Here is a 288,358-nt window from a genome sequence, read left to right as displayed (position 1 = left end):
TATTTTTTGATTTAGCATTAGGTTATTACTCACTTTACTCTAAATTGGATTTATTTAGTTTCACTGTATATTGTGAACTTCCTTCCATTTGGGATATTAATACATCCTAATATATCATTTTCCAATGTGTGTGTGTGTGTGTGTGCAGGGATTTACTCAATTTCCGACTCATGGGTGTTCAGATAGTTCATGGCTTGTTCACACTACAAACCATGCTGCAAATAGCATTATGTCCACATAGACCCTTACCTGGTATAACTTTTTAATGTAAGGTAGAAATCAAGCACTAGAATTGCTGTAAAACATATAGTCATTTTAATTCAAATAACTGCTGCCAGGTTTATTTGCCAGAACAGTTGAGGAATTCACATTCCTGCTACCAAAGGAAGGGCACTTTCATATCCCTGAGTCTTTGCCAGTGACAGTTGCTGTTGCTTGTTTAGAAAATTTGCAAATCCAACGGGTGAAAAAACTGATATTTTGTTATAGTTCATTTTCAGCATCCTAGGGTAGGGGGAAAGATGTACTTCCCAAGCAGAGAGAATTCTGCCTGAAATTCTTAGTTGCACCCATTGGTAGCTCTGTCTGCACCTGGCCCTGGTAGAAACCTGCATTCCTCCTTACAGAGGTCTCAGACTGTTGGAAATAGCCAGTGTTTTCCTTAGTACTGTTTTCTTTCAGCTCAACAGGATTATGTCAACTGTTATTACAAGGAAAGGCCATCCACATACCAGTTTAAAAAGGAAAAGGTGTGTCCGCTGGCTAAAATAAATAAAGGGCAAAACACATAGAAACAGTTTTAGACCCCGACAGTTACAATAGTGCTGAGGAAGCTGGTAAAGACAAAGTCAGGCTCAGTGCTTGTAAAATCAGGGTGCGTCCAGACCTTTTATAGCCTCAGTTGGGAAATTAACCATAGAACAACCTTGAAAAGTTCTGATAGTGACATTGATATTTTAAAGAGGGTTTCAAAAATATATTAACTGTGGTCTTTTGGCTACTCTTGATACCAATGATTTCAGAATTATTTATGACCAAGGAAAGGGTGACCAAACATAAATTACATACCACACTGATGGACAGACATAGCTAATTTCATTTTACATTGAAACTGAGATAGACACAATTGCAAATGTTCAGTTCAGTTCAGCTCAGTCGCTCAGTCATGTCCGACTCTTTGCGACCCCATGAATCACAGCATGCCAGGCCTCCCTGTCCATCACCAACTCCCAGAGCTTTTTCAAACTCATATCCATCGAGTCGGTGATGCCATCCAGCCATCTCATCCTCTGTCATCCCCTTGTTCTCCCACCTTCAATCTTTTCCAGCATCAGGGTCTTTTCCAATACTCAACTCTTTGCATGAGGTGGCCAAAGTACTGGAGTTTCAGCTTCAGCATCAATCCTTCCAATGAACACCTACTTTAGAATGGACTGATTGGATCTCCTTGCAGTCCAAGGGACTCTCAAGAGTCTTCTCCAACACCACAGTTCAAAAGCATCAATTCTTCAGCACTCAGCTTTCTTCACAGTCCAACTCTCACATCCACACATGACCACTGGAAAAACCATACCCTTGACTAGATGGACCTTTGTTGGTAATGTCTCTGCTTTTTAATGTGCTACCTAGGTTGGTCATAACTTTCCTTCCAAGGAGTAAGCGTCTTTTAATTTCATGGCTGCAATCACCATCTGCAGTGATTTTGGAGCCCAAAAAAATAAAGTTATTGCAAACTTTAACTCTTGCTTAATTTTAAGTCAGAATCTTTAAGAAAGGATTCTTCATAGGTTCCAAGTGATTTAGCTCCAATTAAAAACAGTCTTATCAAGAACACTGTGGAGGTTCCTTAAAAACTAAAGATAGAGTTATCATATGATCCAGTAATTTCACTCCTAGGCATATATCCAGACAAAGCTCTAATTCAAAAAGATATATGCATCCTAATGTTCATAGCAGCACAATTTACAATAGCCAAGACACAGGAGCAAGATAAATGCCCATTGACAGATGAATGAATAAAGGAGATGTGGTACATATATTCAATGGAATATTACTTGGCCATAAAAAGGTATGAAAATGCCATTTGCAGCAACATAGATGGACATAGAGATTATCACACTAAATGAAGTAAATCAGAGAAAGACAAATATCATATTATATCATTTATATATGGAATCTAAGAAAATGATGCAAATCAAACTTATTTACAAAATAAAAATAGACTCACAGATATGGAAAACAAACTTATGGTTACCAAAGGGGAAGGAGAAGGAAGAGATAAATTAGCAATTTTGGATTAACAGATATGCACTACTATAAAATAGATAAAAAACAAAGACCTACTGAATAGCAAAAGGAACTGTATTCAACATCTTGTAATAGCCTATAATGGAAAAGAATCTGGAAAGGAATATACATTTAACTGAATCCTTGGAAGGAAAGTTATGACCAACCTAGACAGCACATTAAAAAGCAGAGACATTACTTTGTCAACAAAGGTCCGTCTAGTCAAGGGTACGACTTTTCCAGTGGTCATGTATGGATGTGAGAGTTGGACTATAAAGAAAGCTGAGTGCTGAAGAATTGATGCTTTTGAACTGTGGTGTTGGAGAAGACTCTTGAGAGTCCCTTGGACTGCAAGGAGATCCAACCAGTCCACCCTAAAGGAGATCAGTCCTGGGTGTTCATTGGAAGGATTGATGCTGAAGCTGAAACTCCAGTACTTTGGCCACCTCATGCGAAGAGTTGACTCATTGGAAAAGACCCTGATGCTGGGAGGGATTGAGGGCAGGAGGAGAAGGGGACGACAGAGGATGAGATGGCTGGATGGTATCACCAACTTGATGGACATGAGTTTGAGTAAGCTTCGGGAGTTGGTGATGGACAGGGAGGCCTGGCATGCTGTGATTCATGGGGTCGCAAAGAGTCAGACACGGCTGAGCAACTGAACTGAATATATATTATATTGATGTGTATGTGTATGTATTATATATTATATATATATATATAACTGAAGCCCAATCCTATCAAATCAGTACTCCACTCTTATGACCTCATTTAACCCTGTGGTCACCTATGGTTGTGAGAACTGGACTCAAAAGAAGGCAGAACGTCAAAGAATTAATGCCTTTGAACTGTGGTGCTGGAGAAGACTCCTGAAAGTCCCTTGGACAGCAAGGAGATCAAATCAGTCAATCTTAAAGGAGATCGGCCCTGATTATTGACCAGAAGGACTGATGCTAAAGCTGAAGCTTCAGTATTTTGGTCATCTGATGTGAACAGATGACTAATTGGAAAAGTCCCTGATGCTGGGAAAGTGGGCATGGCAACCCACTCCAGTATTCTTGCCTGTAGAATCCCTTGGATAGAGGAGCCAAGGAGGCTACAGTCTATGGGGTCACAAAGAATCGGCCACAACTGAAGTGACTTAGTAGGTACACATGAAAGGATTAACAGAGAGGGATCTCTCCCTAGGAATGCACCAAGGAAAGTTATGTGAGCACATACCTTCAAGCTCTATCTTCAGAACAGGCTTGACCCACACTTTATCCTTGAACTTCAGATTGTGATAAAACAAATTTCTGTTGTCTAAGCCACTGAGTCTGCTGCATTTTGTGTGGACAACCAATAACTCAAACTTCTGATGCTTTTAATTGATTTCACAATAATAAAGAAAACCAAAGAAAAATGGTTTTTAAAGCCACTGTAATTATAATCCAAGAAAGAATTTTAGCACAATATTTGACATCCGTGAATTTAAGAATTACCCATAAGCTTGAGAGTGCTTTGCAACAAATAGAAAAAAGGCAAAAAGTTAAAATATGAGTTGTAGATTACTTTTAACACAAAAAGATTTTGTTCTACATAGAAATTTTTATTCAGTCTACATCTCATTTGACAGAAGACTCTAACTTAAACTCTTTAAGTTCAGTTAAGGTTGATAAAGATTGAGAACCATGTTGACCTAATACAAATTCTTCATTATTCTCTTAGATTTCACCAAGAATTGGTAGCAAATTGCATGTGTTACTTTTAAAATATAATCACAATGTATTTTCTAAATTAGAGAAAGGAAACTCTTCAGTGTGTTTTAGGAAACATAAGATCCCACAGAAAAAGAAATATTTATTTCTCATATTTGTCTCATGATATTACGTATTTTTATGCAGAGTTGCTCATCAGAAACTTGCAAACCAAGCTTAGTAAGAGCAATTTGCAGCTTCACCCTCACTATAGATTCCTTGAAAGAAAGTTGCAAGGGACTAACTAAGAAATGTGACACATATTTTACACATTTACCATTATTATGTCCAAAATGAGCATACCAATGTAGATTTAGAAATCCAGATCCAGGTTACTTTCTCACTTTAGTGTCTTTTAAAGCAGTAAATGGAAGGATATGCTAAGCCGTGATCACAAAGGTACTTGACACCTTCATAACCATGTAAGCAATTGAAGAAGGTCAGTGATTTGGTTCTTTTGAAGATAACAATTTTTTCTTTGCTTTGCTTTTTTCCTTCAAAATTTGGATTTGCCCCCAGAGAGTTGCTGGCCTGAATATGCCACTAATTTCTAGGGCATCCTGACATATTTGTCATCACCATCTCTCCAACAACTTTAAGAATTGTCACAGTAGTATGTGAACTTTTGAAAACTAAAGCTCAGAAATGTATCCTCTTAGCCTTTCTATGCCTGTTTGTTGACATTTATGAACCTCATGAACTGAATTTGTAATTTTTTCCTTTGGCAAAAAGAAATAGATTTTCCATGGTGTAGTATTGCACCACGCAGAGAATGTTTGTAACTAAGTCAACATATATTGTTTCTAGGCACCAACAAGGAAATCACTTTGTTATACCCATATTATAATATCACCAGAGTAATAGGATGAAAATGACTCACTGGAGTGCTCAGTGCTGCAAACAGTGCAAAGTTGAGGGCACAGCGCTAAGTGGTGTCTCTTTGAGAGGTCATAAATGACTCTCTTCCAAAACACGAAAGCATCAACTAGGACAATGTGTTGGACCAAGAGAAAAGACAATGCAGAAAGCTTAGAAGAAAAGACCTAAGTCCTCTCTTCCTCCCTGAGAATGCTCATGGAGGTTGATTAACTTCCATGAGTCTTAGAAAAAGCAGAGGAAACTGGTCCCCACAACATCTTGTCCTGCTTGATCTGGTAGGATAAAAGAATTACTAATTGCTGCCTTTCAGGGCTAGAGCCACCAGTGTGAGAATGACAAGAGGACATTCGGAAGAGGCCCATGGATGTGAAAGGGAAGACTCTTCCTCCCTGCTCTCTGCTATCGATACAGTTTCCTCCATGGTTTTATTTATTCAGTCAGTACTGATTGTTGCTTTCTGTGGATGAGATGCAGAAAAGGCTACAGCACTGATCAGACACGTGGGATTCCTGTCTCTGCACAGCTTAAGATCTAATGAGGAGCTAGATTCCACACTAACTTGCCTTTTGCCTTTTCTTGCTGTCTCCTTCGCAGGTTCTTCCTTATCTCCTGCCATCGAGATTCTGGATGTCTTTCCACCTACATCTAAGTGGATATCACATGCGAAAAAAGATAAGAGAGTAGTTGGAGGAGCAGCATAAGAGCAAGATAAGAATATGTCTAAAGTGACACAGGGCTTCCCTGGGGGCTCAGTGGTAAAGAATCCACCTGCCAATGCAGGAGATGAGGGTTTGATCCCTAGGTCTAGAAGATTCCCTGGGGAAGAAGATGACAACCCATTCCACTATTCTTGCCTGGGAAGTCCCAAAGACAGAGGAGCCTGGCAGGCTAGAGTCCATGGAGTCACGAAGAATCAGATATGACTTAGTGACTACAGAACTACACCAAAGCGATGCAAAAGAGAGATTTTGGCAAAGAAAAGGTGGGTGAGTAAGTTGGTTAATAGGGTTGATTGGTACAAAGTGTTAAAGAGTATGACAACTGAGAAAATGTCTATCAGATCCAGGGGATAGTAAGTTGCTGGGGGTTTCAAAAAAAAGCTATGTAAACATGATGGAGACAGAAAATAAATTAGAACAAATTTTAAAACATATTGGTGCTGGTGATGCATGCATGTGCATGCTAAGTCACTCAGTCATGTCCGACAGTTTGCAACCCCATGGACTGTAGCCTGCCAGGCTCCTCTGTCCATGCGGATTCTCCAGGCAAGAATACTGGAGTGGGTCGCCATGCCCTCTTCCAGGGGATCTTCCTGACCCAGGGATCAAACTCGTGTCTCCCGTGGCCCCTGCATTGCAGGCAGATTCTTTACCACGGAGCCACCAGGCGCTGATGAAGTGGACATTTAAGAAGTTCACTGGTAAAGGGGAAAAAGAAATAGGGAGATTGGGTTTCTCAGATAGAAATTGATCATGTTTGTAAGTGATGGTGAAATTAGAGCGGTTGAAAATATTTAAAAGCTGAATAAAGACAAAAGAAGTGATACTTAACGAAGCATGATTCCAGAGGAGATGAGAAAACTTGGAATTAACAGCATGAGTGTTCCATTTTGTAGAAGAAGAATGTATCATTCTCTAAAACTGAGAGGGCAAGAAGGAATAAGAGAAAATCAGTATAATACAGATGGCCAAGATAGTCAACAATGCTACCTATTAGAGAAATGCAAATCAAAACTACAGTGAGGTATCAGCTCACACTAGTTAGAGTGTGTGTGTGTGTGTGTGTGTGTGTGTGTGTGTGTGTGTGTTAGTTGCTCAGTAGTGTCCAACTCTTTGTGACCCCATGGACTGTAGCCCTCCAGGCTCTTTTGTCCATGGGATTTTCCCAGGCAAGAATACTGGAGTGGGTTGCCATTTCCTTCTCCAGGAGATCTTCCCAACCCAGGATCAAACCTGGGTCTCCCACATTGCAGGCAGACTCTTGACCGTCTGAGCCACCAGGCAAGTGCCTACTTAAAGTGGTCATCCTCAAAAACTCTGCAAACAATAAATGCTGAAGAGTGTGTGGAGAAAAGGGAACTCTTCTAAACTATTGGTGAGAATGTAAATTGGTATAGTCACTATGAAGAACAGTGTGGTGGTTCCTTAAAAAACTAAAAATAGAGCCACCATATGACCCAGAAATCCCACTCCTGGGCATATATGTGGAGAAAAACATGGTTTGAAAGGACCCGTACACCCCAATGTTCATTGCAACCCTGTTTACAATAGCAAAGATACAGAAGCAACCTAAATGTCCATTGACAGAGGAATGGGTAAAGAGGGTGTGGTAATATTCCATTATTACTCAGCCATTACAAAGAATGAAATAATGCCATTTGCAGCAACATGGATGGACCCAGAGTGTCATACTGAGTGAAGTGAGTCAGACACAGAAGAAGAAATACTGTATGACATCCCTTATATGTGGAATCTAAAAAGAAATGATGCAAATGAACTTATTTACAAAACATGAAAAGAGCCACAGACTTAGAGAATGAACCTACAGTCACCATGGGGAGAGGGTGGCAGGAGACATAGACTGGAGTTTAGGATGGCCATGTATACATTGCGATATTTTAAGTAGATAACCATAAAGGACCTACTGTAAAAAGAAAAAAAAAAAAAAGACTTTAAGTACTCAAGGGAAAAAAAGAGATAATGCAGTGTGGTCACATGACAAATTTGAAGATGAGTCTGCAAACAATACTTCGTGTATGTGTGCTTAGTCACTCAGTTGTGTCCGACTCTTTTTGACCTTTACATGTAGTTTAATCTGAGAAATATTTACATAAAGAAGAGCTTTTGTAAATGAAACTGTAACACTTGGAAAGAAGAACTCCTTCCTCTAGTGTCAGAGCCAGGTGTCCACAAACTGAAGCCAGATTTTTATGGTGTACTTTATTATTCCGTTCCAACTAAATTCCCAGAACCTCAGCACATGTTCAGTTAAATATGATATGAAAACACATTGCAAATTCAGAAATGTTATTTTTGGATTATCCATGGATTTTGGTCTATTTATACCTCCATATTGCCCAATGATGGCAACTACTCATGTTATGATAATAAAATATATTCTTAAGTAACTATCATAAGAACTTAACTTCTTAAGTTCTATTATAACTTACCCTGAAAATACCCAGGACTTACCATAAAAAGAGGAAAAAAAGCAGAAATGTTGTGCAATTTAGGCTTCATTTCTTCAATTCCCTGAGAAAATCTGACTCTCCCATTCTCTTTCATTCAGCTTTCCCTTATGTATAGACACAAGAATAAAGTAAGAGATTCCTATATTGTGAGACAATCATTACTAAATATCGGTGAATCATAATGGTGATTATATAAAGTAGGCACAACTTTAATACCTCCCAAGGTCACTTTCTATCCACTTACTGAGAGGAAAGCACTAGCATTCTTTTAACTCTGTTAAATTATTAACCTTTTGTTCTTTAATTTGTATTATATGAAACTACTGCAATTCCCCCCAAAATGAAGCTTAAATTAGTCTTCTAAAATAAAGAGATTTTCTTCCATCAAAAGATACATCAAAACAAAAAGTCAATGTCAAGCTATTCTCTCATTCCAAGTGTACTTCTGGCCAGGACTATATGATTCTGCCCTTAACTACATAACAGATATTCCAAAATGTTTTTATTTTTAAAAAATCAGGGTCTGAAAAAATAGATGTATCCATATTGGCAAAATATCAATCATTGCTGAAGATGGATGATCAGTACCTGTATTTCTGTGCACACTTCACTCTACTTTTGAACATGTTTGAATATGTTCATTTATAAGTAAATAATATAAGTAGTGGGCTTCCCAGGTGGCACAGTGGTAAAGAATTTGCCTGCCAATGCAGGAGATGTGGGTTCGATCCCTGGGTCAGGAAGATCCCCTTGGAGTAGGAAATGGCAACCCACTCCAGTATTTTTGCCTGGAAAATTCCATGAACAGAGGAGCCTGGTGGGCTACAGTCCATGGGTTCACAAAGAGTCCATGGCAGCACACATTTCACATGGCAGTTTCACATTTCAGTATAAATAGAAAATAATTCTTATCATAGATATTTGTGAAGACTCTTCCTCGGTTTCAATAGGCAAAAAGGTCATATTCCTTCTTTAGAATTTCAGAATGCAGCAAACAAACCAAATATTAGAGGCCTTGTATAGTATAATAGGCAGAATGTGCTCCCAAAGGCCAGCACTCTATCTAGAGTATTTACTAGAACAAATACTAGAGTATCTAACTAATGTATTTACTAGAACCAGTAAATACATTACCTAATGTGATGGTTATTTTTCATATGTCACCTTGACTGGTCACGGAGTGTCCAGATTAAACATTATTTTTGTGTATATAAAGGGTATTCCTGGATGAGATTAGCCTTTGAATGGATGGACTTAGTAAAGTAGATTCCCTCCCCAACATGGATGGGCATCATGTAATCCACTGAGGGCTGGAATAAAACAAACGGTAGAGGAAGAAGGAATTTGCTTCTTTTTTCTGCTTCACTGCTTGATGCTATAAGACTGGGATTTACACCATCAGCTTTCCTGGTTTTGAAGATTCTGGTGTGTATATATACATATATGTAGATTAAAATACAGATATAGATATGAATATTGAAGCTGAAGCTCCAATACTTTGGGCACTTGATGCAAGGAGCTGATTCATTGGAAAAGACCTTGATGCTGGGGAGGATTGAAGGCAAAAGGAGAAGGCAGGTGACAGAGCATGAGATGGTTAGATGGCATGACCGACTTAATGCACATGAATTTGAACAAACTCTGGGAGACAGTGGAGGACAGAGGAGCCCAGCATGATGCAATCCATGGGGTAGCAAAGAGCTGGACATGACTTAGTAACTGAGTAACAACAATATATACATATATATCTCCTATTGCTTTTCTCTCTGAAGAATACTAACACACTTTACATGGCAAAAGGGGGTTTGAAACTCTAATTAAGCTTGCAGATCTAAAACAGGGAGATTAGCCTGGCTTTTCCTATCCAAGCAAGTCTAATCTGATCACATAAGCCCTTAAAAGCAGAGAACTTTCTGGAGGAAGAAGAGATGGAGCAAGGAAATTCAGAGATTCAAAGCATGAAGAGGACTTGACAGGAAGTTGCTGTCTTAAAGATGGAGAGTCAACATGAGTAGGAATTCAGGCAGTCTTCAGGATCTGAGAGAGACTCCTGGCCCACAGCCAGCAAGGAAACAGAGACCTCAGGCCTGCAGCCCAAATAACTGAATTCTGTCAACAGCCTGGATGAGCTTGGAAACCGACTTGCCCTCAGAGCCTCCAGATTAAGAGTCCAGCTTGCCAACAACTTGATCTCAGCCTGTGACACCCGGGCCAGAGGAACCAGCTGAGCTCACCAGACTCCTGACCTACAGAACTGTGAGATCATAAATTTGTGTTGTGTTAAGTGGCTAAATCTGTAATAATTTTAAGGCTGTAATAGGTAACAAATTGTGCATGCTCAGTCACTAAGCCGTGTCTGACTCTTTTGCAACCCCATGGACTGTAGCACGCCAGGCTTCTCTGTTCATGGGATTTCCCAGGCAAGAATACTGGAGTGGGTTGCCATTTCTTCTCCAGGGATCTTTCTGACCCAAAGATCAAACCCATGTCTCCTGCAGCTCCTGGCAGACAGATTCTTTACCACTGAACCACCTGGGAAGCAGGTAAAAAATACATCCTATGTATGTTAATCACAAAGTCATGTCCAACTCTTTGCAACCCCCTGGACTGTAGCCCACACAGGCTCCTCTGTCCATGGAATTCTCCAGGCAAGAATACTGGAGTGGGTAGCCATTTCCTGCTTTAGGGGATCTTTCCAACCCAGGGATTGGTTCCAGGTCTGCTGCATTACAGGTAGATTCTCAACCATCTGAACCACCAGGGAAGCCCAACAAATATATCCTACTTAACATAAAAAAGACCCAATAGCTAACAAGACCATAAAAAACTTATTCCTAACACAAAAAGTAAGAGAAATAATTTTATTTTGCTTGTAATATTGGGGAAATGTGTAAAAAGAAATTGTGGTTTTGACGTGCATTGCATCATGTGTGATAAGCTCTTGATATTCATAAAACTTGATCCAAAGTTTTGGAAAACTAATTGGTGATATGTTTAAGAAATCAGGATATCATGCTTGACCTTTGACCTAAAATTCCACATCTATTTTTTAAGGAAATAATTCCAGTAATATTTCTTTAGTTTGATCCAGTAATTCTACCTCCATATACTAAGAAAATAATTTTAGATGCATTTTTCATGGAAATACATATTAATATATGAAGAAAATTAATCTATAAAGATGGTAGTCATTAAGGTATTACAGCATGTAATAGAAAAATTGGTAACAATATAATGATTCATCAAAAGAGACTGGTAAGTTAGGGTATACCCCCAGATGGAGATCAAAATGGCAACTCACCTCAGTGTTCTTGCCTGGAGAATTCCATGAACAGAGGAACCTGACAGGCTACAGTCCATAGGGTCTCAAAGAGTCGGACAAAACTGAAGCGAGGTAGCACATTTGCACACCCACATAATGAACTGCTGTAAACTCAGTTGAAGTCATATGATATATTTTAAAGGAAAAAATTGGGTAACAAAAAATACCAATATTAAAGTGTCAGAAAGCATATGCACCAATTTTAGGTTCTTTCTCCTGGTCTGCATCTTTTGATTTCTCTTTTATGACAGTAGATTTACTAATAAAAGAAATTTTGCTTTTTAATAAAGTTTACATTTTTGTGCTTCTTTGTCAATTTCCAGAAAGTTATTTACTCAATTAGGACAAAAATGATTATATGTATTTCAAGACAAATGACAAAATATTTCTTCTTTATTTGGAGCAGAAAACTACAACAAAATGTCCTCCTACTCCTCATGGTGATCATGGCTGTTAAATAAGAAAATTTATCTTATAGTTTTATAACATGTGATAAAGTTTATGAGATAAAATTTATCACTAGCTTTCCACATCCAAAATGTTACCTACCACTCCTCTACTACAACTACAGCCTTTTCTTCTGTTTAAAATATGTACCAAATTCTATTGAATAGATTCATTCATTTAAATCTAAATTTTATGCAGTTTAAGAGTTTTCATTGAACTTATATAAAGTAAGAAATGCTCTCCTGCACCCAATCTTCATCTCTTCCTACATCACCGCAGAAATGGTATCTGAAAGCTTTGTGTCCAAACATTGGCTGGAAGGCGAAATATGTTTCTATTGAGGCTGAACATAAAGATTGTGGTAAAATTTGGCTTCAAGAAAGAGAGGAAGTGAAAAATTAGTTTTTAGAGATAAGTACTTGTCTGAGACAAATCTGAAAGACACATTTAAGGAGATTTTTCTCAATTTCGACCTTCAGTTCTTGTATTGACTGGCCTAGGATGATGTTTTAAATCAAAAGATGATATTTGAAATACATTGCATACTATTGCTAAGTACTTAATTTCGATTAAAACATGGTAGGCAAAAACTGGGGTTGATTCTTACATTTTTTTTTCAATTCATTTCCCTTTGATAGTTTTGAACTGTGGTGTTGGAGAAGATTCTTGAGAGCCCACTGGACTGCCAAGAGATCCAACCAGTCAATCCTAAAGGAAATCTGTCCTGAATATTCACTGGAAGGACCGATGCTGAAGCTGAAGCTTCAGTACTTTGGCTACCTGATTCGAAGAACTGATTCACTGGGAAAGACCCTCATGCTGATAAAGATTGAAGACGGAGAAGGGGACACCAGAGGATGAGATGATTGGATGGCATCACCGACTCGATGGTCATGAATTTGAGCAAGTTTCAGGAGATGGTGAAGGACAGGGATGCCAGGCATGCTGCAGTCCCTGGGGTCATGAAGAGCCAGACACGACTGAGAGATTGAACAACAATTTCCATTTAACCCAGTGGTATGAGGAAGAGTTGATTATACACATTTTCAAAATGATGGCTTTAAACCAGTAAATGCTACAAAACAAGACTTTTCTTTCAGGACTTTCCTGGTGGTCCAGTGGCTAAGACTTTGTGCTCACAACACCAGGGGAGTGGGTTCAATTCCTGGTCAGGGAACTAGATCCCACATGCTGCATCTAAAGATCCCACATGCCACAGCCAAGATGGAAGATCTTGGGTGCTACAACTAAGACCCAATGCAGCCAAATAAATTAAAAAAACAAAAAACTTTTCTTTCTTTTTTTCTCAAAGATCCAGGTAAGACAAAGCACTGCTTCATCTCCTCCCATATCATGGGGAAGACTTGAAGTACCTCTGCAAGCATCACAGAGTGTGTGATGAGTCACTTGAACCCTTGGTTTTTAGTTTTTTGCATCCTAGACCCTGCTTAGGATGCAAAAGATATATCAGGTGGATAAAACATCACATAACCACAGGAACCAGTGGGGCAGAACAAGTATGCAGGACTACACTAGAGCACTAACAGACAAAAAAAGTGTCATTTGGATTTACCAGGGTCTCTCTTTATTGCTAATTAGACCAAATTCTTAATGTTATTTTATTGAATAACATGGAAAGCAGTGTTATGGGTGGACTGAAAAGGAGGCAAAACAGGAGGCAAATAAAAAGTAATAACATTGTCAGAGATGTCTTTATTTACTTGATCCTCAGCCAATACAACATGTAGCCAGTGCTCAATTATTCCAAAAATAACGCATTTCTCAGATTTCCTCATTTCCTTCTTCACCTCTTGTATTCTCTAGTGCTTGGGCATTTTAAACTGTTAGGTGTTATCCTTTAATTTAATATTATATTTAGGAATTATCTATGGATTTTATTACAAATGGGATGCTCCTCTCTATTGCAAGCTGGCAATTGTTCAACATAAATAGACACCAGAGTGAAAAGGGAGAAAAGCATTAGTTTTTCATGTGTGATATAACATAAAAGAAGCAGACTCACAGATACAGAGAACAACTTAGTGGTTACCTATTGGGGGAGTATATAAAAGTGGGGGGATGGGGGATACAAGTGTGGGGTGTAAGATAGGTTCAAGGGTGTAGTGTACAACTTGGGGAATATAGTCAATATTTTGTAATAACTGTAAGGGGAAATTAACCTTTAAAACTGTATAAAAATAAAATTTTAAGTCCATTTTTAATTAATTTTTAACTGGACATAGCTGATTTACAATGTAGTGCTTCAGGTGAACAGCAGAGTGAATCAGGTATACATATACACATATCCACTCTTTTTTAGATTTTATCCCCAAATAGGTCATTACAAAATATTGAGTAGAGTTCTCTGTGCAATTACGGTAGGTTCTTATTAGCTATCTATTTTATGTATAGTAATATGTATGTGTCAATCCCAATCTCCCAATCTATCCCCACCCCTCCTTTCCCCAACAGTAACCACAAATTTGTTTTCTACATCTGTGATTCTATTTTTGTTTTGTAAACAGGCTCATTTGTACAGTTTTTAGGTTCCATATATAAGCAATATCATATGATATTTCTCCTTCTCTGGTTTACTTCACATGGTATGACAATCTCTCAGTTTAACCACGTTGCTGCAAAAGGCATTATTTTGTCCTTTTTATGGCTGAGTATTATTCCATCATATATACATACTACATCTTCTTTATCCATTCCTCTGTTGATGGACATTTAAGTTGCTTCCATGTCCTGGATGTTGTAAATAGTGCTGCAATGAACATTGGGGTGCATGAATCTTTTTGAATTATGGCTTTCTCTGGATATATGGCCAGGAATAGATTGCTGAATCATATGGTAGCTCTATTTTTAGTTTTTTAAGGAATTTCCATACTGTTCTCCATAGTGACTGTACCAATTTGCATTTTTACCAATAGTTTAGGAGACTTCCCTTTTCTCCACACAACCTAAATATGGAAATAGCATTTCTGACCATTAACTACATATTCATGCATTGGTTTTATGACCTCACTGCTACCCATAATAAAGGTCAAAGAGAAAGAGGGGAAAAAGAAGAAAGAGGGGGGATTCTCTTATGTAGTCAGCTTAGACTTGCTTTTGGAATGATTACTGTTTAAACAAAATTACCTTGGCGGAATGAGTAACTGTTTTACATGTGATGGTGGTTTCAAGAGTATATACAACTGTCAAAATTCATCTAATTGTTAATTTGAGGTAGACATAGTTTATTACCTGTAATTATATTCCAACAAACTTGACTTTTTTAAAAAATAAATAATTAAAAGTAGGTCCACAAAACAGCAGAAGCAACAACACCATGTGAGAAGTCAGAAAAGCACGTCCTCAGGGGCCGCCCCACACTTACTTAAGTTTATTCCATCATTATGCTCAGCCATCCTGAGCATGTGTGTGACTCCTCATGGTCACAGGAAGAACCACTCTATGTCTGGGTTCCAGGCAGAAGAAAAAATGTGGGAAGTCAAAGAGCCTGATTCTGCCTGCCTTTTTAGAGGCCGTCTGGGAAACCCCACCAGGAACACTGACTTTCGTCTCATTGTGACTCTCATCACAAACGGACCTCAGGGGCTTAATGCAGAACAGGAATCTGTGTTTTGTTGGCCAAAGAAAAGATAAGAATGATTCAATGGGCAACCAAGAGGATCTGCTACTGCTGGACTCCCTTTTTCAAGTTTATACTTTTGACAAATCCAACACAATCACTGACACCACAATATGTTTGCTGTTGCTTTGTGCAGGACACTTTAAAAATAAGTATGAAGACTTCCCTGGTGGTCCAGTGGCTAAGAATCCCCCTGCCAATGTAGGGGACATAGGTTCAATCCCTGGTCTGGGAAGATCCCACATGCCACGGAGCAATTAAGCCCAGAACCTCAACTACTGAGCCCAAGTGACCTACAGCCGGTGCTCCATGAGAAAAGCCACTATGATGAAAAACCCACACACCACAGTTAGAATAACCCCCACCCACTGCAACTAGAGAGAGCCCGCATAGCGTCAAAGACCCAGGGCAGCCAATAAATAAAGAAATATTTTAAGTTTTTTTAAAAATAAACATGAGATTCTGGGGTAATCATGGCATTCATTGAGCACTTTCTATGTATCAAGTCTCAGACTAAATAATTGACATAGATTTTCATGTAACAAGTGTTACCTAAGGCTTGGTATATCATACATCCCATGTCATATATCTCACTATAGCCCATGTTTAAATGTCATATGTAATACTTGCTCTATGATTAAGATGGTTAAAGTTAGAAACTACATTTCCCCAAACTGTCTTTCATGTCTTGTTCCAGGTTAGAGTTGACCAAAAGGGGAACATCTAAGCGATTCTGGAGCAGAGTGAAAAATAACAAAACTCGTTCTTCAAAAGTCATTTTGCAATCAGAGGCAGGGTTGCCCAGCAGACCTCAGCTTGGCCTCACTCTCCTCTGCTCCAAATTATATATCTTCTCCCCAGTTGCTGACACTGCTGGTCAATATCAACCCCAGGGCCACTGATGTTCTGCTGAAACTCATTCAGGTGGTAGCTACCCAGAGGAAAGCTTCTTACCTGAGCAGAAAGACATCTGCGCAGCTTCTTCAAGGTGACACGGTGCCTGGACATGTCTTTTCAGCAAACCCAACCCCAACACATTCTTATTTGTCCACAGGCACCAGAATCTCAGGAAGTCTAGTTACTGCCTGTGACCCTCATCATCCATTTTCCCCTTCTCTTCACTTACTTAACTTTTCCCACGACTAATAAGATCTAGATTCTTTGATGGGCTTCCCTGGTGGCTCAGAGGTAAAGAATTCGCCTGCAGTGCAGGAGATGTGGGTTTAATCCTTGGGTTTGGAAAGACCTCCTGAAGAAGGAAATGGCTACCCACTCCAGTATTCATGCTTGGGAAATCCCATGAACAGGGGAGCCTGGCAGGCTACAGTCCACCAGGTCCCAAAGAGTCAGACATGACTTAGCGACTAAATAAGAGCTCCTTTAATAGACCCCTGATCTCATAGCTCTCATCATGGTTCTGCTTCTCTGACTGAGCACTGACTGTTATAATCTTAACAGTGATGTCTTTCCAAACCTGCTATAAAAATGAATCAACTCCACAGAAGTTAGATAAACAAAAATGTTTGTGTATTTCACTGTAAAAAGAACTTGAGTACTGAATTCTCAGTTCTCATATAACTTTAGAGAAACAAACTATTCCTTGATATTTGTACAAAGAAATTTTCATTGTGTTTAGTTGTACACCATCTGTTTTTATCTTCCTCCAGTCTCTCCCTTCTCAAATATATCTTCCACCCCGCTGCCAAAATAACTGGCATTGAACAGCTCTGATTAGGTCAGGTCATTGCTTAAAATCCTTTGGTGGCTGTAACCTGCCTAAATGAAGAGAATTCAACGTATTATTATGGCAAAGAATGATTCCTCCCCAAGGTTCTGAAGTTTCTTTAGAGCAACAATTCTTACCACTGTCCTCCCCACAAATACTCTATTCCCTCTGACTACAAGCTCATCCCTCTTTTATACATCTTACTTTTTCCCACAGCTGTGCCTTTGCATATAACCCATCATCTGCCTAGTCCTTCCTTTCTTCTGTGGCTGGTGAAACCTTATTAGTCCTTCAATGTCCAGCCCAAACATTAACTCCTCTGTGATTTCCTCCCAGCTGTGCAGGGTTAATAAAGGTCTCCTTGGTATGCCTGTGTGTGACAATATCCTATAATTTATATGCTTAAGTATCTGTAGGCTTCACTCTATTTTGAGCAGCTTGTAGTACCACTAACTAGCAAAATTCCTGACACACAGTAGGCATACAAGAGCACTGGTTTCTTTAATTAATCTACTCACACATGTTGAGAAAATATTTCTTTTTCTTAGCAGACTCTGGCTCCTTGGAGAAGGAAATGGCAACCCACTCCAGTATTCTTGCCTGGAAAATTCCAAGGACAGAGGAGCCTGGCAAACTGCACTCCATGGGGTCGCAAAGAGTCAGACACGACTGAGTGACTCACGAGGTAAAGAACCTGCCTGCCATGGCAGGAGACATAAGAGACCTGGGTTCAATTCTTGGATTGGGAAGATCCCCTAGAGGAGGGCATGTCAACCCACTCCAGCATTCTTGCCTGGAGATTCCCACGGACAGAGGAGCCTGGTGGGCTACAGACCATTGGGTTGCAAGGAGTCCAACACGACTGAAGAGACTTAGCAGGCACACATGGGCCATTGAGATACCTGATAGAAGCAGTCCAAAAATAAATGTGAGATTTGGAATATATCAAGATGTATTAAAAGTTTAAAGAAACAGTATGAAAATGTAAACATATGTGCTGTGTGACCATAGATATGTTTTATATAAATTGAACCTGATTAGACTTAATCTGTAATTTAAAACCTTCTCACAAAGAAAACTCTGGGCCCAGAAGAATTATTACTAACATTTTAGGAAGAACTCACACAAATTTCCTCAGATATTAAGGAAAGAAATAATATTTGCCATCCTATTTAACAAAGTTGGCTAAATAAAATTGCATTCAAGAAAAGATAAGTATAGGCCAGTATCTCTCTTGAATGTACATAGAAAGATCATTAATAAAATATTATCAAAGAGAATCAATGCAAAGAAATAGAGGAAAACAATAGAATGGGAAAGACTAAAGATCTCTTCAGGAAAATTAAAGATACTAAGGGAATATTTCATGCAAAGATGGGCTCAATAAAGGAAAGAAATGGTATGGACCTAACAGAAGCAAAAGATATTAAGAAGAGGTGGCAAGAATACAGAGAAGAGCTATACAAAACAGATCTTCATGACCCAGATAATCACGATGGTGTGATCATTCACCTAGAGCCAGACATACCGGAATAAGAAGTCAAATGGGCCTTAGGAATCATCACTACAAACAAAGTTAGAGGAGGTGATGGAATTCCAGTTGAGCTCTTTCAATCCTAAATGATGATGGTGTGAAAGTGCTGCATTTAATATGCCAGCAAATCTGGAAAATGGCAGTGGCCAGGGGACTGGAAAAGGTCAGTTTTCATTCCAATCCCAAAGAAAGGCAATGCTGAAGAATGCTCAGATAATGCACAATTGCACTCATCTCACACACTAGCAAAGTAATGCTCAAAATTCTCCAAGCCAGGCTTCAACAGTACATGAACCATGAACTTCCAGGTATTCAAGCTGGATTTAGAAAAGGCAGAGGAGCCAGAGATCAAATTGCCAACATCCGTTGGATCATCAAAAAAGCAAGAGAGTTCCAGAACAACATCTATTTCTTCTTTATTGACTATGCCAAAGCCTTTGATTGTGTGGATCACAACAAATTGTGGAAAATTCTTCAAATGATGGGAATACTAGACCATCTGACCTGCCTCTTGAGAAATCTGTCAGCAGGTCAAGAAGCAACGATTAGGACTGGACATGGAACAACAGACTGGTTCCAACTAGAGAAAGGAGTACATCAAGGCTGTATATTGTCACCCTGCTGATTTAACTTATGTGTAGAGTACATCATGAGAAACGCTGGGCTGGAAGAAGCACAAGCTGGAATAAAGATTGCCAGGAGAAATATCAATAACCTCAGATATATGGCAGAAAATGAAAAAGAACCAGAGAGTCTCTTGATGAAAGTGAAAGAGGAGAGTGAAAAAGTTGGCTTAAAACTCAGCATTCAGAAAACTAAGATCATGGCATCCGGTCCCATCATTTCATGGCAAACATATGGGGAAACAGTGACAGACTTTATTTTGGGGGGTTCCAAAACCACTGCAGATGGTGACTGCAGCCATGAAATTAAAAGACACTTGCACCTTGGAAGAAAATTTACGACCAACCTAGACAGCACATAAAGAAAGCTGAGCACCGAAGAATTGATGCTTTTGAACTGTGGTGTTGGATAAGACTCTTGAGAGTCCCTTGGACTGCAAGGAGATCCAACCAGTCCATTCTAAAGGAGATCAGTCCTGGGTATTCATTGGAAGGACTGATGTTGAAGCTGAAACTCCAATACTTTGGCCACCTGATGTGAAGAGCTGACTCATTTGAAAAGACCCTGATGTTGGAAAAGATTTGAGGGCACAAGGAGAACGGGATGACAGAGGATGAGATGGTTGTATTGCATCACTGACTCAATGGACATGGGGTTTGGGTAGACTCTGGCAGTTGGTGATGGACAAGGAGGCCTGGAATGCTGAGGTTCATGGGGTCGCAAAGAGTCAGACACAACTGAGTGACTGAACTGAACTGATTGAGACAGCATATTAAAAAGCAGAGACATTATTTTGCCAACAAAATCCGTCTAGTCAAAGCTATGGTTTTTCCAGTGGTCGTGTATGGATGTGAGAATTGGACTGTAAAGAAAGCTGAGCACCAAAGAATTGATGCTTTTGAACTGTGGTGTTGGAGAAGACTCTTAAGAGTCCCTTGGACAGCAAGGAGATCCAACCAGTCCACCCTAAAGGAAATCAGTCCTGAATATTCATTAGAAGGGCTGATGCTGAAGCTGAAACTCCAATACTTTGGCCACCTGATGCGAAGAACTGACTCATTTGAAAAGACCCTGATGCTGGGAAAGATTGAAGGAAGGAGAAGGGGACGACAGAAGATGAGATGGCTGAATGGCATCACTGACTCAATAGACATGAGTTTGAGTAAACTCCGGGAGTTGGTGATGGACAAGGAGGCCTGGCGTGCTGCAGTCCATGGGGTCACAAAGAGTTGGACATGACTGAGCGACTGAACTGAACAAAAAGAGAGTCAGATGCTATATGAAGAAAAGAAAGTGGGGTTTATCCCAGGAATACAAGGTTATTTTAACATTTGAACACCAATCAACATCATTTAACACACTAACAGGATAAAAGGGGAAAATGATTACACAAAAGGATAGTGAAAGGGCATTTGATTTAAAGAAACACTTGGTCATGATGAAAACTGACAGCAAAAACAGAACAAAAGGGAAATTCCTTAATCAGATAAATAGAACTCCCTTAATCTGAAAATCTGATAAAACTGCATGTACAAATTACCTACAGCTACCATTATTAGTTTCATTCAACATTGCATAGAAATTCTAAAAAAGTGTAATAAAGCAAAAGGTATAAAGATTGGAATGAAATAAACCAAACTGTCATTATTTGCAGGTGACATGGTAGTATATACATGAAATTCAAAAGAATCTATACTACAATTTAGAATTATTAAGTAAGTTTAGGAAAAAATCTAGATACAAAAATAATATAGAAAGATAAGTTATTTTTCTATACATTACATTATTCTAACAATTAGAAAATATAATTTTAAAAAATCTATATTAACATCAGAAATAATAATATCTAGGAATAAATCTAACAAAAGTTAAACAAGACATCTAAAATGAAAATGATAAAATATTGATGAGAGGTTTTTTTAAAGACATAAATAAATAGATATCCCACAATAGAAGACTCAACATTCTTAAAATCTTTTTTTTTAATCTTAATTAACCACAAATTGACTTGTAGATTCAGTATAATGCCAGTTGAAATCCCAGTAGGTTTTATTGTGGAACTAGACAGATAATTCTAAGACACACAGTTAAAGGACCTAGCATAACCAAGATAATAATGAAGAAGCATGAAGTTTAAAATTTTATATAATTCAATTTCATGACTACTATCAAGCTATAGTAATTAACACTAGGTTCGGACCTAACAGAAGCAGAAGATATTAAGAAGAAGTGGCAAGAATACACAGAAGAACTGTACAAAAAAGATCTTCACGACCCACATAATCACAATGGTGTGATCACTCACCTAGAGCCAGACATCCTGGAATGTGAAGTCAGATGGGCCTTAGGAAGCATCACTACAAACAAAGCTAGTGGAGGTGATGGAATTCCAGTTGAGCTATTTCAAATCCTGAAAGATGATGCTGTGAAAGTGCTGCACTCAATATGCCAGCAAATTTGGAAAATTCAGCAGTGGCCACAGGACTAGAAAAGGTCAGTTTTCATTCCAATCCCAAAGAAAGGCAATCCCAAAGAATGCTCAAACTACCACACAATTGCACTCATCTCACACGCTAGTAATGTGTAATGCTCAAAATTCTCCAAGCCAGGCTTCAGCAATACGTGAATGGAGAACTTCCAGGTGTTCAAGCTGGTTTTAGAAAGGGCAGAGGAACCAGGGACCAAATTGCCAACATCTGCTGGATCATTGAAAAAGCAAACGAATTCCAGAAAAACATCTATTTTTGCTTTATTGACTATGCCAAAGCCTTTGATTGTGTGGATCACAATAAGCTGTGGAAAATTCTGAAATTGATGGGAATACCAGACCACCTGACCTGCCTCTTGAGAAACCTGTATGCAGGTCAGGAAGCAACAGTTAGAACTGGACATGGAACAACAGACTGGTTCCAAATAGGAAAAGGAGTCCATCAAGGCTGTATATTGTCACCCTGCTTATTTAACTTACATGCAGAGTACATCATGAGAAACACTGGGCTGGATGAAGCACAAGCTGGAATAAAGATTACTGGGAGAAATATCAATAACCTCAGATATGCAGATGACATCACCCTTATGGCAGAAAATGAAGATGAGCTAAAAAGCCTCTTGATGAAAGTGAAAGAGGAGAGTAAAAAAGTTGGCTTAAAGCTCAACATTCAAAAAACTAAGATCATGGCATCTGGTCCCATTACTTCATGGGAAATACATGGGGAGACAGTGGAAACAGTGTCAGACTTTATTTTTGGGGGCTCCAAAATCACTGCAGATGGTGATTGCAGCCATGAAATTAGAAGACGCTTACTCCTTGAAAGGAAAGTTATGACCAACCTAGATAGCATACTAAAAAGCAGAGACATTACTTTGCCAACAAAGGTCCGTCTGGTCAAGGCTATGGTTTTTCCAGTGGTCATGTATGGATGTGAGAGTTGGACTGTGAGGAAAGCTGAGTGCCAAAAAACTTATGCTTTTGAGCTGTGGTGTTGGAGAAGACTCTTGAGAGTCCCTTGGACTGCAAGGAGATCCAACCAGTCCACCCTAAAGGAGATCAGTCCTGGGTGTTCATTGGAAGGGCTGATGCTGAAGCTGAAACTCCAGTACTTTGGCCACCTGATGCAGAGAGTTGACTCATTGGAAAAGACCCTGATGCTGGGAAAGATTGAGGGCAGGAGGAGAAGGGGACGACAGAGGATGAGATGGCTGGATGGCATCACCAACTTGATGGGCATGAGTTTGAGTAAACTCCAGGGATTGGTGATGGACAGGGAGGCCTGGCATGCTGCAGTTCATGGAGTCGAAAAGAGTCAGACACCACTGAGCGACTGAACTGAACTGAACTGTGAGAGCTGACTGCGCTGTTTCTATATGTAGGCCCCACCCCACCCGGACTTCGGTCTATAAAAGCTCTTGCCCCACAAGTTGCAGGGGGGTGGGGGCGGGGCGAGGACGGGAATCAACTCTTGGCCCAACGTCCGCTACCCTCTCCCCACCAGTTGCTGGCATCTGAAATAAAGCAAACTTTCCTTTCCACCAACCTAGTCTCTTTATTGGCTTTTAATCGGCGAGCAGCCAGAATCCGCACTGTTTCAGTAACAAATTGACTTTTCTTTTCACGACTGATTTTTCCATAGCACACAATGCTGTTTGACAGCATTTTACCAACAGTAGGACCTTTTGAATTGGAGTCAACCCTCTCAAACCCTGCCGCTGTTTACCAACTAAATTTATGTAATAAATTCTAAATCTTTTGTTGTCATTTCAGCAATCTTTGCAGCATCTGTACTGGGAGTAGAATACATCTCAAAAAATGCTTTATTTGAGTGTTTAAGGTGCATAAGCTACATACAAAGCAACTCCTAATCTGTTTATGTTTTATCATGAGATTGAAGCAATTCAGTCAGGTCTTCAGGCTCCACAACTTATCCCTTTAGGTCTTTTGCTATTTCCACCCCATCTATAATTCTTTCCTTCACTGAGCCCTTGAATCCCTCAAAGTCATTCATGAGGGTTGGAATCAACTTCTTCCAAGCTCTTGTTAATTTTTATATTTTGACCTCTTCGTATATATCACAAATGTTCTTTTTTTTTTTTAGTAATAAAGTATTTTTTTCCATTTATTTTTATTAGTTGGAGGCTAATTACTTTACAATATTGTAGTGGTTTTTGCCATACATTGACATGAATCAGCCATGGATTTACATGTGTTCCCCATCCCGATCCCCCCTCCCATCTCCCTCCCCATCCCATCCCTCTGGGTCTTCCCAGTGCACCAGCCCTGAGCACTTGTCTCATGCATCCAACCTGGACTAGAGATCTGTTTCACTCTTGATAGTATACTTGTTTCAATGCTGTTCTCTAAGAACATCCCACCCTCACCTTCTCCCACAGAGTCTAAAAGTCTGTTCTGTATATCTATGTCTCTTTTTCTGTTTTGCATATAGGGTTATCATAAATAACCCTGTACACAAATGTTCTTAATGGCATCTAGCATGCTGAGTCCTTTCCAGAAAGTTTTCAATTTACTTCTCCTAGATCTGTCTGAGAAATCATGGCATATGGCAGCTTTAGCTTTAAGAAATGTTATCTCTTAAGTAACAAGGCTTGAAAGTCCAAAGGACTCCTTGACCTGTGGGGTGCAAAATAGATGTTGCATGAGCAGGTGTGAAAACAACATTAATCTCATTATACATCTCCATCAGAACTCTGAGGTGACTGGGTGCATTATCAATGAGCAGCCATATTTTGAAAGGAATCTGTTTTTCTGAATTGTAGTTCTCAGCAGTGGGCCTAAAATATTCAGTAACCTATGTTATAAAGAGATATACTGTGATCCACGTTTGTTGCTCCAGTTATAGAGTACAGACAGAGTAGAATGAGCATAATTCTTAGGATTTGGGGATTAAAGGAGCATTTGTTCCAACTTGAAGTCACCAGCACCATTAGTCCCAACAAGAGAGTCAGCCTGTCCTTTGAAGCCAGGCATTGACTTCCCTCTAGATATGAAAGTCATAGATAGCTAGCATCTTCTCCCAGTATAAGGCTGTTTTGCCTACCTTGAAAATGTCATTTAGTGTAGCCACCTCCATTAATTATCTTAGCTAGATCTAGGTAATGTGCTGCAGCTTCTGTATCAGCGCTTGCTGCTTCTCCTTGAACTTTGATCTTATATAGTTTCTCATTTAAACCTCACGAACCTACCTCTGCTAGCTTCAGACTTTTCCCCTACATCTTTCTGAGCTCTCTCAGGCTTCATAGAATGAAGAGAGTTAGGGCCTTGCTCTGGATTAAGCTTCATCTTAAGGGAATGTCATGGCTGGTTTGATCTTCTATCCAGACCACCAAAACTTTCTCCGTATCAGCCATAAGGCTGTTTCACTTTGTTATAATTTGTTTGTTCACTGGAGTAGAACTTTTGATTTCCTTCAAGAGCTTTTCTTCTGCATTCACAACTTGGCTAACTGTTTGGCACAAGAGGCCTATCTTTCAGCTTGTCTCAGCTTTTGATATGCCTTCTTCACTAAGCTTAATCATTTCTAACTTTTGATTTAAAGTGACAAATACGTGACACTTTCTTTCACTTGAACACTGAGAGGCCACTGTAAGGTTATTAATTGGCCTGATTTCAATATTATTGTACCCAAGGAGAAGGAGAGAGATGGGGGAACAGCTGGTTGATAGAGCAGTCAGAACACATACATTTATCATTTATATCTCTGTTGTATATGGGCACAGTTTGTGGTTCTCCAAAACAATTTCAATAGGAGTATCAATGATCACAGATCACCATAACAAATATAATAATAATGGAAAAGTTTGAATGTGACTCAGAGACATGAAGTGATAAAATACTGATGAAAAAAAATGGTGCCAATAGAATTCCTCAGTGCAGGATTGCTATAAACCCTCATCTCTCAATCTATAAAATATGCAATTATTTGCTAAATGCAATTTTAAATAGAAGGTATGCATCCATACCAAGACACCCTGCTCTTCCTTTTTTTTTTAAGCCTGGACTCCAGAATGTTTCCTGCTTGGCTTTCTAAGGCCCAGGATTCTTCTGAAGTGGTGTGCATGTGATTAGTCACCCAGTCGTGTCTGACTCTTTACAACCCCATGGACAGCAGCATGCCAGACTTCTCTGTTATTCTCTATCTCCTGGAGTTTACTAAACTCATATCCATTGAGTTGGTGATGCCATCCAACCATCTCATCCTCTGTATAAGTTCATTTATTTGTGAGCACAAGCATCTCCCTCACCTTTGGATCCAGAAACAACGCTCAGAAAGATCAGAGGACTCTTGCATTTTATTCATATATAAAAAGAGAACAAAAGTACAATGGTCCTTGGCTTCCAGCAGGCAGTCAATCCCCGCTTTTCTCTTTGTGTGAAGATCTTTAAGTAAATGTTGACTCTGTGGACTTATTTTCCCAATAATCCAGTGTTGCTGACAGTATCTGGAGCAACACAGACCCTGATGATGGTGGAGTGAGAATTTAGTGAACATTTAAGACCTCTTGATGTCTTGCTGTCTCAGCGGTAAAGAATACACCTGTCAATGCAGGAGATACAGATTCCATCCCTGGGTCAGGAAAGTCCCCAAGAGGAGAAAATGGCAACCCACTCCAGTATTCTTGCCTGGGAAATCCCATGGACAGAGGGGTCTGGTGGGCTACAGTCCATGGGGTCGCAAAAGACTCAGACGTGACTGAAAGACTAAACAATAGCGACAACAGCTGTCCTAATTACACTGCCTCCTCCTTATCTTCCCTCCACTGCCAGTGATTCCAGCCAAAGCTGCATCCCTGAGATGCTTTCATTTCAGAATGGCTTTTGTCCTTTCACGTGGAGATTGAAAACCAAACCCATCTGTTTGTCTAAGCTCTGTGTCACCCTTTTCCAGTTCTTAAGAAAGAAGCAAAAGAGAAAAAGAAAGGAAAAAAGGAAAGAGAGCTGAAAATCTAGGATTTTTTTTTTAAATACTTGAATGTCTTGAGCATAAGTATAGTCATACTAATAGAGAAGCTCCAATAGCAAGCAAACATTTAAAGAAACAACCAAGAAAAGAAACTAGCTGTGTGTCCTTGGAAAATCTACAAAGATCCAAAATTCAGGGACATCTCCCTCTATGCCCCAACTTTTGTATCTATATTGACAGTCTCCACAAGAGCAGGGAGACTCTCTCTCTAATTATAATATTATCAGCACTTACCATAGTGGGAGCACATGGTAAATTTCCAAAGGAGAGGAAGAAAGAGAGAGAGGGAGAAGGGGATTAAAATGTTATTTTGCCCTAAATCTATATTGCAATCTTTTCCTTTTGAGTAACAACCACAGTCTGCCCTGTATCAAGAGATTGACTTTAGATAACCATTATAGAGATTATAAATATATTTTTTCATAACTCTTATATTTATATTGACTTTTTATCAACCTGAGTATAGTTCCTCCCTATTTTATATTTCCCCCATATAATTTTTTACTTCTTTGAACATTTCAACATACTTTGCAATATGTATTGATAGCATTTCTAAGGTAGTTTCAATATGTTATTGAGCCTCTTAGATACCCTCAAAAGTTCTTCCCTTCTCACTGTGAGATTGACAGGAAAACATAAAAGAATGTTCACAAATTTTTCCAATATGTACAGACTATTAGTAGTCCTTAGACTGAACAGAAAAACTTCATTTTCAACACCTCTTGAGTGCATGCTATTATAGCTTTGGAATGTATGTGTTTAGAAAGTACAACTTAGAAGGATACTGATTGGAAAAATTCTTCTTTGAAACATAAAAATTACATCAATTATCTGGAATATAATTAGCATAGCTAAATTATTATCCATCATCTGGAGGGTGAAAAAAGATAGGCTTCCTCCTAGCCTGTAATTTTAAATTTAGTAGGTGCCAATGATAAATGTCTTTATATGTATAGTCTTCATGCAATGTAAAATTAAAATTCAAAACCATTTAAACAGAAAGAGGTTTGGAACTCAGTGAAGCAATTTATCTAAAACAATCTAAAAACTTAAGGTCAGTTTTTCACAGCTCAACAATGTCAACTCATAAATTTGTTTTTGATGCGGTCTTGAATCAGCACAGGGAGATTTTGAATAACGTGGGCCAAGACTTATCCTGAAGCACATAAATCACTTTTGACATATATGTTCATAACAACAGCCTTCAGAAGAAAAGGGAACAGTGAAAGTTCTAAGAAACTGGGCAGGAATACTTCCTAACGTTCAGTGGTTTACATGAGTTGCTAAATTTTAAGTTGCAAAAGTGTATGTAGTTTGCATGAAAAAAATAATTTTATTCACTATGTAGACAAAAAGTCCCTTTGAACACACTCTATTTGGGGGTAATTTTGTGACTCAAAGAGTTCTTCATATTTCCCCAGGGATGCTTTAATCATTTTTCCCTTTTACCCTTGAAAGACCTCAAAAAATCCAGTCATGTGACATAAATGTACGTGTACGAGAGACATTCGAAACATATATTTACTTTTAAATAATTAGGAGTGAAAGAGCAGGTCTTTGCAAGCTAAAAGATAGAGGTCCCATAAAGTTGAAAATGTACCCTTAAACTCAATATTTTGTAATAACTCCTTAATATTCATTAGGGGATCAATGTCCAAACCAAAGCATTGTGGTTCTGAGAGATTTTCTGCATTGCACAGTTCAGCCAAAGGACACATTTTGGAGCAAAAAATCTGAAGTCTAGAGAAATTTAATGGAAAAACAAATTTTAAAAAAAAATCTCAAATCTTCACAACTAAGACAAGCCAAGAAATTTTTGGATTTAGACACCCTGACTATAACCCAAAGGTGTATTTTTTTGGAGAGTGAAAGTAATTTGTGTGTCCTCTTAAACCAGAATTAACTACTACATCTTACCTAGGTCACTGCCGCATAAGCAACAATCTTTGTCTTCTGTACTTGCATTTATTTGTTCTGATTCTTTTTCTTTGCTCATTCTCCACATTTCAGAGAAATTGATAAATATCTCCATTATCAAAACTTGTCAATTATTTCATTAAATGTGTTTTTAGTCTGCAAGCATAATTTTATGTAAAAATAACATTCATCCATCTTGATCTTTATTCTCTGCACTTGCTGCTGCTTATAATATTTCTAGTCTGAAAGGTTTGCATTTTTTTGTGGCAACTGTTGTATTAGGCTAACATCCATGAGTTGAGGAAAGGTCTCTACCCTGTTGATTTATGTTTATTTTTCCTAATGAAGGTCTGAAAGTCCTTTGGGGCTGTTAGAATTTTTCCAAGCCACAGCTTCTTCTGACCTCACACAATTCTTAAGGTTCACCTCTCTCATTCCACTTGGAGAAGTGAGCTTTTTAGAGGCTCGTCCTTTCTTGTTAAAGATTTATAGTTATTGTTTAGGAAGATTCTTCTAAACCCTCTTGAACTGCGTGTCTATATACTAGGATCCCTGATTTGGAATGACACCCCTCTTTTTGTCTTAGTTGTTTCTGAAATTTGTTTCACGAAAAACCAGAATGACATTTCTGGGTGCCTGGAGTTGCTCTCCCTTCATTGTTTTGAATTCCAAGAACAAGCTATTCACATTCTGCTACTTCTACCCAGAATGTCCTTCCTCCCTTCTGTTTGTGGCCAACTCTCTGTTATCCTCGAAGAGGATCTACTTAGTAATTATTTTTTTCTCTGAAGCCTTCCAGTCCCCCATTTCTGTTCTTCCCCAGCATTTTACATCTGCCTCCATTAACACTTCGCACGTTTCTCTAGAACTAGTGACCTAAATTGTGAGTTCTTGCAGGAAACTGTTGGCCTTGAAGTCCCCGGTGCTTATACATTGTATTCATTCATCCATTTATTTACTCACTGAATCATGCATTTTCAAATACTTTTCAAGCACCTACTCTGCTCCAGCAATTTTTTGGTCTCCAAAGATCAGCAGCAAATGACATGAACAAGATTTCTGTTCTCCAGCAGCCTCATTTTAGTAGAATGAAGCCTGATGATGAAAAAGTAAACAAATAAATGAACAAGATTAATTTCCAGTATTAATTGGCATCCGTAAAATACATAAAACAGGCCAGTATTGTGTGGTGGGAAAGGTACTATAGATGGATGGTGAGACAAAACTTCTTTGGGTGGTGGTATTTGAGCTGCAACCCGAATAGCATGAAAAAACAAGACCTGGTCAGGGAAATGCAAATCAAAACCAGAAGGAGATATCACCTCATACCTGTCAGAATGGCTGTCATCAAGAAACAAAAGGCAAGCTTTGGTAAGGCTGTGGAGAAAAGAAAAGTTTTGTGTACTGTTGTGGGAATGTAAATCGGTGCAGCCACTATGGAAGTCAGTATGGAAGTTGCTCAAAAAAATTAAAAATAGAGCTGCCATATACTCCAGCAATTCTACTTCTAGGTATTTATTCAAAGAAACAAAATCACAATCTCAAAGAGATAGCTGCACCCGGATGTTCGTTGCAGGGTGATTTACTGTAGTAAAGACATGGAAACAGCCTCAGGGTCCACCGAGAGATAAATGGATTAAAAAAATGTGACAGTGGAATTGTATTCTGCCATAAAAAGGAAATTCTGATCCCTGCAGCAACATGGATGAAGCTCGAGGGCATTAGCTAAGTGAAATAAGTTCAGATAGAGAAAGACATACACTATGTTCTCACTTACATGAGAAATCTAAAAAAGCAGACTCAAAGAAACAGAGCATAAAACGGTAATTGCTAAGGACCTGAGGGGTGAGGAAAGTAAGAGATGTTGATTAAAGGGTACAGACTTCTAGCTATAAGATGAATAAGTTCTAGGAATGTAAGGTACAACATGGTGACCATAAATAATAGTTGAAAGTTGTAAGAGGCTAGATCTTAAATGTCATCACCCACACACAAAAATATGGTAATTATGTAAAAAGATGGATGTGTGAACTAACCTTATCATGGTCAGCATTTTGCAATATACACATAAAACAAATCTTCACATTGTGCATCTTAAACTTACAAATGTTATATATTGATAACATCTCAATAAATCTTCAGTTCAGTTCAGTTGCTCAGTCATGCCCAACTCTTTGAGACCCCTTGGACTGTAGCACGCCAGGCCTCCATGTCTGTCACCAACTCCCGGAGTTTACTCAAACTCATATCCATCAAGTCGGTGACGCCATCCTACCATCTCATCCTCTGCTGTCCCCTTCTCCTCCTGCCTTCAATCTTTCTCAGCATCAGGGTCTTTTCCAATGAGTCAGTTTTTTGCATCAGGTGGTCAAAGTATTGGAGTTTCGGCTTCAGCATCAGTCCTTCCAATGAATATTCAGGATCAATTCCTTTAGGATGGACTGGTTGGACCTCCTTGCAGTCCAAGGGACTCTCAAGAGTCTTATCCAACACCACAGTTCAAAAGAATCAATTCTTCAGTGCTCAACCTTCTTTATAGTCCAACTCTCACATCCATACATGACTACTGGAAAAATCATAGCCTTGACTATACAGACCTTTGTTGGCAAAATAATGTCTCTACTTTTTAATATGCTGTCTAGGTTTGTCATAGCTTTTCTTCCAAGGAGCAAGTGTCTTTTAATTTCATAACTGTGGTCACCATCTGCAGTGATTTTGGAGCCCAAGAAAATAAAATGTCTCTGTTTCCATTATTTCCCCATCTATTTGCCATGAAGCGATGGAGCCAGATGCCACGATCTTCGTTTTTTGAATGCTGAGTTTTAAACCAACTTTTTCACTCTCCTCTCTCACTTTCATTTAAATGTTCTTTAGTTCCTCCTTGCTTTCTGTCATAAGAGTGGTGTCAACTGCTTATCTGAGGTTATTGATATTTCTCCCAGCAATCTTGATTCTAGCTTGTGCTTTATCCAGCCTGGCATTTTGCATGTTGTACTATGCATATAAGTTAAATAAGCAGGGTGACAATATTCAGCCTTGACGTACTCCTTTTCCTATTTGGAACCAGTCTGTTGTTCCATGTCAGGTTCTAACTATTGCTTCTTGACCTGCATACAGATTTCTCAGGAGGCAGGGTAGGTAGTCTGGTATTCCCATCTCTTGAAGAATCTTCCAGTTTGTTGTGATCCACACAGCCCAAGGCTTTGGTGTAGTCAATAAAGCAGAAGTAGATGTTTTTTGGAACTCTTGCTTTTTTGATACCCAACGGATATTGGCAATTTGATCTCTGGTTCCTCTGCCTTTTCTAAATCCAGCGTGAACATCTGGAAGTTCATGGTTCACGTACTGCTGAAGCCTGGCTTGTAGAATTTTGAGCATTACTTTACTAGCATGTGAGATGAGTGCAATTGTGTGGCAGTTTGAGCATTCTTTGGCATTGCCTTTCTTTGGGATTGGAATGAAAACTGACCTTTTCCAGTCCTGTGGCCACTGCTGAGTTTTCCAAATTTGCTGGCATATTGAATGCAGCACTTTCACACCATCATCTTTTAGGATTTGAAATAGCTCAACTGATATTCCATCACCTCCACCAACTTTGTAGTGATGCTTCCTAAGGCCCATTTGGCTTCTCATTCCAGGATGTCTGGCTCTAGGTGAGTGATCACACCATCGTGGTTATCTGGGTCATAAAGATCTTTTTTGTACAGTTCTTCTGTGTATTCTTGCCACCTCTTCTTAACATCTTCTGTTCTTGTTAGGTCCATACCATATCTGTCTCTTATTGTGTCCATCTTTGCATGAAATATTCCCTTGGTATCTCTAATTTTCTTGAAGAGATCTCTAGTCTTCCCTATTCTATTGTTTTCCTCTATTTCTTTGCACTGATCACTGAGGAAGGCTTTCTTATCTCTCCTTGCTGTTCTTTGGGACTCTGCATTCAGATGAGTATAACTTTCCTTTTCTTCTTTGTCTTTAGCTTCCTTTCTTTTCTCAACTAATTGTAAGACCTCCACAACCATTTTGCCTTTTTGCATTTCTTTTTCCTGGGGATGGTTTCAATCACTGCCTCCTGTCCAATGTCACGAACCTCCCTCAATAGTTTTTCAGGCACTCTGTCTGTCAAATCTAATCCCTTGAATCTATTTCTCACTTCCACTGTATAATCATAGGGGACTTGATTTAGGTCATACCTGAATGGTCTACTGGTTTTCCCTACTTTCTTCAATTTAAGTCTGAATTTTCCAATAAGGAGTTCATGATCTGAGCCATAGTCAGTTCCCAGTCTTGTTTTCACTGACCGTATAGAGCTTCTCCATCTTCAGCTACAAAGAATACAATCAATCTGATTTCAGTATTGACCATCTGGTGCTGTCCATGTGTAGAGTCTTCTCTTCTGTTGTTGGGAGATGGTGTTTGCTAGGACCAGTGCGTTCTCTTGGCATAACTCTGTTAGCCTTTGCCCTGCTTCATTTTGTGCTCCAAGGCCAAGCTTGCCTGTTACTCCAGGTAACCAGGTTACTCCAGGTCTTTAGTGTACATAATGTTTAATAAAATTAGCTAACATGTGCTCACCAAAACACATGTACTAGGACATTTAAGATAGTGTTATTCACAAGCACCCCAAAATGGAAGCTAACCAATGCTTGTTAACAGTAAAATGGGTAAATAAATCATGGTATATTTCCACAATATAATTAAATAAGAATAAACACACTTAACTACATGCAATAAGATGGATGAATCTCACAAATGTAATTTCAGTGAAAGAAGCCTGACACAAACAAATAAACTATATGCATTCATTCATATAAAGAACAGAAGTAGATGAAATCAAATTGATGCTCTTGTAAGTCAAGATAGTGGTTACTCCTGGAGATTGGAGAGATGATGCTCAGAAGGGGGCAAAAGGGGCTTCTGGGTCCTGGCCATATTCTGTGATTACACTGGAGTGTTCAATTGGTAAAAATTCAGTGAGTACTATACCTTAAAATATGTGCCTTTTATTTATGTAGACTTTACACTTTTAAAAGTTTAATAAACTAAACAAAAAAGACATAAAATTTGAAAAAAAACTGAAAAAACTAATAGATATCCTATATTAAGTACTCGCTTTTGCTCCAGTTGATGTTTACGTCATTTCTGTGTGCTAACTCTTTGTACCTATAGTAGTGGAGTTGAATCCAGAATTCTAATGCAGACAGTCTAAGTGCTGACTTAAATCTGGGTTTTATACTTTCTAGGTGTTTTGTTTGGTTTTTGCTGTTTTTTCATCTTTTGTTTTTACTTCCTTAATCCTTGGTTTTCTCATTTATAAAATAAAGGCAATAAAGTAGCTACTTACAGGTTTGTGGTTAAGTATTAAATGAGCAAATCTTTGTAATGTACTTAACATAATGCCTAACATGTGGTAAGTGCTCAATAAATCTTTACTAACGGATAATTTCTGGTTTATTTTACCTAGAAATACTCAACTTTTGTCAACCCAAGCATTGCAAGATAGCCCACAAGTCTGTTCACCTTCAAATATTAGAAACTAAAAAGACAGCAGCATGCCAGGCTCTGCACAAGAATGAATGAGGGCAGAAAGTAAGAAAAGAAGGAGCTAGAGAAGAATGCCATCCTAGCAGGTGAAGATGGTGATTCAATAACAGTAAGAATGGAAGCAGACAGTTTGAAAAGCATCAAGATAGATTATCATTATCCGATCTTCTTAAAGATAAAGAAAAGTACAACTATCCTTTTCTCTGAACCCTGACTTTCATTACAGTTTCATGTTATGTGTGGCAGGTAGGATGTGTTGTGGCGAGACTGCTGACTCATTGACACACCACCTAGACTTAAGTCGCGGCTACTGTATCACCTGGGAAAGTAAGTTCCTCTTTTCTCAGTTTCCTCACCTGAATGATGAGGATAATATTAATGGTATCCACCTCATAGTGTGAGGTTTAAAGCAACTAGTATTTGTAAATAACTTAGAATCGTGGGCATACAGAAAGCACAATAGCTTCTTATAAGAAACGCGAAGGATACTAAATGGTCAAGGTTTACTCTGGAAAAACCGTAAAGTCAAACTTCTCTTCTTTCTTTCTCAGTCTTCTTCAGAGCACTTCCAGTCTTGCTTCCTCCAGGTTCCTGACACACAGAGGCCAGTCCCTGGTAACTCACAGCCCTTCCCCAAAAATACTCACCCTGACCTGCCGCCTCCTCCACATCCCAAATTCCTCCTTGGAATCTTTATAAAATTGACTTGTTCCATCTATGCTTCATTCCCGTTCAAGCTGAAAAAGAACGCAATCCTTTCTGTGAAAGTGTGGTCGCTCAGTCACGTCCGACTCTGTGATCCAATGGATGGAAGCCTGCCAGCTCCTCTGTCCATGGACTTCTCCAGGCAAGAATACTGCAGTAGGTAGCCATTCCCTTCTCCAAAGGGTATTCCGACCCAGGGATCGAACCCAGGTCTCCTGTATTGCAGGCAGATTCTTTACCATCTCTTTTACAACCCTATAGACCATAGCCCACCTGGCTCCTTTGTCCATGGGACTCTCCAGGCAAGAATACCAGACTGGACTGCCATGTCGTCATGTGAGGAATCTTCCCAACCCAGGGACTGAACACACATCTTTTATGTCTTCTGCGTTGGCAGGTGGGTTCTTCCGAGCTTCTACCACTAGCACCACCTGGGAAGCCCATATAATCTTTTCAATGAGATAATAATGAGTATCTTTTCCTCAGATAACATTTCTGATTTTGACAAAGCTTTCTGAACTCTGCTTCACAATCTCATGAAGTGACAAAAATGGTACAAACTCCCAGCCTCATTTCTTGCCAACCGGGAGATATTTTCAACCAGAAAAATCTTGTCATTCTCAGTCACAACAAATAGATGACTGCTTATTATAATCTTCATGATTTCAGAGCTGTAAATTGCAAAATTTTTAAAAATAATATTTTCTCTTTTCTATCCTTTTATATCCAAATAAAGGGGAAAAGTAGAGAACTAAGAGAAGAAACATGCTCTGATTCTTCCATTGAGTTTTAATTTCCCCAGGGAATGACCAGAGAGTTGACTTGTGTAATTCACTCTCTTTCATGTTAAAAGACTCTGTATTTCCCAGTATATTGGAAGCTGAAGAGATAGTCCCTCACTCAACTTCACCCTGGATTTCCCTGATTGATTCCAGGAGCAACCACGTGGCAAATATGCTTGTCCACATGTGTGTACATATTCACATGGACACACATATTCTGCATTCCCATCCCTATTCCAGCCATATAGTAAATTTCCCCAAATGGAAAAAAAGAAAAAACTAATTCTGATGACCCATGGTGGATAACCTGGACCTCAGGAGTACCCAGGAATCCTAAAATAACTTAGTTAAAGACAGAGACCTGTTTGAGTTGCAGAAGCTCAGGTTTTGTTTAACTGCACAGTGCATCCCAGAAGTCAAATGATAATCTAATTTCAGTTCAGAAAACCAACCACCCATGCTGCATGCTATTGCAAACTTCAGGATGATTCACTTAACTTGTACTTACATTTTAGTTTAAAATGTCATTGAGAGAGCTGCATGCATGCGTGCATGCTATTTGTGACACCATGGACTCCTCTGTCCATGGAATTTTTCAAGGATACTGGAGTGGGTTGCCATTTCCTCCTCCAGGGGACCTTCCCTACTCAGGAATCCTGCTTCTCCAGCATTGGTGGGCAGATTCTTTACCATTGTGCACCTGGGTTTATCGGCAATCAAAATAGAGTCTCTGACTTCAGGAAAATATTGAGTGGCAGCTAACCCCAGAGACCCAAACCCCCACCCTTCTCTTTCTCCATAGACATCTAGCCTGGTAAACATTGATTATAACATGTATCCATCAGAGTTTGAAATCCCCATGTGGGCCAGAGTGTTCCAGACATTTCCTGGCACTAGGAGATACTCTCCAAAGGACAAGCATAAATTCAACAAGATAGAACTGACACCAACTTTTCCTAGAGCACAGATACCAGTCATGAGCAAGGGAAGAATGTAAATTCTCACCATGATATAATCACAGAAAATGACTCGTAAATAATCAGAACACTGGTTTAAAAGGTGTATCTCAGGATGCAAATGTGCACTCACCAATGACATGACTCAGAAAGTACCAGATGTAAGCAATTACCCACGCACAAAAAGCACTTCCAACGAAAGTGAATCGGGTCAAGACAGAAGGATGGTTCAGGACATCCAGTACAAAACTCTCTCCTTCATTTAGTCTCTGAGCACAAAGGACAGTTTGAAATGCTTTTAAAACCCCTTCAGTATTTTGGACTTCTTATGTATAGGTTACACATGGGTATTTTTTTATCACTAGGCTATTCCAAAAATCTGAATCCCAGTGTAACTGTCTACAATAAGGTAGGCTCCTAGGATGAAAGCCATAAGTCATTAAGGTCACTTGACCTGGTCCAGCGCCCCACACTGACTCAGCTCCCTAATTCCCTCCTGGCAAAAGTCCACAGCCAGTCTTAGCCTCACTCGCTCCCCCACTAAGCTCAATACTTTCCTCTCCTTCACACTCTGATCCAACCTCCAATAGCCTCACTCTTCTGTGGAGCTCTGCAGTGTGAAGAAAAGTGCAGGATGAGACTCTGCTACTGTATTTGAGTCAAAAGAAAATCAGAGGAATTTTTGCATACAAAGGCATCACTGCCCTTGACCTGGATGAGGCCCTAGCTCTGAGCCTCAGAGGACTCACCCTGGCCCCACTCTCGCCATACCCTTCCCAAGGCAAACGCTTATGGGCCTAAACTTGCGCACGTGGAACCTTTGCCTCCCCTTATAGATCAGGCTTTGGGTACCTGGGACCTTGGAATTTCCCAGCCAGACATCACCGAGTCTGCTTCCAAGGCCAGAATGGAGCTCTTCACTATGGTGCCTCCTACAAGCAGATGGCGCTGGCCATTTGCTCCTCCCAGGCCAGAGTAGTGGCTGAGGGGCTGCTGAGTTCAGGGACTATGGACACAGCTTTGAAGTGCAGCCTGGACTGTCTACACACATGTGATGAGGCCCCTCTTGGCATGAGAGATTGCTAGTAGTGGGGAAGGAAAGAGGAGCGGTCAGGGTCCAGGGCCAGCTCTCCCCACTATGCTACATTTTAACACAGAATTCCGAGAAGTTTGAGAATCAGAGATTGGTACCCAGGCTCCCAGGTCAACATAAAGATACTTTTGTCAGGGAAAGAAGACAGAACAATGCTTATTTAATAGATTTGCACTTGAGTTACAGGGTTTCCCAGGTGACGCAGTGGTAAAGAATTCGCCTGCCAATGCAGGAGATGCAGAAGACACAGGTTCAATCTCTGGGTTGGGAAGATCCCCTGCAGGAGGAAATGGCAACCCACTCCAGTATTCTTGCCTGGGAAATCTCGCAGGCAGAGGAAGCTGGCTGGCTACAGTCCATGGGGTCACAGAGTCGGACATAACTGAGCACAAATACACACACACATCTGAGTTATAATTTTTTAATATTTAGACATACAACTGTATGACCTCAATTAGCACTGTTGTTACAGAGACAAAATTATGGACAGACCTGCTGAAAGATAGATTTACTTAAAGTTCATCATCTTCAGAAATTAACTTCTGCAAGAAATATACCCCTGTTGATTGGGTTAGTCACTAAGCTGCGTCCGACTCTTGATACCCCCATGGACTGTAGTCCGCCAGGCTTCTCTGTCCATGGGATTCTCCAGGCAAAAATACTGGAGTGGGTTGCCATTTCCTTTTTCAAAATATACTCCTAAGAAGCCTCAAGTCACAATAAACTCTTTAATCTGCTCCAAGATTTTCCTTGGAGCAGCACCACTGCTCTTCAAAGTAACATGGTACCCAATAAGCACCATTCCCATCATTCCTGAGGTGTGAGGTGCCTAAGGCAACCTCCAGGACTCCATCCTGAGTCACTCACCTTCTCTGCTAGCCCTCCCCTTGGGTTACATTTCTAAAAATCAATTGGTGCCATCTGCAATGAATACCCATGTCATCAGCAATAATTTCACAACAAAATCATTTCCCATGTATGCATCATCTAAACATAGATATCAGTTCAGTTCAGTCACTCAGTCGTGTCCAACTCTTTGCAACCCCATGGACTGCAGCACACCAGGCCTCCCTCTCCATCACCAACTCCCAGAGTCTACATAAATTCACGTCCATCGCGTCAGTGATGCCATCCAACCATCTCATCCTCTGTCTTCCCCTTCTCCTCCTGCCTTCAATCTTTCCCAGAATCAGGGTCTTTTCCAATGAGTCAGTTCTTTGCATCAGGTGGTCAAAGTATTGGAGTTTCAGCTTCAGCCTCAGTCCTTCCACTGATTATCAGGACTGATCTCCTTTAGAATAGACTGGTTGGACCTCCTTGGAGTCCAAGGGACTCTCAAGAGTTTTCTCCAACACCACAGTTCAAAAGCATCAATTCTTCGGCACTCGACTTTCCTTATAGTCCAACTCCACATCCATACGTGACTAAGGGAAAAACCACAGCTTTGACTATACAGACCTTTGTTGGTAAAGTAATGTCTCTGCTTTTTAATATGCTGTCTAGGTTGGTCATAGCTTTTCTTCCAAGGAACAAGAGATAACAAGAATAAAATTCACATCCACTCTCCAATTTGTTTCCTCTCATTAAGAAACATCATGTTGTTAACAATCCTTAAAAAAATGACAACTTGTTACGAAAATCAAAGTAATAAATAGTAAAGAAATACTGGATAAACTAGAAAAGGTAGCTGGGTTCACACCAGAAAGGGCAGAGAAAAACAAAGGATGGAAGGTGTGGGTTGGAAAGGAAGCAGCAGGGAGATTTCAGAAACAGAATTGGGGGTGGGGGGGGCAGGTCTTAGCAGAGTTGAGAGTGAGAGGGGAGAGAGATTTAGGTGCAGTAATCTTGTATTTAGGATATTGAGAAAGACGAGCTGTCCACAAACATCGCCCCTGTGTCTATAAAGAGAGAGAGTCTTCTTCAATTGCTTTGAATCTGTGACCTGCTTTGGCCAATAGACTGTGACTGAGTGATACTGTGTAACCTCCAAGACTGAGCCTAAAAAGGTCTGCAGTGCCCTCTTACACACACCCAGAGGAGCTTCCAGACGACCGCAGCAGGAGAGCGGAACTACCGCCCAGCTGCCGTCATTGACTCCACCACTAAATGATGTGCTGTGTGCTCAGTTGCTCAGTCATGTCCGTCTCTGTGCGACCCCAGAGACTGTGGCCCACCAGGCTCCTTTGTCCATGGGATTTTCCAGGCAAGAATGCTGGAGTGGGTTGCCATTTCCTCCTCCAGAGGACCTTCCTGACCCATGGACTGAACCTGCCTTTCCTGCATCTCCTGCGTGGGCAGGTGGATTCTTTACCACTGAGCCACCTGGAATTCCCCCTAAATGATGTTAAGCCACTAAATCTTGGAGTGGTTTGCTATTCAGAAATAGATAGCCAAAATATAGGGGAATAAGATTTTTAAGACTTCAACTGGACATTATGGACATATGCTGTGTTCTCAAGAGATTTCATTAAAAAGAATTAATTTGTTTTTGAGTTATCGCCAGATGTCATTTGAATGTCAAGATGGGAAGAGACATATGGGCCTTAATGGACTATACAATATGATGCCAACAAGAAGTTCTAAATATCACTTAAAAAGGTGTTTTCCATACCTATGCTAAGTTAGTAGATTTTCATGCTAACAACTCAAAATAAAACTAAAATACAATCAGAAAAAAATCTCTAACAATCCATAAAATTTGTAGTAACTAGAAATAGTCAAAATTCCATGGTTATTTCCATATTCCTCTATGAAGAACGCTATCCAGCAACCAACTTATTTCAAAGGATATAAAAACTAAGGACCCCCAAGTGGTATGCTATGTTTAAAAGAACACCCAGTCCCCCACATCTAGATCCATGCCAATATTATGGTCCATTCAAGAAACCTGGGATCTTCAGCATATAGGTCCCCAACATCACAGAGCCTCACACTTTAGTATTTGAGAAAGGTTTCAAGCACTCTTAGGGCCATGCCTTTCAATTTAGGTGACCATCACACCCTGTGGGATGCCTGTCCTTCCATCCAATCCCTCTGGCCACTTGGAAATGACCACAGCTGCTGTGAGTCAGTGCTATTTTACAACAGTGTGCACGGCTGCCAAGTTTGGGTCAGTGGACTTGTTATTTTCTCTGGGTAATTCAGATATTTGACTTATTTGCGTCCTGGACTGCCACGCCCACACACATTTAAAGATATGTGACTTTAGTCATAGCAGAGCTAGATAAGCACTTAGCCATGTCTGCTCTCAAGTAGGAGTTATGAGTTCATGACTGAGTCAGTGTATTCACCCACCCATCAGATAAACCACTTGATGGTATTGTTGAAAACAGTTTCTCTTCTCCATGAGCAGATTGGCCAGCATCCCAAACCCCAGTAGTTCTGCCTCGTGTAACAAGAGCTGCTGCCTTCTCCCTTCTGAGCCAGACTCCAAGGCCCACAGGAACTGACGAGACTCCTGGAAGACCCAGACACAGCCCATGTGCAGATTCCTGAACAAATAAACCGAGTCCCTGCCTTAGTCAGAGCCAGCAAACACCAGCAGTAGCTGGACCATATGTCATCCAACCACAAGACCAACTGTCTCTTCAGACATTAGAAACACTTCAAACCATGAAGTAGGAATTAACTAGAACCTTAGACCCAGTGTCTGAACAAGGGAGACTAGTAATCTGCTTCCCCTTCAAATCAATGTTGTTTGAATATTTGTTCGACATTCCCTCAGCAGAAATACAGAGGTACTAATTTTCCATTCTCAAAAATCACCTCCAATTCTCTTATTTCTTATTATTTCAATGAGCAAATGTATTGAGAAACATATGAAACTGTTTCATATATAAATAATCAAGCAAACCACATGTTTCTGATCAACTGTACTACGTTGCTGCTGCTGCTATTGTTGTTTTTCCATCACTAACTCGTCTCCAACTCCTTGCGACCCCATGGACTGCATCACACCAGGCCCTCCTGTCCTTCACCTTCTCCCAGAGTTTGCTCAAGCTCATGTCCGTTGAACTGGTGATGCCATCCAACCCTCTCATCCTCTGCCACCGCCTTCTCCTGCCCTCAATCTTTCCCAGCATCAGGATCTTTTCCAATGAATCAGTTTTTCTCATCAGAAGGCCACAGTATTGGAGCTTCAGCTTCAGCATCAGTCCTTTCAATGAATATTCAGGACTGATTTCCTTTAGGATTGACTGGTTGGATCTCCCTGCTGTCCAACGGACTCTCAAGAGTCTTCTCCAGCACCACAATTTGAAAGCATCAATTCTTTGACTCTCAGCCTTTTTTATAGTCCTACTCTCACATCCTCACAGGACTATTAAAAAAACCATAGCTTTGACTATAGAGACCTTTGTTGGCAAAGTGATGCCTCTGTTTTTCAATAGCTGTCTAGGTTTGTCATAGCTTTCCTTCCAAAGAGCCAGTGTCTTTTAATTTCATGGCTTCAGTCACTAGCCACAGTGATTTTGGAGCCCACTATCATGTCCCTTAATCAGACAATACATCAAAAGCCATCATCTGTATGGTCCAATATGAATAGTGTTTCGATCAAGGAAACAAAGTCCAGTGACTAAAATAATTCATTGCTTTCTGCATCAGTTAGAATTGCAATTGATTGAGCAGCATAATTATCCTATGCTGGTTTTTATAAATTAATTTAATGAAGTTAAGGATGGCTTAAATTATTAGTGTATGCTAGTTAATTTCAATCTCCCCACTTACCTTCACCAAGCTCTGCCCTCTTCCCTGTCACAAGAGGTAGAACTTCATAGACAGCATCACCCAAACTCTTCTGCCCCCTGGCTTAAGCAGGAAGAGGAAGGATCACATATTTATTTCCCATAATCTCCACCCCGACTCCTTTACTTGTGTAGCTATAGTTCTGGCAGAGTTATTTTTCTTTGTACTCAAAGATCATATAAGGCAGCATCTCTTCTTATTCAAGTTTTTTCTGACTCCAGTGAATACTCTTCCCTCCCCTAACCCATCAAAATCCCCACCATTTCTAGTGGTGTTGCACCATCTCTTGTGAGTTCCTATGGCGGCTAATGTTATGTATCAACTTGACTGGGCCACAAGGTGCCCAGATATTTTGCCAAACTTTATTCTGAGTGTATCAACAGAGGTGTTTGGGGATGAGATTAACATTTACATGGTAGACTTGAAACAGAGCAGGACCCTATGGTTCTTGCCCCCCACGCCATGTCCTCTGTCTGCTTTTTGTCTATGGAAAACTTCAGTCAAAGAATAAGTTTAATCAGAGAAATGAGAAATATGGAAACAAAGGAAAACAGTCACAGGAGACTAAATAATAACATATGTAGTCATTAAGCATAGTCAAGGACCTTTTGTTCTTTCTCAAGGGCTATAGATAATATTCTGAGCCATATCCTGTGAGCTGTCTTATAGCTACTAAAACACCAGGTGGAAAAGTTAACTACACAAAGACCAGACTATACCCAGCACATGAGCTGCCACAATTCCAAAACTGGCCTCAGTGAAATGGGAACAAGTAGACCCTGTAACTTAAGATTAACTCTACCTAAAACAATCAAGATGACACTGGTCAGACCATCGAGAAGGAATTTGAAGATGACTGTCAGAGCTGACTGTGCTGTTTCTACAAGCAGCCCCCTCCTTCTACTTATAAAATCTCTTGCCCCACTAGTTACCAGTTATGGGCAAGGAGGAGTTGGCCTTTGGACAGACTTTTGCCCTCACACCCCCACCCCCGCTCAGCTGCCAGCATCTGAGATAAAGCAAACTTTCCTTTCTACCAACCTGGCCAGTTTGTTGGCTGTTGAGCGCCCAGTAACCCGACCCCACACACCCTTCAGTAACAGACTGAGTAAAGCAGATTGCTCTCCCAAAAGTGGATGGGCCCTACCCAATTAGTTGAAGGCCTGAATAGTTCAAAAAGACTGACTCTCTTTTAAGTAAGAGAGAATTGTCCCGCCTGATGGCCTGTGAAACAGAACATTGGTTCCCTGAAGGCAGCCTGCCAGCCTTCAGACTCAATCTGAGATATTGATTCTTGCAGATTGTGAACTTGTCAACTCCCACAATCACAGAAAGCAATTGAAAGAGAGAAGAGAGGGGGGAGCAAGAGAGAAAAGAAAGAAAGAAACGGAGGAGGGGGGAAAGGAAAAGGGGAAAGGGAGGAAGAAGGAAGAAAAACTGTTGGTTTTATTTCTCTGAAGAATACTGACATATTTCCTTTCTCTTTTCTCATAACTCTGTAAAGAGTTTCTTCATTAAATTATTTTTAAGGCCTTTTGGCCACCCCTTGTATCTGCCAGGACCCTATCTGATACATCAGATTTTCCTTTTTTCTTTTCTTCACTTCACAGTGTCAGAGGTAAGTAATCCAGTTCCAATGCAAGAGATCCTCCATGTTGCTTCTTTCTCCCTGACTTGCTGTCCTTGGCAAATGACTTTCATCATGACATTTCTACAATATTCCATGTTCTACAGAGAAAGAGGAAAATGGATTAAAAGCTTTCTCCCAGCAAGGCTTTATTTAAAAATATCATTTTCACCTCCCCATAGACTTTAGCCTATATCTTACTGGCCAGAATCATGTTCATGGCCACTTCTGTCTGCAAAGGCATTGAGATACTGAGCACATTGTTATTCAGGCTCTATCCTAGAGAAAAGCAAAGGAGACAGAAACTGGATAGAGGGTCAAATAACTAAACCCTCAGTACCTGCCACAAGTGGGTTTCTTGAACTTCACATCCACTTTCCTCACGTGCCATAGCTGTGCTAATATCTCTTTTATACACAAGAAAAAAGAAAGTTTTCCCATAATTTTTTTCTCCCAAAATTTCTAATATCATGATGGTAACAAAATGGCTGCCTCATCCCCAAGAATCACATCTATGTTCCAGATTGGCTTCACTTCACAGGAGAAGCCCTTCCCCAGTTTCTGGGGGAAAGATATAAATTTATGTGTTACCAATGATTACTTATTAATAACTATTTAGGATGTGGTTTTCAGAAAGCTAACTGGCACCAAATATTCAATTTACTCTCTGGTCATTTAGTAACCCTTATAATCAGCTCTCTGGATAGTTGCTCCCTATCACTCAAGGAATAAAGGAATGTGTGCATGTTTATTCAGTCGCTGACTCATGATGAGTCTGTAACCCCATGGACTGTAGTTGCAGGCTCCTCTATCCATGGGGTTCTCCAGGCCAGAATACTAGAGCGGGTTGCATTTACTTCTCCATGCTGCTGCTGCTGCTAGGTCGCTACAGTCGTGTCCAACTCTGTGCGACCCCATAGATGGTAGCCCACCAGGTTCCTCTGTTCCTGGGATTCTCCAGGCAGGAATACTGGAGTGGGTTGCCATTTCCTTCTCCAACTTCTCCATGAGATTGTTTCAGATCAGGGATCGAACCTGTGTCTCCTGCATTGGCACGCAGATTCTTTACCACTAAGCCATCAGGGAAGCCCAAATAAAGGAATGTCCAAGCACAAAAAGTAATATCCAGGATACAGAAATACAAGGCAAGGAAGGAAGGAAGGAAGACCTTTGTCATTGAATCTCTTTGTCATTGATTCAGCTTCTGTCTCATCATGCCCTTCCCAGATCTCAGCTTTCTTAAGTATTCCTTTCTTAGGAGCACCTCCAACACTTAGATGCCATGGATGAACAGTTCAGTAATACTGGCCTGAAATATTCTGAGGCCAATGCTCTTGTAAAAACTCCCTGCATTTTCAAAGACCTTTTTATCACTTTTAATATAATGACCTAGGAGATATTTAGAAATTTGTTCAGGGTGTCAGAAACCTCTTAGAAGAGGTGATGCTCTAGTTTCAATAAATATATGCTGATCATCCCCACATAACGCCTTCATATAAAATTGCTTAGGTGTTCCCTAGAATTATTGTTCTCTCAGTAAGAGAACATATTAAATAAACATTCAACCAACATAAATACCTTTAATAATTTCTGTCAATATTTTATATTTTCAACCACACTTCATAAACTTGATCATAATCTTTGAATTCAAATGATAATTCTTAGTAATCTTCTTAACGTTTAGTAATTTTAAAATCTAATCAACAGTTAGTAATGACAGTTGTTCTGTTAGATAACTTAGCATTATAAAGCAAGCAGGAAAGAAGCCATGAAATTAGAACTCAGATATTTCTTCAAGTTTGTACCTCTGTTTATTTTGTCTATATCCACACACTTCAACTTCTGCTAAAAACCAGCTGTTTTCTGTACATACTACCATACCATTCCTCCATAAATCAATACCACAACTTGTCTTGATTAAACAAGAGTGGAATGACTTACTATGTCATTAAGTATTCTGAATCACAGACATAATGTAGTGGATACAGCAGGCAGCACTGGAACATACAGTATTTTAAAATCATATGGTATTTGAAAGGCATGTGTCCTAAAATGGTATCTGGTCTCTGGGCAGCAAATTTACAGAGGTGTAGTTTCCCTCCCTCGAAGTTCACATTTCAGAGGAAGCACTTTCAAGTAATAGTAGGTAAATCTTTTCAGACCATCACCAAGCCTCATGGCTTTGCAATCTCACCCTGTTTTAGAGACCCTAATCCACTAGGTTAAAGTAGTGCTCATAAATGATAAGCCTTAGTGCTATATTTTAAATAACCAAGGAATAGTTTTTCTTTAACCAAGCTGCTGCTGCTGCTAAGTCGCTTCAGTAGTGTCCGACTCTGTGCGACCCCACGGATGGCAGCCCACCAAGGCTCCCCCGTCTCTGGGATTCTCCAGGCAAAAATACTGGAGTGGGTTGCCATTTCCTTCTCCAGTGCATGAAAGTGAAAAGTGAAAGTGAAGTCACTCAGTCGTGTCCGACTCTAGCGACCCCATGGACTGCAGCCTGCCAGGTTCCTCCGTCCATCAGATTTTCTAAGCAAGAGTACCAGAGTGGCTTGCCATTGCCTTCTCCGTAGCAAAGCTAGTCTCAACATATATGACTCATTTGTAACTTTCGGGGCGGGGGAAGGGAGTGAATGGGGAGTATAATCAGAGAGACTCTTCCACTCATGCAGAGGAAGAATATTCGAGCCTCAAATTCAAGATGGCGACCTCTCTGAATCCTGATAAGAATTGCTATATTCTTGGTTCCACCATAGGATTGATTAGTACATCAAAAGCAGAAAACAATAACATATTCCTATTTCTTAGAAAAAGTGACTGTGAAACTCAGCAGATGTGCTAGATGCCAAATACTCCCCAACTCTGGCCAGATCAACAGCCGTGACGCCTGTTCCAAATGCAAAGACAGCACAGAATCACCCTAGACCAATAAAATAATCATGATAATATAGCTAGCACAGCCTTTGTGGCAAGTATTATAAGTTTTTTACATAAAATAACCCACTTAATTCCCCACAACAACCTTATATGGGAAGAACTATTATTGTCTCTATTTTAAAGAGGAAGGAACCAGGAACAGGGAAGTTAAGTAATTTTGCTTGTGGTCAACAGCATGAAATTAGCATTCTGTCCCCAGAGTCTATGATTTTACCTACTATGCTGACCTAAAAGCATATATTCCACCAGCAAGAAATTTACAATCCTACTAGAAAAATAGTCCAAACGAAAGTTATGAGAATACTCACAGATAAGGTATTAGTTTGAACAGAAAAATAAAGGGCTCATAAGTGACACACTGTGTTAATAAAAAGAGAACTTTCAATATCTCTAATCATTAGGGAAATGTGAATCAAACTATCATGGGGTATCATCTCATACCCGTCAAAATGGCCATCATCAAAACTCTACAGCTAATAAATGCTGGAGAGGGTGTGACAAGAAAGGAACCCTCCTACTCTGTGGCTGAGAATGTAAATTGGTGGCCACTATGGAAAACAATATGAATGTTCCTTAAAAAACAAAAACTAGAGCTACCATATGATCACAGTCACACTGCTTCACATATATCAAGCAACAACCCTAACTTGTAAAGACACATGTAGCCCAATGCTCACTGTAGCACTCTTGACGACAGCCAGGCCATGGAAGCAACCTAAATGTCCATTGACAGATGAATGGATAAAGAAGATGCAATATATTTATACAATAATATTACTCAACTATGAAAGAGAATGAAATAATGTCATTTGCAGCAACATGGTTGAACCTAGAGATTATCATACTAAATGAAGTCAAAAACAAATATATACTTCATTTATATGTGGGATCTAAAAAATGATACAATTGAACTTATTGAACAAATAAATTCATAAACATAGAAAACATTCTCACGGTTACCAAAGGGGTTAGTAGGGGCAGGGGGGAAGGGGGCTAGTGAGGGATGGGGAGAGATAAATTAGAAGTTTGAGATTAAAATATACATACCTTGGTAGCTCAGCTGGTAAAGAATCCACCTGCAATGCAGGAGACCCCAGTTCAGTTACTGGGTGGGGAAGATCTGGAGAAGGGATAGGCTACCCACTCCAGCATTCTTGCCTGGAGAATCTGCATGGACAGAGGAGCCTGGGAGGCTACAGTCCATGGGGTCACAAACAGTGGAACACAACTGAGTGACTAAGCACCCAGCACCACTTTATATCAAATAAGTAAGCAACAAGGGCCTACTGTATAGCACAGGGAACTATACTCAACATATTTTAATAACAGAAAGTGAAGAAGAACTAAAGGGCCTCTTGATGAAAGTGAAAGAGGAGAGTGAAAAAGTTGGGTTAAACCTCAACATTCAGAACACTAAGATCATGGCATCTGGTCCCATCACTTCATGGCAAATAGATAGAGAAACAGTGGCTGACTTTATTTTTGGGGGCCCCAAAATCACTGCAGATGGTGACTGCAGCCATGAAATTAAAAGATGCTTACTCCTTGGAAGAAAAGTTATGACCAACCTAGACATCATATTAAAAAGCAGTGACATTACTTTGCCAACAAAGGTCCATCTAGTCAAAGCTATAGTTTTTCCAGTGGTCATGTATGGATGGGAGAGTTGGACTATAAAGAAAGCTGAGAGCCGAAGAATTGATGATTTGAACTGTGGTGTTGGAGAAGACTCTTGAGATTCCCTTGGCCTGCAAGGAGATCCAACCAGTCCATCCTAAAGGAGATCAGTCCTGGGTGTTCATTGGAAGGACTGATGTTGAAGCTGAAACTCCAATACTTTGGCCACCTTATGTGAAGAGCTGACTCGTTTGAAAAGACCCTAAAGCTGGGAAAGATTGGGGGCAGGAGGAGAAGGGGACGACAGAGGATGAGATGGCTGGATGGCATCACCGGCTCGATGGACAAAGGTTTTGGTGGACTCCGGGAGTTAGTGATGGACAGGGAGGCCTGGCGTGCTGCAGTTCATGGGGTCGCAAAGAAGGACACGACTGAGAGACTAAAGCGAATGGAAAAGAATCTGGAAAAGAATATATACATGGTATTATGGACTTCCTTGGTGACTCAGATGGTAAAGAACCTATCTGCAGTTCAGGAGACCCGGGTTCGATCCCTGGGTTGGGAAAATCCCCTGGAGAAGGAAATGGCTACCCTCTCTAATATACATATATAACTGAGTCACTTTTCTGTACACTGAAACTAACACAACATTGTAACTTACACTTCAATTAAAAATAAAAATGAAAAATAAAAGAGCTATAATCAGAGAACACCCTGATTCTCTTTGAATTAAGCACAAAGGATGAAAATATTGTTTTGCTTGAAGTTTGTCCAGTAATTGATCCTTTCAATGAACTGTGCTTGGAAAGTATATGCTAGACTTCTTTTTTTAATTTATAAATTTTTGCTTTCATCTTTTTTGCTCCCTACTGTCCTACATTAGAGATTTATGATAATATGTCTTGAACCAATTTTAGCTGAGAGCTCTGAAGTTATGCTAAAGATTGGAGTTGATTGGTAGATAGCAAGCTCAGTTCTCCCTATGTGTCAAGAGCTGGTCAACACAGTTATCCAGCTATTCTGGCAGGTAGCTCTCTGGTTTTATCCTGTTGATTAAAGAAATGGCCTCACCAGTGCAGATAATCTAACAGGAATAGGAAGCTTTTAACACAACAGTATGGCCTTCCTGAATGTGCGCTAGCCAGAAGAGCATGTCTACAGATACAATAACCAATTCACCTGGGTTTGCCCAAGACTTTCTCAAGCTTAGCTCTGAAAGTTCCACATTCCAAAAATCCCTCTTTCACAGGACAACAGAAAGAATTGGTTATCCTAGGCCCAGTGCTGTCTTTGACCTTGGGTGAGGCAGTCCAAGGTTGAGGCAGGAAACAGAGGTTTCAGAAAAAGACATATCTCAACTCCACCTCTGCCACTTACAGTATAATCTGGGACGAGCCATTTAAACCGAGACGCCATTTTCTTTAGCTGTAATATGAGGATAACGGCCCCCTGACTTTTTGAGAATTTAATCAGAAGTCATGAAAGGTTTCTAGAAAAGTGTCTGGCATAAAGCAGTTGCCCAGCAAATAGTAGGTGTTATTACTATATTCCAGGAATTCTAAAATCAAATAGTAACTATAAAAGCAATTGTGTCTAGACAGGTGGTTTGTTTTTTTTTTTAAGTCAATTCATTTGATCGGATTGATTGGTCAAAAATCCATGTTGACTCATGCTAATTGTTGTACGATCAAGCACTTTCGAATTTGTTCATGAGTAACATCCAAGCCATCTTTTCTAAATATTTAAGTTAACAATATAATTGCCTGCTACCCACAGAAGCATCTTCCTTTCAGTAGAATTTTAGAAAGAGGTACACAGAAGCAATATCAAAAATGTCTAATTTTCTCCTTTAAGCTATAATATTCTACACTAACCTAGGTTTTTATGTAACAAAGCTCTGTTTTATACTAAGTATATTTTTTAATATTAATTGAAAAGAACTAATTTATAATCTTATGCTTTAACTTCTTAAAACTAATTCTTTAAAAACGTTTCCTAGAATAAGATCCATTAAATTTTAATGACTTTGAGTTTTGTATTGATAGTAAATCATTTTTCACCAATGATTTCTTTGGTGTCCTATGTTTTTCTCTCAATTCTGAATACAGTTTCTTATACTTGAATTTTTAATAACATAAATAGGATCCACTTTGATTAATTAACTTTAAAATACAATTTCTGGTAATCTATCTTCTATAATATATAGATTTTTTTTTAATATATAGATTTTAATTCATAATCTCAAGTATGGATGGAACAGTGATGCATAGAATCTATTTTACCTATTTAAGAAGTCTTCTCCATTGAGTACAACATTTAATAAGAATTTTCAAACCTTATGCAATATTTTTACTTCATAATAAAAATATTATTAAAATAATTTTATAAGATTATTTTCCTACCTTTCTTTAAGAACAAATTTACATTTGAGCCCATAAATTTTTCAGTTTATGACATGATACAATTCAAGCTAGGCAGCTAAAAGATTCTGAGAAGGAAACTCGAATTGCTCAGAGAAAGTGTGAAATCCCATGTGTTACTAAAACTCAAAGGACTGTCTTGATCAAAAATTTTCTGAATACGTGGCAAGTGGATAATTCATTTAAAAAATTCCCCACCCACATTGTTCTCTGAAGTGTGTCTCAAAGTCCCGTTCCTTAGCATAAAAGACATCTTGGTTTCTTTTTCTCAACATGTGTTTTTTTTTTAGTCAAACATATAACATTCAGTCTTGGGACATTACAGGAAATGTGATTTAGATTCTTCTCATTAGTGCAGCCTAACACAGAGGCACACATAAAAAAAACCCCTCTCTCTGCTGCCTATGTCCCTCTTACACATTAGGTGTCTTAATTTTTTATTGAAGTATATCATGTAGGTTTCAGGTCTATAGCACAGCAGTTCAGTTATGTATATATGTATATATGTACATATCTATATATTCCTTTTCAGATTCTTTTCTCTTATAGGTTATTACTTTAACTGACTATAGTTCCCTGTGCCATACAGTGGGTCCCTGTTACTTACATATTTTATATATAGCAGAGTATATAAATTAATCCCAGCCTCCTAATTTATCCCTCTCCCCTCCCACCTTTCCCTTTTGATAACTGTAAGTTTGTTTTCTGTGTCAATGAGTCTCTTTCAAACATCAGCTCTTTAAGTAAAATTCATGTCACTGTTTTAAGAAATAAAGGACTGCCTTTTCCATTCTTTTTTTATACATTTCATACCATGTCTTATCTGTTCTCTGCTCCCAGATTTCTGATAACTCTAGGACCTCTGAGATGAGTCCAGATGACACATTCAGTGACCACATTAACCATTTTCAGTTCTGAGCCCAGAAAGCTTGGCTATGTTTCAAACCGGGTAAAAACATTTCTGAATAGAAGTCTTTTTCTTCCTAATATGTTATACTTGTCAAAAGCACATGGGGTGCTCACTTCACCAGCACATACACTAAAATTGGAATGATCCAGAGAAGATTAGCATGGCCCCTGCTCAAAGATGACACAGAAATTCGTGAAGCACTCCTTATTTTTCTGTATGTCTCAGGGAACTCAAACAGGGGCTCTGTATCCACCTAGAGGGGTGGGATGGGACGGGAAATGGGAGGGAGTTTCAAGAGGGAGGGGATATCTGTATACCTATGGCTGACTCATGTTGAGGTTTGACAGAAAACAACAAAATTCTGTAAAACAATTATCCTTCAATAAAAAATAAATAAATTTTTAAAAGAAAGAAAAAGCACATTGGATCTGTCAGATAAGCAAATATTTACTAATCAAATTTGTTGCCAATGTTGCAAGCAGGTTACTTTATAAATAGATGACTGGGAACTTCAGCAGCAATAGGAATTGCTAAAGTGACTTATTCACTCAAATGCTTTTAAGCCATATTGTATTCTTGGATTCCAATAACAATTCCATCCACTCAAGTGAACCAACCAAAGAAAACCAAATACATCTGAATGCCTAAGAGCTCATCATAAATTTGTGGTTCAGTTTTGATCCTTAGAAGAAATGCTAAAATGAATACCACAGATTGCTCCAATACTTTAGAGATACAAAATACAGGATTTCAAACTTTCACTAAATCATATATGCACCACCCCCACTAAATAGAATTCTTTTACTGGAGGGACAAAATGACATGAGTATGTTTCTGAGAGCTCATGTTGAGACATTTATTTTCATTATTTTCATACCTCTTTCTAAATTGCTGTTTATTGGCAAAATAAACTGAAAGTCATATTATTCTTCCACCTGATTTGGATATGAAACTTGGCCTTACTCTTAGAGCTAGATAATTTAGCTCAAGAGTAATAAAAAAAAAAGTCCACATTTCTCATCTAAAACTTGTTATGGTAGGTATAATGTTCTGGCTGATAGCCTGACTTGTTTTTTAAAATGGAAATTTTTCAAAAACCATGAAAGTACATGTTATTTTCTCACTTTTCTTCATTGATCACTTTTCATTGAAATATTGCTTATGTTAGAGAACCTTGAAACTGGTTTATCACAGTAATAAAATGTCAACATTCTAGGTAAGTCAAATTTTGTCCACAACAAATGTAAGGTTTAAAAATTTAATTCGTAAGAATTAAAATTGTTTTGCCTATTGAATAAAAACTAAAGAAAAATGAGTACTATCTGTAATTACAATAGAATATAACCAAATTGTTCAGATTGCCATTTTAGAAACTTGGTATCATTTTCTAAAATGAAAATACATTTAGGTCATTTTCCCCATTTACTGTAAACCCAGTTTTCTAGTAGAATGGAAAAAAATACTTAAATTGTAAAACAAAATATTCACAAATCACTGAAAAATTCTTCAGCTGTGAAATCAGTGTGTGTTTTTGAGATTTGTTGTGAAATTTTCACCTAATCATCTTTGTAAGTGAAAGCTAAAAGCTTCCTCACTGTTTTCACATAAGTAATAGCTTATTTGACTGGCTTTTTTTCTTTAAAAAAAAATTCTTTCCCTACTAACCTTTCCTCTAAATGCAAATAAAAATAATCTCCTTGATTCTAAGTACTTTGCAAACTCTGTAAAAATTTAAAACTGTCACTGCTTCTCATATTCTCTGGCTCTGTAAGTTTCCTCATAGTAAGAGTAGTATTTGTCACTCAGACTTGTCTGATTCTTTGAGACTCCATGGACTGTAGCACCCCAAGTTCCTCTGTCCATGGAATTATCCAGGCAAGGATATTAAAGTAGGTTGCCATTCCCTTATCCAAGAGATCTTCCTGACCCAGGGATCAAACTTGGGTTTTTCCACATTGCAGATTCTTTACTGTCTGAACCACCAAGGAAACCCAAGCTTCCTCATAAGCCATTTCTAACACTGTTCTTATTGTGGTTAAAAAAAGAAAAAGAAAATTGAAAAATAGGGAGATACAGGAGCTAGCATTGAAATTTTAAGGAGAGCAACTATCACACCATAACACCAAGCAGAAGGGTGACTGTTGTCCTTACTCATAGTGGGAAACCATAAGAGGGCTTATTATAATCACTTGCTATGATTAACTCTCTACATTTTAACCATGTAACTCACAAATTAAGAAGAATAGAATAGCTTGTCCAAACAAAGTATAAGATGTGCCTTGAACTCAAAAATATAGTTGATAATGGATGATGGGAAAAGCCAGCCAGAAAATGGTGGACCTGGGAGATAGCTGGTCTTCCCAGGTGGCACTAGTGGTAAAGAACCTGCCTGCCAATCCAGGAGATGCAAGAGACATGGGTTCGATCCCTAGGTGGGGAAGATCCCCTTGAGGAGGGAATGGCAACCCACTCCAATAATCTTGCCTGGAGAATCCCATGGACTGAGGAGCCTGGCGATCTACAGTCCATAGGGTCCCACAGAGTCAGACATGACTGAAGCGACTTAGCACGCACACATAGGGGTCAGTTAGGCAAGTAGAGATGAGGGTGTGTAAGGTGTAGAAAGGATGGGGTCAAGGGGAGAGGGCCACAGGAAGAGATCACCCTTTCTATTCTATGTAACTTTTATATCAGCCAATAAGAAAAGACAAGAAGCAGAGTTCAAGGAATCACATGGTAGACAGGATAATGGCCCTGACACAGATGTCCACGTTCTAATCCCTAGAACCTGTGAATGCATTATGTCACATGGCAAAGGGAATTAAGGTTGCTGGTGGAATTAAGTTTGATGTTCAGCTGACTTTAAAATAGGGAGACTCCCTGGATTATCTGTGCAGACCCAATGTCATCACAAGGGTTCTTAAAAATGGAGGAGGGAAGCAAAAAAAGAGATGTGATGAGGCAAACAGGGTCAGAGAGGCGCTATACTGTTGGCTTTGAAAATTAAAAGGGAGCCCTCAAGCCAAGGAATATGGGCAGCCTTTAGAAGCTGGAAGAAGCAAGGAAACAGAGTCCCCCATAACCTCAGGGAAGGAATGTAGCCTTATCAACATCTTGGTTTTAGCCCAGTGATCTGTGTCAGACTCTGACCTCTAAAGCTATGAGACAATAAATTTGTGTTATTTTCCGCCACTAAGTTTGTGACAATTTGTTAGCAGTGATGGAAGACTAACACAGATCTGTGCCCAACAATTGAAAATAAACTAAAGGGGACAAACAGAATGTTCAATAAGTGCTTTAAAAAAAGGGGGGGGGGCGGGAATGAGTGAATAAAGGAATATGATGCAGTTGGCGACCATACTCTGGGGTCCATCAAAAATAAGAGAGTCACCAGCCACACAACATGATAATAACAATCGATCCATAGACTCAACCTCATTTTCCCTGAACCTTCCCATTCTATGGAGTGTGGATAAAACCTGTCTAGTGAAGATGATGTGTTAAAAATCTGGCTTACAGAAAGATAAACACCAATACAGTATACTAACGCATATATATGGAATTTAGAAAGATGGTAACGATAACCCTATATGCAAGACAGAAAAAGAGACACAGATGTATAAAACAGACTTTTGGACTCTGGGAGAAGGCGAGGGTGGGATGATCTGAGAGAATAGCATTGAAACATGTATATTATCAAGTGTGAAACAGATCACCAGTCCAGGTTGGGTGCATGAGACAAGTGCTCAGGGCTGGTGCACTGGGAAGACCCAGAGGGATGGGATGGGGAGGGAGGTGGGAAGAGGGTTCAAGATGGGGAATACATGTAAATCCATGGCTGATTCATGTCAATGTATGGCAAAAACCACTACAATATTGTAAAGTAATTAGCCTCCAACTAATATAAATAAATGAAAAAAAAAATCTGGCTTAAACAAATACATGGAGAGGTATTCAGCATTACTAGTCATCAGGGAAATGCATATCAAAATCACAATAAGCTATAACCTCATACCTGTTAGAATGGCTGTCATCAAATAGACAAGAAATCACAAGTTTGACAAGGATAGGGAGAAAAGAGAACTGTTGGTAGGAAGGTAAATTCATACAACCACCATGAAAAACAGTATGGATGTTCCTCAAAAAATTCAAAATAGAACTATCATATGATCCAGCACTTCCACTTCTGAGTATGTACCTGAATGAAATTAAATAACTGTCTTGAAGAAATATCTACACTCCTGTGTTCACTGTAGCTATATTTACAATAGCCAAGACATGGAAACAACCCAAGTGTCTGTTGGTAAATGAATGAATAAAGAAAATATTGATAAATAATCTATATCTGCAAAAGAATATTATTCATCTGTAAAACAGAAAGAAGTTCTGCTATTTGTAATAACATGGATGAACCTTGAGGGCACTATGCTAAGTGACATAAGTCAAACAGAGAAAGAAAATATGGTGTGATCTCACTTATGTGTGGACTCCTGTACGATTCTCAGAGACACAGAGAGGAGGCTGGTGGTTGCCAGAGGTGAAGGGTGGTAGGTAGGGGAAATGAGTGACAGTAGTCAAAGGCTATAAACTTCCAATTATGATGTGAATAAGTTCTGGGGATGCAACCTACAGCATGGTGATAACAGTTAACAACACTGTATTATATATTTCAAAGTTGTTAGAAGGGGAGCTTTTGGAATTTCTCACCACAGAAAAATAATTATAACTATACAAAGTGATAGATGTGTTAACTAAGCTTTTCATGGTATCATTTTGCAATATATATGTATACAAAATCACTAAATTGTATACCTTAAACTTACACAATGTTCTATGTCAGTTATATCTCAACAAAGCTGGAAAAATTAAAATCAGACTTATTTCCCAGTTTCCCAAGATATTGTGGTGGCTGATCAAGACTAATAAAAATGTATCACCTTATAGCTGCTGAATCAGTCCTTGGCATCAGGTGGCCAAAGTGTCGGAGTTTCAGCTTCAGCATCAGTCTTTCCAATGAACACCCAGGACTAATCTCCTTTAGGATGGACTGGTTGGATCTCCTTGCAGTCCAAGGGACTCTCAAGAGTCTTCTCCAGCATCACATTTCAAAAACATCAATTCTTTGGCACTCAGCTTTCTTTATAGTCCAACTCTCACATCTATACATGACCACTGGAAAAACCATAGCTTTGACTAGACAGACCTTTGTTGGCAAAGTAATGTCTCTGATTTTTAATATACTGTCTAGGTTGGTCATAACTTTTCTTCCAAGGAGCAAGCACCTTTTAATTTCATGGATGCATTCATCGTCTGCAGTGATTTTGGAGACCAAAAAAATAAAGTCTGTCACGGTTTCCACTGTTCCCTGAAGTGATGGGACCAGATGCCATGATCTTAGTTTTCTGAATGTTGAGTTTTAAGCCTACTTTTTCACTCTCCTCCTTCACCTTCATCAAGAAGCTCTTTAGTTCTTCGCTTTCTGCCATAAGGGTGGTGTCATCTGCATATGTGAGGTTATTGACATTTCTCCTGGCAATCTTGATTCCAGCTGTGCTTCATCCAGCCCAGCGTTTCTCATAATGTACTCTGCATATAAGTTAAATAAGCAGGGTGACAATATAACTGACCCATTTGAAAAGACTCTGATGCTGGGAATGATTAAAGGTGGGAGTAGAAGGGGACGACAGAGGATGAGATGGTTAGATGGCATCACCGACTCAACAGACATGAGTTTGAGTAAACTCTGGGAGTTGGTGATGGACAGGGAGGCCTGGCATGCTGCAGTCCTTGGGGTTGCAGAGTCAGACACGACTGAGTGACTGAACTGAACTGATAGCTGCTGATCTTTTATCCAGTAATTAAGCCAACCTCATTCCACTCCCTTGCTCCCACCATACAAAACACCTACCAGTCAGACCACCTTACCAGGCTCTCCACCTCCTAGGTCCTCAAGCTTGCTGCTGCCTCTGCCTGGCAGGTTCTTCGGGCCTCCCCTATTGACTAGTTAGCTTCTAATTACCATTTATCCTGCAGGTTTCTGCAAAGAAATCTTTATCAGATTACTGATTGGGTTTGATCCTCTACTGCATATTGACATAGACGCCCATGCCTCCCTAAATCAGGAACACTGGTGTGGCCCAATAGTACAGAAGAGTGCTTTAGCCAACCATATTCATATCAATATGAATCTACCCTTGCTGATTTAATTGGGCCAAAATTTCTCTCCTGGGATCAAGGCAGGGATAATATCTATCTTGCTCATTGTTCACACCTCAACATCTAGTACTGACACGTGATGGGCTCCCAGTAAGTGTCTGTGGAATGAAAATCCTAAAATACCAAAACAATAAAAATCTAGGTCATTTAAAGAAACTGATTCTTGTATTCCAATTTTGATTCTTCCAACCAAGATGAGTGTTTGGGGTTACTATTACTATTCTCTTCAAAGTTAAAGTGATACTACCTTTTATATATTTCTTTTCCAGTAGGAAGAATTTTAAAATGTATAGTTTATATTTTCAACTTTAATATATGAATAAAATGAAAGTCTGTTACATCATAGGTGTGTGTACATATAAATATACACATACTCTGAATTAGTCAGGGTTCTCCAGAGAAACAGGACCACAAGGAGACAGATGATAGGGAGATAGATAGATAGATAGAGATATAAGCTCATCATAAGACATTGGTGCATATTATGGACTATGGAGGCTAAAAAGTCCTACAGTTTGTCTGTAGGCTGGAGACCCAAGAAAGCCAGTAGTGTAATTCCACTCTGAGTCCAAAGGTGTGAGAAAGCAGGAGAACCAATGATATAAGTCCCAGTCCAAGGGCATAAGATAAGTGTCTAGGCTCATGCAATCAGGCAGAGAGAGTGAGTTATTCCTGACCCCAGCTTTCAATCTCCTCTGTGCTGTGATGTGCTTAGTCGCTCAGTCTGTCCGACTCTTTGCGACCCTATGGACTGTAGCCTGCCAGGCTCCTCTGTCCATGGGGATTCTCCAGGCAAGAATACTGATGTGGATTGGCATGCCCTCCTCCAGCAGATCTTCCCAACCCAGGGATTGGAACCCAGGTCTCCCGCATTGCAGGTGGATTCTTTATTCCACTCAGCCCTCATCAAATTGAGTGATGCCCACCCAAATCTGCTTAACTCAACCTATGAATTCAAGTGTTAATCTCTTCTGGAAACACCTCCACAGACTCACCCAAAAATAATGTTTAACCAAATATCTGGCCAGCCCCTGGCCCAATCAAGGTGACACAGAACATTAACTGTCACACTCAGATACATATGTATAATTTATTTTCTTTTCAAATAGCCTTTATTTTCACAAATGTGCTTTGATTCTAGACTCATGGAATACTCCTTCACTCTCATACATGATGACTTGAGCAAGAGATTTCTGAGTTCAGATGGTTGAATGAAGCTACCCTGATTTGCTCTCTTCCAAAATCACATGATTTAAAGCACATGTACTTCAAACTCCGGGAGATAGTGGAAGACAGAGGAGCCTGGCTTGCTACAGTCCGTGAGGTCACAAAAAGCCAGACACGACTTAACAACTGAGCCACAACAACTTCAAAATTAACAAAATAAATTCAACAATGTACAAAAGGCAGAGTCCAAAAGGCAGAGTCTAAAAAGATATTCTTTCCCGAAAAGGTGCCCAAGAACCTGAAGCAGAATCAGGTAGCGTAAACCCCACCCCAGACCCTCCCATCTTGTTCACAGGCTAGTCTAGTCATCAAAATTGTGACATAATTCTAACTAATATATCCATGTGTTCATTTTCTGTAACTTCCATAACAAATTACCATAAATTTAGCAGCTTCACACCACACAAATTTATGATCTCACAGTTCTGTAGGTCAGGAGTCTGGTGAGCTCAGCTGGTCCTCTGGCCCGGGTGTCACAGGCTGAGATCAAGTTGTTGGCAAGCTGGACTCTTATCTGGAGGCTCTGAGGGCAAGTCGGTTTCCAAGCTCATCCAGGCTGTTGACAGAATTCAGTTATTTGGGCTGCAGGCCTGAGGTCTCTGTTTCCTTGCTGGCTGTGGGCCAGGAGTCTCTCTCAGCCTGAATTCCTGTCCTGTTGCCCCCTCCAGTTCAAAGCAGCAACTTCCTGTTAGGTCCTCCTCATGCTCTGAATCTCTCTGAGTTCTCTTTCTGCCTCGTCCCTTCAGCCTCCAGCTGGAGAAAGTTCTCTCTCTTAAGGGCTAACGGGATTAGATTGGCCCCTCTTGGATAATCCAAAGTAATCACCTGTTTTATGGTCAGTAACTCTAATTGTTTCTGTAAAGTCCCTTGTGCTATGTAACACATTCACGAGTTCCAAAGATTAGGACATAGACATCTTCAGAGGAGGAAAGCGACCTCCCCCCATATGCCACATCTCAGAGCAGCTAAATGCAGAGGGGTGGAGGTCTCACTTTTCCCCTCTTATAACTCTGGTCATTGTTGTTTAGTTGCTAAGTCATGTCTGACTCTTTTGTGACCCCCATGGAGTGTAGCCAACCAGGCTTTCCTGTCCGTGGGATTCTGCTGGAATACTGGAGTGGGTTGCCATTTCCTTCTCCAGGGGGTCTTTCCAACCCAGGGATAAAACCCAAGTTTCCTGCATTGGCAGGTGGATTCTTCATCATTGAGCCCCCAGAGAAGCCTCTCTGACTCTAAAACACTACAAATGATTTGGAGAGAGAAACTGGTTTAAAAAAAAAAAAATTCCAGGAGATAAGATCAAGAGTTACACATACCATATTGGGGATTCCATCTAAAATGCAAAGACATTCTCCCCCAGAAAGGTAATATAACCCCCAACTAAGTAGAGTGGGTCTTGGAGTGGTTTCACTAGTTTATACAATCTTGGAAGAGACAACACAGCTCAGGTCTTCCAATAAAGATGGCACATCCCTTTACCCAAATTCTTCCTCTGGGGTAGCACTGTACTTTAGGGCTACAAAAAGTAGATGGATCACCAAAAATTCGCCATTCGAGAGGGTGGGACAAATGGAGAGAGTAGCATGGGAACATATACACTGCCTGCCTGTTAAGTTGCTTCAGCCACGTCCAACTCTTTGCAATCCTATGGACTGTAGGCCACCAGGCTCCTCTGTCCAAGGGATTCTGCAGGCAAGAATACTGGAGTGGGTTGCCATGCCCTTCTCCAACATGTCACTACCATATGTAAAATAGATAGCCAGTGGGAATTTGCTGTATGATGCAGGAAGCTCAAACAGGTTCTCTGTGACAACCTAGAGGGGTGGGATGGGATGGGAAGTGGGAGGGAGGTCCGAGACAGAGGGGACATAGGTATACTTATGACTGATTCCTGATGATGTATGGCAGAAACCAACACAATAAAGAAATTATCCTTTAATTAAAAATAAATAAAATTTTAAAAATTTCAGCACTCAAACTGTGAGGCAGTGGAGTCAGGAAAGATGTCAAAGGTGCGGTGGAAAGGGAGATAAGAATCTTCCCACACTCAGATCACATAAGTTTCTAGGCAGAGCCTCCAAGCATGAAAGCTAGAAAAATGGAGTGACATGGAAAGCATGCAAGCTATAGAGACAGAAAGAACAAATGGGAAGGAGGGAGGGAGGAAAGAAAGGACTGACTGAGAAAGAGAAAGAAGAAAATACACACAACCTAGGGCTTCCCAGGTTGCGCTAATGGTAAAGAACCCGCCTGCCAAGGAAGGAGAGGAGAGATGCGGCTTTGACTCGTGGGTCGGGAAGATCTCCTGGAGGAGGGCATGGCAACCCACTCCAGTATTCTTGCCTGGAGAATCCTCAGACAGAGGAGTCTGGTGAGCTGTAATCCATAGGGTCACAAAGAGTTGAACACAACTGAAGCGACCTAACACACGTGGCAAGCATGCAAGCTACATAGAGAAAGAAAGAAAGGGAAGGAGGGAGGGAGGAAAGAAAAGAGTGAGAAAGAAGAAAATATACACAACCTAAAGGGGGAAAATTCCCAAGTGCTTCAAATTATTTAGAACGATTGAAAAAAGGCTCAAACTTATTTTTGAAAGAATGGCATGAGAGGATTGCAGGTTTGAAAAATTAAACAGTATTATCAAAGAACTATTGTGTGAAAATTTGGGAACCAGTAACATAATGCATATGGCTACAGACTGAATAAGTGTCATGGAGGAGAGAGAGAGCTAGTCACACTGAAGACAGATGAAAGAGATTAACACGATTGGAAAACAACTGAACTGTTTTCAACTCAGTTTAAAAATGATGGAGTCTAGGTAAAGAGAGACTGTCATATTTGAGATCTGAAGCAGAAAACCCTCCAACTAATGTTGGGGTAACCCTGTTAATAGAAAAAAATATTCAACAACACTTGTTAAAGGTAGTATTACAGACTTTATTCAGGATCATTGTAACAGGTGTAGGGACCACTGCCATGGAAGTTTCCAGCTGCAGAAAAGGATTGGGCTCAACTCTGAATACAGCATGGGCAGGTGGGAATTTATAGCCAAAGAGCAGGGGGAGGGTCAGTGGGTAGAAAATTCCAAAGAGAAAACAACGGGAGTAAAGGGCATTTGGCTAAACTAACCTGACAGGATCTTTTGCTCAGGATACAATGAGAAAACATCACCTGCAGGATTGGGTTGGGGGTGAGGAACCTGATCAGAGATTGGAGGTGATCGGGCATCAGGGGTACAGGGTTCTCATCAAACTGACTTAGCAAAGTTCTTCCTACAACTAGATTTTACAAGGAAGGGCATGGATGGGCCTAGGAGGATGAGTAAAGCTTGCTCAAGCAAAGAATCCATGTCAACCTTCTAACCCTAACCCCTCCCAGGTGGCAAACTGGTTAAGAATCCACCTGCCAATGCAGGAGAGGCAGGTTCGATCCCTGGGTGGGGAAGATCCCCTGGAGAAAGAAACGGCAACCCACTCCGGTATTCTTGCCTGGAGAATCCCATGGACAGAGGAGCCAACCCCAGGCTACAGTTCATGGGTCTCAAAGAGTTGGACATGACTGAGCACACACATACATACATAACCCTAACCCTAACTCTGCTCACCTTTCTACTGAGAGAAGGCAGGCTCTGCTCAATTCCCTAGGAGGAAAAAATATTGTACAACCATTTCATCTTGAATCTATCCTTTTATTCTGTTTTCCCCAAGGACAGATGAATTTACCAGGTGGATCTGTGAATTTTGGTCCCTGCTTCAGACCTTCCTATCCGTGGAGGGCTCCAGCTAGCTCTCCATCTCAGGACCAGTTAGAGTGCTGATGGAGGGACCAGAGACATGGTGAGCAAATATGTCTATTCAGGAGGAATATCATAAATCTACCTGGCCTTAGTTCTCAAAGCATACCTTCCAGCTTTATTATAATAAAGATGACGTGTGTGTGTGTGTGTGTGTTAGTCGGTCAGTCATGTCTGACTCTTCGTAACCCCATGGACTGTAGCCCACCATGGGGGCCCCTCTGTCTACAGGGATTCTCATGGAGAATACTGGAGTAGGTAACCATTCCCTTCTCCAGGGGATCTTCCCAAGCCAGAGATGAAAGCCAGGTCTCCCACACTGCAGGCAGATTCTTTAACATCTGAGCCACCAAGGAAGCCCCAAAATACTAGAGTGGGTAGCCTATCCTTTCTCCAGGGGATCTTCCGAAACCAGGAATCAAATTGGGGTCTCCTATTAAAAGACACTTGCTCCTTGGAAGGAAAGTTATGACCAACCTAGACAGCATATTAAAAAGCAGAGACATTACTTTGCCGACAAAGGTCCATCTAGTCAAAGCTATGGTTTTTCCAGTAGTCATGTATGGATGTGAGAGTTGGACTATAAAGAAAGCTGAGCGCCAAAGAATTGATGCTTTTGAACCATGGTGTTGGAGAAGACTCTTGCGAATCCCTTGGACTGCAAGGAGATCCAACTAGTCCATCCTAAAGGAGATTAGTCCTGGGTGTTCATTGGAAAGACTGATGTTGAAGCTGAAACTCCAATACTTTGGCCACCTTATGCGAAGAGCTGACTCATTAGAAAAGACCCTGATGCTGGGAAAGATTGAGGATGGGAGGAGAAGGGGACGACAGAGGAAGAGATGGTTGGATGGCATCACCAACTCGATGGACATGAGTTTGGGTGGGCTCCGGGAGTTGGTGATGGACAGGGAGGCCTGGCGTGCTGCGGTTCATGGGGTCGCAAAGAGTAGGACATGACTGAGTGACTGAACTGATCTGATATTGCAGGTGATTCTTTACCAGCTGAGCTACCAGGGAAGCCCTACACACCTGGAGGTAACCACTATCCTCAGTTTTGTGTATATTATCTCCTTACTTTTTAAAATAATTTTTACACATCAGCACGTTTAATCAAATGCTATTAATTTTACTTATTTTTTAACTTTAGAAAATGTTAGTTTCATAAGATGACTTTAGAATAATTTTGTCAAATCTACCCCTAAAGCAATCTTACAATTTTAATTAAAATGCATTATATTTATCAGTGATTTGGGGGAGACACATTACCTCTATAATAATAAAACATCATGAATTAGTGGTTATGACCATTTTCATTTAAAATATCTCTCTCTCTGACCCTCTCTTTGGTTGCTGTTTTTGTTTTTGTTGTTTTGCTTGAGGTTTGTAGGTAATTTATCCTTTCAATGAACTGCGTCTGGAATGTATATACCAGAATTTGGCTTTACATTCATAATTTTCTGCTTTAATCATTTTTGTTCTCTTCTACTGAGGTTCCCAGATTCTTCATATAGCCCACTTTTAACTTCTGATATTAGCACAACCAGTTTAAGCTTTATATTGTCTAACTTAATAAAACAAATGACATATTTAAAATTCTTGAGTACAATCTTACTAGTCCGGTTGTCATTCTATTCTAAATATCCTATCACTGCATTTTGTTTCCCTCTAACTTTTTTAAAATTTCCAAGTTATTTGGTTTTTAAATCAAGCTTATATTGTTAATTTCTATTTGTCCAACATTGTGTTCAGAGGTTGTGTTCTGTAATCTTTCTGCTTTTTTTAATATGATGAGTTTATGTGTTCTAATACATGATCATATTTTAATGTTCTAGGCACATATTTTTGTGTATAAGAAACAAAAGTTGTTAATATCATCTACACAATTTAAATGGTTATTAGTGAAAGAATACAATTGCTGGGATATACATAAAACACAGCAGCAACAACTCACTAATGAAAATCATGCATACATAAAGGGGTAGAGATCAATGAAAGAAGACTGGCAAAATGTAAATCTATCCTTTATCAATATAAGTTGGCAATGGTTTTGCTTTGGACCCCAGCTTTCTTTTTGTTTGTATTAATCAACTTTTTTGATGATTTTGCTTTATTTCAGCATTATTTTGTTGAATCTTTTAAATTCTCCACGAAAGTATTATTCTTTCAGTTGGGAAGCTTAACTCATTTATAAGTATGTCATAATTTATATATTTAATATTATATCTACCCTTTAAAGTTGTTTTTACTCATTTCTTGTTTATAATTTATAATATGACTCAATCATTTATGTGAGTCTTTAATACGTAGGAAAATATTTCCTATTTTTTAAATTTTATTTATAGTTACATTTATGTTTTTAAATCATTTTTTAATCTATAAATCTAAATTTCAGAATCATGAATGAAACTCATATATTCAATCAACAAACACACATTGAGCTATGACAACCACTATAATGATATTTGAAAATCAAATGGCAAAAAATAAAAGATAAATCTAGTTCTTGTCCATGCAAAGCTTAAAATCTACTTGAAAGATAAGCAAGTGAACAAGCAGTTACTACTCAGCATCACAAGGGCAACTAGAGAAAAATAAAAGGTGCTACAGAAACACGTAGGAGAGACGCCACCTTGACGAACATGTTCAGAGAACATTTTCCAGAGGAAACGACATCTGAGCCAAGACCTTAGATTGAGTGAGAGTCAGCTAAGACCTTTTAAGCTTCATTATTTAACTTAGAACATATTTAATTCTCTCCCCTACCATCACTATTTCTCAGCTGTTATTAACACTATTCTTTGTTTTGTGCTTAGATATTTGCTATTAATTTACCACTTTGCATTTAGGAGAAATTTTTTACTTTTTCTCAGACTTTAACAAGATAAATTTGATGTAACTTTATTTCAACTAGTTTTAGTGTTCATATCCAGGTCTTTTAAGCCATTACCTTGCTATTTTTAGTTACCCTTTTCCCTGAAAAATTCTGGCTAGATGTAATTTTCTGAGCTAATTTTCCTAATCTCTGTACCTAATTTTTCCTCCATATCTTTAGGGATATTGCTAAATTAGTTATCCCTTCTTGACCATATATCTAGCTCCCACTCTTTCTCTTTCACTTCAGCATATAAATATCCTCGGTGGTGCTAGTGGTAAAGAATCTGCCTGCCAATGCATGAGATGTAAGAGATGAAGGCTCAGTCCCTAGGTGGGGAAGATCTCCTGGAGGAGGGCATGGCAACCCACTCCAGTATTCTTGCCTGGAGAAGTCCATGGACAGAGGAGCCTGGTGGGCTACAATCCATAGGGTCGCACAGAGTCAGACATGACTAAAGTGACTTAGCAGCAGCAGCAGCATAAATATCATCATTGCCTTTTCTGTCTGAAAAGTCTTGTTTTTTGACCCTCTTGTTTCTTATAGCTACAACCTTTCATCATTCCTTCAATACCAGACTACTTACTACTTGAAAAAGTTGTCTAAGCTCATGTCCAATGTATTAACACCCATAGGCTCTTCAAACCCCTGTGGCAAGCCAGTTTCTACCCTCACCACTCTTCTGACCCTGCTCTCACCAACATTATCAAAGACTTTCCTGTTGCCAAAATCAAAGAAAATGTTTAAATTTTTATGACTTGACTACCCTGTCACACTAAATCTGTAGAGCATCTCCTTTGTCACAAAACTCTCTCCTAATTTGGCTCTTAAGACTCTTCTGTGGTGTTCCTCCTTCCTTGTCCTTCTACTCTTCCCCCTTCCTTCAGTCATCTCTAAGTACTGAGGTTTTCACACCTTTTGAGGTTGAAAAGACCTCTTTTCTCATCTCTTCTCTTCCCACACTAATACTTTTCCAATCTGATATTGTATAATCTCCATGGCATCAAATAATGCCTACATGCCTCCAAATTATATTTATCTGAAACCAAACTAATGAGCTGGACTCCAGATCATTACACCTAATCGTGCATGTGGGTCTCCACTTGGATGTCTAATAAGCACCTTAATTCTATGTGACCATCCTCCTCCCACTTCTCTTTTCCTATATTCCCTGTGTTTTAATCACTTCTCTGAAGCCAGAAACTTCAGAATAATCCTGACTCATCCTTCTCCCTGACCCAGGCGCTCAGGCATCAGTTACTACTATTGCTACCTTTCCAATGTATAGCTTCTTCTCCGATTTCCTACTATTGACTTAATTCAAGTTCTCATAATTTACCAGTTGGATCATTGCCAAGGTCTTCCATTGCCTCCATTCTTGCTTCACTCCAATCCGATAATTAGATTTATCACAGAATTATTTTCCTAAAATATGAATATGAGCATGCCACTTATACATTTCCATCTTTCAATACCTCTTCACTGCCTTGAAAAGAATTTTCAAATCACTAACCTGGTATACGATCTAGTCCCTTCTGTTAACTGCAGTCTGATCACTAACCCAACTCAGACACACAGGTTCTTGCAACCATTTTCCCTGACAAAGCACCTTCTGCCTTTGCTATATACATAGCTACCACTAACTGCAAATTTAAAAGCCACCTTTTCTTCCCTACCTGATCAATTCTTACTTATTCTTTTAGATAGCCCACGTGTTACCTCCTATCCTCTACCAGTTTGCGTCTGACAATTTTATCCCCCAATCCGGGTTACATATTTTTTCAAGTGTTTATATCACTCATAGTCACTTACATCATAACATTTATAACATTTAAAATGACTGTCTCCAGTATTCAATCAAGAATTCAATGAGGGCAGGAATCATGTCTTAGAAATACTTCTGCTCTGAGAGCCTATTACCAATGCCCTGTGATCAAGATAGAGATTTACAGATTTATATGAAGGAACAAGTAGTTCAGCATAGATGTATTCTGAGGACATACAGGAAAATGACTAGATCATGAAAAAAGCTTGTATGGCAGATAAGTCATCAAAGTCATTTTAACAGGAAATGATGTGACCAAATGTACATGTTTAAAACCTCATCCTCGTGGCCATGTGGTGAATAGACCATAGAATAATAGAACTAGAGGAAGCAAGAGCTTTGAAATGGTTCAAGTGAACAATTATGAAAACCAAACTGATGACAGCAAGGATGGAGAGTGGGTGGCAGATATAAACAATACTTGGACAGTAGAGTGAATAGGAGTCAATAGCCAATTCAATATAGGGGTTAATGAGGCATTAAGAACCACAAGCATCTCTAAGACTTCTGGCTTGACTGACTAGGAAGATAGATTATTCATTTTGGAAATCATCAAGTCATATTAAGCTTATGCTCTAAACAGGCAATATACTAGGTGTTTGCTCAGACCACAAGATTAGTAAATAAAACATGAGACAAATAAAACAGAGTCCCTGCTCTTCATAGTGTGCCGTGAAAGAGATAAACACATAATAGAACTATAGTCCAGGTTATTATGGATCTATAGGCAAGGTCTGTCTCTAGGAGAGCCTGTGGATTCAACTGATCACTGAATTCTGGAGGTCACAGTGATGGTTCATTAGGAATGCAAAAGACTTCTAGAGAGGGCAGAAAAACTGCTTCCAATGTCGTAACCTCCAGGATAATAGCCTGTATCAGTGGCATTTGGATCCAGTGAGTACAGGGGTTTCCCAATAACTGGGAAATTTTTGTGTATCTGGCAGAGGAACACTTGACCTCCAATCCAATGTATCTCAGTACTTGATTCAGATGAAAAGAAGCTATGGGACTGCCCTTCTGCTAGGCTTTCCCAGGCACTGTAGGAATGAGAAAGTCTTTCCTCTGGAGGTTTCTTGGAGGGGCAAGGCTCAAGATCCGCTACTTGGGTATCATGGAGGATGTCTCTGTTAGGCTTCTATATTGCATCACTGTCAGGAGCGTTTGAAAGAGGACAGGATGACAAGTTTGAGGCAACGTACAGATGTCCACTGCTTTTCCATGTCTGTGCACAGACTCAGGGCTAAAGATACGGAATTCAGAATGCTCTGATGTAACAGATCCTTCAAACGAATTTCAGTTAAGAGTGTTCCAAGAGCCACGTGGAATGGTTGGAGTGTAGGAAATGGGATGGATAGATTCCTGGGGTGGTATGCCTGAGCCAATGAAGAATCAAGAATCAGCTTGGAATCAAACTATGGTCTTAGCAAGAAAGCTGTGGTTGGTGCCAAGAGTTTGTCTTCCGGTTCAGCCTGGTGTTTCTTCTTTCACCTAAACATCTTGCTGCACCAGTGAAAATATTCTCCTTTAAAACTATTCCTATGTGTTCAGCCAATCTAACATTCCATAGGGACAAGGCATGTCGTCTCGAAGTGGTGTTCTCACCGTGTTTTCTTCTGGACGCACGCCCTGTGTGCAGTCACAGTGATAGGAGACATGTCCCTTCTCATAAAGGGCCCAGTGATGGCAGAAGTTTCCAGCACATTCTTCAATGCCACTCTGACACCTTTCTCCCCTGAAACCTGAATCACATGGACAAAACGGTACCATCCAAACTGTCAAAACATGTTCCACCATTTTCACAAGTTTTTATCTTTGCAGGATGGGCTAAGCTGGCACCTCTGACCAGTCTATAATTGTCTACATTGGCAAACGAAGTCCATTGTCCACAATGCATTTACCACCATAAAGGCATGGATGGGAGGAACACAGATGCTCACTTCACAACATGCCCCTATGTTTAAGGCACTGTATTTGCAATAACAACCTCCAGTAGGTAATGAATTGCAAATGCTTCCATCCTGGCAAGTATTCCTTAAGCACTCTTCTATAGCTGCTCATAAGCACCCAAGACATACATCCACTGATTATTCAATGTGTACATAGCTTCTTGGTTTACTCCTAAAAGGGATCTCCTACCCATTCAAATAAGTGGAATCCATACAAACACTGAAATCATTACTATCTTAAGGGATCTTCCACGCCTTATGCCTTGCTGGCAGATATGACCTCCAAAAACACATGGTTGACTCTCCAGGTTTAAGGTTTTCAGAGCCCCTGAGTCTGTGCCTGTTGCAGGGTGAACTTGGTCTAGAACCGAAATGGTAGAGTTTCCATTCACTTCAAGAGACACTGCATACCACAGCCCATCAGACTTGAATGCTTTAAACAAACACAATTCCAGGGCCTTCCACAGTCGCATTTGTGCTGTAGTCTTACATTATGAATCTCCATGATGCCATAGTCAGTTCCTTGAGTATACATTATGACCGCAGGCATAGAATATGCTCTAAGCCACAGGGTCCGTTTCATCCCTAACTTGTTTTTTTTTTTCCCCATTTATTTTTATTAGTTAGAGGCTAATTACTTTACAATATTGTAGTGGGTTTTGCCATACATTGACATGAATCAGCCATGGATTTACATGTGTTCCCCATCCCGGTCCCCCCTCCCACCTCCCTCTCCATCCCATCCCTCTGGGTCCTCCCAGTGCACCAGGCCTGAGCACTTGTCTCATGCATCCAACCTGGGCTAGTGATCTGTTTCACCCTTGGTAATATGCATGTTTCAATGCTGTTCTCTCAAGATGCCCATTTTAATAAGGACTTCCCTGGTGGCTCAGACAATAAAGAATCTGCCTGTAATGCAGGAGACCCAGGTTCGATCCCTGGGTGGGGAATATCTCTTAGTGAAGGCAATGGCAACCCAATCTGGTATTCTTGCCTGAAGAATTTCATGGACAAAGGAGCCAGGAGGGTTACAGTCCATGGAGTCACAAAGAGTCAGACACAACTGAGAGAATAACACTTTCATTTTAATAGATGGACTGAGCAAAGCAGATAGTACTCCCTAATATGGGTGGGGTTTGTCCAGTTAATAGAAGGCCAGACAAAAGATGGATCCTCCTGCAGAGAAAGGGACTCCTTCTGCTTGACCATCTTGGAGTAGGAACATTGTCCTTTTTCTTGCCTTCAAACTCAAACTGCAACAGGCTTTTCCTGAGTCTCAGACCTGCCAGCTTTTGCAATGGAAATATGTCTTTGGTTCTCCAGGTTCTCAGGCCTTAGGACCCAGACTAGAATGAGATTCCTGGGTCTCCAGCTTGTCAGCACACTCTGCAGATCTAGAGTCTTGCCAGCTTCCATAATTGCATGAGCCAATTCTTTAAACTAAATCTCTTTATATTTATATATCTTATTGGCTCCACTTCTCTAAGAACATTAATACAAATGTCTTTTACCTGTTGATCTTATTGACTGTTTCCTATCAGAATGTAAACATCATGATTTTTCTGTCTTGATCACCACTTGGTCACTTTTAGAGCCTAAAACATGTCTGGCCAATTGTTTGCATTCAAAAAATCTCTTACGGGATTAATTCATGGATATATACAGATTTGAGAGTATTCAGCAAAATGCCAGATTTTCCTTTCAGTTTAAATAACATAATACACAGAATATTTCTTATAATTTCAGTGGCATCTGGTTCACCTAAAATAGCAGCAGTCTTTGGCAAAAGAGTCATGTAAGAGAAGAACTTAAAACACAGTAAAATTTCAAAGGAAGATGGGAAGGTCTTGAATCATACAGTATGAAGGAGTTAAATACCCAACCAAAAGAGGAAGGGACAGATAAGAATATATATCTTGTGAGAAGAAAATAAGTCAAAAATAGAATGCAATTGATAAGAAGTCCTAGATTATGCCTTCAGGATCAAATATTTTTAAAGAGAAGTTAACTAGGAACTTCTCTAAATGTGTGTTCATAATCACACTTTTAGACTGCTTTTTCTGAAAGCTTTCAGATTTATAGGTTATAATACTTTTGTGAAAAGAGAAAAGGTTATTGAATTATATCATTTAAAAATTTGAAAGTTCTGCCTTCAAGTTGAAGATGGTTGACTAAGCATACACATTTCCTTTTCTCCCCACCACAAATCCCTTTGAAATTTATATTGAAATAACACAATATAAAAATATGAATTAATATAGACCTGAAGGAAAATCAGGGAAGCTTGGACAGAAACAATGAGGATTTCTTGAAGACAGAAATGAGATAAAATGGATGCTGAATGTGTCTTTCAAAACAAGATATAAACAAATGAGGTTTTCGCTTTAAAAGTGGGTTTTCTTTCAGAAGAAACACTGAAAAAAAAATCCTAAAAGCATATGTAACTAAAGCTGACTCCTCTACTAAACTATGGGTTGGGTGGTAAGGAGATTAAAACTTCATAAGGCTCTGAGTTCAAGGTGCAGTTGAGTACATTAATTTTCTCTGTCTCCTGAGGCCCTGTCTATTGTTTGTTGTTTAGTCACTAAGTTGTGTCCAGCTCTTTTGTGAGCCCGTGGACTGTAGCTCACAAGGCTCCACTGTCCATAGTATTTCCCAGGCAAGAATACTGGAGTAGGTTACCATTTCCTTCTCCAGGGGATTTCCTGACCCAGGCATCAAATCCATTTCTCCTGCATTGGCAGCATAAACCCACAGCTGAGAGAACAGGAGGATGACTGTCAGTAAATAAGGAATTCAATAACTCTCTGGAAGACACAGATCATGAGAAGGAATATATTGATGATGCAGAACATAGGAAGGTGCAGCCTCAAATACACACACACAGAGGCTGTACCAATGGGAGATGTCTACCGGTTGGTTGGCAAGACTCAGAAATACTGTGCTTGGTACATCAGATGGTAGACAGACACTAAAAACAAGAGACTGAAGAGAAATAGTCAACCCTCTCCCGGAACCCAGGCATTTCTCCCTGTCACCAGGGTTGCCCATGTGTGTAGGAGGGTAAAGTAAAAAGCAGTAAGGTTGAGGTTGTTGGGAGCCAGGATACTTGGGGTGGAAGAGAAGAGATACAGTTGTGACCTCAAAGTAAAGTAATACCATGTAGTTTTACATTTGAATTTGAAATATTAGTGAGAGGTAAGATAAGGGTTAACTTGTCCAAGAATGGCCACCTGCAAGGAGAAAGACCGGCCTTTATGAAGCTATGTGACAAGTGGCTATAACCCAGCCACCCAAGGCCATCAGTCCTGGCCAAGCATGATGTTTAGACCCAACAACTCCTTCTGTAATAGTTTCCTGTGCTGTTGTAACAGACCCCCATGAGCTGAATGCCTTAAAACAATATAGATTGACTAGTAATGGTTCTGAAAAGCAGCATTGTACAATGGGTCAGCAGAGCTGCATTCCTTTAGAAAGCTCTGATGGAGAATCCATTTTCCCACATTTTCCAACTTCTAGAAGTTGTTCACGTTCCTTGGCTCATGTTCTTTTTCCATATGCAAAGTCAGTGATGGCCAGTCTAGTCTTTTTCACATTGAGTTATACTCTGATACTAACTTTCTTGCTTCCCTTTTTTACATTAAAACAACCCTTGTGATCAAATTGGGTCCATCTGAAAAACTTAGTTTAATCTAATTTTAAGGTTAGCTGATTGGCAAACTTAATTCCATCTACAACCTTAATTCTCAGGACTTCCCTTGTGGTCTAGTGGCTAAGACTCTGTGCTCCCAATGCAGGGGTGCCTGGGTTCAAACCCTGGGCAGAGAACTAGATCCCATATGCCACAACCAAGAGTTAGCATGCCGCAACTAAGATCCAATACAGCGAAATAAATAATGTAAGTAAAAATTTAATTCTCACTCTTGAGAGTCTGGTGTACTGCAAGGAGATCAAACCAGTCAATCCTAAAGAAAATCAACCCTGAATATTTATTGAAAGGACTGATGCTGAAGCTAAAAGCTCCGATACTTTGGCCACCTGATTTGAAGAGCCAATTCATTTGAAAAGTCCTTGATGCTGGGAAAGATTGAGGTCAGGAGAAGGGGATGACAGAGGATGAGATGATTGGGTGGCATTACCAACACAACAGACGTGAGTTTGACCAAACTCTGGGAGACAGTGAAGGACAGAGAAGCCTGGCATGCTGCAGTCCACAGGTTTGCAAAGAGCCTGAAATGTCTTAGTGACTGAACAATAGCAACAATTCTCACTTGCAATGTAATGTAATCACAGGATCCAGGGATGAGGGCGAGGACAATCCTGAGAAGGCCATTATTTGGCTAACTAAACCACCCTATCCAGGACCTGCCAGGATTATATCACTAGCTTATTATATTGTATAGCTACAACCATAAGTTTGGGACCCTGGCCCCCTGATCACATCAGGAGAAAGAAAAGTACTTCCCTAATCATGATGCTTAAAGCCATGCAGCCCACGTGTCAGTTTCACTCTCCCAAAATCTAACATCTTGCACTATCAGGTCGCTGTGACCTGCTCAATATTGTGAACAGCAGCAAGGAAACTTTGCATCTGCTGCTGTCCATGGGCTCATGAATTTTTCCCAGTGAACACTAATCCAGTGGCTTTGGTGCTATTAAACTATTTTCTCCATGGAATTTGAATACAGCTTAGAGCTTAAAATAAGCAATCATGGTCAACCAACATGCTTGGAATTTGCTCCATTAAGATAATTTTGATAGGAGCAACTGAAGGTACTTAACACCTCAGTGAATTAAAGCTAAAGTTTTGCCACAAAAGATAGTAATGCAGTAAAAGCCTTTGACTGTGTGGATCACAATAAACTGGAAAATTCTGAAAGAGACAGGAATACCAGACCACCTGACCTGCCTCTTAATAGACCTGTATGCAGGTCAGGAAGCAACAGTTAGAACTGGACATGGAACAACAGACTGGTTCCAAATAGGAAAGGAGTACCTCAAGGCTGTATATTGTCACCCTGCTAATTTAACTTATATGCAGAGTACATCATGAGAAATGCTGGGCTGGAAGAAGCACAAGCTGGAATCAAGATTGCCAGGAGAAATATCAGTAACCTCAGATATGCAGATGATACCACCCTTATGGCAGAAAGTGAAGAAGAACTAAAGAGCCTCTTGATGAAAGTGAAAACTAGGATCATGGCATCTGGTCCCATTACTTCATGGCAAATAGATGGAGAAACAGTGGAAACAGTGGCTGACTTTATTTTGGGGTGTTCCAAAATCACTGCAGATGGTGATTGCAGCCATGAAATTAAAAAACACTTACTCCTTGGAAGGAAAATTATGACCAACATAGACAGCATATTAAAAAGCAGAGACATTATTTTGCCAACAAAGGTCCGTCTAGTCAAGGCTATGGTTTTTCCAGTAGTCATGCATGGATGTGAGAGTTGGACCATAAAGCTGAGAGCCGAAGAATTGATGCTTTTGAGCTGTGGTGTTGGAGAAGACGCTTGAGAGTCCCTTGGACTGAAAGGAGATCCAACCAGTCCATCCTAAAGGAGATCAGTCCTGGATGTTCATTGGAAGGACTGATGTTGAAGCTGAAACTCCAATACTTTGGCCACCTGATGCGAAGAGCTGACTCACTTGAAAAGACCCTGATGCTGGGAAAGATTGAGGGCAGGAGGAGAAGGGGACGACAGAGGATGAGATGGTTGGATGGCATCACTGACTCAATGGACATGGGTTTGGGTAGACTCTGGGAGTTGGTGATGGACAGGGAGACCTGGCGTGCTGCGGTTCATGGGGTCGCAAAGAGTAGGACACGACTGAGCGACTGAACTGACTGACTGACTAGGTTGGTCATAACTTTCCTTCCAAGGAGTAAGCATCTTTTAATTTCATGGCTGCAATCACCATCTGCAGTGATTTTGGAGCCCCAAAAAATAAAGTCAGCCACTGTTTCCCCATCTATTTGCCATGAAGTGATGGGACCAGATGCCATGATCAGTTTACAGTTTCTTACCAAATGAAACATTCTTTTGCTATACAACCCGACATTTAGGCTCCTTGATATTTACCTAAAAATCTAAAACCTAACCTCCCAAATACCTAAAATAACCCTAAAACTGAAAATTTACAGCCATACAAACCCTATACACAGATGTTTATAGCAGCTTTATTCATAATTGTCAAACTTGGAAACAACCAAGGTGTCCTTCAGTAGGTGAATTAATAAACTGTAGTATACCCATACCTACATGCGTGTGTGTGTGTGCTCAGTCTTTCAGTTGATCTGACTCTTTACGACCCCAAGGACTGTAGCTTTCTAAGCTCCTCTGTCCATGGGATTCTCCAGGCAAGAATACTGGAGTGGGTTGTCATGCCATTCTCCAGGGGAACTTCCCAACCCAGGAGTTGAGCCCACATCTCTATGTCTTTTGCATTGGTAAGCGAGTTCTTTACCACTGAGCCACCTGGGAAACAGTATATCCAGACAATGGGATATTATTCAGAACTTAAAAGAAATGAGCTATCAAGTCATGAAAAAACTTGGAGGAAACTAAAGTGAATATTACTAAGTGAGAGTAGCCAATCTAAAAAGCTATTTTCTATATGACATTCTGGAAAATCTAAAACCATAGGGACAGTAAGAAGATCAGTGGTTGCCAGAGGTTGGAGTGTGAGGCAGGTATGAGTAGCCTAAACAGAAAATTACTAGGGCAATTAAAAAGTCCGAATGATACCATAATGGCAGATACATGTCTTTATATTTTTTGTACAAACCCACAGAATGGAAAACACCAAGAGTGAACTCTGAGGTAAACCATGGATGTGGGGTGACTATGACGTGTGAATGCAGGTTCATCAATTGTAACAAACATACCACTTTGGTGGAGAATGTTGATAATGGAGGAGGATACACATGTATGGGGGCAGGTGGTATATGGAAAATCTCTGTATCTTCTCAATTTTGCTGTTTCCCTAAAACTGAAGTGAAGTGAATGAAAGTCGCTCAGTCGTGTCTGACCTTTTGCGACCCCATGGACTGTCCATGGAATTCTCTAGGCCAGAATACTGGAGCGGGTAGCCTTTCCCCTCTCCAGGGGATCTTCCCAACCCAGGGATCGAACCCAGGTATCCCGCATTGCAGGTGGATTTTTTTACCAACTGCGTTCTCAGGGAAGCTCCCTAAAACTACTCTTAGGCAGATAAAGTCTTTTTAAAAAAAGAATATACAACTTGTCCTGAATTCTCTTGTTCATCTTTGGACACTAGCCTAGTAGATGCATGATCCCAGCATATTTAACTCCCTAAAAGATTGTATCAGTGTTTGCACACAATTTGTTATTCCAAGGAGGCCACTGTTATTTACAGACTAATCTATAAACACTTTTTCTCCATGTGAAGTGGGAATCTTCTGTTTTCTACAAATTGACCCAGCAGAGGTAGAACTTCTCGAATTTTCTTACATTGCTTCTCAGTATAATTTGTGAATACAATTTCCCGTAGAGTGGTAAAGATAGCATGTAAATGCAAAAGTAACCATTTAATGGTTAGAGGAAACAAGAAGTATAGAACAAAGGACTTGAAGATTTAAGGCTGTCAGTCTCTTCAGCAAGTGGTATTGGGAAAGTTAGACAGCCACAGGCAACTAAAGTTAGATGACTCCCTTACACCACACACAAAAATTAACTCAAAATGACTTAAAGACTTAAATATAAGACATAATAGCATGAAACTCCTAAAAGAGAACATGAGAGGCAAATATGCTCTGACATAAATCACAGCAATGTTTTCTTAGATCAGTTTCCTAAGGCAATAGAAATAAAAGCAAAAATTAATGAATGGTACCAAATCAAATTTATGAGCTTTTTCACAGCAAAAGAAACTATAAGCAAAACAAAAAGACAACCTACAGACTGGGAGAAAATATTTGCAAACAATGTGACCAACAAAGGCTTAATTTCCAAAATATACAAACAGTTCATACATCTCAATAACAAAAAAACAAACAACAACCCAATCCAAAAATGGGCAGAAGACCTAAGTAGACATTTCTCCAAAGAAAACAGAGGGCCAACAGCACATGAAAAGATGTTCAATGTCTCTAATTATTAGAGAAATGCAAATCAAAACTACAATGAGGTATCATCTTACTCTGGTCAGAATGTCCATCATCAAAAAGTCTATAATTAATAAATGCTGAGGAGGGTGTGGGAAAAAGGAAACCCTCATACACTGTTGGTGAGAATGTAAATTGGTCCAGCCACTATGGAGAATAGTGTGGCGGTTCCTTAAAAAACTAAAAATAGAGTTACCATGCGATCCAACAATCCCATCCCTTTAGGTCATCACAGAGCTCCAGGCTTGACTCCCCGTGTTATAGGGCAACTTCTCACCAGCTATTCATTTCAACCATGGAATTGTGTACCTGTCGATGCTACTTACTTCCTCCATTCTTTCCACTCTCTCCTTCTCCCACTGCATCCCCAAGTCTCTGCATCTCCATCTCCATCCCTCCCTACAAATGGGTTCATCGATACCATTTTTCTAGATTCCACATATATTAATACACGATATTTGTTTTTCTCCTTTTGACTTCACTCTGAATAACAGGCTCTAGGTGCAACCACCTTACTAGAACTGATTATGGCAGCCCAAGCCAACTATGTGAGCACATCAAAGTACCACTGAGTTTGCAGGAAGGTTGCAGGGGCCTGGTTTGTACACCTTGGTCTTCGAGAAGAAATAAAACACAAGAGCAGATGGTGCTGGTGCTCTATTAGATTGTCTCCCTAGTCATTTCAGAGAAGAAGAAGAAAGAAAGGGGGAAAAAAAAAAAAAGACAGTGGAGAGTGATTTACTGCGAGTGAGTCATCAATTCACCAACTGAAGCTGAGAATGCTGGGCCAGGCCAGCAGAGATAAGGGCACGGCTGGGGTCAGATACTGAACGACGGGAGAGCCACGAGGGGTGGGAGGCAGCTGGCGGAGTCTTCTTTATATGTGATGATCGTAGCCAGGAACAGAATGGTTCCCTGCCAGTGTTGTTCGTAAACCAGAAGATTTTTCGAATCTCCATTCAACCCCAAGACCCTCACTCTTCCTCCATTACATGAAACCTTCCAACAGATGATGACAACCTGGCTTCACAAAACACAAAAAAAGGGGAAATTGGCCCAGAGCAGAAAGCCATTACCATAAAGTTTAAACATTAAGGTTATAAAATAAGTTATCTACAGAAGGCAGACAGCAAACACGTAGACAAAAGGATTCTCATGAGGCCATTGGTGCATCCAAATGATTGACAATGAGGTTATAGCTAATTAGAGTCTGTAACTCTGCAGTAAACATACTCTCTTATTTAGAGGTCTGACTTCATTCCCTTGTGCTTTTGAAAAGGGGTGAATGGGAAAGATCAAGTTAGAAGGTTAATCATCTATAATCTGTAAACTTCATCTCTTTAACTGAAAGAGATTTTTTTAAAAAGAGAGAGAGATGCCTTTATCTTCTAAAGAGGAAGGCAGGCACCCCAACATTTAAGAATATCATGAAACACTCTTAACCAGAAATCCATTTATGGAGGAAATGTGGGTGAGAAAATACAGACTACAGATTTGAACTTCCAAGACATTACAAACAGTGAAAGAAATAAAAGTTAAATTATCACAGGAAAAAAACTAACTTCTGATGATCCGTGTATGAAAAATAAACATCATTTATTAAGTCTGAACATCTTATGGAGGCAAGATTTTTAGCCTTGGGCATTAATTATGGTTGCATCACTGATGCGGTCTAGAGGAAGTCAATTCAACTCATTTCATTCCCAGGGAGAGAAAGCATCCACAAGTTCATGGGGTAATGAATTATCTCCATTTTACTATTCAACTGAAACCTTGTGCTACATTAAATAAACTGGCCAAGCCTGAAATATTCGTCTATTTCTTCACCCACCATGTAAAAAGCACAATCCACTCTAACACATCTCTCTATATACCCTTCTCAAGGGCTGAGCTTCAAGAGGAGTTTAACACTAAGCCTCCAGGAATTATTTTTAAATTTTTCCATCATTAATTTTTAAGGGGAGAGGTTGTAAACTGGTTAATAATCATTCCCTGTGATTTTTGTGGTTTCTGCAGAATTTCACGAACTCATGGTGTGTTTAGCAAGACTTCCCCGCTGGTGTGTAGTTGTGCCAGTTGTCACAATCTATTCGACATTGTGATCTGAGAGGTCATTGGTTTGCTCAGCCTCTGGTGGGTATGAGGGGTCATAAGGAGGGGGAAGGATGCCAGCCAGATAAGTCTTGGACACACAAAGGGATTATTCTGCCATAACATAGTAGCATAAATGAGGTGTCCTCGCTGAAAGGTTGCTGCTGAACCATGAAAGACATCGGGATTCTTGGCCTCTGGAAGAGAAGAATTCAATTCAGGGCCAGAGATGAGGCTTGAGAGCTCAGAGCTTTTGTGTAATATAATTTTATTAAAGTATAAAAGGGATAGAGAAAGCTTCTGACATAAACATCAGAAGGGGGCAGAATGAGTACCCCCCTCTCTAGTGTTAGCAATGGAGTTATATACTTTTTAATTACTTATTCAGTACTTCAGTCGCTCAGTCGTGTCTTACTCTTTGCGACCCCATGAATCACAGCACTCCAGGCCTCCCTGTCCATCACCAACTTCCAGAGTTTACCCAAACTCATGTCCATCAAGTCGGTGATGCCATCCAACCATCTCATCCTCTGTTGTCCCCTTCTCCTCCTGCCTTCAATCTTTCCCAGCATCAGGGTCTTTTCAAATTAGTCAGCTCTTCGCATCAGGTGGCCAAAATATTGGAGTTTCAGCTTCAACATCAGTCCTTCCAATGAACACCCAGGACTGATCTCCTTTAGGATGGACTGGTTGCAGTCCAAGGGACTTTCAAGGGTCTTCTCCAAGACCACAGTTCAAAAACATTAATTCTTCTGTGCTCAGCTTTCTTGGTTGTCCAACTCTCACATCCATACATGACTACTGGAAAAACCATAGCCTTGAGAAGATGGACCTTTGGTGACAAAGTAATGTCTCTACTTTTTAATATGCTGTCTAGATTGGTCATAACTTTCCTTCCAAGGAGTAAGCATCTTTTAATTTCATGGCTGCAATCACCATCTGCAGTGATTTTGAAGCCCAGAAAAATAAAGCTAGCCACTGTTTCCACTGCTTCCCCACCTATTTGCCATGAAGTGATGAGACCAGATGCCATGATCTTCGTTTTCCGAATGTTGAGCTTTAAGCCAACTTTTTCCCTCTCCTTTCACTTTCATCAAGAGGCTCTTTAGTTCTTCTTCACGTTCTGCCATAAGGGTGGTGTCATTTGCATATCTGAGGTTACTGATATTTCTCCCGGTGATCTTGATTCCAGCTTGTGCTTCATCCAGCCCAGCGTTTCTCACGATGGACTCTGCATAGAAGTTAAATAAGCAGGGTAAAAATATACAGCCTTAATGTGCTCCTTTTCCTATTTGGAACCAGTCTGTTGTTCCATGTCCAGTTCTAACTGTTGCTTCCTGACCTGCATACAGGTTTCTCAAGAGGCAGGTCATGTGGTCTGGTATTCCCATCTCTTTCAGAATTTTTCACAGTTTATTGTGAGGTTGTAAAGACCTTACTAGACCCACTCCCATAATTTACATTTTAAGATAACAGGATTAGCCAGAAGGTTTTTTCCAGAGGCTGTCCTCAAGCAGGATACATTATTGTTATATAATCCTAAGGAATGTAGAGGAGGGAAAAAAGTTTGTCCTTTCCTCCTCCTTGAGAATTCCAGACCCCTCTCTTCTTGGGGACTCCTGGACTTCTTATCAACCTGCCTAGGAATTGACTCTCTCACTTGCCAACAGAACTTTATGATCTTACACACTTCTGGAGGCAGGAGGTCCAAAATGAAGGTACTGGCAGGGTTGGTTCCTTCTGCATGCGAGACAAGGATCAGATCTTGTCCACTCCTCTGTCACTGGTGTGTAGATGGCCATATTCTTTCTTTGTCACTTTACATTATCTTCCATCTATGTGTATCTTTTTCTCTATACATGGCAATTTTTTTTTTTAAGGACACTAGTCCTCTTGGACTAGGAGCCCAGCTTAAGACTTCATCTTAACTAACTACATTGCAACGACCCTCTATTTCCAAGTAAAGTCACATTCTATAGTACTGGGGGTTAGGATGTCAATGTACAAGTTTGGGGAGACACAATTCAACCCGTAACAATGTCCAGGAGATAACATTTGTGCCAGTGAGTGGCTCCTACTTTCTGAAGCTCTGGTTTGAAACAGGCACTACGTATCCATCATCTTGAATCACTGTATCCCTGTCTTGATTTGCTAAGGCTGCCATAACAAAATACCATAGATGTACATGTTCTCAGATCTTAAAGCTGGAAAGCCCAAGGTCAACGTCAAGCAGGATCTGGTGTCTGGTGAGGACTCTTCCTGGCTTGTAGGTGGCCACCATCACACTGTGCTCCCATGGCCTTTTCTTAGAGTGAGTGTGGAGAAACAGAGCTCTGGGCTCTCTTCCTCTTCTCATAAACACAGTCCTTTCAGATTATGATCCCACTCTGACGACCTCGTCTAACTGTTATCACCTCCTCACAGGCCCTTCTTCCTAATACAGTCACATTAGGGCTTAAGGATTCAACACATGGATCTGGGGCATGGTGGGGATACACAATTCATTCCATTTGTTGTTGCTGTTTTTAGTGGCTAAGTTGTGTCTAACCCTTTGCAACACCTGGGACTGTAGAAAACATTGAGGGCAGCACAATCAGTTCAGTTGCTCAGTCGTGTCAGACTCTTTGCGACCCCATGAATCACAGCACGCCAGGCCTTCCTGTCCATCACCAACTCCCGGAGTTTACTCAAACTCAGGTCCATCGAGTCGGTGATGCCATCCAGCCATCTCATCCTCTGTCGGCCCCTTCTCCTCCTGCCCCCAATCCCTCCCAGCATCAGGGTCTTTTCCAATGAGTCAACTCTTTGCATGAGGTGGCCAAAGTATTGGAGTTTCAGCTTCAGCATCAGTCCTTTCAATGAACACCCAGGACCAATCTCCTTTAGGATGGACTGGTTGGATCTCCTTTCAGTCCAAGGGACTCTCAAGAGGCTTCTCCAACACCACAGCTCAAAAGCATCAATTCTTCAGTGTTCCGCTTTCTTCACAATCCAACTCTCACATCCATACATGACCACTGGAAAAACCATAGCCTTGACCAGATGGACGTTTGTTGGCAAAGTAATGTCTCTGCTTTTTAATATGTTATCTAGGTTGGTCATAACTTTCCCTCCAAAGAGCAAGCGTCTTCTAATTTCATGGCTGCAATCACCATCTGCAGTGATGCACAATAGTGCCCACTATTATTTACCATTAGCTGGTATTTCCAAAGGCCTTCTGGTTCTCAGAAAATATTAACTTGAACTTACCCTGGTCTTTGAAGAAATGGGCAAGGGAGAGACACAAAACTTCTAGGATTAACAATGGACAAGGGCCCAGAGAAGCCAGGTTGTTCAATGTTGTTGTTTCGTTGCTCAGTTGTGTCTGACTCTTTTGTGACTCCATGGACTGTAGGCCACCAAGATGCTCTGTTCATGGAGTTTCCCAGGCAAGAATACTGGAGTGTGTTGCCAGTTTCCTTCTCCAAGGGATCTTCCTGGCCCAGGGATGGAACCCATGTCTCCTGCATTGCAGGCAGATTCTTTTACCACTGAGCCACCTGGGAGGCCCAATTCATTCTATAGTAATTCTTAATGGAAAACATTATTATCTTCATTTTACAGATGAAGAAACTGAGGCACAGAGAGGTGAACTCCTAGCTCCCATAGCTAGAACCAGTGTAAAATGTCAGTCAGGTCGATTTCAAAAAAAAAACATCAATCTGTCTACCATTACTGTGTATCCCAAACTTGGACCTAATAAGAGAAAAGGGGATTTGGACAGTCTTTGCAGATGTCTACAACAAGCAGAGAGGCACAACCCACCCTGGTGGGGGTCCTGATTTCTTTCCCCACTGTATACTTTACATCTCTTCTCCAGCTCCTGGACCAAAGTGGATCTGGCAGGCAGGAAGACAGGATTGTGGAGACACACTCCTGGGACAGAGCTGAGTTTGAATCTTTTTTTGACTTCTTACTCTGATGCAAGGTAAAGGGCGTAATTACTCTATGCCTCAATATCCCTGCCTCTTATGACCACAGTGAGGACTGGAAGAATTAATATGGGTATGGAATTTTAGAACTGGGCCTGGCATATAGTGAATGCTTTATAAATGTTCTATTCAGTCGCTAAGTTGTGTCTGACCCTCTGCGACCCCATGGACTACAGCATGCCAGGCTTCCCTGTCTTTTTACCACCTCCTGGAGTTTGCCCAAATGCATGTCCATTGAGTCAGTGATGCCATCCAACCATCTCATCCCCTTCTCCTTTTGCCTTCAATCTTTCCCACATCAGGGTCTTTTCCAGTGAGTCATTTCTTCACATCAGGTGGCCAAAGTACTGGAGCTTCAGCTTCAGCATCATTCCTACCTATGAATATTCAAGGTTGATTTCCTTTAGGATTAACTTGTTTGCTCTCCTGGCTGCCAAGGGACTCTCAAGAGTCTTCTCCAACACCACAGTTCAAAAGTAACAATTCTTCAGTACTCAGCCTTCTTTATGGTCCAACTCTCACATCTGTTATTATAATCATTCTTTTCTGAATTACAAGAAATAGGGAAAATACCTTAAGAATAGCCTTAAGAATAAGGCTCAAGAATAAGGTTTAAGAAAAAGCCTCAAGAATAGAGGTTTGGGGGGTCTTCCATGGCAGGCCAATTGGTTAAGATCCTACAGTTCCACTACAGAGGGCACCGGTTTGATCTCTGGTCAAGGAACTAAGATCCTGCATGTCTCACAGCACAGCCAAAATCTTTTTTTTTTTTTTTTTAAAGAATAGAGAGTTTTAAAGTGCCCCCGAGTTCCTTAACCAACCTGGGCCATCTGTAAATTAAGGACTATGTCATTTCTAGCTTCCACATCATCAGGCACCCTACAGACTAACTTTCTAACATTAGCTTAATACAAACTATTCTAAAATGTCTCCTGCCCCACTCTGGGATAGAGATCCAACTATAGGAGACTTGCGCTGAAATCCAACCCTGGCTGCTGGCTTAGCCACGGAAAAGTATGAGTCACGTGGCTGGGGGGGTGGTGTGAGTCCACTCCTGACTTTCCCCTCCTCCTCTCCACCTCTTCCCTCCACCTCAGATTTCTTTCACCTTCCTTCTTAAGGTCGAAGAGTTCATTGAATCGAGGCTCAAAAATGAGTTACTCAGCTGGGCTTGCAGTATACACGTGCCATGTGTTAGAATTGACTGTATTCATTTCCATCCAATATGTCAAACGACCTGCTCCAGGAAAATGCACCCCCGCCCAACCATAGGCTGGGGAAGAATGAAAGAGAGAGGCAATGAAACGAAAATTAAAAGTGAAGTTCCTTTGCTCCGGGAATGTGACCTTACAGTGAAAGGGAGGTGGAGCCGGCAAGGGGAAAAATGTCGGTGAGGTCAAATTTAAAGAAGGTGGGATATCCAAGTGTATATACACGCGGGTACCGGGCCAGGCACGACTGTACTTAAATCCCAGGAGAACATTCCCAATCCCAAATCCTGAAGGGGAGGGGGTCACACGCAGAAGTCACTTGACTCTTTTTTCCCGTTAGGGATCCGCTAGCCTCCAGGTGTTTTGCGGGGGGAAGAGAAGTCCTCACTTGCTCCCGCGTCTTTCTCATCTGCCAGGATAGCGTACAGACAGCCAGGCCACCCAGCAACTTCCCCTCGGCCGCGGACTGAAACGCTCATTTGAATGCGTTTCCTTTTCATTCAGAACAAAGGTTGGGAGTCCGAGCCTCGCAGCGCCTGGGCCGGAAAGTACACGACGTGTGTCGAGAGCAAACACACACACACACACACCCATACACACACACACACTCACACAGAGAGAGAGAGAGACAGACAGACAATGACCCACGAGAAAGGGAAAGGGGAAAACACCAATCCCGCGCTGGGTTTTTTCGACTTTTCCTTTAAAAAGAAAAAAAGTTTTTCGCGCTGTAGGTTCCAAGAACAGGCGGGAGGGGGGCAAGGCGGGGAAGTGGGGGGGTTTACAGAAAAGGCGCCTGGTCGGTTATGAGTCACAAGTGGGTTATAAAAGGGTCGCACGTTCGCAGGCGCGGGCTTCCTGTGCGCGGCCGAGCCGGGGCGCAGCGCCACGGTCCCGTCGGGCCGCCTCCGGCCTCGGGGACGCCGGCGCAGCCCAGCTCAGCGGCGATCACGCGACGCGGGGAAGGAAGGAAGGTAACGCCGGCTTTGCCCCGGGCTGGGACGCGGCGGGCGGGCGGGCTGGAGGGCGGCCGGCGGCTCCCGGGTCCCCCCGCCGGGCGCCGGGGGCGGGGGCGGCGCGCACGTGGCCACCACCTGGCGCCCCGCCCGGCCCCGCGCGCCCGCCGGCGGCCGTCCGAGGGGCGCCGTCCCGGGGACCTCGCCCGGGTCATCAGGGCGCTGGGGATGGATTCCTGGTGGGGGGAAGGCGCGAGGGGAAGGAGGGGTGCCAAAGACCCGGCCCTAGGCTTCTCTCCAAAGTTCCCTGAGTTGGTAGGAGAGGTGCCGCCGGAGACGTGGCCCTGGGCGAGCTTAGCTAATGGGGCGGCCAGAAAAGTGTGCGGGACAGCCTTGAGGGGCAGGGTGGCTTGGCTCAAAAGGGACTGCCTTCAGGATAGGCGCCTTTTCTATTTTCCTTTGAAAAATAACTACTAATATACCTTCATTTTATACAAGTTCGAATCACAACGTCGTAGGTATCAGTGTCATTTAATAGACGTGAGGACCGAGGACAAGGCGTTTGGGGAGCTTGTGTTTTTTTCTTTGCTTCCATCGTGGCAAAGTGCACTTGGGCAGAGCACGTTGGTTAGCTTTCTTTATTCCTCCAAAAAAAAAAAAAAACCTGTGTGTGTCCGCCCTCCACGTATTACAGCTCCCAAGGGTGACCAGGTCTGTGAATGTTCTGTCATCTAAAATAGGCATATGGGGATGATTACGAATAAAATGTAACCTGGAATTACTGAAGTTGACAACTGACAAAGATATGTTAGAATCCAGTCTTTCGAAAGGAGAGAACTGAGGACCAGAGAGGTGAAGTTACTTTTCCAACATCACACAGCAAATCCAGGATCCCAAGCGATTTGAAGAGGCTAAGGGTGTGTAATGACGCTCACAATTTAGCTTATATTTTGTGTCAGATAGGTGAGGTTAAGTAGAGACTTGTAAAGTTGAGACCTCATGTAAAGTTGACATAAAGCTGAAGTTACTCTCTCTATTCATCCCTCTGAAGTAGTGCCTCTGATACATGTCTTTAACATAATGAATCGTGTAACTGGCTAGGGCAACTAAACTTTTAATAATCATGGGACTGAGCTTTTAAAAATGGATATGTGTAAAGTATTTGTCTGTCTGCGTGAAGAGTAATATAAGTCACAAAGTTGTCGAGGCAATTTCCTGACTATTATCTAGTTTGATAAGTCACAGTGATAGGAATTTGGCAGGGTGAATGTGGTGTCCCCACTTTGCCCATGAGGACTTGTGTCTCCGAGAGTTTATGTTTTCTCTAGTAAGGTCACTAGGTCCTCAATGTAAAGAAATAAAGCCTGTTTTCAGGTACGGATGTGGGATGTTGGTGGCAGGGAAGGCGGGGGAACCAGGAGAATTTTACCTCCGTTTATGTTTATGTCCCTTTTACTTGCTGTCTCCCTTTCAGGGGACCAAAGCACATTTAGGAATTAGTTCTACTGCATTGACTAGTCGGTAATGGCTGGTAGTAACTGGGTTCCCTCATGCAGTGGGTCAGCTGCCCCAGCCACAGAACCAAGCTTCCTAACCACACCTCTTAAGAAAGAGAAACCTGAGCACTGACTGATACCTACACTGTTTCAAGGCAGAACGGTGACATTTGCCCAAATTTCTAGTCTGGTTTTTACCTAACTAATCATGTGTAAGAAGTGTAACTTCTTGGTCTTACAGAAAATCTCAAATCCCCAAATGCCATTGCTATGCATACAATTCAACTGCAGTAACATAACTAGCTAGAATGTGCTGTGAATTTTGTCATTCTGGGCTTTCCAGTCACAAACATGGAAAATTAATAACCTTCATCTTTCTGCTTCTGTCATCAGATCAGTCTTCTGTGAATCAAAAAAGCCACCCAAGAAAAAGTTCTAAGTTTTAACTTTTGAAAAGTTTTTTCATCAGCTGTTTTATGTCATGACTAAGATCTACCATTCCATTGAAAGGAAGTTTTTCATATCAAAGAAATAGTTCTTTTTTTTTCCTGTGTCAAATCTCATGGAGGTTATATATGCTTTTCCCAGATTTTTGTCTTTTTTAATGTGCATGCTCACACACAATTTTGCATTCAGTGTCAGAGGCTCCGGGCTTCCTTGAATCTCAGTCATGACCCTCCTGGTTGGGGGAGTTTCATAATCTCTTTTAGACCTAGTAGGACTAAATAGCTTGAGTGGTGGAGATTGGTAGGTGAGCTCCTCCTTGCTCCTGGATTGAGCACCTCTGTCTTGACAAGCTGGCACCTCTACAGGTTTGTGAGGTCACTGTCACTGGCTACTGCTTAGATGAAGGTGTTGATTTTAACACCTTTGTTGCTCTGATGTGAGGCCTTCTGCCTCACAGGGCAGAAAGCTGGAATGGAAAGAGCACCAACCTGGGAATCAGGGCAGGTTTCTAAGTCCTAACAGCTCTGTGCAAATTCCCGTGCCTCGTTCTTCCCATCTCTATAATGGGTGGCTGGAATGAAAGTCATTCCCAAGTCTCCTGAACTGATGAAATTCTCTGACTCCAGTGTGGCTACCTTTTCCCTTTCATATAGCTCCTAAGACACAGCTGGATTCAATGAATTCATAGCCTCTGTATCTAAAGAGAGTAAGTACCAGTGTAACTAACTAGAGAGTGTATGTTTGCCTTTCACCGATCTTACTTCTTCAAAACTGTCACATGTTGGCTGAAATTGGATAGAATAAGAAAATTGTCAAACATTTTTTTCTCAAAGAAAAATATTAAAACTTTAAAAGCCTCTCTTTTTCCTACCTTTTCACTACATCATATATATGTATGTATTGGGCTCCCCAGGTGATGCAATGGTAAAGAATCTGCCTGTCAATGCAGAAGATCCCCTGGAGTAGGAAATAGCAACCTACTCCAGTATTCTTGCCTGGAAATTCCATGGACAGAGGAGCCTGGTGGGCTACAGTCCATGGGATCGCAAAGAGACAACTGAGCATACACACATATATGTATTACTTTATTCTTTATATATATGTATATTGCTTTATCTCTGACTCTTAAGGAAGTGCAGCATTTTAAATTTGATCACCGCTATATAATTCTTACCTGCCATGAGAGGCTGTGTCCATCAGTCTTGTCTTTGGGCTTACAACACTCAGGGCTTCAAGCAAAACCACCCCAAAAGTGCATCTCTCCTCAAATGAACACGCTACACAGCTAAACAGTTCAGCCTCCTCACTCAAAACTCCAGGACTCAGAGCAATTAGAAAAACACTTTGAACCAAAAGGCACAGCTCCCTTAGGCAAGATGACACACAGCCGGAAAAGGAGCTTAATGTCAGTCAAGGGGCATAGGCTGTGAATACATCTATTTTAATTCTGAAAAATTAGCATGGGTCCATGAGGTTAAAGAACTGGCAGAAGGAAAGATTACTGAAGTCTATCAAACAACTAATTTTATGAAATTGTGAAGCTGATGGCTGAATAAGGACAATGACAGATAATGACGTTTTTTGTCATGACTTGATAAATGGGAATGTTCTATACACAGTATGGGTTCCTAGCTGTCTTAACAAAATGCTACGCTCTTTCATGTGGTTCAGCCACGATCAGGCTAGTAGCAGGGTTCAGAGCATGGACACTGGTGCAGACTGCCCACAGTGGTAATCCCTCAGTTGAGCCTGGAGCAAGACACTTCATGGGTCTGTGCCTCCCCGTCCCCAGGTGCAAATGGGCAGGATGATAACACTCCTCCCGAAAGTTAAGAGTATATCAAGCAGTCGAACTACTGCCTGGCTCAGAAGGTGACTTGTGTGTTTGCTATTATTATGAATATGTTTATGATCTTGTATATTTCAGGAAACCAATTTGGAAAGTGAGACATAAAAACAGTCTGAGAAAATAAAGCATATATGTACAAAGTGGTCTCTGAAGGTTCTTGACAAGGTAAAAAGTTGTTTGGGTTTAGAAAATTATTTCCAAGGAAACATTCTGGGGTACCCTTTAGCAGTTACTTATGACTTAGGATACCAAAGAATTATTTGGTTTGTGCAGGTTTTTCAATAACCTCTAATTTGTGTAATGATTCAGGTATACAGTAGTAAATGTATCTTGACTTGTACTTTTAAAGCAAGTGCAACATGTAATAAATGTACAGAGCCTTACGGGCACTCAGCAAGTATTCAGGACTTACGTTGTTAGTACCGTGGCTCTCGCATCCGTTGTGATTATGAGCCTAGCACCCGACAAATGCTGTATGTTCATCCTGTCACTTCATCTACACAGCAGCTAAAACTTAAAAGAGCTCAATTCAACTGCCAGGTACCACACAACTAGTCACATTGCTGGGGTTAGGGATGGAACCCAGGCAGGTTGACAACAGCAGACCTTTCACTTAGATTCAGTCATGGTTAGCATCTGCTGCGTCTGCTCCGTTTCTCTCTGTCCCTCTCCGCCTCTCTCTCTATGTCCGTAACTATAAGCAGACCTAGCATCTCACCTCTAAATGTTTTGGCATGTTATCGCCTAAGAATGAGGAAAATAAAACAAGATAATGGCATTCAAGTGTGGTTCAAAAAAAACAGGCATAGAACCTAATTTTAATCTCCAACTTCAGATGATCGTATCTGGTAGAATTCTCCAGCTTTATCCATTAATGATTATACTTTGTAGACTGAGCTCCAAGCCTAGGATCTACTCAGTGTAAATGGTCCTTTGTTGTTCACTCAGTCGTGTCCGACTCTTTGCAACGCTATGGACTGCAGCACACCAGGCTTCTCTGTCTTCACCATCTCCCAGGGCTTGCTCAAACTCATGTCCATTGAGTTGGTGATGCCATCCAACCCTCTCGTCCTCTGATGTCCCCTTCTCCTGCCTTCAATCTTTTGCAGCATCAGGGTCTTTTCCAGTGAGTCAGCTCTTCGCATCAGGTGTCCAAATTATTGGAGCTGTGGTCCTTACTCATCTGGAAAACCAACAAACCTCACTGATCTATTTTCACATTTATAAGCTTCTACTACCCTAACTCTCCAAGAACCTGCTTATTAGTTAGATCTTACTGAAACGCTCCCATGTCACATCCAAGCCAGATGGGCAGACCGAAATGCCTTTGGAGGATTCAGATTGAGCCTTTAAAGCAGTTACTGAGCACAAGCAACCTATCAGGCCCCACAGTAAGAGCCAGTCCCTGCCCTCAGGCACACTCAGCACTAGGGAATGAAATAGTCACCACGGTGCAGTGTGATGAGTGCTCTCTCTGAGCACCAGAGAGGACTCTCAGCCTTGGGGTAGACAGCAGGGAGGGTCACGCAGAAGACACAGAGAACCCAGCCTCCAGGAGTTTCCGCTCTGCCAGAGAAGGAAGGCGAGGTGGACAGATCTCGCCCTGAGCAATTGGAAAAGGACTGTCTGGAGCCTGAGAGTGTGTATGAGGGTGTGTCTGGCGATGACTTGGTGTGTTAAGGCTCTGAGTAAAATGCTATGAGTGTAGAAGTAACTGGTATGGTGTTTGCCTTGTAACCCAGGGTATCCTATACTTGTCGCATCTTAAGAAAAATAAATTTTTAAACAGGCAAAACTGAACAGTTCCCAGAACTTGCTCAGTTTGTCTCACCAACTGAGACAAACTGTAGCTTCTCAGTACACAAAATTTTCCTTGCCTTGATGGTGTATAGAGATAGAAGTGTATGAACTCTGGCTCGTAGAAATAGAAAAGCTGATTTTTCCTATCATAGGGGACCCTGTACGTACAACTAACAAACAAGTTACCCATTGGGAGTGTTAAAGGAGGCGTTTTGTTGAAATCGAGTGTTGCCAATAAGCCCTGCAACCAATGCACAGAGGAGGCCTCTGGAAAAGGTGACCCCGAAAGGATGGCAAACAGCCAGTGCTGGTAACCGCCACCTCTTTTCTTTTCCCTGAGCTGGGGGAGGTGGAGGGAAGGGTGGAGTAAAGGTGTTGAAAATTAGCTATAAGTGAAAAAGAGAAAATTATGATTCAGAGTCTCTTCTGGACATAGGATCCTTTAAAGTTGAAGTTGTTAGATATGTGGGAAAAAAACCTCATGTGTCCATAGGAAGGATTCAGGGCTATGATTTTCATCAGTAGAACATATCCTCACTGAGTTCTCTCCTTCTCACCCCTAGTCTTTATCCGTGTTGGTGTGGTAACATTTGCCGGAAGTTTCAGCCCTGAAGCTGAGCCAGCGTGAGGTCAGGGCATGGAGGAAGCCCCCTCTCTGAACACTCAACCTACTCCTCCTGCTTCCTCCACAGAATGACTCTGGGGGCAAATATATCTAGCCTTATTTTTTTTCCTCCCCCACCATCTTATCTCAAGGTATTAATCACTGTCCATGATAGAACTACTGGAAAGGTTACTTAGCCTGTAAGTAAGTTCCAAAGGAGTTTCAGTGAAAACTTCCTGGTTCTAAAGTTGGGAAAAGCAGAGTAATACTCTAAAGCTAGTATTCTTTCTCGTGTGCACACACACAATTAAATGGACCCTCAGTATAATGTTTCCATGGTGACCCTGTGCACACCTTGGCTTTCTCCTGAGATAGTTCGAAAGTATGAAATACTTACTTTTATGTGTTAAAATCATTATTGGCATGTATCTTTAAAAACACTCCTTTTCTGAATTTCCAAAGACACATAGGTATGTTCTAGTAAAGCTGTTTCATGTGCAAACCAGTCTTTATAGTCAAGAGCTCTTAATTTAGAAAAAGCAGGTATTTTCATTAAAGAATTCTTAATTAGAACTCAAGAAAAGTGATGTTAGACTTTTATGGAAGTAAATGAAAGAAAATATCATGACATAGTTAATAACTGTTTCCCAGCAATGGCTTATACAGGGAATTTTCCTTAAATGTAAACTTAATGATATGAAAAGTAAATTTATTATTCATCAAGAGGTCAGGATATGGGTTATTTCTGCAGAACAATCCATTTTACTTTTAGAAGATGCATTTGTTTGCTTTATTAGACATGTCCCTAGTTAGATACCATCTCATTTGGTAGCAGGTCACATCATCAATTCCTCTTAACTTTAAGATTTTCTTTTGTAACTCTTTTTAAACAGAGAAAGCAACATACTCCTTGGGCATCAATCCCTCTTTAATGATGGAATGCATGTGAACTCAAGGGGAACATAATCCTCTTTGCCGCATTTTTTGACACCAAAGAAGTTGACTTAACTCTAAAATCAGTTACTGAAATGTAACATGGAATACTCATTTTCTACAGAAAGTGATTTAAAAAAAAAAAAAAACTTCACACAAAGACACACACTTTAGAAAGCCAGTCACTTGAATATTTCCTTTTGTCACCAAATATTGAAGGTTTTTATGAAGAATTATTGAGAAATCGAACACTTTTTTGCAGTTTTATAATACACAGAGGTTGAAACACAGAGGTCTGAACTAAATCTCAGGTGATACTGTTTTCAATACTGAATCTGTGGCTCTTTTAGGCTGGGCTTGAAAAGGAGGAGCTCTCAGATAATTGAGGGTATGTCTTTGCTCTAAATCACTCTTTATCCCCATTGGAACTGGCCCACCCTGGCCCTCCCTCTATCCTTGATCTCTGCTTGCAGAGACGACTAGCTGACTAACCTAATAAGCAGGTCTGTGTTGAGGTGTCCATGCAGGGGCTTCAACACCACCTTTCTCCTCCTTCTCCAGATAACTGACTTGCATTTCAAGGACTTTTTAACCGAAACCTTACCTGCCATCTTGGTTCTCCAACCAAAGGCAGTGGTTCTCATGGTAAGAAGTTCAGACTAGGTAAAAGGGAAGGGAAACACTATGATGTGGAATTTTTAGAGGGGCAGGTCCTTGGAGCATCACGTGTGCAAGCACCCTAAGTCAAAAGTTAATCAAGAAATTATTCTTCCAAAGATGAACAGTGACAAGTACAGACTTTCTCAGGATCTTGACTTTTTACGTACTTCACCGCTTAGTTTTATGACCTAAATCAAAACAGCGACTTCAAAACATAGGGTAAGTTCTGGTGGGAAAGAAAATATATGCTTTCTTGTGCACTTATATCTGTCGCTTTCAGTGAGTAGATCCAAATAAGAATCAACGTTGAATTTCATTTTAATGGTTATGTTTTTTACTGGTATATAAGAAAATTAAATAAAAATGGGGAAATAAAGGAAGTTATCTAAACTTAATCATTTTAATTTTTCAAAAGTGTAATTTCATTATTTTTCACCTACTAAAATGGTCTTGGAGCTAGGATTTGTATGACTACATCAATATAGGATCATGCCTTTCAGTAGAAATAAGCGTATATTTACTTTGTAACAGCAAATTAATAGTTTCAAAATATTTGTACCTTTCATTCTGAGTAAAATGAGAGCTGTCCCTGATGGCTTGGTTATGAGAGTCAATCACTGTGACATTTCTTTTTAAAGAAAACTTTATAGCATGCAGTTGTTTTGGTATGCAAATATTAAGTGGTTGGTGCTGAAAATAAGCAGCAAAATAAGAAAATTCAGAGATATATAAAATTGTGGAAGGATCTAACTTATAATTCATGTGTGAAGAGATCCTTAGTGACAAGTCTGAAACATATTCTACTCTGAATATACAGCTAATGTCATTCCTGGCAAATCAATAAGGTGAGAATAAAAGTATATGTTGCAATCATATGCTCCCCTAAAAAAAAAAAAAATCATCCTTCAGTAAAGCATAACAAGGGAATTTTCCCCAGAGTGCTGTCTTCAGGTTAGATCTAACTACCAGAGGAAGAACAGGTCTGTCATATAATGAAGGATGTCTCTTGTAGTTATTTATCTAATGCAGATAGTGCTGCATTTTGGTAGATTTTAATTCAAGATAAGAAGGAGTGGTTTTGACATTCAATTACTGAGTAATAAATACTGTCAGGTACTATATTTAACTTGGAACCTATTTTTGCCAGTGGTAAAGAACCCGCCTGCCAATACAGGAGATAATAAGAGACCCAATTCCTGGGTTGGGAAGATCCCCTGGAGGAGGAAATGGCAACCCACTCCAGTATTCTTCCCTGGAGAAACCCATGGATAGAGGAGCCTGGCGGGCTACAGTTCATGGTGTCTGTTGCAAAGAGTCAGACATTCAGACATGGCTGAAGCAACTTAGCACGCAGGCATCTTCAGCTCCTGAAAAGAACTGTGCTATAGTCAAGTTTATACTCATAATGGACATTTCATACTGTAGGGCTGAAAGTATTGTGGAGTGAGGGGTTTGAAGTAGATCTTTAGAAGAACCCCAGTCAAGACCTTCACTCTAACTCATATTGTGTAATCCATATAAATTTCTCAGTGTTGATCTATACTGAACATCACGCTGGTTACTGCCTTATCAAATGGTTAGCCTCTGTAGCTATTGATTGCTGGGTCTGTAATTCTTCCTCTGCCACTCTACCAGCTAGGTGGCTATTCTAATTCCAGAATAACACCACTTTGTTTTTTAATACCTCCTGACATCATCCTGTGCCCAATGCCTTGGCTAACTGACTAGGCTTTGTTGTCTGTGATCACTAGTTTCCACTCAGACGCATAGCAGTTCTGTCGTTGGCTTGGGTTCTCCTTGTAAGCCCAGGCGAAAACAGTGAAAGTGAGCAGTTGGAACACTGCTGGGTGAGTGACCTGTTGGTCACTCTAATGTCTCAAAGTCTGCTGACTATACTTTTAACAATACTATCCTGGGATAATTTCTTCTGTATTTGGTTTATTGGGATGAATGCTTTTCATCTCTCATGTTTTAAGTGATATTTAAAATTGTGTAGCATATTTGAGGGCTTCCCTGGTGGCTCAGACAATAAAGAATCGGTCTACAGTTCAGGGGACTTGGGTTCGATCCCTGGGTCGGGAAGATCCCCTGGAGGAAGGCAGGGCAACCCACTCCAGTATTCCTGCCTGGAGAATCCCCATGGACAGGGGAGGCTGAGGGGCTACAGTCCACGGGGTCACAAAGAGTCGGACACAACTGAAGCCACACCGCACAGTATATTTGGACAAACCGCACAGTTTTAGGAATTCATCGTGCCTGAGGGTCTGTCTAGATGACACAGTACCACAGTTTCCGTCTGAGTGCTGAGAACAAATGGAGACCCGTGTGACACTTTTATTTCAGCATACCTTTAGTGCTTGAACCAATAAAAAAAAATAAAAGTCGTTAGAGGACTTCCCTGGCACTCCAGTGGTTAAGACTCCACACTTCCTTCCCACTGCAGGGTGCATGGGTTGGATCCCTGGTCAGAGAACTAAGGTGCCATATGCTCTGCTGTGTGGTAAAAGAAAAAAAATGCTATTAGAATTTTTAATATAGTATTGTGAAAACCACTGCCACTTTTCTGAACCCTCACATCAGGCAATTGTGACACAAGATGAAAAAGAAAAAGACTCTGATTATTATACTAAATATATTTCATTTCATACCTTTGCTCAGACGTCATTTTAAACACCAGGAGTAAAATTTACGGGAAGAACAGTATGCAAGCAGTTTACCTTAAAAACGAATTAGACACAGTCCTTTAAAAGAAGGTTGAATTGTAGAATTGTATTGGCTGCAGGAAGTAATGTTGGGATGTTATGTACATTTATTGAGCATTTACCGAGTCCAATGCCCTGTGAAGGGGGGGAAAAAGTCCTTATCTTTACAACCTTTATTGACTGAAAATCTGTATAAAAAAAAAAAAACCTAAAATCCTGAACTGACATCACTGAATTCAAAGTTCTTCATCATTAATTCATCTCAGAAAACAGCAAAGTTCAAGAGAAAAAAGAACTATCAGTAAGAATGACAAATTTCCTTGGTCTGGAAATTTCCAAACCACGATATTCTGCCCTGTCAAAATATATTCATTGGGGAATTTTTAACTTTATACACTTCTTTTGAACTTAATCACAATTTCACATCTAGCTGGTTTCATGATTAAATAAAAGAGAAGGTGATTCCCCTCTTGTGCTGAAGGCAACCACACACTTGAATGATACTCTAACTTCTAGGTTCTGCTGTAGTAACACCGAAACCAGAAGCTTGTGGGAGAAATGTCACTGTATCTGAGAGAGTAAAATCAGACCCTGACAGGAAGTAGCAAATTCATCTTTTTTCTTTTTTTAATCCACTCTGCTGAAGGCAAGCAGTCTGAAACCCAGCAGTCTGTAAGTCATACTTCCCTTACGTAGATCAAAACCAAAGCCACTGGGAGTGCTTTCCCTTGAGGAATCTCTAAATAGAAGAGGGGGCAATCTTATGATGAATTCACTTGTAGACAACACCTCCACGGCCTGTATCGTATCTCCTGAAAGAAGAAAAAAAAAAAGAGGTAAAACCACAACTATTTATTACAAAATGAAAATCTAGCCTGAAATCTATCTCTATAAAACAAGTTAACTCAGTTTTAATCTTTAGAAATCTCTGAGTACTATTTTTAATATTTTGGCCTTTTACTTCAATTACCCACTTCCTAGGAGAGATATAAATCAGAAAAGATAGTACTAGGTCAGGATGCAAGGTCTCCTCTTTGCATCTCAGCATTTTGGACTTTGAAGAATGCTTTCGCTTTTGTTTTAAAGAAGATGATACGTGCGGTGTGATACTTCAAAACTACATTAGAATTTAAAACAAATGTTAAGATAGTCTTCAAATACACTTAAAGGTAAAAATATCGTCCTTTACTTGCCAGTTTCTGTACCCTTTTCCACAAATGACTAAGTAGGATTTAATGAACTCTCTCCCTTAAAAAAAGACATTGTTTTTACTTTCAGATTTATATTCTGAAACTCCAGCTTTGTAACTCCATCTGTGTACACGATCGTTTTTCTCTCTCTTGCAGGTGGCACAGACCAGGAAGGAGAAATCTGTGGTTTAAGTTCTCTATGCCTCATCCTCCGCATGCTGGAGGCTTGCTGTGGGCTGTGTGCTGTTAATGCTAATCGTGATAGGGGTTTTTACATCCGACTGACTCCTACATGTTAGCATTAACAGGGTACGGTGCCTGTTCCTAGCGTTCACGTGGAACAAACCACTGCTGTGGGAGGGCGACAGAGAAGCGTGAGTCACCCTGCTGGACCAACTCCGACCTCAGGCTTCATATTTCTGTCAGTCTTCATCTGGTCACTGGGATGTCCCACATTAAATTAAGTTGTAAGAGTAAGGTCATTTTAAAGACTTACCAGCCATAGCCTGAATGCCAATGATTTTACTTTAATCCTCAGGCCCACATCTACATCTTCAGTGGAAAATGTATTCATGTCATTTTAAATTTTAAAGTTATGGTTTGCTCATTCTGGTTATGAAACTGTTCATAAACACTTTCAACAATTCAACTGGAAGAAATATGGACTAAACACATTCTGAAACAAGCTTCCAGAATATCTTTGTAATTGAAAATTAGGACTACTGCTATCCACTAGGTACATCATGGATTGTCCAGAAATGTGTTTTAAAGATTTAGAAATTGATGTTTTCCCCCATGTAATAACTCTATTAGATAACTTTAGTGTAAAATGGATATTTTGAATCTCAAGGGGGAACTGAAAGGCTATGACAATTTGTTTTTTAAAAATGAAATATTTTTAAAAATTAGTATGGTAAATGACATCTGAGAGCTAACCTCTGTTTTTTCCCTACAAGACATAAAGATTTAATCAAAAACTTCATATGTGAAATTAAGTCCCAAATCTAGCTTCAAATTCAACAGCTCAGTCACATAATAACTTTGTGGGGGAAGAGAATCCACTTTTCCTCTCAGCCTGTTTCTCCTTCCACAGAATTGTGCTAATACTTTATAATGTTGGTATGAGGCTTACATGAGATAGAGAACTCATTTGTAAAATACAGTACATTAATGTTATAGTAAAATTACTCCAAGAACTAATCCCCCTTTGTTAGTGAAAAGCTAATGATTTGATTTAGAGAATTTTTCAGGTTCAGATTCCTTTGCAACCTTTCTCCATAATTATAGGACTACATCCCTTACATATATGTAGCTAATTGTTAGCATATTTAATGTGTATTTGGATTAAGCAACTCTTTTCAACATTTTTGTCAAATGGGTTATGCACTCTAACCAAATAAACCTCTTGAGTCTTTAGTTGATTTAAAATAATTTTGTTATAGTCTTTTTTTCTTTTGCAAAGTACAAACTGTCATTTCAGAAGCTATTTACACACAAAAAAAGACAATAGGAAAAAATTATGAGAATACTAAGGCAAACATTCCTGCCTCCTAGGACACAGTATTCTCATGAGGGCATCCCCTTGGCCTGTCCCCCATTTCTGTTCAAGCTATGTCTGCTGCCAAGATAAATTTCTCCTCTTAACCCTTGGAGTGAACATTGGACTCCATGGAGCCCCCACATATGTAGGTGGCACTGAAGGGGGTTTCTTGGGACTGTTCATCTCATCTGCACTGCTTGGCTACAAGAGGAGTCCTTGTTTTGATTCCCAGTTCTTCAAAACCCTGCTTGCTACCTACAGCCACCAAGACCCAGAGTGTTAAGGCCTGGAATACACTAAGCTAGTATTACCTTTCTGCTGTTATGATGAAACACTATGAACATCAAAAAGGCAGGTTTTAAAATCATGCTGTGAAATGCTTCATTTGAAAAGCACTAGAGTAGATGAAATTAAGGGGAGTGACTTAATCTACACTTCAGCCTCCTCATCGGTAAAATGACAACTACATTTCATAAGGATGACAGGCTTAAATCAAAGTGTTTGTATGATGTCTACTATGCATTAAGTGTTAAATACTAGCTTTAAGACATTTAAATTTCAGTCTCTAAAGTGAGTGATCTACCATCACAGATCTCCCCAAGGACAGAATAACTTGAGTTTAACTATAACCCTAGGATGACCACTCAGAGAACCTAGATACTGCAAGGGCCTGACCTCTTAGACTTCTAGTTCCTGATCTCCTGGTCTCAGATGGAGTCCTTCTGATCAATATAGTCAGTCATTTCAAAAATTCTTGGAACATGAGTAAGACTGGGTGTGCATTTGGGTTGGAGGAAGGGTGTGTGTGTGTGTTAAAGTGACAAACCAAATGTGGCTGAAGTGAAGGAGGGTTCTGGAAAAAGGAAGGCCAAGGGAAAAGGAACCCAACTTTGTACACAGAATAACTGAATTGAATGAAGCACTACATTTTGCAGGACCTGGTTTATTTTAAAACATTGAAGTATGTCAAGAGGGTTGTCTAGGATCTGACTCTCTTTTTCCAGAAACTCTCTAAATTAAAGACCAGTCCTTTCCTATCCACTGCTGGCAGCCAGATAGACCCAATAGATTAAAAATAAAGGGGAAAATATAGACAAAGTAAGGAGGGAAAAGTGAAGTTGTGTTTTAACTAATCCAAGTCTTCCAGTGTTAGTCTTCAGCTGGCAACACACGCGTGCGTACTAAGTCGCTTCAGTCATGTCTATTTGCGACCCTATGGACCACAGTCCCCCAGGCTCCTCTGTCCATGAGATTTCTCCAGGCAATACTGGAGTGGGTTGCCCTGCCTTGCTCCAGGGGATTTTCCTGACCCAGAGATCGAACTCACGTCTCTTACATCTCCTGCATTTGCAGATAGGTTCTTTACCACTAGTGCCACCTGGGCTAACACACATATATCCCTAACAATTTAAGTAATGATTCTGTTAGGTGCATTTCTGCTATCACCCCAATGACATCTTGCCTATCTTGGATCACTGTTCCGCCATCTTTGCAGAGCTCAGGGGTCTCCTGGATCACCAGCACTTAGCACACTGAATCCTAACGTGCTCTGGTGTGTGGACGATTGCCCTAGAGGAGGCGGTACCCCTGACGGCCCATCTGCCATCCTGCATTTCCATATCCTGCTGTTTATTGACTTAATTACACCACTATCATTCCAAGTCCAACTGTGAAAACAAGCTAGTGTAAATACAGTGAATATACTGTAAATATACTGATAGGCTCAAAGAGGTGATTTGCAGTAAATAAGTTCATTATGGCAAACAAATGACTGGGAAGTTCCATATATAACTGAAGAGCTAGACAGTGATTTTTACCTGGAAAACTTTTCAAGGGACAGGTTCCCAGGTGCGCCCACCCCCTCCACACTGCAAAAAAAAATCTGATTCTGTAATAAAACTAAGGAAACTACTTTTCTACCAAGCTAACCAAGCGATCCGGATACAAGTGGTTCATAAAGTGACTCTAAAGAATACGAGTTTATACCCAGGAGTACTGTTGACATGCATGCATGCTAAGTCACCTCAGTTCATGTCCCACTCTGAGACCCTATGGACTATGGCCCACCAGGCTCCTCTGTCCATGGGACTCTCCAGGCAAGAATACTGGAATGGGTTGCCATGCCCCTCTCCACGTGATCTTCCCAACCCAGGGATCAAACCCGAGTCTCATGTCTCTTGCGTTGGCAGGCAGGTTCTTTACCAGTTAGTGCCACCTGGGAAGCCCACTGTTGACATGGCAACTAGGAATGGTGGTCAGCAGAAATCCTGCAACATACAGGTGTAATGTCTACACACCATTCGCTGTGTAATCAGAAGTTCTGCCACAAGGGCTGAGTGGTGAGATGTAGTTATCCTTGACCTCTTTGGGGGATAAGCAGCAATTAAATTTCAGGTCCCATTATCCTTCCCTGCTCAAAACACCCTAACCATCTCCAACAAACCCACCTGACTTGAAAGCTGCCCACTGATACAAGCTGCCACCAACTGTAACCAATCAATGACCCTGTGTTGACACTATCTAGGCCCAACCGATCAGCTTAGAACAGCAGTCGGGGAGGGTCAAGAAGCAACGAGGTGCTAGTCCCTGCCAAAAGCGTGGGCTGACTAAAGAAACAAGCGTGAGATGTCGCTGCCGTGCTACCTCACTCACACACCCCCACGCTGTCGAGGCTTCACCCATCTTCATACCCAATCTCCACTTAGGAAAATCCTACCCTTTCCCAACTGCTGACAGCTCACCAATTTCTGACCCGTTTGCCCATGCTGAGAACACAGGAAGAGAGCCCTGAAGAGGGCTGCACCCAAAAAGGACCCTTCTCCCCCATCCCCCCAAAGTACAGTTTGTAGCTCTCCTGTGAAGGAGCTTCGCGCTGTGCCCCGCGTTGTCCTCGTTGCGCACACACTGTCCTCTCCTCTAGATCGTGAGCTCCTGCAGGGAAGAAATACCACTGTAAACTCAGCCCAGGGCCTTGCTCACAGTTGCTTAAGTGGAATCGGGAAACATATCCAAGTCTCCACCGACTCTGGAAATACAACTTGTTCTGATGTTGGAGACTGTTTGTACCTGGCATATCTGTATTCTCAGACCTGAGGGACTGTTTTTCAATAAACGTGCATGGACTCAACTCGAGCATCAGTTTGGCTCTTCCTAAATTCTGCAGCTCAAGAGGACAGTCTCCATATTTGTTTTAAGAAATTCCATCACTAAAAGTATATATATGAAAATTTGTCCTTTTTCTCCCTCCAGGCAAGCCTGATATAACACCCATCTTTAAGATCCCTTAGAAATAACATTGCAGTAGTAGCTTCCCCTAGAAATAAGTATTTTACCTTTAATAAATTTATCAAATCTAAAATCTAACTGAATAAATTTATCTTCAAAAGGATGTTACCTATATTAAAACTTAAAATACACATAACCCTTTGACCTATAGGATCCCCTGTAAGAATTCATACTATAGAACTACCAGCACATGTGGAGTATCATATGTACAAGGTTATCAGTTGAAGCATTATTTTAAAAGCAAAAATGTAAAGTCCATCATCAACAGGGTTCTAACTTAACAATGGTACACCTTTATTTAACATAAATGGGATATTTAGTACAAATAGAATTCTATAGGCTGAAAGAATGGAAACAGAATACGTAAATTCTAAAATAGGAAAAGTCTACTCTCTATGTCTGTTTCTCCACTGCTGCCCTCTAACTAAATTCTTCAGTACCATTTTTCTAGATTCCACATATGTGCATTAGAATATGATATTTATCTTTCTCTAACTCACTTCACTCTGTAAGATAGGTTCTAGGTTCATCCACCTCATCAGAACTGACTCAAATGCATTCCTTTTTATGACTGAGTAATCCATATTACTCAGGAGGGAGGTTCAAAAGGGGGGGAATATATGTATACCTATGGCTGATTCATGTTGAGGTTTGACAGAAAACAACAAAATTCTGTAAAGCAATTATCCTTTAATAAAAAATAAATTAAAAATAAAATAAAATAGGAAGAAAAGAAGAGAAAAAAAGGAAAGCTGGATCAAAATCCAGTGTTTAGGAAGAAAGGAGAGAAAAGAATGCAAAGTAGTAATGACAAGAAGAGGTATATGAATTAAAACATACTTCTTAAAAGACATTCCAAGATTGGATTTTAAAAGAAAGTTCAATGATTTTATGCTATTTATGAAAAACGGACTTAAAACATAACATTTTTAAAAAGTTGAAAAGGGACAGAAAAATACATACTATGTAAACACTAACAAAAATGTAATGTGAAAACAGAACCAGATTAAAGAAAAAATAGACTGAGGAAACCAGATTAAGGGGAGAAAGCATTAGGGATAAGGAGGATCCTTATCCAGCGATAAAAAGGAAACAATTTGCCAGTAAGTTATAAAAATTCCAAACTGGAATGAATACACAGTGCTAACAGTCTCTAAATAAAATAGGCAAATATAAAATGTCAAATCCACAACTGCTGTAGGAAAATGGATTTAAGACAGGAGAAAAAAGATTCCTATATGCTTTTTTTTTAAAGAGAAAACCTAAAACATAATGATATAAAAAGTTAAAAGGAATGAAAAGTATTTACCACTAACCTAAAGAAGCTCATGTAGAATTATCTGTAGAAAAGCTGTTTTACCAGAAAAACAGCTTCTCACACTAGTCACTCAGACGTTGACAAACTGATCGAACAATCATGAAAATTTGGGGGAAAAAAAAAAGGGATAAGAATTCACACCATAAGTCAAAACATGTTACAAAGTTATAATTAAAACAGTGTGAGAGCAGTGTGGGGATAGACAAACGGATCAGTGAGGACTCAGGCATGTAAAGGAATCTGATGTATTATGTGGTAACCTCTGAAGAGGAGGGAGGAAATAATGACGTAGAGTAACTGATGACCCATGTGGGGGAAGGATTCAAAATTAGATCCCTTCCCTCACTCTACATGCAAAATTAAATGTCAAATAAATGATGCAATATGAAAAGCCTTTAAAATATTAAAAAATACCTTATAACTTTCTTATAAGAATGCCTTATTAACTTCAAGTTAGGAAAGGCTTTTCAAAAATTTCCAAAACGCATATAAATCATAAAGGAAAAGATGAGTAATTCTGACCATGTTAAGATACAGTATCAACGAAGTCAGTCAGACTAGAGAAGAGATTTGCAATGACAAAGGTTTAATTTCTGAACATATAAAGAAACTCCTATTAAAAGGACCAAGGATCCAATAAAAAATATAAATAATGGGTAAAGTCTGTAAATTGATACACTCACAGAAGTCTTACTGGCTACGAAACAAATGAAGAGATGTTCATTGTCACTACATGCTCAGTATTAAATTAGATCATGTGTATCCGACTGACCTAGTATTTGACTGTCTGACAATGACAAGTGTTCGTGAGGGAGTGGGAAAACAGGAACTATCAGACTGCTGATAAGGAATAAACTAGTACCACTGCTGTGGTGGCTGACATATTTAGTAGTTGAAGATGCACGTTCCACCCCAGATACTGTCAAATGTATACAAAAAGAAACATAAATAGTCTTTTCTGCAGTACTGTTTATACTACTAGAAACTCAAGACCATCCTCAATGGTCATCAATAAGAAAATGAATTAATCATGGGATTAATCATACAATGGGATACTATATACCACCTACATGCATTAACCAGCTCAGCACACACACTAGCTCTACATGTATCACCATGTTAAATGTGAATACACAAAGCTGAGCAACGGAAGCAAATTTCAAGAGAACATGCATATCATGAAACCAATTATGTTCAGTATAATATACAAAGAATATTATACACTGCAAATCATGAGTGGTAAGGATATGCACAAAAAGGACAGTAGTTCTTCTTAGAAAGAAATAATATGAGGAAAATTTTCAATGGATAGGCAGCTTTTCCTTGATTTAAAAACAAAAGGATGTGATAAGGGAAAAGAGTAACGATGGTTAATTTGGGCAGTGGCTACAGGTTAACATTCTTGGTTGCAAACAACAGGATCTACTCATTTAAGCAAAAAACAAATGGTTCATAAGGCTCAGGCTCAGAGACCAGGTTATAGGACCCAAAGAAATGCCCCTGTTACCACAGGGCAGCTGCAGGGGGAAAACTACTGGGCTCAGTCCAACATCTTCCACAAGATGAGACCTCTGCCGCTGTTGTTGCCGCCACCTTGAAAGTCACGTCCCTGCTTCCCTGGACAAAATGAAACTCACGTGCCATTGTCTTCACAGCACTGCTTTCAAATTTCAGACAGCTGTGTCTAACCAGTGAGCCCAGGACACCTGTCTGGGCTCTTATCGCAAGGAAAGCTTAAGAGACTCAGTTTTACTCTCCACTGGGTAAGACAGGATACATAAAGGGTGAAGTCACCACAGAATGCTTGTTGAAAAGGACGAGGTGCCCCAAAAGCATGAAAAATGTCCATCCACATAAGGGTGTGTTAAATTATATTTTGTAAGCTGAAAATATTTCACAATTTTGTAAAAGAATTCAAAGAATAAACCCACAAACAACAAAGGGTACAGGAGAGGAAAGCAACAGCTGACAAGAAATCTCACCCCGTTGCTAAAAGACGGACAGTGAAGTGACCAGTGCAACGGTGGAGGACGTCACCACCCAGAATACGTGGGGGGTCCCGCAGAAGAGGGAGCCGACCTGCCCAGCCAGAGAACCTCAAAGCTGGTGGAAGACACAAGACAGAAGAGGGACTAAAAAGACTGTGCTCAGCAAAGGTCTATATACAAACCAGTCGTTTTCTACCCCCACCGCAACTGCCAAATACAGAACGGCCTGAGTCTAGACATTGGTCCACAGGTAAAATATTGGAGGGATCTCATAAAATAAGTTACGGAAGAGTTGAGAGAGAATCAGAAGAGTCACCATAGAAACTAGTCATCAAAACTGACAAGTTCTTCATTTTAGCACTAGAAAATCCCCATCCTAACAGCCAGCTTCACCTACTCATCCTTAGAGAAGCCAAACCTCACCCATACCGCAGAGCTACCACTCAATCTCCTTCCCTACAGTCGCATTCTCAACTAAAACTAACAACCAACAGTCGCTAGATTTGGGGGTGAGGAATGGCTAGGGGGAACCCGAAACATGAAAAATTGAGATAAGCAAATCTGACTCCAGAGGAAGGAGATCATTCACGGACTACGAAATAAAGGAACAAACAAATGAATATATAACTCCATCAGTATCTTCTGAAAGATTCACAAATTCATATGCATCTGTTAAACATGAACAAGAGCATAGTACATAAGATATAAGGGCATGAGAGTGAAAGCACCTGGATCCAATTTCCAGCTTTACTATTAATACTTGCCAGGTTCCAGTTGCCTCACGCGCAAACTGGAAACACCTTATTAACAGGCTGTTGTGAGACTTAAATAAGAGATTCCATATGAAAAACTCAGCACAATGACCGGTTTATGGAAAACACTCACTCAGTAGCAGTTAATCTATCTATCCACAAAACGCATGCCATTTTGCACAAAGATGTTTACTGCATCACTGTTTAAAACAGTGAAAAAGGAAAACTAGTATGACCCTATTTATGTTTGTAAAAGATTAACTTCGTATTTGTGCATATATGTTTATGGGGCTTCCCTGGGGCTCAGCAGTGAAGAATCCACCTGCCAATGCAGTAGACACAGGTTCAATCCCTGGGTCAGGAAGATCACCTGAGGGATGGCACGGCAGCCCACTCCATCATTCTTGCCTGGGAAATCCCATGGACAGAGGAGCCTGGCAGCTAGTCCATGGGGCCACAAGAATCGGTTACGACTTAACAATTAAACAACGACATATATGTTTATATATGTACAAAAAAGCCCTGAAAGTAAAAAACATGCCTAAATGTTGCATCCAGGTAGCAGAAGGGGGAATGTTTGTTTCTATATAAAATTCTTATTGTTTTACCCTTCAGAGAAAGGAGAAAGTAAACCAGTATAAATCTCAGGGAGAAAAAGACAGGTCATTTTATAAGCACGCACAAACAGTACATAGAAAACTTTTATTTTAATTTACTATACATATTTAAATTTGAGGAAGTAACTAGGTAGATGCACTCTTCTCTGTAGGCTTAGTTTGATCTTCAGTTACCTGTAAAAACATAAATAGCTTTACTTCTCTAATAAACACTTTTACGCTTCACTCACCATTTAAAATCACTGCAGTCTTTTTTAATAATCCTTTGCCTTTCTTTTTCAATAGTAATTATAAAAAGTTAAGTAGAAAGAGAAGAAAACTTATACAACCAAGTTCCCAATATAAATTATCAAGTAAAGTACAATTCCACTAAAAATAAAATCTGAGACACACATCTAGGCTTCTCAAGTTTGTCATTGTATTTTTCAACTATAAAATGAAATCAACAAAGTATTTTAAATCAATCAATTTTGTTGAAAAAATCAGTAATTCTATTTTGAACACAGTATACTACAGGTTTAGTAGAATAGATGTCTCTGTGTTAATAATTGTTACATGTCACTCAGGAAACAAACAGAGCCAAAGGGCATTCCTCATCACCCTACGACCTGCTCCACTTCCCGCATTATCTATCTCAGTGACGTGTTCCACTCGGACGCCCGAGCCAGGCATGGGAGAATCCACATTTCTCTCACCTGCATATTTGATCAACAGTCCTATTAATTTCACCTACGTAACTCTCACAGCCATTCTCACTGCCCTGCTTGAACTTCAGGGTCTTGTCATCTGCTACCCCTTAGAGGGCTGCTGGCTTAAGTAAGTCAGTTATCTTCCATGCTGGCAGCAGAATGAGCTTGTAAACAGGAAGAGTTTATCAATAGGTCACTTCCTTACTCAAATTCTCCAGTTACCTCCAATCATCTTTGGGGGGGGCATGCAAATTCCACATCACAGAAGACAAGCCCCTCATATTCTATTTCCAACAGACTCATCACCCATCCCACACGTGAGTGTGCATCCAGATTCCTCTTACATTCACCATGCACTCGATTCCACCAGCCTCTTAGGCAAGCAGGTTCCTCTGGGATAAATCCATCTGCAAGCAAATTATCTGCCTGGCCCACTTCCATTCACCCTTTAAAACCAGTTTAAGAAATAATGATTGGGAACGCTCCTTAACCAACCAGTGGTTTGGCTTGGGTCCTTTTCTTTATGCCAGAGCCCCACATGTAGACCTGAATTGTCTGTGTATAGGTCTAGTTATGCTGTTCAAGTAACTTCCTTGAGGACAGCAAGTAGATCTTGTTCATTACTGCACCTACAGTCCCCGGCACATAACGAGGCTCTGTAGTTAAATCAATGAACCATATGTTTAAACTACTCCCTTTGTACAAGCAAAATAAACAGTGGAAGAAGGAAAGTGAACCAAAATAAATATTGTAAAAACAGCTACTCACTGATTTCCATTAGACACTCTAGGCTACTATCTCTACTACTTTCTACATTTCTTATATATTCATTTATTCTTAACCTAAAATGGTCATTGTGACCAACCAAAGAGACAAAGTTATTCCATCTATTCAAAAACACTTTCTTCTCATGAGAAAAAGAAAATTACATCATCTGTGCACAAGAACATTATAGCTAAGTGCCTAAATAGCAAATTCTACCTGTAAAGTCATTACTAAAGGCTAGCTGTACACATCATCATGCAAAATAATAAATATTTAATTGGGTAATGGTTTTTCAGGACATTTATATCTTAAAGTGTCTACTGTCAAGACAGCTTTAAAACATACCTGGCAAATCTTAAATATTCATTAGGTTCACAAAAGAATATAGCATAGACTTAATTAACACCATTATAGCCATAAAGAACTGTTACTGCTATACAGTAGTAAGTTTTATTTTTCTTCAAGTTCCTACAGTATCACTCTCATGTTATTAGCAAATAAAAACAGAATTGCCAAATAACAACTTTTCTTTTGCCAAAATACTAACGAGGTCAACCACCACAATACTGCTTTAGCTAATGAGACAACCAATGTCTTTCCTTCTCTTTTTCTTTATTATTTTGTTGTTTTGGTGGTGGTGGTTGCTTAATTTCAAGGAAAATTTCTTCATAGAAATGTACTCACACACTGTCAAAAACACTTACCATTTTCCGAGACCTTTCCAATAATTTATTCCATATTGTAAAATGTGCCTTGAAGAGAAAAGATTTACTATGAATTAAATAAAGCAGCAAAGTTAAAATCAAAGAGGCTGAGTCTCTACAGGTTTTAAACAAAACAAATACAGAAAATAAACACATGAAGAGTTAGCAGTACTAATGAGGCTACGAGGTCACAAAAGTGAGTCTGAGCAGGAAAAAGTACACACTATACAGGACAGATGCTTTGTTTAGCATTTAAGGACAAGCAACTCGGGGCATCTCTGGTGGCTCAGTGGTAAAGAATCTGCCTGACAATGCAAGACACTCAAGTTCCATCCCTTACCCTGGAAGATCCCACATGCCAGAGGAACTTAGCTGGATTTTTCCACAGCTAAACACGGCTCACCTGTGACCTGAACACTACACGTCTAACACTTGGAAAACAGCTTTGAAAAAGTGTCCAGACAACCTATCACACAATTATACACAGCAGCTCTACTTCTAACAGCAAAAAAAAAAAAAGAACAAGAAACTTAAGGACTGAACATGCCATCCTTTGTCCTTCTTAATCAGTACCACCACAGAAAGCATTCCTTCTAATGGAAAGCAAAAATCTCTCCCACTAAGCCCTAATTCTTTCCTCAAATAGCCAATTTCAACATGCTACTGGTCACTGCTCAAATCATAAGCAATTACAAGGAAAGGTTCATTAAGAATTCTTCTGAGTTCTTTGTAATGAGCTCTGCTGTGTGGGAAAAGAATCTTTAAAGGAGAGGATATATGTGTATGTATAACTGATAACACTTTGCTATACAGCAGAGACTAACACAACACTGAAAATCAACTATACTCTAATAAAATTTAACACACACACACAAAGAACCAATTGTGACATCTCACACCGGAAGAGCAGACCTGGAAGACTTAGTAGATTACTCTAGAGAACAAGTAAAAACTGACAAAGACAATAGTAACGTTACAGAACTAATTTCCTTAATACTTAACAATCATATGCAGCAGAGAATTTTCAGAATGCATAAATGAAAACTGCAAAGCGCAAAATGACCACATCAATGTTTACTAAATCAGCTGAAGGTGATACTGAGGGATGTGGGTGGGTCAGGGACTATTTCAAACTGGATGAGCTGGTAAAATCTATGATAAAAGGTAAAATTACTAAATACGTGACCCTTGTGCAGGAAGAGCAAAGAGAGGCGTATTTCAAGGGAAAACCATACCTGGCTCAGGCAGGGTGAGCTACAGGGAGAGACTTCCAGGTTTGAGTGGAATGTAATGGGTGCTGGAGAAAGTGGTATGAGATGAAGTCAGAGAAAGGCAAGAGTCTCACAATGCAGGGCTCCGTGAGACAGGGTGCAGGGTCAGCATTTGTTCATGAGAAGCCACTGGCAAGTTTGGGGCATAGGAATTACATGATTTGATTTGTATATTAAAAGGATCACTTTAGCTACTCATTAGAGAATGTGCTTTGGAGGCAAGAATGAAAAGCCAGGAAGGAGAATGGGGACAAAGAGGGACGGGATGTAGGGAGCAGTAGTAGATGAGCTGCTGGCAGAGGATGCATTCACGATGTTTTAGAGTAAAGTCAACTTCCTGACGGATGGGATGGGGCCTGACTATGAAGGAACCAGAGAATCAAGGGTGACCTCAAACAGCCAGGTAGCTGACAGTTCATTTACTGAAATGTAGAGAGCTAGGAAAGGAAGGCATGTGGGGAAAAAAATCAAACACATAAAGGACACGTATGGTAAAAATTACAAAATGCTGATGAAAAAAGATTTAAAGAAATGAAAAGATATACTGTGTACCCGAAGACCCTGACGCTGGGAAAGACTGAGGGCAGGAGGAGAAGGGAGTGACAGAGATCCTCAAAATCAGAGAGAAGAACAGGCCAAATATAAGGCCACAGGGCACTCCAGAAGGTCCCATCAATACATGTCCCCCTGCTCCCCACTGCACCCTCTTCTAAATGAATTTGAAACATTAAAAATACTATCTCAATTTGACTTAATTTTTTCAACTAATATTTCTTTTGCAAATTATCTGTTTACATCCTGGCTAAAATTATTTTTAATCATAAACTCAAGTTGACGAAATATCAGTGTTACACAATTTAATGAAAATTAAAATATATATCCTTCCAATTGGTATAAAAATCAAGACTGGAATCACACCCACACCCAAACTGAATAACCTGCAACTTTCGGCTTTACTTACTCTCAAGTGCACAGGTAGAGAGAGACCCTGGAATCTTCGTACAAGACTCGACTGGGTGGCTTGCAGATTGTGAACCGCTGACACTTCATACTGGAAACAAATACTTGTTCTTGGAATAAGAGGGCCCTCGCTCACATCAATGAAGTCACCAAATCTGATTTGATTTTAAAAATAAACAAATTAGATCATAAAATCACATCACTTAACAATAGTTTGGAAAAAAAGTTTATTCATTCTATTTGCTGCTACATCAAGAATAATGCTTATCGATCAATACGGTCTGGAGTAGACCCTGACACAGTGATCTCAAGTAAAGAGACTAAAATTTTGAAAATTAAAATTGGTGAAACTTTTTCTTCCTACAATTTTGAAGATTTTTAAGATCACTGAACATATGCCATCAAATGGATCCAACGTCTAAATCTGATAACCTGGTAACAACTAATGCAACAGAATTTAGAGTTTTAGTATGCAGGCCAGATTGTGCCCTAAGAGCAGCTTCCTAGAGGAAAAAAGTTGAGTCTGAGTCAAGAAAATATTAAGTTGAAAAACCAGACACAGACTAAGAAGTCCTTTTTGCTAATGCCCTGTCTTACCTCTCTCACCTCTGCATCAGGAAGCAGACTGTGAGATGGAACACAAGTAGTAACGAGTAGTAATCCTATTTCTATATACATATGTGAATACAGACTTATACGAATTAGGAGCAATTCATAACAAAGAATATTTCGCCCATTTTCAAAATTAACTCTAAAAATTACATTTTTAACAATGCTTTCCAACTCATAAAACACAAATATAAAAGTAACAGCAAAATGAGAAACAGAAGCTGCAACCCTTCCTGAAGAGATAACAGCTTCCAATCACCACCGTATCAAAAAATGAACAAAGCAACAGAAAACAGAAAGAACAACAATAAAGGCAGAAACTCATCTTACTCAGTGATATACTAGTCAGGTAACAATAAAACTAAACCTTCCATTTAATTCGCATAGAGGTCAATTTTTTTCATTTTTACTTACCTGTGTAGCTTGACTATTCTCTCAGGGTTCTGAGATGCCTTCTCTTCTATGAAATCTACTTTGTACCTAAAAAGCAGCAAAAAAAGAAAAAAAGTTTTAATTCTAAATACAAGGAGGTGTTTAAAGCCACTTCCCTTTCTCTTCCTCTTCAGCCAAAGTACTTGAAAGGCAGGGTTAGACTAGGAGCCTCCCCCTCCCGCCTCCCTTTCACATCTCACCTCTTCTGGTCTGGCCACAGCCTCACAACTCCACCGTAATGTTCTCACGGGACCCACAGGTACCTCCCTGGTGCCAACCTAGGTCCTCATTTCCACTGCTCACCTCCTTCTCAAAGGGTTCTCTTCCACCAGCTTCTGTGGCATCCCTACTGCTTGTTACTTAACCCTCTGCTCACCCTCCTCTTTCCCTGCCCCCCAAGTTCCGTCCCTCGGCGCTCTTCACTTGCAGCATCCTCTGGGCTGGCTCCTTGATGCGCACAGCTTTGGTTATCACTTCTGTGCTTCTATCTCCTACACCTCTGCTTCTCAACCACATACTTCTTCTGAGCCCTGAACTGTACATGCAAAACACTCTGGACTTCACCAGGGTGTTCGACAAGCATCTTACACTCCCAAATACTCAAATGGAACAAAAACGCATGGCCTCTTTTCTCACCAAGCTCATTCCTGAACCCCCAGCTTAGTAAATGACGCCATCAACCACCGACGTGTCCAAGTGAAAAAATTCCGCGATTTCCCTTTCTAATGGATTCTAGTTAGATTAACATTAAAATTTAGTTTATATTCTCACAATTAGTAGAAGATAAATTGGAGGTTTTCTGAGTAAGAAAGGAAATTGAGAAGCCAGGCACAATTAAAAATGCTGACAAAGAAAATCCATCAAATGACTAATTCCCACAGGGAAGACGAAGGTCTGGCCATGTGAACGTTTTCCCTTCAGCTGTTAGCTGCTTCTGAGCAGCTGGCATTCACTGTCTTACCCTTTTCATTTGAAAAGTGGAAAGATGGGAAGGAAAGGTTGCCAAATGCAATACAGTTTAAATAAATTTAAATTTAAAATCAAAATAATACAGTTTCTTAACACAGGCTACCCCCTTCACAATGAAAGAAAACAAGGGGAACACACCACAGGGGTAACATAAAGAGGAGAACTGGACAAAAAAAAAAAAAAAAGACAGCAAAACAAAGAAAGAAAAGAATCAAAAGCTGGCGAGGGGGTCACTTCTTCTCAGGGAAATAGTGAGCTAAACAAAAGTAAAAGCTAAAAAGTAAAAGGCTATGTACATCAAATATCAAGGTTCTTGAGAGCTGAATTTTCTTCATTATATACAACTTTAAGAGGTTTAATTTTGTTTTAAAGGAAGCCAACACTTACTTATTGTGCTGAAATATTTCTAATGCCACTTTTGCTTCAACTTCCAGGGTTTCAAATGGAAGATCTTTATAAATTAAAGCACGAGCATCTTTTGTGAAAGAACGCAGGTTCTCCTTAAAAATGAAAGTATTAATCTTTTGTAACAATTTACTTAAAAACATTTCTGTAGAAGGCAGATAAAACTGTATGCTTAATATTATAAATCCAACTACAACAAAAAGCAAAAGCCAACTGGCTAGGAAAGGAAGCAGTAATTTGCAACAACTGAATACTTGAACCATGAGATGTATGATTAGCAATTTCTCCCAACTCTACAAACTATAAAACTTGTAATCAACTTGTAACTAAATATCAGCCTATATTAGAAATAATTATTAAGGATAATCCTATAAAGAAATTTTAATGAACATTTCATTTATATAGCCTTGTAAATGTTTATTAAAATAATGGTGCAAGAAGTAGAGATGCTAATAAGTACATAGTAAGATGCAAAAATTTGTTTACACTATGAGTAAAACTAAGTTCTTAAAATAAATCCATGAGGAAAAGCTTTTTGTTTATGTGATTCAGAAAGTTTCAATAGGAAATGTCATCACTGCCCAGGTCCAAAATATAGCATAAAATTCAATGCTAGAAACTTGTTTAATGAAAACATCTATTTAATACAATTAAAATGATTAATACACATTAACAATGTTTATGAGATTTTTAATAAAAACTATAATTTCCACATTATGAATCATTACTAATACAGAAAAGATCAAGCACTATTACGCAAATAATTTTTGTAATAAAATTCTTTCCATAAACCTATTAGACTGTTTTGAATGAAATGACTCTCCTCATTCTTAAAGAGATAATTTCCTGCAAATACACATTCATGGTTTAACATAGCTGTTACTTGAATGTAACTCTCCCCCACTTTCTCAAAGCCTTCCACCAAACCCCACAGTGCCTCTGGTGAACCAGTACATTTCTTTTGTAGTTTTATTTTGGAAAAAAAAGGAAAAAAGCAGCAGCAAGTTTCATAGACAATAAGAGTTAAATTTTGACTGCCTTAGTTTTTACTTAACTTCAGTAAAGGAAGAATCTTGACAGACTTAAAAAAGAAATAAAGAAATACACTGACATGAGTCCACAGATGAAGAAGACACCGTTCTTACCCCTCCCCGACCCTCTCCCCGTCGTTCCCAACACCTTTCTTCCCTCTCTCTCTTTCTTCCCTCCTGTTTCCCTCCTCTCTCTCTTCTGATATTAAGCAATAAGGGCAAGATTATTTAACAAATAACTTTCAAAGCCAACATTTGGAGTCAGCAACTCTGAAATTCTTGCTTTTAGAAACCATTTCACTAAATGTAAGATGCACCACTGAGAAAAGACATTACCAGTGATAATCATAAGATGCTATCTACTGTTAAGTCACATTTGCTCCAGAGAATTACAGAGTGAAAAAAGTCAATCTCCCAATATGACATACTTCATATGACTTCATTTACACAACATTCTTGAATTGATAAGATTATACAAATAGAGAACAGATAAGCATTTGCCACGGTTTCAGGATGGGGAGGATGGAGACTAAAAAGAAATTCTGGCAGTGACAGAAATGTTCTGCATCTTGGCTGTATCAGTGTCAAATATCCTGGCTGTGATCACGTGGGACTACGGGGAAAAAGGGAGTAAATGGGACACGGAACCTCCCTGTATCACTACCTACGACTCCACTGTGCTGTGCTTAGTCGCTCAGTCGTGTCGGACTCCTTGTGACCCCATGGACTGTCGCCCACCAGGCTCCTCTGTCCATGGGGATTCTCCAGGCAAGAATACTGAAGTGGGTTGCCAGGCCCTGCTCCAGGGGATCTTCCTCACCCAGGATCGAATCTAGGTCTCCCACATTGCAGGCAGATTCTTTATTGTCTGAGCAACCAGGGAAGCCCAAGAATACTGGAGTGGGTAGCCTATCCCTTCTCCAGGGAAACTTTTCCACCAAGAAACTGAACCGGGGCCTCCTGCATTGCTTTGCATTTACCAGCTGAGCTACCAGGCAACTCCACAGGTATCTATAATTTTCTTCAACTAAAAAAGTTTAAATTATAGAAACAAACAAAAGACATATTTGTTTCAGAGATATTAAAATGTGAAAAAAATGGACATAGTGAAGTTGATAAAATGGTACACTACACTGCCTCCCCTTTCCTGACTTCCAAACTTCCAACGTAGGACATACAGTTTTGCTTAATTAGGCATCTGCCCGTTCTCCCCGATCGTAACTAAGTCACTAGGTTTAACTTTCAAAAGCTGTCAGCAACCCCTACCTACACAGCATCTGACGTAGACCCACTTCTATTAGCCAGGCTCCTGCTGCTACCCGAGTCCCAGAGCAGCAAGGAGCGCCCTCATTTAGGAGGCGGATCATTCCAGAACAGGCTAGTTTGTTGCTATGTAGTCTGCTTTTTGGGTTAGCTTTCTCAAAGTCTGATGTTTTTTAATTCACAGCCCCTCCCCAACCACCACCACCACTGTAATCCTTGTTTATTGGAAGATCTCAGCATGCAATAGGCTTTAACCGGTTTAGAGCACTGATTTTCAAAGTGTGTTCTGGGGATCCAAGATAGCTAAGCCTCTGTATTTTATATTCTGGGCACCACGCTGTGGTGAATACCCTCAACCATATACCACTGTCTTAAATACACTAAAAAAAAAAGATTGAATGACTGATTCTTTTAAATATTCTAAACAAGGAGTATTTACAATACTAACACAGGAATCATTCTAACAAAGAAAGGCACAGACTCTAAAATTAATACTCTGAAGAGCAGGCTTACTTTTGTTGGCATCCACTCATCAAGTCTCTTATCCAAAACGACGTCATAGCAGAAGGCTCCAGCGATCACTGTAAATCCAGCCAATTTAATAATTAGTAAATCCAAATAAAAAAACCAAGTTAAATCTGTTAGGATATGAAGTTACTAATTTAACACAAATGAATATTTAGACCCTAACATGAAGAGCGAACAATCTCTCCCAACACTACAAATTATAAAACTGCTACCATTACTCCAGCTGCCTGTCAGACCTCTACCGACTCTGACATCAAATTACCTCACCTTTTTGTTAACCCAACATCACCAGTATTTTTCAACCATTCACATTTTCTTCAAGAATATTATGACCACAGAGATTTCTCTGATGATCAAGACAGTTAGTAGATATAAAAATTCCTAAAGAACAAAATATTTAACAAGTATGTAAATAACTAAATGGACATGAAATGTTTAATTTTTTAGTTTAGTTTTTTGTTGTTTTTTCTTAGATTCATTGATTGCCAAATCAAATATTTTTTGGCGTATAAACTTCTACCTTTAAAAAAAAATACAAATGTGATCCTACTATATATACTGTTGTAAAATCCTAGTTTTAGAAAGAATATGAACTCTTCCACCTCCCAAAAATGGTGTTCCTCTCCAGTCAAAGGCTCATTTCTAGTGAAATGGTACCACCTAAAACACAGTTTTCTATAGAAGTCTATTTATACTCACATCTCCTCCTCCTCCACACATTGTTTGGAAATACTTTAAATGATAATAAATAAATACTGACAGTATATTTACATGAAATGCATATTCAAGAGAAACAATCTCCTCTAGTTCTATTATGTTAATAATTGACTTCTAATAATTAAATGGAATATGACAGAAATAAGAGGAATTCTGTTAACTATAATGAATGGAATGTATGTATGACAGTAACTTACATTAGATAAAATGAAAGTGTGAGTTGCTCAACCATGTCCGACTCTGTGACCCTATGCAATGTGACCAACCAGACTCCTCTGTCCGTGGAATTCTCCAGGCAAGAATACCTGAGTAGGTTGCCATTTCCTTCTCCAGAGGAACTTTTCGACCCAGGGGTCGAAGCTGGGTCTCCTGCGTTGCAGGAGGATTATCATCTGAGCCACCAGGGAATCCCAGATTAAATCAGAAGAGAGCTCTATACAGCGGGCTTCCCTGGTGGCTCAGAGGTAAAAGCCTCTGCCTGCAATGCAGGAGACCTGGGTTTGATCCCTGGGTCAGGAAGATCCCCTGGAGAAGGAAATGGCAACCCACTCTAGTACCCTTGCCTGGAAAATTCCGTGGGCAATCCATGGGGCTGCAAAGAGTCAGACACAACTAAGCGTCACTTTCTATATGACATCAAACATAGGTACCAAAATATTCATATACGGAAAGTAGACCTGTGTGTATGTTTATTTGCTTATATGTATACATCACCTGGAACTTCTGGGGCTCTGACCAAACGGACCACATATTCATCTTTGAATGCCCTCTCTATCACACAGCCCATTATCATGGCACAAGAACGCCAATAAGCCTAGAAATATAAAATATACACAAACATAATAAATACTAAGATTTACTAATATTTCTTCAAAATAACAGTCACAGAGTCATAAAGAGAAACAGGAGTGCTGCACCCCACCCCCCCCCCCCCCCCCCGCCCATCTGACGCTCTGTACGGGCATCACTCTAACTGGGCACGTGACCTTCCTAAGCGCTTCACATCTGGGGACAAGAGTGGGCTCACTCGGTCGTGTGCGATAGACTCCAGAATGTGCTCTACAAAATCACACAGATACACTAAAAACAAACGCAAATTCAGGCCTTGAAGGCCAGCAAAATGCACTTTCTCATCTATCTGAGTTTACTATTTCTAATGTCTGAAGAATTCAGAATCAACGCCTAGGTTCAAATCCAGGCTCAGCCACTTCCTCAACTGGTAACCTTGGTCAAGCTATTGCCGTCTCTCTTTGCCTCGGTTTATTTATCTGTAAAATGGGGATAACAGTACCTTTTATGGGATGTTTTTTTAATGAGGATTAAATAAGTTAATACCTGTGAATCACCTAAAACAGTGTCCGATATACAATAAATGTTTGATGTTAGCTACTTTAATTATCATGTTTATCATTTCCTTCTTTAAATATTTCATTTCAACAAATACTTATTAAACACCTACTGTATGTAAGTCAAGGACAAGATCCAATAAGGGTCATGATCCCTGTCTTCACAGAGCCAAGAATCCAACGCATTCAACAGCTCATATTACAAAGGAAAATCAAAATACTGTGTCAAGAGACACTAAGCAAGTGTTTTGAGACCCAGAAGAAGGATTCACCCGACAAGAAGACATGAGAAGTTTCCACAGAGCAGATTACATTTTAACTTAACTATAAAAGATTAACAGGATTTTAACAGGGAGGAAAGAGAATACTCAAAGCAAGGAGGACAACATAGCAGAAACCATTATTGATCAAATCCTCCAGTGTGGCTGGAGCAGGAAGTGGAAAGATGCTGTGGAAACTAAAGTTCAAAGAGCAGATGAGGGTCAGAGAAGTGTCCACGCAAGGCCAGGAAAGTTACCTGAAAGGTTATCAGGTAGACAAGTGCTTTAGGGATCAGTCACATCATCCAACAAAACTTTTGCAAGACTATTAAGAAAGACTTTCAGATAAAAAAGGGAGGGAGGTAGAGAAGTTAAAAAATTACTGAAATAATATAGAAGAGATGGTCAAAGGCAAGAAAGAAATTACTGCAATATACAGGGTGATTAATAACAGTAAGCTGAACAAAGATATGAATGTAAAAGACACATCATATAGTTTTCTCAAACTAAAACACAGACACGAATGCCACTGAGGATTTTTGAACTATGAAAATGCCTTATCTACTAGTTAAAACCCTGGTTAATACAGTACAACATTTGACTCTGGCCATATTTGTATAACTCCATAGGGGCTTCCCCAGTGGTTCAGCAGTAAAGAATCCGCCAGCAAGCCAAGAGATTTGGGTTTGATCCCTGGGTCAGGAAGATTCCCTGGAGAAGGGCATGGCAACCCATTCCACTATACTCTTGACAGGAGAATCCCGTGGACAGAGGAGCCTGGCGGGCTACGGTCCACCGGGTGGCAGAGAGTCGGACATGATACAGCACGGCACAAGCATACTCCAAAGTAAACAGGTTTTAATAAAACGGGGAAGAAAAACCAGGGGGAGGAGGACAAAAGAATGCAGAGGCAGAAATACCTTATTGACTTCTCCTGGATCATCATCTTTGAAAGTAAGAAATTTAATTTCACAGGACTTGGTCAAAGGTTTATACATGTCCCAAGGCTGTCCGTCCACAAGAGCCAGAATTGACTTCCTGCAGTACCACTCACTTAAATCTAGGAATTTAGAACAGATTGAAGATTTAACTCTAACAAAACCCAAGTGAAAAGTTACATGTTTAAGTGCTACGTTAAGAAATAAAAAAAGAGCAGGCAAGATTGGGCAAGCTGTCTTTTATGAGGGGGAAAAAATATTTGTAGCTAATAAGAATTAATGTCCAACACATTCAGTGTATTGTTAATTATTAACAAAATTACCCAAACAAAAATCATTAAGGCCAAGTCTAATCTGAAATTAATCTGTTAATTAAGCAATAAAATAATCTGCCATGAGCTACACTTAAATATTCAGAGACAAGCATCATGGATATATCTGAATATATGCACACACAACTTAGAAGGGAAAATATAAAAATATACATCCACAGTAAGTCTGTTCTAGATGGATTTGGGGCCTTCCTTCCAAATCATCTCTTACGTCCCTAACATGGACTCTAAAGTTAAATACAACAGTTACCAGTTTTTAGTAATCAGTATGAATTCACACATAAGCACATCTGGTCTGTTATTTGACTCCAGAATGCAACTGCATCCCTGATTAGATGTTTTTTGAGTACGAAGATATTCACAGAAGTGGTCCAACCACAGGGTCTAAATAAGTTCCCTAAGGCAGGGATCATGCCTATTTTTGCTCACTCAATTTATCTAGAGCCTAGCACTGGGCCTGAAATAACAGGTAGTCAATAGAAGGAAAAAAAAAAATTAAAAAAACAAAAAAACAAAACAGGTACTGAACGACTGACAGTATGAGAGAGAAGCAAGTCTGAGGTCAGGGGTTACGCTGGGAGTGTTCCCATCTCTACCTGTGAAATGTGTAAAAAGGGCCTTGTCTTAGCCTCCTCTGTATTCCTAACACCTATCCTAGAGCAGAGGTTCAAGAAATGCTTGCCAAACAAGGAAGCAACTCTAAGTACTAATTCAAGTGCCAAAGTAAAGGAAGATTGAGAGTACTCACTCAGGATGTCACCTTGAACTTTTAACTAACGCTAATTACTCAAACGGAATCATCACTAAGTTTTCCAAAAGCCTTAACAATGCAGTCACATTCGAGTGAGAATGTAGGACTTAAGGATCGACTTTTTTGTTCTTTCTGAATTTAAACATTACCAGTTCTATCAAAGTTACAAAAGAATTCTGATCGAAAATAACATAGAGGCCCTGCTCCCTTCATCTCCAAACCAGATCACACACAAGGCATTATTATCTTCTTTAATAGATGAACATAAGAAGTATTTTCACTCCAATCACACTCACGCCATGCACTCACACATTCACTACATACAAACAAAGACACAACATACACAAAGGTAAGCAGTGAGCAGATAAAAGAGTTAAGTTAGATACAAAAGAGCAGGAAAGAAAAAGGAGACCAAAAAAATAGCTGATCATCTGAGGTCACGGCAGTCCCTCTGTCTCAAAATCCTCTAACGGGACTCACATGGTGACTGCCCCCATTACACCAAGAGTGTCTCTAAAAACGGCAAGCACAAGAGTAGTTAAGCTTTCAGGTCTGTCTTCTTCTGGAAGCTGTGACAGCACTCTAAACTCAGCCAGATTCAAGGAAGTCCCAGGACAACCTGTGCATTACAATACCCACCTTACCCGACCCCTAGTATCCTCAACAGCTCAGTCAACAGCGAACACACAGTAAGATGCTAGATACTGGGGAGTTCAGGGAGCCATTACAACATTTTGTCGCCTCTGCACCAGTTTTTCCCCTTTCTTATTTAAAATCATCAAAACGGGACTCTGATCCGTTACTTACGCATGGCACAGCTGTAAGGAGTGGAAACGTTTTTATTCAACACAAAGATAGTGCCAGGGTCAGTTTTCCCAACGTGTTTCACTTCGATCTTCTCAGTTCGGGGAGTGAGTGACAGCTGCCTGTTTTTCTCTTTGTTAAAGAGATCATTCTGCATTTCTATCAGTTCGGTCGGTGACAGCTGAGAAGCAGGTGATGTGGCCACAGACCCTGTGAGGAAGTTACAATAAACGTGAATACTGACAAAAGAGGTGAACATCCTCCCGCCATCGCCCTCCTCTAGTCGGGAAAGAATAGGAGGCAAGGGAATTTTCAACGCTATTCGCCGAAACGAGCTCAGAGGTCCACTTTCTAACATTAATTAAAACGCCAACGGAAGAGATGGCAGCCTGCCTAGATCAGTGCCTTTACTTCCACTTTGCCTTGACCATCAGATCTCCAATTCTCACCAGTTTCTCCGTCGAATTCCAATCTGTGCTTTACAAACAATAAGGGGCAAGAAAAAGGTAACCAGGAAATGGAGTCAAAAAGCAGACCAGCCAAGGCAAAGTTGAGCAAAGTCTGTCGCTTTGAAAAGGTCACAAGAAAACTCCAAGAGATTGAAGGTCCCACGCCAAATCGCTCCATATCTAGAGGGAGAAATGCTGTTTTTTTGTTTTGTTTTTCCGGGAACACCAAATCAGAGGATTTGGCAAGACGTGCACGAGTTCAACGGAAAAACAAGGACACTTATGCACCAGAACGTGGTCTCCCTCTCAGGGGGCGCCCCAAGCTTCTCCCGCGGCCCTTCCCCTCATCTCCCCGAGATTTGGACTCCAAGGCCAGGAGGGGCGGCGGATTTAAACACCCGCCTCCGCCCCCCTCCCCCAGCCCCGCTGGACTCCTCGCTAGGACCCGACTGGGGCCCAGTCTGAACAGACACCGTCCTCTAAGCCTCCCTCCTCGTCCCCACGGCCGCTGATAACTCACTCCAGGCAGCCCCGCCGCTGGGGGCGGTCCGGCAGAGCCGCAGCCCCCAGACCACCACCGCCATTGCCTGCTCCGCGACGGTAGGAACCTCCGGGCCCAGGTCCTCTCCCGTCCTCCTCCCCGGAAACTCAAAGCGCGCACTTTGGGTTCCGCCCGACAGTTTCGTTCCGGGCCCGGCTCTCGGACGGCACCCGCCGCTAGGGGGCGCGCTCAAGCCTCGCTGAGAGTCAGTCGCCGGAGGTCCGGCGTCTGGATCCGGGTTTGTTCCGGGAGCGCGGAGGGTGATTCGAGGGCCCTGGGCTCCGCAGGTGGGACTAACGTCTCGTTTGGAGACGCAGAGCCCGACACGTGCTGCCACCCTCAGTCCGCCGCGGGTTCGAGCCTGGCTGGCTAGCGAAACCCTTAGTGCTCACAAAACACGCTTCTGGGGAGAAAAATCGAGGAAAGGTGGCTTCTGTTTACTCTTTCATGCAGCCCGGCCGACCACGCCGATGGCATCCTCTGCTGTGGTTTAACTCTCGGTTTTGTAAGGCTTAGTTCTTAGGGCGACTTGAGCGAGTCTGCACCCGGTTTCTCTTTGTTCTTTTCAGGCGCTAAGTCGTGTCCTACTCTTTGCGACCCCACGGACTGCAGCACGCCAGGCCTCCCTGTCCTTCACCATCTCAGGGGATTTGCTTAAACTCAGGCGCATTGAGTCAGTGATGCCATCCAACCATCTTGTCCTCTGTCGTGCCCTTCTCCTCCGACCTTCGATATTTCCCAGCATCAGGGTATTTTCTAGTGAGTTGCCTCTGCATCAAGTGGCTAAAGTGTTGGAGCTTCTGCTTCAGCATCAGTCCTTTCAATGAATATTCAGGGTTAATTTCCTTAGAATTGACTTGTTTGATCGCCTTGCAGTCCAAGGGACTCTCCAGAGTCTTCTCCAACACCACAGTTCAAAAGAATCAATTCTTCAGTGCTCAGCCTGCTTTATGGTCCAACTCACATCTGTACATGACTACTGGAAGAACCATAGCTTTGACTATACAGACCTTTGTCTGCAAGGCTTTTGCCTATATTTAGCCAACAGTAATATAGACCTCAAAACACCTCCTGTTGACTTGGAGGGAATTTTGTAATCCATAGAGTGCTTTACAAATTATCTAGATTAGTTTATATACTATAAGCTCCTGCTGCTAAGTCACTTCAGTCGTGTCCAACTCTGTGCGACCCCATAGACGGCAGCCCACCCGGCTCCTCTGTCCCTGGGATTCTCCAGGCAAGAACACTGGAGTGGGTTGCCATTTCTTTCTCCCATACTATATAGAGAGCATGGTAAAAGGAACCCATGTTAAAGGGTGGAATTTTTGTCTCCTGTTCACTGGTGAACCCTAAGCGCCCAGAATGCTGCGTGGCCCACAATGGGTGCTCAATGTATATTTGCTGAATGGATGAATGCGCTTGCATTCAGCGTGGTGTCTGATTCCTTTCTCGCACTAGGATGTTGCTGCTATTGAAGTAAGCCTTCCAGAGGTGAAGTATGGAAATACTGTTATTCAAAGTTGTTCACTGCTACGGCTTTATTTAAATCATGTAAATTAACAACCCGCTCCATAGTCTTGCCTGGAGAATTCCATGGACAGAAGAGCCTGGTGGGCTTCAGTCCATGGAGTTGCAAAGAGCGACTGAGCGACCAGCACTGACTTCACTAAGAAATTCAGGCCACGCCTTTTCCCCATCTGCTCCTTGACTTGCTATTGAAACGTAGCACCACCAGATGGCGGTACTGACTAAGGAACAGATGGCTCCGCAAGGCTGCCTCCGGTGGGGGAAATTGCGCGGGGGTCACAAGGTACAAAGTTGTAAGGTAAGTAGGTACTGGGGATGTAATGTACATGATGTCTGTAATCAACAGTGCTATATGGTGTATTTGAAAGTTTCCAAAAGAGGAAGTTCTTAAAGTCCTCATCACAAGGGAAGACTGTTGTGTTTTGGAAACTATGTGAGGTGATGGATGTTAACTAAACATTGTGGTAATCATTTTGCATTACATATATATATATAGTGAATCACTATGCTGTATGCCTTAAACAGTGTTGTACATTAGCTATAAAAACTGGAAGAAAAAAATTACTCCATTCCTTGACAAATCTGTCTCCTTGGCCCAAATTTTACATTCACAATTGCACAGGGTAATTATCTTCAGTTTTTAAAGAAGTATAAGTGTCCTACCTTGAATTTATACCCTGTCCGAGTTTTATTCATTTAAGATTCTGTTTCAAAGCACGAAATATACATATGTCAATATATATGTGTGATGTGTATGTATGGGGGAGGTGTATCCTTTGCTTCCTCCTTAAATCTTGGCAATCTTTATTTCACTAGTAAAGCTGTCTTTCTAGTGAAACTGTTTCACTAGAGTTGTCCCCATTTAACCCCATCTAGTTGCCTTCCGAAGAGCAGTACTTAAGGCTTCAGAATGTAAATTTAAGCAAGTTTCATCATAAATTGCATTGGAAGCAGTAATTGGAAGTCACAAGTATCATAGATATTAATTTGGTTGGAAGGATGTTGGTGATGATAATGTCCAACAAATACTCAACCTATTGCAAGGCATGTTGAACACACCAATCAATCAGTCACAACTGACTCACACAATAACCATAATAATCTTCACTCTCTAAGAGAGGGGGTGCAGTTTTAGAGAACTTGAGAGACCTACTTGAGATGGATCTTTAGTCAAGAATCCCCCCAAATATGTATTTATCCTAATTGAGAACACAGGATTCAGTTTGAATGGGGGCTCTCATTGTACAAATTTAGGATAGTTTAAATAACAGAAAGAAAAATGGTGGATTATAATGTTATATGTGTTAGAAATCCATGAACCTGTGGTGATACTCAAAGATAAATGGGAGCAGAGAGTGGAGAAGATGTTTTCTTTACAAAAAAATGCCAGAGTAGCAATAACAGACTGGGGGAGATCAGCCATCCCAGGAGCAGCAGTGCAGAGATTTGTTCCGGAAGGGATCATCCATGGATGCTAAGAGCAACGGGGAAAGCTTGTCGAGGCTCAAGATACTCACAAACATTGCCCCATAGATTACCCACAAAATATAAAGGGATAAAGGAAACTTTTCATTGGAGAAACCCAGTGGATACCACCTTAACATAATAGTCAAACCTGTCGCCACACAAATTGAGACAATCTAACATTGTCTGTGCCTCCCAGTTGTGAAATAAACCACATCACTAATGAAGTATTCCTACTGTAAATGCTGACCCTGAATCTAAAGAATTAAGAGGAAGAAAAATCAGATATGTTCAAAAAATGATACATTTTTTTAAAAGCAGCTGGCTTGAACTCTTCGAAAATAACAATTTCAATACCATGTGTGAAAGATAACTAGAGAACCTACTGTGTGGCTCAAGGAACTCTGCTCAATGCTGTGTGGTGACTACATGGGGAGAAAGAGAAGGGACACGTGTATAGGTACAGCTGATGTACTTTGCTGTACAGTAGAAGCTAACAAAACCCTGTAAAGCAACTATACTCCAATAAAAATTAATTTTAAAATGTCTATATGCCAGTTTCATGGAAAAGGGACCAAAAAAGGTCAAGGGCCTGTTTTAAATTAAAGGACAGGAGAGAGACATGCAACTAATACCTGTTTGATCCTTGCTTGGATCCTGGGTCAGAAAGGAAAAAAAATGTACAAAGGATATGATTATGAAAGCAATTTGAATAGGAACTGTATGCTAAATAATATTCTTGTATCAATGTTATACTTGTGGATATGATCATTGTACTGATGGAGAAGAAAGACCCTTTTCTTGGGATATAATGTTGAACTATTTAGGAGTGCAGCATCCTTATGCCGGTTAGTTACTCTCAAACGGTCCAGCAAACATCGAGGGGGCAAGAGCAATTAAACAAATTTGGGAGCAAAATGCAGGCAATTGGTGAGGCTAAGTGAGGTGTTGATGGTCCCGCTCTTTCAACTTTACTCTCAAATTTTTCCAAATAAAATGTTGAGGGGAGTGACCACGGTAGTTTTCAACCACAGAAGTTGGTTCTGCTCACACTGCATTTCTGGGGCAGCTGCGGGAGTCTTTCCAACCTTATTCCAGATTTCAAGCTGTAGAAGTGTTACTGAAACTGGGGTCCGATGCTTTCCGCTCAAAAGCCAATAGAGAAGCCAGGTTGATGGACAGGAAAGTTGGCTTAATTTCAGATGCCAGCAACTCGGGATTGGGCGGGGGAGGGGGGCACTCGTGTCCAAAGGCCAACTTCCCCCACTAACAATCAAGGGGCAAGAGCCTTTACAGCTGAGGGAGGGGTCTACACACAGAAACAGCACAGTCAGGTCCAACAGTCATCTTGAAACTGGTCATCGGTGGTCTGACCAAGCATCATTGTGATTGTTTTAATCTTCAGTTCCAGGGTCAGTTAGTTTGCATTTCTTGGAGGCCAGCTCTTGGAATTGCGTCACACTTTATGTCACAGCTACAGTCTCCTCATCATGTCGTAAACTTCTCCACCTGCTGGGGATTTGGGTATCTATAAGATACCTGTCAGTTGACAGGCTATAGCTTAGAATATTAGCCAAAACCCTTGTGCTGCTCTGTGCAGTCATGTCTGACTCTTTGTGAACCCATGTACTGCAGCCCTCCAGGCTCCTCTGGCCATGGGATTTTCAGGACAAGAATACTGGAGTGGGTTGCCATTTCCTCCTCCAGGTTGCCATTTCCTCCTCCTTCCTGACCCAGGGATCAAACCCACCTCTCTTCCATCTCCTGCATTGGCAGGCAAGTTCTTTACCACTAGCGCCACCTTGAGAAGGTGACTATGCTTCAGTCAGTTCAGCTCAGTCACTCAGTCATTTCTGAATCTTTGCAACCCCATGCACTGCAGCACGCCAGGCCTCCCTGTCCATCACCAACTCCCGGAGTTTACCCAAACTCATGTCCTTTGAGTCGGTGATGCCATCCAACCATCTCATCCTCTGTCGTCCCCTTCTCCTCCTGCCTTCAATCTTTCCAAGCATCAAGGTCTTTTCCAATGAGTCAGCTGTTCGCATCAGGTGGTCAAAGTATTGGAACTTCAGCATCTGTCCTTCCAATGAATATTAATGATTGATCTCCGTTAGGATGGACTGGTTGGATCTCCTTGCAGTCCAAGGGACTCTGAAGAGTCTTCTTCAACACCACAGTTCAAAAGCATCAGTTCTTCGGTGCTCAGCTTTCCTTATAGTCCAACTTTCACATCCATACATGACCACTGGAAAAACCATAGCCTTGACTAGACGGACCTTTGTTGGCAAAGTAATGTCTCTGCTTTTTAATATGCTGTCTAGGCTGGTCATAACTTTCCTTCCAAGGAGTAAGCATCTTTTAAGTTCACGCTGCAGTCACCATCTGCAGTGGTTTTGGAGCCCAGAAAAATAAAGTCAGCCACTGTTTCCACTGTTTCCCCATCTATTTGTCATGAAGTGATGGGACCAGATGCCATGATCTTAGTTGAGTTTTAAGCCAGCTTTTTCACTCTTCTCTTTCATCAAGAGGCTCTTTAGTTCTTCTTTGCTTTCTGCCATAAGGGTGGTGTCATCTGCATATCTGAGGTTATTGATATTTCTCCCGGCAAACTTGATGCCAGCTTGTGCTTTATCCAGCACAGGGTTTCTCATGATGTGCTCTGCATAGAAGTTAAATAAGCAGAGAGACAATATACAGCCTTGACATTCTTTTCCCAATTTGGAACCAGTCCGTTGTTCCATGTGTAGTCCTAACTGTTGCTTCTTGACCTGCATACAGATTTCTCAGGAGGCAGGTCAGGTGGTCTGGTGTTCTGATCTCTTTAAGAATTTTCCAGTTTGTTGTGAGCCACGCAGTCAAAGGCTTTGGCGTAGTCAATAAAGCAGAAATAGATGTTTTTCTGGAACTTTCTTGTTTTTTCGATGATCCAATGGATGTTGGCAATTTGATCTCCCATTCCTCTGCCTTTTCTAAAAACTGCTTGACTATCTAGAAGTTCACAGTTCATGCACTGTTGAAGCCTGGCTTGGAGAATTTTGAGCATTACTCTGCTAGCGTGTGAGATAAGTGCAGTTGTTCAGAAGTTTGACCATTCTTTGGCATTGCCTTTCTTTGGAATTGGAATGAAAACTGACCTTTTCCAGTCCTGTGGCCACGGCTGAGTTTTCCAAATTTGCTGGCATATTGAGTGCAGCACTTTCTCAGCATCATCTTTTATGATTTGAAAGAGCTCAACTGGAATTCCATCACCTCCATTAGCTTTGTTCATAGGAATGCTTCCTAAGACCCACTTGACTTCACATTCCAGGATGTCTGGCTCTAGGTGAGCATGCCATTGTGATTATCTGGGTCATGAAGATCTTTTTTTGTACAGTTCTTCTGTGTATTCTTGCCACCTCTTCTTAATATCTTCTGCTTCTGTTAGGTCCCTACCATTTCTGTCCTTTATTGAGCCCATCTTTGCATGAAATGTTCCCTTGATATCTCTAATTTTCTTGAAGAGATCTCTAGTCTTTCCCATTCTATTGTTTTCCTCTATCTCTTTGCATTGATCGCTGAGAAAGGCTTTCTTATCTCTCCTTGATATTCTTTGGAACTCTGCATTCAAATGGCAATATCTTTCTTTTCCTCCTTTGCCTTTCGCTTTTCTTCTTCTCGTAGCTGTGTGACTACGCTTAATGACTATGTAATTATTATTTGGTCTCCTTTGACTGTTTTCCTTTGTCTCTGTCTTTTCTCATTTCTCTGACTAAATTTGTTCTTGGGCTAAAGTTTTTCCACAGATAAAAGGTAGGCAGAGGACATGGTGGGGAGTGGGGGCAAGGACCATAGGTCAAGCTCCCTTTCAGAAGCAGTCCCTGCTTCGGACTTGCACTTCTGTGGCAGAGAGGAAAGAAAGCAAGGACTTTTCAGGACTCCATAGAGCATCTACTCAGACCCACCTGCCTCTCAGCCTCCCAGTCCCCAAACACAGCAAGTCTCACAGCCAAGTCCAGTGGTGTCTGGCAAGAGGCATCTGCCTTCTCTCTGGAGTCAGAGGATGAGGTCATAGATGTCTCCTTCCAGGAGCAGAACGGTGAAATCTGGAATCCAGTAGCCCAGTTACTTTCCCCCATCAAGAGATGAGCTCAAATGCAGATCCATCTCCCAAAAATGCTTTCTTTTTTCTCAACTTTACATGTTTTTTGAGCCAAATATTTGACTCTACATCTTCAAATGATTATGCATTTATTCACTTGGAAAATCAAATATATATATATATATATATATATAGTACGGTACACACACCATGAAAAGGTACCTCTCACCTTTTGTCCCCATTCACAGGTTCTCTCCAAAATCTCATCGGGGGTTACCACTGTGATTAATTTCTTATGTATGCTGGAGAGTTCTTGAGTCCTTAGTCCGCTAATTCAAGTAGATGCTCTTATTTTCCACCTTTTTTTTTTTTTTAAAGCTTTGGACAATGGTTTTTTTTTTAATTTTATTTATTTTTTTTTACAATATTGTAGTGGTTTTTGCCATACATTGATATGAATTAGCCATTTTCCACCCTTTTTGAACCAAAATGCAACTGAGCAAACTCATGGTTCTTTGCCTGGAAAACTATTCTTCTTTTTTTATCAGTTTGTGTTCATCTAGGTCCCCTGAGGAAAGAGCACAGACAGAGTGAAACAAGCATGGGTTGTATGAGGGGGTCATCTGTGAGGATAAAGGGGCTCAGCCTGGTGAAGCTGATGCCGCGCAGAAGAGAGGAGGACGGAAGGGAGAGAGGACGTTAAAGAAAGAGCCCCTAACCACGGGGGTGGGGGTGCCCTTGAGCCAAAGCCCACCATCAGCGGGGTCCCGGTGCCCCAGGGGTGGTCCTGCCTTAGTGTCCCGGCCACTCCCAGCCTTTGGCTGGAGCGACTGGTAGGAAGAGGATGATGCGGCTGCCAGCAAGGCCATGGGCCTCAGAGTCCGCAACTGGGGCTCCCGGCCAGTGACGGCCCCTGTATTTGGAGATCTGGGAAGCGCACGAAGTAAGCTGTGGTTAAGAAATTCAATAAAGAAGCACTTGCTATGCATTTTACATTTCCTGCATGTTAAACACACACACACGTTTCTATCAATTATCTCACATCAGGGCTTAACACCCCTAGCTTGCACCTGGCCTTACAAGTGAGGATGGACAAGCTGCTGCTGAGAAATAGCAAGAAAAGGAAAAGCAAGTGCAGCCCATGGCTAAATGGTACTTCACTTCAACATCGGGCGTGCGTGTGAGCTGAGTTGCTCAGTCGTGTCTGACTCTTTGCGACCCCATGGACTGAAGCCCACCATGCTCCTCTGTCCATGGAATTCTCCAGGCAAGCTTACTGGAGCTGGCTGCGCTTTCCTCCTTCATGGAATCTTCCCAAGCCAGGGATCGAACCCTTGTCTCCTGCGTTGCATGTGGATTCTTGACCACTGGGCCACCAGGGAAGCCCCTCACTTCAGCATCAGTCCTTACCAACTCCTTAATGAGCTGAGGTGGCGGTGGAGGGTGTGTGTGTGTGTGTGTGTGTGTGTGTTTACGCGCGCTGATGGATTTCTGGAGAAGTGAAATGCAGTTGAATATAAAGATGTACATATAGTTCACTTCCTCCTTAAACCACCCTTTCTTCTTTATACCATAAGAAAACCTTAACAGTTCTTTTCCTAATAGTAAAGAGAGAAACAAGGATACAGATCATCAAGGTAGAGAGTTTATCATACTTTATGCTTTAATAAATATTTAATATTTTATGTTTTTTAAAAATGTGTATATATACGTGTGTATAAACTGTGTTAAGAAAGTAACACAATTTTTTGTTTCTGACTCATTAATAAATATGTTTATTAAAACGTTTAATATTTTATGTTTTTTTAAATGTGTATATATACACGTGTGTATAAACTGTGTTAAGAAAGTAACACAATTTTTTTGTTTCTGACTCATTAATAAATGGGCTTCCCAGATAGTGCAGTGGTAAAGAATCCATCTGCCAACACAGGAGACGTGGGTTCGATCCCTCGGTTGGAAAGATAGCCTGGAGGAGGAAACAGTAGCCTACTCCAGTATTCTTGCCTGGAGAATTCCATGGACGGAGGAGCCTGGTGGGCTACAGTCCACAGGGTCTCAAAGAATCTCACACGACTGAGTGACTAACACTTCCACTTTCATTAATAAATACCGAATAATTTTTATTTAAAATACTAATGGCTCCGTAAAGTTTTGAAAACTGTCAATTAAATCACAAGTTGAAGAGAGAGTAAGGATCATTTATTATACACATACACACACCACCTCATTTAATAGCTAGAGAAGAGGAGTTACAGAAAAGGCTAGTATTTGGCTCAAGGTCACACAGAATGTGGGTGTAGCGTCTGGGACGACTGGAGATACCAGGGCATGCGAAAAATGCCAGGACTCCTGAGACGGGCATGTGTCTCCAGAATGCTCTGCCTCCTCCCACTCGGTGATAGCCACACCAAGGCTTCTGTCTTCCGTTCCCAGCGTGGTGGACACTGCAAGAATTTTCCCATTTGCTTAGGGTTTCAAAGAGGCACTAATCCCTCAAACACATGTTAATATGGACTTTCTTTGATGAAAAGGAGCAGATACAAGCTTGCTTCTCCAGAAGTTAACTCCTCCTTCAGTACCACCCCCTCACAGCCTATTTCAGAATGGGAACAATCACTACAAACTTAGAGTTCTTTTAGAATGGGGGTGGGGTGGGGAGATAGGTCATGCTTCTGGCAGGGGGGTGGGACTTAACTAAGGTAATGCTCTTTTTTCTTTTTTTTTAAATTTATTTTGTCTGCGCCAGGTCTTAGTGGCAGTGTTCGAACTCTCGGTTGTGGCATGTGGGATCTGGGAAAGAAAGTGAAAGTGTGAGTTGCTCAGTCGTGTCTGACTCTTTGCAACCCCATGAACTGTAGCCAGCCAGGATCCTCTGTCCATGAGATTCTCCCAGGCAAGAATGCTAGAGTGGGTGGCCATTCCCTTCTCCAGGGGATCTTCCCGACCCAAAGATAGAATCTGGGCCTCCCGCATCCAGATATCAAACTGGGTCCCCTACATTGGGAGCGCAGAGTCTTAGCCTCTGAACACTAGGGAGGTCGCAGTGATGCTCTTTCAACGAAACAGAATACTTTCACAGAATCGCTCTCCCTTAATTATGCATAGCCTTTTTCCACTCTTTGTTGCTATTGGAAAGTCTTGACTTGCCCTGTCTTATTCCTTATCCCTCAGCTCTGACATCTGCCTGTCCTCTCTCCTCTCCCCACTGTCCAATCTTGACCTGCCCTGGGAAGAACACCCAAGCTGAGTTGTGAACACCCAGAGCCATCTGCAGCCACAAGCTAACTCAGGAAACACGTTATTGTGAGGACTAAAAGCCAAAACCAGATCCCAGATCTCCACTTCTTAGCCCTGCGACCTTGGGCCAGTTGGGTCATAACTTACACAGCCAGACTCTCTTTGATGTATTCTGTGAAATGGAATATTTTGCAGCAGTGAGCATCTAGGTATCTAAAAATCTGTGCCCTGGTATAAGTATTCTGAAGAAGACCTTCCTAGCAGTGGAACTGCTTGGTCAAACGTGTATCATTTGAAAGACAGATAAGGGCTTCCAAAATGTCCACTGAACTCACTAGCACACAAGATGAAGCAGAGATGTGTTTATTCTAGATGATAGTTGCAAATATTATCACAGTGGTAAAAGGTTACACTTTCCCGCCTCTTCCAACTGGCAGCTGAGGTCCCAGGTCATACCTTCTAATCTTGCTCGTTTTATGTTTCAGATGAGAGCACTTTTTTAACCAGGCCAGGCATTTACCTGTTCAGTGGAGTCATCAAAGAAAATGCAAACTCAGAGCCAATCATTTCAACTTCTGTCAACCTTTGGTTCAAAGGGCTGAATTGTATCTCCAAATCCTATTATAAAGGTTTGGCCACCTAACTGTATCTCCCTGATTAGAATCATTTGATATAATTAGATCTTTCTTGGTGTTTTCCTCTAGACTCACTCTTAACTATTTTTATGATTTTTTTTTTTTTGCAGCTTTACATTACACAAACAGCATAGTCTGTCTGTAAAAATCCAAACATTAGGAACATATAGAGGGTAAAGTATGAAAAACATCCTTCCTGATCTTGCTGCACTCTGTATATGTATCTAGAGCTATGTCTTAGGCTTCCCTGGTAGCTCGGCAGCAAAGAATCTGCCTGCAATGGAGGAGACTCAGGTTCCATCCCTGGGTCAGGAAGATCCCCCGTAGAAGGAAATTGGCAACTCACTCCAGTATTCTTGCCTGGAAAATCCCACTGACAGACCAGCCTGGCAGGCAACCAGTCCATGGGATCGCAAGAGTCGGACATGACTTGCGGACAAAACCACCATGGCTATGTGTCAGATATTCTTGTTTTTTTTTAATCCCTTACTTAATGTCTAACTGCTCTATACTGACATTATGCAGGTTATTCAAGTAACTTTCCAAGTATAAGTGGCAAAAGCAATGAAATAGAGGGACAACAAGAATAAAGAAAAAAAAAAAAAGAATAAAGAAATAGTAACTCCCTGAACAATTCTCTCTGTGACAACTGTGGGAGTGTTTTGATAACTGTTGGCAGCAGGACACCACATGCAACGGGGGGGGGGGGGGGGGGGGGGGGGGAAGGAAACCTTGGCATTCAAACAAGCAAATGGTTTGGCGACAATTTGTTACATTTCTGCCATGCTTGCAAATGCCAGTAACAATTTCTCAGAGGACAGAATTACTGCATGTGACAGGTTTGAGAATGTTTCACAATTGTCCTCAAGTAAATCACCCTTCAGGAGTCAAAATTCTATGAACTCTTTGAATAACAGTAACTGGAGTTATTAATAAAGCTCACTGGAGTTTATGTACATAACCTGTGCATTTTGGATGTTTGTCTGCCATAGAATGAGGCTAAGCTGAAACATCCAAGTATTAATTAAATTATAATTCAGTTTTACTGGTAAAACTATTGTATTTTCTGCAGGCCAAAAATAGTCCACAATCTTTCATAAATTTATGACTGTAAATGCCTATATAAAAAAAGATTTTAAGTCAATAGCTTTACACCTTAAGAAAATAGACTAAGAAGAGCATACTAAACCAAAGGCAACAGAATAAAGGAAATAATAAAATTAGAGCAGAGACTGATGAAATAGAGAACAGAAAAACAATAGAGAGAATCAATGAAACCAAATATTAGTTCTTTGAAAGAACAAACAAAATCGACAAAACTTTAGCTAGATTGACCAAGAAAAAAAGAGAGAAAACACAAATTACTAAAACCAGGAATGAAAGCAGGCACATTACTGCCAACGTTGATGTAATAAAATGGATTATAAGGAAAGCTATGAACAACTGTATGTCAGCAAATTCAATAACTTAGATGAAAGGGACAAATTCCTAGAAAGACACAAACTACCAAAACTGACTCAAGAAAAAATAGAAAATAAATGTATCACAAGTAAAGAGATCACATTGTAATTTAAGACCAATAAAAGACCCACCAATAAAAGACCAGGTTCAGATGATTTTACTAGTGAAGTCGGCCAAATATTTCAAGGAGAAGTAATACTAATTTTTTACAAACTCTTCCAAAAGACAAGAGAGGCAGGAAAACTTTCCAACTCATTTTATGAGGCCAGAATTACTCTGAAAATCAGAAAAAGATAACAAAAGAAAAAAATGCAGGCCAATATCCCCTAGGAATATCTGTGCAAAAAAATTCACAAGAAAACACTAGTAAATTGAATTCAATAATCTACAAAAAATTTTTTTAATATTGTTTGGGATATAGTTGCTTTACGATGTTGTGTTATGTTGGGGGCGGGGGGGAAGGGCTTCCCAAGTGACTCAGTGGTAAAGAACCTCCCTGCCAATGCAAGAGACGTAAGAGACAGGGGTTCGATCCCTGTGTCAGGAAGATCCCCTGGAGGAGGAATTAGCAACCCACTCCAGTATTCTTGCCTGGAGAACCCCATGTAAAGAGGAGCCTGAGGCCCTAGAGTCCATGGCTTTGCAAAAAAGTCGGATACAACTTAACAGCAACAACACCCCTCTCTGTCTCTCTCTCTTATATATATCTACCTATATATATGTTTACATTCCCACCAACAGTGGTGTAGAAAGGTTCCTTTTTCTCTGCACCCTCTCCAGCATTTATTATTTGTGGACTTTTTTGATTATGGCCATCCTGACCAGTGTGAGGTGATACCTCATGCAACCCTTGTGAATTACATCATTTGCAAATAATTTCTCTCACTCTGTAGGTTATCTTTTCATTTTGCTTATGGTTTCCTTTGCTGTGCAAAAGCTTTTAACCTTAATTAGGTCCCATTTGTTTATTTTTGCTTATGTTTCCATTAATCAAGAAGACATAACCAAAAAAAAAAAATATTGCTGTGATTCATGTCAAAGTTATTACTGTGACTTATGTCCAAGAGTGTTCTGCCTATCTTTGCCTCAAGGAGTTTTATAGATCTGGTCTTACATTTAGGTCTTTAATCCACTTTGAGTTTATTTTTTGCATATGGTGCTAGTGAATTTCTAATTTCAGTTTTTTACATGTAACTGTCCAGTTTTCCTGGCACTACTTATTAAAGAGACTATCTTTTCTCTACCATTTATTCTTGCCTCCTGTGTCATAGATTAGTTTACTGTAGTGTGTGGTTTTATTTCTGGGCTTTCTATTCTATTCCATTACCCTGTCTTGATAAAAGTACTCAACAAATTAAAAATAGAAGGGAACTTCCTCAACTATCCACAGCTAACATTATACACAACAGTGAAAGACTAAATAATTCCCCTTAAATCAGAAACAAGAAAGAAAAGGCTATCTCTTCTTTCCACTTCTATTTAACATTGTGGTTACATTTAGGGCAGTTAGACAAGAAAATAAGTAAAAGCATCTAGATTAGAAAGGAGGAAGTAAAACTATAGATATTTGCAGATGACATGATCTTATATATCAAAAATCCTAAGGAATCCACTAAGAAGTATTCATACTAATAAAAGATACAAGAAGGTTACAGGATATAAGATCAATATACAAACATCAATTTTATTTCTATAGACTAGCAATGATAATGCTGAAAATATAATTAATAAAATAACTCCATTTATAATATCATCAAAAAGAACACATTAGGTATAAATTTAGCAAAAGAAGTGCAAGACTTGTACACTGAATATCACAAAACATTGTTGAAAATAACTAAAGACTTAAATAAATGGAAAGCCATCCCATGTTTGTGGTTCAGAAGACTTAGTATTGCTAAGACAGTGATACTCCTCAAACTGATTCACAGTTCCAGCATAATCTCTACCAAAATCCGAGCTGGCTTTTGAGGAAACTGACAAACCCATTCTAAAATTCATATAGAATTTAAAAATAATCTTGAAAAAGCAGAACAAAGTTGGAGGACTCATACTTTGCGATTTCAAAACTCAGTACAAAACTACCCAAATCAAGACAATGTCGCCCAAGCACAGACACAGAATAAACTGAGTGTCTAGAAACAAACCCTTACATTTATGATCAGTTGATTTCTGACAAATGTGCCAAGACATAACAGGGAAAGAATCATTTTTTCAAGAAATGGTACAATTGCTTTGGCAAACAGGCTTACATTTCCTCAAAATGTTGACTATAGCATTATCCTATAAGCCAGAAATTCAACTCTTAGGTGTATACTGAGAGAAATGAAAACATACAGACACACAAAAAATATTACATGAATGTTCATAGAAGTATTACTCATGATAGGCAAAAAGTGGAAACAGTCCAAGTGTCCATCAACTAGTGGATGGAAAGCAAAATGTGGCCTATCGATGCAATGAGATATTATTCCTCAGTAAAAAGGAGTAAAGTACTGATACGCTCTATAAGATGGATAAGTCTAGAAAACATGCCAAATGAAAGAAAGCCATCCATCACAAAATATCACATACTGCATGGTTCAATTTATAATGTGTTTGTCATGGGAAAGGGCGTTGGGAAATTGGGTGGAAGGTGACAACTAATGGGTACTAGATTTCTTTTATATAATTCACTCAGTTGTGTCTGACTCTTTGCCATCCCCTGGACTGTAGCCCACCAGGCTCCTCTGTCCATGAAATTCTCCAGGCAAGAATACTGGAGTGAGTTAGCCCTTCCCTTCTGCAGGGCATCTTCCCAACCCTGGGATTGAAGCTGGGTCTTCCACACTGAAGGAAGGTTCTTTACCATCTGAGCCACCAGGGAAGTCCCTAATTTCTTATAGAAGGGGATAAATATTTTAAAATTAAGTGATGATGATTGGATATCCCTGTAAATATGTTAAGCAACACTGAATTTATACTTTAAATGGGTGAATTGTATAGCATGTGAATTATATTTTAATAAAGCTGTTTTTAACATACTTCCTGACCAGTGTGGCTGGCCTTTTGAAAAGATGCCTTATTCCTCATCCCTTGGTCATGACTTTTGCCTGCCTCTTCCCATCAACCATGATATGTCCTCACAAGAAGACACAGCTGGGTCCTGGCCACCCAAAACTCCCTGTATGCTGGATGCTACCAGCATGAACTCCCTGTAAGAAAAGCATGGACTCCAGCAGCAAGCTGCCAGTGTTGAAATCTCTCCTGTCTACTTCTTAGCTTTTGATGTTTATTAAACTTTATTTTCACTTCATGCTTCCAATTAACCCTATGATGGAATAATTGTTATTCTTGCCTTGTAGCACTTGGGGATAATTAGAGCAGTTAATGGGCTTCCCTGGTAGCTCAGATGGTAAAGAATCTGCCTGCAGTACAGGAGACCTGGGTTCTATCCCTGAGTCAGGAAGATCCCCTGGAGAAGGGAATGGCAACCCACTCCAGTACTCTTGCCTGGAGAATTCCATGGAGAGACAAAGCGGTCGCAAAGAGTTGGACACAACTGAGTGGCTATTACTGCACTTCTCAGAGCAGTTAATACCTAGAGGGTGTGAAGCACTTTGACAGGTACTAGTACTGGTACTCAGGAGAAGGCAATGGCAGCCCACTCCAGTACTCTTGCCTGGAAAATCCCATGGAGGGAGGAGCCAGGTAGGCTGCAGTCCATGGGGTCACTAAGAGTCGGACACGACTGAGCAACTTCACTTTCACTTTTCACTCTCATGCATTGGAGAAGGAAATGGCAACCCACTCCAGTATTCTTGCCTGGAGAATCCCAGGGACGGGGGAGCCTGGTGGGCTGCCGTCTATGGGGTCGCACAGAGTCAGACACGACTGAAACGACTTAGCAGCAGCAGCAGCAGTGCTGGTACTCAGTTCAGTTCAGTTCAGTCGCTCAGTTGTGTCCAACTCTTTGCGACCCCATGAATCGCAGCACGCCAGGCCTCCCTGTCCATCACCAACTCCTGGAGTTTACTCAAACTCATGCCCATCGAGTCAGTGATGCCATCAGCCATCTCAACCTCTGTCGTCCCCTTCTCCTCCTGCCCCCGATCCCTCCCAGCACCAGGGTCTTTTCCAATGAGTCAACTCTTTGCATGAGGTGGCCAAAGTATTGGAGTTTCAGATTCAGCATCAGTCAGGAGGGTCCAGACTTCTCACTCGGTAATAATTAGTGATGTCGAACATCTTTTTGTATGCCTGTTGGCCATTTGTATGCTTTCTTTGAAGGAATGTCTGTCTTCAGTCTCACCATCCTAAACATGCCTGATCTCGTCTGGAAAAATGTCTGTTTAGGTCTTTTGTCCATTTTTTTGATTGGATCATTTAAAATATTTATTGTTGTTGAGCTGTATGAATTTTTTTGTATATTTTGAAAATTAATCCCTTGTTGATCACTTCATTTGCAAATGTTTTTTCCCATTTTGTAGGTTGTCTTTTTGTTTTATTTACAATTTCCTTTGCTGAACAAGGGGCTTGCCTGATAGCTCAGTTGGTAAAGAATCCACCTGCAATGCAGGAGACTCCAGTTCGATTCCTGGGTTGGGAAAATCCCCTGGAGAAGGGATAGGCTACCCTCTCCAGTACTCTTGGGCTTCCCTTGTGGTTCAGCTGGTTAGGAATCTCCCTGCAATGCGGGAGACCTGGGTTCAATCTCTGGGTTGGGAAAATCCCCAGGTGAAGGGAAAGGCTACCCATTCCAGTATTCTGGCCTGGAGAATTCCATGGACTAGTATAGTCCATAGGGTCACAAAGAGTCAGTATGACTGAGTCACTTTCACTTGCTGAACAAAAGCTTTTAAGGTTGATTAAGTTGGGTGTGCTTTGCGTTTTTTGAGGGAAGTTTATTTTATTTACTTCTCCTACACAAGTGAGAGTCCCGGTCAAGTGTCCTCACACTCCTTGCCTCCCCCTTCTTCCCTGTGCTCTTCTCCCTGCAAAGAACAGCAGGAGCGTTAGAATTAGTTGGAGACAGAAAGATAGAAACAATGAGAAGTGTGTTTTTCTTGCCCAGTGAACTGGCCTTCCAACTAGCAGTGAAAACCTCTGTAAAGTTAAACTTGTTTTGATAGTGATTACTTCTCGTGGATCCACTGAGTAAGTGGAGCCAGTAACATAGCAGAGAGATGTTATCTGTTACTATCTTGAAGATCCAGCAAGTTTCCCTAGGAGGAGAGGAGATCGAATTAATCCAAGGCTTTGGGTTCTTATTTATGAAGATGAGGTTAAATTTTCATTCACTTTCTGTTACGTGTATGAAGGTTTGAAAAGTGTGTGTGATATGTGAGAAACGTGTCGACCATACAGAAAAGAAGATAAAATGGTATAACAAACACTGTATACCCATTGTGTAGGTTAACAACTGGCCACATTTTGCTTCTTCCGTGTTTTTATTACAAACTATTTTCTTTTATTCACTTTTAAAATTGAAGTGGAGTTGGTGTATAATGTCATGTTAGTTTCAGGTATAGTATACAGTGATTTAGGGCTGCCTCAGCGGCTAGAGGTAAAAGAATCTGCCTGCAAAGCAGGCAATGAAGATTTGATCCCTGGGTTGGGAAGATCCCCTGGAGGAGGTCATGGAACCTGCTCTAGTATTCCTGCTTGGGAAATCCCATGGACAGAGGAGCCTGGCGGGCCAGAGTCCACAGTGCCGCAGAGTCAGAAATGACTGAAGTGACTTCGAACGCAAGCATGCATGCAGTGTTCTAACATTTGCGCACATTAGGAAATGATCACCACAGTAAACGTACTAACCATCTGTCCCTGTACAAAGCTACTATCATATTATTGACCATTGTAATATAAAATTACAGATATTGTGACATTTCACTTCTAATTTCTCAGTGTGTATATTTTTTTAAAAATAGTGACATTTTCTTAAATAAAAGCAAGTTTCACTTGACTAAAACTTTTGAGGTTAAAACTGGAGAGATTTCTGGACCACAAAGCTTTCATTATTATTTCCATCACTCTTTCCCTTACTGGCAGGAGAGGAAGGAAAAGCATGAACCTGTTAGAACTGGGCCAAATACCAGCCAAGACTCTTTTTGGGTGTTTCCAGAAAGTTTCTGACATCAGAAAGCAAAAGTCTCTCTAATTCTAAACTATTGACAAAGACTGTGGTCAAGTTAGGCCAAAAGTCAAAACTCTCCTCATTGAAAGCTGCAGTGGAGAGATTTGGCTAAATACCAGTAGCTTTTTCTTAATTAAGAATCTCAGTCAACATGTTGGAAGTTTCGAATGCAGAAAGAAAGGAGGGGAGTATAGAAAAGAGGCAAGCAATGATAAGAGGAAGATTAGAAGAGAGAAGAAAAGAAACAGATAGTCTTATAAACCCCAACTCAGATACCACAATCAAGGCATCTCTTTCTTCAACCTGCATATATCCCTTTTAAAAAAAGGTTTTGGGTGTTTTTGTTTTATTATTTAGCCATCCCAACTCAGATACCACAATCAAGGCATCTCTTTCTTTTATCTGCATATATCCCCTTTTTTCAAAAAGGTTTTGTGTGTTTTTGCTATTTTATTATTTAGCATTTAGGATCTTTAGTTGCAACATGCAGGACCTAGTTCCCTGATCAGGGATGGAACCCAGGACCACCGCATTGGGAATGTGGAGTCTTAGCCACTGAACCACCAGGGAAGTCCCTTTCCTGCGTCGCTTTCTATTTTAACATCCATGACTTACTAGGATAAAATCAAATATGCTTTAAGCAGTTTATGAGAGAGAGACTCTGTGTGTGTGTGTGTATATGTGTGTGTGTGTGTGTGTGTGTCCAGTGGTTGGGGCACGAACGGAAAGAAAAAAATTTGCAGTAGTTAAGTAGAGATTGCTTATCATAGTGACAACTTTTCAGCAACAATAAAATATGATATTGTTACTAGAAGACTTGCTTATTCTCTGTTTCTGAATCTGAAGCTTCAGACAGTAGACTAGTTCTATATTAATAGTAGAAAAAGCCTATAAAATTATATATGTCAGCCCCATTTTCTGTATGAGTGAGTGAGTGACAGTCGGTCAGTCATGTCTGACTCTTTGCGACCTCAGGACTGTAGCCCTCCAGGCTCTTCTGTCCATGGAATTCTCCAGGCAAGAATACTGGAGGGGGTTGCCATTTCCTTCTCCCATTTTCTGTCTATAAGGAACCAAAGTTCCAGAAGTCTTAGGTGGCTCATCTGAAAGGGTCTCTAGGAGAAAAATGTAGTTTCTAGAATGGCCAATATGTCTCCACTTTAGATTTACATTGCTCCAGAATGCTGACCGCCTATCCTAGGAAGGAATGACAGGATGGCCATTTCCTCCACAGGACCTAACCCCTGTGTCCTGCTTCTTAAACTGCATCCACCTCCATCAGGCATTTTCAAGGTCTTCACCAAAGTTCTCTGCCATTGTGTTCACTGGCCCAAAGCCAGCAAACGAACATTTGAACTTCTGTCCCTCCTTGTGAGGATTTCTAGCCCTTCAGGGAACCAACAACCTGGCCTTCATTACACTATCACATTTCCAGGAAAAAAAATTTTTTTTGAAAACTGTTCCAATAGTGGCGCTCACATCGATAAGGCACAAGTCGAACTTTAAAATTCAGTGAAACAGTGAGAGGGTTTTTAAAGGTTATCATATGAGGAAGCATGCCCTTTCTTGACTTCCCTAGAAAAACACAAATCTTGGCTTGTGGGGCGGACAGAACATGGTCACTTACCGGTATTATCAGTTGTGAAAACAAATGTCAACCTTCTGCTTCTCTTCCAGTCAGCTCCTTTTCATCAGGGCCAAAAAGAGCATTCTAGAAAGACTAAAACTATCCACCTGCTTAAAAGGAGACAGATCCAAGAACACAGCGGAATTCCTAAATCTTTGGGAGTGAAAATGCATTGCTCTGTTTTTTGTCTATCCAGCTAATTTTCACTGTAACAAGTTTAGTCATCTTCTCTAACCTCTTCCCAAAGATCTTAAAGATCAAAGATGCAGTTGAGATGTGGGCAAGACAGTTATTTCAGGTACAGAATTTCATCAGCATTAAGAATTTTTTAAAAATGAATGGTTTATATAGATACATTAGAGAAAAATGTGTTCAGAATACATAGTAAACACCAAATAAATGGTAAGAAGCCTGTTTTTGCTGCAAGTCCTCCTATTTATCTGACTTAAGTTGGGAATACATACTAAATTCTTTACTTCTAAAATAAGAACCAGGTCTAAAGGAAAAAGGCTACAGTAGATTTTATCTTTTTTCCTTACTCCAGGACCGTTGTTCAGTCGCTAAGTCATGTCCAAATCTTTGCAGCCCCGTGGACTGCAGCATGCCAGGCTTCCCTGTCCTTCACTATCTCCCGGAGTTTACTCAAATTCATATCCATTGAGTCAATGATGCCATCCAACCACCTCATCCTCTGTCGTTCCCTTCTCCTCCTGCCCTCAACCTTTCCCAGTTCAGGGTCTTTTACTTCAGGATAAAAAAGTGAAAATACAAATAATACTTAAATCATGTTTTTCTTTGTGGGTACAATGGCAAAACACACCCTCTTGGCAAATAGGCAGGTAATATAACCCACCCTTAAAACCTCAGATACTACTGTTGCCAGTTTGACTATATGAATAAAAACCTCTGACTTTTTATCACCAACTATCCTAAGGAAATAATCAGACAAAAGGATAAGAATATGCATATAAGTATAATAATATCAGACAAACATATAAGAATATGCACCACAGCTTTCTTTATGATGTTAAAAAGTCAACACAACCTAAAAGTAAATAAAATAAGGATCTGTGAAATAGTTATCATATCCCTACAGTAAACAAAACGGTACCCTCAGGACTGATGTTGGAAAGACGGTCTAAGAGCGGAGGTAACGTGGCATGCTATAGAGCAAAGGCTTTAGATGCAGACAGACCGGAATCAAGTCTTGCTCTGCCGTTGACCAATGGCTGTCCTGGGGCAATTTACTGGGCCTCGTTCAGACCTTCAGTTCCTTCACATGTAGAATCATAGTGAAAATAGAGCTTTTAGCAGTGAGATTGTACGTAGAGATATTGAAGCTTAGAAGCACTATTGACTTCAAAAGACACTGCTAGGTGTTCCGGACTGAATGTTTGTGTCGCTCTAAATTTATAGTTGGAAACCAGAATCTCAGTGTCACGGTACTTGGACGTAGGACCTCGGGGAGATAATTAGGTCATGCAGGTGGGGTCCTCATGAATGCGATTGGTGTGTTTGTCAGAAGAGCCTAAGAGCTAGCTGTCTTTCCTCCAAGAGAGGATCAGAAGTTGACTCTCTACCTACAGTCCCAAAGAGGGCTGATTGTGGAACCTGATTGTGCTGGCATCCTGACCTCGGACTTCCTATCCTCCAGAACTTGAGAAAGGAATTTCTGTTGTTTATAAAACCACCCAGTCTCCGGTGCTTTGTTATAGCAGCCTGAACTAAGCTGTTAGGTTACAAAAAAAAAAATTACACTCGCACTCGGGTGAAAGATATATGGCTCAGTATATCCAACCAGTAGCCATGTATTTATTGAGCATTTAAATTACTGACAAGCACTTAGTTAGGAAAAGACATGGTAATAATGAGATTAAAAATTAGACAAACTCTGTGTCCATGGAGTCCAGTCTACTATCGGTGGCTGACTGTAACCAACTGAGTTTCAAACCCCAGCTCTGATACCAGAGAGGAAGGGGTCAAGAGAGTTTTCAATAGTAGGGTTTGATCTAGTCAAGAAGGGCAGGAAATGTTCCTAAGGAAACTGAAGTTTAGCGGAGATAGAAGGATGAAAATGTGATGATGAGCTGAGATGGAGGTGAAGGGCCAGCAGTGGTCTTAATGCTTCAGCGCATTCAGTCTGGACAAAGCCCAGTGTTGCTGCAAACTTCAATTCACCCCCACCGGCTGCTGTGATTCTAGGACTGTCGGTCTATCTCTCTGTCCCAACGACCTCACCTATAAAATGGAAATAATAGATTTTTCTCATTTTTACCACTGTTGCTGTTGTTTAGTCACTAAGTTGTGTCCAACTCTTTGTGACCCCATGGACTGTAGCCCGCCAAGCTCCTCTGTCCATGGGGATTCTCCAGGCAAGAATACTGGAGTGGCTGCCATTTTCTTCTGCAGGGGACCTTCCCCACCCAGAGATCAAATCCACATCGCCTGCATTTATATGATTATGAGGATTAAATTAGGTCATATGAAAAGAGCTTAACACAGTGCCTAACATATGGCAAATATTCAATCAATGCTAGATAATACTAAAGAAAAAGGAATGAACTCCAAGTGCAAAGAAAGAAAAGCATCCAGGTACAAAGCGCGGACAGCATGGACAAAGGCCCGTGATGAGAAAAGGAGAACGAAGGCAGTGTTGTATGCTCTGCTTTATTCTAAAAGCTGCTGGGAGTCCTTGAAGGTTTTCAGCTGGGGACTCCGTGGCTCCGTTACTGTCCCAGCCAGCCTCTGTGCTCCAGCCACACCTGCCAATCCTCACTCTCCGGACTTGTCACACGGGCTGTGCACTTGGAATTCGCTTTTCATAAACTATTCTTCCCACCTGTTTGCTCCCACCTCCTTCAGCTTTCATAGTCCCTTTCCTGACTCCACAAATAGACAAACTCTTGATTAGCGTCCCTGGTATGCACCCTCGCTTTGCCGGGTCGATGGCAGTCTCCCCCACCTACATATCCACAAGATGAGATACTGTCTGTTACTGAACATAAATGTGTCCCAAGCCATCAGCATAGTGATCGGCCTATAGCTCATGCTTATTTCACGCTGCATACTGAAAGAGAGAAAAGATGGGAGAAAAGGAGGAAGCTTAAAAATCGGAGAAAAACGGGGACTTCCCCAGCAGTCCAGTGCTTGAGGCTCTGCCCGACCACTACAGAGGGTGTAGGTTTGAACCCTAGTCAGGGAACTAAGATCCCACATGCCTTGCAGCACAGCCAAAAAGAAAAAATAAAAACACTTTTTTTTTAACTAGAGAAAAATAAAGCTGGGTGAAGAGGTGACAAGACCAGCTTAATTTTACTCTTGATTTTAATCTAAATATTTTAAAATCAATCACTTTAGCTGATTTTGAGTGGTACATCTAGATGTTCTAAAAACAGGGAAAACTGATGCAAAGTTCAAAAGAAAAATTTGAGCGAGAGAAATGTACAGTCTTCCCAGGTGGTGCTAGTGGTAAAGAACCTGCCTGCCAATGCAGGAGACATAAGAGATGCAGGTTCAATCCCTGGGTCGGGAAGCTCCCCTGGAGAAGGAAATGACAACACACTCTAGTAATCTTCCCTGGAAAGTTCCATGGACAAAGGAGCCTGGCGGGCTACAATCCATGGGTTGCAAAGAGTTGGACATGACTAAGCATAAACATACACATTAACTGTAAGTGCAGTTGTCCTGGGCAAGGGGTGCAGGGAGAAAATTAGATATAACATTGGTTGTTTAATCACTCAGATGTGTCCGAGTCTTTGCAACCCCATGGACTGCAGCCCGTCAGGCTCCTCTGTCCATAGGATTTCCCAGGCAAGAATATGAAGTGGGTTGCTGTTTCCTACTCGCAGATCTTCCCCAGTTCAGTTCAGTCGCTCAGTTGTGTCCAACTCTTTTAGACCCCATGGATTGAGCACACCAGGTTTCCCTCTCCTTCACCAACTCCCAGAGATTGCTCAAACTTATGTCCATCAGGTCGGTGATGCCATCCAACCATCTCATCCTCTGTCATCCCCATCTCCTCGTGCCTTCAATCTATCCCAACATCAGGGTATTTTTCAATGAGTCAGTTCTTCGCATCAGGTGGCCAAAGTATTAGAGTTTCAGCTTCAGCCTCAGTCCTTCCAATGAATACTCAGGACTGATTTCCTTTAGGATGGACTGGTTGGATCTCCTTGCAGTCCAAGAGACTCTCAAGAGTCTTTTCCAACACCACAGTTTAAAAGCATCAGTTCTTCGGCATCCTAGAGTGGGCAGTCAAGCCGGCGGATCTTCCCCACCCAGGGATGAAACCTGAGTCTCCTGCAAGTCTTTACCACTTTACCACTGAGCCCCTGGGGAAGCCCAGATATAATACACATCAGTTCAGTTCAGTTCAGTCCCTCAGTCATGTCCAACTCTTTGCAAACCCATGAATTGCAGCACACCAGGCCTCCCTGTCCATCACCAACTCTCGGAGTTTACTCAAACTCATGCCCATTGAGTCGGTGATGCCATCCAGCCATCTCATCCTCTGTCGTCCCCTTCTCCTCCTGCCCCCAATCCCTCCCAGCATCAGGGTCTTTCCCAATGAATCAACTCTTCACATGAGGTAGCCAAAGTATTGGAGTTTCAGGTTCAGCATCAGTCCTTCCAATGAACACCCAGGACTGATCTCCTTTAGGATGGACTGACTGGATCTCCTTGAAGTCCAAGGGACTCTCAAGAGTCTTCTCCAACACCATAGTTCAAAAACATCTATTTTTCAAGTTATATACAAAAAGGTAAATTCATTCCCAGCCAACAGTGAGCAATTTATGCTGTTTGGGGGGCTGCAAATGAAAGACAGAACTAGGGTTCATTCCAGGCCTGGCTCTTTCCTTTTCTTGCTGTGTCATCTTGAGTAAATTATATCACCCCTCCAGGTCTCATCATCCTTAACTGTGATATGAGGAAAGGGGGAGGAATGGAGGGGATGGATTTGGGAATTATGTTTCTCCCCCCAGTTTTAGTTGTTATGACTCCATCCTTATAGACTAAAAGGTCTTCAGCCTTTTTGGCACCAGGGATCAGTTTCATGGAAGACAATTTTTCCATGGGTTGGGGGTAGGGGGGTAGTTTCAGGACAATTCAAGGGCATTACATTTACTGTAAACTCTATTTATATTATTATTACATCAACTCCACCTCAGTCCATCAGGCATTAGATCCTAGATGGTGGGGCCCCCAGGACTAACTGATGCCTGTCCTTCCTTTTCCCTGGAAAATAGTTGTTAAATGATATCTCCTGCCCCAAGAAAATTCTGTTTAAAAAGTCATTTTACATTACCTAATTCCCTATGAAATTGCTAATTGTTATCCAATTTAAAAGAAAATTGAGTTTATATTAGGTGTGCTTTTTAAGTAAAAAGGAAAAATTCCATTAGTTGTGTCCGACTCTTTTGCACCCTATGGATGGTAGTCCACCAGGCTCCTCTGTCCCTGGGATTCTCCAGGCAAGATACTGGAGTGAATAGCTATTCCCTTCTCCAGGGGATCTTCCTGACCCAGGGATCAAACCCAGGTCTCCTGCATTGCAGGCCTATTCTTTCCCTTCTGAGCCACCAGGGAAGAAAGCATTAATAACAAATAAGGAAAGAAAGCCTTAATAACTAGTTCACTGGTCACAGGTGAAGTTCACTTAGTGTCAGGTAGAACTACCTCAGAGCTGTTAAGTCACGTAGGAGCAGTGACTGAAAGACTGTCCTGCTTGTAGTAATTCAAACAGGTGAGGCTAGTGAGGGTTTTTTGCCTTTCTCGGAAGACAGTTTTGAGCCTGTATTGTTATAATGTATATGAAGAAATATGTCACTTTGGGAGAGTCATGAAGGCTATGCGCTGGGGACACTGGGCTTCTCTGAGAAGGTTCATTTGACTGGAAAGGGCTGTGGTTTGAACACCAGCTCAACCAGCTCAAAAACACCTGAGTGTTTTTGTGGGCATATTTGAATGCAATGCTGAAATCAGGTTTATTCCAGAAAAAAGATCTGAGGGATAATGATGAGGGATAAGTAATAAGGATCCCATGAAAGACCTTGAATTCCATCCATAGGTATTTAAAATGTATATGAGAGACTCGTGGGAATTTATGTGGTTCTGGAAATGGAAGGCTCCCCCCCCACACACACCTCTTTTCTCTAAATTGCAGAGTGTGGGCCACTTTCCAGCACATTCTCCACACCCATGAGGGAAAACAACCCACTCTGCGCAGAAACACCAAATCTGAGATGTTGTGAGAAGTCACTCAATTTAAACTCAGCCCTTCTCTGCATTGCTTGTTTTAGGAAATGTGCCTTGCCACCTCCTCAGCATCACCTGGAATTAAGAATTAGAGTGGGTGGAAAGGAGGAAAAATGGTCAGACTTGCTGAAACACCAAATCCCCATTTTTACCTGACAAAATGCTTATAGTATCAGAGTGAAAGTGACTCCAACACATGGGAGGGGCAGGGAGGGCACATACAACCATGGAGAATAGACCGCTTGGAGGGATGCCCATGGCAAACCCTCCCATTCCTCCTTACGAGTTGCCTCATGCTCCCTGGTGTAAGGATTCTCACAAGCAGAACAATAATGAAACACACTCCCAACCACCCAGGAAGGAAGCAGTGTAACTGTTACTATTATTACTATTCCTTTCACCATCCTGCTGCTGATTTGGGGGCGGGGAGGGTCTTCACCACATAGCTTGAAATATCTTAGCTCCCTGACCAAGGATCGAACCTGGGCTCTTGGCGGTGAAAGTGAGGAATCCCAGCCACTGGACAGCCAGGGAATTTTCAAGAGCTTCACACTTGAAGAACCATTTGAACTTTTCTTCTGGGAACTCTCTGGGGGTGCCTTGTGTGCTGCTGACGTTTGCAATCATTTCAGGATTCATTTTTATTGTATGTACTAATGTGCAATGTTGCATTTTTATTGTAGATACTAATTTTATTGTACTTAGTTATTAAGGTCAAAAATTATTGCACTTAATTTTTAAGTAAAGTAAATGTCTTTAAACTTTTCCTACAGGGAGGCTTGCTTTCTCTATCATCTATGTGGGTGATGCCCTCGTAATTACTAAAGCAGGCCCGGCATGCTGCAGTCCACGGGGTCACAAAGTCGGACACGACTGAGCGACTGAACTGAACCAAACTGAAATTACTAAACTAGGAAACAATTCTCAGTCATCTTTTTAGCCCTGAAGATGGTAAATACCTCCACCTCCTGATTCTCTCTGAGTTCCTCTCCTACATTTCTGACTGCTCTTTCTTGGGTTCGTTTGTTCTAATTTTGTTACTAGACTTTATTTTTTAGGTTTTATTTTACTTTAAAAAATTTATTTATTTTTGGCTGTACCGGATATTCATTGCTGTGCCGGCTTTTGTGTAGTTGCCACGAGTGGAGGCTAGTTGTGGGGCACGGGCTTCTCACTGCAGCTGCTTCTCTTACTGCAGAACACTGGCTCTAGGGCGTGCTGGCTTCAGGAGTCATAGCACGTGGGCTCAGTAATTGTGACGCCCGGGGTCTAGAGCACAGAGTCAGTAGTCGTGGTGCACAGGCTTAGCTGCTCCGAGGCATGTGGGATCTTTCCAGACAGAGATCGAACCCGTGTCTCCTCCCTGGCAGGCAGGTTCATTACTACTGAGCCACCAAGTGACCTGAACGTCGCTCAGTCGTGTCCGACTCTTTGTGATCCCATGGACCGTATGCATGCATGCTAAGTCGCTTCAGTCACGTCCGACTCTTTGTGACCCCATGGACTATAGCCCACAAGGTTCCTCTGTCCATGGGATTCTCCAGGCAAGAATATTGGAGTAGGTAGCCTTTCCTTTCTCCAGGGGATCTTCCAAACCCAGGGATTGAACCCATGTCTCCTGTACTGGCAGGCAGATTCTTTACCTCTGAGCCGCTAGGGAAGCCCTATTTTTCAGGTTTCAGATACACAACAAAGTTAAGCAGAAGGTGCAGAAATTTTCTACATCTCCCTCTGCCCCTGGGGCATCACAGCCTCCGCCTTGATCGGTGTCTCCACCAGAATGATACATTTGCTACAATGGATGAACCCACATTGACACGTCACAATCACCCAGAGTCCACAGTTTGGGTTCATTTTTTGTGCCATATATTCTAGAGGTTTGGATTGCCTGCCATTTCAGTAAACAAAGAATATTGCCCGCATCAAGCCATCAGTCACTGCAGCCTCCCCCAGTGGTGCACCCTGAGAGGAATTCAAGGCGGAGAAAAACAGGATGCCGGCCTCAGATAGTTAAGATGCGTATCAAAGGAATAATTTCAATGAACTCCGACTCTTAATCTTCCTGTACATGGAAAAGCAGTAAAATCATTAACTTGAGATGTCTGTTTTTGTGATTAGCGGCACTTTTTCCTTTTGATGTCTGGCTACTGTTGCTGCTCTGTATCTGCATTATCCAGGAGGGCAAACCCTACCCCAAGGTGCTATTGTTGTTGTTGTTTAGTCGCTCAGTCTTATTCGATAGTCACTCAGACCTCACGGACTGCAGCGCGCAGGCTTCCCTGGCCTTCACTGTCTCCCAGAGTTGGCTCAGATTCATGTCCCTTGAGTTAGTGATGCCCTCCAACCATCTCATCCTCTGTTACTCCCTTCTCCTCTTGCCTTCAATCTTTCCCAACATCAGGGTCTTATCCAATGAGTCAGCTGTTCGCATCAGGTGGACGAGTATGGGAGCTTCAGCATCAGTCCTTCCAATGAATATTTAGGGGGTTGATTTCCTTTAGGATGGACTGGTTCAATCTCCTTGCAGTCCAAGGGACTCTCAAGAGTCTTCTCCTACACCACAGCTCAAAAGCATCAGTTCTTCAGCACTCAGTCTTCTTTATGGTTCAACTCTCCCAGCCATACAAGACTACTGGAAAAACCACAGCTTTGACTATTAAGAACTTCAAATGAGGCAAGTGTGACTGCAGAACTGGATTTTAAATTTAATGGAATTCAAATTTATATAGCCATGTGAATCTAGAGGCTACCATAATGGACAGCACAGTTCTAAAATATGGATTATTTTATATCCTATCCTAGTGCTTTCAAAAAGCTCTTTATCCATAGGATAAAGAGTTGACACAGCTTATCGACTGAACAACAATAACCAGGCTCCTCCATCCATGGGCTTCTCCAGGCAAGAGCCCTGGAGTGGGTTGCCATTTCCTTAGGGTGACAAAGAGTTGGACACGAGTGAGTGACTTTCACTTGACTGGATGACAATAACTGAGTGAATCAATTATTCACATAGGAGGGGACAGCATTTCTTTTAAAAAAATGATTCCTTTTTTTGTGTGTGTATCTTTAGGGAGGAGCAAAAGAGACAGTTGTGGCAAGGGTGACAAAAGACGGTGCCAACAACTTCTCTTGTAAAACACCGCATCTGTTTTGTTACTGCCCAGAAAAACGTGCATGAGCTGCTGTCGCGTCCTTTCTCTTTGCTTGACTGGAGTATGGCTCTCACAGTTTTGCCACTTTGACTTTCCTTTCTGGGTCCTCTGCCCCTCTCCCGCCATGGGCATTAAGCTTCCATCACCGTCACCAAGGAAACAGCAGAGACGCCTCATTCCTCACAGCTCTGCATATCTCACCTCTGGCTGCCTTTGTCCCTGAGCTAACTCGATTCTTCGTGTGCACACCGCTAAATCAACTGTCTTCTATACAGAACTTCATCCGTTATTCTATGTTTAAAAAAAAAAACCCACGCGTGTAACAATTTCTTCTCTTGGGAATACTGACCTGTCAATATTGTCGAATGCATCAGACATTTCTGGTCCCTCGGAGGAAATAGAAAAATTGCCTGTTTAGCCCTTGGACCCTGAACACTACAAGTGCAGGTCAATTTTAAAACACGCAACAGAGCATGCATAATGGGTTTCCCTTTTAAAAAGCACTGTAGACCAAAAATAAACCTGACAGAGGGCAGCTGTGGAGTTTTAAAATGTGGAAAACTCCACAGGCGACAGTTACATAACTGCAAAGAAACATGATAAATATTTCACACCGTTAGATGAACTTCTAACTCTAACACGGCAAAGGCAAAGAACACACAACACACCCTCAGCCTCCAAGAAGCACAGAGCTTCCGCTGAGAAGAGGCCAAGACGATTACTAAAATCTCAGTCCTGCCCGCCAGCTCGTCTTGATTGCTTTTTTTTTTTTAACCCCCCCCCCCCCCGCCCCCGCATCGCCCACGCCTTCGCCTCCAAGGCGGAGCCGACGAACCCCAAGTACCCGGAGCACCTCCCCGCGCAGCTTCGCGGGTTGGCCAGAAATTTCCCCCAAATCCCCACCCCTAGGCTGAAACCGCACCCCCCCCAAAGAAGTTTGGTGCCAAGGAGGGTAAGCGAGGAGTCGGAGCGCGGCGGGCGGAGCACCCCCAGCCAACCTCCGCCGCGCCCCACCCCCGCGCCCGCGGCCAGCGCCTCCCGCGCCCGGGCTCCGCGCCCCGGGGACAGCTGGCAGCCCCGCGCCGGGACCCGACACAAAGCCGATCAATCCCGGCGGCGCGGGGGCGGGGGACGCCCCGCCAGGGCTTCCCTTCCGCTCCTCGCCTGCCTCCTCCGGGCCCCTCATTAGGAGCCAGCCGGCATCTCGTCCGGCTCCCTCCGCCTCCCTGCCTCCACTCCAAAACAGAACTGCCCAGACCCCCGCAGGCCCCGGGCTAGACCAGAGCCGCCTCTGGGCTGCGCGCAGAGCGGGCGCCCCTGGAAGGGGGAAACTGACATCCCATCAGGGTCCGCCCCTCCGCGCCGCCGCGCGCCGCTCTCCGCTCCCGCGCCGAGGAGTCCGGTGACCCCCACCGCCGCCCCCGGCCGGCCTCCCGCGCTCCCGCCGCCGGGACCCTCAGCTTCGGAGGAGCCGCCAGCTCCCGACCCCACGAAGATGGCGAGGAGGAGCCGCCACCGCCTCCTGCTCCTCCTGCTGCGCTACCTGGTGGTCGCCCTGGACTGTAAGTTGCTGGGGAACCTCCGCCCTCCCAACCCGGTCCTGCTGAGACCAGCTGCCCCAGTCTTCAGCCCCTAGACCTGGTCCTGGCGGAGGACTGTCCCCGGGATCTCGGACGGCAAGGTCTGCCTCGGGGCATCTGACTTCACACCCAGGGAGCCCAGAATTGGGGGTGCCCGCTGGGGCGGGGGTGGTGGTGTGGGGAGTTCGGAGGTCTTCGGTTTATTCTAAATAATATCTGATTTGAACCAGATAGAGAAAATTAAGGGTCCACACCAGCAGGCTCTCATATTCTGGAAAAGTTGGGTTAAGTTTTTATAGACACGGGGACGTGAACAGAATACACAACTCACTAACTCCTCAGGAGATGCTAAGATCCCAAGATGGCATCATCACTCGGAGGCAGGGGCCGGCCACACTCTAAGTACCAGAGCTGGGGGGCAGTGTTAGAGTTCTCTTGGCGTCTGAAGGTCCCAGTTGTGGCGGTAATATGCAGTGCACTTTGGGGGCGCGGGGTGGGGGGGAATTCCTGGCTGCCGAGCTGGAGTTACTTTTATCCACTCCACCTGCACATCTACATTCGGTTAGAGAAGTCTGGTCTGGGCGCCCCGGTCAGCTGCTGTGTCCTCAGGGGACTTCCAACGGGATGATTGTTAGAAAGTTACAGAAGCTGGATGATCGAGTGGCGGGGGACGTCCCAAAGCCAATTTCACAGGATGGTTCTAAACAGGATTGTTATGAATACTGGGCTCAGAAGATTTAAAATCCTGGCAATATCTTCTATTACTTTGTTTTCCTCCCGTTAACTTTTTAGAAAAACGGAGGAAATTGCAATCGATCTTACGCACTTAGGCAACGAAGTTTTCCGTTTTCTTTGGTTTTTCCTTTTTAGGTTTTTCTTTCTTTTTCGTCTCCTTTTATTTATTTTTTAATGGGATGGATTATTATTGTTGCTATTCAAGTTCTGGCAATAGAATACTTAAAATAACCTGCAGGATGAGTGTTTAATAGCATAATACAATGACTTTAATCTCACATCCTCATTGCCTGAGTTGCTCAGCTCAACCTGATGTGAGTTTTTGTCCCTTATTGGTGAAGAAGGTGCAAGCTGTCTCAGTGAAGGGATGTCTGACCTATATATAGAAAATCAAACCAGAAAGTGGAGGCTTCACAATAAAACCATTATGCGATTTTGAAATATCAATTGGTGTCATGTTGAGCACACAGAAAAATCACTAATGCCAAAAGGCAACAAAGAGACAGGCTGGAGGAATTGTAACAAAACCACCAGGATAATTATATATTTCACTGACAGTCTTAAATTTCAAGTCAAAGGATTGACTTTAGAGTGATCAGTAATTCAAAACAGAGAAAATGGTTTTACTCTGGTATTCCTATACAGTAATCAAAATAGAAATAGTACACCCTAAATTTGAAATTGGAGTTAAGAAATAACCCAGAGGCAAACACAGGCTTAGATGAATAAGCAAAATAAGCTCTTTTACAAGCTTTGAGTAAAGCTAACACATTGGCCTGTCTAATCCTGACTCCTATAGGGGATTAATTTGAAAGTGTGCGGGGATCCTTTTTGTACTGTTCCTGGGATGCCAAAGGCCTGGTATTGCAAGAATGTTTTCTTTTGTTTTAAAATTTTACAATAGTTCAGACTTAAAGAAAAATTGCAAAGGTGGTATGGGGAATTCCCCTAGATACCGCACCCACTTCCCCCATTATTAATATTTTACATTAGTGTTACAGAAACAGTTACGCAGTTACAGAATCAGTATTGATACGTTATTACGAACCAAAGTCCACGCTTTATTCAGATTTTGTTCAGTCTTCCCTAATGTCCCTTTCTGTTCCAGGAGCCCATTGAGGACACCACAGAACATTTAGTAGTCCTGTATTCTTAGGCTCCTCTTAGCTGTGGCAGTTTCTCAGACTTCCCTTGTGTTTTTTGTTACCTTAACATATTTGAGGAGTATTGTTGAAATATTCTGTAGAATGTCCCTCACCTAGTATTTCTCTGATACTTTTCTTATGACTAGGCTGGGTTTATGGGTTTGGGGAGGAAGATATCCGAGGTAAAGTATGATTTGCATCACATCCTATCAAGGGTACACATTATCACCTCACCGTTGGAGTTAACCTTTATCACCTGGCTGAGGTAATACATGATATAGGTTAACTTGCCCTCCCCCCACTTCCTTACTGTATTTTTTGGAAGGAAGTCACTTTGGACAACCCACACCTAAGGAAGAAGAGTTATATTCTACCTCCTTGAGAGTGGAGGAGCTCCATAAATTATCTGGAATTCTGCTTGAGAGATGTGTCTCTCCCCCTTCCTCCATTCATTCATCCATTCATTTTTACATCAGTATAGGCTTATCAATATTTATTTTGCACTTTGGATTATAGTCCAGTAGTATTTTATTTATTTATTTTTTTGCAATCTAAATTATCCAACTTTGGCCATTGGGAGTTCTTTAAAGTGGTTCCTGGATCCCTTTGACATCCCCTCATCATTGTGTATGTATGTGTTTTTGTTTGTTTTTTTAGCCTTTTCTTACTTTCAAGTACTGCAATATGCCCCAGGCTGATCCTGCATATTTTCTGCTTCAGTTCCAGAATTAGCCATTGCTCCAAGGATTCCTGGGTCCTTGATTGGAGAGTGGCATTAGAAACCGAGATCTGGCACTGTGTACATTCATTGCTTTTAGGGTGTTGTTGAAAAAAATAGGAATGTTCGTTGAGACTAAGTTTCACTCCACTGTCCTATTTGTGGTTTATTGACTCAGGTTTCACGTCCAGATTCAAAAACTATTCTTGTTGTTCAGTCGCTAAGTTTTTGTTCTTTGAGACTGTTTCACTCCACTATTCTATTTGTGATTTATCCACTCAGGTTTCATCTCCAGATTCAAAAACTATTGCTGTTGTTCAGTCGATAAGTTTTGTCCAACTCTTTTCGACCCCATGGACTGTATGTAGCCTGCCAGGCTCCACTGTCAATGGGATTTTCCAAGCAAAGATGCTGGAGCTGGTTGCCATTTCCTTCTCCAGGGGATCTTCTTGACCCAGAAATCGAACCCATGAGTCCTGAATTGGCAGGCGGTTTCTTTACCCCTGAGCCACTGGGGAAGGCCCCCAAAACTGTACTGACGGCTAAAACTGTACTGAAGGAACATTCCACACTGTTCCTAGGACTTCCTTGTATATTCTCTTTTTACGTTCTCAAAAAATGCGTGAGATAGAACATATCTTAAACTTACAGAAAGGGTCCCTAAGGTTCAGAAAAGCTAAGTTACTTGTCTAAGCTCACTTACTTAGGCTGGAAAGAGATGGAACTGATATTTGAATATCAGAGAATTTGTTCCATAGATAACTGGCCTTCACTCCTTTCATTTTTTTCAAGTATGTGACCCTTTTTTGCTGCTTTCATTCAAGAAAAGATAATGGATTCCTTATGCTGTGTTTATATATTCGACTTCTTAATATTCATCCCATATATGCCACTCTTTTTGTCTCAATCCTATTCTGTATAACATCATGCTCGTTCCCATTCTTTCCTTTTACTTCTGTCAATATTCTTTGTTTCTTTTTTGGTAGTCAGGAGGATTGCTTTTTGTTGTCCTTGCTGTTATTTAAATTCTGATTTCAGCGTACCTGTTGATAAATGGACATTTATTTGTGCGTTTGCTTGAATTATATTTTTCTTTCCCACTAAAATGGAAGCTTCATTAGGGAAGACATTTCTTTATGTTTGCTCACCACTGTTTGTCCAGTGCTAAGCAAAGTGCTTGGTTAATGGTAAATATACATCAATTAAACAAGAAGGGATGTGCAGTGAGTGGAAGAAATATATGGGTAGAATTAATGCTGCTGCTGCTGCTGCTAAGTCACTTCAGTCGTGTCCGACTCTGTGCGACCCCATAGATGGCAGCCCACCAGGTTTCCCCGTCCCTGGGATTCTCCAGGCAAGAATACTGGAGTGGGTTGCCATTTCCTTCTCCAGTGCATGAAAGTGAAAAGTGAAAGTAAAGTCGTTCTGACTCTTTGCAATCCCATGGACTGAAGCCTACCAGGCCCCTCCCTCCATGGGATTTTCCAGGCAAGAGTACTGGAGAGGGGTGCCATTGCCTTCTCCTAGAATTAATGATTACATTATAAACCATTAAGTCCTAACTGATTCCAAGGAGGTGAGATGTCAGAGTTCTCTGAGGTGATGTTTAAGGCAAGGAGTTGGATGTGAAAGAGAGCAGTGTGCTGTTCTTGATTCTATGCAGCTAGTAGCAGCTGGTCCTCAGATCTAGACTGGAACCCAAGCCAGGCAACTTGGTCTGAATCTCTAATCTCTTACCAACTGATAAGGACAGTGGAGGGAGAGAGAGGTTTGGATCTTCTGCAGAATTATAAGGTTTTGTTTTTATGATGGAAGTGACCCAAAACAGCACACCAGGAAACCGGTTGCAGGAAAATTCTGCCCTCTGTCAACATTGTTAAGAACAAAACATCATAATCAGTTTGCCAAGGAGAACTTGTTCCATCTTAGCATAGTCAAGGTGAACACAAATGTCATATTGGGCTTGCTGGTAGACCTGATAACCATTTCAGTACTGTAACAGACATGACATTAGAAAGGAAGAAATCAAAAGCAAAAATGTCAGCATGAAGAGACCATTGAGTTCCCTATGGCTGAGGACACTCATCTACCCCTCCCCAGGGCTTCCCTCATAGCTCAGTTGGTAAAGAATCAGCCTGCAATACAGGAGACCTGGGTTCGATCCCTGGGTCAGGAAGAGCCCCTGGAGAAGGTGAAGGCTACCCACTCCAGTATTCTAGCCTAGAGAGGTCCACGGGGTCGCAAAGAGTCAGACATGACTGAGTGACCTTCACTTTCACTTCCAGGAGCAGCTCAAGGAGAGGAGCCCATGTGAATGTACATACATTTGCTCTGCCTATGGTTTCTACCACAACAGCTTCCTCCAGTGGGTCTCTTTGGTGGAGATGTATTAGACCACAGAGGCAACAGCTGCTGTGTTTGTTAAAGTCACACCAGGAGAAATCTATAAAAGCCATTGTTTAAAATAACATTTCTTTACATCTCATAGCAATGCAGTGACAGCTCTGCTGAGCCAATACTCCAGGCTACCTGTATTGCCAGACTGATGTTTTGAAGAAGATTAAGGGTGAGGGTGGAAAAGAGGAATCAGAATTTGGGTCAAGTGCTTTCTCTGGCAAAAAGAGAAAACTTAAAACTGGGCACTATTCTCTTGGAAGTTGTTACTGAGGTCAGAACTCAGAAAATCAGCCCAACTATATTAGTTTCTTACTGCCACAGTAATAAATTATCATACATTTAATACAACGTAAACTTTTTATCTTAAGTTCTAGAGGTCAGAAGTATGAAATCAGTCTCCCTGGGCTAACGTCAAGGTATGGGAAAGGCAGTGTTCCTCCCAGAGTTTCTAGAGAGAACCTGTTTCTGTGTCTTTTCTAGCTTCTAGAGGCAAGCCATGGCCCCATTCCTCCAGATGCAAAGCCAACGGTGCCAGGCTGCCACATCTCTGGTTCTCTGCCTGCTGCCTCCCCCTTCCATTTATGTGTGTGCCTGCTCAGTTGCTCAGTTTGTGGCAACCTGGACTGTAGCCCACCAGGCTCCTCTGACCATGGACTTTTCCAGGCAAGAATGTTGAAACAGGTTGCCATTTCCTACTCCAGAGGATCTTCCCAACCCAGGGATCGAACGCGAGTCTCTTACATCTCCTGTATTGGCAGGCAGTTTCATTATCACTGTGCCACCTGGGAAGCCCCTTCCACTTAAAAGGACCCTTAAAATTACATCAGGCCCACCTGGGAAATCCAGAATAATCTACTCCTCTCAAGGTCAGCTAGTTAGTGACTTTAATTCCATCTACAGCCTTATTTCCTATTTACTATGTAAAGTAACATATTTATAGGTTCCTGGATTTAGGCTGTGGACGCCTTTTGGGTGGCCATTATTCTCTCTACCACACCAACCAAAATCAGGATGTGTGAAATCAGTACTGTGGCCAAGAACATTCTAGAACCTATGGAGCAACCATAACTTTTCCTTTTCAATTATATTGCTGCTTATATATTTGCATTTTGGGGGTTGTATTTCAGATGGCGTAGTGTACTGGTAAAGAGCATGTACTCTTTGTGACTCTTTGCAACCCCATGGACTGTACAGTTCATGGAATTTTCCAGAGCAGATTACTGGAGTGGGTAGCCTTTCCCTTCTCCAGGGGATCTTCCCAACCCAGGGATCAAACTCAGGCATTCCACATTGCAGGCAGATTCTTTACCAGCTGAGCCACAAGGGAACCCCAAGAATACTGGAGTGGGTAGCCTATCCCTTCTCCAGGGGATCTTCCCAACCCAGGAATCGAACTGGGGTCTCCTGCATTGCAGGCAGATTCTATACCAGCTGAGCTATCAGGAAAGCTCCTTTAAATTATATTGCTGCTTCTGTGTTTGCATTTGGGGTTGTATTTCAGACGGCATAGTGTACCGGTAAAGAGCATGTACTCTAATGCTGAGTACTATTCCTTTACTAGCTCTTCGACCTTGTACAAGTTATTTGACTTTTGTGCATCAGCTGACCCATCTGTAATAGTGATAATTCCAATAACAGTACCTCATAGAGGATACTGTTATCATAGAGATAACCTCATAGAGGATGAGGGAGAAAGAGGCGTGTCCACACGTGTAACGCACTTAAACAGATACTGTTATTATTGTTAAATTCGGGGGGCCATGAAGTTAAGCATTCATATTAGCCCTCATAATGGATTTCTGACGTTTTTGAGAGTCATAGACAAAAACTACGCAGTTTCATAAGCATTGTACTAGTTTAAACAGCTTTGAATGAACCAGTCAGTTTCATTTACTTTCATTATCTTAAGACTTTATTTTAAGGACTTCCCTGACGGTTCAGTGGTTAAGACTGTGCTGCCATTGCAGGGGCAGAGCTTTGACCCTTGGCCAGGGAATTAAGAAGCTCCAAGCTGTACATCATGGCTAAAATATAGAATAAACTAAAATAGCTAGATAAAAACTTTAAAATGTAAAAAAAAAGAAATTACAATATCTTTTAAAGTTTTATTACAACACACACACACGTTCATCTCTGTATCAATGAAGGGTCATTCTGTAACTGGGTAAAGAAGATGGAAGAGACCAACAGAGCCGGCGGCATGCACAGGTGTCCTTGGGGGAGAGAGGAATAAAGAGGGTGAAAGAATACAAGAGGTTCCGCAGGGCCAGAGTGTGGACAGCAGCAAGGGTGAGAGGCAGCAGGTGGAGGTGGACGGACATATTTAGGATTTTGAATTTTATAGCAAGGAGAAGCCAGCGAAGGCTTTTGAACACTGAATGTCAGTCAGGTTTGCATTTCAGGAGGAGGACACAGTGGGTGGAGGATGAAGAATGGGCAGAATAGGGTAGCTGGGGAGTTGAAGTGGGGAGACCAGTTGGATGCAGTCGGAGTGGTCCAGACTTGCTAAATATGTCTTTTTTTTAAAGTATAATATTTATATATTTGGTTGTGCTGAGTCTTTGTTGCTGCTTGGACTTTTCTCTAGTTGCAGTGCGTAAAACTTCTCGTTGCCATGGCAATAAGAGTTTTCTTGTCGCAGAGCACCGGCTCTAGAATGAGTGGGCTTCCCCAGGCTCTAGAGCCCAGGGTCAGTACTTGCGGCGCAGGGGCTTAGTTACCCTGCAGCATACAGCACCATCTCTGATGAGGGATCGAACCCACGTCTCCTGCCTTGGCAGGTGAATTCTTCATCACTGAGCCACCAGGGAAGGCCCTAAGTATGTCTTTTACATCGCTTACTGAAATATATACAGACACAATCATATATCATTAACTATATACAGGTACCCACAGAAAATGGTTTGATTATTTGAAATGTAGTTTATTCAGTTGAATCAGGGACTTCAGGAAAACTGCTCTTTGGTTTTTAAAGGATTTAAAAAAATCATGTATACTGCAGGTGTTTGCAACTTCTTGTTCAGTTCCTAACTTATAAAACAGTAGCTCCTTGGGTTACTAGTAATATGTCTCTTCTGTCAATGTTGTTCTCTTCTCCACTGCCTGAGTTTGTCTCCCACTAGTATTTTTTAGAGTGTTTTTAGAGTTTCCCCAAGTTACCACCCTTAGAAAGGTGATTTGATTAGATGGGATGGGAAGAAGAGCGGCCTTCTGTGTTACTGAGTGTGAGTGTGTGCATGAGAGACAGAGAGAGAGAGAGAGGATGTGTGTGTTCAAATGAATGACTGCCGACCGAACCACAAAACCCCACTCAGAATCTTCAAACCGGTAAGTAGATGGGAAATGTTCTGCAGTTTGAATTTTCCTATGTTTTATGAGCAGAGAAGCAGAACACTGTCCTGAACCTGTGAAGTAGGTCAAGAGCTACTCCCTCAAATGGGACCCTCCTCCATTGCTGGTGGGAATGTAATTTGGTGGAGTCACTGTGGAGAACAGTACAGAGGTTCCTTTAAAAAAATAGAATTACCAGCAATCCCACTCTTGGGCATAGATCAGGAAAAGACAAAAACTCTAATTTGAAAAGAAACATGCGCCCCATTTGTTCACTGCAGCACTGTTTTCAAGAGCCAAGACATGGAAGCAACCAAAACGTCCATTGACAGACGAATGGACAAAGATGAGATGGTGCATACATACAATGAAATATTACTGAGCTGTGAAAAAAATGAAATAATGACATTTGCAGCAACATGAATGGACCTAGGGATTATTATACTAAGTGAAGTCAGACAGAGAAAGATGAATATCATATAATATCAATTGTATGTGGAATCCTAAATGAACTTATTTACAAAACAGAAATAGACTCACAGACACAGAAAACAAACTTACGGTTACGAAAAGGGAAGGATGGGGAGGGATAAATTAGGAGTTTGGAATTAATAGATGCACACTACTATATATAAAATAAACAAGGACCCACCATATAACACAGGGAATATATTCAGTATCTTGTAATAACCTATAATGGAAAAGAATCTGAAAAAGAATAGATACAGATATGTTCACTTTGTTGTATACCTGAAACTAACGCAACATTATAAGTCAACCATATGTCAATTAAAAAATCATGATTTAAAGAACATATTTTTAGGAAACAGTGTTGAACAGCTCCTGCAGAACTCTATAATGTTCTAAGGGATAGAATTTGAAGAGTCCTGATTTAAAGCATACTTCAACTCCTGGAAATTCCCTGAAACTGTTAATAGAGGTAAACACTTCACTTTAAGTAAACAGGGGTCATTTATGCCTGTCCGGCTGCTTACTCTTAATCTTCAGAGGTTCTCCTTCTGCTTTTGTTAACATTGTTAATAGCCCAGTGGGAAAGAAACTCTTGGAGAAAAATGCCAAATATTTCCTTCAAGAAACTGGAAGTGGTGAAACATGCAAGAGTAGACTATATGTGAGTAAATAAAGTGCTCTTGAATGATTAAATGACTAAAAAAATAGCTACTCTCTTAGCTGTCCACTGTCTGGACTCAAAAAGTCCTGAGTAAGAATCCCTGTGAGTATAATAGACATGAGTTTTAGTCCTTAACTGAACGGTCCTCTTTCTCTGTCTCTCAGATGTCTTTGGCATCAGGATTTTGTTTCGTTGGAAAATCTGTTTTGTTTTAGTTTTTAAAATATCTTACAGGGATGGTGTGGGACAAATCTGCCTTTATATTTATACAGAGTGAAGAAGCCTAGCTGGTCTCTCTCCTTTATGCAAAGTGTTTCCAGTTTGCTGGCTCACATCTTGTCAAAATAGTCTTTGGCTGTCTTCAGTTTTAGCTTTCTTCACACTGTAAAAACTTGCTCTATGCTTTGTGATATACATAACCAAAGCCGAAAGTAGATCACTGTTAAAGGCACCTACTTACATGTTTGACAAAATTTATGTATGTGGTGAATTCAGATATCACAGAAAAGTTGTCACATGCCAAATAAGTGTGTTTTCCAGTCCTTCTGACTTCTTTTCCATTTCCACTTTCTTTATTTGATATTTTAATTGAGGTATAGTCAGTGTACAATATTATATAAGTTTCAGGTGTACAACAGTCACAATTTTTTTTAACAGTCACAATTTTTAAAAGTTATACTGCATTTATAGTTATTGCACCATATTGGCTGTATTCCCTTTGCTATGCAATATATCCTTGTGGCTTGTTTATTTTACACTCAGGAGTTTGTACCTCTTAATCTCCTACTCCATCTTGTCCCTTTCTGTCACTCCCTCCTCTAGTAACCACCTCTGTCCTCTGGTGTTTGTTCTCTATACCTGTGAGTCTGTTTCTTTTTTGTTATACTCACAAGTTTGCTCTATTTTTTTTTGGATAGCATATATGTGATATCATACAGTAATTGTCTTTCTCTGTTTATTTCACTAATCATAATACCCTCCAAGTCCACTCCTGTAGTTGCAAATGATGCAATTTCATTTTCTTTTTATGGCTGAGTAATATTCCGTCATGTGTATACACATTCCACATCTTTATCCATCCATCTGTTAATAGACACTTGGGTTGCTTCTGTATCTTGGCTGTTGTAAATGGTGCTGCTGTGAACATTGGTGTTCATGTATCTTTTTGAATTAATGTCTTTGTTTCTTCAGATACATACCTTGAAGTGGAATTGTTGGGTTACAGGATAGCTCTGTATTTAGTTTTTTAAGGAACCTCCATGCTGTTTTTCACAGTGACTGTACCAATTTCTATTCTTAACAAATGTTTACAAGAGTTCTGTTTTCTCTATTTCCTCATCAACTATGTAGCCCACTCTTAAGTTTGTTGCATGTGATTCCAAAAAAAACTATGAGGGGAAATGAAGTTCCAGGATATATGAGCATACTTGTAGCATTTCTTTAAAAATAAAAATAAAATTTTACTATGCTTAATGTTCTGCACGTCCCAACAAATCATGTCATATTATGTGTAGTATTCTGTGCTTTCCTACAAAATTCCGTTTTTACTAGTAACTAAAGCCACAAGCCAGGCTTCCAAGGTGGCACTAGTGGTAAAGAAGTTGCCTGCTGCAGTGCAGGAGACCTGGGTTCAATCCCTGGGTCAAGACGATCCCCTGGAGGAGGGCGCGGCAACCCACTCCACTATTCTTGTCTGGAGAGTTCCATGGATAGAGGAGCCTGGCGGGCTACAGTCCATGGGGGTCACAAAGAGTTGGATGCGACTGAAGTGACATAACATGCAAAACCACAGCCCAAAGCTAGGTCGCCAAGTGGGAATCATGATAACATATGGAAGAGACCTTTTAAAGACCCAATAGCTCAGTGGGTAAAGAATCCACCTGCAGTGCAGGAGACCCCGGTTCGATTCCTGGGTCGGGAAGATCCGCTGGAGAAGGGAAAGGCTAGCCATCCCAGTATTCTGGCCTGGAGAATTCCATGGACTATACAGTCCGTGGGGTCGCAAAGAGTCGGGCATGACTGAGTGACTTTCACTCACTTGCTGGCCAGAGAAGAGAGGGCCGGTTGGTGAGCGTGTGGGAGGAATTGGAAGATTGTTATTGACACATGTACACTGTCGGTACTGTACTATAAAATAGTTCATTAGTAGAATTAACGAGAATCTACTGTGTACCGCAGGGAACCCTCCTCAGTGGTCTCTGGTGACCTGAATACGTAGGAAGTCCGAACGGGAGGGGGTACGTGTATATGTGTGGCTGATTCATTTTGTTGTATAGCAGAAACTAACATAGCAGCATTGTAAAGCAACTATACTCCAATATAAATTAATTTTTAAAAAAGAAACGAATACTTTTTGTAACCAAAAAAAGAAAACCTTCTGCCAAGATGCAGTAGGGACGATCTTCTAGTTAAAACCACTAAATGAAGTAGTGAAACCAAGTGATATAACACAACAGAGGGAAATAAACTCCCAAATCAGTGATCAAAACTAGCAAGAGAGGAATTCCAAGGAGACCCAATGAAAAAAATCCAAAGAAGAAGAGAGTGAGGGCTGACACCCAGACAGGGCGGAGACACCAGCTCCAGCTAAGATTTACAGACAAGTGCGAGCTGCTGCTATTTTTAAAAGAGACCAAAGAAGTAATGACCACAAATAAAATTGGAACACGCTGAACTACTGGAAAAGTGCTAAATTTGAACAGAGAGAATTGTGTTTATGTTTTTAAAAAAATGCTCTAGAGGCACTTCAAAATAGGAATGGATTTTAATCAGAAGTAGAATGGACACCATGAAATAAATGGCGACTCAACTGTAAATAAACACTTGGATCTGTTTAATCCAATAATGTAATTACTGGTCACTGGTAAAGACCCAGATGCTAGGAAAGACTGAAGGCGGGAGGAGAAGGGGACGACAGAGGATGAGATGGTTGGATGGCATCACCGACTCAATGGATATGGGTTTGGGTGGACTCCGGGAATTGGTGATGGACAGGGAGGCCTGGCGTGCTGCAGTCCATGGGGTTGCAAAGAGTCGGACAGGACTGAGCGACTGGACTGAACTGAATTATTCTGTTATTTAATCCAATAATGTAAGCACAGTGAGCTATTCCATAAAAATATGATAAAAGTTATATGTAACTGATTGGAGTTGTGGCATCTTTGTCCTTCAACCCCATATGATGCTTTTGGTGCCAGAAGTCAGGTTCTTTTGTGTTTGTGCCCCAGCTGTGCCTGCGTGTGTGAGGGAGTGAGCCACTGTGCCATTCTACCTAGATACAAGGTTTCTCCTTCCCAAGGCCCGTCTTTGCTACCATTGCTGTCCTTGTCCAAATGCTCTCCATGTTGCCAAATGCAATTGCCCTCTAAAGGTCTAACTCCAAAATCCCTGACTTCTTTTAAGTCTTTCCAACCCATCCATTCTTCAGAGCCAGAGTCTCCTGCTTATTATAATCCTGGTGCTATAATCCAGAACTTGTTGGGCTGTCCTCTTACCATTTTACACCGGCATCTCTGGACTGTGAGTTTGCTGAGGGCAGAGACAACACATCTTTGTGTCCCTGGAACCCAGCATAGCGACTGACACATAGTAATAACTGGTTAAAGGAAAGTAAGTAACCTGGAGTTTGTGTATTTGCCTCTTAGCTTCATACATTTACAAAATTGTTTAGTAATGAAAATCCCAGGAGACATGTAAAATTCATAGTCCTTAATGAATGCATTTAGAAAAGGCAGAGGAACCAGAGATGAGATGGTTGGATGGCATCACCGACTCAGTGGACATGATCTTGGGCAAACTCCAGGAGATGGTGAAGGACAGGGAAGCCTGGTGTGCTGCAGTCCATGGGGTCGCAAAGAGTCGGACAGGACTTGGCGACTGAACAACGGCATCAATAATGAATGCATAATTTTATTGCTCCTCAAATGCCCTCCTTCCTTATTAACTGTGACCTCCCTAGAGTTACTGGGAAGTATAGGGACAGATCTGCCATAAACAGATGCTGATTACCTGATGCCTCCTTGTATCATAAAAACACACACTTCTCTTGAATTGATAAGCATTGATTGTAAACTCATGAATCAAACTTTATCTTAGTTTTATCTTTATCTTAGATAAAGCACAACATAGGATGTTAGAGAGTTTTAAAAGAATTCTCTGGAGCAAGGGATTCCAGACTTTCCCCTCATGGTCTTATCCCTTTGCCACTCAGTTGATATCATAGCAATTCGTGTCCCCAAAGAGACAAACACTTAATGGTATTTTATTTGTTAATGTTTTTATTTATTTATTTGTGCCAAATAAACAGTTGGGGCATGTAGGGTCTTCTCGTTGCAGCACAAGATCTCTTATTGTGGCCTGTGGGATCTAGTTCCTCAACCAGGGATCGAACCTGGGCCCCCTGCATTGAGAGCTCAGAGTTTTAGCCACTGGACCACTAGGGAGGTCCCAAACAGTTTCTGAAGGGAGATGAGAAGACAGGGCCTGATAAAGTGATCTTTATCTCTAAACCAAAGGTGGTTTCCCTAGGCATTCTTGTTTAGTAACCATAACATCTTCTTGTGGGGTCTGCTCAGTAGCACTGAAAAAACTTCCTCAGAATCCAGGTGACTCATCATCTTAGTCCAAGGGTATTATCACATAATTCAGCATCAGGCAAATGCCAGGATTAGATACATCCTAAGAATCTCAGCTCTGTTGAACTACTCCCCCGCCCTCCACCGAAAGCTGTCTGAGGATGCTGGACTGTTCAAAAATCACTGTCTGGATTACTGATCCTCAATCTTTTTTTTTGATTCTGTACTCTACTTTTTTTTCTAAGAGAATATGTCCCAACATTAAGTTTTTGTCTGTAAATTATATATCTGTGTTTTTGTATGAATATTTTACATTAATTATAAAATGTACATAAAATAAATATCAGATGAGATGATGAAAAATAAATAAATACTCATACCTTTGGGTGGAAATGAGGTGGTGGTAGCCTTATATTACAGAATTTGATGATGCCTCTGTAATTAAAACACTATGGAACCGGTACATGAAGAGGCTGACAGACGGATGGAACAGAATATGGAGTCCAGAAAGTGGCCTAAGTTCATTTATAGATTTGGAAAAGTTAGGGATAAAGATGGGCTTCCCAGGTGGCACAGTGGTAAAGAATCTGCCTGCCAATGCAGGAGACACAAGAGACGCCAGTTCAATCTCTGAGTCGGGTATATCCCCTGGAAGAGGAAATGGCAACCCACTCCAGTGTTCTTGCGGGGAAAAATCCCATGGACAGGGAAGCGTGGCAGACCGCAATCCATGGGGTCACAGAAGACTCGGCCACAACAGAGGTGCAGGAACAGTAGCAGGGATAAAAAGAGATCTATCTGTCTATACCGACCTTTCTATATGTCTGCATCCATCCATCCGTTTATCTACAGATAAAATGGTAGCATCTCAAACTATTGAGAATTCTTAATAAATATTGTTGTAACAGTTGTGCAGTGATTTAAGGGAAACTGGATCTGATCCTGATAGTGTACATGGGGATAAAGTCCAAATGATTCAGAGATTTAAATGTACGTAGATAAATACAAAAGACCGTTTCCCCCCAACAAAACAAAACGAAACATGGTACATTCTTCTATGGACTGGACTATATATCCAAAGATTGTTTGCATGAAAAAATAAAACACTATACACAAATCAAAAGATAAATGTTTAATTGGCAAAAGATGTTTGCAGTTTAAGCCTCTGCTGCTGCTGCTTCTGCTGCTAAGTCGCTTCAGTCGTGTCCGACTCTGCGACCCCATGGACTGCAGCCTACCAGGCTCCTCCATCCATGGGATTTTCCAGGCAAGAGTACTGGAGTGGGTTGCCATCGCCTTCTCCCATTTAAGCCTCAAGCAAAGAGTGTTGTCACTGATATAACAAAGAGCCCTTAAAAATGGAAATAAAAATAAAAAGATCAGAATAGAAAAATGGCTATGGGCGCACACACATGTACACACACATGCGCTAGCGTGCACCCGCAAGCCCCAGAGAGTTCCCAGAAGAACAATTCAAATGGTTCTTCAAACATGAAGATTTTGGGAATTCCCTGGTGGCCCAGTGGGTAGAACTCTGAGCTTTCAATGCCAAGGGCCTGGGTTTAATCCTTGGTTGGGGAACTAAGATTCCACAAGCTTCTCAGTGAAACAAACAAAAAAACTGCTAAATGTGAAGCTCTGTTCAACATAACTTAAAATGTAAATAAACTGCCAAAAAGACAGCATCTCCTGCCTCGGATTAGCAAGAACTAAAACACGTAACTCATCTGCATACTCTGTTATTGAGGCTGAGTGGAAACAGGCATTTCACACAGTCCCGATGGGCTGTGCAATGATGTGTCTGCTCTGAAGTGGAGTTCAGCAACATACAGAAGAATTCCATATCTACCCTTTGACTCATCAACCCCCCTTTGGACAGCCAGTTCGAGAGCTGTACGAAACAGGACATGATTCATGCATAGTGTTATTTATTTCAAAATTATTTATTATTAAAAATTGGAAATCAGATACCCATCCAAAGGGGGTGGCCAAATAAATAACAGAAATTATTTATTATAAAGAAGATTGAAAATAATCAAGTGCCCATTAGTAGGATGTTAGCTGAATAAATAACAAAATGGTTTGCAGTGCAGTCACAAATAGGAATGAGGGTGATCTTCTTATATGGACATAGTAAGTGAAAAAAGCAAGGTGCAGAACTGTATGGTTGCACAGGCTACCTTTTTCGTAAGAAAGAAATACTGGGAAGTTAAATGAAAACTTTTCAAAGTGGGTGGAAGGGACAGGAATAGGATGGATTTCCCTTAATAAATTATTACACAGATTTGGTTTTGAAAACTTTTAAGATTATATTTAAAAGACAAAATTCATTAAAGCATCCATTTCTGAACATTGAAAACAGATGGAAAGACATGAACCTACTGTATGTCAAATCAGAGAGGTAACCACACAGAGGAAAGAATTACTTGAGTTTGAGCTTAGCACATATTACCCTGAAGAGTAGGATGTACTTTAAGGATGAATAAAACTGCAAATACTTTTGTAACCTAAAGTAATTTAAGATAGCGGTGTTGCTCTTTTGAAACTACTTTGTATTACAAACCAATTCAAATCAGTGGTTTATTAATACAGAGAGATCAAGATTTTCAGTGTGGGAAAATATGCTATCAGGTATATTATATTTTTAACACTAAGAAAGGCCCTATAGTGTTATGTTTAGACTGAAAATAGCACTCTGAACTCATCATGCTCTTTTCAGGAGCAAGAATTTGAAAAAGAATATAGCTATGTATGTGTATAACTGAATCACATTGCTGTCCACATTAAACTAACAACATTATAAATCAACTATACTTCAATTTTAAAAAAATAAAAATACAAAAATAGAGCAACACATTTCTTGTGTCTGTCCACTAAAAAGGCCTAGATGAAATCACAGCCATTATCAGTCAGCTTTTATGAAGTAATAAGTAATCTCCAAATCTCAGTAGCTTGCAACCGTATGCATCATGTTTGCTGGCATTCAATTTTGGTGGCTCCAAGCCAGCTGCTGAGTCTCTGCTCTGTACGCGTCCTCATCCCAGGCCTCAGGCTGAAGGAGCTGGCCCCATTTGGGAGACAGTGCTTGTGGCCAAGGGCAAAGCAGGAGGCGGTGGTTCAGTTGCTCAGTCGTGTCTGACTCTCTGTGACCCCGCAAACTGCAGCACGCCAGGCTTCCCTATCCTTTACGTCTCCCAGAATTTGCTCAAACTCATGTCCATTGAGTCAGTGATGTCATCCAACCATCTCATCCTCTGTCATCCCCTTCTCCTCCCGCCTTCAATATTTCCCAGCATCAGGGTCTTTTCTAATGAATTGGCTGTCCACATCAGGAGGCCAGAGTACTGGAGCTTCAGCTTCAGTCCTTCTAATGAATATTCAGGTCTGATTTCCTTTAGGATTGACTGGTTTGATCACCTAGCTGTCCAAGGGACTCTTAAGAGTCTTCTCCAACACCACAGTTCAAAAGCATCAGTTCTTCGGCGCTCAGCCTTCTTCATGGTCCAACTCTCACATCTATACATGACTCCTGGAAAAACCATAGCTTTGACTATATGGAAATTGTTGCCAAAGTAACATCTCTGCAAAGGCAGGAGGCAGAGCTAAATCATGTAAAATCTCTGAAAGCTTCTACTTAACATGGTGGATGTGCATTAGTCAAAGCACATCACGTGGCCAGACTGTGGACTGGGGTAGGGGAGTATATTCTGCCTGCCAGAATGCCCTGGAAATCATGTGATAGTAAGTGGGAAGGGAATGAGTAGTTGGGAAGAATAATATAATCTATCCTACAACTCCATAAAAATGATCACAGAAAGACTGTGATTGCTAAATGCCATTACACACTGGCAGTGACTAGAGATTTTTGGAGGAACATCTGACTCTGTGTTTAGAGTTGAGCATATATAAGATGGGACATTTTGTGGCACCAAAAACCAAGTTAGAACTCTCAAAGCTACTGAAGATGTGTCTACAAGACACAGGAATCAACATAAAAAGGCTCCCTTTGGCCAAACTAGAGGCAATTTGAAAATCAATTAAAAAAAATATTGAATGCAGTTGACTTAAAGATGTTGAACGTATTTTTAAAATACCACTCTGATCACCATTTTATCTCAATTGCTTCTTACTCTGATAGTTGGCAGTCAATAGTAGGGCACTATCCTGATTTCCTTTATGTTTACATATCTAACCACATAGCCTAAACAAGGAAATGTTCTTCTTTATAGAATTCAAGCTAATAAATGTGCGAAGATGAGAGAAAAACATAGAATCTCATTATCATTATCTTGGGGCTTCCCTCATAGCTCAGTTGGTAAAGAATCCGCCTGCAATGCAGGAGACCCCAGTTTGATTCCTGGGTCAGGAAGATCCCTGGAGAAGGGAAAGGCTACCCACTCCAGTATTCTGTCCTGGAGATTTCCATGGACTGTATAGTCCATGAGATCGCAAAGAGTCAGACATGACTGAGCAGCTTTAAAAAAAAAGAATCATTATCTTACAACTTGTAATTGGCTTAGGATATGATTATTAATGGGTAAAAACATTAGAAAAATGGTTGATGGGAAAGATTACAATAGAAGGAACAGTCTGTTCATCACCTGAAATCACTAATTAATCTTACCCACATTAAAAGTGAGACAACCAACTTTCAGTGATACAACAGGAAGGATATAGTGCTGGGAGGCAATGTAGTATTCTTGCGGGCATTTGTGCTAAGTTACTTCACTCATGTCCGACTCTGCAACCCCAGGGACTGTAGCCCACCAGGCTCCTCTGTCTGTGGGATTCTCCAGGCAGCAATCCTGGAGAGAGTTGCCATGCACTCCTCCAGGGGATCTTGCTGACCTAGGTATCCAGCCCAGGTCTCCCGCGGCTGCTGCATTGCATAGAGATTCTTTACTGCTGAGCCACGAGGGAAGCCCGTAATATTCTTGAGTGAGTGAGTGAGTGAGTGAAGTCGCTCAGTCGTGTCCGACTCTTTGCGACCCCATGGACTGTAGCCTACCAGGCTCCTCCCTCCATGGGATTCTCCAGGCAAGAGTACTTGAGTAAGTTGCCATTTCCTTCTCCAGGGGATCTTCCCAACTCACCATCCCTCAAAAACAAAACAAACAAAAAAGTGACTTTCCCTTGAATCAACCCTCTAGGCAAGCTGACTTCTTGAAGGTGAGTATATATGACCCCAGGAGGGGTCAAACTCAGAAACTGGGTTTTTCTATAGAATAACTGACTAGGTTTCTGCAACAAGTCAATGACATGAAAGGGAAAAAAAATTAAAAAGGAAGAGTAGATTAGGTCTTTAAAACAAACAAGATTAAAACAACGTAAAAACAAAATAAGACAAAAAGCCTATAAAGCCAATGTAATGCTGAAACATGGTTTGGATTCTGATTCAAGGTTGACATCAAGGAAATTGGACTAGGATTGAATATCATGGGGTCACAAAGTGCAGGTTGTGACCGAGTGACTGAACAACAATAAAAGGAATTATTTTAAATTTTGTTAGCTGTTCTAATGATGTTGTAGACATATGTCTTCAATTTGAGTTAATACTTAAATAATAAAGAAAAAAATTTAATGTGTATGGTTTACTTGAAAATTTCTCACCAACAAAAAAGCAATAGATGTCAATGTGGCAAAGTCTTTATAACAGTTTCTTAAAACCAAAAAATGAAATATGGGGCTTATTGTTCTATTCTCTCCACTTTTGTGTCTATTTGGAAATTTTTGACAATAAAAAACTACTTAAACCCATAAAAATAAAACAAAACAAAAAAAGAATGTGAAAAATACATGGAAATTCCAATGTATTCTTTTACCCATCTGGGCTTTCTTGTGCAATCTTCCCTAAAGCCTCCAGCTTTAAAGAGAAAATAAATAGACCAAAGTGAATATACTTAGATATCTGAAACATCTGTTCTCTTACACTGTGCATTTTGGCCAGGGTAATCAGTATAAGAAACCAACATTCCCTTTAAATAGCCCCCTTTTAAATCTAATTTATCTTTTTTACACTACTAGTGTGAAATGCTTACAAAGAAACAAGTAAATACTGTGTCACTGACTGGAACTCTTGGTTACACAACAAAGTCTGTGAGTAAATCCATTGCATAACAGCCATGTTTTTCTTCATGTTGTAGCCCAGACCTTCCAGTTCATTTCTTTTGAAAGGGACTTTAATATTTTATTCCCTAAAATGTAAAAGTACCCATTAGGTGAGTGCATGTCACATCCATAGACCGATGGCAAAAAAAGGTGAATTTAAAAAAGAGAGTTGATTAAATTCCTAAATATTTAGATTTTTTTCTCTTGCATGTATTTCATGGAGGCTGATTCAGTTAGGCCTTTCTCATCCAGGGTCTGGCTCTTATAAGCAATAGCAGAGAATATTTGCAGGCTTCTTATAGAGTCAAGTGGGTCTTAGAAAGCATCACTATGAACAAAGCTAGTGGAGGCGATGGAATTCCAGTTGAGCTATTTCAAGTCCTAAAAGATGATGCTGTGAAAGTGCTGCATGCAATATGCCAGCAAATTTGGAAGACTCAGCAGTGGCCACAGGAATAGAAAAGGTCAGTTTTCATTCCAATCCCAAAGAAAGGCAATCCCAAAGAATGCTCAGACTACCACACAATTGCACTCATCTCACACGCTAGTAAAGTAATGCTCAAAATTCTCCAAGCCAGGCTTCAGCAATACGTGAACCGAGAACTTCCAGATGTTCAAGCCGGTTTTAGAAAAGGCAGAGGAACCAGAGATCAAATTGCCAACATCTGTTAGATCATCAAAAAAGCAAGAGAGTTCCAGAAAAACATTTATTTCTGCTTTATTGACTAAGACAAAGCCTTCGACTGTGTGGATCACAATAAACTGTGGAAAATTCTGAAAGAGATGGGAATACCAGACCACCTGACCTGCCTCTTGAGAAACCTGTATGCAGGTCAGGAAGCAACAGTTAGAACTGGACATGGAACAACAGACTGGTTCCAAATAGGAAAAGGATTACATCAAGGCTGTGTATTGTCACCCTGCTTATTTAACTTATATGCAGAGTACATCATTGAAAACGCTGGGCTGGAAGAAGCACAAGCTGGAATCAAGATTGCAGGGAGAAATATCAATAACCTCAGATGTGCAGATGACACCACTCTTATGGCAGAAAGTGAAGAGGAACTAAAAAGCCTCTTGATGAAAGTGAGGGAGGAGAGTGAAAAAGCTGGCTTAAAGCTCAACATTCACAAAACTAAGATCATGGCATCTGGTCCCATCACTTCATGGGAAATAGATGGGGAAAGAGTGGAAACAGTGTCAGACTTTATTTTTGGGGGCTCCAAAATCACCTCAGATGGTGATTGCAGCCATGAAATTGAAAGACACTTTCTCCTTGGACGGAAAGTTATGACCAACCTAGATAGCATACTAAAAAGCAGAGACATTACTTTGTCAACAAAGGTCTGTCTAGTCAAGGCTATGGTTTTTCCAGTGGTCATGTATGGATGTGAGAGTTGGACTTTGAAGAAAGCTGAGCGACGAAGAATTGATGCTTTTGAACTGTGGTGTTGGAGAAGACTCTTGAGAGTCCCTTGGACTGCAAGGAGATCCAATCAGTCCATCCTAAAGGAGATCAGTCCTGGGTGTTCATCGAAAGGACTGATGTTGAAGCTGAAACTCCAGTACTTTGGCCACCTCATGCGAAGAGTTGACTCATTGGAAAAGACCCTGATGCTGGGAAGGATTGGGGGCAGGAGGAGAAGGGGCCAACAGAGGATGAGATGGCTGGATGGCATCACCGACTTGATGGACATGAGCTTGAGTAAACTCTGGGAGTTGGTGATGGACAGGGAGGCCTGGCATGCTGCGATTCATGGGGTCGCAAAGAGTCAGACACAACTGAGCAACTGAACTGAACTGAACTATAGAGTTAGGGCATATCCAGCAATTGACATTATCAACTCAAACACATTTCAAAATTGCTCAAACTAATATATTTGACTAATGTTCAAACCCACATCATTAATAACTTCATGCTGCTGCTAAGTCGCTTCAATTGCATCTGATTTTGATGACCTTGTGGACTGTAGCGCACCAGGCGCCTCTGTCCATGGGATTCTCCAAAACGAGAATATTGGAGTGGGTTGCCATGCCTTCCTTCAAGGAATCTTCGTGACTGAAGGACTGAACCTGTATCTCTTAGATCTCCTGCACTGGCAGGCAGATTCTTTACCACTAGCCCCACCCTGGAAGCCCTAATAATTTCATGTCAAGTTCCAAATGAGTTTTTTGTATGATTTAATTTCCTATATTCCTTAAACCCTGAAGACTCCAAAGCTCTGATGAGTCTCTAAAGAAGACTGGTTGTGGGGGAAGAAAACAGAGGAAATAGAGGCAGTTGGAAGCCATCTAGAACCTCTGTCAGCAGCTTATTTATGCACACTAGCAATGCAGTCATTTATGTCAGAAGCTATTTTCAGTACTTGCCCCCAAATGCTGTGAATTTGTGAGCAAGAGAATATAGAAGTTAGTAGAGGATAGAGTTTCACTTCAACTTCCATTTCATTATTTCTTAGTTTTGGAGCAAGATTGCATCTCAACCCTCCAATAAAATTTATATTTAGAGTCCTCATTATTTGAACAAGCCAGTTGTATCTCTTTGGTTTAGTTGCTAAGTCTCTCGCCACTCTTGCAACCCCATGGACTGTAGTCCGCCAGGCCCCTCTGTCCATGGAATTCCCCAGGCAAGGATACTGGAGTGGGCTGCTGTTTCCTTCTCCGGGGGATCTTCCCGGCCCAGGGATCAAACCCCGGTCTCTTGCATTGCAGGCATATTCTTTACCGGCTGAGCTAATAGCATCATTTTACACATTCAACTATTTATCTTTAACAGTGAGACACCAAAATCTGCTGAGGAAGAATGAGACCAGTCCCAACTAGCCTTTTGTATTACATGGGCTAGAATAGTGGAAGAAATGAATTTTAAAATTATTAGAAAATAAAAGGAGAGTAATTTTAGAAGTGAGGTACCTTTTTAAAAAATAAAGCTAAGTTACCTCACCAGTGAATGTGTTGAGTAGAAATGTTTCTTTTCAGAGGACAATGGATTCCCACCTTTTACCTGAAAGAACAGTGGTTACATTTTCCCTGCCGGGGTTACTCCAGCGCATGTTCTTTCATACTGACTGGGATGACAGACAGAATCACCTTCATTTTTAAATTAATTTTATAAAGCATATTTCTAATGTCTATTTGACAGTGACACATTGTTTAATCCATAGATTAAATATCCATGTGAAATATCTCTACTGAATGATTCAAAGAATTTCCTTATGTTTTGAACCATAAATTTCAAATTTATTCACAAGAAGCAAAAAGTATGATCTGAATAAAATGGAGCTCGGGACCCAAGGAACTAAGATTGTGTCTGTTCTGTGCTGAGTAATGATTTGGCTGTGTTCCTTATTTCTAAAATGAGGAAGAGAGTTTGATTTAATGATGATAAGGTTCTTTATGATCCCTGGGTCAGGAAGATCCCCTGGAGGAGGAAATGGCAACCCACTCCAGTACTCTTGCCTGGGAAATCCCATGGACAGAGGAGGCTGGTGGGCTATAGTCCATGGGGTCACAGAGTCCGACATGACTGAAAGCCTGAGCACAATGTTCTTTATAATTTAACATTTTATATTTTTAAATAGGGGAAAATGTACCATATTTAGCCTGTGATGATAAAGTTATTTTGTGTGGAGTTGTGAACATGTTTTTATTATAAACTGCCTCTATCGGAGTTCTTATTGGTTAGAACACAGTTCAGTTCAGTTCAGTTCAGTCACTCAGTCATGTCCAACTCTTTGTGACCCCATGGACCGCAGCACGCCAGGCCTCCTTGTCCATCACCAACTCCCGGAGTCCACCCAAACCCATGTCCACTGAGTCAGTGATGCCATCCAACCATCTCATCCTCTGCGTCCCCTTCTCCTTCTGCCCTCAATCTTTCCCAGCATCAGGGTCTTTTCAAATGAGTCAACTCTTCGAATGAGGTGGCCAAAGTACTGGACTTTCAGGTTCAGCATCAGTCCTTCCAGTGAACACCCAGGACTGATCTCCTTTAGGATGAACTGGTTGGATCTCCTTGCAGTCCAAGGGACTCTCAAGAGTCTTCTCCAACACCACAGTTCAAAAGCATCAATTCTTCGTCGCTCAGCTTTCTTTATAGTCCAACTCTCACATCCATACATGACCACTGGAAAAACCATAGCCTTGACTAGACGGACCTTTGTTGACAAAGTAATGTCTCTGCTTTTTAATATGCTATCTAGGTTGGTCATAACTTTCCTTCCAAGGAGTAAGTGTCTTTTAATTTCATGGCTGCATTCACCATCTGCAGTGACTTTGGAGCCCAGAAATATAAAAAGTCAACCATTGTTTCCCCATCTATTTGTCATGAAGTGATGAGACCAGATGCCGTGATCTCAGTTTTCTGAATGTTGAGCTTTAAGCCAGCTTTTTCACTCTCCTCCCTCACTTTCATCAAGAGGTTTTTTAGTTCCTCTTCACTTTCTGCCATAAGGGTGGTATCATCTGCATATATGAGGTTATTGATATTTCTCCCGGCAATCTTGATTCCAGCTTCCAGCCCAGCGTTTTCAGTGATGTACTCTGCATATAAGTTAAATAAGCAGGGTAACAATATACAGCCTTGACGGACTCCTTTTCCGATCTGGAACCAGTCTGTTGTTCCATGTCCAGTTCTAACTGTTGCTTCCTGACCTGCATACAGGTTTCTCAAGAGGCAGGTCAGGTGGTCTGGTATTCCCATCTCTTTCAGAATCTTCCACAGTTTATTGTGATCCACACAGTCGCGTTTGTTTTAAAAGGAGTAAGACGGGGTGCCAAAAGTGGCTTGGTATTCATGGAGCTCATGTCTTCCTGTGTATTCTGTTTAAAGTTTCTATTTGATGCAGCAGGAAACAGGGAGTTGATGATAGTTTTGATGAGTGAAACAATATGCCAAAAAATGATAATTGAAGTAAACTGTCATTTTGACCCTTTACCTATGGAATAAAGAGGAGGAAAGAGGTAACTTTAGCCCAGATATTAGGTAATAGAATTCAAGATTAAAGTGGCAGCTGTCATAACATTGTTTAAAGAGAGTTAAATCCAGAAGACATTTAAAATAGAAATTAAGAGACTTCCCTGGTGGCCCAGTGGTTAAGACTTCACCTTCCAGTAAAGCGGCTGCAGGTTCAGTCCCTGGTCTGGGAGCTAAGATCCCACATGCCTTGTGGCCAAAAAACCAAAACATAAAATCAGAAATCATATTGTCACAGTTCAATAAAGACATCAAAAGAATCTGCAAAAATTATAGTGAAAAATAATAAAATAGAAATTGGTAAGTCTTAGTGGTAGATCAAATATAGGGGACATCAAAGACACCAAAACAATGCTTGTAAATGTGAGGAACACGAGAAATTGTAATATTTAAATGGAATAGAAATGATTACTTTCTATACTTCAGGAGGCAATAAAATAGTCAACTAAAAATGTCTGTTAGGCTAGTGGAAAGTGGGTGAGACATGTCACTCCGCTATACCTATCCCCTTTATTCAAGTGGTAAATAAAAGTAGAAAGGTAAATTCCTTCTGGGAGGAAACATGGAGGTCGATTAGTAGGGGTCATAGGACTGACCTCTGGAGAATTCGCTCAGTTAAAGAATATAAAGGAGCAGAGACAATGAAGAAAAAGTGCCCGAGGAAATAATGGACAATCAACAGAACAGTGTCCTGGAGGCAGGGAGGAATTTTGCCAAGTGAGCTGTTATATGGAGGCCAAGGATGAAGAAGGGGAAGATCAGAGTGAAGTAATGGGTAATCTGGGGGATTAAAGAGTAAAAAAAAAAAAAAAAAATTAACATTTGAATAGAACTGTAGGGCTGAAAAAAAATGAATGCTTTCAGAGGAATTATAGTGTGTAATTCTCGTGTTAACATCCCTGTGTGGTAGTTAGAAACTGTTTTTATCACAGTTTCATACATGAGAAGCAGAAGCTTAGGCTGTCTTTAGGGATATATGCAGAGGTAGGAGAAAAAGTTAGAACTGCTGACTCCAAATCTCTCTCTTTTTTTTTTTTTTTTTTTTGTGGGAGACAAAGTATCGGGACATGGAGAAGGCTGAGGAGATTGGATGCATGAGGAGAGGAGACAAGGAGCCTCAGTCTTGTTACACACAAATTTAGAATCGGCACGCAACATCCCGCAGGCACAGTGCAAAGATGACTAACTCCTATCATAATAAGAAAATAATTTGAATATTCTATTTAGGCTGTGGTTCATGGTTTAAATATCTTAATGTATTATTAAAATACTTCTTGACATTTAGTAATATTTGCAGTGTGGCTGTCTCAACATATATAAATGCCTTTCACGTTCACAACTCAAATTGAATTCAGAGCAGTATTAACCTGAAGGGTAACCCATAAGCCTGCAATAAATATTTCATGATCTGAAAATCCCATTTAAGTAAATGGGGAAAATGTCCAAAAATGAGCACATTCAATATCATCAAGGATTTATTATTGAATTTAGTCAACCTAACGGCATCACAGATCATTAAAAGGGAAATGGAAAAAGTCCTAATTTTCTAGCCCTTTTCTAAAAGTTAATATTAAAAGAAAAGCATTGATGCTGTCTTAAACAAAAATAAATATTCTTATATATCATGCATTTCCTAAATTTTGTATATACGTTCTTTTTTAAATTGCTAAGTGCTATTTGATAGCAAGGGTGTTTCTTCCTTTATTTTTGAAATACAGAATAAGTTTTTTAGCTCATTTCTTTGGTACCATTTTGCAATTTCTTTTGTCTTTTACTGCTTCCCAACTTTAGTTTCCATGGGAACAGGATCAGTCAGAAAGTATTTGGGACTTTTTTAGAATGTTGAGTCCAGGGTTCCTAATGAGGCTTCAGGCACTTATAGTTTAATTAATATGAATCTCTGCATTATATCTTTGAAGGTGGGGAAAACTGGCCTATGATTTCCTACTAAGTTTACCTTTTTGAAGATTTCCAATGCATATTTAGATCAGAGATATTTAAGATCATCTAAAAGTGTAATAGTACATGCCTGACAAAAAATAAAAGTAGTTCTAGGTATACCATTATTGAGAGAGAAGGAGACTTAAGAGACATTAATTATTCCAGTTAAGTTCATCAAAATTAGTTAACATTTTCTTAGCTGAAAATGTTATGCTTTGAAATATAGCATATTGTGAATAGGAAGAATTATATTGGGCTTTGATTAGGAGCAGTGAGTAATTCAAATTTGAAAGAGATAAGATAGAAAGTAACATAATTGAAAAGCCTCCAAACTGTATAAAATAGATCTTAAATAACTCCTGTATCCTCTTTGGTACCCAGTTTGCAATTCTGTTATGAGAGCAGGTGCCACCAGTGGATCATAATATTGATCATAAGTTTTACTCTTGAAAAATTAACTTTATAGTTTTGTTACATCGGCTTTATAAGTGGGGAACACTCTCAGTTTATTAAACAAAGCTTCCAAATTTGTTAGCTCGGAGTGTGTTCAAGGAATTCCGTTGGGAACTACCATTAGAAGGGGGGGGTTCCTGCCTCAGGGGGCGTCGTGGAGTTCTGTGGGGCCTACCTGACTGCCACAGTGATGGGTGAGTGCTGCAGATTTGTAGGGCAGATAAACATCATTGTGCCAGGAAGAGAAAGTGAAGTCGCTCAGCCATGTCTGACTCTTTGTGACCCCATGGACTGTAGCCTGCCACAGGCTCCTCCATCCATGGGATTTCCCAGGCAAGAATACTGGAGTGGGTTGCCATTTTCTTCTCCAGGAGTTCTTCCCGACCCAGGGATCAAACCCGGGTCTCCCACATTGCAGGCAGACTCCTTACCATCTGAACCACCAGGGAAGTCCAGACCACATTGGAAAATAAAGAACTTCCCTGTGTCTCTCATCTTTCATTATCCATGACTTTCTCAGATCTCGTTGCATGTTCATATATGTGCAAAATTTTTTTCCTCTACGAACACAATTTCTTGTTGTTGTGCAACCTTAGTGTATATCTAAATATACAAGTTTTTATTCTAAAGTCCATAGTAACCCTGTTGTTTACTTTTCTGTACCATTTGGAAGTACTTCTGGTTTTCTTACGTTCCTTAAATCCAGTTGGACCTTACTATTATTTTTTATGGGTTTTTTTTTTTTTTTTGGCCACACCAAGTAGCATGTGAGATCTTAGTTCCCTGACCAGGGATCAAACAGCACAAAGTCTTAACCACTGGATGACAGGGAGGTCCCATTTATGAGCTTTTAAAATTTTTTTAATTTTTAAAATATTCTACATATAAGAGAGATTGTATGGTATTTGTCTTTCTCTTTCTGATTTATTTCACATAGCATCATATCCATTCACGTTGTTGCAGATGGCAAATTTTCACTCATTTTTTATGACTGAATAATATTCTGTAATGGGCTTCCAGGTGACTCAGTGATGAAGAATCTGTCTGCCATTCTTGGAAACTTGGGTTCAATTCCTGGGTTGAGAAGATCCCCTGGAGAAGGAATCACTCCAGTATTCTTGCCTGAAAAATCCATGGACAGAGGAGCCTGGTGGGCTACAGTCCATGGGGTTGCAAAAGAGTCAGACATGACTTAGCAACTAAACAACAACAACATTCTATAAAATGTGTAGAATTATATTCTACACATTTTATCTATATATACATTCTACACATATTATCTATATATAAAGAAACCACAGTTTCTTTACCCATTTGTCCTTATGCTGACTATTGTCAATAATATTATTAACATTATAAATGTAGATTAATATTTGACTTCTTCATTTTGTCTGCTATTGTACCATATATAAGCATTTATAAATTGAAACTGGTATTATGTTACTATATGTTGTTTTCCTTTTACTTCTCCTTAATATTAAAGAAATACTATATTTAGTTTTCCAAATTCTGTATATATATTCATATGCATGAATATATATAGTGTTATATTATCTATAAATTTTGTTTCAGGATCATAAAAAAGGGCTTTCCAGGTGGTGCAGTGGTAAAGAATCTACCTGCCAATGCAGGATAATAAAAAAGGCATCAAAGATTTATTATGCAAAGAGATTCTGATAGTGCTGAGGACCAATTAATTAAAACACAAATTTAAATTACATGTATTTCACATTTGCCCTAAATTCTTCAGTATGTGGCAGTTGAAGATAGGAAATTTATTACATACTCTATTTCTAGAGAACCAACCTTTCCCCTTCTGAGGTCCATTTTTAGCTGATATGAAAAAAAAAGTTAAATGGGAGAAAAATGTTAAAAATAATGACTTTACAGACTATACTGCAGAAAAACCATGTGTGCATGTATGCACATTTCACTAACATGCTAGTTTTTTTTCTTTTATATGTAGTGAACGTATTGCTAGTTTAGAGTTATGGAGGAGAAGGGGGTGACAGAGGATGAGATAGTTGGATGGCATCACTGTCTCAATGGACATGAGTTTGAGCAAACTCCGAGAGATGATGAAGGACAGGGAAGCCTGGTGTGCTGCAGTCCATGGAGTCACAAAGAGTCAGACACGACAAGTGTCAATATTACTTTTAGCTTTTTGTACAAAGAGGCTATAGATTTTTAGTATTGTCAAAGAAATGTTAAAATATACCTAAAGCTTAATACTTTGATTTGACTAGTCTTCCCTGTTGGAAGGCTTCCCTGATAGCTCAGTTGGTGAAGAATCTGCCTGCAATGCAGGAAACCCCAGTTCAATTCCTGGGTCGGGAAGATCCCCTGGAGAAGGGAAAGGCTCCCACTCCAGTATTCTGGCCTGGAGAATTCTATGGACTGTACAGTCCATGGGGGTCACACAGAGTCGGACACGACTGAAAGACTTTCACTTTCATATTCATTGGTCTGGTATGTCAGGTATTGTGCTACTTAAAAATATATATAGTTTATAGTCTATTTTAAATATATGTTACATTAGATACATAGTTTATAGTACATATAAGATACAGTAAAAGAATTTATACATCTGATTTGAAGACAAAACATGTTCAGTCTTGTTTACAACAGACATTTAATTATCTCCTGTGTGCTAAGCACACTCTAGGTACACACGTGTCGGACAGTTCCTAATATCACGATGTGCCAACACTACCCAGTGAAAGAATCAGATATGTAAAAGATGGTTTGTAAAAATAAGCAAATACAGGCTTGTGAAAAATGTTGTGTCAGGTGGATGGATGAGTATGTATAGAAGGGCAGAAGAGGTGGAGAAGGCTTTTCCTTTCCTGGTATTTCAGCGGGGGGTTGACTTAAACAGAGACATTCACCATTTCTCAGGGGAGTGTTGGAGAGCTGACATTTTTGGCAGAGAGAATGGAGACTGCAAAGGCATTTGGAGTGGACAGAACCTATGTGAATGGGATCCCTATAGTGGGTGACTTGAATGTAGGGTACGGTGGTAGTGGTTGAGGGGGAGACTGAAAGATAGGAACTAGCTCTGGAAGGCCATTTGAAGGAACTTGGAATTCCTCCTGAAGGCAAAGCTCTGAAAGAAGCTAAGTATTGATCAAATTTGTTTTCAGAATCTATAACTCTTGTAGGAGTCAGGCCGATGAGTTGCGAACTTGTCCACATCTGTATTCATTCTTAGCTGTTTCCCTCCTGAATCAAAGGAAGAAGAGTTTCTCCTGTTAAAAGCCAGTTCCTTTCCTGTGGTCATGATGCTCTTCTTCTAGGCTCCCTGAGTCCTTTTCTTAAGCAATTATTCCCTACCTCATGTATCTTTCACTTAAGGTCATTATTAGCTCTTTTATCACAGGCTTGTATAGTTAAGGCTTCACAGTTTTGAAGGGCAAAAAATCCACCGTGATTCTGTAGGCAAACGCCATGAATTGATGCTCTATATTTATTTTCCTCATTTTTTACTGACCATTCAACCCACATCAAACTGCCCCTTTCCACGCCATTGCAATCACTAACTTTATATCACCTGTAACTTATTCGTTCCTAAATTCATAACTTACTTTCATCTAAATCTTAGTTGACCTCTAGGACATCAAGACACTTTTGATACTCCCTCCTTGCGAGTCTGCCCATCCTTGATTTCCATGACAACATTCTTTCCTGGTTTGTCTTACTTCTTTGATTATCTCTTCTCAATCTTCTACATAGTTTTTTCTTGGACTTTTTGTCTTATTCTCCTCTAAGTCTTGGAAAATAGCTAAGAATGAATACAGATGTGAACAAGTTTATGACTCATCTGCCTGACTTCTACAAGAGTTAGATTCTGAAAACACAATCTGATCATACTTCGCTTTCTTCAGAGCTTCCCCCTTTGATTCCTTAGTGTACTACAAGCTCTAAAAAAAATTCTACAATAGATAACTTTGTTTAACTTGCTTACCCAGTGTTTGTCAAATCTTTATGATTGTGGAAATTGCATCCTTCTTTGAAATTCTAAATGTCAGTGGCCAATCTGAGGGATAGAAGACAGAAAAGGAAATCAGAAAAAAGAATCAAGAGGGAATGGTGTCACAAAACCCACCAAATGTGACAAATGCTATTTAATTTTATCAAAGTAGATTCAAAAGGAAAGCTCCATGGGTAGTCAAGATGTTATTCAGAGCTTCCACTGGAGAACTTCCTAGAGGTGATAAGATTTAAGAGGGACCTTGAATATTGGAAAGAATCTTAATGGAGAATTTTAGAGCCCACATTTCCTCTCCAAGTGAAGACTATGTGAAAATGATAAGGAAGATAAAAAAACATGTTCTTGAAGATAGAGACGTATGTCTGAGAAGGGTATTTGTTAAGACTTAAAAGACAGTGAATGATTTTGTAAGGTTGTTCTAGATCAACTTTCTCAGAAAATAGTTGATTACAGAACATTTTTAAAAATTACAGAGTGTTGCCCAATCTCCAAAAGGAACAAAGAACAGTTGTATTAAACACTCCAAAATTAATTCATTACTGTAACTCATTATGATGCTTGTATTAGATAGAATTCTCCAGAGAAACAGAGTCAACAGGATATGTGTGTGTGGATAGATAGATATGCTGTGTTGTGCTAAGTCACTTCAGTTGTGTCTGACTCTTTGCAACTCGATGGACTGTAGCCCACCAGACTCCTCTGTCCATGTGATTATCCAGGCAAGAATACTGGAGTGGGTTGCCATGTTCTCCTCCAGGGGATCTTCCCAACCCAGGAATCAAACCCACATCTCTTATGTCTCCTGCATTGGCAAGCAGCTTCTTTACCACTAGCACCACCTGGGAAGCCCCAGATAGATAGGTAGATTTATTTTAAGGAACTGGCTCATGTGATTAAGAAGGCAAGCAAATCCAAAATCTGCACAGTGGTCCAGCAAGCTGGAGACCCAGGAAGAGCGAGTGCTGCAGTTTAATTTCCAAGGCTGTCTATAGGCAGAATTTCCTCTTGCTTGGGGGAGGTCAGTCTTCTGTTCTATTCTGAACTTCTACTGATTAGTTGAGGCCCACCCACATTATGGAAGGGAATCTACTCAAATTCTACCAACTTAAATGTTAATCTCATCCGAAACACTCTCATGGAAACATCCAGAATAATGTTAGACCACATATCTGGGCAGTGAGGCCCAGCCAAGTTGACACAAAATTAACCATCGCAGTGCTGTTTTAAATTGTGCATAAAAACTTTTAAAAAGCAAACAACTTTGTTTTAAAAATAAAATTTATCTGTGTAATTATAAACATTAGAATTTTTAATTAAATTTATTTTTACTTTTAAGTGACAGAGATGTGTTTACAACAAGAATGGTGATTTATGGCATTTAAAATCACATTTAAAGTAACTACTCAGAAAGATATTTTAGGAATTGATTTCTATCATTTTTAGCATCAAATATATTCATATGTTTAATTTTTTGTTGCTACTGTGCTGTGCTTAGTCACTAAGTCGTGTCTGACTCTTTGTGACCCCATGGACTGTAGCTGGCCAGGCTCCTCTGTCCGTGGGGATTCTCCAGGCAAGAATAGTGGAATGGGTAGCCTTTCCCTTCTCCAAGGGATCTTCCCAACCCAGGGATCGAACCCAGGTCTCCTGCATTGCTGGTGGATTCTTTACCATCTGAGACACTGGGGAAGCCCCTTTTCGTTGCTACATTATATTAAAATTGACTCTCCACAGTGATGTTGTAATAAACTAAGTGTTTTATTTTCAAATTGGTGGCTTCAAATTTTTTCATTGTTTAATCTTGTGCATGTCTTCCTTAATTTAAGAAATTAAGCATAACTCTTCATATTCCATTTTTATTTCCTCCATAGTTAACTTCATCTCCTCATTTAGCAAACATCCATTGAGTATCTACTATACACAAAGCATTACCGTTGGCTCTTAGGATATTGGTAAAGACATAAAGGCCCCTGTCCTCAGTGTGTGTGCTGGGCTAAGTCACTTCAGTTGTGTCTGACTTTTTATGACCTTACAGACTGCAGCCCAGCAGGCTTCTCTGTCCATGGGATTTTCCAGGCAAGAATACCGGAGTGGGTTTCCACGTCCTCCTCCAAGTGATCTTCCTGACCCAGGGATCGAACCCACGTCTGTCATGTGTCCCTGCATTGGTCGACAGGTTCTTTACCACTAGTGTCATCTGGGAAGCCCCTTACCCTCAATGCATAAGCATATTATATACCATGTTAGAATTACAGCTGAAATGGAAAAAAAGAGAAATCAAAACAAGATAAAGGGAATCAGGAATTTGGAAAGGAAAAGGTCAGGTGAAGGTGAGGTTGTGATATTATTAGGGTCATCAGAGTAGACTTCACCAGGGAGGTATCTTGAGAATAAACTTGAAGAAGTGAGGGACTTAGTAGACATCTGAAGGAAGAGGCTTTCAGGCAGAGAAAATAGTCAGAGCCTGGCCTGTTTCAGGATGAAGAAGGAGGCCTTTGTCTCTGGAGTAAATGTTTAGAAAAGTGTTAAGGAAAGTCTGAAAGGCAATGAGGCCAAATCGTATAGGACTTTTACCTTTATCTGGTGAAATGAAGAACTAATCCAAGGTGCCACAATCTGATTTAGCATTTTAAAGAATCATCTTAATGGATGTGTTGAGATTAAATTCTACAGGGGCAGGACAGAGTAGAAGATTGGTTAGGAGTCTACTGCAGTGATCCAGGCAAGAGACAATGGTGCTTATACCACATGGTACAATGGAAGTAGTGAGAAGGGACAGTTTCTGGATGCATTTTGAAGCTAGAGCTTGTAGGTTAGCTGATAAATTGGATATGGTATGGACTTTGGGCAGTGGGATCATTAAGGAGAGCTGCAAAATTTTTGGCCACAATAACCGGAATATCATTTGAGGTAGGGAAAGTGGAACCAATTTAGAAAAAAAGATGAGATTTGGATACAGTGTTTGAAATGTCCGTTAGAGCTTCAGGATTGAATAGGTGTTTAGATTTGAGTCCAGAGTTCATCAGAGACACCTAAACCAGAGATATGTGTTTGGGAGTTAACATCTGGGAGCATTTAATGCCATGAGTTTGGATCACATCATTAAGGAAGGAAGTATAGACAGAGAAGAGAAAATGTCCCAGGGCTGCGGTTCATGGGGTTGCAAAGAGTCGGACACGACTGAGCAACTGAACTGAACTGAACTGAAGACCCCTGAGAAGGAAAGCCAGACAGATGTGTTGTCCTGGACTGGAAATGATACAAAGGCGAAGGGTATGGTGAACTGTGTCAGATGAAGGTAGGTAGGGAAGGCGTCTGGAGAAGGCAATGGCAACCCACTCTAGTACTCTTGCCTGGAAAATCCCATGGACAGAGGAGCCTGGTAGGCTGCGGTCCATGGGGTCGCTAAGAGTCAGACATGACTGAGCAACTTCACATTCACTTTTCACTTTCATGCGTTGGAGAAGGAAATGGCAACCCACTCCAGTGTTCTTGCCTGGAGAATCCCAGGGACGGCGGAGCCTGGTGGGCTGCCGTCTATGGGGTCGCACAGAGTCGGACACGACTGAAACGACTTAGCAGCAGCAGCAGCAGCAACAGGGAGGCGTCATCAAAAATCATGTTTTACAAATAACAAAACACTGTCCACAGAGGCTATATCTATCCCAAGCGTGTCAAAGCAAGAATTGAATCTTCGGTCTCCTTCTCTAAGCAGCCACTGTAATGAAGTGAAGCTGGTCATTTTAAAAGGAAGAAAAGTGGGAGTTTCCTGGTGGTTTAGTGGTTAGGATTCGGCACTTCCACTCCTGTGGCCTGGGTTCAATCCCTGGTCGGGGGACTGAGTTCCCACAAGCTGCATAGCGTGTCCAAAATAAACAAGTAAATGAAAAGGAAGAAAAACTAATAACCATAAGAATTCATTTTTTATTCTTCTAGTCCATCCTAATATATGATTACTGTGGAATCATTTATGAAACACTAAATTTGCATCATCACCTTGGATAAAAAACAATGTGGAGCGAGGAGAGGGAGAGGAAAAACAAATGTTTGTAAAGAACGGACCGTGGGCCATGTTCAAGGCTAAGCAGTCACATACTTCGTTTAATTTAGTCTTTGCAACTAATGAGGAAGGCATTATTAGCTTCATTTTACCTTAATGGGAACAGAGGTTTATAAGGTCGAGGCTGTAGCTTTCCCAAGGCCATGTGACTAGTCATTCATAGACTGCTGGTTTTAAGCCTAGCTGAATCTCATTTCCTTTCTGTCAGTTCTGACTTCCTGAAGACAAAAAATGATTCTGTTTGCATCTGGAATAAAGACTTCAGTTCAGTTAAGTCACTCAGACTACCCTTTCCTCACCCATCTGGACTTTAATATTGCTTTTTGTTTGATTGTAGATAACATCCAGTCAAAAAGTCAATCCATGGAAGGTGACATTGTTGGCGGTACAGTACTCTTCAGCTGTTTATACTCAGAGGTGCGAAGTCAGTTCTAATACTTCCTCATCAAAAACTTGAAATGCTAAGATTGACTTTGCATGCGTGCATGCTCAGTTGCTCAGTCATGTCCAACTCTTTGAAATCCCATGGACTGCAGCCTGTCAGGCGCCTCTGTCCGTGGAATTTCCCAGTCAAGAATACTGGAGCAGGTTGCCGTTTCCTTCTTCAGGGACTCTTCCTATCCCAGGGATCGAGCCCACGTCTCTCCTGCGCTGGCAGACAGATTCTTTCCAGACTGTGCCACCTGGGAAGCCCCCACGACTGACTTTATATAATTTTAAAAAATATCTGGCTGATTCTGCCACAGATTCAGTCTTCCTCATGCTGTATAGGATGTCAAAGCCATTTCATCTGAGATATATTATGGCAGATAGACTTTTACATGCTGTATTTGGACACAAACACCATTGTCTTCCTTTTTAATATTTGATCTGAATAAATATGAAAAATTGGATTTCTAATAGGACATATTCATTTTCTGACCATTCCAGGGTGCCGCTGTGTAGGCCCCACTGATTCAAATGTATGCAGACTGTCTTGGTTATGTTGAGCTGCTGTCCCTAAAATACCACAGACTGGATAGCCACAAACATTCATGTCTCACAGTTCTTGGCTAGAAGTCCAAGATCAATGTGCTGGAAGACTTGGCATCTGTGAGAGCCTGTTCCCTGGTTGCAGACTGCCAAATTCTTCTTTTGTTTGTTTTGTTTTTTTTTTTAAACAGCTTTATTGAGATATAATTCACATATCATACAATTCACCCTTTTAAAGTAGATAATTCAATGGGTTGTGGTTTTTTTTTTAAGCATAGTCACAGATTTGTGCAACTGTCACCACTATCCAATTCCAAAATAGCTCCATTATCTCCAAAAGAACCTCATACCTAGTAACAGTCACTCTCCACTTCCACCTTCCCCAGCCCCTGGCCACTACATACTGTTTTCTGTCTCTGGATTTGTCTATTTCATAAAAATGGAATCATATAATATGTGATCTTTGTGACTGACTTCTTTCACTTACCACAATATTTTCAAAGTTTATCCATGTTTTAGCATGTTATCGGTATGTCATTCTTTTACATTGTCAAATAATATGCCATTGTATGGAGAGACCTCAATTTGTTTATCCATTCATCAGTTGATGACATTTGGTTTGTTTTCACTTTTGGGGTATTTTGAATAGTGGAGACTGCAAACTCCTTGTATATGCACATGGTGGAGAGGGTGAGGGTGCTCTCTGGGGTCCATTTTTATGAGGACACTAATCCTATTCATGAGGGTTCCATCCTCATGACCTAATCACCTCCCCCAAACCCTACCTCTTAATACCATCACATTAGGGGTTAGGATTTCGACATTTAATTTTGGGGAGACACAAACATTCAGTTCATAACACAGATGTTCATTAAATCATTTCTTTCACTTGGCCTGATTGGCCCTAAAAGTATGTTTTGCTGTTAGCTCACAGATGTGTAGGACTGGTTTTGAAATAAAAGAATGAGTCAGAGAACTGACTTTATCTTGGATTTGAGCACCCTAGAAATCACAGTAACTAACCCAAAGCAGCCTTGCCTGAGAGTAGTAAGATAGGACAGTTAAGCAATGCCAAGCCATTGTTTCCCAGTCCTGCACTTCAAAATAAGTGGTTCTTGTTCCTTGCTTCCTGAAGATTAATCAAAGGAAACATGAAGCAACAATAAACTGGGAAGGTTTCCCTTAGTTTTCAAATCTCTCCTGGAAGCATTTATGGTAATAGAATTTAATTAATAACACATGTATGAAGTGTAAGGGCTAAAACTTTTATGAATCATCCATCAGGAGAGTTGAAAAATAAAATCTATACCACTCCATAATTTTAAGAATTAAAATTTGAGAAAGAAATTACAATTTAATTGGTCACATAAAATCTTAGTATTTTAAAGGTTGAGCTATCAGAAAATGGACTCTGGAGACCATTTTCTTTATTGTGTATGGGCTAAGTTGCTTCAGGAGTGTCTGACTCTTTGCAACCCAATGGACTGTAGCCCGCCATGTTCCTCTGTCCATGGGATTCTCTAGGCAAGAATACTGGAGTGGGTTGCCATGCCCTCCTCCAGGGGATCTTTCTGACCCAGGGATCGAACCCATGTCTCTCACTTCTCCTGCACTTGCACATGGGTTCTTTACCACTAGCACCACCTGGGAAGCCCCACTTTCTCTATCATGGGTGGTCAAATCTAGAAAGCCAAATAAATTCATTAATAAGGAGCCGTCCATAATTGTGTTCAAGAATGAATTATTTATAGAGTTCTCATTAAGAAAAATTTTACCAAAAAACAGTATTTTCCTTGCAAATTTTACAAAATGTGCACAAATTACTGGGTCCTATCCATGTCCAGGGCCTTAAGAGGTGTCCAGGCAAGGGAGGATTCCAAAGCTTAAACATTAAACTCATGGTCGTCCTGTCTCCTGTTGTGTATCTCTTCATTATATTTTTATAAATCTTCTAATTCAGAAAAAGATAAAAACATTAGCAGTGCTCTAGCTTCTTTTGAGAAATGCAAAGATAACTTCATTTGCCAATTATACTTTTAACAGATGGGTGATGTTACAGATCTTTTTGATACTTTTAATGCTAGTCTCTGTAAAACAGGGCTTCCCTGGTGGCTCAGATTCTAAAGAGCCTGCCTACAAGGTGGGAGACCCCGCTTCTATCCCTGGGTTGGGAAAATCCCCTGGAGAAAGAAATGACAACCCACTCCAGTATTCTTGCCTGGAGAATTTCATGGACGGAGGGGCCTGATGGGCTATGGTCCATGGGGTCACAGATAGTCGGACATGACTGAGCATACTTTGTAAAACAATTTGTACTCATAGTTGTATGTTCATGCTTTCAAAAAATGAACTTTTTTGCGTTACACTATTGATAGTGATTCTTGAAATTCACTCAGTAAGGTAGAGAGATAAAACTCTTAAAGTGTCGAGAAAGTTTAAAACAAACTAGAGAGAGCTTTGTAGATGGTAAGAGAGCTATCTTCTCACATGCTTCACTTAAGTGGGCTTATAAACATCACATGACTCGAGAATAACCATTCCATTGTCCCCTGATCCAGACAGTCACTGAGTAATCTGCATTGTCAACTTTTGGAACTTTCTCTGCAGGTTCACACACCGTAGAGATCCAGAACCAGAGTTCAGAATCCAGACTCAAAAACTTGGTTTTAGCTCTTTGCACAGAGCTGATCAAAATTCTGGAGAAATGATTTATATTACCTCTTTTCAAAAGTTGTTTATTTGAGAATTAGTGTGTTCATTGCTTCTGAAAAATGTAACTATCAAATGCTGGTGGCAGTATTGAACTTTTAATCTTGAAAAACTGTACTGAAGCTTAGTGATATCTCTGCTTTTTAATACACTGTCTAGGTTTTTCATAGCTTTTCTTCCCAGGAGCAAGTGTCTTTTAATTTCAGGCATATTTAAAAGCAGAGACAGTATTTTGCCAACAAAGGTCCGTCTAGTCAAAGCTATGGTTTTTCCAGGAGTCATGTATGGATGTGAGAGTTGGACTGTAAACAAAGCTGAGCACCAAAGAATTGATGCTTTTGAACTGTGTTGTTGGAGAAGACTCTTGAGAGTCCCTTGGACGGCAAGGAGATCCAACCAGTCCATCCTAAAGGAGATCAGTCCTGAATATTCATTGGAAGGACTGATGCTGGAACTCCAATACTTTGGCCACTCCAGTACTTTGATGTGAAGAACTGATTCATTGGAAAAGACCCTGATACTGGGAAAGACTGAAGGCAGGAGGAGAAGGGATGACAGAGGATGAGATGGCTGGATGGCATCACTAACTCTATGAACATGAGTTTGAGTAAGCTCCAGGAATTGGTGATAAAGAAGCCTGGCATGCTGCAGTCCATGGGGTCACAAAGAGTTGGACATGACTGAGCAACTGAACAGAACTATCTCCCATTTTATTATCTTGACCTTTACTCCTTGCGCCTGTGACATCTTTAGTAATGATTTCTTATTTTGCATTCACATAGTGTTAGGACTATTACTTCCTGGCACCTTAATCTTAGGGAGAACCAATTAAAACATTGAATGGTTAATATTTATGCCTTGCTTTGAGTATGTGATTCTTATTAACATCAATATTGGAAGACAGCATTTCTTCATCTTGTCTTGAGGGTCTACTGGATTTGAGTGGACTGCTGTTATCTATCTAAAGTCTGTAATCGATGCCACTGGTTAATGAGTTGTGTTTGGCTGAGGTTGTCACTTGAGGAATATCAAAGAAAAATCTCAGAATGGTCGAAGGGCTTCTTTCATGTCCTAGTGTGGAGTGTCTGGTGAGAAATTCAGCCACTGATGGCTTTCCGATGCTGTTGGTCACTATTAAGCATTTGAAGACTTTGAAATTTCTGAGAATTTATTTTATTTGTAAGAAGTTAATTTATTTGCTTCATTGTGGATATCACATGAAAAAATTTAATTGGCCATTTATTTGGGTAACTGAATGCTCTGAAAGCTTCCCTAAATTTACTAATGCATATATTATGAAAACAACTGATACTCAGTTCCAAGACACCAATTCTCCGCCTTTTACTCAAATGATTAAAAAATAGGAAAACGGGAGGAGGCATAAAACTTTTGTGCAGAATATAACAAATATGCAGAGTTTGTTCAAATGAATTCATTCATCATAAACATTTGCCAATTAATACTTTCTCTGTTAAAATGGAAATTTGTTACATATTCCCTGAATAATGTTTTTACAACCCTAAATATCGATAATGCATGTGAAATTGTCTGCAGAGTGTCTGAATATATCATGTATGATACTGATTTCTCCCAATGCCTTGCACTGATGTGAGAATGGGGGGTGAGGTGTGGGGTGGGAGGAGGCCTGTGGAGTCAGACTAAACTGGCTGTAAATAGGCGCACATCTCGGCTTCCCTGCTTTCTAGTGTCGTGACCTTGAGCAAGGTCCTTAACCTCTCTCAGCTGTCACATCTGTCAAGTAAAGATATTCACAGAATGGAGTCACATCTCCGTTAGATGCTAGGTTCTTAAGGGGAAAATTTATTCATTGTCAAAATCACCCTTGAATTCTTTAGGTCATCATTAACTCACCAGGACATCAGCCACCCACTAACTCCCAAATCAGAAACATCTCTTTATTTCTCCTTACGTTTTGGTGTAGCTTCTCTCTCTTGGAAAATAGGATGCCAGTGTCTCATTAAGAGGAAGGGCCAGAACGGTTGGAGACTAGAAGGACATGTTCGTCTGTGTGTCTGTTTCCCTTTCCCTCCTCCCACTCCCTTCTCTCCCTCCCCTTCTATGACCTGTTATGGTTGAATGACAGATGGTGATAGAGATGAGTATATTATCTAATATATCCTAATTTCTACCTCATTAGGCTACTTTCTGTCCATATAAATATTTATCTGTAATAAATATTGCATGGTATTATACTGTTGCTGCTAGCCCTGTGGATCTCACATTTGTTGCTCTAGGGACTTCGCTGGCAGTCCAGTGGTGAAGACTCTGCGCTTCCACTGCAGGGGGATGTGGGTTTGCTCCCTGGTCAGGGAACCAAGATTCCATGTGCCTCACGGCATGGTCACAAAATGAAAAAAAAAATTTTTTTTCACTCTAATAAGTGATTATCAAAGCCATATGACTGTTAATTTTTATTTTTGAAGATAATTTATACCCACAGTATTTATAACTTGCTTCTATGCGTGGTATTCCCTGTAATGTACTTTTATTTTATTTTTTTTTTTTAATTTTTTTAATTTTATTTATTTATTTATTTGGCTGCTCTGGGTCTTAGTTGTAGCATGTGGGATCTAGCTCCCTGACCAGGGGTCGAACCTGGGCCTCCTGCACTGGGAGCTCAGAGTCTTAGCCACTGGACCACCAGGGAAGTCCCCTGTAATGTACTTTTAAAAGAAACAACAAACCTCTGAAATATGTCAGTTTTTCCCAATCATGTTTTCAATGAAAAGTAGTAATTAAAAATTTATTTATTTATTTATTTTTAATACCAAAAACATTTTGTATTGGGGTATAGCAGATTGACAATGTTGTGATTTTCGAGTGAATAGTAATGGATACATGTATATGTATGGGCTGAGTTCCTTCACTGAAAAGTGTTAATTAAAATAACATTTTTATAGTAAACTTTTAAATTGTGGTGTGAATACATATTTATTCTTAGTCAAACTAAATTATTCTAAATGGGTGATAGACAGTATAAGAACTTTCATTCTTACAGTAGGGGGTGGAGAAAAGAAACAAAAAGATTTTATTTGACTGAAAGGAATTACTTGACTCGGAGTTTTAGCAGTTATGGAAATAATCATCTCTTAACCTTACTTTATGAACTTCTGCCAGCAGCTCTGGAACACATCCACAACGATGAGAGATGTTTTGTAGCTAAGTTTAAAACAATTGTTGACCTCAACCAGTGGACCTACATGACAGTTTTTTGTTTATTTTTATACTTAACTTACTCAAGATAAGTGAAAGGAAAAAAAAATCAGTTCAAGAAAGCAGCCAGCAGAGCCTATTCCTAAAACCTGCCAGTGAAATGTTTATACAGAACATTTTGTTTCATCCATAGAGTTATTGTGTGTAAGTTAGGGGAATAAAACTGAATTCGAGAACTTAGAAAGACTGGAACACAGTAGAAATCTTATAATTATCTTTTCAAAATTTAGAACTTTCTGTGTAGGCTCAACATAAGTGACCATACTTTAAAAAATATTTTTGCTTAATGAAAGGCAAACCTTGAAGTAAGTAGAGTTAGAGGGAGCAAGGAGAAGATGCTTCAAATTACAGAAAGAAATATTCAGCTACCAAGAAATGCTGTTTTCATTAATATCATAGAACTAAATCCCTTTATAATTTTTTTGCCTTCATAGATTTTCCAGTGCAACCACTCATTTCTTTTTCTTTGTCTGGGACTTTTTTTTCTCCTATTCAAATATATAATAGAAAAGTTATGAGAGAATTAAAACTATTGAAGTTAACAGCTATTCTCTTTCATAGAACTTTAAAAGCAGTTTTTGAAAATAGAAGAAATAATTCTCAATGGAGGTTTTAGCAAGTAGAAAACTGGGACTGAGAAAGGGGTAAGATAATTGAGCCCAGTCCTAAATCTTCCAGTCTCAGATTAGACTAATGTTTGCCTCAAATGAAAGAAGATCCAAAACCCTAAAGAAAATAAACATTCTCAGTAGGCATTGTGGTGTTTGAAAAGCTCAAAGACATGACGTGAAGGGAACAAAGATTACCTTTTCCTATTTTGTCAACATTGTCCCTTCAACTGGTTTCTAGGGAATATGAATCTTCATTGTTTTGTCTAAGAGGTGTGTACTAAAGCAGTTCAAAAATCACAAGAAATGCCAGTCATAATTGGACCTTCTCTGAGGGCGCTAATTTACACATTACTACGTTCCAAATAGGAAAAGGATACATCAAGGCTGTATATTGTCACCCTGCTTATTTAACTTATATGCAGAGTACATCATCAGAAACGCTGGGCTGGAAGAAGCACAAGCTGGAATCAAGATTGCAGGGAGAAATATCAATAACCTCAGATATGCAGATGACACCACCCTTATGGCAGAAAGTGAAGAGGAACTAAAAAGCCTCTTGATGAAAGTGAAAGAGGAGAGTGAAAAAGTTGGCTTAAAGCTCAACATTCAGAAAACTAAGATCATGGCATCTGGTCCCATCACCTCATGGGAAATAGATGGGGAGACCGTGGAAACAGTGTCAGACTTTATTTTTTTGGGCTCCAAAATCACTGCAGATGGTGACTGCAACCATGAAATTAAAAGACACTTACTCCTTGGAAGGAAGGTTATGATCAACCTAGATAGCATATTAAAAAACAGAGACATTACTTTGCCAACAAAGGTCCATCTGGTGAAGGCTATGGTTTTCCAGTGGTCATGTATGGATTTGAGAGTTGGACTGTGAAGAAAGCTGAGCGATGAAAAATTGATGATTTTGAACTGTGGAGTTGGAGAAGACTCTTGAGAGTCCCTTGGACTGCAAGGGGATCCAGCCAGTCCATCCTAAAGGAGATCAGTCCTCAGTGTTTATTGGAAGGACTGATGCTGAACCTGAAACTCCAATCCTTTGGCCACCTCATGTGAAGAGTTGACTCATTGGAAAAGACCCTGATGCTGGGAGGGATTGGGGGCAGTAGGAGAAGGGGCCAACAGAGGATGAGATGGCTGGATGGCATCACCGACTCGATGGACATGAGCTTGAATAAACTCCGGGAGTTTGTGATGGACAGGGAGGCCTGGCGTGCTGAGATTCACGGGGTTGCAAAGAGTCGGATACGACTGAGCGACTGAACTGAACTGAACTGAACTGAAAGGGGGAAAGAAATTTTTTCAAAGTGTATTTCAAAAGTTTCACAGAATAATGGTTTAGAATCAGAATCAACTGGCAAAAACGTTAAGCCATCATGTCATTTAAATGTAGGTGTAATTCACAAGGACCCATGAGGCCCTGCCTTTCCTCAGCTCGTTTAAGAGGATGCTGACATGGCCAGCTGACTCTCTTCCCTTCCTTTGTGCTCTGAAATGTTCCAAACTCTCCCTTTGGACTCTACAAAATAAAACTGTGGAAGGAGAGAAGAAGCTGGAAAAGAAAGATGTGAGGGGTGGGGAGAGGTTCAGAGGACTACAGGACACAAACTGGTATGTGACAGAAGTATGTGGAAAAGGGAAAATAGAGTATTTTAAAAGAGCTCTTAGATCCTTTTATGTTTTCTGAAATGCACAAGAAAAGGAGTAATTTTGAAATTATTCTTTGGTGGTCCCAATACCTCCCTAAGACTGAGCCAGATGGGATAACTGGTTTATGTGAATAAATTTTCTCAAGTGTCAATAAAAAGCATCTGTGCAGGCCTGCATTCTTCACATAGATTTGCCAGTTTCCTTAGTGAAAATGTTTACATTTCAGAGATATATAGAACCTGAATAGTTTAACAATGTTGAACAGTTAAGTAGAACTAGACATTTGAGGTTTGTAGAATTTTGAGATTTTTAATTTCACAATTAGATTTGTTGTTCAGGCTTCCAAGAGAGACAGGAAAAAAAAAAAAAACAAAACACAATTGTCCAGTATAGCACATATTCTTAAGGAGTGATAAAAGCTAGCACAGTAGAAGATTCATTTACTTGTCAATCTACATATAGATGAATAATTCAAAGATGCCATGCCATGTGAAAAATTATTCTCTCCTTCCTAGAAGTGTAATAAATTATTTCATAGTTGAGAAATTCTGATCTGATAGGAACTTTCGAAACCCTTGAACTCATGGTTTCTTGCCCTCCTTAAGTCTATTCCTGGGTCATCAAACCAGCCTTAGCTATAGGTCTAGAGATGTGGTTCTCAACCCAGTATGACTTGCCTGTTCCATCCGCAGAGGACATTTGGCAATGTCTAGAAACATTTTTGGTTGTCAGGACTGGAGGTGGGAGAGCAGGGATACTCCTGAAATCTAGTGGGTAGAAGCCACTGACACTGCAGAGCACCTTACAATGCACAGGACCCTTTCCACAACCAAGAATGATCCAGTCTCAAACGTCAGTACTGGCAGCATTGAGCAGCCCTTGTCTAGAGTCCCTCTGAGATTACCTTGATCTCCTCCTCCTCTAGTCATAGCCCCTTAGCTTCCACCTTCATGTTATTCTTCTGAGCCAATCCTTGCCTTGATCTTAACCACCAATTTTTAACCTATCCCATCTTCATTAGACCGGTGGAATTGCCCAACAGGCGTCTTTATTAATCTGCAACCCTTCCTCATAGTTCAGCTTGGTGTGTGAGGGGGTGTGCTTTGGGGCCCAGTATGAAATAGTAATAAGTAATGTGGACTTTGGGTATCATTGAGGTAGCTTCAAATCCCAACTCTGCCACTTACTACTTATATAACTGTGCCCAAGTCTCTTACCCACGCTGTGGCTCAGTTTCCCCACCTGAAAAACATGTGTAAAAATGGCACCCTACGATAAAGAATTGTTGTGAGAGTTAAGTAAGTTAATACTCATAAAGCGTTGAGAACGGCACGTAATGTCCAAGTGCCTCACGCTGCTATGTGTGTGCTCAGTCATGTCCGACTCTTTGCGACCCCTGGATTGCAGCCCATCAGGCTCCTCTGTCCATGGAATTCTCCAGGCAAGAATACTGGAGCGGGTTGCTATATCCTACTCCCCATTTCCTACGACCTAGGGATCGAACCTGAGTCTCCCGTGTCTCCTGCATTGGCAGGCAGATACTTTACCACTTCGCCACCTGGGAAGCCCAAGTGCTTCATAAATGTTAGTTACTGTTCTTTCTCGGGAGCTCACTAAGGTCTGTGCCCTCCAACTCACTTCCTCTTCTGTACCCCCAGTCCAGGGAGAAGATATATTTTATCCATGATGGTTTCTCTGGAATGTTTGCCTAAGCTGTGAGTCGTTTCCATTTTCCTCACGGTCAGCGTTTCTAAATGTGGAAAGGCAGGAGGCACCCTGGTTTTCTCTCTCTGGTTTTGGCCACCCACATCCCCTCCCTGAGGCAAATAACGCTTGACAACATGAAGGTGGGGGAGGACAAAGAAGGGATAGGACAAGTATATCAAAACATGGTCCTGAATGACACGCGGTTCTCAGTCTGCAGGTGGAAACGGGTGAGTAAATGGATGAGAGGGTGGCTGCCTCATGGGCAGTGCTCGATTTTCTGGTACAAGCAACCATGTGGAATGTGATACCTTTCACTGCTTTGAGAGTTCATAGGAAGAAAGCAAAGTTTTTGAGGGCAGGCAAAGTTCTTTTTTGCCATGAGTTTCTGGTACCTGTAGGAAATGGAGATGTGGATACCCAAGAGAAAGAGGACTTTTTGAATTTAATCACAGTAGAGAGATTATAGCCAGAGGTACAGATTTGGCAAATAAATGGTAGTTGAGTCAATAAGAGTAAAAAAAATAAATTTAAAAAACAAGAGTATGAAAGATTGTGTAGAAAGGAGTTACTTGAGTCAGGAAAGCAGTTTCTGGATGAATGGATGGATAGATAAATTGATGCATGGATAAATGCATGGATGGATGGGCAGAACAAGGAGGAGGAGGACCCCACTGGGAGATAGCAGGAAGACTAGGAGTGAATCATGTCACAGAATTCAAGGGAGTCAAAAGAATCAGATGGCCTGGAGAGATCAAGTAAGGTAAAAACCTAAAGTGTCCATTGAATATGGCAACAGAGTCATCATTTTTTGCTTGGCGAAAATAGGGTAAGTAAATTATATGAAGACAGAAAACATGGTAGAATGAGCAGAGAACTAGCATTTCTAGTATATTATAGAAATAAGTCTTCAAGAAATAACCTCCCTTAGATTTGATGATAAATTTAATTTCATCCTACATCATTTCATGTATAATTTTTGGATAGACAGCAGTTGGACTGCTTTGCCTAAATTGTTTACGCATGATGACCAGCAAGAATGCTTTGCATTAAAATAATTAACATCAATCCATAGAATATTTTTGGCACCTTCACAAAAGAATAACTTGTTTTCTGGAACCCTTCATTAGTATTGTTTTGCTCTAACTTCATTTACTTGATTCTTCTCATTAGTAAACAATAAGAAATTATCTCATTAATTTGTTCAATAAATATTTATTATGCTTTGCTTTATTCCAGGCATTGTTCTAGGTGTTTGGACTATATCAGAGAATACAAAAGGCAGATAATCTTGTCCTTGTAGCATTTAAATTTCAGAATTTCGTACTAACAGGAAGTGATTGAAATTATTTATAAACGTGGTCTTGGAACTGGGCCATAGAATGACACCCGTGACGTGACATAATGCAAAATGATCATATCAGAGATTGAATTAGAAAGTTTTAACTCCTGGTTCAGCTACTTTGTTACTTAAGCCTGGATCATGCCTACCACGCCAAATCATTTTGAATATTGAATTTTATCAAGTAAGAGAAGTATATGAAAACACTTTTTAAGAAAACTTCTCAGTAAGTTTACAGGAATGATGATGACGTCATCACCATTATCATCACCGTCACATCACTATCAGATCCCACTAGACTTCTTTTTTTTTTTTAATTTATTTATTTATTTATTTTTTCAGTGGGTTTTGTCATACATTGATATGAATCAGCCATAGATTTACACGTATTCCCCATCCCGATCCCCCCTCCCACCTCCCTCTCCACCCGATTCCTCTGGGTCTTCCCTGTGCACCAGGCCCGAGCACTTGTCTCATGCATCCCACCTGGGCTGGTGACCTGTTTCACCATAGATAATATACATGCTGTTCTTTCGCAACATCCCACCCTCATCTTCTCCCACAGAGTTCAAAAGTCTGTTCTGTACTTCTGTGTCTCTTTTTCTGTTTTGCATATAGGGTTGTTGTTACCATCTTTCTAAATTCCATATATATGTGTTAGTATGCTGTAATGTTCTTTATCTTTCTGGCTTACTTCACTCTGTATAATGGGCTCCAGTTTCATCCATCTCATTAGAACTGGTTCAAATGAATTCTTTTTAACGGCTGAGTAATATTCCATGGTGTATATGTACCACAGCTTCCTTATCCATTCCTCTGCTGATGGGCATCTAGGTTGCTTCCATGTCCTGGCTATTATAAACAGTGCTGCGATGAACATTGGGGTGCACGTGTCTCTTTCAGATCTGGTTTCCTCAGTGTGTATGCCCAGAAGTGGGATTGCTGGGTCATATGGCAGTTCTATTTCCAGTTTTTTAAGAAATCTCCACACTGTTCTCTGTAGTGGCTGTACTAGTTTGCATTCCCACCAACAGTGTAAGAGGGTTCCCTTTTCTCCACACCCTCTCCAGCATTTATTGCTTGTAGACTTTTGGATAGCAGCCATCCTGACTGGTGTGTAATGGTACCTCATTGTGGTTTTGATTTGCATTTCTCTGATAATGTCCACTAGACTTCTTAATCCATCAGTCGTTTCAACTTATGGACCAGTCCTGGAAAAGTCATTGCAGTGTTTAGGAGGAAATCGAATACGTTCTGTTTGCATTTTTCATCATAACGTTATATACAAAGTTTACAAGCATTTTATACTATGTATACATTTCATAGTCAAAAGTATGTTAAAGGACTTTATATTATTTAGGTATAGTTGGGGATAAGCTCATAAAACAATTTATAGCCTTACATAGGGCAGTAGAAATAGTTAGTTTTTATTCACAGGGAATGATGATACCTTTGACAGTGCTAGATCACATATTAGGTTGAATTAAAGACACAAACACTATTTTAAGAATTGAACTTGTAAGAGTGTGTTGTCTGTGGGGACAGCAGGGGTCAGGGGAGGAACACAAAAAGATTCATGAGTTTTGCTTTGGGAAATGCTTACAGGGCTAAACCGAATTGTAGAAAATGGAAGAAACATATATAGTTTGCCTTGGCTTTTCCTGTTTTTTTTTTTTTAATTTATTTTTAATTGGAGCATAATTGCTTTACAATGTTGTGTTGGTTCTGCTGTACCACAGCGTGACCCCTCTCAGGCCTCCCTCCCACCACTCGAGGTCATCACAGAGCACTGAGCTAAGCCCCCTCTGCTAGGTTTTTCAGGTTTTGGTACTTTGAAACGGAAATATTATGAGTTGTGTGAAACCGTCACCAACCTGTAGGCCAGTTTTCTTTACTACTGCATCCCATTCAGACATTTGATGGACTTTGCACTATTTTAATTATCCTATCTGTTTTCATCTTTCAGATCATAAGGCCTATGGATTCTCTGCCTCAAAAGATCATCAAGTAGTCACGGCAATAGAGTATCAAGGTAGAGTGCCTTGCTCCTTTTCACGTGCTGTATTGTTTGAAGACCTCATGGGGATGAATGCGTGTCTTGTTTGTCAGAAACTCACCTCACACCAGCTCCTCTGCTGAAATGCTGCTCCCTGCTGTTTCTACCTTGAGAACTCTTTCTCCACCTCCTCAGTGGAAATTTTGGACATTCCATGAAAGGCTTGGTGTACAAAGAAGGTCTCTTATTACATAAAGTATTTGCAGCAAAAAAAAATCTAATTTGTAAAACAGGGAGATGGAAATCTTGGAAAGCTGCAAGGTTAGCTAGATTTAGTCAATGGAAATTAACACTGCAAACTCCACACTGTGTATTTAAGATAACATTAATATAGCCTATTAGGGGTATCATTTTTTAAATTTATTTTAGCTTCTTAAAATATTTATAAGGGAGGAGTTGGTATTTAACAGATATAAAGTTTCAGTTTTACAAGATAAAAGAGTTCTGGAGATTGCTTACACATCAATGTGAATATATTGAACACTTCAGAACTATACAGTGAAAACCATTAAGAAGGTAAATTTTAAGTTACGTGTATTTTATAACAATTTTTTAAAAACTTTAAGGATCTAATGTGTGCATGCTCAGTCACTTCAGTCATGTCTGACTCTTTCTGACCCCATGGATTAGCTCGCCAGGCTCCTTTGTGGGATTCCCCAGGCTAGAATACTGGGGTGGTTTGTTATTTCCTTCTCCAGGGCATCTTCCTGACCCAGAGATTGAACCCACCACATCTCTTGCATTGGCAGGTGGATTCTTTGCCTCTGAGTCACCAGGGAAGCCCCTAAGGATCCAATAACAAAAAAAATTATTGCTGTTCTGTCGCTCAGTCATGTTTGACTGCTTGCGACCCCATGGACTGCAGCATGCCAAGCTTTCTTGTCCAAAAAGAATTATAGGAGTTTTTATAAATTTACTTCAGTTTGACTATACTACTTTTCTGAAGGATCTTTTTACCTAGAACACATTAATAATGCTGGGCAACCTGAAAAATTACTGTTTCTTAAGTGTGATACTTCTTTACCCAATAAACATTTAAGAAACTGGTTTCAAATGTCTGTTTCCTCTTTTGATGCATGTCTTAAAAGACATATATATAATGTTCATATATGAACAGCCTTATGCAGAGAGTGTTCAACTGTGTGAGCAGTAAGTCAGAATTTAATAGCATGCTTTTCTCCACAGAAGTTATTTATGGCAATTTGTCACAATTATTTTGGTAGTACCAATTCTATTCTTGCATTATGTAAGATTTTGATCATTTCTAACTTGAGCACAGAAGTGAAAGTCAAACAATAGTCAACAATACAGAAACTAGAAAAATGAATATTCACAATGATTCTGTGTGATTCCTAAAAACGATTATTTTGCTGCATGTTGAAAAGAATGCCTTTTCCAAACAAAGAATTATCTTTTCTCAATCCAAACCAACACAGGTATTTTTGGCAATGTAATAATCATCTTAATAGAAAAACTTGGTGCGTTTTTCTGTTTTAATATGCCTTGTTTTGGGCAAGTATGCTTTATATCTACATTATTTTCTTTGCTGTCTCAAACACAGGTAATGCTTCAGTTCAAATCTGAGTAATTTGGTAGCAAATATATGATGGTGTTAAGTATGGATTTCCTTCATGCCAGGGAAAGCTTACAACTGTAAGTAAGAGAGGTCCCTCATGAGTAAAAGTAATAATGACCATTTATGGAGCATGGACCAAATGCACAGTACCATGTACACCCAAATGTGTAAATACATTGTCTCCTTTAATCTTTATGACAACTTTGCAAGACGAATAATATTGCTCTTCCCATTTTACAGATGTGAACACAACTATCTCTTTTTATAAAAATTTAAATAATTTGCCCAGTAGCAACACATCTAGTTTATGGCAAAGGTCTGACTCCAAAGTCTGTGCCTTAAACTACTATGTTATGGCATTTTGCGCTTCCCATGTGGCGCTAGTTGTAAAGATTCACCTGCCAATGCAGAAGACATAAGAGATGTGGGTTTGATCTCTGGATGGGGAAGATGCCCTAGAGTAGGAGATGGCAGGCCACTCCAGGATTCTTGCCTGGGAAATCCTATGGACAGAGTTGCCTGGCAGGCTACAGTCCATGGAGTTGCAAAGAGCTGGACGTGACTGAGCAACTGAGCATATCACATGGCATAATAACCCTGAGGGCTATATACAGAAAGAAAATCATGCTGGCCATGAATGTTGAATTTTGGCTGAAAAGAGAGAAGAAAGCTCATAGTAGATAGCTTCTAAGTCCAGCTCAGTTCAGTTCAGTCGATCAGTCGTGTCTGGCTCTTTGTGACCCCATGGACTGCAGCACGCCAGGCTTCCCTGTCCATCACCAACTCCTCGAACTTGCTCAGACTCATGTCCATCGAGTCGGTGATGCCATCCTGCCATCTCATCCTCTGTCATCCCCTTCTCCTCCTGCCCCCAATCCCTCCCAGCATCAGGGTCTTTTCCAGTGAGTCAGCTCTTTGCATCAGGTGGTCCAAGTATTAGAGCTTCAACTTCAACATCAGTCCTTCCAATGAATATTCAGGACTGATCTCTTTTAGGATGGACTGGTTGGATCTCCTTGCAGTCCAAGGGACTCTCAAGAGTCTTCTCCAACACCACAGTTCAAAAGCATCAATTCTTCAGCGCTCAGCTTTCTTTATGGTCCAGTCTCACATCCATACATGACTACTGGAAAAACCATAGCTTCCAAGTCCATTGAGTTCTTTATCCTCAGATGCCGGCCCATGCTTCTAGCAGATGTCCTGCTTCTCACAGCTTTAAAGGTCAAAGTGCTTCCCTGCTTGTAACACTCCTGAAGAACCACAAGGCGAAATTCAGATTCTAGGGAGTTGAAAAATCCAAATTCCCTCTTTTAAGTCTTTGGTCAAATATCAGCTTCTAAATGAGGCAAGCTCTTACTACTGTATTTATTTAAAAATTGCATTCCTTTCCCCCAGAATTCCAAAACTTCCCGGACTCTGATCTACCCTATTTACGTAGCACAAATTACCTGTTCATGTACTGTATAATTCACTTTGTGATGTTTCTTGTGTGTCTGACCCCCTGCAAATTGTAAGATCTTGATTTCACTGCTATAGCTCAAGAACAAGGCCGGACACACAGTCAGTACTCAATATTGTTGTTGTTTAGTTGCTAAGTCCTGCCTGTCTGACTCTTCTGTGACCCCGTGGACTGTAGCCCGCCTTTTGTCCGTGGAATTTCCCAGCAAGAACATGGAGTGGGTTGCCATTTCCTTCTCCAAAGGATCTTCCCAACCCAGGGATCAAATCTGCATCTCCTGCATTGGCAGGCGGATTCTTTACCACTGAGCCATGTGGGAAGCAAGTACTGAGTATACTTTGGACAAATTCCATTTCTCCATATTTTACATGGTCAATGAGATTGAGGCTGAAATAGAGTCACTGCCCTTAAGAAAACTGTTGGTTACACTATTTAACATAATTTCTACAGAGGTTTTTCATAGAGTAATGAGTATAGAAATCAGGAAGAATTCACCAAAAGGGGTGTGTGTGTGTGTATGTGTGTGTGTGTGTCCAGTTAGATATGTGAAACAATGTGATTATTTGAGTATAAATGTATTCCTAAGACCTAGGAGTGTGTACTAAAAATGAATGTGGGTGTGTGTTTAATTGTTGGAAACTCAACAAAATACGGGAAGGAAACCTATCTGAAACTCAAGACTCCGGAAGGCCACCGCCCATTCTCCTTAATCAACAGAACAGAACTGTGTTTCCTCAGACAGGTCCCTCGGTACACATTTGTCTGTGTAGCATAATTGTAAACATGTCTCTAAAATGATGTCTGTTTGTAATACAAAACCTGCTTTTAAAACTTTTAGACATCCTTAAAAACATCTTTCAGATTGTTTTCTCCTCTTTCTTTTCTCTGTCCTACTTTTTTGCCATAACCTATTATTCTATTTTTGTATTTCTAGCAATGTGTGTGGAACAAGAAAAAACATAGAAACTACATTTAACAGAAAAATCATACTTCTGTCACATAGAAATCATTGCTGGGTTAATATTTTCATACATTTTCCTGCAGGTTTTTTGTTCATGTCTGTATGTATATTTTTAATAGAATATGTAATGTAAATATAAGTATTGCTTTCTAGTCTACCATATCATTTAACATCTCAAAATAATTTTTAATGGTATCAGAGATATAGAAAGGATTTTTTAGCGTAGTTTCTCTTCTAGTTAAATATACTGTTTTTTAGGTCAAACTATAATGCACTGTGAAGGAAAAAAGTTTCAGAAATAAGAAATTGAGGAGAATCCTGCTTAATACTTTGTAATAACATATATGGGAAAAGAATCTGAAAAAGAATAGATACATATCTATGTGTAATTGAATTGCTTTGTGTGTGCCTGAAACTAACACAATATAGTAAGCTATATCCCAATGTAAAATAAAAATTAAAAAAAAAAGAAATATGAAGTTGACACTCTGGAGAGCCTGGTTGAAACATCCTTTAAAAATACATAGGACTAGAGGTTTCCATTTGGCAACTTGAAGCAGTTGGTAGGCGGGCACTGGTTTTTTCCTCCCCCTGTCATCTTGTCCGGACAATTAAAAGAGAGGGCGCCTTGGGTGGTTTCTGGAATTCCTTTATGACGTACGTGCAGTGAATTTCCTGTGGTAATGTGACCCTGGTGAGCTACATTGAGGCGGTTAAACCTGAGGCCTGGATTAAATCTTTTAATTTTTTTTCTGGATTGAGGTGAAGGGTAGGAGTCAGTGATTTATTTGGAGGCCATGTTGGGTTGGTATTAATGTACGCACAGAGAAGACTATCAGAGAAGGGTTCTGGGTGAGAAGGTAGCGTGCTGAGGGGCCATCTGGACTTCCATAACGTGACCTGGGCTGGGCTAGGTGTGTTTTTTCCAGGCAGTAGGTGTGAAGCATCCACCACTGACCTCCATCCTGGCACTCATCACTGAAACTCCATTATCTTATTTGCCTCTTCTCCCAGGCTCTAAACTTGTTGAAGACTGAGATGGGGGAGAAAATGTTAATTAATCATAGCAACTTTTTGTAAAGGACTTACTCTGTCCAGGCATGTGTGCCTTGCATCTATTATTGTATGAGTGAAAACCTGTTGCTCAGTTGTCTGACTCTTTGAGACCCGGTGAACTGTAGCCCGTGAGACTCCTCTAGCCATGGAATTGTCCAGGCAAGAATACTGGAGTGGGTAGCCTTTCCCTCCTCTGGGGGATCTTCCGAAACTCAGGGATCGAACCCGGGCCTCCTGCATTGCAGGAAGATTCTTTACTGTGTGAACCACCCTGGAACCCCATTTGTATATGAAGACTCAACAACTCTATGAGGTACTGTCTTATTTTACAGATGGGAACTGAGTCTCAAGAAAAAGTAGGAAAAGCAGCCTAGTGACACAAAATTATTTTGCTAAAGAATTACAGAGCTTTCACTTTGTCTTTAAATTAAGCCAACATGGTACCTGATGAGGAAATTTATGAATAAATGAATGAATGAATGGATAAAAGAATAAGGCTGTTTAAAGTCTACTAATTAAGTAAAATATAATCTCAGAAGGACAGTTAGAAAACAAATATTTTTTGTTGTTGTTTCTAGAGGCTATTTTAGCCTGTAAATACCCAAAGAAGACCGTTTCCTCCAGATTGGAATGGAAGAAGTTGGGGCGCGGTGTTTCCTTTGTCTACTACCAACAGGCTCTTCAAGGTAAGAAGTGGGGGACTCAATGAGGTGAGAGAAAGAGAGCGCCATGTACCCCAGATCCTTTCATTCATCAATGAGAACAGGACATGGCTAGTGACTGAGAATGTGTTTCTGTAAGTGGGATGTGAAACCAGCAGAGTGAAAGTGAAGTCGCTCAGTCGTGTCCGACTCTTTGGGACCCCATGGACTGTAGCCTACCAGGCTCCTCTGTCCATGGGATTTTCCAGGCAAGAGGACTGGAGTGGGTTGCTATTTCCTTCTCCAAGTGTAATGTGAAACCAGCAGAGACCAAGACCCAACACACAACAGCAAAAACAGGACAAAGAATAGAAGTGGGTGGACTCCATGGAGGCCCTGGACTGCTCATTTTTCAGCTCTCTCTCCTAGAGGATGTAAGATACAGTTGTTTTTGCTGGTCCAGTAGATTAAATTATTGACAGAAAGGAAGGAAAGATGGTGTGGGGTTAAGATGGAGGGTCGCTGCTCAGTTTTAATAACTTTACCCTATTTCCGGGTGATCCAGAAATCTAGGTCATCACTGAGAAGCTTAGGGGGTTGGCACGTAGGGGAAGGTAAATATGACCACCTTTATCCAGGGTTTTCTTTATAAAATTTTTCGTTATACATTTCTTTATACTCCCTGATCTTGTTGAATATATGGTGAGCTTTTAATTTAAAGTGTTGATAGTGATAGATACAATGCAATGATGCTGGGATTTGGTTCAGAATAATCCAGTGGTTAGAACTGAGTTGCCGGGGTCCAGCCCCAGCAGGATCCAGGGGAACCCTCAGGATGAATGACGTTGGCGAGAAAAAGACACATGAGACCAGCCTTGATAGGGCCAAGTCTGTGAGGGGGAGAGAGAGAGAGAGAGACCAGACTGGGATGTGCAGCAGAGTCTGGCAGTGTTTTATTTTTCACCGTAGCCTTTATACCCTAAGTTGGTACATTTCTAAGGGGCAGATAAGCATACAGACTTAGTTTAACATTACATCAGCTTGTCCTTCACGAAACCAGGTGTGCTCTGTATATTTTTTGTTTATGAGAGTCTTTTCCCATAGATTTTTTGTACATTATCTTCTGGCCTTGAGGTTAGCAGAAAACAGAAAAGTGGCAGTCTCATGGTACAGCAAGTCGCAACATAATAGAAATACAATCCTGTTAACATAAAAGTCAGTCTTTTTGCAGAAATTCTCAGCTAAATTTATCTAAAAAGTTTAACACACAAAGACTGCGGCTCTGGTGAGGGAGCCCCTGTTTAGCACTCCTGGTTAAAATGAACAGTTATCTTATTGTTTTACACTAGGCCTAAGCTCTTATTTTTCTAGATCTCCAACTATATTAACAATAGTTTCCACTGCACAACCTCAGCACATTAACATCAATCAAACGTTGATCCAATAACCACTTTTAAAACAATATTTTTTGTGTTCTCTAATAGGGCTTCCTCACCCCGCAAAGGGCTCTGTGCCTATTAGGGCCTTTTTTAAGGTTAATCTCTATGTATAAAATCTTTTGGCCTTCAGGCCTGTTGACAATTTATGCCTTGCACCTGGTGCAACTTTAAGCAACTTCAGTAGCTGACCCTGTCTTTTCTGTGGTTAATCTATTTTCTTTCTATTAAGTGTCATCTCCATGGGAACTAGATAGGATTACATTTTTACAGAACAGAAATGCAAAAGATATAGCACAAAACAGGCTCTTAGTCTAAAAGTTAACTACCTACAAGAAGTTGCCAGCTAATCTCTATCTAAAGTATTTTCTATTAGGCACATTTGTGGCTATAATATTTGTGGAGCTTTTCTCACCCCGTGAAGGGGCCTATGCTTAATAGTTTCTTTTGTTAGCGTACTGTGCTTAGGATGTTTAGAACAATCATGAGCATTTTTTGCAATGAGAGCACACATTTATCAAACAAGCCAGAATGCCAGCAAAAGGGTTTGAATTGAAGCATTTTCTTCATCCCTGGCCCCTTCATAGGGTACCAGCGTCTAGGAGATTTATTAATTAGGGTTTTAAGTTGCTCTTTATCCAATGAAAGAGGAGCAGGAGAGCTCTCAGCAGGCAACGCAAGAATCCGCAGCAGGGTGAACAAGAACAACAACAGAAAAGCGGGGAGGATACAGGGTGGGGTAGAGGCCGAGGCCAACCTGGAGGGTCCCTTATCCTAGACGGCCTTGCCTGTCAGGTTTTTTCCTCATGACCTCGTCATGGATGGGGTCCCGGACGGCCTTGCCTGCCCGGTATTTTCTTCATGACCTTGTCACGGGCGAGACCTCCTAAAATGGCTCCCAGCACTGAGTGTTCTTTTGTGAACAGTCTGAGATTCTGAAAAAAAAAATATATATATATATAGAAATTTGAAATAGCAGCACTCATAAACAATTTTTACGTTTTTTCATTGAGTTTGTTAATAGGAAAATAAATGCAGTGGTTACTGAACAAAGTGATTAGAAGAAGGTAGTATATAGAAAGTTATCACCTCATTTTTTACACCATTGTCTTCTTTTTCTAAAAGGTGATTTTAAAGATCGAGCTGAGATGATAGATTTCAGCATACGGATCAAAAATGTTACAAGAAATGATGCCGGGAAATATCGCTGTGAAGTTAGTGCCCCATCGGAACAAGGTCAAAACCTGGAGGAGGATACGGTCACTCTGGAAGTATTAGGTGATATGCTTGTGTGTGTGTCTACCTGCTGGACTCAATGACCTACCCAAGGGTGACTCAGTGACCTGGGGTTACTGTTCCTACCCTCATCCCCTCACCCAGCTCCAGAGCAGTGAGGCAACTCGGGGCCCCGGAGAGTAGAGTTATAAAGGTGGACCTCCAGCACCACCTTCCCTATAGCAGCCTCTCCACCTCACTGGCTGCTGACCTTGTACTGTTACTAATTCATTATGTCAAAGTCTCTTTCCAGTGAAGATTGAGGTAAATCTTAATGATCCTACACTGTGTGCATGCGTAATCAGTCATGTCTGACTCTTTGCGACCCCATGAACTGTAGCCCACCAGGCTCCTCTGTCCATGGGATTTTCAGGCAAGAAGACTGGAGCAGGTTGCCATTTCCTTCTCCAGGGGATCCTACACTGTACATAGAAGCATTTTCCTCAAGAGTTTATTTTTCATTCACTTTCAGCATATGTAGTGATTCTCTTATTATATAAAATAGTCTCAAATGAGATGATAGAAAAGCAATAAAACAAAAAAGTATTGGAATTAGCAGATGCAAACTATCATATATCGAATGAACAATTAACAAGGTCCTAATCTATAGCTCAGGGAGCTATATTCAGTCTTCTGTGATAAACCATATTGGAAAAGAATATGAAAAACAGTGATTATCTATATATATATATGTATCTGAATCACTTTGCTGCAAGCAGAAATTAACACAACATTGTAAATCAACTATACTTCAATAAAATAAACTTTTTAGAAACTATAGGCTGGGGAAGTACAGAAGTTACTCTGGTAAGAAAAGAAATTAGCATTTATTGTGCAGCTAGTATGCATTAGGCTCTTTCAAGTGTGTGATTTTCCTTAATATGCACTGACAACCTGATTTTTATGGATGAATATATAGACGTTAAGTGATTTTCCAGGGCTGCACAGCTAGTGTCTGGACCAGTATTTGGACCCTGATCAGATTAAATGCAAAGCCAGTGCAATTAGTTACTCTGAGATACGCTGATAGACAGTAACTGCCCATGATGATCACTGGTGGAGAAACTGATCCATTCTTCTCCATAGATGTTACTGTAAACTGTCGAGCAAAGAGAATAAAGTAAATCCTCTTCCTTTTTCTATTATATGTAGGCTGTTACTAATGATGTACTGTTAACAGAAGAAATTTAATTCAGAAAATCTTGCAGGAGATTCACCTGGTGGATTAGTCTTCTGTTGCTACATAATAAATGATTACAAACTTAGCAGTTCAAAATAGCACCCATTTGGGACTCCCCTGGTGTTCAAGTCACTAAGACTCCAAGCTTCCAATGCAGGGGTCCCTAGTCAGGGAACTAGATCCCACATGCCACAATTAAGAGTTTACATGCCGTAATGAAGATTAAAGATCCCACATGCTACAACTAAGACTCAGCTCAGCCAAATAAGTAAATAAAAACATTAAAAAAAAACCACACATATTTATTAGCTCATGGTTCTATAGGTCAGAAGCCTAGCACCATGCGGGTGTCTATCACGAGGCTGAGATGAAGGAGTCAGCTGGGCTCAATTCTTGGCTGGAGGTTCTGGAGAAAATTCTGCTGCCAACCCCATTCATGCTCATTGGCAGATTTCACTTCCTTATGATTGGGCTTCCCTGGTCGCTCAGTGGTAAAGATTTCACGTCCTTGGCAGATTTCACTTCCTTATGATTGGGCTTCCCTGGTAGCTCAGTTGGTAAAGAACCCACCCGCAATGCAGGAGACCCAGGTTCAATCCCTGGGTGGGGAAGATCCCCTGGAGAAGGAAATGGCAACCCGCTCCAGTATTCTTGTCTGGAAAATCCCATGGACTAAGGAGTCTGGCGGGCTACAGTCCATGGGGTTGCAAAGAGTCGGACATGACTGAGAGACTAAACCACCAGGTTGGTGAACACGTGGTTGTAGGTCTGAAGTCTCCAGTCCGTGCTGGCCGTCAGCTGGGGCCACACCCAATTCTACAGCCACCACATTGCTTGCCACATGGCCCTGTCCATCTACAGCCCAACAAAAGCACGTTGACTCCTTCTTGTGTTTTGAATGTCTGAATTTCCTTTCTGTGACTAACCGAGAAAACTTCTGTTTTAAAGAGATCATGTGGGACTTCCCTGGTGGTCCAGTGGTTAAGACGCTGCACTTCCACCACAGGGAGCAAGGGTTCAGTCCCTGATTGGGGAACTAAGATCCCACATGCTGCAACAGCACAACTGAAAAAGAAAGAAATTGAAAATAACTAACGAGAACCTACTGCGTAGCTCAGGGAACTCTACTCAATGCTCTGTCGTGACCTAAATGGGAAGGAGATCCAAAAAAGAGGGTATATATGTACATACATAGCTGATTTAAGAACCGACTCATTGGAAAAGAGCCTGATGCTTGGCAAATTGAGGGCAGGAGAAGGTGGCTACAGAGGATGAGACGGTTGGATGGCATCACTCACTCAATGGACATGAGTTTGAGCAACTCCGTGAGGTAGTGAAGGACAGTGAAGGACAGGGAAGCCTGGGGTGCTGCAGTCCACGGGGTTGAAAAGAGTCGGACATGACTGAGCAACTGAACTGAACTGATGGCTGATTCACTTTGCTATACGGTAGAAACTAACACGATATTGTAAAGCAGCTATGCCCCAATAAAAACTAATTTAAAAAATTAAGAGGTCATGTGATTAGGGCAGAACCATCTGTGCAATCTCTCTTCCCTTAAAGACATATTTGCAAGCTTAATTACAACTCTAAGACCCCTACAGAGTAGGACCTACATTTATGTTTGATTGAATAACTGAGAGAAAGTGTATACACACCAGGCCCTGGGAACTTGGGGGACCATGTTAGAATTCTGCCTACACAGACAGTTCTGGATTTTCCTAGATTTAAGGAAAGTCTGGTTTACTTTACAAATTTGACTTGACTTTAAATCAGACTTTCCTTAAATCCAGGAATAGAATAGAACCCTAGAATAACACTAACACAGGTATTTTCTTTCTTGGCCTGAAAAGGATTTTTGTTTGAGTACTGGCCCTGAAAATGTTGTCAGCTTTCACTTTGAATATAGTTGATAAGAATACATTAAAACCATTGGTGAGGGGAAAAGTAGAGTTTGTTATCTAAAAAAGAATTGTAGTAGCTAATGTTGTGCTTCCTGTTGTAACAGGTAAGCCTTGAACTCTCAGTGAGTGGCTTATGTAATAGAAGTTTCTTCCTCATGTAAGTCAAGTCTAAATGGTTGGGGACAGAGATAGTAATAGTGGTAATAGATAATAGATATATAATAGATAATATAGATAGATAATAGATAAATAATAGATAATAATAGTCTTTGTGACTCCATGGACTATATCCTGCCAAGCTACTATGTCCATGGAATTCTTCAAGCAAGAATACTGGAGTGGGTTGCCATTCCCTTCTCCAGGGGATCTTCCCAAAGTCAGGGATGGAACCCAGGTTTCCCACACTGCAGGGCGATTCCAAATCAGTGGAGATCCAAGCTAATGCGAGACTAACATCCTCACTGCATAGCTTTCTGAGGTCACCATGGGTATTGACACCTAGCTGGTAGTGGGAGGGGTAGGAGTATTACCAAACCCAGGTCCCATTGCTCACCCCTCAAAAGCCATTCAAGAGGTCAGGTTGGTGGGAAGGAAGTGAAGTGAAGTGAAAGTTGCTCAGTCGTGTCTGACTCCTTGCAACTCCATGGATTTTACAGTCCATGGAATTCTCCAGGCCAGAATAGTGGAATGGGTAGCCTTTCCCTTCTCCAGGGGATCTTCCCAACCCAGGGATCGAACTCAGGTCTCCTGCATTGCAGGTGGATTCTTTACCAGCTGAGTCACGAGGGAAGCCCTGGTGGAAAGGAAAGTGTGCTTTATTTTGGATACTGGCAATGCTGGGGATGGAGGCAGGGGACGGCCCTGTCCACAGCCCAACTGCCCTCGCCCCCCGACAATCAAGGGGTAAGAGCTTTTATAGACAGAGGAGGGTGTTACATGCAGAAACAGCACATTCAGCTCTGACAGTCATCTTGAGATTGGTCATTGGTGGTCTGATCAGCAACATCTTTTTCAGGTACAATCTCCAGTTCCAGGATAGTTTGTTTCCATTTCTTTGAGGCCAGTTCTGAGAATTGTGGCAGCTACAGCCTGGGCATCATGAGTTAGCTTCTCCATCTGGGGTTTCCGTATCTATAAGACAGGATATGGCTCAGAATATTATCTATAGCCCCTCAGAAGAAACTGAAGGTCCTCGACTATGCTTAATGACTAACCTATTATTATTTGGTCTCTTTTGACTGTTTTCCTCTGTTTCTGCATTTTCTCACTTCTCTGATTAAACTTACTCTTTGACTAAATTTTTTCCACAGACAAAAGGCAGGCAGAGTGTATGATTCAGGTAACTCAAACTGGGGCTCTGTGACAACCTAGAGGGAGGGGACATATGTATACTTACGGCTATTTCATGTTGATGTATGCATGCGTGCTAAGTCACTTCAGTCATGTCCAACTGTTTGTGACCCCATGGACTGTAGCCCACCAGGCTCCTCTGTCCAGGGGATTCTCCAGGCAAGAATACTGGAGTGGATTGCCTTGTCCTCCTCCAGGGGATCTTCCCGACTCAGGGATGGAACCAGTGTCTCTAACTTCTCCTGCATTGGCAGACGAGTTCTTCACCACTAGCGCTACCCGGGAAGCCCCAGTGTTGATGTGTGGCAAAAATCAAACCAATATTGTAGAGCAATTATCCTTCAATTAAAAAAAAAAAGTGCCGGCAGAGGACACGGGGAGGGGGGATGGGGGCGGGAGCAAGGACCATAGGGTCCTGCTCTGTTTTAGAAGGAAGGAAGGAAGGAATGGAGAATCATACGGGAAGTTTTTCTAGGTCAAGACTGGGAATAGCATGTATTCCATTGGCTAGAACTCATGCATGTGACCCCATCTGGCTGCAAGGGGTCTGGCAAGTGTGGCCTGGCTGTGTGCTAGCGAAGAAAGGAAGTGGGTCTCTTGAATAATAGCCAGTCTCTATCACAGATGGCCAGTAAGTCCATCTTTACCGGGTTGTTAGTATACTTGTTCAGCTTGTAAATAACCAATGCTGTTTGATTTCCAACCTTCAGTGGCTCCGGCAGTCCCATCATGTGAAGTACCCAGTTCTGCTCTGCGTGGAACTGTGGTGGAGCTGCGATGTCAGGACAAAGAAGGCAACCCAGCTCCTGAATACACGTGGTTTAAGAACGGCGTCCCTCTGTTAGAGAATCCAAAACTGGGCTCCCAGATCACCAACAGCTCATACACAATGAATCCAAAATCTGGAACTCTGGTAAGGTCATTTTAAGCATTGGCCTAGTAACTGTCTTGCATTTGGGGAAAAAATTATTAGAACTAAACTAATGTGATTAGAGGGCTGATACCGTTGCTTATTAAGTAGAGAGAGGAAAGGGGAGCAGGAAGGATGGAGCCACTCACTCAGAGAAGTGAGGGAAAACACGGCCATAGGGGATGAGAGGAGAGAACTGGGGAGCTGGGCACACAAGGCTTGGCACCCAGGGCCTGAGGCACGCTGAGATGCGGTCATGATGATGGATCAGGCCTGGAAAGGTATTAAGTGCTGTCTCGTATTTATAATATCAGGGAAATGCATGAAAACTCTCTTGGGAAAGGGAATTCTCCTACACCATTGGTGGAAATGTAAATTGGTTCCTTCACTATGGAAAACAGTATGGAGATTCCTTAAAAAACTAAAAATAGAGCTACCATATGACCCTGCAATGTCATGGGGCGTATAGTTTTCTGGAGAAAACTAATTTGAAAAGACACATGCCCCTCAATGTTTATAAAGCGCTCTTTACAGTAATCAAAATGTAGAAGCAACCAAAATGTCTATCAACAGATGAATAGATAAAGTAGACGTGATGTGTGTATATATACGTGTGTGTGTGAAATAATGCCATTTGCAACAACATGGATGGACATAGAGATTATCGTACTAAGTGAAATAAATCAAAGACAAATATCGTATGACATCATTTATTCCATCATATGTGGAATCTAAAACATGATACAAATGAACTTATTTACAAAACAGAAACATACTCACAGAGATAGAAAGGGAACTTATGGTTACCAAAGGGGACAGGGAAGGATAAATTAGGAGTTTGGGGTCAGCAGATACAAAGCTACTATACATAAAATAGATAAACAACAAGGTCCTACTGTATAGCACAGGGAACTGTGTTCAACATCTTGTGATCAACTATGAGGGAAAAGATTCTAAAAAAGGATAGAGATTTATATGTATGTATAATTGAACACCAGAGACTAGCCCAACATTGTAAATCACCTGTACTATAATAAAAACTTTTTAAAAACATCACACTTGGGGATGTCCTGACCTCGGTGCCAGCCGTGTGAGAACTGTGCCCATTGCCAACCTATGATAGGATGTCTGTCATTAAACTCTGCCACGACTCGTTCATCAAAACCTCTGTGACTTGACGATCTAATACTTTAGCGTTAGTCCAGATTGATGGATCAAAAAGCTTTTCTAAGGAATATTGATGGAAACCTATTTTTTAAAAAAGCTCTTTCAAGTTAATGACATTTACAAATAAAGATATTTTACTGTCTTGTCTCTGACTTTTTAGGGTCGAGGTGGGAGTAAAAGAAGATCATTAAATCTGAAGCCTTTTTTTTTTTTTTTCATTCAAAGTAGTGTGTCAGTTTAAAAATGCTGCATTTTTAGCCATGCAGGATCACTGCCACAATCATTGTGGGAAAGTTTTGAAGGCATGGTAATAAAAATTTTAATGAATTTTAAGAGGAGAGTATAATGTTTCTTTTCCTCCCTTGAGTCTGCAGTGCACAGTAACATTTAAAAACTAGATCTTCTGGTGACTAGTAAAGCATCTCGGTAAAGAGACTGAAGGATCAGCGTATCAGTGGGTGTGCTTGCTCAATAAGGAAGGACACCCTGGCCCTTTCAGAGTCAGCAGCCTCAGTCAGCAGGCCCGAGTGATTTTACACTAAGAAACTCGGCCGCAAACCTGCTGTCACACTTGGCTATATTTACTTTGCAGATTTATTTTTTCTCAGAGCAGGTGATGAAAAGCCCCAAGGCGAGTCTGAAATGATATAGATTTGCTTTCCTCAACCCCAACCCTTGAAGTATCTGTGATGTCAAAGGGGTGCAGCAGGGCATAGCCACGATGGGCTATTTCCTGAGAAATGAGCCAAAGACTCCAGCGTATGGATGACAGCGGCTTCCTTTGAATCGCCAGTTATCATGCGCTGGGAGATCACTTCTGGCTTCAGTCTAACTTGTTGTTTGCACATAAACCTTGGCTTTGAGTTCATGGTGAACATCACTAAAGGAGTCTGGTTCTTGGGACTGATGATTCCGCAAAGTGAGTGCACAGGAGAAAGCTTTCTGTCCCACCCTGTTGAAGGATGCAGAAAGAGGAGGGATGCTGCAGAGAGTAGAGAAGAGGGAGGAAAAGGCCTCAAAGAGGCCAGAACCCTGGCCGTTTCTGGGCACGTATATTACATGAGGTTCTTTTAGGAGTCTACTGATGGAGTTATTGCTTAAAGATATATTTTTTTCTTCCACGAATAGCAATTTAATACTGTTTCAAAACTGGACAGTGGAGAATATTCCTGCGAAGCCCGTAATTCTGTTGGACATCGCAGGTGTCCTGGGAAACGAATGCAAGTAGGTAAGCACGAAATATTGGGAGGAACAAAGCTTTTGCAGTTAGAATGTGCAGTCATTTAAAGGTGGAGAGACCAAGAGATAGGTTAAGGGCTAAGCCATGTGAAGGATAAACCAGAGGGAATGTTTAAAGTCAGCTTGACATAATGTCACAAAAAAAGCAAAGATGCTGTTTTAATCCACCTCCAAACAAGCCAAGGATATTTATCATTATATTTTACAGATTTTTGAATAATTATTGAAATAATATGCTCAGCTGAGCAATCCTCTTTCAAACAAAAGCTCAGAGTCTTGTTAAGTGCTTGGGGTCAAGGATTGAGAATAGGGATTTGAATTCCAGCTTTGCCACTTATGAACTGCATGCTTTTGAACAAGTTAATTAACTTCTGTGCCTCAGTCTCCCAAAAATGGAAATAGTGAAATACTGTCCTCATAAGGTTGGTATGAAGATTAAAATAATATTCAAAGGTGTTAGGATCGCTTTGATGTATTATGAGCGCTGTTAATTATTGGCTATTTTAATTGTTAATTTTTTCAGTCCCCCAAAATACTATGTTTATACTTATTGCAGACTAAAGAGACTTTTTTTGCTGTTTTTTGGGGTCTTTCAACTGTGCCGTGTGGCTTGCAGGATCTCAGTTCCCCAACCAGAGACTGAACCTGGGACACAGCAGTGAAAGCGCCAAGTCCTAACCACTAGGCCAGCTGGGAACTCCCAAGACATGTTGAATATAGTTATGGATCTAGTTTGCTGTAAAACATAACTCATATAAATTACATAAAATAAGCTTCTTAAAGTCCAGTAAAATTCCGATTCAAGAATCTTTTCAGACTACATGGGTTTCAGAGTGAGCATGATAATTTTTTTTTGGTCTTATTTGTAATAAAATGTTTTAATTCTTTCTTGTATGAAAGTCATTGGTTTGAAAACAGTTGTGCGATAGAGAGGGATGAGCTGGAGATGGCAGCTGCAGGGTTAAAAGTCACTCCGGAGGGCTGCATCCGAAAGCAGAGTACTGAGGGCTCCCCCTGATTCAGGAACTTGTCTTCAGCTTTGTGGGGTCAGAAGTCCATTTATTCAGTGCTTTTGAGGTATGCAGATTGTAGGCAGTAATTCATACTGTCTGTGTACAGTTAACTCTTAGCATCATTTTTTTTTGAAAGAAACCATATTCTTACTAGACTTCAGGATATCCTAAAGTAAAGATGTTCAGGAGTATACTCTTAATTTCCGTAAGTTTGAATTTCAGTTCTTTTTGAATTTCAGGTATACACACTATCCACCTAACTGACTCACAAGTTAAACGTTTATAGTCAGACATGAGCATTTGCTTAAATTATCAGAAAATATCCCTCTCAGTGCTGCTTTAGAGTTGTTAGAAAAATGCATCCTTTTTCTTTTCTTTAAATGCTCGTATTTAATGTCAATATCTAATTTAGCCTCATCTTAAGAAGTATTATCTATGAAGTCATAGTTTTGACATACTAGTTGGTTTTTTCCTAGCATGCAGTAAATAAATACATAAAATTTAGAATTTTGTGTTTTCCTAGTTCAGTTCAGTTCAGTTCTGACTCTTTGCAACCCCATGAATCGCAGCACACCAGGCTTCTCTGTCCATCACCAACTCCCAGAACTTACTCAAACTCGTGTCCATCGAGTCGGTCCAACTGTCTCATCCTCTGTTGTCCCCTTCCCTTCCTGCCTTCAGTCTTTCCCAGCATCAGGGTCTTTTCCAGTGAGTCAGTTCTTCGCATCAAGTGGCCAAAATTTGGAGTTTCAGCTTCAGCTGTGAGGCTGTCAGGGCTAACGCCATGGCAGGCAGCCTAGACTAGGAGTAGGCCTGGTTTCCTGGGGTAACATAATTATCAGGCCTCCTGGAGCCAGCCAATCAACATATGCCTAGCCAGAAGAAAGGGAACGTATCAGGGGAAAGCTGAAAGCCCCACGTAGGGCCAACAAAAATTACCTTGCAACTGTGTAACCAATCAGCTTGCGCCAGCTACCCACTGTGTAACCAATCTGATTGCGCCAACTACCTGCTGCTTATTTTGACCTAATAAATACCGGAGAGAACTGGGGCTCGGGGCCTTTCGCCCTCACACACCTGGTGAGGGCGGGAGGCCCTGGCTGGAGTCAGTAATAAATTCCCCTATTGCGAGTTGCATTGTTTCGAGGAGTCTTCTTTCCCGACCGGGGACTCTGACTACGGGCAGAACACAGCATCATCCTTCCAGTGAACATTCAGGACTGATCTCCTTTAGGATGGACTGGTTGGATCTCCTTGCAGTCCTGGAAGCGTCACTTTAATTTGAACAGGATTTCCACATACCTACACCTTCTGGTATAAGCTGACTCAGATGTCAGAATTACTTTGTTTAAGGCTCATCCCTTAATCCTAGATGTTTCACACTCTTGATTTGGAATTCACATCTTTGGAAATACATAATTCATGAAGTCTGATTTCCAGTTTTCTTTTTGAATTCTCACCAAGAACTTGTCACCAAAACCAGATCTGTTGACTGCTCTAAATCAATGCTTTGTAAAGTGGAGAAGAAAGTGAATCACAGGTTTGCTGGTTACTCCCAGGCCGCTTCACTGTACAGCCCCAGAAAAGGCTACTTCACACGGAGCATGTGGTTCCTTTCCTCTCCGCCCAAATAATGATCCCCTCCTTTTATCGTGGCTTTTTTTTTTAAAGAAAGAACACACTATTTTCATACGTGTTACTACATTTTCTATTTAGTCAGGCATAAGGTGGGTAGTGTTGAGAATACTTGAACTCACTGAACTTTAAAGTTCACTTGTAACCTGATATTTAATCATATGGATTATTGTGTCTCCAAATGCCTGCTGGAGAATGCCATATATTTGTATTTTATTTCTGGATCATAGAACTTTTTCAAATATAAAAGGTTCTTATAAAACTTAGCTCTGTTAATATTTCCAGCCAATTTTGAACCATGTCCTGTAAGTGAGTTAGTTGACCAGACTTAAAGAGCATGAAACTATCTGTTGTTTTTGGTGTGTCTACAAAGGGGAGCTTTTTGAGCTTTTGCAACTGAATGACTACATCTGTCCATCTTTTTGACACGAGTTCATGCGTGGATTCTTTTGCATTCCAGATGATCTAAACATAAGTGGCATCATAGCAGCTGTGGTCATTGTGGCCTTAGTGATTTCCGTCTGTGGCCTTGGCGTGTGCTACGCACAGCGGAAAGGCTACTTTTCAAGTAAGTAAATTTCCCTCTTTGCTAGAAAACTTCTGTGGGTATTGAGTTTTCTTCCGAGACACTGATTCTTCTAAGAGGTTCTAACAAACTCTGGAGAACATATTTGGTTAACTTTCCTGCAGTAGGAAATGTTCAAGCTGACACTCTGGTGAGTCATGAAGCATCCTGGCAAACATAGGGAGGAAAAGATAGGGCTGTCTCCTCGCAACATTTCAGGAAACACCACAGAATCCGTGAGAGGCTCCCTGGAGTGGCATAGGGCAGCGACACCAAGAGATGCAGCGGGGGTGGGCGTTGATAGCACATGTTCATCTATTTAAGATCCTTTTAAGTTAGGAATTGTGCTTCTTAAGGTGTAAATTAATTTCTAGTTTTATGATAAAAATTTCATTGGAATAAATCTGTGAAATGTTCTATCAGTGTAGACCCACGGAATGTTAAATGTCACGTTTAGCCCAAATGTATTTAGAAGAGAATTGTTCAGTAAAAACTAGAAACCTATAGTATTATAGTTGCTTCTGAGGTTTTGATTTCTTCGGGTTTGGGTCTCTTGGAGCTCCTGTTTGGTGATACAGTAAATTTGAGGTAAATGGATGAGGTTTTTAAGTGCTTTATTCTTTTAATGCCTTTCTTTACTCCTAGCCATTTTATGGTGAACACTACTTTTGGAAATTAGGTTTAAACATTTTTTTATACCAAAATAAAACTTAAATTTAAAGGGAGTTTCTAATGATACCTATAAATATGTGTTGTAAAATGTTTTCATAAATGTGGTTTCAGGGATATTCCCTATTATTAAAAATAACTGCTCTGTGAGTTAATAAGTAGCTGTTCTTTTGTGTGGTGTTTCAGTCCAGTCCAGTGTAATGTAATCTGGCTGCTGGTCCCCCTGCTGGTCATCCATGGAAGTACAGACAGATTAGATTATTCATTAAAATTCTTGTCATCTCTTACCTCTACCTGCAAAGAATGTCTGTCCGAGTGTTTTTATTAAAGATTTGGTAAACAGTTTTTCTTAAAATAATGAATTACTTGAAGATTTTTATATGAATATTACTAATTCATTAGCTAGAAATGTTACTCTCATTTTCGTCTAGCAGAAAACCTCTCTAGGAGAGTTGTTTTCTTGAACTTGCATTTCAGAAGGGGTTGGTGAACTGTGACTCATGGACCAGATCTGGTCTGCCACTTGATTTTTCTATGGACCACAAGCTAAGAATACTTTTTGCAAATAAACTTTACAATCTATCTGATAACAGGGAACTACTGTTGAACACCAATTAAGAAAAATATCCCCCCAAAATAATTCCATGCTTCTAATTAGTAGACCTGTATTACTAGATTTTGATTATTATGTTTTTATTTCAGTGGGTTTATTGAAAGTTACTTGAAAAAAAATCTGTAAGTGCTTGGCAAAAAAAAATGCACATGCCTTTTTTTTTTTTTACTTTTCATCTTATATTGGAGTACAGTCGATCAACAATGTTACATTAGTTTCAGGTTTACAGCTAAGTGATTCAGTTATATTATGACTTCTTAATTCATTGATAAAAATTTTTGGAAATTTGTTTTCTCTTTTGTTATGTTAGTACCTACTTAATATCCTTGATTGTACCTCTTTGCCTACAAAGCCTAAAATATTTACCTTGTGGGCCTTTACAGAAAAAGTTTGCCTACCCTCCATTTAGAAGGTATAAATGTCAGCAAGTGAGAATCAAAATTGAAAACAAGGAATTAATTCCAAACTCATTTTTATATGAATCTGTATCATACCCTATTCTTACATTAATGATATTTACTTATTCTTTTGTAGAAGAAACATCTTTCCAGTAAGTATACTTTCTTAATGCATGCTTTCCCCCACATCAACTGCTTTTTTGTTAATCATCCATTTAAATTCAAAAGTGGGAAGTTGGGTTATTTGTGAGGGTTTAATTCTTTGGGCAGTGACTTGGATTCATCAAGGAACACAGCCCACCTCATGCCTACTTATCAGTGATGCTTAATCATCTAGAAGAGAACTGTGCTGTGTTTAGTCATTCAGTCGTGTGTGACTCTTTGCGACCCCTTGGACTGTGGCCCGCCAGGCTCCTCTGTCCATGGGATTCTCCAGGCAAGAATACTGGAGTGGGTTGCCATGCCCTCCTCCAGGGGATCTTCCCAACCCAGGGATCAAACTCAGGCCTCCCGCACTGCAGCAGATTGTTTACCGTCTGAGCCACCAGAGAAGAAATAGTGTCACTAATTTGACTTCTTAGGCATTTGCCCAGTACTACTTGAAAAAATCTTTTTTTTCCTATGTTTCCCTAAATTTAAAGTGTTCAAATAAAATTTTCTTTAGCACTAAATTTAACATTTAGTTGGATGCCAATTATGTGTCCAACCCCATCCTAGGGACTGGTAACACAGCAGTGAACAGAACAGACCAAGAAACCCCTCTGTCCCATGGAGTTACATTCTAGTGGAGGACGGTGGAAAGTGAACAAGTACATGAGCTTAACAGTATGTGAGATTGTGATAAGTATAATGGAGAAAAATAAAGCAGCAAGAGAACAGAGAATGCAGAGGGCAGATTATCCTTGTCAATAGGTGGTTAGGGACGGCCTCGCTGATGAGGGGACATTTGAGAAGGGTTCGAAGGAGGGAGGGAGTCATGCAGGTAACCATGAGACGCGTGTTCAAGCAGAAAGGAGAGAACAAGGGGAAAGGCCTGTGTATCTGAGGAACAATAAGGGGATCAGTGTGGTTGGAGCGGAGTGAGAACAACTCGAGGAAGACATGAGTGAGCACAGTAGCCTAGTGGGGGCAGATGACAAATTACACACAGCCTCTTCCCAGCAGAAGTTTGGCTTTGGCTCTGAGTAAGATGGGACATCATTGGAGAACCTTGAGCAGACAGGTGGCATCTTCGTACTTAATTCTTAAAACTCACACTGGCTGCTCTGTTGAGAATAAACTGTAAAGGTGACAAAGGGTGGAGGAAGCAGAGAGACCAATTAGTTAATTACTAAATAATCTAGATGAGAGAAGATGGCGGATACTCCCAAAATGATGGTGTCGACAATGTTGAGAAGTGACAGTCAGTTCAGTAATTCAGTCATGTCTGACTCTTTGCGACCCCATAGATTGCAGCACGCCAGGCTTCCCTGTCCATCACCAACTCCCCAAGCTTGCTCAAACTCATGTCCATCAAGTCAGTGATGCCATCAAACCATCTCATCCTCTGTCGTCCCCTTCTCCTCCTGCCCCCAATCCCTCCCAGCATCGGGGTCTTTTCCAGTGAGTCAGTTCTTCCCATCAGGTGGCCAAAGTATTGGAGTTTCAGCTTCAACATCAGTCCTTCCAATGAATATTCAGGACTGATTTCCTTTAGGATGGACTGGTTGGATCTCCTTGCAGTCCAAGGAACTCTCGAGAGTCTTCTCCAGCACCACAGTGCAAAAACATCAATTCTTTGATGCTCACCTTTATGGTCCAATTCTCACATCCATACATTACTGGAAAAACCATACCTTTGACTATACGGACCTTTGTTGGCAAAGTAATCTCTCTGCTTTTTAAAATGCTGTCTAGGTTGATCATAGCTTTTCTTCCAAGGAGCATCTTTTAATTTCATGCCTGCTGTCACCATCTGTAGTGATTTTGGGGCCCCAAAAAATAAAGTCTCTCACTGTTTCTATTGTTTCCCTATTTGCCATGAAGTGATTGGATGCCATGATCTTAGTTTTCTGAATGTTGAGTTTTAAGCCAGCTTTTTCACTCTCCTCCTTCACTTTCATCAAGAGGCTCTTTAGTTCTTCTTCACTTTCTGCCATAAGGGTGATGTCGCACAATCTTGATTCCAGCTTGTGCTTCATCCAGCCCAGCATTTCGTGTGATGTACTCTGCATATAAGTTAAAAAAGCAGGGTGACAATATACAGCCTTGACGTACTCCTTTCCCGATTTGGAACCAGTCTGTTGTTCCATATCCAGTTCTAACTGTTGCTTCTTGACTTGCATACAGATTTCTCAGGGGGCAGGTCAGGTGGTCTGGTATTCCCATCTCTTTAAGAATTTTCCACAGTCTGTTGTGATCCACACAGTCAAAGGCTTTGGAGTAGTCAATAAAGCAGAAATAGATGTTTTTCTGGAACTCTCTTGCTTTTTCAATGACCCAACGGATATTGGCAATTTGATCTCTGGTTCCTCTGCCTTTTCTAAATCCAGGTTGAACATCTGGAATTTCACAGTTCACATACTGTTGAAGCCTGGCTTGGAGAATTTTGAGCATTACGTTACTAGCGTGTGAGATGAGTGCAGTTGTGTAGTAGTTTGAACATTCTTTGGCATTGCCCATCTTTGGAATGAAAGTGACCTTTTCCAGTCCTGTGGCCACTGCTAAGTTTTTTAAATTTGTGGAATATTGAGTACAGCACTTTCACAGCATCATCTTTTAGGATTTGAAATAGCTTAGCTGGAATTCCATCACCTTCACTAGCTTTGTTGGTAGTGCTGCTTCCTAAGGCCCACTTGACTTCACATTCCAGAATGTCTGGCTCTAGGTGGGTGATCACACCACCGGGGTTATCTGGGTCATGAAGATATTTTTTGTGTAGTTCTTCTGTGTATTGTTGCCACTTCTTAATATCTTCTGCTTCTGTTAGGTTCATAACGTCTCTGTCCTTTATTGTGCCCATCTTTGCATGAAATGTTCCCTTGGTATCTCTAATTTTCTTGAGGAGATCTCCTGTCTTTCCCATTCTATTATTTTTCTCTACTTCTTTGCATTGATCACTGGGAAAGGCTTTCTTATCTCTCCTTACTATTCTTTGGAACTCGACATTCAAATGGGTATATCTTTCCTTTTCTCCTTTGCCTTTAGCTTCTCTTCTTTTCACAGCTATTTGTAAGGCCTCCTCAGACAATCATTTTGCCTTTTTGCATTTCTTTTTCTTGGGGGTGGTCTTGATCACTGCCTCCTGTACAATGTCATGAACCTCTGTCCACAGTTCTTCAGGCACTCTATCAGATCTAATCCCTTCAATCTGTTTGTCACTTCCACTATATAATCTATATAATAATAATTAAGGGATTTGATTTGGGTCATACCTGAATGGTCTAGTGGTTTTCCCTACTGTTTCCAATTTAAGTCTGAATTTGGCAATAAGGAGTTCATGATCTGAGCCATAGTCAGCTCCCAGTCTTGTTTTTGCTGACTGTATAGAGCTTCTCCATCTTTGGCTGCAAAGAATATAATCAAGCTGATTTTGGTGTTGACGATCTGGTGATGTCCATGTGTAGAGTCTTCTCTTGTGTTGTTGGAAGAGGGTGTTTGCTATGACCAGTGCGTTCTCTTGGCAAAACCCTATTAGCCTTTGCCCTGCTTCATTTTGTACTCCAAGGACAAAACTGCCTGTTACTTCAGGTATCTCTTGACTTCTTACTTTTGCATTCCAGTCCCCTATAAAGAAAAGGACATCTTTTGGGGGTGTTAGTTCCAGAAGGTCTTGTAGGTCTTCATAGAACTGTTCAACTTCAGCTTCTTCAGCATTACTGGTTGGGGCATAGACTTGGATTATTGTGATATTGAATGGTTTGCCTTGGAAATGAACAGTGATTATTCTATTGTTTTTGAGATTGCATCCAAGTGCTGCATTTCAGACTCTTTTGTTGACTATGATGACTACTCCATTTCTTCTAAGGGATTCTTGCCCACAGAACTAGATATAATGGTCATCTTAGTTAAATTCACCCATTCCAGTTCATTTTAGTTCACTGATTCTTAAAATGTCAGTGTTCACTCTTGCCATCTCCTGTTTGACCACTTCCATTTAACCTTCATTCATGGACCTAACATTCCAGGTTCCTGTGCAATATTGCTCTTTACAGCATCAGACTTTACCTCCATCACCAGTCACATCCACAACTGGGTGTTGTTTTTGCTTTGGCTCTGTCTCTTCATTCTTTCTGGAGTTATTTCTCCACTGATCTCCAGTAGCATATTGGGCATCTACTGATCTGGGGAGTTCATCTTTCAGTACCATATCTTTTTGTCTTTTCATACTGTTCATGGGGTCTCAAGGCAAGAATACTGAAGTGGTTTGCCATTCCCTTCTCCAGCGGACCACATTCTGTCAGACCTCTCCACCATGACCCGTCCATCTTGGGTGGCCCCACACGGCATGGCTCATAGTTTCATTGAGTTAGACAAGTCTGTGATAAGTTGGTAAATCTATTCTGAATCTATTTTGAACAATATGCTGATTGAATGTGGACTCTGAGAAGAAGAAAGAAATCAGAGATGGCTTCAAGGCTTTGGAAGGATGAAGTGTGAAAAGTTTACTGAAGTGTGTAAGGTTTTGGGAGGAGTATGTTGGGGAGTAGGGTTGAGGGTAGGTGGAGACCTCAGGAGTGCTTTGGAATTTTAATATTTGAGATGTTTATTATACTTCCAAGTAGAGATAATTAGTGACTAGCTGAGCACATGAATGTGGGATTGAGGAAGCATCTTGACTGGAGTTAACCAGGGCTTCCCTGGTGCCTGACAGTAAAGAATCTGCCTGCAATACAGAAGACCTAGGTTTGATCCCTGGGTCAGATCCCTGCAAGAAAAGAACAGCAACCCACTCCAGTATTCTTATATGGAGAATTCCACGGACAGAGAAGCCTGGTGAGCTACAGTCCATGGGGTTGCAAAGAATCAGACACAACTGAGCGAATAGCACTTTCACTCTTCTTAACTAGAGTTAGAAATTGAGGAGTCATTGGTGCGTGAGATCTGTATGAGATCATCACAGTCTCCAGTTTATGTGCAGCTGGTTTGTCACTGTCCTCCTTGTATGAATGGAAATGGCAGGCCCAACCTGGAGCGTATGGGCATTCTTCTCTTCTCTGCCACCATTGATTTTCTGTGCCTAGACTTGCTCCTCAACGCTGGTCTTTGAGTCCCATAGCATCCCAGGGCAAGTCCAGGGTGAGGTCCGAGTTAGCAGGGCTAGCCATAGTTAGTTTCTGGGTGACCTTGGAAAAGCAGAGTAGCCTGATGATATAGCCACAAACCCCAGGCAATTGTGAAGATTCCTGCTTTTATTAAGATGGAAAGTAATTGTAGGGAGGGTTATGAACAGAGGAGAGACATCATCTTATATATGGAGAAAGGCTGACCACACTATGGTGAGAGAGGTTATTATCTTTCATTGAATCACAGTGTGTCTACTAACTCAGGAAGTAATCTGGGAGAAAATATCTTTATTCCTAGATACGTCTCCTATTTGTCAAGTCCATCTCCCTCAAAATGTGTTGGATAATGAATTGGATGTTGCATTAGCCTGCTAGAGCTGCCTTAAAAGTGCCATAGACTGGTGACTTAAACAATAGAAATTTATTGTCTCATAGTTCTGGGATCTAGAAACCCAGACCTCTTTCCTTGACTTAAATATGATGCTGTCCCTGTGTTCACATGGTCTTCCCTCCATCCATGTTTATGTCTAAATTTCCTCTTCTTATAAGGATATCAGCCATATTGGATTAGGGCCCACTCTAATTAGTTTAGTTAATTTAATTACCTTTTTAAAGACCCTGTCTCCAAGTACAGTCACATTCTGAGGTACTGGAGAGAATTGGGACTTGAACCTATGAGTATTTGGTGGGAATACAGTGCAGCCCATAACAGATAACTGAAACCATAATCACTGTGTAAAACTTTTTTTCCATGGAAAAAATGAAATTTGAGGTTGTAATGATCAAGCTTTCAAAATGTTAAATCTTGATGAGTTGGTGAGTTAAAAGTTAGTAAGTCTGTGGTTTGCATATTCTGCAAACTTTGTTAGTATCTAGCCTGAGGCTACAAGTAGATTCACAGGGCTTCACACATACTGATATATTGTTGCATGCTTTCCTCTGTGAATATCATCTATAAATATAAGAAATTCAGTTAGGAGTGCTGGGCTTTTTATACCTGGCTAAGATATATGTTCTTCTTCCTGTTGAGAAAAATGTATGGAGGTAACATTAACTGAAAGAGGATATGTATTTTAGAATTGGAAGCAATAATGTAGTAAATGTTCTTTTTTATATTCCACAAACAGGAAGAGTAGTTCTGCATCTAAAGCCACTACCATGAGTGAAAATGTGAGTATTTTTAAAGCATATTTATAGAACAGATGTGTTTAGGGAGTCGGGCAGGGAAGTGAATTAATTGTATGGAATTGATGGATTTCTTCATTTAATATACCTTGTACCCGTGTCTACCATTGGTCTTTATAAGGAACTAAATAAATGTTAGCTCCCATCCCCTGCCCGGGATGGCTGCATTTGTAGAGCAATGGGGCTTTCCCATCCCATTATTTTCTGTCCTGGTGTTTTCTATTGTTAGTCAACCTCCTTAGCATCATTAGATCTGGCATGGTCAGCTCCATTTTAAAGATGAGGAAACTTTACTATATTCGTTGATTAGCTCTAGTAATTTTCTGGTAGAGTCTTTAGGGTTTTCTATGTAGAGGACCATGTCATCTGCAAACAGTGAGAGTTTCACTTCTTCTTTTCCTATCTGGATTCCTTTTACTTCTTTTTTCTGCTCTGATTGCTGTGGCCAAAACTTCCAAAACTCACCAAATAGTAGTGGTGAGAGTGGGCACCCTTGTCTTGTTCCTGATTTTAGGGGAAATGCTTTCAATTTTTCACCATTGAGAGTAATGTTTGCTGTGGGTTTGTCATATATAGCTTTTATTATGTTGAGGTATGTTCCTTCTATTCCTGCTTTCTGGAGAGTTTTAATCATAAATGGGTGTTGAATTTTGTCAAAGGCTTTCTCTGGATCTATTGAGATAATCATATGGTTTTTATCTTTCAATTTGTTAATGTGGTGTATTACATTGATTGATTTGCAGATATTAAAGAATCCTTGCATTCCTGGGATAAAGCCCACTTGGTCATGGTGTATGATTTTTTTAATATATTGTTGGATTCTGTTTGCTAGAATTTTGTTAAGGATTTTTGCATCTATGTTCATCAGTGATATTGGCCTGTAGTTTTCTTTTTTTGTGGCATCTTTGTCTGGTTTTGGAATTAGGGTGATGGTGGCCTCATAGAATGAGTTTGTAAGTTTAACTTCTTCTGCAATTTTCTGGAAGAGTTTGAGTAAGATAGGTGTTAGCTCTTCTCTAAATTTTTGGTAGAATTCAGCTGTGAAGCCATCTGGTCCTGGGCTTTTGTTTGCTGGAAGATTTCTGATTACAGTTTCGATTTCCTTGCTTGTGATGGGTCTGTTAAGATCTTCTATTTCTTTCTGGTTCAGTTTTGGAAAGTCATACTTTTCCTAAGAATTTGTCCATTTCTTCCAAGTTGTCCATTTCATTGGCATAGAGCTGCTGGTATTAGTCTCTTATGATACACTAACAATGAGAAAACAGAAAGAGAAATTAAGGAAACAATACCATTCACCATTGCAACAAAAAGAATAAAATACTTAGGAGTATATCTACCTAAAGAAACAAAAGACCTATACATAGAAAATTATAAAACACTGATGAAAGAAATCAAAGAGGACACAGACAGATGGAGAAACATACTGTGTTCATGGATTGGAAGAATCAATATTGTCAAAATGGCTATACTACCCAAAGCAATCTATAGATTCAATGCAATCCCTATTAAGCTACCAATGGTATTTTTCACAGAACTAGAACAAATAATTTCACAATTTGTATGGAAATACAAAAAACCTCGGATAGCCAAAGTAATCTTGAGAAAGAAGAATGGAACTGGAGGAATCAACCTGCCTGACTTCAGACTATACTACAAAGCCACAGTCATCAAGACAGTATGGTACTGGCACAAAGACAGAAATATAGATCAATGGAACAGAATAGAAAGCCCAGAGATAAATCCATGAACCTATAGACACCTTATCTTCGACAAAGGAGGCAAGGATATACAATGGAAAAAAGACAACCTCTTTAACAAGTGGTGGTGGGAAAACTGGTCAACCACTTGTAAAAGAATGAAACTAGAACACTTTCTAACACCATACACAACAATAAACTCAAAATGGATTAAAGATCTAAATGTAAGACCAGAAACTATAAAACTCCTAGAGGAGAACATAGGCAAAACATTCTCCGACATAAATCACAGCAGGATCCTCTATGACCGACCTCCCAGAATATTGGAAATAAAAGCAAAAATAAACAAATGGGACCTAATGAAACTTAAAAGCTTTTGCACAACAAAGGAAACTATAAGTAAGGTGAAAAGACAGCCCTCAGATTGGGAGAAAATAATAGCAAACGAAGCAACAGATAAAGGATTAATCTCAAAAATATACAAGCAACTCCTGCAGCTCAACTCCAGAAAAATAAATGACCCAATCAAAAAATGGGCCAAAGAACTAAACAGACATTTCTCCAAAGAAGACATACAGATGGCTAACAAACACATGAAAAGATGCTCAACATCACTCATTATCAGAGAAATGCAAATCAAAACCACAATGAGGTACCATTACACGCCAGTCAGGATGGCTGCTATCCAAAAGTCTACAAGCAATAAATGCTGGAGAGGGTGTGGAGAAAAGGGAACCCTCTTACACTGTTGGTGGGAATGCAAACTAGTACAGCCACTATGGAGAACAGTGTGGAGATGTCTTAAAAAAACTGGAAATAGAACTGCCATATGACCCAGCAATCCCACTTCTGGGCATAAAACAGCGAGGAAACCAGATCTGAAAGAGACATGTGCACCCCAGTGTTCATCGCAGCACTGTTTATAATAGCCAGGACATGGAAGCAACCTAGATGCCCGTCAGCAGATGAATGGATAAGGAAGCTGTGGTACATATACACCATGGAATATTACTCAGCCATTAAAAAGAACTCATTTGAATCAGTTCTAATGAGATGGATGAAACTGGAGCCCATTATACAGAGTGAAGTAAGCCAGAAAGATAAAGAACATTACAGCATAACACATATATATGGAATTTAGAAAGATGGCAATGATAACCCTATATGCAAAACAGAAAAAGAGACACAGATGTACAGAACAGACTTTTGGACTCTGTGGGAGAAGGCGAGGGTGGGATGTTTCGAGAGAACAACATCGAAACATGTATATTATCTATGGTGAAACAGGTCACCAGCCCAGGTGGGATGCATGAGACAAGTGCTCGGGCCTGTTGCACTGGGAAGACCCAGAGGGATCGGGTAGAGAGGGAGGTGGGAGGGGGGATCGGGATGGGGAATACATGTAAATCTATGGCTGATTCATGTCAATGTATGGCAAAACCCACTACAATATTGTAAAGTAATTAGCCTCCAACTAATAAAAATAAATGAAAAAAAAAAAAATAAAGATGAGGAAATTAGGACACGCTTCTCACAGGATGACAGTAGCCACCCTGGGACCCACGTACCTTTATCTTTGTCAGCTTGACCGAGCAGATGGCTCCCAGCAGATCTGTGGGTCCAGACTCTCCTGTACTTACTTGGAAATTTAAGGGGTATGGAATGTCCTCTGCTTTTGCCAAAAGGAACATATCAGAAATCCTTGAAAAGACGCAAGAATCACCAAACTCAGATGGTTAAGGGAACATAATTTGGATGTTCGGAACCTTGTGTACTTTTGATTAGTAAACACTCCAGAGAAGCAGTTAATACGATCATTGCTCAGATTTTGTAGCTCTTTGGATGGCTATTCAGCCTTCTGGACTAGCTTTCAGGAATCCAGTGGGAGGAGGGAGGTTTCCCATGTTTTTGAAGTCGAATTCCTTGCTTGACAAGTGGAGTGCTGCGTCCCTAAATTCCTTAGTACATTCTGCAGGGATTCACTTAGGTTTCCTTTCAGTAGAGCTTGGGGTGGGACATGCACATCAGTTTTTTAAACACTTCAGTGACTCTAATAGACAATAACCTTTGAGGCCTACATACTCACCCACAGAGTTTTTCCTACCAAAGATTTTAAAAATTGTCTACTCCAGAATCTATCATGGAAGTCACTTTATTTTGTGGTTTACAATACCGAAGCCTGTTGTTCCATAGAAGACAAGCAACATGGAACTCCATATTTGCTCCTATAATTTGTAGAAAATTACTCCTCGAGTGTGGAATAAAATAATCTCATCCCACCAAACAAGAAGAGATGCTTGGTGGCTGAGTCGGAAGAACAGAAGCCTCACTCTTTTTCCTGGTCTTCCTCTCCGTTGCCTTTGTCAGCTGAGAACTAGTCTCCAGTTCGAGTTCTGCCTGAGAGCAGGGTTTCTCAAAGTTGGCACGACCGACATGTTCTTCTAATTCTTAGACAAGAATTTATGTAAGAAACAACAGTTTCTTCTAAGGCTTGTCTAATTAATTTTTGTGATTTCACATAATTCTTTGTTGTGGGGGGCTGTCCAGGGCATTGCAGAATGTGTGGGAGCATCTGACCCCCACCAGCTCTGTGCCAGTAGCATCCTCCTAGCAAACAAGATTTCTCCTGCTCAGTTCCCCATTCCTACTTCTTTACTCTTTAGGCAAAGTTTCAGAGATTTGTCTCCTAATACTTAATTGCCCATAAAATAGATGTAATTAAATCTGTTTGGTTTGTACCTGCAAGATTCTCATAATGGGTATATCTTTGTACTTGTAAGATTTCTATATTTCTTAATATATGAATTAATACATCATATTTAAACAATTTTTCTTTCTCTTCCTAGGATTTCAAGCACACAAAATCCTTTATAATTTAAAAGAATCCTACCTTGGCGATACACCAAAACCACAGTTGTTGCACAAGTTATTGAAAGATTATAAAACTCTGCTTTGTCTTACATTTGCGAAGAGGTACATGAGGATATGAAATTGGTATTGCATTATAATCTGTATGACTGCTAAATCACTTAAAATTTTTATACAAATAGTTCTGTGAGCACCTAAAATACAAATCTGGCTTCTTGTGTCTTGACAGAGGTACAGGAATCAAAATACTTTGTAATATTCTGGGGCTTTTGAAATGTTAAATATCCTAACTTCTAGCAAAAGTTACTAAAATGTATCATTCTGGTTGTGAAATTAATCCAAAGAGTATGAAAATATCACCTACATGCACCCTCTGTGAGAGTGTGATTTAGAGGGTTCAGAATACTCTGACAGACACAAAAGGAGCCTCTGGTCGCATTCCTGCCAGAATCCTCCTTTTCCTCTTATCTAATCCTTATTCTGCTGCTTGTTTATCACTGGTCTAGTCACAGAATGGTGGCAGAATGGGTCTCATAACCCAAGGATTTCACTCTGTGTGTACTTTCATTTCTGAGAACCACAAGCAACATGAAGAAAAATACGTAATACCAGAGCTCACTCACCTGGGTGTGTTCTTGATTTCTTCATTAAACATCATTTTGAGAGTCAAACACAAACCCAAGTGTCTTATTTCACCCTCAGAGCTGGTTGTTGCCATTTCCTTCCCCTAAGACTCCTTTGAAGGGGATCAGTGACCTTGGCATCAGAACTCGCCACTGGAGCCAATGCACATAACCCTGTCGATACCTGTTGTTGGGTGATGGTGACTTCACATCTGTCTCTAAAAACCAAGCAGTGAAATTTTGCATTCGGCCAAGTGCCTTGCTGTTATGGCCAGCCCTCTGCCAGTCCTTCTTATGGCAAAGTCAGGGATATGGAGGGAGGAGTGGCTGTCTAACCAGTAAAATGAGATGAAACAGCTTGAGCTCCCTGTGGTTCTTGGCACCCAGTGCCACACTTGATACATAGAAGACACAGGAGAAATTAAATGAAAAAATGGGTCTGATCATCTGGTTTCTCAACTGACAGATCACGAAGACCTCCAGCTAGTGTTACAAAGTGAAAATTCCAATGATCTGTGTAATAGGAGAGCAGTTAGATTGTGTTAAGAACATAATCATCTAGAACTTATTTTGGTTATTCAACTCATATTGACAAAACAATATGGCTAGGGCGTTCCCAGTTCTGGGAAAATCTAGATGAAAAGGTTCCTCACTACCTTTGACAATTTTGAACATGGTTAAGCTGCTTTTGGACAACAGACCCTGGTGACTCAGATGGTAAAGAATCTGCCTGCAGTGCTGGAGATCTGGGTTCAATCTCTGGGTCGGGGAGATCCCTGGAGAAGGGAATGGCTACCCACTCCAGTATTCTTGCCTGGAGAATTCCATGGACAAAGGAGCTACAGCCCATGGGATCCCAAAGAGTCGGACATGGCTGAGCGACTCACACTTTCACTTTTCAAGCTGCTTTTAAAGGAGTCCACTCTTTTTGCCCAGCATGTGCTAAGTTGCTTCAGTCGAGTCCAACTCTTTGAGACCCTAGCAAATCCCTAGGATTCACTGGACTGACGACTGGATTAAGTACTCACCAAGAGCCGAATATATGCCTGGACACGTCCCTAGTCTGTGACATTCAGTGATTCTCACCAGAATTCTCACCCTCCCAACATTTTCTGTGAAGGGCCAAGAAGTAGATAGTTCAAACCATACAAGGCCATATGGTCCCTGCTACAACTGCCTGGACGTACTCGGCTCTGCAATTTTTCATGCCATTGGAGCATGAGAGCAGCCATAACAATAAATTTTTTAAATGGTCTCATTTGTTTATTTCATAAACAGTAAGCTATTGAGGTTAGCAATATCAATAACCTCAGATACGCTAATGGAAAAGAGTGACACCACTCTTAAGGCAGAAAGCAAAGAGGAACTAGAGTCTCTTTGATGAAAGGGAAAGTGAAAAAGCTGGCTTAAAACTTAACATTCAAAAAACAAAGATCTTAGCATCCTGTCCCATCACTTCATGGCAAATAGATGGGGAAACAATGGAAACAGTGACAGACTTTACTTTCTTGAGCTCCAAACTCACTGCAGATGGTGACTAAAGCCATGAAATTAAAAGACACTTGCTCCTTGGAAGAAGAGCTATGACAAACCGAGACAGCATATTAAAAAGCAGAGACACCTTACTTTGCTGACAAAGGTCTGTCTAGTAAAAGCTATGGTTTTTCCATTAGTCATGTATGGATGTGAGAATTGGACCATAAAGAAGGCGGACTGCCAAAGAAATTGATACTTTTGCACTGTGGTGTTGGAGAAGACTCTCGAGAGTCCCTTGGACTGCAAGGAAATCAAACCAGTCAATCCTAAAAGAAATCAGCCCTGAATATTCATTGGAAGGACTGATGTTGAAGCTGAAGCTCCAATACTTTGGCCACATGATGCGAAGAGCTGACTCATTGGTAAAGACCCTGATGCTGGGAAAGATTGAAGGCAGGAGAAGGGACAACAGAGATGGTTGGATGGCATCACTGACTTGATGGACGTGAGTTCAGCAAGCTCTTGGAGTTGGTGATGGACAGGGAGACCAGGTGTGCTGCAGTCCATGGGGTTGCAGAGTTGGACACGACTGAGCCACTGAACTGACTGAATGATAAACAGCAAGCCGTCGGGATCTGGCCGACATGCAGAGTTTCCCAACTGCTGGTGGACAAGCATTAAAAACAAAAGATTTATAATTCTTAGAGCACTTTTTGTTTCCATAAAGTAAAATTGTGTTGTATAAAGGTTAGGGCTCTAGAATCTAACAGCAACTTTTGTTTTGTTTTACTTTTATCATTGACTGTTGTAACTAGATTTATTTTTAGTGGGGAGTTTAACCTAACTAAATCTGGAACAATTGTCTTTCAATACAGCCTTGCAAAGAGCTTCCTTTATTTCACAGTTGGTTTTGTCTGATTAGAGTCTACATTAAAAATAGCAGAATGTAAAAAAAAAAACAATAGCAGAATGTGTTCAATTTTTTAGCCCATTTAATGGTGCAGGGTAAGAGTCACCCACCTATTGTTCAGTGAAACCCAGGAAACTACTCCCTCTTACTGTCTGTAGCTACAAGGCTAAAGCTTTAGCTGCTCAGGATGAGAATCTTGTGTCTCAGTCTGGGTACGTGCCAGCTTCTCCAGTGCTAAAAAAAAGTGCTCTGAAAATAAAATGCCGGAACTATTTATTGAACATTTCATATATGTCGTGGAGGCTGGGGTGGATAGAGATGAGGGTACATAAAATCGCATTCACCTCAACGATTGTATAAAAAGAGGACAATGTCCTCATTTGACAGATGAGGAGACCAAGATGACCTGAGTCAGTGACTGCCGAGTTTACAAAACCAACTGAAGAGGCAGGGTCAGTGTGACCCAGGTCCATCTGATCCAGAATGTTCTGCACAAGATGTTTTTTCTCTGCCCCAGCATTCCTTCCTTTTACATCCTCACATTCTTCTCTCCAAGGACACCTTCCTTTCATCCTCAGTAATCTCTGGCCCATCCACTCCTGTCTAGTGTCACAGCCTGTGACACTTTGTCCTCTTACCCAGGTTAGAGTCACGATGGGGAGTTCCCTGGTGGTCCAGTGGTTAAGACTTGGTTGGAGCTTTCAATGCCAAGGGCCCTGGGTTCAATCCCTGGTCAGGGAACTAAGATCCTACAAGCCACATGGTGCAGCCAAAAAGTTTTTTTAAAAAGCTACAAATCCATTTAAAAAAAGTTATGGTGAATCATTTTATCCCCTCACCAAAGATCCTCAAATCTTTAATCTTTTTTTCAAGATTGAAGCTGACCATGATAAATACATTTAAATTGTATCACTGCCACCCTATCTTTAATCATCATTTTTAATCTATTTATTCACAGACTCCATCATTCATTGGCACACTTTTAACTACTTTTATCTCCTGCTACTATTGCATACCTTTTATCTTCTGGTATATTCCCCCCTCCATCACCCCCTCTCCTCGTAGCAATTTCAGTCTCACCGTTCTGAAGGTTCCTTTGTTCCCTAGTCTCCCACTCTCCCACTCCATCAGTCAGTTACTGCCAGATTACTCTCTTGAACACTGTCAACTCCCTTCTGCCTTTTGTCCCATCCCATTACTAAAAACTTTCACTCTTTCCTTTACTTAGTCTGACTGAGGTCTAATCATCTGAGCCTGAAATTCCAAGTGTTATGTCACTCAGTTATGTCCCACTCTTTTTGACCCCATGGACTTGTAGCCCACCAGGTTCCTCTGTCCATGAAATTTTCTAGACAAGAACACTGGAGTGGGTTGCCATTTCCTTCTCCAGGGAAATCTTCCTGACCCAGGGATCAGATCCAGGTCTCCCGCGTTGCAGTCAGATTCTTCATAGTCTGAGCCATCAATTGGTCACCAACTGAAATTCTGAGGTACCCCCAGTCCACCCACACCCACGTTGTCGTAGTCACCCCTGCCTGTTCAGTTACATGGTCCACCATCCTCTTTAGTTGCCTTATGCAGCCATCCAACTGAATTAAGGTCATTTTATCTTAACAGCCCTTTGTTTCTCCTTTACTTGGAAAGCTGCTGATTCTAATCACAGGGTATGTGAATTCCAGTTACTTCAGGACACAGTTCAAATTCCACCTTCTCCGTGAAAACTCTCCTTGCTCGAAGAAGTTTCTTTCTTCTCTGAATTTCCATAACATTTGATTGGTTTTCTTATGGCACTTCTTGATTTCCATTTAATATAGTTATATAGGTACATCTCTGGCATCACTACCAATTTAGAAGCACTTTGAGAAAAGAACCATGTTTTATGTACACCTTTATAAACCCCAGTGTATTTAACCATTAGGGCCTCCCCTGGTGGCTCAGATGGTAAAGACTCCGCCTGAGGTGCAGGAGATGGGTTCAATCCCTGACTCAGGAAGATCCCCTGAAGGGAATGGCAACCCACTCCAGTATTCTTGCCTGGAGAATTTCATGGAGAGAGGAGTCTGGGGGCGACAGTCCATGGGGGTCACAAAGAGTCAGACATGACTGAGTGACTTTCCCTTTCGAGTACTGAATGAATTTTTAAAGATCAAAAAAGCATTTGGAAACGGCAATTCAGAGTATTTATTGATAAAATTTCCCTATACTTAGAATATTAATAATTGTATTCTGCAATGTCATTATAATCCAATTCATTTATTATGCAATCACACAAATTAATGCTCCATGAACTAAGGCTGGACAAAAATTCCTTTTCTATTATTCTACTCCTTTTAGTTATTAGGTATCCACTTGCACATAGTTCTTAAAAAGATCTTAAAATGTTTTTTCCTCTTTCAAGTTTTAAAGTTTAACTTTCCATCCTTTTTGTTATATATGGGCTTGGGGAAATTTTAGTAGTAATAACTGGCCAGGAAATTCAAGACTAACTGTCAGCTTTTACATACTGATACTTCAGTGGTTGAACCCTAGTTGATGTGCCCCATGCAGGGGCCACAGTGGGACGTTGAAGTCTGGAGCAGAGAAACGTCTGCTGCGTGAGCTAAGCAAGGAAGATCTGCTCAAAATGCCTGAACTCCCTGATGGTTTTTAGGATTTTAAGGGAAGACTTTTAAAGCAAAATATGGTGATGAAGTAACAAGGTGATGTCTCAATCTCAACCTTCTGGATCTGCAAGCTTGTGGTCAGCATGTAGTAACAGTCCTGTGATGATTCTGCAGAACAACTCAAAGATATGCATCAGATTGTTCTCTATAGCTCTTTGTGGGGGTTGGGGTGGGATGAGAAGGCCAGTGACTCCTGTCCACTAACTGCTTGAGCCTACTCATTGGAATTCAGCGTAGGGACAGCATAGGAGACTTTTATAAAGTTTTTTCCCCCTACAAACAAGAAACAGGGGACACAGAATTAGTATATGCCGTATTTCTATGTGACCAAGATTTTAAGTACTAATTAACACATACTAGAGTATAATAGGTCTTTATACTTTTGACTAAGACAGTGTTCTCAAAACATGAACAGGTGTGTCAACAAAGGACTTGTTTTTCTTTAAGATTGAGGGCAGATGCTCCATTTTATGATGTTTTCAACACTGAATGTGGGACAAAGTGCTTCTTAAAGATGGTCTTCATAAAGACAGTATAAAAATTGAGAATTTTTACAATCAGTTGTTAGATCCCTCAAGTTAGTTGCCATTTAACTTTTCATTCTCAACCTTCCTTTTATTCCAAACATTTAACTACCATCAATTATACTGAAGTTGCTACAGGTCAAGAAACTTATTTTTCTAAATTTTAGGATACCATATAGCAAAGAGAATGAGAAAAAGTTTTATATCCATGTAACAGAATGTTGATTGGGACTTTTTCTGTTATCTGAAGGCTGACAAGTACATTTTCCAAAGAAACTCGTAACTAATTTGGGTATAAACACCTGCTTCGATGTTCATAAAAAGACAGTTGTGCTACCCTGAAATTATTACCATGGTTCTCCTTTACCTCAGCACACAAAATCCATAAACTGAACTGTGTAGGGATGGGGAGAGACAGAATATGAAAGTTGCTCAGTCATCTCCAGCTCTTTGTGACCCTGTGGACTATACAGTCCATGGAATTCTCCAGGCCAGAATACTAGTGTGGGTAGCCTTTCCCTTCTCCAGGGGATTGTCCCAACCCAGGGATCGAACCCAGGTCTCCCACATTGCAGGTGGATTCTTTACCAGCTGAGCCACAAGGGAAGCCTGAGACAGAGAATGAATTGTCCAAATTGTGTGTCTTTCTCAAAGCCCTGAGTTCTATTCCCTAACTCACCCCAAGGCAAGTAAAGAGAATTTTTTAAAGCAAACCACCAGCAACAATTGAAGGCACCTGCCAAATAGCTATTTGAGCAAAAGGCAAAGATATCAAGGAACAGAGGAAATGGTGAGGCACCTATCTTCCCATTGTGTCTCAAAGTAAGGATCTGTTTTTGGTGGTCAAATAGGCAGCTTGGAAAGTAGATAGTTGGTCTTGAGCCTTCCTGTCAAACACACTGACAGCAAACATCTGAAACAAGAGGCTGTGGACTGTGTGGCTGAAGTGGGAGTGGAGGGGGGTTTGGAAGAGACAGGTTGGAATGGACCTCCCTTAAGGTTATCTGCATGAGGAAAGCTGCTAGCCCACAGAGTGCTCCACGAACTCACACATTAAGCATCTCACCAGAGCCAGCACTGTGCTGCCACACCAAGGGTAGCAACAGTCAGAGAAGCAGAAAATCCTACACTAAATGGAGTTAAGTAAAAACTGCCCAGAACAGAAGCCCTCTTTGGTTGTTAACAGTAGCACTACAGACACGAAACAGGCAGGCACAAGTCCGTTTCTGGTTCCCAAACCTTTCCTCAACTCAAACTTGTCCTTCTTTTAAGAACACCGGGGCTTCCCTGGTGGCTCAGATGGTGAAAAATCCACCTGCAATGCAGGAGGACCCATGTTCGATCCCTGGGTCAGGAAGACCCTCTGGAGAAGAGAATGGCTATTCACTCCAGTATTCTTACCTGGAGAATCCCATGGACAGAGGAGCCTGGCTGGCTATAGTCCATGGGGTCACAGAATCGGACACGACTGTGCGACCAACACTTTCACACTTTCACCAGGTTTAGATTTCAGCTAGTACAGTACACCATAGTAAAAATCTATTCCTTTTGAAGTGAGACAACCTAATAAGACTGTTTTTCTCAACTTCACTTTTTAAAAATAATCTCCAAAGTTTTACTAAAGACACGTATTTATTGACACGAGAGTGTCAGATTTAAAAAGGCACAGCTGCCTCTTTAAAAAAAAAAAATTAAAAACAGAACCGTCTACTTACTTAAATTTTGACGCACCTGCTCTGCCACTTATCTGGCACATCTGCTCAATATTCCATCCACTGGGCAAACACCACCATACAGCTTAATCTATTTTCAAGTAAATTGCTGTGTAGAACCCTCCTCTCCCCCGCCCCCAGCTTTCCCTGATCTATCCGCATAGCCTTGTAGTAGACACGGTGACCATTATACTCCAAGGGGAGAGGAGGGAAGTGTGGGAAAATAAAAGCATGTAACACATGAGGAGATGGAAGTAAAAACACAAAGGAAGTCCCTGGATGTATTCACAGTCACACCCGAGTTCCCTGAAAAAGCTATGATCAATGATTTCTGAACCGTTTCTTCATATTCTGGGAGCAGGTATGACATCCTCCACTGAGAACACTCCTTTCTTCAGTCAGGATGGCTCCCCTCTGGCAGGCAGTAAGTCTCCAAAATAAACAGGACACCTCAACACTGAAGAGAATATGGAGAGTTTGGGGCAAGTGGTACTCAGTTAATGCAAGGTCTCCATCTGCTTTCATATAATCAAACAGGAGGATATAAAAACAAAGAATTTGGGGACTTCCCTGGTGGTCCAGTGGCTAAGACTCCAAGCTCCCAATGCAGGGGACCTGGGTACAGTCCCTGGCAGGGAACTAAATCCCACATGCTGCAACGAAGAGTTCTCATGCATAACTAAAGATCCTGTGTGCTGCAATTAAGATCCGGCACAGCAAATAAAGTAACATTTATTAAAAAAAAAAAAATTCAATACACTCAACTGTATACCTAACATCACCAAATAATTTACTTGAAATCAGAATTAAAAGAACATCTGACAGCTGTGAAATGTATGTTTATTCTGTTACTTCTGGGTAGCTGTACAGCTCAACTAGGACAAATTACCAGATCAGTTTTACATTACTGCTTCAAGACTGCGGTTTCTCGACAACTTCGAACTTGGGGTCTAAAAAGAGGAAAGAAAGGTTCAAACTTAGCCATACTGCAATAAAAAACTTTAATATTTATCTCATCCAGCTTCCGATTTTTTAAAGAAACATCTAGATGGAAATATAACTGTTAAGATTTATTTAGGACTTACAATGAACTAGGCTCTATGAATTTACACATATTACGTCATTTAACTACAACTAAGAAGACAGTATAATCTTACCCAAATGTCAGATGAGAAACAGGGACCAGTTAACTATCCCAAATCACATAGCCCATAATGATACTTTCAGACATTTGATTTTAGGTCCCCACCATTTAACCTCTACGCTATGGGATCTCCTCCATTGGCATTTACCCCGGAGCTTGCCACACATGCCACTGTCCTAATACATTCACACACTCAGTTCAGTTGCTCAGTCATATCCAGCTCTTTGCGACCCCATGGACCGCAGCATGCCATGCTTCCCTGTTCATCACCAACTCCCAGAGCTCTCAAATCACATTCACGTGTAATTGTCATTTAATCCCCCAAACAACCCATGTAAATATTCTCCACTTAAAATGATCTCCCATAACAATGAATCTGTGATTACAAAGACTTACCTTCAAACGTGAAGTTAGGGAACGTATTCATGTCTGCTTTACCATACATTTGTTTAAGCTTAAAAAGCTCCCGGTCTAGGTCTTGCTGATACTCTGGGCCAGCATCAACAGGACCTCCAGATGTCCTATAGTATACACGACCAAGTAAAAATGTATTTTAAACATGAGTTTACAGAAACAAAAAAGTTTCACAGATCTTCCGAGCATAGGGAAGAGCAGACTTTTCTGAAAGGTAACAAGTATTTCAATTTGAATGTAACCTCAAACAATTTTAAATATGATGAGGGTTCACACAAATGAGGCAACTTCAAACAAAACATTCAAGGTCTGTTAGTATCAGTATTATTAAAAGTCAGAATCTCTCAGCGTTTGAGCAGCAATAAGGTGTAATGGCTAAGTCTACGGGCTCTGGGGTGAAGGACTGCTTCCATTAATTGTCAGTTCTACAATCTAGTTACTGTGTGAACTAGAGCAAGGCATGAAGCACTCCGAACTCTAGTTTCTGCATCGACAACTCAGAAGTCTTACCTGATGGTGCTGAGAGAATTAAGAGATTGTGCACATGTACCACTCATGGACCAGTGCCTGGCACACCGTGAACACTCACTTATCTACTTTCACTGTGCTTTTAAATCAACCACCACTGAAGGGTTTAAGTCTCTATAACAGCGGCCTATCAAAGCAGCAAGTTACTTCCTAACCTCAGAGGTTTTACCATTTAGAAGAAAAAAAAATAACAAACATTTATGCTGTGAGGCAGTCAGGGGATAACCTTCAAAGACACAGTTTATAACAAAAAGCTACTGCAGGTGAGGGGTCACTTTTGCTAAGCTAAACAGGGAGATTTCATTTTAAAAAGGTGACATTTGTGACAAACCATGCATTTGGCTCAGATTGTACTTTGCGACATTCTAAGACTCAAAAGGAAGGATGAGAAGGTGGGAAAGCACTGGCTGTATGTGGGGAATGCTAAGCAGCCCAGATGGAAAAGCCAGCAGGACTCAGATCACAGGAGGCCCAGAATGTAAAGCCTGGGAGTCTGTATTTTGTTTGCTCAGCAATGAAATGACAAAACTAAAGAGCCATGCTTTGTAAAGATAAACCATCATGGACCAGCTGGGCTTTCCAGGTGGCTCAGATGGTAAAGAGTCTGCCAGCAACTCAGGAGACCTGGGTTTGATCCCTGGGTTGGGAAGATTCCCTGGAGAAAGGATACCCACTAAAGTATTCCTGCCTGGAGAATCCCCATGGACAGACAAGCCTGGCAGGCTATATAGTCCATGGGATTGAAGGAAGTTGGACACAACTGAGTGATTTTCACATCACAGACCAGCAACGAGCCAATTAGACCTAATTAACTATTTGCACAAATTCTTCTGTTTGTCATAATGTTACTGCCCACTTATCAATGAACAATATAATAAAAAATATATAAGTGAAAATTCCATCAAGGCTAGTATTTTCACCTATGCCTGTGATAAAAGCATAGGATCTTATTTGTAATTTCCAAAAAAAAAAAAACCACCACTGAGCCAGCTCTAATTTAAGAACTTGTTGATCACGTTTCTTGTCATGGACTCAGTTTTCTTCTCTATCAGCATGTGCAACAGCAACTTTCTGTAACAGAATGCTCTGGATCTGTGCTGTCTAACATGGTAACCACTAGCCATATCTGGTATTGAGCACCAGAAATGTGCCTAAAAGGCAAATGAGGAACTGAATTTTTATTTATACTCAATTAGAATTTGAATAGTCACATGTGGATAACAGCCACAGAAATAAATAGCACAGTTCTAGATAGAGCCTTCAACCAGATACTTTGATGATTGATGATCATTGTCCAGTTCTGGGATTCACAAGCTTTTGGAAACATCACTCTTCCATGCCACCTTTCAAAATGTACCAGCTAGAAAGGAGGACTCCTTCCAAGAAGTTCCCCAAACACTGAATGTGTCACTACCTTATCACTTAACCTGTTTTACCTTCTATTATATTTACTTGCTTACAAACTTTCTACCCTCTTAGACTTGAAGAATATTATGGAAATGCCAAGTGGCTTCTTTCTTTGTAGCCCACCACTCTCAATAGTCCAGTGCTCTGCATATGGCAGACAACTAAATAAAAGACAACAAAACTCTGAACTGATCTGTATCACTGTGTCAAAGATCTGGGGGTGAAATCTGATGATGGCTGAGGTCATCAATCACCTTCAAAACTGTGTGGTTCCGTAATGAGGTTTTCCCTGGACTTGCTCTATGCCATTTCAAAGTCTTCTGTCTTTTGACAGTCCCAGAAATACATTAACTGTGGAAGTAACGTTAAAAAATGCTGTGCTTGTACATTTCTCCCCAAATCACGATGTCACAGAGAGATCACTAAATTGAGAGTTAGAATATTCTGAGCATATTTTCCCCATAACTAGGTTTATGACCTTAGGATAATCATTGTCTAAGGGGCTTAATTTTCTCAAATACGGTTCCTAAACGATTTCCAAGATCCTATGTACTTGTATGAATTGACTCCAGTTTATAATAAATAACATTACAGTGGGGATATATCTAAAATGGTATTAAATTTAATGCAATTCTCCCTGGGAATTCATAAGATAAAATTTGGGACTTAAATATCAAGGTCCTCATCTTTTTCTTTTGGAGCAGCTAATGAACCTGTACCACAGGGATCAGCTCAGTAAAAGGTCTTAAGACACTTTCAAACGCCAAGTAGTTTTTTCACCATGTCAAAACTTACATACTTTGAATATGCACATGAACACCAATACCCCCACCCACTTACTGGCGCTTAGTTCTATATTCTCTAATCTTGTCCACGAAGAGTTTCTGCACAGGATCAAGCTCCTTATTAAACGCCACTGCTGTGACACCAATGTTCCTCCTCAGAGAGACTGAGATTGCAGACTGAAGAACAGAGGACAACCTGAAGAGTCTCTGAAGAATCATGGTGATCCTGTTATTGGAAACAAGAGCCAGCATGTGAAGCTACTTTAAAATAACATAATTGTAAAACCCCTGTACATGTGTTATAGTGGGTATCTAATTCTACTAAGTGCTACAGAACTTAATCCAGCGCCTTAGACCGCTCGGCCACGCTACCCAGTTAATGCTACACAACTTAAAATCATACCAGAACTCAGCGAATACTAAGATCAGTCACCTGACCAAAGATCCCTTTCCCTCTCTACCCCTCACTGCATGCAAGTGTTTCGCTTCACAAGCAAAAGGCCCTCGGACCTAGCAGCAGTTCAGAATCACTCAGGCCTCATGCCTCCACTAGGTCAGATGCAGAAAGAAAACACAAAATATGGGATGGGGTGTTTCTTCATGGACTTTTTAGTCTTGACCACCCACCCTCAGCAGAGAGAGAGTAATACTGGTTCCCAACTTAGCCTACCAGGTTCCCCTACCCCCCTCAAAAGGCAAAAAGGGCTATGAGCAGGGAGAATGCAGACAGCTGCCTCAGCCTCAGTAGCATTTCACAGGCCCACAGGAGAGAAACTGCTCCATCCGGTACAGCTGCAGGATTCCAGGCATTCACGAATACTGTAAAACCAGATCTAAGTCCAAAAGAACCAGCAAGAGAAAATAGCAAGGGAGTCCAAAAAAAAAAAAACCACACACACACAAGGGAGCCCACCAACAAGAGAGGGAAAATCAAGCGGTGCAACCTCATCAGTGAAATAGAATTTGTGAAGAAGCCTGAATTTTAAGGACTTAAAGACCTCTAAGTTCTTAGACTTCCTGAAACTAAAATACACGATTTTCTAACTAAAAAATTATAGGGTATAAATTACAGGATGATTTCCATTGAGAACTCATTTAGTGTCTTGAAAAGATCAAACGTAAAATTATCAATTATATGCAAACAGGAATTCCAAAAGAAAAAGAATAAGGAGATCATAGAAAAATTAGAAGAAAGTGCCCCAGATTAATAAAGACTGATTAAACAGAAAGAGCTGACCAAGCCATGCTGGACTGATAGAGTCACACTTCGATATAGCTTGATAAAACTTCTGAACCTTAAAGTGAAACCCCAACATGCTAACTGGAGAAGGAAATGGCAACCCACTCCAGCATTCTTGCCTAGAGAATCTTGTGGACAGAGGAGCCTGGTGGGCTGCTGGCCATACGGTCGAACAGAGTTGGACAGGACTGAAGCGACTTAGCATGCATGCATTGGAGAAAGCAACGGCAACCCACTCCAGCGTTCTTGCCTGGAGAATCCCAGGGACAGAGGAGCTTGGTGGGCTGCCGTCTATCTGGTCGCACAGAGTCAGACACGACTGAAGCAACTTAGCAGCAGCAGCAGCAACATGCTAACATGATTCTCCAGGCTTCCCAAATGAGTCAAATAAGCAGTCACACCGAACTATTAAATTATAATAATACTGCTCAAAGTGCGGCCTGAGGACTGTCGGCAGTACTGTCTGACTGCTCCACTGTAGTATCAAAATTGGGAATAAGCATTTAGAGACTTTTACAGCAATCTGACAGAGTTTAATTCGTACCTGCTGAATTCAACAGTGAAAGTGAAAGTCACTCAGTCGTGTCCGACTCTTTGCGACCCATGGACCATAAAGTCCATGGAATTCTCCAGGCCAGAATACTGGAGTGGGCAGCCTTTCCCTTCTTCAGGGGATCTTCCCAACCCACGGATCAAACCCAGGTCTCCCGCATTGCAGGAGGACTCTTTATCAGCTGACCCACAAGGGAAGCAATTAGAAGTTTTTGTGTCTCCATTGTTTTGTCTTTCATCTACTAAATTTTCCAGTAATTCATTTTTACTGGATTCTTCAAAGATACCCGCAAGGGCTGGAGGGAAAGTGGCCCTTTACTAGTGAGAGTGGGAAAGCATTAAGCTAGAAGATGAAGAGTAGCACTGAAGTTCTCTAATGGCAGTGGGGATGTCCCACAGGAAATACTTGGCGATGTCCGAAGACATTTTTGGCTGTCCTGACAGGGTGTTACTAGCCTCTAGTGGGTAAAAACCAGGATGCTGCCAAAATCATGTAACAACAACAACAACAACAGCCTCCCCACAACAAAGAAACATTTGGTTCAAAACGTCAAAAGTGCTAAGGTTGAGAAGACCTGAAATAGCACGTGTGTGTTAAGTCATTCAGTTGTGCCCAACTCTTTGCGACCCCATGTACTATAGCTGCCAGACTCCTCTGTCCATGGAATTCTCCAGGAAAGACTACAGGAGTGAGTTGCTGTTCCCTTCTCCAGGGGATCTTCCCCACCCAGAGATCGAACCCAGGTCTCCTTGCAGTTTCTTTACCAACTAAGCCACCAGGGAAGCCCATGAAGTAGCATATAAAAACTATCAAAATAAATCCTACAGTCTACCAAATATCCTTCACCTGCAGAATGAAAGAAAACTATGTGAATGACCTTAAGGTGCTACTTGCCTGGTGGCTCAGATGTAAAGAATCTGCCTGCAATGCAGGAGATCCGGGTTTGATCCCTTGGGTGGGGGAAGATCCCCTGGGGAAGGGAATGGCAACCCACTCCAGTATTCTTGCCTGGAGAATCCCTCGGAGAGAGGAGCCTGTGGGCTACAGTCCATGGAGTCACAAAGAGTTGGGGACACGATTGAGCGACTAACACCCAAGGTGCTACTTAATATCAGTCTCACTTTACACATACAGAAACTGTGGCTTAGAGGTTAAGTATCCGATCCCAGGTTACACAACAGAATCTGACAGGACACAAATACATTTTTTAAATTGTGCAACTCAGTGTATACTTTCGCTTTTGGCAACATAAACACAAACAACACTCCACTATAGGGTCACCCTAACATCTGTCCAGCCCTAGGTATTCTGCTAAGTACTTCCATACATATTCTCTCCTGGTACCCTTACATCAATCCTGTTAAGAAACATAACTAAGTATTCTACCCCTCCTTTACAGATAGTAAGACAATGTGCAAGACAGTTTATTAAATTACTCATATTCCCAGTTAATTTAATCTCACAGAGGATCATGTTACTACTCCTACTCCAACAAGGGGGGAAATCCACTTTCACTTTTTCTGTCTCTATCATCTACCTATTAATGATTCCTAAATCACACCTAATTGTACGTGGTCTTCTTCCTGAATTCCAAACCCATACATCAACACCACTCATCGCTTCATAAGTCTTATCTTGCTCTCAAACTCAACTTATCTAAAAAATGAATACATAATCTCACTATCAAAACTTGTTCCTTTTCCTGTTTCATTCCCCGCCCCCCGCAACGATTGAATATCTAACAAGAAATATACACTTCATTACACAAATAGGTATATCAAGTATCAACTATGATTAAGTCCTCTATTCGAGTACTATGCGAGGCCACGCACGCCAGCAAGCATTGGATACACTCAAAGAATTGGGGAAGCCAACAGCTAGGAAACAACACAGCATAAGGAGAGGCCCTGTGCCGAGAGCTCTCCTGTTTACAGTGATGACCGGCCAGTCCAAGGTTCGTGCTTTCCTCCAGGAAACCGTGATGTAAAACAAAAGCCGCGTAACCAAGTTTCAGCACTACTAACATTTTTAGGTGGCGTCCCAACTTTTAAGATGACAATTGTCTTTTTCTCTCACGTTCTATTCTTAAATAGTTCAGAACCACCTCCCACGCGTCCGGGAAGAGCAGGCCTGGCGGCAGACCGGCCCCGCGGACATGACCTTGGGTTGCCCCAGACGGGCTGCAAGTCCACGAAGCGCCGGCCTCCCCGCCGCCCGCGCCACCCTGAGCCGGGCCCTCAGAGCGGGATTTTTTGGCTAATTATTGAATCCACAGCAAACTTCAAGGCCGAAAGGCGCCGAGGTCGAAAATGAGCCCGGGCCAGGCCGTGAAGGCGCCCCGGGATATAAGGTTGCTCTCTTTTCCAGAGTCCTAGAGGGAAAAGGGTATCCCAGACCTCGTGAAGAAACCCAGAACCCAAGTCCCAAGAGGCCACGTTAGTCCAGTTACCCTCCCAGTCACCTTGCACTCAGGGCCGAGCCGCCAGCCGCCGCCGCCTCCGCCGCCCCGTTCTACTTCCGGCCCTGGCTCCGCCCCCACCCGCCTACCCGCCATCGCAATGCATTATGGGCCGCCGTTTCAGACGGTCGACACTCACCGGACAGGAAGCGTCTTGGAGACACTCTGCGACCGGACGGCTCTAGGTGAGACAGAAGCCAAACAGGAGGAGGAAGTGGAGAGTAAGTGCTTCCGGGTCCTTTAGTGACGCCTCCGCCATCTTTCCTTCGCCCAAGTTGACCCGCTCTCTTTTTCCCCCTCGGAAACCGTGTGCTGTACGCATGCGCCCTTGGACTGGCCTGTCCCCTAGTTCAGTACCCCCGGCCCCGATTCAGCGTCCTATTCCTTGGTTGGGGGTTGGGGGGTTGTTGAGGTATACGATTGTGCAAAGTGACAGTGTAAAACAAAGCGATCTGGGGCGTAGCTGCTCCCTTGTGCCTCGTGAGCCTCCGTTGCCTCAAGCGTCCGTTTCGCGCAACCTGCTGGGAGTTGTAGTCCCGGACCCGGGGGTGCCTGGGAGGCGGGAGTGGGGGGGTTGGAGTTTCTCTGCGCCGTTTTCGCGGGAAGGGCCCAGGGGCCTCCCACTTCGAGTCGCGGGAGCTGCGGGTCTTACCGGGAGAGACGCTGCACGTGGAGCCCGCGCCGCTGCGCTTCTCAGCCGGCTCTGGAGCGCGGGCGGGGGCGACGGGGCCGAATCCGGAGCGGGTGAGTGCGGCCGCGGGGGAGGAAGCGAGCGCGGGCCCGCGCGGGCCGGCTGCGTTCCGGGGCCTTCTCCCCCACCGCGGCCCCCCCGCGGCCGCCTCTGTGTTTTGTTTCCGCTGGTCCCCGGCGCTGTGACTCCCATTTCCGTTCGTGGAGACTTGAGGGAGCCGGGTGGGGAGGGGCGGGGGAGGCTGTGCGGGGAGGGGCGGGGGGCGCGCGGCGCGGGGCTCCGCGAGGCCGCGCGCCCCCGGGGCCCGGGTAGTTCCTGTCACCTCTCGCCGCCCCCTCCCCGCCCTGTGCCCCTGCTCGGCAGTCCGCCGCGCTTCGCCGCCGCCGCCGCGGTCGGGACCTGATCCCGACGCCCCTGGGATTTCACAGGACTGTGCCATATCGATCTTCTTGCCAGCTCAGCGATGCGCTCTCCCTTCGCGTCCAGTGGTCTTTCTAGAATTGTCTTACAGTTGCGTTAAAGCCATCGGTTTAATGTTTATGGTGTCCATTGGGTTTCTTTTAGAAACAAGGAAGTGAGACAAGGAGAAAACGATGGGTTAGTGTAGCTTGTCAGCTTTTTAAGTTTGTTTTTGCAGGCTGGAAGATAAACCAACAACGTCTTTGTATTTAGGAATCCCAGTTTGATTAGGTTAACGGCAGGGAGGACCACGCCTAATGTGCACTGCTGGAGATTAGTGATTTAGAAATACTCGCTGTAGTTCTCATCCTTGGAGGTAGCAAAGGTTTAGAAGGGTCCATTTAAGCAAAGAACTGGGCAGGGATAATGTTCTTAGGTATTGTATTGTCTTAATGTCAAAAGAAACTGGGTCAACTAGTTCGAAACGGGAGGGAATAATAAGTTCTCTCTTTTAGGATTTGATCCAAGCTTTCCAGCCTTACTTATTTTCAGACAAATTCTGATGCGAGGTGGACTTAACGTCAGTTTTACCTGGATTGCGTCTACAGGAGCAATGACATGAGGCGTGAATCGTCTTAAAATAAGAATCTAAATAATGAGCTAGGTGTTTAATGGAGGAGTATGTGGAGGCTGAACAGTCAATTAAAACTGTTGACTTTAATCTCCCTCCAACTTTTATTTATAAAACTTCGCCTAGAGGAAAATTCAAATAATTATACAGTGAAATTGTGCAAGGTACACCTTCACCCCCAGAATCGCCAAGTTTGCCACACTTTCTCCACACTTGCTTTCTCTCCACATGTATACACACAGATGTCTGTGTTTTACTTTTTCTTAGCTATTGACTTTTATCGTTAAAAAACAAAAATGTCTTTTTTCTCAGAATATTTAACAGTATTTTTTAACGAGAAAAACTCCCAGATTACACTTATATTTATTTATCCTTCATTTACTTATTGTCCTTCACTATGAAAAATCATCCTAAACTCTGTAAACTAATAACGTGCTCCAGTGGAGAATAATCCTCAAATTTATCTGTGGCTTTAAAAGATAGTGGTGAATATAACTGTATTTTAAAGAATACTAGCCTTTCCTGGAATTGTTAGTTAAATATAAATTTGTATTCATTTTGTGAAGTGTTCTGAATGCAGGTTCGATTTAATCCAGGAAAAACCGGTGTCAAGGGACGTTTTCCTATGTGGAAAAGTCTCCAAGTAATGCTGTCTTCTCCATTTTCTTAAGTATTGACATAGAATCCTGGGCAGTTGGCTCCAGGAGAAGAACTAAGACCCACTCAAGCAATGACAGCAAAGATTTGGACAGCTTGCCAAATGTCTCCATTGCTTCTTTACGCTAAATTTAGAGAATTGAGGAAGAAGATCAATTCAGAGACTTAACACAGTGTTTTCCAAAAGTGTATTGGATTCATTCCCCACCCGCCCCCACCCTTGGCACCTTTTAGAGACTGATCTCTAACTTTTTTGAAAGATCACGGTATAAATTTCTTTTAACAACTCTGTTTTAGTGCTTCTGTCAAGAGGTGTGCCAAGTATCCCTGTTGATCAAAGCCCTTAGGGCCATTTCTCAGTCTCTGGTAGTTACAGAAAACTGGGTTCATCTTTTTGTGTGTGAGACTAAAGACAACCAAGCCAAAGAGCAGGAGAAGAAAAGATTTATTACTTAGAGCAAGAAGAACACCGGGGGATCTTTCCCAAAGATCCAAGCAGCATAATTGGGAAAAGTCTTAAGCTGAGGATATATGCATATTCATGAAGAAACTTGAAGAGGAGAGTTCAGGATAGGATTGGGGCAGAGGTTGACAGCATCCAAGCTTTAGTTGATTGAAGTCACAAAGGTCAGAAAAGGTCAATATCATCATCCTTTAAGTTATAGTTGATCTAGTGGTTGAGCACTATAGGAGGGTTTAAATTCTGCAGAGCAGCTCAAGAAAGTGCTTCAGGCTAATCTTTACCATTGAAACAGAACCTGGAGTTTTTATACTGATTTATTATCTTTGCTATTGTTATTCCTTAAGAGCATTATTACTGAGATCTATTCAAGGGTAAGCATTGTGGTTAGGCTTAGATCTCAAAATGGCTTAGGAAAAAAACTGCTTCTATTTGTCAAAAGCCATGCCTGATTCTTCTTTTCTGGGGACCTCCTACCCTGTCTGCTTACAGTGCTTTCTTTTTTGTTTGTTTTGATTGTTTATTTGAATTTTATTGGTCATGCTGCATGACCTGTGGGATGTTAGTTCTCGGACCAGGGATGGAAGCCATGCCCCCTACATTGGAAGCATGGAACTTTAATCACTGGACCATCAGGGAAATTCCTAAAGTTCTTTCTTTTTTTCTGAAGTCCTTAGAAAATTCACTCATTTTAAAAGTTGGTTATGGAAATGGGAGTGGACTTGCTCGTGGACCCTGAAAAATAAAACATAAATGATCCTTTTAAATTTTGTCCTGCTATAGGGACAGGGGAGCCAGGTGGGCTGCCGTCTATGGGGTCACACAGAGTCGGACACGACTGAAGTGACTTAGCAGCAGCATAAGCCTTAGTCTGTTTCTCACTTTTTTCTGTACAGTTTTTTTTTTTTTCAGTTTCCACAAATGTACCATTTTCTTTTTTTTTTAAAGACAGTGACGGTTTTATGAATCAAAACCAGAATTTTCATGTTTCACAATTTTGGTGCTAGAGATCCCCCAATTCCCTGAACTCACTGGGGAAGGTTTCTGAAGGTATTCTGTACAGTTTTTATGCTTTGTGTGTGTGTGTTCATTATCTCCTTGTTTCTGTTACTAAAGTTCCATAGTGCCTGCTGCTTTCACATTTTCTTGTATCTGCAGTACTCTCTTATCACGGGTTCCTGTATTGGCTCCAGGTTTCAGCTATCTCCAGGAAAGCTACACTTAACATATTATTATCAACCACTGTGAGAATGTCTCTGGAATGCTTATCTAAGGGCAAGATTGCTGGGTCATAGGTACAATCACTTCATTTGAGCAAGTGCTGCTAGATGTTTCTCCAGAGTAGTCAGTCCTGTCTATCCTCCATCACCAGAGGCAGGATCCCTGTGCTCCTAAGTCCCTACTGCTCTTTTCAGTATTCAGCATTCTGATCTTTGCCGCACACACACAGAATAAGGTGAATAGCTTGAACGTGAGCATCTCCTCACGTCCTTAGCCATTTTGGTTTCCCTTTAGGTGAGTTTCCTTCTTTGCCTACTTTTCTAATTTGTCCTGACTATTGAGGGATTGTTACCAACTTGCAGGAGTTCACTGTGTATTCCAGTTGTTATTTCCTTATCATGTATGGATATTGGAAGTGTCTCTTCCTAGACTATATCTTGTCTGTTGAACATAGATCTTAACTTTTATGTAATGAAATTATCAGTTTTTTTTCCTTATAATATGTTTTTGGAATTTTAAGAAATGAATGCTTTTCTATCCTTAGACCACAAAAAAAATTCCACCACTTTGTTCTATTAGTTTTATAGTTTTACCTTTCACATTTAAGCCGTCTAGATTTCTGAAGTCAATTATGTGGTGTGAGATGGTTCTTATCAGTCTGTTCAGTCACTCAGTTGTGTCCGACTCACTGCGACCTCATGGATTGCAGCACCCCAGGATTCCCTGTCCATCACCAACTCCCAGAGCTTCGTCAAACTAATGTCCATTGAGTTGGTGATGGCATCCAACCATCTTGTCCTCTGTCGTTCCCTTCTCCTCTTGGCTTCAGTCTTTCCCAGCATCAGGGTCTTTTCCAGTGAGTCAGCTCTTTGCATCAGGTGGCCAAAGGATTAGAGCTTCAGCTTCAGCATCAGTCCTTCCAGTGAATATTCAGGACTGATTTTCTTTAGGACTGACTGGTTTGATCACCTTGCAGTCCAAGGGATTCTCAAGAGTCTTCTCCACCAACACAGTTCAAAAGCATCAATTCTTTGGCAGTCAGCTTTCTTTATAGTCCAACTCTCACATGACTATTGGAAAAACCATAGCTTTGACTAGATGGACCTTTGTCGGCAAAGTAATGTCTCTGCTTTTTAATATGCTGTCTAGGTTGGTCATAGCTTTTCTTCCAAGGAGCAAGCATCTTTTAACTTCATGACTGCAGTCACAACCTGCAGTGATTTTGGAGCCCAAGAAAATAAAGTTTGTCACTGTTTCCATTATTTCCCCATCTGTTTGATGTGAAGTGATGGACCGGATGCCATAATCTTTGTTTTTTGAATGTTGAGTTTTAAGCCAGCTTTTTCACTCTCTTGTTTAACTTTCATTAAGAGGCTTTTTAGTTCCTCTTCACTTTCTGCCATAAGAGTCGTGTCATCTGCATATCTGAGGTTATTGATATTTCTCCCGGCAATCTTGATTCAGCTTGTGCTTCATCCAGCTCAGCATTTCTCATGATGTACTCTGCATATAAGTTAAATAAGCAGGGTGACAATATACAGCCTTGATGTACTCCTTTCCCTATTTGGAACCAGTCTGTTGTTCCATGTCCAGTTGTAATTTGCTTTTTGACTTTCATACAGATTTCTCGGGGGGCAGATAAGGTGGTCTGGTATTCCAATCTCTTTTAAGAATTTTCCAGTTTGTTGTGATCTACACAGTCAAAGGCTTTGGCATAATCAATAAAGCAGAAGTAGGTGTTTTTCTGGAACTCTCTTGCTTTTTCTATGATCCAGTGGATGTTGGCAATTTGGATCCCTGGATCTTCCCAACCCAGGGATTGAACCCAGTCTCCCGCATTGCAGGCAGATTCTTTACCAGCTGAGCCACAAGGGAAGCCCAAGAATACTGGAGTGGGTAGCCTATCCCTTCTCCAGCGGATCTTCCCAACACAGGAATCGAACCGGAGTCTCCTGCATTGCATGTGGATTCTTTACCAACTGAGGTATCAGGGAAGTCCAAAAATGACAACTATTTGAAATACAGGAGCCCCAAGGATCTGTTCATAAGTGAAAGTTGCTCAGTTGTGTCCAACTCTTTGTTTGCAATCCCATGGACTGTACAGTCCATGGAATTCTCCAGGCCAGAATACTGGAGTGGGTAGCTCTTCCCTTCTCCAGGGGATCTTCCCAACCCAGGGATCAAACCCAAGTCTCCCGCAGTGCAGGTAGATTCTTTACCAGCTGAGCCACCAGGGGAGCCCCTTTGGTTTTTTATAACATTCACTTATTAAACACACTTAAATACAGTGCCTGCAAAAGGAGAGGCACTGTTCAAAGTTCTTTGTGTACATCTGTGAACAAACACGCCTTCCCCAGTGAGCTTGCGCTGTTCTACAAGGCTGGTCCCTACTGGGTTACAGCCACCAGTGCTTTGCTTTAGTGCTCGTGTTGAATTCCACAGTTTTAACACATAGTATCAATTAAGAAATGGGCTTTATGAAGAAAGGAAAGACTGACTAGGCTTTGGTCAGCAAGAAAGGAAGACAAAAGCCCTTCATTCTTCTGTCATCCCAAACAAAACCTGCTGGGGCCTGTGCATTCTGCTGGATATGCATGATATGTCTCTGTCCTGGTGGGGAGCCCCATCCTCTCATCATCATTCTTTGAATGTTTCCTGAAACTACAGTAACAAATTACTACAGACTTAGTGGCTTGAAAACAGCAATTTATTATCACACGTTCCTGAAGTCAGAAGTCTGAAATGGGTCATTCTGGGATAAAATCAGGTGTTGGCAGAATTGTATTTCTTCTGGAGGCTCTAAGGGAGGATCTGTCTCCTTTATTTTTCCAAGTTTTAGAAGCTGCCTGTCTTCATTGGATTCTGGCTCTTTTTTTTTTTTTCCCATCTTCAAAGCCAATCACAGCCAGCCAGTCGAGTCCTCACTTTGAATCTCTCTGGATCTCTTTAGATTCTTCCTCTTTTAATGATTCTTGTGATTTCACTGGACTCACCTGGATAACCCAGGATAATCTCTGTATTTTAAGGTCAGCTGATTAGTAAATGTCCCAGGAAGCGCAGTACTGAAGAATCTTGTCTGCCAATGCAGGAGATGCAGAGATGTGGGTTCAATCCCTGGGTCAGAAGATCCCCTGGAGGAAGAAACAGCAACCCACTCCAGTATTCCTTCCTGGGAGATACCAATGGGCAGAGGAGCCTGGCGGGCTACAGTCCATGGGGTCGCAGAGTCGGACATGACTGAGCATGCATGCACTTAGTAAACTTAATTCCCCTTGGCCGTGTGATTTGCCTTAATCACAGGTTCTGGGTGGTTACCATGCCTTGGGGAGTTGAGACCTGGGAAAGCTCCTCCCACTTCCAGAAGCTAAGGGAAGTCCCTAGTCCAGGCAAACCAACCTAAGTTCCTGGAGTTCTTTTTGGACAGTTTTGGTTCTTGCAACCTGACAGCAATCCAGCAGAGAAAGAAAGACAATAAGTACTAGTGTGTTAGAAGGTGAGTGCTGTGGGCAAGAAGGAAGATGCACGAGCTAGGAAGGAGGCCGGTGTGGGCGAGGGGGTCGGAGCAGTGATGGCGGGAGGGTGAGGAGCCCTGTGAAGGGGCCCGGGACTCTTCCCAGGACTGCTGTCAGCCCGAGCAGTGCTGTGATGTAACTTCATTTGTGAAAATGATCACGCCGGCTGTTGTATCCATTGAGAACAGACTGTAAGGGAGCGCGGGCACCGACACGGGGGGAAACCTGCCATAAAGAGGCTGCTGCAGTGTTCCGGGTGAGGCGTGCTGTGGCTCTTGTGCTGGTGTCTGCAGAATAGAGCCCGTCTCGGAGCAAACTGGTAAAGCGTGTGCTTGCGGTGGTGGACCTCTAGTGTGACAGTGTGGAGCCCCAAGCAGCCTAGTCTCACTAACCTGAATAGTTTTCATGTAAGGGTGGGCTCAAAATAAGGTTATGTGCAAAGCATTTGAATGTGGTACCTGATACTCAGTAAATAATGGTTATCATTAAGAGGAATGAATATTTAGCATTTCTTCATTTTGTCAGATCTTCAAAGTGGAAGCATGAACTCCTTTGCAGATTTTAAAGTACCAAATTTCGAGGTCCATTCCTTGTAAGTCAAAGAGTCAAAGGCACATAAAAGTGCTTTTTTATATCTAATAGTAGACTTAGAAAAGTGTACTCTGAACTGAGGGTGTATGTGGAATCCAAAGACATGCTTTATTCCTTTAAGAATTCGCCTACCAATGAAGGAGACACAGCTTCAATCCCTGGATGGGGAAGATCCCCTGGAGTAGGAAATGGCAACCCACTCCAGTATTTTTGCCTGGAAAATTCCATGGACAGAGGAGCCTGGCAGGCCACAGTCCACAGGGTCTCTAATAGTCAGACACAACTGACTGAGCACGCATGCAAAGTGAGGTTGTAACAACCTGTAACTTACAGCATTAACACCTTGGAAATGGACATAAAGGATTGCCAACATATGCAGCTATTTTATGCATTACTTAGCATTTTTCAAACTATAACGTTTCAGTATTGGTAGTGCACATGGTACAAAACGGCACATGATGCATCAGTGGTACAAAGATCAGTGGGAGTTTAATGTAGGGAGTAAGAATTTTACATTCGAGAATTAAAGAATGCAATAGTTTGATTTAAAGGTATAAAACCACATCTGAAAATAATCATAAAGAATTCTAGTGTGTAATCAGGGCAGTTATTCACACATCTATGATTTTGTTACTTTATTTTGCCTTTTGAGAATATTGTACTGGCATGTATAAGGTATGTAGTTTGTAACATAAATCATAGCTTGGGTTAATTTTTAATTTGGCTTTCTCTGTCAATAGTGGTTTACTGTAAACTCTGCTATTAAAGTACAGCTTTTTAGCTGGACAGTTGTAAACTTTTAAGCTCCATGTTGATCCCCCTCACCCCCGCCATGCTGTGTGGCATGTGATTATCTTAGTTCCCTCACCAGGGATCAAACTTATGCCCCCTGCGGTGGAAGCGCAGAGTCCTAACCACGGGGAATTCCCAAGTGGATTTTTAAGGTGCAGGTTTAAATCTGTTATTAAGACCCAACTGCTGTAGTACAGTCGGCATGCCTTTCATTTGATTTTGAAGTAATTAATTTGTTGACTGAGACTAGGGTCAAAAACATCCCAGTAAATCCAAGGGAGTGATACTGATGTCATGTCAGACTGGTAAACACCATTTAAACAAAAACTGGTTTATGAATATTGCTTGTGGATTTTCTATGTGAAGATTGCTTCCTCCTCTTCTGCTTACCATCGGGTTTTATTTGAATTGGGTCTTCACTTCTTGTGTAATGTGTCTGCTTATGCATTTCAGAATGTCTTAAAGTTTAACTCTTGCAGGGCTGAGCTTGTGAAACCCTCCAGCCATGACGAAAAGAGAAGCGGAGGAGCTGATAGAGATCGAGATTGACGGCACGGAGAAGCCGGAGTGCACCGAGGAGAGGTGGGTGGTTTTTAATTCGCTGCTTTTTATGTTACCAGCAGGCCTAGGTAAAAATAGGAATCTCGCCAAGTTCTTTGGGGACCTCCCCCACCCCAACTGACCTCAGCATTTTGAGGGATAATGTATTGCCTTTTTCCTCTGACTTAATGGCTTTGTACCTGGGAGGAAAAGATAGTTTTAAACTAAAGATGGTAGTAAGCATAGCTAATAATGGTCAAGCCATTGATTGTGGTGGTTTCTACCCTTCAGGCACTGTTGGATTCTTTTTCCTTGTGTCAGTGCTGATTCCTTTTATTTCAGTAAGAGTTTAAGTCACAGCCTGAACTAGTTCAGCTAATAGTGACTATCAGGAGTACATCAATAAATGAGACTCTAATCTGCCGTGGTAGAGACTGCCTTATAATTGAAGAAACACACAAGCTGTATGAGCCATCATCAGTCAGTCACTCATTGTGTCCAGTTCTTTGCAACTTCATGGACTGCAGCACGCCAGACCTCCCTGTCCATCACCAGCTCCCAGAGCTTGCTCAGACTCATGTCCATCGAGTCAGTGATGCCACCCAACCATCGCGTCCTCTGTTGTCCCCTTCTCCTCCCATCTTCACTCTTTGCCAGCATCAGGGTCTTTGAGTGAGTCAGCTCTTCCCATGAGGTGGCCAAAGTATTGGAGCTTCAGCTTCAGCATCAGTCCTTCCAATGAATATTCAGGACTGATTTCCTTTAGGATTAACTGGTTTGCTCTCCTTGCAGTCCTTGAACTGCAAGACTCTGAAGAGTCTTCACCAGCACTACAGTTCAAAACCATCATTTCTTCAGCGCTCAGCTTTCACATGCATACCTGACTACTGGAAAAACCGTAGCTTTGACTAAACGAGCCTTTGTCGGCAAAGTAATGTCTCTGTTTTTTAATATGCTGTCTAGGTTGGTCATGAGTCATCACTGTACTAAGCATATAGAGAAGTGAAAGGTGTTAGTTTTTGGAATAGTAATAGAATACTGCTTACTTCATTAAGGAAGGCGGGCAGTGATAATGAGTTCAGGATCCAAGGAGAGGATGTGAGTGAAAAGAGGGATTTGGGAGTCAAGAAGGACAAGGAAGGTAATGACTAATGGTCCTAGTTTACTCTGGAAAGCAGGAGCTGAGATAATGTACAGAAAGTAAGAGGGGCTGAAGAGTGGTAGAAAACTTCGAACAGAGGTTTAGAAGAACTCCAGTGGGAATGGACAGATTACTAAGGTTGAGTAGCTTGCTGAATGTTGAGCGTGCAGCTGAGATGAAAGACCTGAAATTGTTTAAAAATTGTATTTTACTGTGGTAAGAACATTTAACACAGTATGTACCCTCAGTAAATTTTTAAGTGTAGTGTACAATATTGTCAGCTGTAGGCACAATGTTGTGCAATAGATCTTTTGCAACTTTTTTGTCTTGCGTAATTGAGATTGTGTGCCAGTTAATTAGCAGCTCTTCTGCCCTGAGGCCATGATTACTCATGAAGCCGTGGTTACTCAGGCCACCTCATCTGCTCAGGCGAGATGTTTTGCTCTAGCTCAAAATACAAACTTTGTTTTAGTGTCCCCCGCCCTGTCCTCTCCCACCATGCCTTGGCATGGAAACATTTTCCTGGCCACAAAGGTCTAAAATACCTTGGCATGACTGCACAGGAGACATTAAGTTTTGAATGGAGCTTTTCCGTATGTTTGATTATGCTATTTTCTCCAGCAGAAGCAATAGGCTACTTGCCTCTCTTATTTTCATATATATACATATGTATGTGTGTATATACGTATATACATACACTTATTTATTTAGCACATTACTCCAAAACTTTGCAGCTTAAAACACCCAACAGTTACTCTTGCACAGAGTTTCTGAGTCAGGAGCCTCTCATGCAGTCAGTTGGCTGCTTGGTTCTGGCTCAGAGACTCTCAAGAGCTTGCAGTTAGGCTGTCTGTCTGGGCTACAGTCCTCTGAAGAGTTGGCTGAGGTTAGCATATCTGTTTCTAAAATCACTCATAAGACTGGTGACAGGACCACTCACTTCCTCAGCACGTGGGCTTCATGTGGGGCTGCTCACCACACGGCGGCTGGCTTTCCCTAGAGCACATGGTCCGAGGGAGCATTCGCCACGGCGTCTTTTTAAACAAGCTAATCTTAGAGGCAGTACTTGAATCACTCTGCCTTAGTCGTTTGGTCACATAGTCCAGCCTTGGGACAGTTTGGGAGGGAACTGTAAAAAGCTGTAAATATTAGAAGGTGAGGATCATTTGAGCTGTCTTGAAGCCTGACATGAATATATTTATGTTTTTGTACACACATATGTATAAATGATCCACAGAGTGTAAAGTTTTTACTGTCTGACTTGGTAGAGAGAACCTTCGTTGATGTCTCAAGTAAGAGGTTGGTAGTTACTGCGATTTAGTTACTGTTGACCTGGGGAGTAGCTATGTGAAGCCGGCGGTTACAGCTGTCTAGTTGGAGCAGAGTGCTATGCAGGAATGTAGGTCCCGTGACGTGAGATCATCTACATTTTCTCAAGGGAAATTGGTAATCAGATTTTTTTATATGGATCTCCCAAGGTTTAAATGATGGCAACAGAATATTTTAAAATGTTTTAAATGTTGAGCTTATGTAAAATGGGTCCTTAAAAATCTGTGTTAAAGTGACATCTGACTCTTGTAAAGAGTATTGTTACAAAAAAAAGAAACATATAGCCCACTCTGCTATAGCTGAAGAATTTGTAAAAATATTTACATAGCCAAAAGACCCAATTAATTTGCCTTAACAAATAGTAATAATAATAAAATGTTTATTATTTTAAAATAAATTTTTTTTCAGTCATGAGTGGTCTCTTTTAAGTACACACTGTTTTTGACTACTGTGAGATTTAAACCATATTTAAATTAAGCATATGAAACTTGATTGAATTGTAGATTTACCAATTCAGCAAATACTTATTGGTGTCTACTTTCCATTTGGCCTCAAGTAAGGATTCACAAAAGATATGTGGAATTACCAAAGATTTTACTCTTACAGAACTTATGGGTTTTTTTAGAACTTAGAATATGAAATAAAAATGCAAAAGAGCACGTGGAGAGTTTTAAAGGAAGAATATAATTTTTTAAGGTGAATCTAGACTGATGATAACCAGTAGTTTTCAGATTAGATTAGATGGAAAATATTTTATATAACCTGTATTTTCATGTCTTATAACTTGTATTATTGTATTGATTTGGGGAAGTAGAGACAGCATACAAGTTTTGAAGAGACTTTTTATATTCCTTTCTGAAGGAATTCCTTTTTTATATTTCCTTCCTAAAATTCTTCAAAATAACTTGGAAATATAAATGCAGACATTTCCCCTTAAATATTGTAGTGTAAGCAATACTAGTATGCATATACACACACGTCCATATGTGTGCGTGTGTGTGTCTGTGTGTGTGTGTGTGATGCAGTATATTTGCAAAGGTGCCTTAAATTTCAAGCTTGCATTTCTTTGTGTAATGTGATTTGTTATTAAGTTTGGCAACACTGGTTGATGATGAGCCTACCACTATGAAAGGTGTCTGTGCAGAAATGAGTTTCAACCAGAAATGTGTTTTGGAATTGAATTTTGTTTTGAACATATTGTTGGGTTAATATCCAGGGTAAGAAGGTAATTGTTCACCACTACATTCTTTAACATTGGGTCCTCTGACATTATATTCTTCAGCATTGTAGAGCAGACCTACACTCCAGCTGAATGTGTAAGTCAGGCCATAGACATCAATGAGCCAATAGGCAATTTAAAGAAACTACTAGAACCAAGACTGCAGTGTTCTCTGGATGCTCACGAAATTTGCCTGCAGGATATCCAGGTATTATGTTTTTTCTTTTTTGAGATTTGTATTTCAGCATTTATGTCTGCATTAGAAATGGCTTTGTTGTTATTGTTGGCCTTTTCTAACTATAGCCTTTATCTCCCCTTTATCTCCATTTGACCTATATTTTTATAAAATGTAAGCATTTAGAAATAGAGTTCTTTCAGAAATACTTGTTCCACTTAGAATTATTTTTAAAAGATTAATAAGTCAAACTTTGCTTTTTCACCTGGACAAATGCAAAATGAGAAGTTTAAATCCAGTTTAATCAGAGCTTAAACGTAGTGAGAAGCACATTGACCTTGAAAGTTGAAGAACTGTGCCCTCACGTCCTGTTTCTAACTAACTTTTAACTTGTTTCTACATCAGTTTCCTCCTCTTTTAGATTTTTGACCAAATGATTTTATATTCACTTCCATCTTTGTTTGCTCCAGCAGTAAATTTTGGATAAAAATTTAAATACCACTATATGTATATTTCTTGGAGATTGTTGCAATAGGAGTTTACCTGTGGTAATATAATAATAACATATTGTGTTTGCAGCATATTTATAGTCATGTTTTATGGTATTCTTTCAAGAAAGGGAGTATTTTTATGTATAAAAAGTAGTTGCCTATATAGGGTTGCTCAAATAGTTTCTTCGGACCTTTCTTGAACATATGAATAAGTACTAGGGATTTATTCTGTTTTTTTAATGCTGTCTTAGGTATATCATGTCATCTTTTCGAATGTTTGGTTTGGTTTATTCTTCACTCCTCCCCCCTCTGCCTTGTAATGTAGCTATTCCACAAATAAGAACTTCTGCCTCAGTTTCTTAAAAATTCGAATCATGTCTCCTCTATTTTTAAATAAGATACTAATGTAGAATAAGTTGAAATGTTTTAATTAAATTTGTGAATTTTAGTTGCCATCTAACTATACTTTTTTTCCTGGTAAGTCTAATGAATATTAGGAGAGGAGGGAAGTTGCTCTTATAAAGAGAATATATGTGAGTCTAATAATACTGTGATTTAAGGTTTTTCTTCTCTCAGCTATGAATTAACATAATTCATAACATAATTCATAGGGGTGAATTAACATAATCTTTTTGGAAGGTAACTTAGTATTAGTGTCTTAATGTTGAATGTGAAATATTTAGCAGCTTTCCTCAAGGAATTTTCTTAAGTGCTCCCTCAGTGAGCAAAGGCATACATTGCATAGTTGTGCAGAAACTAAAAATGTCTCAAATGATCCAAAAATAGGAAATCAGATAAATAAAGTCTGTTGATTAGAATTCAAGGTAGCCATTAAAAATAACTGAACCAGGGCTTCTCTGGTGGTCCAGTGGTTAAGACTGCACACTTCCACTGTAGGGGACGAGGGTTTGATCCCTGGTCGGGGAAGTTCTGCATGCTGTGAGGTGCAGCCAAAAAATAAATTGGTCAACTAGAGTTATATGGGCAGTTTAGATTGAATGAAAAAATATTTGCAAGACATTTGTAAATTATCTCATTCTTCACAGCAGTCTTTGAAGTTGGCATATTTTAAATCATAATCTGCAGATGTAGCAACTGAGATTTAAAAGAAATTAATTTGCCCAGTGTATTGGGGTGCATTGGAATTTGAACTGAGGCCTATGTAACTATAGAACTCTCTTCGCTTGTTCGAGGCTGACTTTTTAGGAAAGTTTTCCTTGCATAATTCAGTGTCACTGGACTTACCTTGTTTTTTCTTATGTGTAAAATTAAGGGGAATTTGGACTCAATGTCTTAGTTGTCTTTTAGCTCTGACATTTGTTGCTGCTCTTATAATATCTGACCTAACTAAAATGAAAGTATCACCTGCAAAGTAGCCAACCTATCATAGGATCTCAATAAATATTGGTTGAAGGGATCAAACCTGGGCCATAGCAGTGACAGAGCTAAATCCTAACCACTAGGCCTCCAGGGAATTATGCTGGAGAAGATTCTTGAGAATCCCTTGGAATGCAAGAAAATCAAACCAGTCAATCCTAAAGGAAACCAACCCTGAATATTCATTGGAAGGACTGACACTGAAGCTAAAAGTCTTAATACTTTGGCCACCTGATTCATTGGAAATACCTTGATGCTGGGAAAGATTGAAGGCAGGAGAAGAAGAGGGTGACAGAGGATGATGGTTGGATGGCATCATCAGCTCAATGGACATGAGTTTGAGCAAACTCTGGGAGATCGTCAGGGACCAGGAAGCCCGGTGTTCTGCAATCCACGGGGTAACAAAGAGTCGGACAGGGCTGAGCGCCTGAATAACAGTGCACCAGGCCTTGCCTCCCATGTCTTCAGCCTGCCTTTTGTCTGGAAAAAACTTTAGCCAAAGAATAAGTTTAATCAGAGAAGGAGAAAATGCAGAAACAAAGGAAAATAAAAATAATAACGAAACAAAAATAATTTAGTCATTAAGCAAAGTCAGGGACCTTTAGTTCTTTCTCAAGGGCTGTCATATCCTGTGAGCTGTCTTATAGATACTAAAACCGCCCCCAGGTGGAAGAAGTTTAACTGTATGATGACCAGACTGATGGCCAGACTGTAGCCATAACATAAGATGCCACAATTCCAAGAATTGACCTTAAGAAAGTGGGAACAGACTGACCTGGAACTAAGATTAACTGTACTTAAAATAACCAAGATGACACTGGTCACACCACCAATGACCAATTTCAAGATGACTGTCAGAGCTGACTATACTGTTTGTGCATGTAGCCCTCCTTCCATCTGTAAGTGCTCTTGCCCACTGATTGTCAGTGGAGGGGAGTCGGCCTTTGGATAGGACTCTGCTCCCCGCCAATTGCCAGCATCCCAAATAAAGCAAACTTTCCTTACCACCAATAAATAAATGAATATTTGTTGAATAAATGGGAATATGCATAATTTATAGTATTGTAGAATTCAGAACTAGCTTTGAATCTAGGGCATTTTTCATTTCTTCCTGTCTCCCTTCCTCTCTTCAAAAAGAATATGAGGATAGCAGCTTCTGTTTTCCATGTCATTTAAAACAAATATATAGTTGGAGTCAGAAGGCTTGCCACTTGTGTAATACAAATACGAATGCTTTTATATTTTCAGGTGAGTGCTGACTTCAAAGCTGATGAACAGCACTTGCGTTGCGCTTCTCTGAGGAATGTGACCCAAGATCAGATACCGTGCTTGAGTTCTGTCCTTGAGCCAGCTCTTACTGAATGAGCCAGCGTGCTCAGTACCTGAGGACCCTGTTTCAGAGCTGCACAGGCTTTAGCTTCTAGCAGATAATGCCATTACCAATGTCTACTAGAGAGGGCAGAGATCTCAGTGTTAGGAGAATTTTTAGCAAAATGCCATACGGAGTCTGTTGTATCGAGGAGTGAAGCTGCCCCGTTTGACCTGTCTGTCTGCAGGGTTACACAGTTTGCCTTGTCTCTATTTAAGTTAGATGCAGTCACTTAAGATTTTAGACTTTATGTGTATGGCATTTCTCATTTTAGAAAATATGTTTGTACCATGATTCCCATATTGGCTGAATTCTAGGAATAAGAGTGGGAGGACTTTGTATCTCCCGCTGTATGTATACACAGAAATATACCTTATTCAAAATAATTTAACAGAAACATGTTTTTAAACTTGATAAAATGTCCAGAAGTCAGAAGTTCTTTTTGCCATTTGTGTGAAATGCACTCAAAAGCACTGATACTGAAAGATACCGAAAGAATATAGAACTATGACTAAAGATATTCATAGCTTGGTCAGATAGTATGATTATAAGTCCTTTAACTTTGTTAACTTCATGATCAGAAATTAAATTAACCCTGATCTTACATGTGTATCCTTGGTTATGAAGAGATTTGGCAAGAAGTATATAAATAAATTTGTATAAATTGTCCCCGCTAATAAAAAACCCTTGCTTATTCATGGCAGATAACTTGCATTATCTTCTACCAGAAATACTTTTGCAGAAATAATAGTTGCCTTTTGGCATTATTTAAAATTCTAAACTAGACTCCAGAGCTAGAGAAAACCACTATTTAAAACAAGTCCTGTCTGTGTTGTCCTTAATTGCTGCCACAGTGGTGAAATCCTTCTCAGTTTTGGCAGAGAATTAAATGATATGACAACTTGAATAATTAAATGTGTTCTTGTAATTTAATTAGTATACCTCAGTAATAAGTCCTGTTTGGCACATCCACTTATATTAAACCAGATGACTGAGCTAAAGTAATCTTAATCCTTTTACCCATGTTTAGCTGGATCCTGAGCGAAGTTTATTTGACCAAGGAGTAAAGACAGATGGAACTGTACAGCTTAGTGTACAGGTAATTTCCTACCAAGGTAAGTTAATTTTAGTGTTGTCATTTAAAAATTTAACTCGTGTTTTTCTAATAGTTTTATAAGTTTTAGATGATTGTCTAAGTTAGTTAATGTGATGTTATAGTTAAATGTTTGTGCTTTTGATTTCATTGTTTTATCTGTCAGGACGAAGCAAATTGTCTAACACATTCTGCCTACTTTAATCAGGAAAGGATATATTATAGGATAGTAAATAACAGAATCCCAGGGAGGGCTGGAAGAACATGTGCTAGTTGACTTTCTAAAAATGCCTCAGCCACACTGCAGAACTGAATTCCCAGGGAAGCTGCTGCTCTGCTGGGATCTGGAAAATGCCAGATCTGAAAGCCATCACTAATAGCGTTGACTTGGAACTCTGCTCCCTTTTCAGTGATCTGCATTAGCCAACAGATGGATTGCTTGTCCCCTCTTAACTCATTTCCAAGTAGGACGCTCCTGCCAGTAATTCTGGAATCTAAGTCATGTCTGTGTTCCTGCAAAGAAACCTAGTCTCTGCAGTGTAGCACACAGAGAGGAGTTTGCACAGGCTGTGTGGGGTGACCCAGCCAGCCGCATCCACCACAGGAGTTTACTGATCTTTGCAAATACACAAGTCAGAAAATTCGGAAACCATGTTTGGTAGATCGAATTTTAGTTTTTTAAATGGGCTTGTTGGGATTTCTAACCAGAGTTTTAGACTAATTTTAATCTCTGAACATTTTGTTGTTGGTCAGCCGCTTAGTCATGTTTGACTCTCTACAGCCCCGTGGACTGCAGCATGCCAGGCTCCTCTGTCCTCCACTGTCTCCTGGAGTTTGCTCAGATTCATGTCCATTGAGTTAGTGATGCTGTGTGACCATCGCATCCTCTGCTGCCCCCTTCTCTTTTTGCCTTCTGTCTTTCCCAGTATCAGTCTTTTCCAGTGAATCAGGTGGAACACATTCTATTGCTTACAATTATGTTTCAGAAATCAAAGTTTTTTCCACATTATGAAAGTGGTAATTACCTACTTACGATCCTTAATTTCCCCAGAATTTTCCTATTGTTGGAAACAGGAAAGAAAAATCAGTCTTTGCAAGTGTGTTTAAGAAGAGTTGACTTGGTGAAATTTGATGGGGGATTAGCAAATAATTTTTAGGAAAATTTTTTTTTTCAAAAATTGTGATTTTTTTTCTCATGAACATTTGAAAAAGCGACTTCTGTTTACACCACCTAATGAGTGAAAGCAGTATATTTTTCTGTAATACAGCTTTTGAGATTGAACTTCACAATAATGAAATTTTTATTTTTTCTTTCAAGTACACTTTGATTAAATTTTGATGTAGATTGTAACTAAATCAGTGAGCAAACGGTAGCCATTAAGTTGTATGATAGCTTCTTAGAACTGTCATTTTACCATAAGTAACTATGATTATTTCATAAAGGGCTAGTTTTAAAATATGTACTTTGTCTTCTAAAAAGACAAGGAGTCAGTAAATAATTTTAATTAGCTTAGAAAGACTTTTTAAACTTCTAAAGATGAGTAGCTACTCATTTATACTCTCCCTAGTGTAGTTTTAATTTCCTTTTACATGTTGGTTCTTTTTCTCTGTCTGTAGGTAAGGTGTGTGTGTCTGTATGCGTGGTAGTGGTGGTCTTAAATTATTTTAGATTTATGGAAAAGTTGCAAGTGTAGTAAAAGAATTCCTGGATATCCTTCACCCAGATTCCCCAAATGTTAACTTTTATTATCACATTGCTTTATTCTGTCTCTTCCTCATCCCCACATTATTTTTTTGACTTGGTTAAGAGTAAGATGCAGACATAATTTTTTTTCTGTCTCTAAATACATTAGTGTGTGTGTTTTCCAAAACAAAGAATTCTTTTGCATGACCACGGTTATCAAAATCAGGAAATTAATACTGATGCAATACTGTCCTATGATCTACCAAACTTCTGTTGAATTGTTGTTTTTGTTATTTAGTAGAAATCTGTTCAAGTTCTCTAGACATAATGCTAAAAATATTTAACATGGAGTTCTGCTCTACTATTTGAGAACATATAAACTAAACTAAATTTTGCTGTGTTACTTTTGTGTTTTTGCTTAGATATACTTTTTTTTTTCTTTAATCATTGTTAAGGAATTGAACCAAAGCTAAATATCCTGGAAATTGTTAAACCTGCGGAAACGGTTGAAGTAGTTATTGATCCAGATGCTCACCATGCGGAAGCAGAAGCACATCTTGTTGAGGAAGCTCAAGTGATAACTCTCGATGGGACAAAACACATTACAACCATTTCAGATGAAACGTCAGAACAAGTGACCAGATGGGCGGCTGCGCTGGAAGGTTACAGGAAAGAGCAAGAGCGTCTTGGGATACCCTATGGTAATAAAATACATAATGATTATGTTAGGTAGAATAATATTTAGGCTTGACATAGAAGACAGTATGGTGAATAAGTTATACATTTTAAATATAGAACTTTTAGGAAATAGATTTTCTGTGTATCTTTTTTTTTTTTTTTGGACTGTTAATACATGATGGTGCTGGGAATACAATGATAAACATTTTTTTTTTAAATCCTGCCCTTATGGCATTCATAATTTAGTTAATAAATGAAAAGAAGTAGTTTCCATAAAGGTGACATGTTTTTAAGTTGTCAATAACTAGTATAGAAGAAACATACTACTAGAATCTCAAAGGGATCATAGTGATCTGGGGGAATATTGGGAAAGAGTTTATTGTAGACAAGGAAACTTCTGGACATTCCAGACAGGGAGTATTTCTGCAAAGCTGAGAGGTGGGAGTGTGCTGAGTAGTGAGAAGATACAGTAGGTGAGGAATTATTCTGTAGCATTATAGAATTGATTTTGATTGATGCAGGTGACAATTGAAAATGGATGTGGCAGTGGGGTGTTACGTAAGTTGGAGCGGGTAGTTTCCATGTGTCTAGGTGATAACATTTAGGTTAGCCTAGACCAGGTGATTTCTATGGGAGCAGAAAGAAGGAGAGGAATCAAAATAGTGATAGGACTGATCAGCTGGTTGATGGATTGCATGAGGATAGAGAGGGGAGAGTCGAATATTTATCTAACTTCTCAAGCTTGGGTGACTAGGCAATAATAATATTGATAAGAATTGATTACATCTTCATATTTCCCGAGCTAGGCACCATGGTAAATGCTGGGCTTTCAGTGGTGCATAGGAAAGGCAGTCCATGCCTTGTAAACCTTTGTGGGGAAGGTAGGAAAGTCTGGTATTGGAAAGATTTTTCAAGGGAAAGTGTTGATAGTGCTTGATTTTCAAGAGTACGTATTCAATTGAGGGTCACCAGAAAGTAGTTTCATGGGCACAAGGTTTGGACTGGAGATAAAGATGTTATCTGGGACAAAGTCACCTTGAGTTTGTATTAAAATCATAAAAGTAGGTGTCATCTCTGGTGGAGAGAGAGAAAAGGAAGGATAACACAATGCTGAACCTTGTCAACATTTAGGGTTGAGTAACAGGAAGTTGGAGAGACATGAAATAGCTTACCAGATAGAAGAAAAATAAGAACTGTACATACATAGTGCCACTGAAGTTGAGAAGGAGTTTTAGATAGTCACAAATCTTGATGCTACTGAGAAAGTCAAAGAATGCTGGCTGAGTAGTATCTACTAAATTTGGTCATCAGGGGCTCATTGGTGGATTTCAATACAAAACAACCATTGGAGATACAAAACTGAATTATAAGAAGTAAACATTGCAGAAATGGAAAAAACTGAATATTAACTTGGAGAGGGGGCATTTCCCCATGTATTTTATTCTTCCATTTGGCTCACTGGAGAGCAGTTGTGCATTTTGCTTTTTCTTAATAAAATTCTAAACTAACTGATGTAGAAACAAGTGAACCCATCAAACTTTAGATGAAGGAGTCAGAAAGGAGCGAAGAAGAAAATGGAGTGTAAGCATCTTTTTATTTTATATAATGAGTTCACTTACTTGGGGGGAAAAAAACCTGTCTGGATTTTATCTGTGTGTTTTTGTGTGTATGTTGACAAGTTAACTGTAAATTATGTAATTCTAAGATTCAACTAAGCTAATGGTAATATTTTTGTCTTTAGATCCCATACAATGGTCCACAGACCAAGTCCTGCATTGGGTGGTTTGGGTAATGAAGGAATTCAGCATGACTGATATAGACCTCACTACACTGAATATTTCTGGAAGAGAACTCTGTAGCCTCAGCCAAGAAGATTTTTTTCAGCGAGTTCCTCGGGGAGAAATTCTCTGGAGTCATCTGGAACTTCTTCGAAAATGTATAAAATTGAAACTATTATCTTATTTGCATTATAACTTAAGTTTAATTTTATTTCTTTATAACTTTGTTTTCATCTTAATTGTTCATTGCTAATAGCAGTAATAATTAACACTTATTGTGTAAGGCTGTGATGTGCTGAGAACTTTATATGTATAATCTCATTTAATCTTGTACTAAAGCCAGAGATCATTGCTTCTCTTATTTCTTCAGATAGGAATCTGAGGCTGAGAGAGCCCCCACAAGATTGTAGAACTAGGGTGTGGCTGAACCAGGATCCAAACCCAGGCAGACTAACACTAGACTCCAAGTTCTATTCTATCCAAGTAAGATTCTGTGCTTGCAGTTAGCTCTGTTCATATATTCTAGTTGTTGACTTCTGGTTCATCAGTCAGTTCTGTCATTGATGCTCATCTTTTAGAATTTACGATGATTTGTTCACAGATGGCTTCTCTCTCATCCTGTTCATTATGGGGATTAAATCTTTTAAAATGTCTTTTAATTGAATGGGATTTTAAGGGAGAAAGGAGTGGAGTTAAGTATGCAACCCACCATCTTGAATTGGAAGCCACTGGTTACAGTGTCTCCATGTTGCTCAAAGAATGCTGGCTAAGTAGTAAGGCTTTCCTTCATTGTTTATTGGCAGTCTCTCTCCTGTGTTGGTTATCTTAAATATTAGGAGGAAAAGTATTGAAAAGGCTTAGTAGATTCATTACATTTACAAGGTTTATTTCTAGTTTCAGTTCCTATTAGATAAATAAGTTGAATAGTCTAGTTGAAATTTTATCCTTGACATCACAGGTTTTCTTCTCCATAGAGATTTTTAGATGAGCAAGGTAAAATCTGAAATATTTCAGGTTTTTAACTTGTGAGTCATGTTTACAGAAACATTTTCTTGTAGGAACTCTCAAGAATATAGAACAAGGACAGTGTTTAGATTGCAGTTTGGTTTTTCTCAAGTTCATGATTTTTGCTGTCTATCCCAGATCAGCACTTTGTTGTTTCTCTCTGGCTCTCCTAGGGCTTCTCAAATGTTAAAGCTCACTCAGGCTTTTCCCAGGACAGGGGGCTGTGAGGAAATCTTATGTATCTTTCCATCTTCCTGCAATAGAATGGGTCTTCTACAGAAGAGCTCTGCTTTGGGATTGTTTTGTTTACAAAAGTAACAAAGTCCCATGGCCTACATGAATATCTTAAGGAATTCCTTGCTTATTTGGCCATGATTCTTTGCTCTGCCTGGCAAGGAAATCCCACTGGGTTTGGAAATCTAATTCTCAGAATCTGGGAATGGGTAGGGTGATGTGTAAGGCTGTCTGGTTAACTTTCTATGATGCACAAGCCTAACTTCTCAGAACAGACTTGTTGGGGCACAGTCTAGCTCTCTGGCCCCTCTTGTAGAGTGAAGTCTACAGCATGTCCTTATTAACCTAGCATTTATTATCTGTCCCTCAGTGATTTATCAAGGAGAAACAGTACTGAACAGATAGACCTCCTTCTTTAAGTATTTGTGTTAGTTTGCCCACCCGGGCCACCAGCTTCCTGCAGTTTCCCTTCTAGTGAAACTTTATCCAAGTCCCACAGTATGAGGGGAGGATAATTAGGAAATGTTCCCAGAGTCCCAGCTCTCTATGATGTCCTTCTTGGTGTGAATATGTCTTCTGTGGCCAGAGGCACACAGCTCGGTTTGCTGCGTTTTCTTTGGGACAAAGAATTGCCTGTATTACCTTCAGTGTTAAGAGTTTTCATAAAATTGCTCCATACACCCTAGAGCTTTTCCCCTTAGGGCTCTGCTTCCTTTATGCAGGACCAGGGTTTGAGGACTGGAGAAGGAATTTAATATTTAGAGTGTCTGTGTGGTCTTGGACCAGCCTTTCAAAAGCCCCCCCCTGTTTCTGTGTTCCGCCTTCTGTTAACATCTTGAGAGTTCCCAGGAAACAAACCAGACCGCAGTCCAGAAATCGGGGCTGAGCGGCTGGTCTTACGGGTTGGCACTGCCTGTGCCTGTGTAGGGGAGACTCTTCTTTGCCTCTTTAAGCTAGGGTACTGTGTTCAGTCAGTCAAGAGTTGGACAGTTTCATTTCAATAGCACTTTGCCCTTTCAAGGTACTTTTATAAAATTGGGGGGGGGGGGGTGGATATACCACAAATATAAAGCATGAATTTTTCTTCAGGACAGTTGTCCTTGAGGAGAATGCTCAAAACTATGAATCTGGATAAAAGAATAGTGTCTTCAACTTACTGAAAGTTAACTGTATTTCCGGCATTGTGCTTCTTAAAAATATTTTCCTTTAATCCTCACAACCACCTCATAAAGTAGTAAGCGGGGGTATCTCCTTTATAATTTACCGTTGTCATACAGCCAATAAGTTAGTGCTAAGACCAGAACCCAGATCTGAGGCTAGTCTCATGTAATTGTTTACATTCCCAAACTCGGGACCCCCAAAGAAAGCTCCCACCTGACAAGTAGGAGTCGGGTCTCTCTTTAGTTTCCCGGTCCTCTTCAGCTCTGTGTCTGGATTTGGAGCCTGGTGTGGTGTTCTCAGTAGAACTGTGTTAGTAGCCCAGGCCCCAGGACTCAGCTCGGTACCCAGATGACTGCTGTGTACCACTTCAGTTAGAGAGAGAAGCATCCAAGTCTGTGATGGGCACTGAAAAGGCTGAAGGGATATAGACTGGCAAATGTAACTCTTATCTGAGAGGTGAAGAATAACATTTCAGTAGGTAATAGCAACTGATGAGTAATGAATGCTCCTCCAAACGGTTATATTAGGACCTTTTACACTGTAACTCATGGGGATTTTTGTTTGTTTTTGGTTTTTTTTTGGCTGCACTGCTCGGCTTGTGGGATCTTAGTTCCCCATCCAGAGATTGAACCTGGGCCCTTGTCAGTGAGGGAGTGAAGTCCTAACCACTGGATGACCGCCAGGGAGTTCCCTTCACTGTAACTCATTTGAGACCTGTATTTATAGATGTGTTAAATTACTTAGTTCATTTGTGACACAGAGAACAGCTGTAATTCCACTGAAATTTTGGCTATCTTCAGAATTAGTATTCTAAAGTTAAAGCAGTTTTTTTTTTAATGGGTATTTGATCATGCATACTCCAAATTATGATGATCTCTCCAGTCATCTTGAAAGAGCCTTTTTTGATGAAGAAAATGTATCTAAATAATTTCACTGTGGTGATCTGATCTTGAATATTTCCTGTTTTATATAAAGCCTACATAAATAGATTTATAATGGACATTTTCAAACCCTGGTTCTCTGAACAACTTTTCTGAACATTGAATTGGAGCTTTCTTTCTGTTGCTTCTCTTAAAAATATCTATTCCCTGTAAAATGACTGTGAAGTATTTTTTAGGTTTTTAGGCCAATAAGCTTAAATTATTTGATGTTTTGCTTTTTTGTTTGCTTGGTTTTTGTTTAATTGTGGAGGGTGCGGTTTTTTTGTTTTTTTGTTTTTTAATTTTACTGGATTGGAGTTTGCATTTGTGGTTTAAATGAAAACAAAAAATTTTTATGTGTGTTCTTCAGATGTATTGGCAAGCCAAGAACAACAGATGAATGAGATAGTTACAATTGATCAACGTGAGTATTCATGTGCCCATAATACAGGTCTGATTTATCAATAAGAAATGTTCCATTTAGTACTACAAGGTAGTAAAAATGAAAAGCTAATTTGTAAATTTTGTATGAAGTATTTTAGATATACAAAGACATAAATAAAGTATAGCCAACATCTGCATACACCATGAGAGATAAAACAGGACCTGTTGTAGATCCCATTTTAAATGACTCCTGAACCTGAGGTTTCTTATTCTATGAATATTTTGTATTTTTATGAACTTTTGTAACCATAAACACTTCAGGACATTATTTTATACATTTATAAACTTTTGGGTGAAGATGGTGATATACTGTGTCTATCCTTTTATAGCTTGCTTTTTTGATTTACATTTATGAGACCTATGCTGATATCTGTAGCTCGATTTTATTTTCACTTCTGTTTATCATTTTTAAAACTTTATGAACATCATTGAATGAATATCTGTAAGAATGTGTGTGAGATTCTCTGGTTGTGATTTCATGGGATTCTACCCTTTTGTCTTTACTGGATATTACTAAAGTTTTTCTCAAAATGGTGGTATGTTTGTAGTCCTGTCAGCAGTGGAACATGAATTCTCATTTGTCCACATTCTCCAAAATTTGATAAACCATCTCTTATGAACAAATATTTTTAAAAATGGATTTTTTATAACTTTATCTACTGTATATGCATCAATAAGTTTTTCTAAAATAAGGAAACCAACTTTTATTCACTTAAGATTCAGACAGTAATGCAGACATTATACCTTATCCTCTGAACTTTTGTTGAGGTAATTGGAGAGGCATCACTTAAACTAATTGCATTTTATTTTCTTTCAGTAGTTTTTTCCTCTATTTGTATTGGAAGGAGAAAAAAAAATTTTCCCCTTGTCTTGCTTTGCAGCTGTGCAGATTATTCCGGCATCAGTGCAGTCTGCTACACCAACTGCCATTAAAGCTATAAATAGTAGTACAAAGGCAGCTAAAGTGCAGAGAGCTCCCAGGATTTCAGGAGAAGATAGGAGTTCGCCTGGAAACAGAACAGGTATTTTTGCATTATCATCTGACATTTATAAAATTTGTCAAATTATGTATATTTTGTTTTATTTCACTGTATGAAAATGTGGATATGAACTTTTTCTCTTCTGGGACTCCTATGATTCGAATGTTGGGGCATTTAACATTGTCCCAGAGGTCTCTGAGGTTGTCCTCATTTCTTTTAATTCTTTTTTCTTTTTTCCTCTCTGCTTCATTTATTTCTGCCATTCTATCTTCTACCTCTCTTATCCTATCTAATGCCTCCGTTATTCTACTGTTGGTTCCCTCGAGAGTGTTTTTGATCTCATTTATTGCATTATTCATTATTGATTGACTCTTTTTTATTTCTTCTAGGTCCTTGTTAAACATTTCTTGCATCTTCTCAATCCTTGTCTCCAGGCTGTTTATCTGTAACTCCATTTTGTTTTCAAGATTTTGGATCATTTTTACTATCATTATTCTGAATTCTTTTTCAGGTAGACTCACTATATCCTCCTCTTTGGTTTGGTTTGGTGGGCATTTATCATGTTCCTTTAACTGCTGAGTATTTCTCTGCCTTTTCATCTTGTTTAGATTGCTATTTGGGGTGGCCTTTCTGTATTCTGGCAGTTTGTGGTTCCTCTTTATTGTGGAGGTTCCTCCTTGTGGGTGGGGTTGGATGAGTGGCTTGTCAAGGTTTCCTGGTTAGGAAAGCTTGTGTTGGTGTTCTGGTGGGTGGAGCTGGATTTCTTCTCTCGGGAGTGCAGCGAAGTGTCCAGTAGTGAGTTTTGAGATGTCTATGGGTTTGGTGTGACTTTGGGCAGCCTGTATATTGACGCTCAGGGCTATGTTCCTGTGTTGCTGGAGAATCTGCGTGGTATGTCCTTCTCTGGAGCTTGTTGGCTCTTGGGTGGTGCTTGGTTTCAGTGTAGATATGGAAGCTTTTGGATGAGCTCCTATTGATTAATGTTCCCTGGAGTCAGGAGTTCTCTGGTGTTCTCAGGTTTTGGACTTAAGCCTCCTGCCTCTGGCTTTTAGTCTTATTCTTACAGTAGCCTCAAGACTTCTCCATCTATACAGCACTGATGATAAAACATCTAGGTTAATGATGAGAAGTTTCTCCACAGTGAGGGACACCCAGAGAGGTTCAGAGTTACATGGAGAAGAGAAGAGGGAGGAGGGAGATAGAGGTGACCAGGAGGAGAAGAGGGGGAATCAAAAGGGGAGATCACAAAAATTATAAAAAACATATATGAAGTTTGCTTTAAAAATGGGGTCTTTTTTTTTTTGCAAGGTAATAGTAGGTTATAAAAATGAAAATTAAAGGAGTAATAGAGAACTTAAAAATTTTTAAAAAATTTTAATTTAAAAAATGATAATAGTAAAAATATATCTAGGAATTTCTTTGGAGCTGTTGCGGGCAGTGTGGGTCAGTTCAGTTTCAGATAGTTCCTTGTTTCAGCTTATAAGTCTCAAGGTCTGTAGGCCCCTTCCATTGTAGTCGGTGCTAACTACAGGGTTTTATTTATTTATTTATTTTTTAAAGTTTTAGAGTGTAGATTTATTTAGGGCCATTTGCACATGTTCATAGAATAGTTTACCCCCACAAATGATGACAAGACAGCTCCCCTTCAGTGAGTCCCTAGCCTAAACATTGTCTGCTTTACTTATACATAGCAAGAGGATAACATTAAACACGGACGCTACAGGATTTTAATCTATTGCACCTGTCACTTCCAAAGCGGTTCCCTCTGTTTATTTTAGCTTCTTCTGTTGGTCTCTTCAGTGTCTAATTTCCGCCCTGACACAAGGGGGCGGAGATGGTCACTTATTTAGGCTCCCTTGGTGCTGTGGGGAGGGAGGGACCCTGCAAAGAAATCTCACTGGCCTGTGTGGACAGTGCTCGCAGCGTCTCGGCTACACTGGGTTTGCCCCCGCTCGCGGCGTGTGTGCTTTCCCCGTCTACACTGCTCAGGCTGCAGGCTGCTCTGCTGGGAACTGTCAGAGGCAGGCCCTGGATTGCAGGGCCCTTCCCAGGTCTAAGCCGCTCAGGGTCAGGGTCTCAGTACTCCACAAAGGGCAGACTTGGTTGGTTCCCAGGTCCGAGCAGCTCAGGTGGCCAGGTACTTGGCGAGCACATTCTCCCCGGGTGGGAGCTGCATCTTCTCGCCTCCCCGTCCCAGCCACTCGGTTTCGCCGTCTCAGGTGTGCCATGAGTCTCCTCTGGGCAGCTGATCTCTGGCTGCGACCCTCCCAGCAGATGTCAACCAGCCAGAATCCCAGGAAGTCTTGGTTAGCACCTGGGAGCCTGCTCACAGTTTGGTAGAGGATGCCGCCTCTGGGGCCGAGATTGCCCCATTCCGGTTCTGGCTGCCGCCCGCCTGCCTCCCTGCCTCCAGCGGGGGATGGGCCGGTCCACTGCTGGCTAGCTCTCCTCTGGTATCGCTCAGTCCTTTGTTCTGTGAGCGGGCCGGCAGTGCCTTAGTTAGGGCTTAGTTAGGGCTTTTTGTGGGAAAGTTCTCTCTCTCTGTGTTTTTTTTTTTTTTCCTCTCTCTCTCTGGCTGTCCCACAGTCTGGGTTGCTATCTCACGTTGGCTCCCTCAGATTGCCTTCAGGACATTCAGACCCAGTCCTTACCCTAAGCAGTGCAGCCCACGCCTCCCTGTGCCCCTGCTTGCTGGTGGCGGGTGCCAGTGTCTGGGCTACTTTTCTACTGGGAATTGCCGTTAGGCACGTAATCTGTGGGTTTTATTTATTTGTTTATTTTTCCTCCCGGTTATGTCGCCCTCTGAGATTCCCAAACTCCGCACAGACCTGCGGGTGAGAGGGTTTCCTGGTGTTTGGAAACTTCTCCTCTTTTAAGACTCCCTTCTTGGGATGGGTCTTCATCCCTAACTCTTTTGTCTCTCTTTTATCTTTTATATTTTGTCCTGCCTCCTTTCGAAGACAATGGGCTGCCTTTCTGGGTGCCTGATGTCCTCTGCCAGCGTTCAGAAGTTGTTTTGTGGCATTTTCTCAGCATTCAAATGTTCTTTCGGTAAATTTTGGGGGGTCAAAGTGGTCTCCCTGTCCTATTCCTCCGCCATCTGAGGACCACCCCCTGGACTTTTTCTCTGAAAATACTTAGCTAGCATTTGTAAAAAGAAGTTTATGTTTTTTGTGTGGCTGACGTATGAACCAAAGGACCTGTTTGTTGTCTTTTGCCCTCTGAAAATCCATAGCATTGTGGTCAGTGCTTGTCATTCTTGTCAATTTCTAGGAAACAATGGCCAGATCCAACTGTGGCAGTTTTTGCTAGAACTTCTTACTGACAAGGATGCTCGAGACTGCATTTCTTGGGTTGGTGATGAAGGAGAATTTAAGCTAAATCAGCCCGAACTGGTTGCACAGAAATGGGGACAACGTAAAAACAAACCTACCATGAACTATGAGAAACTTAGTCGTGCATTAAGGTAAGCATTTTAAAACTTTCAATCAATAGTTTCTAAAAAATGGCTTATTTGTATAAACATTGTTATGTAATGATGTTAAAATACTTACGTTTTCTTTATATAAATAAAACTAAAAATGTTCACGTTTTTGTTAAAAATTACTTCTTAAAAAGATTTTTAGTAGTAATTTGAGATATGTAGAATTTTTAAAAGATGATTCTAGATTATTTGTTTTTATCTGATTAGAAACATACACCACTCTGTTTAAAACCAGCATATTTAATCTTTGAGGTTTCTGGTTTTTTTTTTAACAGAGATGCTGTCATTTGGCGTAGGTGCATTGAGTGTCAATAAATGCTAGTAAATATGTAGATATTGTCAATTTTTATAATTAGATGCAAAATGTTAACCCATCTCTCTGTTTTTCCTTCCCCCCAGTCAGCCTAAATCTGAATATTCAAACTTTTTCATCAATTGAGTTGAAATAGAATAATTATACATAATTTCTCATAAATGACATGAAAGTTTTGATGTAATTACTGTCAGAATTTATGCTTACTACAGTGATGGAAATTCAGTATGTGCACTTAAGTATCTGAGAAGTAGGACATGTAGGAATTATGTCTATTTTTTGGGAAGAGTAAATTTGATAAAGCAGTTTTGTGAATTTCACACAGAATATGATTTACCTCTCATTAACACACGCAACCTTTCTGTCCCCTCATCCCAGTCTAATTATATAATTATGTGGAGTATGGGTTAAATCAGTATTCCTTGTTACAGGATCGTGGCATTCAAGTACTGTTTCCTAGTTTATCATGATAATTTTTCTTTTCCACAATGACAGTTTGTTTGCCTTAGCATATATAAGTAACTAAAATGCTTTATTTTCAGTGTACTTATTACTTACTGTCAAACACTTTGCTAACTGCCTAAAGATCCTTTCTGTGTAATCAGAATTAAAACTGTTACTTTTGACAGTTGATGTGACTGTGTACACGCAAGTCCCCTCAGAATTACAGATACATTATTAGAATTAATAATTAAGATGTCTCTTGTCCACAGTTGGTCTAAGTTACAATGCAGTAGCTGCCTGAATAAGTGTGTTCATAGAACTTGACAAGTTGATTATAGAATTTATATATGACTATAAAGAGGCGAGGGCAGGGAGGCCTGGTGTGCTGCAGTCCATGGGGTCGCAGAGTCTGACGCGACTGAGCGACTTTAACTGAACTGATAAAGTGTCACAGAATCAGGACACCTGAAGAAGATTAGCAGAGTAGGCAGACTTGCTCTACAGGATATAGAGACTCACTGTAACAGTAAGACAGTATGCTGTTTGCTTAGGGTAGGCCAAAGACCCAAGATTAGAATTGGTGACCTGAATAGAACAAAAATATAGGAACATTTGATTTAAAGATGGCAGTAGGGATGGGACCTACATTTCAGTCAGTAGTGCTGGGACAGTTGACTATCCATATTGACCCCCTTCCTCATAGCATACTGAAAGTCAATTCTATGTAACTTGTAGCTCTAACTTGTGAAAGTAAAATAGGGAAGCATCTAGAAATGCCTTCTTGACTTTAGTAGATGAGAAGACATTAAATAGAACCAGAAGCACTAACCTAATGGAAAAGATCAATAAATTGGACTGCATTTAAATTAAGAACTTCTGGCCATTAGAAGCTATCAGGAGAGTGAAAGTCAAGCCACATATATCTGATGTAAGACTCTTACCTGGAATAATTAAAGAACTCTTACAGATCCATAGGAAATTAAGAAAAATTTAGAGATTAGCCAAATGGCCAATCAGTTTGCTGGCAAAGGTCCATCTAGTCAAAGCTGTGGTTTTCCAATAGTCTTGTATGGATGTGAGAATTGGACCATAAAGAAGGCTGAGCGCCAAAGGATTGATGCTTTTGAACTGTGGTGTTGGAGAAGACTCTTGAGAGTCCCTTGGACTGCAAGGAGATCAAACCAGTCAATCCTAAAGGAAATCAACCAAAAATATTCATTGGAAGGACTGATGCCGAAGCTCAAATACTTTGGCCACCTGATACGAAGAGCCAACTCATTGGGAAAGATCTTGATGCTGGGAAAGACTGAGGGTAGGAGGAGGAGGGGACAACCGAAGATGAAATAGTTAGATGGCGTCACAGACTCCATGGACATGAGTTTGAGCAAGTTCCAGGGGATAGTGAGGGACAGGGAAGCCTGGCATGCTACAGTCCATGGAGTTGCGAAGAGTTGGACACAACTTGGGAACTGCACACCAACGTGTCCGAGAGAGGCTAAAATGAAAATAATTGCGTGTACCAAGTGTTGGTGAGGGATAGGTAGCAGTGGGAATGCTTCTACACTTTTGGTAGGAGTGTAAACTGTGACCAGTAACCTAGCAGTTTATCTTCTAAGGATTTACCAGACAAAAATGTACATATATATTCATATGGATGCTTATGCAGCCTTGTTTATAACATCCCCAAATCAGAAGGGGCTTCCCCAGTGGCTCAGTGGTAAAGAATCTGCCTGCAGTGCAGGAGACACAGGTGTGATCCCTGGGGTGGGAAAATCCCCTCGTAGGAAATGGCAACCTGCTCCAGCATTCTTGCCTGGGAAATCCCATGGATAGAGTGACCTGGTGGGCTGTAGTCCATGGAGTTGCCAAGAGTCGGACACAACTGAGGTGACTGAGCATGCAAGCAGGCACAAAATCAGAAACCACCCAAATATCTTGCCAACAGTAGCGTGAATAAGTAAACTGTGATACACTGTACAGTACTGTGTGTCCATGAAAATGCACTGCTGTGGATGAACCTCAGACATAATGTTCGGTGATGACAATCCAGACCCAAAAGAGTGTATACTGAATTTATATAGGAGCATGCAAATAACAGCAAAACTAAATTACAGCACTTACAGATACATGTTTGGAATACAAAAGCAGCAATGAAATTATTATCATGAACTAGGACTGTGTAACCTTCTAGAGCAAGGGAGGGGTGATGATGGAGAGGGGCTGTGGGGTGCACCCAGTGTTCTGTGTCCGGACCTGAGTCATGGTTAACAGGTGAATGAATGTTCACTTTGTGATAAGTCACTGAGCTGTTCACTTAAATCAAAATGCCTACAGTATTTTAACTGGATGGCAAGCTGTTGGTAGTTTGTGGGCTGAGATATAATTCTGTCTTAATGTAGTTGACAAGAAACACAAGACAATGCCCAATGGGTTACATCTCTTACTGGGAAAGTGGACATAACCATTATACTTCAGCTGTTCTGTAATTAGGGAAAGATGACCATTTACTGCGTGTAGTTTTTTCATTAATGGATTTTTGGTGACACTGTTGTTTTTATAATAAAGTCCTACTAAACGTGATAGTTTACACCACCCACACTTTTGCATGTAGTTGTTTTGTAACAGCTCTTCATCAGATGAGTGCAAATGCACACAAATGGGCAGTGCAGTTTTAAGATGAAGTCTCCAAAGTCTGCCAGCCCAGAAGTTTTGACTTGCCTTTTTCCTGTTAATTGGAATTGGCAGTGCATATGTGTGTTTCTGTTAGTTGCTCAGTCGTGTCAGGCTCTCTGTCACCGCATGGACTGTGGCTCGCCAGGTAGTGCATAGGGGTAAAAAAGTCTTTTCCAAAGTAAGTATAATTCCAGTTCTGTTTTATATCCATAAACCAGGCTTCTAGAGTGATTTCCCCAAGTGTACCTGTGTACACTTTATGTGTTTCTTTATGAAGTCCTCTTTTCTGTTTTTCTGGTCCTCTCTATTTTTTTTTTTTTTTAAACCCTTTTGCTTACAGTTTTGAGTCTCCCCTATTGGTTTGGAGAATTTCTCTGGAAGGAGAGCCTTTAATATATTAAAATGATAAAGATGAAGGCATAGATACGTAGTAAAGCATTTTGTACGAGACAGAAAAATGGACATTCCAACAACCAGAGAATATGTATATTAAAATTTTTTATTCATACCATATGGGTTCTTAATTATTACCATAGCTTCTATTTTATAGTGGGCTATATGTGCCAGTCATTGTGTGCTAAGCACTTTACAGGGATAATCCTTTCAACCTTCAATAATTCTATTGGGGTCCATAGTTTTTTAAATCTCATTTTATAAATGAGGAATACAAGCTTAGAGCAAACAAATGTGCCTTTCCTGTGGTCACAGGAAAGATGTGAGGTCTTGAATCTTGGCATTCGGATTCAGACTCCTTGTTCTTGGATTCTGTTACTGCTCCTAAGGTTTTTTGGTTTTGCTAATAATGTTTATTTTTAAATTTAGTGTTTTAGCATGATTTTTGAGAATATGTTTTGAAGATTTAGTACATAAAATTTTAGAGTACTTAGCATTGAAATTTTAGTTAATATTTTAGTTTCTTTGGATAACAGCGTTAAATAGTTCTATATAACCTCATTGTTGCTATTGTGATAGATATGATACTAGGCTTCTGTTTATGGAATAATCTGTGAGGTATTATAAGAAATCCAAATTTTTAAAAAATTTTTATATGGTCGTAATGCAGTTTTCTGTTTTTAAAGGTATTATTACGATGGGGACATGATTTGTAAAGTTCAAGGCAAGAGATTTGTCTACAAGTTTGTCTGTGACTTGAAGACTCTTATCGGGTACAGCGCAGCGGAGTTGAACCGTTTGGTCACAGAGTGTGAACAAAAGAAACTTGCCAAGATGCAGCTGCATGGGATCACCCAGCCAGTCGCAGCAGTGGCCCTGGCCGCCGCGTCCCTGCAGGCGGAGAAGGATAACTGAGCCAGGGCCTCCGGGAGTCCACGGTCTTTCTTAAAATGTTGGAGCAAGTCTTGCTCTTCCCTTTATTACTGAATTTGAATCTTCTTTTATTTCTAGACTGTACAATCTGATGCATGATTTTTTTTATAAATATTTCATACTCTTGTGAATTTGGATCTTTTTACTTTGAGCATATATTTTAGAATATGTGTATGTTAAACAATCACCACAATGTCTTTAGGCTGGTTCATTGTGGGATAGTTTGTTAACAGTCAGAAAAGCTAAACTGGTCAGTATTAATGTCTAGCCCTACCAAAAATAGCCAGTAGCACCTGAGGATGAAAAATAAATGAAGTATCTCCAGGAAACAGTCTGGCTTAACTATTAATATTTTTGAAAATATAACTTTCCCCTCTCTGCTGCTTTAGATGTTGCTTTACATAAAAACCAGAAAATGGAATTTTTCACAGCTGAAGCATGTATGCCTGTTTCATCTAATCAAGCAGAGCTAAAGTAGTCATATCCAATAAAATTATAATATAAAATTACTAAGAGTATCACGTTATTAAAATAATTTATGTATTTGCAAGCAAAAGACAGTAAAAAAAGACTGGCAGAAGAGCAGTGCTGAAGAAAGAGATCCAGGTTTAAATCTGGCTTTACTCAAAAGCCAATTTTAAGGATTTACTGTATAGATTATTCATACTGTCAGGCCAAGAATTTAAATTATTATAAGAGAGACATTAAATCCTAATAAACCAACTATTACAAAAATTCTCAGATGATCTCTGTTTTTCTTGTCAGAGATTT

The 288,358-nt window shown here is 40.7% G+C and overlaps 4 protein-coding genes and 1 non-coding gene across 13 annotated transcripts; 3 read left to right on the top strand and 2 right to left on the bottom strand.

The window, feature by feature from the left end:
• The first annotated feature begins 52,212 nt into the window (after positions 1–52,212).
• Positions 52,213–52,319, top strand: LOC122687644. Its single transcript, XR_006339209.1, has one exon. It is a non-coding gene; the product is annotated as a U6 spliceosomal RNA (small nuclear RNA).
• A 55,277-nt stretch (positions 52,320–107,596) lies between these two features.
• Positions 107,597–123,415, bottom strand: MRPL39 (mitochondrial ribosomal protein L39). Its single transcript, XM_043892868.1, has 10 exons — positions 123,274–123,415; positions 122,308–122,514; positions 120,400–120,539; positions 118,588–118,687; positions 117,142–117,209; positions 114,317–114,429; positions 112,943–113,008; positions 111,921–112,074; positions 109,689–109,736; positions 107,597–107,704 (listed from the first exon to the last, which is right to left on the bottom strand). Exons 1-10 carry the CDS (start codon positions 123,335–123,337, stop codon positions 107,657–107,659), a joined length of 1,008 nt encoding a protein of 335 aa, XP_043748803.1. The 5' UTR covers positions 123,338–123,415; the 3' UTR covers positions 107,597–107,656.
• Positions 123,416–154,189: 30,774 nt separating this feature from the next.
• JAM2 (junctional adhesion molecule 2) lies at positions 154,190–239,396 on the top strand. The gene is made up of 10 exons (XM_043892948.1): positions 154,190–154,413; positions 204,188–204,253; positions 209,908–210,015; positions 212,532–212,684; positions 217,826–218,028; positions 220,321–220,420; positions 223,540–223,647; positions 225,461–225,476; positions 231,716–231,758; positions 236,317–239,396. Exons 1-10 carry the CDS (start codon positions 154,347–154,349, stop codon positions 236,347–236,349), a joined length of 897 nt encoding a protein of 298 aa, XP_043748883.1. The 5' UTR covers positions 154,190–154,346; the 3' UTR covers positions 236,350–239,396.
• A 5,669-nt stretch (positions 239,397–245,065) lies between these two features.
• On the bottom strand, positions 245,066–253,568 carry ATP5PF (ATP synthase peripheral stalk subunit F6). Of its 4 annotated transcripts, XM_043892952.1 has the most exons (5): positions 253,428–253,568; positions 252,915–252,956; positions 248,580–248,750; positions 245,787–245,911; positions 245,066–245,196 (listed from the first exon to the last, which is right to left on the bottom strand). In XM_043892952.1, the coding sequence occupies exons 3-5, from the start codon at positions 248,741–248,743 to the stop codon at positions 245,159–245,161; spliced, it is 327 nt and encodes a 108-aa protein (XP_043748887.1). In that variant the 5' UTR covers positions 248,744–248,750; positions 252,915–252,956; positions 253,428–253,568; the 3' UTR covers positions 245,066–245,158. The 4 variants fall into 4 exon arrangements, with proteins under 4 accessions (XP_043748887.1, XP_043748886.1, XP_043748885.1 ...); XM_043892951.1 differs by lacking the exon at positions 253,428–253,568 and having other exon boundaries at positions 252,915–253,052; XM_043892950.1 differs by lacking the exons at positions 252,915–252,956; positions 253,428–253,568 and adding an exon at positions 252,779–252,908.
• GABPA (GA binding protein transcription factor subunit alpha) lies at positions 252,865–288,096 on the top strand. Of its 6 annotated transcripts, none has more exons than XM_043892943.1 (10): positions 252,865–252,996; positions 262,209–262,311; positions 266,022–266,166; positions 270,401–270,485; positions 272,603–272,848; positions 274,567–274,761; positions 278,294–278,347; positions 279,249–279,389; positions 282,621–282,813; positions 287,341–288,096. In XM_043892943.1, exons 2-10 carry the CDS (start codon positions 262,235–262,237, stop codon positions 287,567–287,569), a joined length of 1,365 nt encoding a protein of 454 aa, XP_043748878.1. In that variant the 5' UTR covers positions 252,865–252,996; positions 262,209–262,234; the 3' UTR covers positions 287,570–288,096. The 6 variants fall into 6 exon arrangements, with proteins under 6 accessions (XP_043748878.1, XP_043748877.1, XP_043748879.1 ...); XM_043892942.1 differs by lacking the exon at positions 252,865–252,996 and adding an exon at positions 253,382–253,519; XM_043892944.1 differs by lacking the exon at positions 252,865–252,996 and adding an exon at positions 253,700–253,976.
• The last annotated feature ends 262 nt before the right edge of the window (positions 288,097–288,358 follow it).

This window comes from Cervus elaphus, chromosome 31 (genome assembly GCF_910594005.1).
Source record: "Cervus elaphus chromosome 31, mCerEla1.1, whole genome shotgun sequence".
Classification (NCBI taxonomy): domain Eukaryota; kingdom Metazoa; phylum Chordata; class Mammalia; order Artiodactyla; family Cervidae; genus Cervus; species Cervus elaphus.
Note: the sequence above shows the minus strand (reverse complement) of the source record. Positions and strands in the feature narration are given on the sequence as shown.

What these genes read in the sequence shown, in the direction of transcription:
- MRPL39 (XM_043892868.1), bottom strand. Translation starts at nt 123,337, where the DNA reads ATGGCGGTGGTGGTCTGGGGGCTGCGGCTCTGCCGGACCGCCCCCAGC. An exon ending in TCCTTACAGCTGTGCCATGC is followed by an intron (nt 120,540 to 122,307) that starts GTAAGTAACGGA and finishes CTAAATTCCTAG; the next exon opens with ATTTAAGTGAGTGGTACTGC. An exon ending in CTCTACCTGTGCACTTGAGA is followed by an intron (nt 109,737 to 111,920) that starts GTAAGTAAAGCC and finishes TTTCTCTTCAAG; the next exon opens with GCACATTTTACAATATGGAA.
- JAM2 (XM_043892948.1), top strand. Translation starts at nt 154,347, where the DNA reads ATGGCGAGGAGGAGCCGCCACCGCCTCCTGCTCCTCCTGCTGCGCTAC. An exon ending in CCTGGTGGTCGCCCTGGACT is followed by an intron (nt 154,414 to 204,187) that starts GTAAGTTGCTGG and finishes TTCATCTTTCAG; the next exon opens with ATCATAAGGCCTATGGATTC. An exon ending in CCACTACCATGAGTGAAAAT is followed by an intron (nt 231,759 to 236,316) that starts GTGAGTATTTTT and finishes TTCTCTTCCTAG; the next exon opens with GATTTCAAGCACACAAAATC.
- ATP5PF (XM_043892949.1), bottom strand. An exon ending in GAATATAGAACTAAGCGCCA is followed by an intron (nt 245,912 to 248,579) that starts GTAAGTGGGTGG and finishes TGTATACTATAG; the next exon opens with GACATCTGGAGGTCCTGTTG. An exon ending in CCCTAACTTCACGTTTGAAG is followed by an intron (nt 245,197 to 245,786) that starts GTAAGTCTTTGT and finishes TCCTCTTTTTAG; the next exon opens with ACCCCAAGTTCGAAGTTGTC.
- GABPA (XM_043892943.1), top strand. Translation starts at nt 262,235, where the DNA reads ATGACGAAAAGAGAAGCGGAGGAGCTGATAGAGATCGAGATTGACGGC. An exon ending in ACAGGTAATTTCCTACCAAG is followed by an intron (nt 270,486 to 272,602) that starts GTAAGTTAATTT and finishes ATCATTGTTAAG; the next exon opens with GAATTGAACCAAAGCTAAAT. An exon ending in AAACTTAGTCGTGCATTAAG is followed by an intron (nt 282,814 to 287,340) that starts GTAAGCATTTTA and finishes CTGTTTTTAAAG; the next exon opens with GTATTATTACGATGGGGACA.